This window comes from Capricornis sumatraensis, chromosome 17 (assembly GCF_032405125.1).
Source record: "Capricornis sumatraensis isolate serow.1 chromosome 17, serow.2, whole genome shotgun sequence".
NCBI classification, from domain to species: Eukaryota; Metazoa; Chordata; class Mammalia; order Artiodactyla; family Bovidae; genus Capricornis; species Capricornis sumatraensis.
Genome location: NC_091085.1, coordinates 51,695,669 through 51,906,769, shown reverse-complemented (window position 1 = coordinate 51,906,769; position 211,101 = coordinate 51,695,669). Strand labels below are relative to the sequence as shown.

The 211,101-nt window shown below is 51.8% G+C and overlaps 4 protein-coding genes across 8 annotated transcripts; 2 read left to right on the top strand and 2 right to left on the bottom strand.

The window, feature by feature from the left end:
- The first annotated feature begins 9,038 nt into the window (after positions 1-9,038).
- On the top strand, positions 9,039-10,767 carry LOC138093846 (tRNA (cytidine(32)/guanosine(34)-2'-O)-methyltransferase-like). Its single transcript, XM_068990016.1, has 2 exons — positions 9,039-10,036; positions 10,105-10,767. The coding sequence occupies exons 1-2, from the start codon at positions 9,268-9,270 to the stop codon at positions 10,209-10,211; spliced, it is 876 nt and encodes a 291-aa protein (XP_068846117.1). The 5' UTR covers positions 9,039-9,267; the 3' UTR covers positions 10,212-10,767.
- Positions 10,768-15,564: 4,797 nt separating this feature from the next.
- DDX51 (DEAD-box helicase 51) lies at positions 15,565-22,417 on the bottom strand. Its single transcript, XM_068989996.1, is given in 14 exon segments — positions 15,565-16,942; positions 17,130-17,264; positions 17,368-17,431; positions 17,547-17,648; positions 17,845-17,961; positions 18,051-18,166; positions 18,244-18,442; positions 18,577-18,722; positions 18,793-18,901; positions 19,068-19,174; positions 19,268-19,339; positions 19,425-19,570; positions 19,882-20,032; positions 21,878-22,417. Coding segments are annotated over 14 exon segments (2,031 nt in total). The 3' UTR covers positions 15,565-16,915.
- Positions 22,418-22,534: 117 nt separating this feature from the next.
- NOC4L (nucleolar complex associated 4 homolog) lies at positions 22,535-28,184 on the top strand. 5 transcript variants are annotated; one of them, XM_068989862.1, is made up of 15 exons: positions 22,535-22,656; positions 22,999-23,119; positions 23,616-23,722; positions 23,992-24,099; positions 24,312-24,404; positions 24,488-24,587; positions 24,667-24,701; positions 25,038-25,088; positions 25,179-25,290; positions 25,527-25,587; positions 25,972-26,082; positions 26,236-26,396; positions 26,483-26,565; positions 26,857-26,970; positions 27,076-28,184. In XM_068989862.1, exons 1-15 carry the CDS (start codon positions 22,540-22,542, stop codon positions 27,193-27,195), a joined length of 1,494 nt encoding a protein of 497 aa, XP_068845963.1. In that variant the 5' UTR covers positions 22,535-22,539; the 3' UTR covers positions 27,196-28,184. The 5 variants fall into 5 exon arrangements, with proteins under 5 accessions (XP_068845963.1, XP_068845964.1, XP_068845960.1 ...); XM_068989863.1 differs by having other exon boundaries at positions 24,255-24,404; positions 25,239-25,290; XM_068989859.1 differs by having other exon boundaries at positions 24,255-24,404.
- A 46,944-nt stretch (positions 28,185-75,128) lies between these two features.
- On the bottom strand, positions 75,129-193,333 carry GALNT9 (polypeptide N-acetylgalactosaminyltransferase 9). The gene is made up of 11 exons (XM_068990123.1): positions 193,093-193,333; positions 160,167-160,347; positions 141,643-141,809; positions 139,312-139,486; positions 134,338-134,535; positions 119,772-119,889; positions 86,129-86,314; positions 84,130-84,267; positions 82,554-82,649; positions 76,425-76,592; positions 75,129-75,275 (listed from the first exon to the last, which is right to left on the bottom strand). The coding sequence occupies exons 1-11, from the start codon at positions 193,331-193,333 to the stop codon at positions 75,129-75,131; spliced, it is 1,815 nt and encodes a 604-aa protein (XP_068846224.1).
- Positions 193,334-211,101: the final 17,768 nt, after the last annotated feature.

The window sequence follows — 211,101 nt, the reverse complement described above, 5'->3', positions numbered from 1 at the left end:
TATTCAGCTGATGTTTATTGAGCATGTGAAGTGAAGTCACTCAGTCGTGTCTTTGTGACCCCATGGACGGTAGCCCACCAGGCTCCTCCATCCATGGAATTTTCTAGGCAAGAGTACTGGAGTGGTTTGCCATTTTTTTCTCCAGGGGATCTTCCCAACCCAGGGATCGAACCCAGGTCTCCCACATTGCAGGTAGAGAGAGGCTTTACTGTCTGAACCACCGGGGAATCCCTTTATTGAGCATACCATGTGGCAATTTGTTTTTAAGGCTCTGGAGCTAAATCTATGAGCAAAGTAGAAAAGGAGGTTACATTCTCCTACTCCAGACAGATAATAGAAGAATTCAGAACAGTGTAAGTTCCATGCAGAAACAGGGACAAGGTCATGACAAGCAATCTGGATTTCATTCTAAGCAAATGGGGAAGGTTGAAACCTGGAAGGTGACTTGATTTTCAATTTTGAAAGCTCACCCTGTCTGCAGTGCAGATGGTGTTTAGTGGGAGCAAGAGTGAAACCAGGGATAGACACACTGGACCATCTCCCTGGTCACAAGAGAAAACAAATTATCCCTGTGGACCTTTAAATCCCAGCTTAGCCTATTAGGCATTTTCTGACTCCCCCCAACTGAAAATAGGCACTCAACCACCACCTCCCTTTCTCAAGCTGCTCGGCCTGTCTGGCCTAGCCTTATTTTCTAATTGGTTATTTACTTGTTGATGTGTGTCCCCTCCTCCCTAGATTGCAGGTTCTATCAGGGCAAGGACGAGATGTGCTTCGTCAACGTTAACAGGTAATTAAGTATGTGGTGAGGGGGTGGACCGGACGGGGGAGGAGCGGACGGACGAGTTAGATGCAAAACGGAATGATTGAACGAGGGCTTGGGCCCTGGTGACCGCGGGAGAACAAGGCCGGGGGAGTGCGCAGGCGCTGACCGAGCACCGGCGCGCAGATCCCGCCTCTCTTTCCGGTTCCTACACCTTCGCCCCGCCCCGCTTCGCCGACGCTGCGCCTGCGCACTGGGCTAGGCCAGTCGGCTGGTAAGCTGGAAGGGTCCGGTCACCCTTTCGGCTGACGCAGCTCTTGCCCCGCTGGCGCTCGCCGTCGCGTCGCCGGGCAGCCACGGTGAGTGCAGAAGCTTGTCCGCACCCGGGCGGGGGGCGGAGGGCGGCTCATGGCGGCGCAGCTTTCAGCCCCCGCGCCCGCCCGTGGCCCCGCGGTTCCCCCGGCCCACCTCACCCTCAGTCCTCCGCAGCACCCCCGGTGACTGCCCTGGTGACTCTCCTCCCGGGTGCCCCCAGCTGGCCCCTGGGGGGCGCTGTCTTCGGTGCTGACGCCTCCGGCTGCTCCGCCGGGCGCGTCAGTCGGAAGAGGCGCTTCCCCACCCCCTCTCTCCGGAGGCCTTCCCCAGGACCCAGCGAGAACTGCGGACACCTTTGCGTAGTTTCAGGGACAGAAGTCTGTCCCCGAAGCTGATAAGGATTCCTTCCTCACGGAAACCTGGTTTAGCTTCGCGTAGCTCGCAGTTCACGTGCGAAAAAGCTCTAGGCTCCCAGGCTGCCAGATTGGGTTATCGGTTCCCCTGCCTCACGGGGCCGGGGTCTGAGAATGAGACGTGCTGTCTCAGCGTCTGCAGAACTGAGGGCGTGGAGGGTCTCTCAAAACCAGGTTTATTTTCCAGATGCGATGTCGAATCTTAAAATCTTCCTAGGGGCTTTGTGTATTGTGTAGAGATGGCCAACGCCTACAAATGACTCAGGTATTGCACACACATTTCTCTAACCTTTAGTCAAGCAAATGGACATGTTGTTAGTTTATTTATAAAAGTGTCTACTTAATGTTGACGTCGAGGTAATAGATAAATAGAACTTTCTCCTTTAACAATATGTAGCAGATGAGATTGCAAAGAAAAATAGGTTTAATGAGAACAGTGTGATACAGAGTACTTCTGGATGTGACTCTGTGTACTCCTGGGCCTGTTGATACTGATGGTTCATAATATTAATAATTAAATATCAGTGATCATCATAACAATTTCCTTTATGGATGCCCCAAAGCAGTGCACTTTTAATATTTGAAAGTTGATGATAATGGAATGTAGGGGTCCTTGGGGAAGTTTGGGGAGGATCATCAGTTGTTGGGTGGTATAAGAATATGGTTTTCAGGAATGACCCTGAGAACTATGGGGCACTACACGTTTTGACTAGGAGAACAAAATGATCTAAAATGATTCTTGGTCCCTCAAAGTTTTGGTGACACCGACCATGTGGAGGAGAGTAGCGAAAGACTGTGCTCGATGCAGAGTTGTGGTGCTGAGGTACTTTAAGAAGAAGGAAAACCCAGCTTTGCTGTTCTACTCTGTTTGTTTCATTCCAGCTGCCACAGAGATTATATATTTGTGTCTGACTTTTTTAAAGTACTTACTTATTTATTTACTTCTGTATTTGGATGCATCAGGTCTTAGTTGTGGTATTGCAGGCTTAGTTGTCCCACAGCATGTGGAATCTTAGTTCCCTGATCAGGAATCCAACCCATGCCCCCTACATTGGAACGTGGATTCCTAACCACTGGACCACCAGGAAAGTCACCTGGCTTATTTTTGTATTTTGACTTATTTATTTTTGACCACACCACAGCATATGGAATCATACTTCCCTGACCAGGGATTGAACCTGCCCTTCCTGCATTGGAAGTATGGAATCTTAACCAGTGGGCCATGAGGACAGTCCTACAGTTAGTTTTTAAATATTATAAAATATAGTCTCATAAAAATTCAAACAACATAGAAAAATAAGAATTCCTTTCTGTTCTCTGTCCTTCTTAGATCTATTTACCCCACCCCACCCCACTTTTTTTTCCTCACATAATAGATCTCCAACATCTATTCAAGAGATAAACAACTTAATTCTTTTTATGACTAATAATAATCCACAGTGAGCATATACTATATTTATTTCATTATTCCCCATTGATGGGTTTTTCACTTAGAGTCCGGCTTTTACCACTACAGAGTCGTACTAAGGTAAGTATTTTAAAAAAAAATTTTTTTTTAATTTTTTAAATTATGAAAGTATGATAACACATTTACAGGAGACCTGGAAAATACAGAATAAAGTTACATAGATAGATCCACTATCACAATTATTTTTAAGTAGATAAATAAAGATTTTTAGTTGGATTTGGTTTCAGTATCAAGCTCTCAAAAATAATAGAATAAAAAAATGATTAAAAAAAATCAATACAGTATTGTAAAGTAAAAAAATAAAAAATAATTAATAATAATAGAATGAATAGACAGAAATGTAGGATATAGTAGACCTGAAAAATGCTATGAACCAATTCAACATAATTAAATTTATACAGTTTTCACCTAACAGCAGAATAAAAATTTTATTCAAGTTCCCATAGAGTATAAACCAGGAGACACTGCAACATATTCAGAAACATAAAACAAGGTGCAAAGATTTCATGGTATAAAGGTATTAAATCGTACAGTCTTTTCTCTTATCACTGTGGAATTATGTTAGAAATCAGTGTCAAAAGATATTTGAAAATAACCCATGTATTTTCAAGTGCAATGGGACATTTACCAAGAGAGATCTTTGATTTTAGTCATTGAAAGCTGAGGTAAGTATTTTAAAATGTAGGTCGTTCTGCTTTGTTTCTATAGATTCCCATTAGTAGGAACCAAATTAGGATATTAGGTCAAAGATATACATACATAAAATCGTAATAAGGATCCCGCTGTATAGCACAGAACTCTGTTCAGTGTTCTGTGGCAGCCTGGGTGGGAGGGGAGTTAGGGGGAGAATGGATACATGTATATGTATGACTAAGTCCCTTTGCTGTCTACCTGAAACTATCACAGCATTGTTAATCAACCATTCAGTCGCTCAGTCGTGTCTGACTTTGCAGCCCCATGAATCACAGCATGCCAAGCCTCCCTGTCCATCACCAACTCCCGGAGTTCACTCAAAATCATGTCCTTAGAGTTGGTGATCCCATCCAGCCGTCTCATCCTCTGTCGTCCCCTTCTCCTCCTGCCCCCAGCCCTCTCAGCATCAGGGTCTTTTCCAATGAGAGTAAACTCTTCTCATGAGGTGGCCAAAGTATTGGAGTTTCAGCTTCAGCATCAGTCCTTCCAGTGAACACCCAGGACTGATCTCCTTTAGAATGGACTGGTTGGATCTCCTTGCAGTCCAAGGGACTCTCAAGATCTGCAACACCACAGTTCAAAAGCATCAATTCTTCGGCGCTCAGCTTTCTTCACAGTCCAACTCTCACATCCATACAGGACTACTGGAAAAACCATAGCCTTGACTAGATGGACATTTGTTGGCAAAGAAATGTCTCTGCTTTCCAATATGCTGTCTAGGTTGGTCATAACTTTCCTTCCAAGGAGTAAGCGTCTTTTAATTTCATGGCTGCAGTCACCATCTGCAGTGATTTTGGAGCCCCCCAAAATAAAGTCTGACACTGTTCCCACTGTTTCCCCATCTATTTCCCATGAAGTAATGGGACCAGATGCCATGATCTTCGTTTTCTGAATGTTGAGCTTTAAGCCAACTTTTTCACTCTCCTCTTTTACTTTCATCAAGAAGCCTTTTAGTTCCTCTTCACTTTCTGCCATAAGGGTGGTGTCATCTGCACATCTGAAGTTATTGATATTTCTCCCGGCAATCTTGATTCCAGCTTGTGCTTCTTCCAGCCCAGCGTTTCTCATGACGTACTCTGCATATAAGGTAAATAAGCAGGATGACAATATACAGCCTTGACATACTCCTTTCCGATTTGGAACCAGTCTGTTGTTCCATGACCAGTTCTAACTTGCTTCCTGACCTGCATATAGGTTTCTCAAGAGGCAGGTCAGGTGGTCTGGTATTCCCATCTCTTTCAGAATTTTCCACAGTTTATTGTGATCAACCATACTCCAGTATAAAATAAAAAGTTTAATAAACAATTGGTTTTAAAAATGAATAAATTGTAAAAATCTTAACAGGTATTGACAGAATTTCTCCCCAAATATAGCAACTTATATTCCTATATGCCAGGTAGGGGAGGACCCTTTACTTTACATCATGAGGTTTTGCCAGTTGAGGAAGTGAAAGGGCATCCTGCTGTTGAACTATGTTACTTTTTCTCAGCTGCTGTTGCCCGCTGTCATGATCTCTTCTGTAAATGCCCTTCATACTCTTCCCCATTTCCCCAGTAAGTTGTTTTCTTACTAATTTGTAGGGGCTCTTTTTATGTTAGGGATATTTTCCCTTTGCAGCTATAAATAAAATACTGCATATATTTCCCCCTTGATTATTTTTGTCTTTTTACTTTGTTTAGAACATAGGACTTGCCTGTAGCTCAAACAGTAAAGAATCTGCCTGTGATGCACTAGACCAGGGTTCGATCCCTGGGTCAGGAAGTTCCTCTGGAGAAGGGAATGGCAGTCCACTCTGGTATTCTTACCTGGAGAGTTCCATGGACAGAGAAGCCTGGTGTGCTACAGTTCGTGGGGTCGCAAAGAGTTGGACGTGACTGAGTGACTAACACAACACCCACAGAACATTTTTACATAGTTGTTTTTTCCTTTATGGCATCTCTGTTTCTTTTTGTATATAATTAAGAAACTTCATTTCAACTGTACACTGATAAAAAAAAACGGGAAAAAGTTTTGGGGAGTTCCCTGGTGGTCCCATGGACGGAGGAGCCTGGTGGGCTGCAGTCCATGAGGTCTCGAAGAGTCGGACACGACTGAGCGACTTCACTTTCCCTTTTCACTTTCATGCATTGGAGAAGGAAATGGCAACCCACTCCAGTGTTCTTGCTTGGAGAATCCCAGGGACAGGGAGCCTGGGGGGCTACTGTCTACGGAGTTGCACAAGGTCGGACACGACTGAAGCGACTTGGCAGCAGCTGGTGGTCCAATAGTTAAGACGCCATGTTCCCACTTGCAGCAACTAAAGATCCCACAGGCAGCAATGAAGATCACTTAATGCTGCAAGTAAGACCAGATGCAGAAAAATTAAAAAAAACTTTTTTTTCTTCAAATTGAGTTTGAGAATTTTCTGCATAGAAATTCTATATCAGGGATTTCCCTGGAGATTCAGTGGTTAAGACTTCGCCTACTAGGGAATTCCCTGATGGTCCAGTGGCTAAGATTCTGCACTCCCAATGCAGGGCAGCTGGGTTCAATGTCTGGTTGGGGAACTAGATCCCACATGCCACAAGCAAGAGTTTGCATGTGGTAACTAAGACTTGGTACAGCCAAATAAATGGATAAATAAAAATAAATGTTTAAAAAACAAAAAAGACTTCTCCTTCTAATGCAGGGGGTGTGGGTTTGATCCCTGGTCAGGGAGCTGAGGTCCCACATGCCATGCATCCAAAAAGCGAAAACAAAACAAGCAGTTTTGTAACTTTTTTATTGGTTCACATAAAAATCTTTAAAAGAAATTGTGTATCAGATAATGTGATCTGAAAAACTTACAAATGTTTCCCCTGAATTTATATTTTGTACTGGGATGGAAGAAATGAGATCTGAACATCTTATAAAATATATTTGTCTTCAGTACATGTACTTTATTCAAGCACATTTGGAAATAGGGAATCATCTGTGTTCTGGGCTTTAGTCCCAAGTTGTGAAGGACTGGAGGGGCTGAAGATACCAACTGCATTTTGTCCTATGCGGGAGGCTCCCCTCTCAGCCTCAGTTCCCTCTGTGTCACATGGGATGATGCTGGGCTTGGTCTGGTGGTGTTCTTGTGAATAATCACCACATGAGGGCTGGGAAACCATTAGCACCATGTCTAAGCCCAGAGGACTGACCTCAGAAAATGTTAGCCTCACTGGAGGAACCCTCACCTCCAAGCCTCAGGCCAGTGGACCTCCACCCCCCCCCCCCCCCCCCCGCCCAGTATGTACGTTCATAATAGAAAACCACAGTATGCATAGCACAGAGGCCTCAGGAGTGAGAGACTCATAGCAGAAGATATGTTAGATGCTAGAATTGCTGGATCTAGAATAAAATGTGGAAAATGTATTTAATATGGTGAAAGAAGCAAAAGGAGGAAATAACAAGCGTGGAGAAGAGACAGGGTCACCAGAGACCAAGCAGATGAAAACATGAACCAGATCTAGAAATTAAAACAACTGAAATTTAAAACTTTATGGCCATAATCTCAGTCCCTACCTCATACCATACATAGGGATGGACACAAAATGGATTGGAAATGTAAAACTCAATTCTGAAATACAGGAAAAAAATCTTTGTAGCCTTGGATAAAATTTCTTGGGACTTCCCTGGTGGTACAGTAGATAAGAATCTGCCTGCCAGTGCAAGGGACATGGGTTCGATCCTTGATCTTGGGAGCAGCTAAACCTTTGTGCCACAACTAGTGAACCCGGGTGCCCAGAGCCTGTGCTCCACAACAGAAGCCACTGCAATGAGAAGCCTGGGCACCCCAACAAATAGTAGCCCCTACCTGCCCCAACTAGAGAAAGCCCACGTGCAGCAATGAAGACCTGGTGCGGACAAAAATAAAAAGTTTTTAATAAGATTTCTTGGATACAACACCAAAAGCACAATCTATAAAAGAAAAAGTAGAAGTTACATTAAAAACATTTGCTATATGAAAAACATTGAGAGAATGAAAAGAGTTACTAGGAGAAAACATTTGCAAAAGACACAACTTAGGAAGTACATCAGTTCAGTCGCTCAGTCGTGTCCCACTCTGTGACCCCATGAATCGCAGCACGCCAGGCCTCCCTGTCCATCACCAACTCCCGGAGTTCACTCAGACTCACATCCATCAAGTTGGTGATGCCATCCAGCCATCTCATTCTCTGTCGTCCCCTTCTCCTGCCCCCAATCCCTCCCAGCATCAGAGTCTTTTCCAATGAGTCAACTCTTCACATGAGGTGGCAAAAGTACTGGAGTTTCAGCTTTAGCATCAGTCCTTTCAGAGAACACCCAGGGCTGATCTTGCAGTCCAAGGGACTCTCAAGTGTCTTCTCCAACACCACAGTTCAAAAGCATCAATTCTTTGGCACTCAGCTTGCTTCACAGTCCCACTCTCACATCCATACATGAAGTACATAGAATATATAAATAATAAAACACCTATTTTCTGTACTCACAACACTTTCGACACCAGATGCGTGGGGTTTCCCACACCAAGCAGTTCTCCGGGTCCCCGTGACATTGGCCAGCTGTCCTGGCAGAACTCAGTTGGATGCTGAGAGCCCAAGACTAGCACAGAGCCCCTCAGACGGGCCCAGTTCAGGTGCCAGTTAGATGTTACAGGTTGTCACCTGGCCTTTTGACCCACCAGCTATAAGTCAGGATTCCACGATCCTCAGGTTGAATCATTTGCTAGAACAGAACTCAGGAAAAGTTTACTTCCTAGGTTACTGGTTTATGATTAAAGGAAGAGATTCATGGGGCAGAGTGTGGGGAAGGCGTGTGGAGCCCCTGTGCCCTTGCTGGGCTCCAGTCTGCATACCTTCCTGCGTTCACCAGCCAGGAAGCTTCCCTAGACCTGTCCTTTGGGATTCAGTGGAGGTCCCATTACTTGGGCCTGATTATTAACTCATTGTCTAGCCCTTTACTCTGCAGAGGATGGAGAGGGAGGCTGAAGGTTCCAAGCTTCTGACCATAGTATATAGTCTTCCTGGTGACCATCCTCTGGCCAGGAGCCCACCAAGAGTCACCTGGTTAGATCAAAAGACCCTCCTGGCAGCCCTGCCACTCAGGAGATTTCATGGGTTCTAGGAGCTCTGTGTCAGGAGCTGGGGACAGAGACCAGTATATTATATATTTATTATCATTTCCCAGTGAAGAACTGTGAAAACTGAGAAATGATTCATTTTTCTTTTCTTTCGTTTTTGGCCATGCCACGTGGTATACAGAGTCCTAGTTTCCTGACCTGACCACGGATTGAACCTGTGCCCCCTGCAGAACAACAGTGAGAGAGTTCGCCAGACTGGCCACATAGGCACAAGATACTGAAACTCACGTGGTACATTCAGGTCTGGTCTCGGCTTCGCACGAACCACCGCTTTCCTTGATGACAAGCTTGCCACACTCCACTTGCCCTTAAGGCATCTGTGACAGATACTCAGATCAACTGAGAACACAAACTGAAATCCTGTAACTTCTCACTGGTTTGCACTCCCGCTGAGGCTTGTACTGCTCCTGGACTGGTGACCTGCTTCATTCCTTTTCTCCCAACTGAAAATTTGAGCTTACTGTTGTCAGGTGCCTGGACAAACTGTGAGATGGGCCGGACGTCAGAGGACAAGCAGGATGTCTATCACCGCCTCACCAAGGAGAATGGCTGGCGTGCCCACAGTGCCTTCAAGCTGCTGCAGCTGGATGAGGAATTCCACCTCTTCCAAGGCGTGATGCGGGCCGTGGACCTGTGCGCGGCCCCCGGCGGCTGGACCCAGGTGCTGAGTCAGAAGATTGGGGGCCAGGGTGCTGGCCACGTGGTGGCTGTGGATCTTCAGGGTATGGCCCCACTGCCGGGCGTGGTGCAGATCCAGGGGGACATCGCCCAGCTGTCCACTGCCAAGGAGGTCGTCCAGCACTTTGAGGGCTGCCCCGCGGACCTAGTGGTGTGCGATGGGGCCCCCGATGTGACCGGCCTCCACGACGTCGATGAGTATATGCAGTCCCAGCTCCTCCTAGCTGCTCTGAACATTGCTACACACGTCCTGAAGCCAGGGGGCTGCTTTGTGGCCAAGATCTTCCGAGGCCGGGATGTGACACTGGTCTACAGCCAGCTGCGTGTCTTCTTCTCCAGCGTGATCTGTGCCAAGCCCAGGAGCAGCCGGAACGCCAGCATCGAGGCCTTTGCTGTCTGTAAGGGTTATGACCCTCCTGAGGGCTTCCTGCCCGACCTGACCAAGCCGCTACTGGACCACTCTTACGATCCAGACTTCAATCAATTAGATGGCCCCACTCGCGTCATTGTGCCATTTGTGACCTGTGGGGTCCAGAGCGCCTATGATTCAGATTGCAGTTACCCACAGGACCTAGAAGACGGCTCAGAATAGAGGTAGACTCCACCCACTCAGCCCCTACCCTCTCACCATCATACCAGGAGGCCTGAGCGTTGAAAAAGGGGCGGCTGACCAAGATCTGCCCCCAGGACTACCCCATCAGCACAGTGGCCACATTGCCCCCGTCCCTGGCTGCCCCACAGGTCACACCCTGCTGACCTCTGAGGTGGAAGACAGTGAAATGAATTGTTTCCTTTAACACGTTAACTAAGCTGACAGTTTGATAAGGACTTGGAAGCTATTTGCTGTTCAAGGAAAACCATAACTTGAGTAGGTGAACTTGTTTTCAAATACATCATCAGTGAGTCCTGAACATACAGGCTCCAAGTGGGAACCTCCAGCAACCACCACAAACACAGCAAGGACAGAAACATCACAGAACGTACGTCTGCACTGCAGAGGGGATTCTTGAATAGGGTCCTGCCTCTTCTCTAAATCTTTGCAGCTGTGTGTCCTGAATATGTCCAGAATTTACTCTGAAAGCAGGACTTCTAAACCCTGGTAGAAGTCAGCAGTATCTGTGAAATTGATGGAAGAAAATATTACATCTTTATTTTCACAGATATAGCTGAAATTTTAGCTTTGCTAGGGAATCTGAACGCTGGCAGCAAATCACGGTAGTAAAAGCAATGCCTGCAACTTTCCCACTACTACAGATCAGTTACTTTTTTGTGTTGTGTTACAGTTGTGGGCATCTTAAAATGTTGTTCACGTTGGCCACTACTTTGAATAAGATGTCATAATTAGATGTACTGATTTTTAAAAGTTCATATATTTAAAAACAGCAGTGAGATACAAGGACACACATGTTAGACTGGCTCAACAGTGAAGACCTTGGCTCCTGAGGGTGTAGGACAGCCCATTCCCACGCTCTGTTGGTGGGCACTTGAAAGTGTAAAGCCTCTTTGGAAGCAGCTTGTTGTATTTAAACCATCATTTACTCTCTGACCCAGCAGCCTCACTTCTCACTGTTCACACAGGAGGGGTGAGAACAGGCATTTACATGATCACCTGTATGCAAACATTTAGAGCAGCTTTGTTCATAATCTCCGCAAACTGGAAGCAACCCAGTCGTTCACCTGGCAAACGGAGAAGCAGACTCTGTTCCCTCCAGACAATGACACAGCACTCGGGAAGCAGGACCAGGCTGCTGGTGCTGGGACGGCAGGGGGATCTCAAGTGTACTGTGCAGAAAGGAGGCGGCCAGACACCAGAGGCTGCATTCTGTAGTTGTGCATGCACGCTTAGTCGTGTCTGACTCTTGTGATCCCATGGACTGTAGCCGGCCAGGCTCCTCTGTCCATGGAATTTTCCAGGCAAGAATACTGGATTGGTCCAGACAGCTCAATTCACTATCATCCAAAGAGCAAGCATGTGCATGCTCAGTCGCTCAAAACCCACTGTGGATCCAGGTGCTATTATGTCATGTAATGTTTTCATCTCCCAGAATACAGGTGGTTGCTTCGTTGTTTAGTTGCTAGTCATGCCTGACTCCTTTGCAACCCCATGGACTGTAGCCCCCCAGGCTCCTCTGTCCATGAGATTTCCAGGCAAGAATACTGAAGGGAAAAAAAAAAAAAATACTGGATTGGGCTGCCATTTCCTTCTCTAGGGGATCTTCCCGACCCAGGGATCAAACCCATGTCTCTTACATCTCCTAGCAGGCAGGTTCTTTACCGGTTGAGCCACCAGGGAAGCCCCTGCATTCTGTATGATTTCATCTATATGACATCCTGAAGATGGCAAAACTATAGAGTCAGACTACAGCTTGGGAGTTTTCAGGGGTGAGATGGCGGTGGGGGGAAAGGAAGGGCCATTGGAGATTTGGTGGTGATGCAAATGTCCTGTTCATAGCCTTTCTCAACACTCACTATACCATGCATCAAAAAAATTGGGGATTTCCCTGGCGGTCCAGTACCAGATCCCTGGTGGCTCAGTAGGTAAAGAGTCTACCTGCAATGCAGGAGATTCCGGTTCGATCCTTGAATTGAGGAAGAGCCCCTGGAGAAGGAAATGGCAACTCACTCCAGGATTCTTGCCTGGAGAATTCCATGGGCAGAGGAGTCTGACAGGCTACAGTCCATGGGGTTGCAAAGAGTCGAACGTGACTGACACTTTCACTGAAGGTCCAGTGGTTAGGGCTGCAAGCTTTCACTGCCGAAGGCCTGGTTGGAGAGCTAAAATCCCACAAGCTGCCCAGAAAAGAAAGGTGGGGGTAGTGATTTTTTACTGGATGCAGATTCCACTGCAGATTTTTGAAACCTTCATGGGAGAGTAAACAGTCCATTAGAAAATTAGTGACTGAGAGGAGTGTGGAGAAAACCTGGCTAACTTCTCAGATAAGTCTGGAAACCAGAAAGTTCTTTCTGGTGTTGGGATAAACAGAGGCTCCAAGGAGTGCCTCCCTGATGGCTTCAGGGGAGTGGCCTCTGCAGCCTTCACACCCCTCATCTGTCCCTCTGCCTGCTGTGCCCACAGTTGCCTGCTGTGGGCACAGGTCTGAGGACAGATGCTCTCAAGTGGGCTGGGTGCAGGGCTGTAGCTGCTTCTAGCCAGGTGGTGGCTTCTGCTTTGTCTCCACCTGCAGGACTCGTCCTTCCAGCTGGGAGGGCACTGGTCTGGACGCAGTTTTTGGCCACAGACCCGAGAGCTCAGAAAGGGAGCAAAGGATTGAGGAACGTTTCAACAACAAAGCTCTTTCTCATCCCATCCGTTTATTTTTGGGAATGGGATTTTTTTCGGTGTTTTGATCTGTAAATTGGAAAACAATAGAGTTGACATTGAATCCTGTGGATATAGGAACTAATTGAAGAATAGAATAGCCCCCTCCATCTGTTAGATTTCACTTTTTATATTTAGTAATTATATACTGTAATCATAGTACACTTGTCATACCAATAATAATTGTACCAGTTTATCAATCCAGAAGATTATTTTTGAATACTTAAGAGTCTTGTGGTCAGTTTTTGAGTACATTTCTATTGCAGAGACACAGGATCTGGGGTCTATAAAATAATTCCCCAAAATATGTTAGGATTAGATCTGGGAGGGAATGGGATGGGAATAGGGATTCACAGAGGGGAGCATGAGCTGGACCCTTGGTTATTTAAGAGTTGTGTGGTCACACGTAGTTTTATAGGGTGATGACAAGTGTCCGGTCATGGATGGAGTATTGGGTGATACCTGAAAGCCCCCTTTTTTGCCTTTTCATGCCTGACTCTGTCATGATGCTCTGAGTGGAGATGCGGGTTCACACACAGGTGTTCAGAGCTGTGGCCGTAGTCTCACCATCCTCCTCTGTCTCTTATATCAGAAGGTGGCGATGTGCTGGGGGAGAGGAAACTGGCAGGCCAGGGTACCCCCTTCACACACCTGCCAGAGAAAGCTCCCAGAAGCACCTGTGGGCACATTCTAGACTGTTCTTTAGCAGGAGGGAGCTTTTGCTGCCCCAGGGTATGGTACCTCCCCCAGCTCCAGCTCAGAGACAGCACTTGGGTCTTTGCTGGATGACAGGACCTGCTGTTGCCTTCCCTCCCCCAACCTGGCAGAGCTGCCTCGCTCCCCATCCTTACCCTGCACCCCTAGGTGGGCGAGGGCAGCAGAGCAGTTGCACTGAGGCCATGCTGTCTCCTGGCCTGACCCAGGGGTCACGTAGGAGGGCAGACCAGCCTGCCCAGGGATGTCATGACCAGTGCAGCTGCTGGACTGGGGGGTCCCCACCATGCCCCCTGCTCTGGGGGCCGCCTAAAACATGATCAGTTCCTGAACCTCAGGGGATGCAGCTCTGGGCTCTCAGGTCCTCCGAGATCCTTTGTGAGCTCAGTGCCCGCCAGCCCACCCTGCTGCTCAGTGGGCCCAAGGCCACTGCTGCTTGGCCATGTTCCCACCCTCTTCCATTCTTTCCTTTTTTTCCCAGTTTTATTGAGATGTAGTTGACCGACAGCACTGTGCACAGCATAATGCTCTGGCACATAGCATGGAATGATTATCACATCAAGTTTAGTGAATGTTCATCTTATGTAGATAGAACATTAAATAAAATTTCCTTATGGTGAGAATTTAGGATTTACTCCTTTTAAAATAATGTATCTATTTGGCCATGCCAGGTGTTAGTTACAGCACAAAGGATCTTTGATTTTCACTGCAGCATGCGGGATTTAGTTAGAACACGGAGGATCGCTTACTTACGGCATGTGGGATCTAGTTCCCCAACCAGGGATGGAATCCAGGTCCCCTGCATTGAGTGTGTGGAGTCTTAGCCCCTGGCCCACCAGGGAAGCCCATGATCCACTCTCAACTTTCGTATGTGTCATATGTAGCCCACAGCGTGTTAGTTACACTTGTCATGTTGTACATTACATTCTGGTACTTATTTGCCTAATAAATGGAAGTCTGTACCTTTTGACCATCTCCAGTCCCTGCTTCTGGTAATGACAGATCTGTCTTTTTCTATGAGTTTGTTTAATTGGTTTACTACAGTGTTAATCCCTACTTCACTCTTTCCTGAAGTCGTTTTTTATTTCAGATAAAATGCCTAGCAGGTCACTGTTGAAACCCAGCACCAAAAAGTGACCTGTACCTCCAGCCCTCCTGAAAACACTGTTCCCTCCCGTCTCCCAGACACCTAGGGCCCTATCTTCAGGTTCAGAGCGAAGTCTAAGTCAAGCCATGTCCAGTTTCCTTGTGGTCACTTGGCTACTTCCTTGGAAGTGAGGATGCCAGCAGGTTTGGACTCAGACCCCCTCCCCACTCTCCCACTGCTCAGGGGTACAGTTACATGAAGCCCTCAGCACATGGCACCCTTGGCCCCCGGTTGAAGCCTCGTGGCCTCCCGCCCTCTCTGCTGACCTGGCCGAGAGCCTCCACTCGTATCCCTGCAGATGTACCCTCCCCACCACTTACACCTCTTCCCAGAACTCGTGGACAGGCTTGGGGCCACTGTGCATACCCTGGGCCCTGCTGGGACAGTGGGGGATGGGGCTAGCCTGGCCACCCCACAGTACTCAGTAAACATGATACTGCAATTTTTTGTCCTCTTGCATTTATTACAAAACTTTCAGGCTCAGCTGTTGTCTTTGGTTACCTTCTTCTGATATAAGCATGTCTGGATGTAAAGAAAAGGGCAAGCTGAGGGGCAAGCCGGGATTTCCAGTAATCCTATCACCATGGGGCACTGCAGCCACCCCCAGCCACTGCCCTTGCCTACCCCTCCCCAGCCCACGTCTGTACTTTATTCCTTTTATTCCAGTGCACGCACACCGTGTTCTCATCCATTCAGCGGGTGATGAACACCTGGGATGTTTCTACTCCCTGGCTGTTAGGAAGAACACTTGTGTCCTGCATGAACACACGTTCATTCTCTGGGGCATGTGCCCAGGTGTGGGACTGGGGTCACACCCACCAACAGTGCCAGTGTGTGGGGCCGTCCGCACGTCAGTGTCACACCTGTACTGTCCCGGCTCACTGCTGCGGGGGTGGCCTGTGTCTGGTATGCACCTCCTGGGTCATCAGTGACACCAAGCACCTTCTGATTGCTTGTTGGCCAAACCCGCCAGGAGGGGAGCCTCCACCATGCTGGGCAGGGGTGGGGGGTGGGGTGGCACAGGAGCTCAAACACAGCTGGCCCTTGTCTGGATTTTCTTAAGAGAAATGTTTCTCTATTTGCTATCTGCCCTTAGGACAATTTCTAGACTCTAAGCAGCTGTTTTTGTGATCTTGTCAGTAGTTTTGTTAGGGAGAAGATCTATGGCATTCCCAGTTCCACCTCCTGGAAGCTGATTCCAGTCAACCTTACCTTCTCTGAGCAAAAGCTAGACCCAGTCAGCAGGGGCTGTTTATTTATCAGAAACAAGACTCCAGTAATTTTGGGCACTGTTTTTCAATAAACTGGATGCATCCAACGTGAGGTTCCCTGACAAGTGACTCAGAGGCTTCTGTTTCACCACCGGCTACACCTGTGCCTCCCCTCGCCCCGGCCACTCGCGCAGACTGGTTCCAGCTCCTCAGGAAGGTGTGAGCCAAGCCATCTGTAATCGTGTCCCTCCAACACACAGACCACAGCCGGACAGCAGGCCCCTGTGCTCCCAGGGACTTTTTGCAGAAAACAGCGCAGCTCCAGGTAGCAGCCACTGCCTCCCTGATTCGGTGACAGCGAGCACTCGGGACGCCAGGACTCGTGGGCTGGGTTGTTACTCTGCCAAAACAAGTGACACGTGTCCAGGCAGAGATGAGAAGCCACAGTTCGTCCCCGGTTTAACACTGTATTTAACGTCTGCACGTAAGTCTTGGAAATGAGGCTTGCTCACACCCAGCGGTTAGTGCTCCGAAGCCATTTTCTGGATGTTCATCTCACACGCTCTGAATAATCATGAAGTAAAGCATTGGTGACCACATAGCGTGTCCTCTGGTCTCTGCAATGCCTCTCAGGGAATGGCTACCAAGTGGCCAGTGCTTTGCCCCAACAGTGAGGAACCCAGGGCCACCTCTCCCACTCAGGGTGGTGACTCACGTCCTTAGAAGAACTGAATTCCTGAAGGCACTTCAAGGCTGACCCCCAACTTACAGCCAAACGAAGGCAGACACCACCCCGTCAGTTCTGGGAGAGTGTGAACAGCTTCATTGGAGCCTTGTTTCCAGGAAGACCACCTACAGGAAGCTGACCTGACCTTGTGCCCTCTTGCCGGTCTTGGGCCTGGGCCAAGCCTCATGTGTGTCCTGGGCCTGGTCTAAGGCAGCAGAGTGCTTGGGGACCAAGACTCTTGCAACTGAGGAATCCCTGTCTTCTGCTCATGCGTCTGGCAGCCACTGCTCAGGATCTTCCCAGAAAGGAGGGAGCCCTCGCTGATGAGTCCCCAGTCCTGGCCTAGGCTGCCTTCTGCTTCCGCTCCTCCTGCAGGAGGGGAGACAGGGTTGGCCCACACCACCTTCCCTCACTCCCTGTGCCAGCCCTGCCCCTCCAAACCCAAGATGCCCTGAGCCTGCTCAGAAAGTGAGCCCAGCCGTGGGCCTCCCCGCCCCATCTCCACCCACCACCTCGGGTTTCCATGAGAGACGAGCCCCCGCAGTCGGCCCCTCACCTTGACGGCCTTCTCCAGCAGGGACAAGGCCTCCTCGTACCGTGGAACCAGCGGCTGCAGGAGCTCACTGGGGGTGTCATGCCGCTCCAGCCCGGGCACCCCACCTTCCTCAAGCATGCGGAGGAACCTCCTCTCCTGGAGGGAAGAACACGAGGGAATGAGGTTCCTCCCTGCCCCACCCTGCTCCGCCCCGGGCAGAACCTGGCCCTGGCCTCCTGCGGAGACCACACAGACTGACCTGCACTTTAAGGAGCAGTGTGAAGGCCTGCCCGGATTTTCCTGCACGGGCAGTTCTTCCAACCCTGAAAGCAAGCACAGCTACTGCAGAGCGCTGGCCCCCAACCCCTTAGGGATCTGAGGGAAATGTGGTTCCTCCCCAGGCCCCCCCTGCCTCCAGACCCAGGGTCAGGCCCACACCTGTGCACGTAGGTCCGCAGATACTGGGGGGCATCGTAGTTGACCACCAGCTGCACGCCCTGCACGTCGATGCCACGGGCCGTGGCGTCAGTGCTAATGAGACTGCCGGGATACAAGGGGCTGTGGGTCCTGTCCAAGGCCAGGAGCAGTGACACACCCCCACTCCCAGTCTGCACGGGACACTTCATGAAGTCCAGAGGCGCATTTCCTGCACAAGGAGACCTTCAGGGACCCAGCTGACCCCTGAGTGAGCACCCCTCCCCAGAGCAGGACCCAGCCTTCCTTGCCAGGTACTCACAGCTGGATCTTTCCCTGCTCAAACTGCTTCAAGATGCTCTTCCTCTGGCCAGGCCCATAGCGGGAGGAGAACTCGGCCACGGTCACACCCCCGAAAGCCTGGACCAGCAGGAACAGCCTGGAAGGGAGAAGCCAGAGCCCAGTGGGCTGGGGCCAGAATGACCTCTGCCTCTGCTCCTGTCCCTGCCCTGGGCAGTCAGGCCTCACCTGTGTGAGTTCTCGCGGGAGTTGGTAAAACAGAGGACCCGTGAGAAGTTCATTTCCAAAATCAGATGCAGGACGACCAATGGCTTGAAGCGGAGACTGCAGGGCACGTAGTGATGCTGTATGGGACGGCATGGGGTTGGCCAGGCCCGGGTGCCTAGATGCGCCCCCTCCCCACCCCCAGTACCCTGCTCACCGTGAGCCCTACAGGGAAGGTGTACTTCCCACCTGAGTCCCCATCCACGTCAATGCCAGGGTCGCTGGGGGCCGTATACGCTGACCCCGTTGAGAAGAGCCGGGGCTGGTAAAGGCCAAGCTGCTGCAGCTTTTCAGGGTTCTGGGTCAGGGTGGCTGAGAAGAGTAGCTTCTGCAGGGGCATCTGAGGATAGCACATGCTGAAAGGGAATGGGGTACTGGAAAAGCAGCCACAGCCCAACCAGCAGCCCCTCCAGCCAGCGCGGACAGCTCGAGGGACCAGCTCAGGGCAGCCCCACTGGGCCGGGAGCAGAGTGACCTCAGGGCTGGGTACCTGGCAGCAGTCACCACCCGGGGCTGCGTTCTCTGGAGCAGAGCACAGGGATCCTTGGGGCCCTCACTGGGAAAGGCAGCAGCCACCACCCGTGGCAGCCAGGACTGGTGCATGCTGTCAATCATGCGGTCAGCCTCATCAATGATCTGCAGGAGACAGGAAGCTAAGGTCAGCTTCAGCTCTCGGCCCGGGCCTCCCTCCAGGCGGGTGACCTACCAGGAAGCGGAGGTGCTGGAGGCTGAATCCTGGGGTCTGGTCGACGTGGTCCACCAGGCGGCCAGGGGTGGCCACCATGATGTCAGCCAGGCAGCGGAAGCCGTCTGCTCTGTGGAGCAGAGGGTGGCTCAGCAAGGTCCCCTGGCACTGACCCCTCCTATGTGGGGACCCTGTGGATAGTAGTCGCTCCCATTCCCCTGGGGCCAGATGGCTCCAGCTCAGCTGCACAAAGTGAGCCTGCCTCCCCGAGGTGCCCACAGCCCAGTGGGACCTACGTCTTCTGCACGAGGCTCTCCTGCTCCTTAGCCAGCGACTTCTGCCCGGTGATCAGGGCCACTCGAAGAGGAGTGGCATCCGTGTAGACGTTGAACACTTTGCTCACCTGGAAGAGGAGTGGCCATCACCAGTGTGATCTGAGGCCCCCCTGCAGCAACAAAGACCCTGGATCTGACCTCCAGGAATGGGGTCCACGTACCTGCTGGGCCAGCTCCTTGGTTGGCAGCACAACCAGGGCACGAACCTGGCACACGGCTCGATGTAGCAGGGCCTGCAGAGGAGGACGACCGCCCGTGTCAGCAGGGTCGCTCCCTGCCTGCATGCCTGACCGGAGGGTGAGGGGTCCTTGCACTTACCTGCACCACAGGGATGATGAAGGCCAGGGTCTTCCCACTGCCCGTTGGGGCAGAAACACAGAGGTCGCTAGGCCGGTAGCCGCCTCTGCTGACCAGAAACCCATTGGCTGTGCTCTCTAGGAGAGCAGGAATCACTGCAGCCTGCACTGGACAGGGAAGGGCGAGAGGCAGGTCATGTCTGTGCAGGGACACCCAGGATCAGCACAGGCTCTGAGGCCAGAAGTAGCGTCTTCCCCATCCATGACCTCTAGGCTGGGCTCTGCCTCAGGGTCGGCACCAGGGCCTCCAGGAGTGTCAAAGAGGCTAAAGCTGCTAAGACCAACTCCACACCCGACACTGGACGTGTACAGGGGCTGCCTGTGTTGGCAGCTGCTGAGTGAGGCCCTGCATGGCTCTGAGCATGCTCTAGAAGGAAACCCACCCCCATCTCCAGTCCACCCGCCCAGGGCTGGGGCACCTGGAAAGTAGGATGAGATGCCCTGTGCCCGCAGCTTCTTCTGCAGGTCTGGGTGAACTTCAGGGATGTCTTCGATAGGCACCAAGCCTTCAGTTACATTCTTTCCAACGCAGCTTGGCTGAGCCAACCACACTGGCAGGAAAGGCTGGACCTATCACAAAGGACAGAAGAGAAAGACCGGGTAAATTCTCCAGAACCAGCTGGGCAAGGCCTGGGAAGCCAAGAACTCAAAACACAGGCTAAAGAGGCTATAGAAACAGGCAAGGCTTCAAACTTCTCCCAGCTCTTTTTCTTCTGCACGGCTTATGGGATCTGAGTTGTTGTTCAGGGATTGAACCCTCAGGGATCAAATCCAGGTCCTTGGCAGTGAAAGTGTGGAATCCTAATCACTGGACCATCAGGGAGTCCCCAGCTTTTCCCTGACCCCTACAACTCACTCTCCATGTGACATTTAAAGGAACTGAGAAATACAATCCAAAATATGCCACTCCCTGAGCCAAACAAACCACCCAGGGACTTACCTTCACACCTACGATAAGATCCACGCTCTAAAAATATCTGTGCTCTGAGCCACAGCTCCAGGGCCCCGTGACCTGGCAGTTTCTTGCCCCTCAAGTATACAATCCCCTCCATGCTTTTTATACACTAAGCTCATTACTACCTCAGGGCCTTTGCTCCAATCCAGCCTTCTGCCTGGTACACACTTCCCTGCCCCTCTTCTCCCATCTTAACTAGGCTGATTTCTGTCTTTGAGAAAGACAGATCCCAACTCAATGTGGATCTCCCAATAAGAACCTACTCTACAGCACAGGAAACTCTATTCCATACTCTCTAATAAGCTATATGGGAATAGAATCTAAAAGAGAATGGATATAAAATGCTTGCTCCTTGGAAGAAAAGCTATGACAAACCTAGACAGCGTATTAAAAAGCAGAAACATTACTTTGCCAACAAAGGTCCATATAGTCAAGGGTATTGTTTTTCCAGAAGTCATGTATGGATATGAGAGTTGGACCATAAAGAAGGCTGAGCGCCAAAAAACTGATGCTTTTGAACTGTGGTGTTAGAGAAGATTCCTGAGAGTCCCTTGGACTGCAAGGAGATCCAACCAGTCCATCCTAAAGGAAATCAGTCCTGAATATTCATTGGAAGGACTGATGCTAAAGCTGAAACTCCAATACTCTGGCCACCTGATGCAAAGTGCTGACTCATTAAAAAAGACCCTGATGCTGGGAAAGATTGAAGGCAGGATTGAAGGCAGGCCAAGATGGTTGGATGGCATCACCGACTTAATGGACATGAGTTTGAGCAAGCTCTGGGAGATGGTGAAGGCCAGGGAAGCCTGGCGTGTTGCAGTCCATGGGGTGGCAAAGAGTCAGACACAACTGAGCAACTGAACAACAAATATATAACTGACTCATTTTGCTATATAGCAGCAATTAACAAAACGCTGTAAATCAACAATACTCTGATAAAACTAAAAGAAAAAAAAAAAGTGGATCTCTTCACACGGACTCTGCCAAGCGTCTCTTATTTTTCCTAGTGACTGTCACCATCCAAACACGCTTTAGCTCCAGTATTTGTTCACTGAAATCTCTTGCGCTAAGATAAAGCTGCAACTCCCAGGTAGAATCTCCTGTTTGTTTGGAAAGCAAGTGAGCACAGTAGAACCTCCTTAAATGTGCACCAAGGAAGTGAAGCTGTTTAGAGATCTCTGTGACAGCAGCACAGAAACCAAGTCGATCTCATAGATTATGAAAAAAGACAAGTTTTACAATTGAAGGTAGAAACGCTGAGCTTGCACAGAACTCAAACGATTAGTAGCCACCGCAGACAAAACAGCTGAGGCGTAGTAGTCAGCCTACTCAATAATGCACTCACTGAACACAAACCTGACACCCACCAGGTGCAAGCACCGTCCTCCAAGCTGTTCCACGAACAAGAGCCGCGTTAACGACAGTCACCCCAGCTCTGCAGCCTCCCCCGGGCCTCTCACCTTTGGCACCTTGCTTCTCCCGAAGCCCCCGAGCACCAGGGAGTGGGTTAGGGGTCTAGAGGCCTCTTCGGGGGGCGGTCCGCCCCGGCCCTCCGGCGATCCTGCGGCTTCGGCGCCCACGCTGCTCTCCGCCGGCGTCTCCTCACCGCTCTCTGCGCGGCAGAAGCGGGGCCGGACGGCTGTCAGCACCACGCGGCCCCGAGTTCAGGACCCCGCCCAGCCCCGCGAGGCCCCACCTGCGCCCTCGTCCTCGTCCTCGTCGTCCGTCTTCTGCCGCTTGTTGGGGGGCGCGGGCGTACTCCCCAGTTCCCTGCCGCCCTCGCGCCTCCGAGTTCTGCGAGGTCGCCGCCGCCGTTTCCCCGCCGCCGGCGCGCTCTGCGCGGCCTCCTCGGGCGCTTGCTGCGGCGGCTGCTTCTGCAGCTGCCGCTCTCGGGCCCGGCACTGCAGCCGCTCCAGCAGCGCGCGAGCCCGACCGTCTGCCTCGGCCTCCGCCCCGGCCGCCTCGGGTCCAGCGTACCGCGCGACATGGAAGAGCGCCATGCCGGCCAGCCCGCGCCTCTCCTGCTCGGCGCGCAGCGATGACGGCAGGGGCGGGGCGTGACGTCAGTGGCGCGCCAGGCGGCGGAGCGACGGGTCTGGTCTGTCCCTCGTGGGGTGGCGGCATGGAGGGGGACGCCGGCCCCGGGGACGCGCGGCGGGCCTTGGGCCACCTAGTGGAGGCGGTGCTAGCCAGCCGCGGCGAGGCCAACGCCGTGTTCGACATCCTGGCCGTTCTGCAGGTGGGGGCACGTGTGGTGTGGCGGGGGTCGCGGCCGGGTCCGCGGGTTAGAGACCAGAATGGGGGTCTCCTCGGGCTCGGACGAAGTGGGACTTGGTCTCGGATGGGGGCAGATGATTGTGAGGTGGAGTCCAGGGCTATACTGGAAGTTTGCTCCAGCCTCGCAGGGCTTTAGGTTGGAGGGTCCCGGGGCGGGGCGGGGGGAGCTTTGGCAGAGGTGGGATGGGAGAGTCACGCCGGGATCAGGGGTGGAGGGGGATGGGGTTGAGGTCCTGGTCGAGAAAGGGATCAGGGGCCACAGTTCCTGACGGGGTACCCTGCGAACACCGGCGTCTCCCCACAGTCTGAGGACCAGGAGGAAATCCAGGAAGCCGTGCGTGCATGCAGCCGACTTTTCGGGGCCCTGCTGGCCCGAGGAGAACTGTTTGTGGGCCAACTGCCCTCTGAGGAGATGGTCCTGACAGGTGAGTGTCCAGGAGGGCCTAGTCTTGACAGGGTTGGAGAGGGACTTCGCTGACATGGAATGAGCCCCCCAACCCCACCCTAAACTCCATCAAGGGCCATGCAGGTGGGTGGGATCGGGATTATATTTGGGGAAAGGGATGGGATTCAAAGTAATACAGACTTTGAGGCCGAGTTTAAGTAAAGGATGGATGGGGTGTGACTGTGTCTCGTGCCTCTTGTGTGATTTGACCTCCTGGAGCGTTGGCTGTTAGTACCACGAAGATTTAGGTTTATGTGGCTGGTCCTTGGGTTGTCTGGGTCTTGGGGTGAGGAGAGAGAGCCTAGCCCAAGTAGGGCCTGCCCTGCCTGCCTGTGGGAACATGCTGGTCTCACCCCAGGTCTGGAGCCACAGTGACTCGTTTCCACTCGTTCCCTGGTTGCCCAGAGTAGAAGGCAGGGGGAGGTTGGGGCTGGCACCAGTCAGGGTGTGGGCTGACCACCCAGTCCCGCCTACAGGGTCCCGGGGGGCCAATCGCAAATACAAGATGTGGATGCGGCACCGGTACCACAGCTGCTGCAACCGCCTGGGGGAGCTGTTGGCTCACCCCTCCTTTCAGGTCAAGGTGAGCTGGGGTGATTGGCTTTGCCTCTTACCTGCACGGCTCCTGCCCCACCCTCTCTGCACAGCAGGGGTCTGTGGCTGTGACTGCAGACCCCTCCCTAGGTAAGGATGTTCTCTCTTTCTGTGGCTGGTTTCGAGGGTGTGGGTTCATTCTGTCTCCTGACTCTGCCCGGAGTGTGGTTTTGCCGGCATGCAGGTCTAAGCACCAGTCTGCAGGGGGTAACTTGTGGTGGATATGCAGCGTGGTCCCTTTGCCACCCCTCCTCCTAGGAGCTGGCCCTCAGCACACTTATGAAGTTTGTGCAGCTGGAGGGTGAGCACCCGCTGGAGAAGCCTAAGTGGGAAGGCAACTATCTGTTCCCCCACCAGCTCTTCATGGTAAGTCTCGGGGTCTCCCCCGGCCATCTGTGGGTTGTGGGGTTGAGGGGACTCTCGCAGCTCCCCTAGACTCTGCTCTGTGAGCTCCACGCCTGGGCTGCCTGTCTCGGGGGTGGGAGAGGTGCTCAGTGCCCTGCCCCGCTCCCCCCATGCAGTTGGTGGTGGGAGGCCTGCTGTCTCCAGAGGAGGACCGCTCCCTGCTCCTCTCCCAGTTCCGGGAGTATCTGGAACACGATGACATCCGCTACCATACAATGCAGGCCGCCTCTGACACCGTGGCCCGGGCCACTGATGGGCGCCCTGAGGTGAGCCACCCGGGTCCCTGGGAGCAGGGAGGGAGGAGGCAGTGGGCATGCAGGATCCAGGTGCTCAGCCTGGCCTCTGGCAGGTGCCCCTCACTTTCTGGAACAATGCCTTCATGCTGCTGTCCTCTGTGAGCCTGCCCCGCCAGGAGGGCACCCTCTCCAGCTTCTATGTGAAGCACACAGGTCAGTGTTGGGGGTGGGACAGCAGGCAGGAGGGGCCCGGCCGGGTCGCACGTCTGGTGACCCCTTGTGTTCCTTGCAGAGCTGTCAGACAAGTGGAAGGTCATTCATCTGAAGGTGAGACTCCCGGGACAGATGGGTGGTTGGCCTTCCTGGGAACCACCCGATCCTGGGCCAGCACCTTCTTCCTAGCCTTGACAGTGGGGTCACAGGAGGACCCGAGGGAGAGAGGATGCCCACAGGCATGGTTCCCGGAGGTCAGAGGCAGCCTGCTCGGACCTCTTGGGTGCTGAGTGTTATTGCCAGGGTGGGCTATGAACACCGACCCTGTGGTCCTGAGGGAGGTTTTCTCTCGCCGCGACCCCTTAAGTTCTGTCCTGTTATCAGAGGCAGGAGGAGGGTGGGGTGGCATTGAGAACATGGGGGACCTCGACCCCTGCCGCTTCCCTGCAGGAGCACAGGAAGGCCTTCCAGCAGATGTGGCTCCGCTTCCTCAAGCACCAGGTAGGGCGAAGGGGAGGGACCCAGGGCAGGGCTCCAGTGTGGGGCTCTCGGGATGGGGAAGCCGGCACCCTGACCTGCTGCTTCCCACAGCTGCCTCTCCGCGTCTGCAAGAAGGTGCTGGTGATCATGCACGACTCCATCCTGCCCCACCTGGCGCAGCCCAGCCTCATGATCGACTTCCTCACCCGTGCCTATGACATCGGTGAGCAGGAGATGCCCGGCGGGCCCAGAGTGGGACCGGGCATGGGGTGGTGCTTTGCGTTCCTGGATGCTGGCATCCAGCAGGGTTGAGAGCAGGGGCCCAGCTGGTCAGCAGTATTTGTGCTGGAGGTTTTTTCCTACCTCCCATCTGGCGGATGGCCTCTGGCTTTGCTGGAATCTCATTCCCCGAGTTGGGGTGCTATTAGGTTGGGGCTTCACAGCTGTGTCTGTCTGCAGGTGGAGCCATCAGCCTGCTGGCCTTGAATGGACTTTTCATCTTGATTCATAAACACAACCTGTGAGTGTCTGCCTGGGGGTTTGTGGGCCTTTTAGCTCTGCTAAAAGGTCCTTGACCTGAGCTGGCATTTTTTAAAAACTTAATTTGTCTCTTTCTGGCTGTGCTGGCTCTCCATTGCCAGTGGACTTTTCTCTCGTTGAGGCAAGCATTCTCTAGTTGCGGTGACTTCTCTTGTTGCGGAGCAATACTCGTGGTACACGGGCTTAGTTGCCTCATAGCATGCAAGATCTTCCTGAACCAAGGATCGAACCCTAGTCTCCTGCATTGGCAAGTGGATTTTTTTTAACCACTGAGCCACCAGGGAGGCCCGCAGGTCGGGGTTCCGATCTATTCTCTCTGTGGCTTCTCCCCGCACGTGCCCCCCTCTCTTACCTCACCCCCTAGAGAGTACCCTGACTTCTACCGGAAGCTGTATGGCCTTCTCGATCCGTCCGTCTTCCACGTGAAGTACCGGGCCCGCTTCTTCCACTTGGCCGACCTCTTCCTGTCATCCTCGTGAGTACAGGGGTGGGGATGGGACTAGGGGACACCTGGCCTAGCTCAGTGTGACAGGGGCCACCTGGGCCCCACCGAGTCCTGCAGGGTAGGAAGGGAAGCTAGGGGCTGGTGCAGGGGGCAGCAGGGTCTCACACCCACTTCCCTGCCCAGGCACCTGCCTGCCTACCTGGTGGCTGCCTTCGCCAAGCGCCTGGCCCGCCTGGCCCTGACAGCACCCCCCGAGGCCCTGCTCATGGTCCTGCCCTTTATCTGCAACCTGCTGCGCAGACACCCGGCCTGCCGGGTCCTCATACATCGGCCCCGGGGCCCTGGTGAGTGTGGCTGGAGGTGGAGGAGGCCGGGCCGCGAGGCCAGTACGTGGGGGTGAGTGGAGGTCAGCCCTGGATCTTGTTCCTAGAGCTGGACGCCGACCCCTATGACCCCGCAGAGGAGGACCCAGCTCAGAGCCGAGCCCTGGAGAGCTCCCTGTGGGAGCTGCAGGTGAGGGCACCCTGGCTGCCCAGATCACACCCTGAGCTTCCTGGAGCCACCCTCCCCAGGGCGCTTCCCCTGCCCACCCGCCCAGCTCCGCCTGTGTGTCTCTGGCCAGCTCCTTCCTCTGGCCTTTGTCCTCCAGGATCCCATCTTGCCCCATCACTTCGGGTTCCCAAGGGAGTCTGTCTCTGTCTGGAGTTTCCACTCTGTCCCCCTCCCCCAGCTGCTGAAGCGCTGGGATGTCCACTGCTCAGTGCTGCCCAAGGAGGGCTGGTGAAATCCCACGTGTCCCTCCAGGCCCTCCAGCAGCATTACCACCCCGAGGTGTCCAAGGCCGCCAGCGCCATCAACCAGGCGCTGTCCGTGCCTGAGGTCAGCATCGCCCCGCTGCTGGAGGTCACTGCCTTTGAGGTAAGGGCATGGGGCGGGGCTGCAGTGGAGAGGGTGGAGGGGGGCAGGGGGATGGGGTGGCCGTGGCTGCACAGTGCAGACTGACTGTCCGTCCTTTCCTTGCAGATCTTCGAGCGGGACCTGAAGAAGAAGGGGCCTGGGTCGGTGCCACTGGAGTTCATCCCAGCACGGGGCCTGCTGGGCCGGCGGGAGGACCTCTGTGCCCAGCACTTCACGCTGAGCTGACCCTGTGCATCCTGCTCCCCATCACCCCCCATAAGTGGTTTCATAAGAGCTCTTCGGGTGGGCTGGTGGGTGGGGGTCTAGGGAAGCCCACCCCCTCTTCCTTAGCCTGTGGGGCTGGGATCAGTGCTGGCAGCGTGCCTTTACAATTGCAGTGTGTTTCTAGCCTTGCTGGAACATGTTACCCAGGGACCCTCCATTCTCTGCAGCCTGGTGGGGACACAGGTGGGGGTTTATGGGGGGAGGGGGTACAGGAGCAGTCCCTGCCCCCAGGGCTGCAATTACAAGCATGCTGGTTCATCCCTCCAGCCCCTCCATGCCCTGATCAGAGCAGGTGCCTTGGCCACAGCCCAGCACCTGCTTGTGTTTCCAGGATGGTTGTTTTTTTTTAAAATCTCCTGTTTTACTGTGGGTGCTTGGTTCTGCATCTACAGCAGTGACTCCATTTCTTTAAGAAACTGGTTTATTCAAGCACACAACTGGTGCTAGCTTACATTTGGCAGGGACTGAGCAAGCCGTGGCGGGGCAGGAGGCCCAGCAGGGAGAGATGCTCACTGCCCCCAGCAGCCACCTGTCCCCACCGTGTTCTGGGCATACCCCTCCCCACCTCCGCCTGCACTCCTGTTCAGAGAAACAGGGTGGAAGCTCACAGCAGACACCGTGGGAGTCACAGCAGGGAATAGTTCAGCCAGTTTGGTCTCCAGGGACCCTCACTGCTGGCCCAGGGTCCTAGTGTGCGCTCAGCACCCCGTTGGGAGCAGCACACGGCATGGCCCCACTGTCCTGAGAGAACCAGGGACGCTCCTCCTCGACCTGGAGATCGCCTTGTCCGTGGGGCGCAGGGCCTGCCTCGGGGGGCCCTCATGCACGTTCCTGGCGCGTGGTTTCCAGCTTCCCAGACAGCCTGGCACCAGGAGTGCTCAGTGAGCGAGAGGCTGCCATGGCCTCATCAGGGACACCAGGGGGCAGTGCTGGACGGGCCTGAGTCCTCTCGCTTTTCTTGAAAAATAGCAGTATGTGAAAATTTTAAATAAATTATGAAATGTGAACACGTTTTCTTGGTCTTACGTGGGTTCAGCCTCCTGTGCTCCCCGCAGTTCCTCACTTGGGGACCCCCGCCCACAGCCACTCTGGCCCCTAGGCAGCTTCACTTTGCAATGGTTGAGGGGGCTGAGAGTGCCCTTCCCAGGGGCCATGCCATTGGCTAAGTGGCTGTAGGTGAGAAGTAAGTGGGTTGGAGAGGGGATTTGGGGATATCCTGCTGGGGTCTTTTTTCTTTCTCCGTTTCTGTACTCCTAGAATGATTACATCCTGTGTGCTGCCCACCCTCCAGGAGAGGTCAGGTACGCCCCCCACCCCCACCCCATGTAGACATGTTATTTGTGGCCCTGGGGACGTTGTTATTTCCTAGCTTGGGTAGAGTTTTTACAATCGGCTTTTAAAAATTTCAGATATACAATGAATATGTTTTTGGTATACGATACACAATGAATACATTTTTGGTATAAGTATGCCCATCTGATATTTGGGGTATACTAATTTTTGAAAGTTGAAGTCCACAAAGCATAAAATTAAGCACTTTAAAATGCATGGCTCTGTGACATTTGTGCGCTTATGGGTGTGTGACCACTACCTGTATCTAGTTTCAGAACTTTGCATTGCCCCATGGGTGTATATCTTGACCCCTCCTGCTTCATGATGAAGCCCATTAGAAGGCATCTGAGAACCAGAAGCCCCCGCCTGGAAACCCACAAGGCAGAGGCTCTGCCATCCTCTCCCTCTAAGGTTGGGTGGCCGCCACGAACTGGGTCAGCCCCAGGCCTCAGGCAGAAAACAATCCTGAGCGGACACGCGGGGCCCGCACCCTCAGGCAGAGGCACCTGCACTGGGGTCTGGAGGAAGGTGGTGCCATGCCCACCCCGGGGAGTCTGGCATCTGGTGGATGATTTAACCTGGTCCAGATCGAGGGCTGGCCTTTGTCTGGCTCCAGGAGGGACCCAGGCCCTGGGCATCCTGTCTCCTGGGATCACTGTCCGTGGGGCTGGGGTCCATCGGCGCCCCCAGTGGGGCTTTGGACTGAGTGGTGTCCACGCCCCCTCTGGAGGGGCTGTACACTTCCCTGCAGTAAATTGGGATCGTGAGAACAGAGCCCTTGAGTGCCTGGGGGAGTCCTCCCAGGCGGTTGTCCATCATGAGGGAGTTTCAAGGACCCCAGACTTGTCAGTCAGGGTCAGGATGGGGATATTCTTGGGGAAGGGAGTGTGCATGACATTGGAGGGCCCATGAGAAAGAGGATCCCTGCATCTACTACCCCACCAAGCACTAGGAGGGATGAGGCACCCCCCCCACACACAACCGACCCCACCTTGATAAGGATCCCCGGGTGATCCAAGCAGGGCAGGAGACACCTCCAGAGAAGGAAGGTTGGTGGAGGACCTTGGATGGCGCATCCAGGATTGCTGGAGACAGCAAGGCAGACAGGAGCCTTACGGTGGGGAAGAGAGGACCAGTGGCCTCCAGACAGGATGGTGGGGAGGACGTGCCTCTTGGGGTGCCAGCCAGGACAGGTAGTGCCCTGTGTGTCAAGGGACCACCAAGTCCTTTCCCTGTGACCTGAGTCCAGGCTCCTCACAGGCAGCCCCATGGGAGGTGGGGCTCCCATACACCTCTTGGCCCCCAACCCTGCCACCTGCTCAGGGTGACAGCTTCCTGTGGCTCCAATCTCAGGGCCACCTCCCTCCCTGCTGGCTCTTCAGCTCTGGTCCCTGGAGCTGCTCCCAGATCAGGTGCTGCTTCTCTCTACCGGCCCTCACCCTGGCACACACACCTCCATCCTGACACCTCCAGGGAAAGGGGGCACCCCGGCCAACGGAGACCCCATTTCTGCCTCACTCAGAGTTGGAGCTTGAGATAGAATTTGCATCCTGCTGCAGAAACACAGGGACGCAATGTCTCTTGCAGGTCCCATGGTCCTGCCTCTTAACTTACTGAGACCCAGTGAGCCAGGGACACAGAGTCCCCTTCCTGGATCCATGAGCGGCCCCCCACCGACTGCCCCTCCGCACAGAGTCAGGCTCCAGGGCCTTCGGTCCAGAGTTTGCCCAGAGTTTCAGAAAAGCTTGAAGGGAGGGCAGTGTGCTCAGTCACTGGGGCCGGGGAAGGGGGTGGATGCTGCCCACTGTGTGCCCAGCACACAATCCGTATGCTGGTACATCCCAAGCATCCAGGGCAGTCCTGTCTCCGGAGCTGCCTTCCTTCTGATTCTCAGTCTCTCCCTCTCTCTCTCCCTGTCTGTCTCCCTGTCTCCCTCTAGGAGATGAATGAGGCTGGCCGGCAATTAAGTCATAGTCACACAAGTAATGAGGAAATCCGACGAGACGTGGAGAACGCTCTCCAGCGATAAGGAACACGCAAGCATTTCACTAGCATTTAGCAAATTAGCTGCAGAAAATTGGATGTCAGAGGCGTGTCTCCTGAGACGTCAGTCAGGGCTTCAAGCTGGGGGAATGCAGCTGCCCCCCAATCAAGGGTTTCCCGTTGGACCAGGGGCCAGGGTAGGGGGTCTCCTCAGCACTGAGTCACCCTCCTCCGAGGGGGATCCTCGATTAATAGAAGCCACTCCTGCCCTGCGGCCTCAATCCCATCTTAGCAGCTGAGGGTGAGGTCACAGCCTGGTGCCCACCAGCTCAGGCTCCGCTCTGTGCGCAGAAAAGTTGCTTGGACCATCCAGGTCTCAGTTGTCTCATCCACAAAGCAGGCGGTTCCAGGAGCCTCAGCTGCTCGGGAAATCACCCTAAAACTTAGTGGCACAACAACATCGATTTCGCTCGAGAGTCTGTAGCCTAGGCAGGGCTTCGAGGGGACAGCTGGCCTCTGCTCGGCTTGGCAGGAGTTGGGGTGGCTGGAACCTCAGGTTGAGCTCCCCTGAGGCCTGGGGTGTCCTAGGGTGAGAGTGGGAGCGACTGAGCTGGTGTGTAGGGCCATCAGAGGCCATACAAGGCCTGGACCACTGACATTGTCGCAGGCTTAAAGGCTTGTCCAGGCAGATGTGCTGTAATAGGGAAGAATGTTTCTCACTGCACAATTCATCCATACCCATCATTGAACTTCAGTTATTACAGAAGCAGACGTAGGTGGGAAGGGAAAAGTCACATACAGAGAACCTGTGAGACTCTGAAATGATCAAGAAGGTTCCCAGGAGATGTCTTTGGGAGGCGGGGGACTGCACAGTGGGACCATCTGCAAAGCTTCTGCAAAGGCCTGGAGGTTGGCTGGTGGCAGTAGCTCACCTCTGCTGCAGAAAGCCACCAGGACACAGTGGGCATGAATGCTGTGTGCCAAGAAAACTCTCTACAAAAGCAGGAGGAAAAGTCAGTTTTCATTCTAATCCATGTCATCTAACTGTTTTATTGGGCTCCAAAATCACTGCAGATGGTGACTGCAGCCATGAAATTAAAAGACTCTTGCCCCTTGGAAGAAAAACTATGACAAACCTAGACACTGTATTAAAAAGCAGACATTACTTTGCCGACAGAGGTCCATCTAGTCAAAGCTCTGGTTTTTCCAGTAGTCATGTATGGATGACAGAGTTGGACCACAAAGAAGGCTGAGCACCAAAGAATTGATGCTTTTGAACTGTGGTGTTGGAGAAGACTCTTGAGAGTCCCTTGGACTGCAAGGAGATCCAACCAGTCAAATCCTAAAGGAGATCAGTTCTGAATATTCATTGGAAGGGCTGATGCTCAAGGTGAAGCTCCAACACTTTGGCCATCTGATGCAGAGAGCCAACTCACTGGAAAAGATCCTGATGCTGGGAAGGATTGAAGGCAGGAGGAGAAGGTGATGACAGAGGATGAGATGGTTGGATGACATCACTTACTTAATGGACATGAGTTTGAGCAAGCTCCAGGAGATGGTGAAGGCCAGGGAAGCCTGGCGTGCTGCAGTCCATGGGGTCGCAAAGAATAGGACATGACTGAGCCACTGAACAACAACATAGAAAACTCTCTACAAAAGCAGGGGGTCAGATCCAGCCTGCGGGCCACAGCTTGTCCACCCCTGGTCTAGCGACCTTCCTAGGTTATATCTGTGTCCAGGTCTTCATTAGTGGACATGACCAGGGACATAGTTCTCGTCCATGGAATGAAGTTGGTCTGTAGGAGGGACGGTCATATCCCTTCTGCAGGTGAAAGGGGCCAGCTTGGTATCATTTTGGGGGATTCGCTTCAATTCTCCCGATCGGCCTTCACTTGGGTTCCCCGGGAACTGTTTGAAGTCTTTCCAGCCCCTTCCTTAATCACTGGTTAAACAGACTTTGACAGAGGCTCATTTGTATCTGCAGGGGAGTTATATTTTCCCCTTTTTATAGGAGTTGTCCATTAACGGCCCCCGGGATGTCAGTCCCAGACTTGACCATGGTTACCAGCTCGATACACATCTGTCTCCTCCTCAGGATCCTTTAATTAAAAATGGCAGCATCACATTGTAAGTCCCATGAGCCCTTGCCTCCCCTCTGCCTGGGCCACGTACAGGCACAGCACGTGCACACAGCACTCTCTCTGACTGGCTGCCCCCAGTGTCCCCTGAGTTGTGATATATTGACTTTTCATTGAATGTCTGTCATTGCAGTATTGATTCTCCTTCTGTTTTTCTTCTTTAGGCTGTGCTCTGCAGCATGTGGGATCTTAGTTCCCTGAGCAGAGATCAAAACTGTGCCCCTTGCAGTGGAATCTTAACCACTGGGCTGCCAGAGATGTCCCTCCACCCCCACTCCCCCGGCCACCGCCGTCCTTTTTTTGACCCGTGAAAAGTATTTGTTCGCATTTCCAAGAGGCTGTGACAAATTTCTAGTATTCCTGGACACAACAGATTCTTGGGAAGTGGATTGAATATCAGATGCGTGACCAGGTGTTCTGCCAGGAGGAGGTGGCATTATCTGCTCTGTGACACTTTCTGTGTCCCTCACTCTGCATCCTTGCCACGCCCAGAGTAACTCCCATGTGCTGCCCCTGACCCTGTCACAGGGCAGGGGGCAGAGGGGAGGGATGGTCCCGAGTAGCGGGGCCTCCGCCTTGATGCCCCCACCCCCCAGGAAGTGGAGTTCAGAGAGGTGAGTTTTCACCCTGGAAATCCGAGTTTCTTACCAGAAACTTGGTCTCCTTTGTACCCCCTCCCCACCGCGTGGGACCTTCCGCTGTCTGCAAAGCCGTTCAGTGCTGCACCCCTTCCCCAGGAATCCTGGCTGGGGTATTGAAGCCCATCACACGCTATGCTGCGTGAGCCTCCCCAAGAAGGGTGCAGCCCAATAGCCCCTGGGAGGGTGTGTGCATTTCCCCACGGGGCTTCTACCCCTCCGGTTGCTGTCAGTGTGTAACAAACTGCCCCCAAACTCAGTGGTATGAAACAGCCCAAACACCCAAGTCCTTTGGGTCAGAAATTTAGATGGGGGCCCCTGGACAGCTCACTTAGCTCCACAGTATCTGGGGCCCCAGCAGAACGATGGAGTCTACAGCGGGGCCTGGTCATTTGGAGGCAGCCAGACTCCCGGGGCTGGTTCCTCAGCTCCAGGGGCCTCAGGAGTATGAATCCCACGTGGCAGGTGGGGCTCTGAGAACATGTGGATGCTGCTTGGCTTTTTAAAACTCAGCTCCAGAAATCTTCTGGGGCCACTGTCTATGCTCCCAGACTCAAGCGGGGAAGGACACAAACCTCAACTCTGAACTGGAAGGGTGTCAAACCGTGGAGCCTCTGCTGACCTTGGGCTGGGGGAGGGGAAGGTCCTTCCTCTTACAAGCACAGGGAGCAGGGCTGTGCATGGGGGAGCCATGGGCAAGTGACCTAGCCTGGCTGGGCCTCAGAGTCCCCATCTGTAAAGTGGGGACAAGAACAGCACTGATCTCATGAGAGATGAAAGCGAAAGTCGCTCAGTCGTGTCCGACTATTTGTGACTCCATGGACTGTAGAGTCCATGGAATTCTCCAGGCCAGAATACTGGAGTGGGTAGCCTTTCCCTCTCCAAGGGATCTTCCCAACCCAGGGATCGAACCCAGGTCTCCTGCATTGCGGGCGGATTCTTTACCAGCTGAGCCACAAGGGAAGCCCAAGAATACTGGAGTGGGTGGCCTATCCCTTCTCCAGTGGATCTTCCCAACCTAGGAATTGAACCGGGGTCTCCTGCATTGCAGGCAGATTCTTTACCAACTGAGCTATCGGGGAAGCCCCTCATGAGAGGTAAATGAAGAAATGTGGGGGAATTAATGTCCAAGGGCCGCATAACAAGCATCACAAACTTTGAGGCTTAAAACCACAGGAATTTATTCTCTCGTGGTTCTAGGGGCCAAAGGTCTAAGAGGCCATGAGGCCATGACCCCTCTGAGGTCCTAGGGGAGGGCCCTTCCTGCCTCATAGGGTGGCCGACAGTCCTTGACTGTGGCAGCCTGCCTGCCCGCCCAGTCTCTGTGGGAGGGGTGCTGTCTTCACATGACTTCTCCTTGTGTGTCTGTGTCTAACCTTATAAGGACTTCCTATATGGAATCCAGGGCTCTCCCTACTCCAATATGACCTCATCTTAACTACACCTGCAAAGGCCTTATTGCCAAACAAGGTCACCTTCTGATGTTTCAGTGGATGTGAATTTTGGGGAGATTCTGTTTGACCCATTACAGTGAAAATGTGTTGAGGAGACCTTGACCCAGCCAGTGCTCACCTGATGGTAACTAGTGTCCACCTCAAGGGATCAGTACTGTGTGGAGGTGGCCAGAGATGGTCATACTGGGTAAACAGACGCTGGGGCCTGGCCTCTCCTATCCCGGGACTGGTCAACTTTAGCCCCTTAAGAAATTTGGTTGGGGACTTCCCTGGTGGTCTGGTGGATAAGAACCCACTTGCCAATGCAGGGGACACAGGTTCGAACCCTGGTCCGGGGAGATCCCACACGCCACAGGGCAACTACTGAGCCTGTGTGCCTAGAGCCTGTGCTCAGAAGCAAGAAGCCACTGCAATGAGAAGCCGGAGCACCACCGCTAGAGAAAGCCCACCATCGAAGACCCAGTGTAGTTATAAATAAATGTCATTTTAAAAAAGAGATCTTGCATATGCTCATATCTACTTTTAAAAAAACATATACACGCATATGCCTAAAATATCACTTTAAAAATACCCAAGAAATGATTTTGTTGTTGTTCAGTTGCTAAGTCGTGTCCAACTGACATGTGTTGTCCAGGGACTGCAGCGTTCTCAGGCTGCAGGTTGATTAGAATTTCAGCTGGTGCTTGGGCACCTCTGCAGAGGTGGCAAGAGAGCCCGGGGCCCCATAGATGAGGGAGGCGTGGGGCTGGGTTTTGATTTCCCCAGGGGATGACAGCTCCAGTGGCAGGGAGCTCGGGGCCTTGCTGGAAGGTGGCCTGACTTCAGCAGGAGGACCTGATGGGACAGGAGGCCAAGTACAGCTCTTCTGCTTTGGGCCCATAAGTCAAGAGCAGAACCAAGCAGGGCTTTAACTTCAGGTCAGAAGTAAAGTCGGCTTCAGTTTAGGATAACTGAGGGAGGTAGCCACCAGAGGCCTGGTTGGCGTGGGCCAAGGGGGCAACCAGGCTGGGCACCCCCAAAGGTGTGCCTTGATGGGCACTAAAACGCTGCTACCACCTGTCTTCCAAGTTGTCTTCCTGGCCTGTGGTTGGCATCAGCAAGGTACAGGATTGGCTACTCAGATGCAAATTCTCCTTGAAGGGAAGATACAAGGCTCCCTCATCCACCATTAACAGGGGCTTGATCCATTTATCACATCTTGCGGTGGGTAGAGCTGTGTCCCCAGAAAGCTGCTGCTGCTGCTGTTGTTGTTGAGTCACTCAGTTGTGTCTGAGTCTTTGTGACCCGTGGACTGCAGCACTCCAGACGTCGCCGTCCTTCACCATCTCCCAGAGCTTGCTCAAACCCATACCCCTCGAGTCGGTGATGCCATCCAACCACCTCATTCTCTGTTGCCCCCTTCTCCTCCTGCCCTCAATCTTTCCCAGCATCAAGGTCTTTTCCAGTGAGTCCGCTCTTCACATCAGCTGTGTCCACGTCCTAAGCCTGGAACCTCATGGGGCAAGTGGGGTTCAGTTAAGGATGTTGAGGTAGGGGTCTGCTCTGGTTGGTCCAGGGCCCCCATGGATCACAAGGGTCCTTCTGAGAGGAGGAGGGCCGGAGTTAGAACGCTGAGGAAAAGAGACATTAGCAGAGGCTGGAGGGAGGTGCTTTTGAGGGTGGAGGAAGGGGCTGCCAGCCCAGGGCAGCGGGCACCTCCTGGAAAAGGCAGGGAGCAGAGGGGCCCAGCTTCCACGTCATCTGGGGCCTGTGGGGATTCTGGCGTGAGACAATGAGCACAGGCCTTCTCATGCATAGGCTGTGGCACCTGCCGTCGGGAGGGGTGAGGGCAGCCCCCCAGCCTCCCCACAACCCAACCTCACTCTTCACTGTGTCCCCCACTTTCCTGCCTTTGTTTGAGGGACACAAAAGCTGCTTTGTAAGCATTTATTTATTTATTTGGCGGTGCTGGGTCCTGGCTGCGACCCACGGGATCTCCCATCTTCATTGTGGCATGCAAGATCTCTTAGTTGCCACACATGTGGGAATCTAGTTCCCTGACCAGGGATCGAACCCGGGTCCCCTGCACTGGGAGCTCGAGTCTTAGCCACTGGACCACCAGGGAAGTCCCCGGAGAAGCTGCTTTTGCAGTAAGCGATTCTCTGATGGCAGCAGCCTTGGACCAGGGTCCCTGGGCAGGGAGGGCCTCAGCAAAGCTGTCCTCCATGCCCCTCCCACCTCCAGACAGACCAGCATGTCCCTGGTCCGTCTGTCTCCATGGCCCCATCAAGGAAACCTCAGGAAATGGCTGTACAGTCCAGCTCTTCGATGTCTGTCTCCATGTGCCCTGGGCTTCGGGACTCAGAAGCTTGTGGTCTGAGTTCCAGTTTGGAAGCGGGGCTGGAGACAACTCCTCCAGCGAAGATCCCCTGGAGGAAGCTACGGCAACCCACTCCAGTATTCTAGCCTGGAGAATCCCATGGACAGAGGAGCATGGTGGGCTACAGTCCTTGGGGTTATAAAGAGTTGGACATGACTGAAGCAACTTAGCATAGTGACAACTTGGCTCCTTTGTCCCAAGGCATGTGGCTTTTCAGCAGGGGACAGTAGGACCCTACCACCAACCTCCTTCCTGGACTCAGGCAGCCTCGGGCTGACCACTCAGCACTGCCTGCGGGACTGCCGAGGTCCAGCCTCAGCAGGGTCCAGGGATATCCTCAGGATGGACGACGTCGGCGAATAAAGAAAGATAGATAAAGAGGTAAGAAAAGAGACATGGGGTGACCAGGCTTCTTCGGTGAGCAAGGCCCATTTACTTTATTCTTCTCGGGGCTTTTATACCCTGAGTTATACATACAGAAAGGTGAAAAATTCAGAGTCAACTCAACATTCCGTCAGTAGTAACTTTTATCGACATCAGGTTCCTTCCTGCAAAAGTCTTGTTTTCTGTACATCATCTTTTATTCTGGAGGCCTGTTGATATTCCATGACCTCCTTTTGATAAAGGGTGGTCAGCCAGAACACCAGAACAATGATTTTCCCTTAAAGTATTTCTTCTTAAATTCTTAGCCTGTGTCACAGTTAAAGTACAGAGTTACACTTTTATGGAGCAAAGATTCAGCGGGTTACAGCAAAGAAAGAACTTATTAACTCAAAGTCTAATGTTGCTAATGCTAAGGCTATTACTTGTTTCTTCTACATCCTGACTATATGCACTCCCAGGAACACAATGGGTAAGCGATGTGAGAACTTGGCAGCAAGCATTGCATAGGCTCAACAATGTTGCAAGAGTCTGGATAAAGCTGCCAAGTAAGCTAGAATGCTAACAGGGGGTTTGAAACACTCCTTTCATGCCCAGGAGATTTAGAAACTAAAGCCCTAAGTTAACTCTTTCCAGAGAAATGTGGTCGAGGCAGCCCCCTGTTAATGTCAGAGGAGTTGATGAAAGGCATAAAATAGTAAGACATATTCTGGGTTGGGGGTAGATGCTCGAGCAAGTTCAGGGGGTCGCTTGAGTCCTGATCTCGCCTTTGCCCATCAGGCCTCTTCCTCATGACCTTTGCCACGGGTGGGATTCTCCACGCTGGCTCCCAGTACAGGACCACTTTCTGAACCAGGCAGGACCCTCTGGAAGCAAGTGAGGGCCACCTTGAGCCGGTTTGTATCCACAGAAGCCCAAGGCCACATCACTGGGAAGACAGTGTTGGAGTTTCCTGTGGCTGCTATAGGAAATGAAAGGCTTGAGATGACACAGATGTATTATCCTATAGTCTGCAGGACCAAAGTCCACAGAGTCTTGCTGGATGAGATCAAGGTGTGGGTCAGTTGGTCTCTCTGGGGCTCCGGGGAGAATCGCTCCCTGTGTTCTCTTTTAGAGGCGCCTGTGTCCCCGGGCTCCCGGCTCCTCGCTCCAACTCAGAGCTCGTGACTCCAACCTCTGCTTTCATCCTCAGGTCCGCTTCCTTGCGCTGACCTTGGGCCCGTCAATTACCCAGGACAAGCTCCGTATTGCAAACCCCTTAATTTAATCTTGTCGGTAAAGTAATTTAAAACAAAATAAAATTTTTTATTTATTTATTTTGGCTATGTCGGGTCTTAGTTGAGGCACGTGGGTTCAGCTGCATGTGGGATCTTAGTTCCCCAACCAGAGGTCAAACCCGAGTCCCCTGTATTGGAAGGCAGATTCCCGGTGAGGGGCCAGCCTCCCCGGTGGCTCCTAGGAGCAGGTTACAGCTAGGCCACCATCACCAACAGTACCTCAGAGGAGATAGCATGTCACTTCCAAGATTCAGCATGAAAGACCACAGCCTCAGTCTTCAGGGTCCTCTCTCCATCACTCACTCCTGGGTCACCAGCTGCCAGGCTGCAAGGAAGCTCGGCAGCCTGGAGGAGAGCCACGTGAGATGTCCTGGAAGAAGAAGGTCGGAGGCCAGGTGGCCAGGTGCACACAGGATCCAGGAGGTGTCTCGGGGGGTGGTCTGTGGGGCAGATAGAGGGGCTTGGCCAGCACCTTCGGTCAGGACTAGGAGCAGGACCCTCTGGGTTGGCTCTGCACTGCTGCCTGATTCCAGAGCTGGTCATTTTTATTGGTTGTAGCAACTGCACTCTGAGGAAAAATTACTGTGCTGTGAAATATTTCCCCTTGCCTCTGCAGTCAATTTCGGCTTCATTTAAAATTCAATAATGGCATGGCCATCTTCCCGGGCAGTGGCGGTAATCGCCTTTGGTGGCTGGAAATGCAGACTTAGGAGACCGGCAGGGCTCTATCACGCCCTCCCCAGCCACTGCCCCACTTCTCCTGTGCCTGGGTGAGACCTGTGAGGGTCCCAGGGGGCTGCTAGAGGGTCATGGTCTCGAGTGGCTCCTGGGAAACCCTGTACTCCAATTCCTTCACTGTCCGGCAACGGGATTGCTTATTAATATTTCAGAGAAGACTGGGAATCCTCTCTGAGTTTGCAGTTTATTTCACTTGGACCACAGAGCTGACCTCGTTCATTTGCTCTGGCTGCAAACGCAAGGGCTCCAGGGGGCGTCTGGGCAGGCTTCTGGCTCCATCTGCTCTGTCGGTGCTTTTCTCTCCTGCTCCCAGGATCTTGCTCTCTCTCTGTATCTGTTTCCCTCCACAAGTTCTCCCGGCTCTGCGCCCCCTTCCTTGCTCCCTCCTCCCTCTGACACCCCACTTGGCTGCATCCACCCAGCCAGGGGCCTTCTAAGGGGTGGTGTGATTGCAAATTCACCTCTTGGCAAGTGGGAGGCACTTTGATGCCTTTTAATTTCCTTTTCCTGAAAACATGCGTGACTCACATGGGGGCATTGATGGGCTCAGGTCCCTCTGGCGATGATGGCAGGGTGCTGTGGACAGGTGGAAGGGGGCTTTCTGCTAGTTGGGTGGAGGTGGGTGGGTGCTGAAGGAAGACCTCAGAGCTCTAGAGCAGTCACCACTGTCATATCTCATCTCCCTCCACACATTTGCGATGTCCCCTGAGTCTAAATGCCAGCAATTCACTCACAAAAACGGGTGCTGTGCAGAACTGACCCACAGAGGCTGGTCTCTGAGCTCAGCCAGTGCCTGGCCAGGCAGGAACAGCAGGCAGCCACTCCCAGCAGATACTATGCTGAAGGTTCAGGGTGTCGCAGTATTGCTCACAGAGCCAAAAATTGTTGCCGTGTCTGCTTGGCAGACTTGTGGCTGAGAAGCAGCAAGACCTCTGGAGTTTGATTATGACCCATCTCTGATGGATAAATGGCCAGGGGCTGGCCGCACCTACCCCATCAAGGGCAAACACTTTGAGGGGTCCCAGAGACTTGCAGAGACTGATCCCTGCCTCTAGGACATCCTCAATCATTGCTCAGCATGTTAAGTCCAGGACTGTACCCTCCTGGGGACCACAAAGCCCATCTCTGCCCCACAGGGCCCAGCAGAGAGTCTGGGTTGGAGATGTGTGAGGACTGGGGTGTCCCTGCCCCCACCCCCAAGGCTCTGTACTACCTACTGTAAGCAAAGGGAGCCTTTTCAGTGTACAGGGCTCAGGTGGGAGACAGGGCCGAGCAGAGGCAGTGCATGGGCTGGGGGAAACCTGATCCTTCATTTTTGCTTCTGGATCCAACTGTACCTGAAGCTGAACCCACACCTTCCTCCAAGAAATCATATGAAAATGCTTTGGTTCTGCAGCGTAGGGGACCCCAAGACTACACTCAGGTTTGACAATTCATGAGAAGGGCTCAGCATGGCTCAGTGAAGCCAGAGGACTCATGATTTACTTCAGTGAAAAGCCCGGACTACAAATGTGACAGGAAGAGCAGTGCATGGGGCCAGCTCAGGAGACCAGCCACCAGCTCCCGCCGCCCCCTCCCAGGGGTCACGTGGGTAGTGCTGAGCTCTCCTAACTGTGACATGCGACAGCGTGTGAAGTGTGGCCAACCAGGGGGCTCACCCCAGCCTGGGGGTCCAGGAGTTTTACTGGAGCTTGGCCACTTAAGATGACTACGCACATGGCTGACCTATCTTGCCCCCAGAGGTCAAGCTGATACCACACGACCCAAGACCCCCAAGTAAACAAAGACACTGATTGGACAGGACCTAGGGCCTGAGGTCACTTCCTAGGAGCTGGTCTAGGGCCAGCTCTCACTTTGAGCACAGCTAGTCTTTTACTACACAGGGTCTTCTTGAGACACTGGAGCAAAGGTGCACAGCCAGGCAGCCTCACCAGTCTTGGGCACATCACTGGATCCATCCAGCCCCTAGATCGAGCCACGCCTGAAGCCAGAACCATATATTTTTTCCTCACTTCTGAGCCAAATTTTCCCTTTATCATTTGAATCGGTGTGAAGAGCTTTTCTATCTTGATTAATTTGTCCCTAGAGCCCAACGTTATGCAGTTTCTGAGGAAGTGTGGTCTAAACCTGCCCACAAGTTCTCTGTCATACTTCCCACCCAGGCTGCATGACTAGCAGGGGTCCCATGTTGGGGATCTCACAGTCAGGAACCCCACAGGCAGTGGCGGCTCAACCACACCCAGCCCCATGAGCCATTGTTGAGAAGCTGGGTCGGCTGGGCTCTGGGGAAGGGATGGTCATTGTGGGCGGGATGTAGGGGCTGACCTGTCCTCAGGGCTGGGCTGGCCACGGTGGGGCTGGTGAGTACTGAACCGCTGCCCCCGTGTGTCCCACGCCTCGGAGCCTTGCCGCAGGCTCAGGCGTCTTTGTGAGGACTTGTGATTTCCCTGGACTGCGGGCGGGGGTGTGGTATGATGAGGTGGGGGTGTGGGTCTGGAACCTCGGCTTCCCACTCATCATGCGATGGCTCAGCTGAGTAACCAGAGCCGAAACAGCCCCTGCCCACAGGCTCGGTGGCAGTCCTCAAGCCATGTGTGTTCTGGGAGCGGGAGGCAGGGAGCAGGATTCACCAGCTGAGGGCAAGGGGTGTAGGGCTGGGAGGGACCCTAGTCTGACCGCATGGAGCCGCCAGCAAAGCTTGCCCGTCACCTGAGGCCGGGAGCTGGTGGCTGGTGACTGTGGTCACAGACCTGATCTTGCCACTGATGGGCCGGGAGCTCGGGCCTCGGCTGTCCCCAGCCAGAGGTTCCTCCTCCTCCTTCCAGCCAGACTTGGAGAGCGCCCTGTCCGCATGCGGAGGACAATGCCCGCTCCTTGACTTCGGCCACAGTCTGGCCCCCAGGAGGCTCGTAAGCTTGTCAGCTGAAGTATGTCCACCTGGCGCTTCAGCCTGACCTGTCTGATCAACCTTCAGATTCTCCCCTGGTGGGGAAATTATGTTCCCAGTGATTTAGCTGCTGAGTTGAAAAATAAAATTTAATACTTTCTCATAAAACACACCTGGCGTCCTTGGCAGGCAGGGCTGTCAGAGGAGCCGGTTCGGAGGCTCTGACCTGGATAAAGGCTTGTTCAGCTGGATGGAGAGGGGGTCACCTTCTGGGGGTCCAGACACAAGGTGCAGATGAGGTAGGCGTGAATCTTCAGGAAGATGGCCCCGCATGGTCAGAGCTGGCTCCTGGTGGTGTGGGCCTGGACTAGCATTTGGGAACCCAAAGACCACGGATGGCATGGGGCTGGATGGGGACTGGGGATGGAGGTGCGGCAGACTGGTGGGAACCGGGATGAACACCCTCCGGGCCTGCACTTAGGATCTCTCCCCTTATATTCATTCATTCATACATTTAATTATTCCTTCATTCAAGACTTACTGGCACAACCATGAGTCTGAGGCATTGCAGAGATGAGGCTGCAGCCCAAAGTCCCTGCCCTCCTGGGGCTTGTATTCTAATCGAGGCCGACAGATGGCAAATGAGACAAAATTTTTTAAATGTTCAGTGTTCCAGAAGGCAGTGAAGGGAGAGAGCACTGGGGCAGAGACAGGAGGTGAAGAGGGAGCCCTGGAGCCTGGGGGGCAGGGTGAGGGAGTGGGGAGGACTCCCGGGGCAGGGACCTCTTGGAGGCTGGAGTGACTGGAAGTGGGGCTGCAGGCTGGAGCTCTGAACATGAGGTGGGGAGACCACTGGAAGCACAGGGGGATCTCCGTTTTGGGGGAAAAGGAGGGGAGGGTCTTGGGGAGGTTCGGGCAGTTCTCAAGCCAGTGCACTGGGATCAGCTTTCCCCCAGCAAGTAGCCATGTTGGTGACTATCCCTGTGTGTTCTCAGCTGTCAGCTGCAGAACCAGGCTTCACCCCGGGGGTGACTCAGCACAGGCAGAGGTGGGGGCCTCTGTTCTAAGGCTGAGCTCTGGTCTGCAGTATCATGGCTGTCTGGGCACAGGCTGAAATGGAATTTCCAGACACAGAGTATTGCATAAGGGAGTGAGTTTATTAAGAACAAAGAGCAGAGATAATGTGGGCACTATGAGCACAGAGCGCTGACCTCCTGACAGGCCAAGCAGCGTCGACTATTAGAATAGTGGGCCAGCTCAAGGGAGAGCCAACCCCTTTTGTGGGTTGTGTGTGGGCTGAGTCACTCAGTCGTGTCTGACTCTGCGACCCCGTGGACTGTAGCCTGCCAGGCTCCTCTGTCCTTGGGATTTCCCCGGCAAGAATACTGGAGCAAGTGGCCATTTCCTTCTCCAGGGGATCTTTCCAACCTAGGGATCAAAGCCGTGTCTCCTGTGTCTCCTGCACTGGCAGGCGGGTTCTTTACCACTAGAGCCACCTGGGAAGTCCCCTTTTGTGGGTTAGCAGCCACTGTTTATAGCCCAGGACAAAGAAAGCTCCTGCTGAAAGGGCGGCATCAGGTGATTGGTTTGGGCACTGTAGGTTGAGTACCGGGGTGGGTATTTTTGCCTGACATGGGGTCAGGGAGCTAGCCAGTAAGGATCAGGGATCTTTTGGTAGTGGTTACAATGGGTCTCAGAAGCTTCCCAGGTGGCTCAGCAGTAAAGAACCCACCTGCCAATGCAGGAGACATAAGAGACACGGGTTTGATCCCTGGGTCAGGAAGATCCCCTGGAGGAGGGCACAGCAGCCCACTCCAGTGTTCTTGCCTGGAGAATCCCATGGACAGAGGAGCCTGGCGGGCTACAGTCCGTGGGGTCGCAAAGACTCGGACATGACTGAAGCGACTTAGCATACACACACAATGGGGCTGGTTCTGGGCCCCGCTTCTGTGACCTTGGTACAAGGCTTTGCACCAGTGGCCTTGGGGTAGGACTCTACACCTGGATCAGTGTGGGGTGGGGTTAAGTGGAAGCTCACATCTCAGGTTCTTCTCACTGTCTCTGGACCCAGCAGCCTCCTGTGCAAAGCCCATGGCTGGAGCAGAAGTGGGACAAGGCCTTTCAGTCACCCTGTGTGATGGCACAGGTCAAGGGACACGGCAGGAGAGAACGAGGGTGGGATTTCTCCCAGTGCACTTTTGTAGCAGCAGAGGTGGGTCTGGATCTGGGGAACTTGCTTAGCACTGATGCGCTGGGTGTTCTTTCTATTGCAAAGGCTCTGGGTGCTGGTCGCTGCCCTGCAGGTGGCCCTGCCTTCCCGCCCTGGGCCCTCCAGGCCCTCAGCTCCTCCACCCTCTGAGCTGAGCTGCCAGAACACTCTTTGGGGTGGGGAGCCTGCCTTCTCTATCTCACAGGCTTCAGAGCATCTGTTTGCCCCTCCAAATCCGCTCCCATCCTGCCCCCTCAGGGGCTATACCCAGGGCTCAGTGGGGATGGAGTGTGTGTGAGGGGGTGCCTCTCCCCAGCTCCCTCCACCGCAGAGAGGCCTCAGGCTGTCCCTCAACTGAGGAAGGTAAGGGACCCCAGTCCCAGGAGACATTGGTGGCCCCTGGCAGGGCTCTGAGGCCCTGACAGAGACCGGGACCTCCCACCCCTCACCCCGCTCTGCCCTGCCTCAGTCCCTGCAGCCCTGGAGTCATTGCCTGCCCTGTCCACACAGTCTGGGCGGAGGAGACAGGGCGCCCCTCACAGTCCCAGCTCAGGGCCAGAGCCCCCAGCCTGGGGTGCTTTGTCACAGGAACCGCAGGGAGCTCTCAGAGACCCTGCAGTGCCCAGGTGGGAGACGGCACCAACAGCAGATGGGGGGGAACCTGGGTCTGGATCCCAGCTTTTGGCCTGGATCCAGGCTGGCATCTCTGAAGCTGGGGAGAGGGTGTGAGTGCCAGGAGGAGTGTCCATCCGTCTCCCATCAAGCGGCCTGGGCGGGGGTCCCCCGGGCACACTGGTGATTAGTGAGCTTTCATTCCTGAACTTTCTCCTTGTCCAGAAGTCTGGGTTATTAATGGACACTGACAGGCTTTAGCATAATCAATGAAGCAGAAGTAGATGTTTTTCTGGGGTTCCCTTGCTTTTTCTATGATCCAACGAATATTGGCAGTTTCTCTGGTTCCTCTGCCTTTTTTTTAACCCAGCTTGTACATCTGGAAGTTCTCAGCTCACATATTGCTGAAGCCTAGCTTGAAGCATTTTGACCATAAACTAACTTACTAGCATGTGATGGGCTTGCTAGATGCTGGGCTGGCCCCGAAGAAGGGCACACTTGTTACATAGCATTGAGATGGACTGATACCAGACCCTCACCTCTGCCCTCTGGGGCTCCAACCCCAATACAAGCACTCACTCTTCCTTTTCAATTAATAGATTATTTTAAAGAGCGATTTTAGGTTTATAGAAAAAACTGAGAAGGAAGTACAAAGAGTTTCTATGAATGCCCATTGTTAACCCCTTGCAGTCATTGGTATATCTGTTACAATCTGTTAAACTGAGCAGGCAACACTGACTCATGTTAATAACTGAATTCTGCTGTTCACATCAGCAGAATTCACATCAACACCCTCTCGGTGCTGCACATCCATGGGTTCTCTGAATGCACAATGCCACCTCCCCGCCACTGTCCCACATGGAAGAGTTCTCTGCCTTGAAAGGTCCTGATTCCTTTCTAAAAATGAGATATAATTCACTTATTAGGAAACGCACAGAGAAATGTTCAGTTCAGAGTTCTGATGACTGTCTATACCCAGGTAACACCCACTCTAGCAATATATTTGGAGAGTGTGCCCACTTCTTCTGGGAGTTCAAAAAGTCTCTCCCAGTTCCTTTCTTTTCCCACCATCAACATCCCAACAGTGGGCAGATGCTTACTCCTCCCCAGTTCTCAACATTCAGAAAACTAAGATCATGGCATCTGGTGCCATCCCTTTATGGCAAATAGATGGGGAAACAGTGGAAACAGTGACAGACTTTATTTTCTTGGGCTCCAAAATCACTGCAGATGGTGACTGCAGCCATGAAATTAAAAGACGCTTGCTCCTGGAAAGAAAAGTTATGACCATTCTAGACAGCATATTAAGAAGCAGAGACATTACTTTGTTAACAAAGGTCCATCTAGTCAAGGCTATGGTTTTTCCAGTGGTCATGTATGGATGTGAGAGTTGGACTATAAAGAAAGCTGAGCACAGAAGAATTGATGCTTTTGAACTGTGGTGTTGGAGAAGACTCTTGAGAGTTCCTTGGACTGTGAGGAGATCCAACCAATGAATCCTAAAGGAGATCAGTCCTGAATATTCATTAGAAGGACTGATGCTGAAGCTGAAACTCCAATACTTTGGCCACCTGATGCGAAGAACTGACTCATTTGAAAAGACCCTGATGCTGGGAGGGATTGGGGGCAGGAGGAGAAGGGGACGACAGAGGATGAGAAGGTTGGATGGCATCACCGACTCAATGGACATGAGCTGGCGATGGACAGGGAGGCCTGGCGTGCTGCAGTCCATGGGGTCACAAAGAGTTGGACATGATTGAGTGACTGAATTGAATTGAACTGAATCCCCAAATCCAGGCTTCCCTGGTGGCTCAGATGGTAAAGAATGTGCCTTCAATGCAGGAGACTCAGGTTCGATTCCTGGGTCGGGAAGATCCCCTGGAGAGGGGAATGGCAACCCACTCCAGTATTCTTGTCTGGAGAATTCCATGGACAGAGGAACCTAACAGGCTACAGTTCATGGAATTGCAGAGAGTTGGACATGACTGAGTGACTGAGCAGGCAAACCCCAAATCCATCTTCCTTTTCCCACCTCCAAGCCCCCACCCCCAAGCCCCCACCCCCTCTGGCCTAAGGGAGCGTAAAAGGCCACCTCCATCTCCTACTTCCTCTTTGGGACCTCTGGCCCCCAGCAGTGGTCCCTAAGCAGCAGGGCCACCTTTGCAAAAGGCTGCTAATATCACACGCTGCTCAAATCCCACCAGCAGCCTCTTATCACCCTTGAACAAAATTCCAGCTCCTCACTCTGAGTCCCAGACCCTGCATGACCCTCACACCTTGCTCTCACGACCCCCTCCCCCGGCACTGCTTCTCAGACCTGTTGGTCTCTGTGTCCTTCAGACACATGCAGGTGGTCCCTACCCCAGGGCCTTTGCACCTGCACTGCCCACTCCCATAGTGCCCTGTGGTGGGTTGAAGGGCATCCTCGGAATTTATGTTGAGTCCTAACCCTCAGTAGGGCTTCCCAGGTAGCACCAGTCGTAAAGAGCCTGACTGCCAACGCAGGAGACTTAAGAGACATAGGTTTCAATCCCTGGGCCAGGAAAATTCCCTGGAGGAGGGCATGGCAACCCGCTCCAGTACTCTTGCCTAGAGAATCCTATGGACAGAGGAGCACGGTGGGTTACAGTCCATGGGGTCTCAGAGTCAGACACAACTGAAGCGACTTAGCACAGCATGGTAACCCCCAGTACCCATTAAAACTAACTCCCCAGCCCCTGGTGCCCATCCTTCCACTTTCTGTCTCTGTGACTCTGACCTCTCTAAGGGCCTCATTTAGATGGAAGCATGCAGGATTTGTCCTTCTGGGGCCAGTTTATTTCACTTAATGTAGGAAGCTGCTAACTTTTCTGCTAGGCATAAACTTCAAAGTTCCAAAGAAAGGTCAGAGGATGCGGTTCAACGCCACGAAAGATCCTCTTGCCCTGCCTAGAGCAAAACCCCAGGAGGTGTCAGGGGTCCCTCCCTGGACTGTCCTTCCTCACTTGGGTCTGACAGATTCTGCTCTTGGTCAGCTTGCCCTGATGTCCCCGCTGCAAGCCCCAGGCTTAATGTCCAGGCAAAGAGCCTGGCCTTCCAGGACAGGAGTGCAGGCACTGCTGATACAAGGACCCCACACGCTGCAGCCAGATTTAAGCCGCAGAGAAAGCGGATGCTCTGCGGTCACTCCGGGCCGGGTTGGGGGGCACTCTCCACCATCTGTCTCCCCCACTGGGACTGATGCTCCTCCTCATGGCAGGGCTCTGCTCCCAGGCCTGGGGCCCTAGCAGTGGGTGCAGCAGGCCTCCCAGGTAGGTCACAGCCTCCCTCTCTCTCTCTCTGTGCTTTGTTCTGTCTCCTGCCCAGCCCGCCTCCCCTCTCTGCTCGTCTTTGGAACCGGTGTTAGTTTCCTAGGGCTTCATAACAAGTTGCCGCAAGCCAGACGACTAAACAACAGAACAACAGAAGTGCAATCTTCTGCGGCTCCGGAGGTCAGAGGTCAGAAACCAAGTCTCCTGAGATGTGAGAAGGATCCTGCCAGCTTCCGGTGTGGCCAGGAGCGCCTGGCCTTCCTGGGCGTGCAGCTGCATCATTGCAAAGGCAGAGGGGCCTCTGAGTCTCTGAGGCTTGAACCCTTCCCCAGGCCCAGTGGGGGTGGCTGTCAGTCCCTGGGGGGTGGAGGCAGAGGACAGCCTGGCATCCACCCTGGCCTGGATGGAGAACTTACATACAGGCTTGGCGGTCACTGAGTACAGACACCTGGATGGATTCCATCAGCAAGCCCCCCCTACCCCCCGGAATTGATTTTGAGTTACATTTTGTTTCTTTCATCGCCATCAATACTTGGGCCCGGTTCTCATCAGAGGAGGCTACCTGAGTGTGGCTGAGTGACGGCGGCCCCAAAGAAATGGATGCCAGATGCCTCTGCAGAGAGACCACATCTGACATTTTCCCACAAACACCCCCATATGAAATGCCCGCTTGGGGGTCCTTGGCAGTCTCTCTTCCCAGGTCCTCCCCACAGCTAGAGCTCACCTTCTACCAACTGGGAGGAAAGCACTGATGTGGGAGTGACTTTGGGTTACAAGTCACCACTCAACCCAGACTGGCCTAAATCCTTAAGGGAATTTTTGGCCTCATACAACTGACGAGTCCAGAGGTAGATGGGCTTAGGGGAAACATCTGTCGGGATTCTCCAAAAAGCAGCAGTTGTGTCTGACTCTTTGTGATCCTATGGACCATAGCCTGCCAGGCTTCTCTGTCCGTGGGATTCTCCAGGCAGGAATTCTGGAGTGGGTTGCCGTGCATTCCTCCAAGGGAATCTTCCCAATCCAGGGATCGAACTCGAGTCTCTTAAGTCTCCTTCATTGGCAGGCAAGTTCTTTACCACTAGCGCCACTTGGGAAGCCTACTTTGCATATGAGACCAGAGCTTGTGTGCACATCCTCTTTTGTCGGGGATCCTGGGACAACAGCCCACGAAGATGCCCATGTCCCAAACCCCAGATCCTGCGAATGTGGCACCTCACAGGGCTCAGCCGATGGGATCAAGTGAAGGACCTTGAGGTGGGGAGGGTATGCTGGGTGATCTGAGGGCCCCACGTAAGGCTCCCACAGGGACCTGAAAACCTGAGCACTCTCTTGGCTCTGGTCAGAGGGTGGCTGTGGGGAGAACCTCTGCCTTTGGGGGAGGGCCATTGCAGAAAGAAGGCAGGTAAGCCGACACTGCCTGCAGAAAGCAGAACCACCCACCTCTGCTGTGGTGGGAATGAGGGGGTAGAAGCTGCTGCCCTGCCTGCGGCCCTCTGGGGACATTGTGTGTTTGCAAGGGGCAGGGCAACCTGCATGGGGCGGGCGGGTGCTAATGAGGGAGGAAGTGGACAGACAGTGGGAAAGGATGCACGCAAGGGGTGAGGCAGAGACCCCCAGGGACACGGGCTGCTGTGGAGAGCCTGTTGGACCTGGCCAGACCACCAGCGGGAGGGGCTGCAAACTCATGAGAACCTCAACCTGACCAGCTCCTCTGGAAGTTGTTAAAGCTCTCTGTTCCATTGAGAAATAGCAGCCATGCATGACAGTTGCCCCTGGTCACTATTTGTACCAGCAGCTGTGACTCCCTTCGGATGTCCAGGGAAAAATTCATTTGTTTCCGGGGCGCTGTGGCAGAGCTGGCCAACCCTGCTCGGGACACATGTCAGCACAGGAGTCTTCTGCTGCCTTGGGGGTCTGGGGCCACGCCCTCTGCTTATGTTGAGGGTCCATGGGTCCTCCTCCACACCCTCTACTCTTGGAATGGGGCCTGTCTTCCCTGGGGTACACTTTCCACAATTCACAAACCACCAGGGCAGCAGGCAGGGGCTGTAATGTGGGTTTACTCCCAGATCCCTTAGAACCACTGGTATGAGACCATGCTGTAGATAAACTTACCCAGCCCTCTTTTGTCTGGCTTTCCTCAGCTATTAATATTAAACCAACAAACTTATCATCAGACTCTCTTGCAGCTGGGTTGGCTGTGTGAAGAAGATTTACCCATGAGACAAAAAGCAGTTTCCCGAGGACTTCTGGAAAAGTCTTTGTCTTTCTGATATAGGCTTCTGCTTTATCCTCCTTCCCTTTACTCTTCCTTATTGCCTAGAATGTGTATGCAATGGCTGGAGTTGCAGCAGCCCTCTTGAGATCATCAGGAAAAGATAAGGGAATCAGAGACATTTGGTTGTGATTTTCTTGAAATGCTTCCCTGGTGGGTACATATATGAGAAAAATAAAGCTCCTAATCTGTTTAAGGCACTGTTTTCTTCTGGTGTACCATTTCTTGCAGCTGAATGTGGTCCTTATCTATCCCCACTCACAAAGGGGTCTCTGCTTTCTTTGGCAAGGACACATCCATGCTCCCACAAATAGGACCAGATTTCTGAATCATAAACAAATGACTAGAGGATAAGCATAATTTTGTATGAAAAGGATTTGTTAGAGAAAGGAAGTCTGACCCAGGAAGGCAGAAGCTGAAGGAACTTGATCTGCTGGCTTGCAGTTGCTTCTCCTCTGAGTTTAATTAGGACTCCCAGCTCAGTTGGTAGATGTGTGCTTCCTTTTTAGTGCCTTCAAACAGGATGGTGGATTAAATGCCCTGTGAAAGGAGTGCATTAAAAAATAAAAAAGCAAGATGTCAGTGGAGACCCTGCTGTTGTTTGATGTAAATGTTAGGAAAAGAGCTATGTTCAGCATTCACCCCAGGGAGAATATTGTACTTCTTTAGAGGAAAGGCATCAGCTTGTTTGTGGAACAGGGGCTCCCTGATGCTTACAAATGCAGGATGGCAGTGAACCTGCTCAGCGGAGCAGGGAGGGGACTGTGGGGGTCAGAGCCCAGTGCAGGGCACCTGCAGGGTGATCCTTGAGACCCACCACCCCCCAAATGGCAGGACTGCGTGCATCAGAGCCCCGGGGGCTGCTGTAACAAGTGACCGTGAACTTGACATATTAAAACAGCAGACCTTTGTCCTCTCACAGCACAGGAGGCCAGGAGTCTGAGCGAAAGGTGCCTCAGGGCCGTGCTCCCCCGAGGCTCCAAGAGGGGAAGGCTCCCTGCCTCTCCAGCTTCCGGGGCTGCCAGCACCCATGATGTCCTGGGCTGGCGGCCGGATCTCTTCATTCTGGGCCAGCACGAGGGCAGATGCGCTGCTCCAAGGATGTGGAGGCAGGGGAGGAATTTGGGCCACATGGACACAATTTTGGACATCAGGGCTTTGTGGCACTGGGTAAAGTCTCACAGGCTCAAAAAGAGATGAGGTAGTCTGTTGGTTGTTGTCTGAGGGACAGAAAGCTGGGGTCCAACTGAGTGTTCAGAACTGCAGATGGATGAGCAAAGTGTGGCAGGTGCAGACCGCGGGGCACAGCCTCAAGGGACCAGATACACAGACAGCAAACGTGGAAAAATGGTCAAAGGTAGGGTTTGGTGGGGAAAAAGCAGAGGTAATAGATCAAGATGTGGAAACACAATACCACTGATGTGACTGGAAAACGCAAAACAATTCTACACATTTTGCAAGGATATGTGCTTTTTTTTTTTTTTTTGGCCACACTGTGAGGCAAGTGGGATCTTAGTTCCCCAACCAGGGATCGAACCTGTGCCCCTTGCAATGGAAGGCAGAGAGTCCTAACCACTGGACCACCAAGGAAGTTCTGGTGGGTTTTTAAAGATAAGTATCAGACACACTGGAGAGGCACCTGCGGGGAAGGAAATGAGAAGGAGGGTGCAGACGGTGATGACGCACCTCAGAATGAACACCTGAAGAAGTCACCTCTGCGTTCCTTGTCATGAGGTCCCAGTAACAAGAGAAGTGACTTCCTGAGCTTCTCAGGGAGCAGGGGGCTGCTTCCCAGCCCTGGTTCTCAAAGTGGGGTCCCTGGAGCAGCAGCAGCATCACCTGGGAGCTTGTTAGAAAATGCAATTATTGATATCATTTTAGAAGTACTTTTTAAAAAATTGTAGTAAGAACTCAATGTGAGATCTATGCCCTATGTGTGTTTCTGTGTTGGATACAGCACACCTCAGCAAGTCTTTAGCACTGAGAAGTCTAGTCAGGCATCCTGCCCATTTTTCTATTTGATTTTTCTCTTGATCTGTAGATATTCTTTGTGTATGTACTTGATGTGGTTCTTTGTTATATGTGTTAAATGTCTTTTTGCCCTAAAAACAGAGACAAGAACTGCAAATTCTGGCCCCACGTGGCTCGAAAACTCTACAGCTGGGATGGCCTCCATGCTCACACAGGCCCCCAGGCCCAGCGGCACTGGTTTAGAGGCACCACGCACTCAGTGCCCTCCCGCCCTGGGCTGGCAGAGGGCCTCCGCTGATGGAGCCTGTCTGGGATGGACCCTGAGGCTGAAGTGGAGAATTTATTAAGAGGCACCACTTTGTCTAATGGCTGGGATGGGGCAGATGTAGGCTTGGTTTTACTGTAAGTAGGACAGCATTTCCTAAAGCCATTGCACTTCATTTTCTGGAGCAGACCTGGAATGAAGAGAGTGTCCCGAGGGGGCTGGGGAGGGGGATGACTGAAAACATCTGGCTGGAGATGAAGGGAGGTGGCCGTGCTGTGAGGACAGGGCCAGGGATCTGCTAGCTGGACCCAAGGGTCTGCTAGCTGGACCCAAGGATCTGCTAGCTGCACCCTAGGTCTGCCTTCGAGGAGCAAGGTGGGGTCTCAGGTGTGGGGGTTCCTGCTGCCCACTTCCCCTTGCAGAGGTGGTGGCCCCCCTCGCCCCCAGAGGGTGCTGCCACTCAACCTCACAGGCCTGAGCTTTCCTAAGACAAAACGGGCCCTGCTTGGAATCACAGGTGTCACCAGTCAGGCTACGTTACCCAGACCCCGGGCAGCAGGTGGTCTCAGTGATGCATAACTGCCCGCCCCCACCATGTCCCCCAGCTGCCAAAGGGCCCAAAGAGGCCTTTTCAGTTCCTTCAGCCCAGCCGAGACCTATGGGCCCTCGCTTGACTCATCCCCGATTTAAGAAATAGTCATTTCCTTTTTAAAAAATTTATTTTATTGAAGTATAGTTGATTTGTTTTCTCAGGTGGCTCAGTGGTAAAAAATCTGCCTGCCAAGGCAGGAGACACAAGAGACACGGGTCCTCTCCTTGGGTTGGGAAGATCCCTTGGAGAAGGAAAGGGCAACCTACTCCAGTATTCTTTCAGGGGAAATGCCAAGGACCGGGGAGCCTGGTGGACTACAGTCTGTGGGGTCACAAAGAGTTGGACACAACTGAAGTGACTTAACACACACATATAGTTTTAGTTGTAATAACTACATAATTATGCCATTAATTTATTTAAATAATTTCTATTATTTGTATTAACAATTAAATAAAATTATTAATATAATTCTATAGATATTAATTATAACTACAATCCCCAGGAGCAGGAAATGGCAACTCATTCCAGTATTCCTGCTTCGAAAATTTTACGAACAAAGGAGCCCAAAGTCCATGGGGTAGCCCCTGTGGATAAGTGGTACCACGGACGCTGGGGGTATATTTGCTTCCAAACCTTTTCACATGCTTACCTAAATGTGTTATGTGCTAAGCAGAATTATAATTTACGCACTTAAAATTCATTATTTATTTTTGGCTGTGTTAGCTCTTCACTGCTGCACAGGCTTTTTTTCTAGTTGTGGCATGGGCGTCTCATTGCAACGACTTCTCTTGTTGGGGAAAACAGGTTCTAGGTGTGGAGGCTTCAGTAGCCGGGGCACATGGGCTCAGCAGCTGTGGCTCTCAGGCTCTAGAGCCCAGTCTCAGTGATTGTGGCACACAGGCTTTGATGCTTCGAGCCCTGAGGGATCTTCCCAAGCCAGTGATCAAACCTATGTCTCCTGCATTGGTAGGTGGATTCTTAACCACTCAGCCACCAGGTAAGCCCATTTTATGCACAAGTTAAATAAAAATTTTCTTTGTTGAGGTATAATTTGCATATAATAAAATGCACATTTAAAAAAGTCTTTTCTTAGTTTTGCCTTTTTCACTTTGAAATGATTTGACTGGTAGAAACAGAACAAAGAATTCCTGAATGCCCTTCCTCCGGCTCTCCACCTGACATCAGCCTGCTGTCAGAAGCTGGGGGCCCTGGGGTGCAATGCAGTGACCCGTCCCTGTGTCCTTGTTCTGCAGTGGGACCGTCCAGTATCCTCAGGGCATCCTTGGGGTGGCTCACTCCCCTTAACTCAGCTGGCCCCTTGGTCCTCTACTTCCCTGCACCCCTATCCTTCTGAAGAGTGCTGTGCTTAGTCACTCAGTCATACCTGACTCTTTGCAACCCCATGGACTGTAGCCCAACAGGCACCTCTGTCTGTGGGGATTCTTCAGTCCAGAATACTGGAGTGGGTTGCCATGCCCTCCTTCAGGGGATCTTCTCAACCCTGGGTCTCCTCCATTGCAGGCAGATTCTTTACCCTCTGAGCCACCAGAGAAGCCCAAGAATACTGGAGTGGGTAGCTGATCCCTTCTTCAGGGGGTCTTCCTGACCCAGGAATCGAACCAGGGTCTCCTGTTCTGCAAGTAGATTCTTTACCAGCTGAACTGTAGTGACCAGTTTTCCCTCCACTGAGTATAAAGTTCCCAGGATTAAATCCAGCTTGTCCACTTCTGGCAAGAAAACCCCAGGAGCAATGCCTGCCTCCTCAGAAATGTACCATTTTAAATGTGCGGTTTGGAGAGCTGGCTGGACATGCACATCACACAGACCCCATATCTCCCAGAGCACCCAGGACCTGGCTTTAGTCCTCAAGAAGGGATCACACAGACCCCATATCTCCCAGAGCACCCCAGGACCTGGCTTTAGTCCTCAAGGAGGGATCACACAGACCCCATATCTCCCAGAGCACCCAGAACCTGGCTTTAGTCCTCAAGGAGGGCGGGAATAAAGTTCTCAGAACAGAGACCCCCAGAGCACTTGCTTCCCCCTCTGCCACATGAGTTCACAGCCAGAAGGTGCCATCTGCAGCCAGGAAGAGGGTCCCCATGAGAACCCACCACGCTGGAACCCTGGGACCCCTGCCTCCCAAACTGTGAGGAATTCATGTCTATGATATTTGTGAGGGCAGCCCAACCCCACTAAGATGATCTGCAGCCAGGCCCTGCTGCCAAGGGGCTGGGCCGCCTCGGAGTAACCATCCACACAGCCAGCATGGACTCAGACCCTCCCAGGTCACCCAGGGTTCACCGGTGACAAGTCCTTAGTGAAGGGATGGTGAGGCTTATGGAGACTGGCAAGAGTGGGGGCATTGGGACCCATGTTTGAGGGGCAGCTGTGTCTCCAGGCCTTGGAGAGGGCCAGAGCCTGGAGCGGGGACCACCCAGTGGGTGCTGCAGTAAGAAGGGACTTGGTTCCCAGGGAGGAGTCCTCGGTCCCCTGCTGGGGCTTTGGAAGCCATGGAGCCCATGGAACCCAAATGCAGCATCAGCAGCAGCCTCCAGGGCAGAGGGAGGGGGGGGTGGAGAAGGAGGGGTGCTCCAGCAGAAAGGGCCCAGTGCAGGGCTGGGCAAACAGCTGACATTCAATCTAGGAGGTACTGTAAGCCGTCCTGACAGGCTCTGCTCCCTAGAGTCCACTGCACCCTAGGTCACAGTGCCAGACCCCTGGAACAGGCAGGTGGAGGCCCACTCCTGCCTGGCCTCTACCCTGGACTCCTCCGCAGCCTGATGCAAGCTCTGGGCCTCCCATCCAGGGGGGCCTGACTGTGGAATGGAGGCAGGGGGTGGGCTACATCCAGGCAGAATCTGCCACTCGAGCTGGGGAGCCACTTCCTGGTAGCCCAGCAGATCCAGAGGGCCTGCAGAGGGCCCCCAGCCCTCACCTTCAGGAGCACTCTGCAGGCCTGGGGGGCCTGGCTTTGCCAGATGACCTGGGAGTCTCACAGAAGCTGAGGACAGACACCTGTCCCCAGCAGGTGTCCCTGGAATGTGAGGTTTATCCCTTCAGCATGTCTCATTTGTTTCTCCATAAAATTAATTTCTCCATCCCCAGTATCTTCTTCTCTCCCCACCAGCCGGACGGTGGGGCTGCTCTGGGGCAGGTGTGTGTCAGCTGAGACCCCTCACCTCCTTCTGGGACCCACCTGCTCAGTGACACCCCGGGCTGTCAGCACTTTGAGCAGCCCTCTCATCTCTGAGGCTGGGGGCTGGGGTGCTCCAAGGAAGATACCACCACGTGGCTGGGGTTCCCTCCGTCTGCCCTCCATGCCCACTTTCAACAGGGAGTCGGTGTCCGAACGCTGATCAGCATGCGTCTGTCGTGGTCCTGGAAGTATGGGCTCTGAGGAAACCCACCTTGACCACTGTGATGGCTAGTTTTAGGGGTCCATTCACCTGGGCCACAGGGATGCCCAGGGAGCTGGTAAAACTTTATTTCTGGGTGGGTCTGTGAGGGCATTCCCTTGAATCAGTGGATAAAGAGAACCACCCTCTCCAATGTGGTGGCATCATCCAGTCTGTTGGAGGCCTGGATACAGCGAACAATAAGACGAAAGGCAAATTGGCTTTATTTGTGTGAGCGACAGACCCACTGACAGGGGCTCCCTAACGTTAGTTCAGCCTTTGAATTTGAACTGAGCGACACCTGTTTTCCTGAGTCTCCAGCTTGCAGATCTTTCAGATTGTGGGATTTCTCAGCTTCCATAACCTCATGAGCCAATCCTTCATAAGTCTCTTCTATCTACTGATCCATTTATCAAGTACCTATCTATCATCCATCCTTCCATCCATGTACCATCCATATCAGTTCAACTTCTTTGGGGAACTCTGACTAATAAATACAGCTTCTTGCTGGCTGTGTGACTTCAAGGAAGTTACCAAGCCTCTCTGTGCCACAGTTTCCCCTTCTGCAAAATGGGGGTCAATACTGGCATTTCCCTCCCAGGCTCCTTGTGAAGATCTGAGAAGTGAAGTACGAGAGTGCTGAGAGCAGTGAGTGCTGTGCCCTGCAAGAGCTCACAGTTGTGACCATTGCCACACTGCTATTTGGGACCCTTCCCCACATGTGTGCAACTTTCTGTCTTCCACAGAGGCATCTAAGAGACGTGACTCCGTCTTCCTTGAACTTGCACCCTATTTATTTCCAGCTTTCATCTACGCAGAGGTTGAGCAGGTGGGGACCCTGGACCCACAGCAGCAGCATCTACCGGGAGCATGTCAGAAGTAGAGGTTCTCAGGTCACCCCGATCTGCTGAGTCAGGAGCTCTGGGGGTGGTCCCGTGTCTGTTCTCATGAGCCTTCCAGGGATCTGGTGCTTGCTCAAGAGTGGGTCCTTGTCTGAGGGTGGACCTTCAGCTGAGGGTGTCAGGAATGGAGAACTCCAGGTGGCAGGTGAAATTCCTGGCCCCTCATGCAAAGACCATCCTCCTACAACACTGACTGGGAGCCTGGCCAGTGGAATGCAGACAGAGCGGGACGTCATGGGGCCAGGTCCCCAGGGGAGCCTGTATCCTTAAACCGTCCGCAGCATCCCCGATCCTTTTAGCATCTGTAGGGTTGGTAGTGGTGTCTCGGTTCCATTCTCGATCCTGGTGATTCGTCTTCCATCTTTTCTTTCTGTCATTCTCACTAGAGATTTGTCCACTTTATTGATCTCTTCAGAGAACAAGGACTTTGATGGTCTGTACTGCTTTCCTATTTTCAGGGTCTCTGATTTCTGTCCTTTATTCTCTGCTACTTGATCTGGGTTCGTTTTGCTCTTTCCCAGTTTCTTGGCCTGGACGCTTAGATGATGGATCTGAAAAATTCCTCTTTCCTATGAGGGCTGGGGGCTGCACATCCCAAATGCCCCCACATCTGAGATATTGTTTTCCACTTCCATCTGGGGTGGGGAGCTGCTAGTCCCTGACGGTCTCTGTGAAGAGGACTCTGGCAGGAGAAGCAGGGCTTGGTGTTGCAGATGGGGGTGGGGGTTTTGGCTCCCTGGGTGGTTTCTGCTGACTCTATGGCTGGGCTTCAGTGCTTCCTGGTGGGGCAGCATGCATGGGTGTAGGGATCCAGACTTTCCCCAGCATTTGTGTAGAGGAGTACAGTTAGCGTCTGTGCGTTTTTGGTCCTTTGGCTGACAGCAGGCTTTGTCCACTGGGCCCATCATGGTTTCTGGGTTGCTGGCTTCTTGGGCTCCAAGTCTGTGTAGGATGACAAGGCAAGAAGAAATTCACTCCTGTAACAAAGCAAGACCCTACGAGGCCTTCTCAGAATAGAGAAACCCTACTTCCCCCATGTTCTCTGCTTGCCTTTTGTCTATAGAGAAACTTTAGTCAAAGAATAAATTTAATCAGAAAAATGAGGAAATGCAGAAAGGAAAACAGTCATGTAAGACAAAAGAATAATAAGCCATTAAGCAAAGTCAAGGACGTTTATTTCCTCCTCAAGGGCTATAGGTAATATTCTGAGCTACGTCCTAAGAGATGTTTTGCAGATGCTGAAACTCTCACAAGGTGGAAGAAGTTAACAGCATGCTGCCCATAAACACTAGACTCCAGACCAGCTGGAACCAGAAGCTTGATGATGCTGACTCCCCACTTACCTCATGACCAGCCCATCAGAAGGATGTCCATGAGCTATTCACGCCCTCCTCTTTGAACCGTCTCTATGAGACTCCTCACTACCCTCTCCAGTGCTGGACACAGTCTTACAGGCATTAGTCTGCCATGGCCCCCTTTGCCTCGCAAAGCAATAAAGCGATTCTTTTCTACTTCACCCAAAACACCGTCTCTGCATTTCTATTCATATCAGTGAACAGAGGCTGAGTCTTGACAACACGCCCCACCCATTACCCCTCAGGCCCGAGGCCCTCAGCCAGCCTGCCCTTCTCTCCTCCTTCCAGAGTCTCTCTCCTTACTCTCTCTGGAATGTCTTGAGTTTTAGGCTGAACCTGTGGGAGGAATAGAAGACAGTATATCTGCTTGTTTTGCTGGAGGCGAGTGCGACTGGGCTCTTTGACCTTGAGTGCTGGTGCTTCTGTGTCTGAGGTCAGCCCCTGCCCTGTAGGTGTCGGCCTGGGTTGCCAGTCAGTAAAAAGTTTGTATCACGTGTCCTCAGAGCACTGTGGACTTGTTCAACACGAGCTCAATTCATTTAACTCATTCATCTGCCTTCATCTCAGGCAACTTTGCTTTCATTACATCTTTGACCAGTTTTCCTGGCTTTTCTGTTGAAGTTTCTTCCTCTGGACACCGGGTATCCTTGGGCTGATGCATCTTTGTGTGGATTCCCAGTGTTAATCATCTTTTCCCCAGTGCTTTTCTCAAAGGGTCTTTGTTTGTTTTGTTTGTTTGTTTTAATCTCTAACCAGTGTGAGTGCCTTGAGTTTTTCTGCTGTATCAGCAGTCTCATCCTAGGTCACGCTTCTGTTTTCTTTGTTTGATTTTCTCTTTCAGTTCAGTTCAGTCGCTCACTCGTGTCTGACTCTTTGCGACCCCATGAATCGCAGCACGCCAGGCCTCCCTGTCCATCACCAACTCCCGGAGTTCACTCAGACTCACGTCCATCAAGTCAGTGATGCCATCCAGCCATCTCATCCTCTGTTGTCCCCTTCTCCTCCTGCCCCCAATCCCTCCCAGCATCAGAGTCTTTTCCAATGAGTCAACTCTTCGCATGAGGTGGCCAAAGTACTGGAGTTTCAGCTTTAGCATCATTCCTTCCAAAGAAATCCCAGGGCTGATCTCCTTCAGAATGGACTGGTTGGATCTCTTTGCAGTCCAAGGGACTCTCAAGAGTCTTCTCCAACACCACATGTCAAAAGCATCAATGCTTCAGCGCTCAGCCTTCTTCACAGTCCAACTCTCACATCCATAAAAAATCAGGAAAAACCATAGCCTGATTTACTCTTTAGTTTTGTATTATGCTGTTCTGAGCCTTGTTTTGTTTCTTCATCTCATTCCTTAGTTTTGTGGTCTAATCTGTAAGCTCTTCTTTTGAAATCTTAGCTTCTTAGACAAACACTGTATGATATCACTATATGTGGAATTTAAAATAGGACACAAATGAACGTATCTACGAAACAGGAACAGACCCACGGACATAGAGAACAAACTTGCCAGGGTGCAGGTGGGATGGGGAGGGATGGAGTATGAGTTTGGCGTTATGAGATGCAAACTATTATATACAGGATGAACAGACAACAAGGACCTAGTATATAGCACAGGAAACTATATTCAATATCCTATGATAAACCATAATGGAAAAGAATGTAAACATACATACAACTGAGTTTCTTTACTGCACAGAAGAAAGTAATACAATGTTATAAATCAACTATAATCCAATTTTTTTCTAAGTTTAAAAGAAAAGTTAGCTTCTCAACTTCTTCTCAAGTGAGAAGCACTTATAGAAAGTTTTCTTCTATTTTGGGGTGTTTTTTTCTAGAATGCTTTTTGTCTGTCTTCTGCCTGCCTTTCCCTCCCTTTTCTCATCCTCTACACCCTCGTTTCTTCTTCTTCTCCTTCCCTTCTCCTTTTCCTTCTTTTTTTGTGGAAGCACGTGGAGGGGTTGCTGTATGAGGCCAGGCACAGGAGGAGGGGAGATGGCGGGGCAACTGGGCCCCAGCATGGTCCTGATGGTGACCGCCCGGTCTTTCCTGAAGCAGCTTCACAACCCTGCAGAGAACATCACAAGGATGTTCCTGATTCTGTGGGAACAGTGGGAGCAGATCCCACTGCTGTGGCTTCCAGACGCCCCACGGGACACAGGAAGGAGGGTTCTGAGGCTAGAAAGGACAAACCTTGGAAGCCACACAACTGTGACCTTCAGGAGGGATACAAAGCTGGTTTTGAAAGTCAGCACTTTTCAGGAAGCTCAGGCCAGGCTGTGCTGCGCTGAGAGGAAGGTGTTCACAGGGTGAGGACACTGTCAGCCGTCACTTGTTACAGAAGGAAGATCACCCCGTCCATCTGTGTTAGCACAGATAAGCCATTTAATTTTAAAATGTCTATTGGGTGTCTAAAAGGGCAAGAAGAAATAAACAGGCTTCTCATCTTATTTATCACTGAGCAGTTACTTGTACGACTTATCAAGGCTGTTGGTTTAATTAACTTTGGCCTGGGAGGCAGTTCTCCTCAAGAGGAGGGGGCAGCATGGCCGAGCCAGCCCTCCGGGTCCTGCCTCTTTGCGCGGGTCTGGCTCTTCTGGGCTCTTTTTCCCGCCTCAGACCCGGAGCCTCCGGGGCTGGTCCCTCCCTCCTACTTCCAGGAGCCCAGTGCACGTGAAGATGGTTCTACAGGGAGCCCAATAAAAGCTCATCTCAGCCAGTGTAGGGGGCTCCTCACGCCCCTCCCCTGGGCCAAGCCTCTGTGGCTGCAAGGGTGTGACACGAACCAGATGAGAGTGAGCTCTGGCAGCAGTCCCCAGGGCTGGTGAGCGTGCGAGGGAGAAACCGTATCTCCCTCTTCACTTACTTCTGAATGGAAAGCAGTGTTTCCTTCAATTACAAACACACTTAGTTCTCATCCTCTTTGGGGGTCCCGCGCTATGAGGTCATGTGATCATGAAATTAGTGGCACCAAACCTGTTCCAGGGAAAACCTGAGCCCCTGGACACCATATTTTTGTCTGCTAACCAACAGACAACTTAATTTGATGTGTTTCTGTTTAAAGATATCTCATTTAATCTACATTGTTGACTCACAGTGCCCACAGCGCTGTGATCGTGTCGGGACGAAGCCCATCTAACACGCGTCTTCTCAGTGGCACGTCACAGCCTTCTTGTCCTTAGGACACTGGATGGCGCTTGAGCTCTGAGCTTAGGGCCATTTTAAACAGCAAAACAACAAAACAGAAATACACACCAAAAAAAAAAAAAAAACCCACAAAAAAACCCTACACAGACACAAAGGGCATTTGCTTACGCCTCAGAGCTGACATGAATCAGCTGCATCAGCTGGTTCTGCGCCCGCCAGGAGCACATGTGTGGGGCCAGTCACGTCTCTCCTGCCCTGCCACATTCTGAGTGACCACGGAAGTACCCACCTGCTGAGGCTGGGGTTACAGATAGATTTAACAAGCAGGTGCATTCACAAATACAGAATCTGTGCATGATGTGGGTGGCTGCACAGTGGCAAACCTCGCTTTTACTAGCTGCACATTGATGGCGATGTTGTTGTCAGTGGAATCACAGAGTTTCAATCTGCATCATTGCCACCGCTGAAGAATCGCATCTTGGCAGCCGCTGGTCACCGCTCTCACACATATGGCTGCATCTTGATGTCTGAAGCATGAATACAGCAGCATAGTCTATCCTCTCACACTGTGTTTGTTTTTAATATTTTGACAACTGGCTGGATTCCAGTAGAATTGGTTTCCTCTATAATACTATGTATTTTATTCCCAGGTGGAGATGATGTTCCAAGTGGACCTCATTCTTATCCAGTCACCATGTGGACACCCTCGGCCACCAGGCCTGGGAGATCTGACTTCTGCCCTGCACCCCCTGGAGGCAGTGCTTGGGTGCTGGTCTAGGGAGTAGGCAGGGAGTGAAGAGGAGCTGGGTTGTGGTGTGATGCTGTGATGCTGGCAGGGAGAGGGGAGGAGTTGGGGGTAGAGGTGGGGGCATCCATGATACAAGAAACGTCAGCTGAGCTCCGGGGTTGCTGTGGGCACTGTCTCTGTCCTTCGGGGGCTGTGGGAGGGGAGCACGTCACCTCACACATCTCTGAGATGTGGTTACCTCTAATGGAGTGTATCAGTGTCCTGGGGCAGCTCTACCAAGTGGCCACAGACGTGCTGGCTTAAAACAGCAGGAGTTTCTCTTTTCACAGTCCAGAGCCAGAAGTCTGAGACCCAAGTGTCGGCAGGGCTGGCTGCTCCGGGGGGCAGAGGGAGAAAGTGGTCCAGGCCCCTCGCCCACTCCTGGAGCCGCCAGCACTCTCCATGTCCTGGGCGTGTGGCTATAGCACTCCAGCTCTGCCTCCATCTCTGCGAGGCTGTGTTCTCTGTGGGTGTCTGTGTGTCATCGCTTCTTATAAGGACGCTGCGAGGGGATCAGAGCCCGTCGACTCCTGGCTGACTGTATCTTAACTAATTACACTACGAAGACCCCAGTCCCAAAGAAGGTCACCTTTTGAGGTTCCATGTGGACCCCATCTTGGGAACACTGCTGATCCCAGCACAGGAAGTGACTGTCTCCCTGGCCCAACTGTGTCCCAGGAAGGCATCCTGCCTGCCTGCTAAGTCACTTCAGTTGTGTCCAACTCTTTGCAACCCTATGGACTGCAGCCCACCAGGCTCCTCTGTCTATGAGATTCTCCAGGCAAGAATACTGGAGTGGGTTGCCATGCCCTCCTGCAGGGGATCTTCCAGACCCAGGGATCGAACCCATGTCTCCTGCAGCTCCTGCATTGCAGACAGATTCTTTACCACTGAGCCACCAGGGAAGCCCATAGATAGGCATTGTTTCCACCTAAATTGCCCAGAACGAGTTGGCTGTGTGGTGCTTCCCTCTGCACCCGTGGGCTCCTGCTGGCTCAGGCTGCCTCCCTGCCTACTCCATGCACCTTTGATGTTTCTGCAGCCTGTGTTTTCTGAGCCAAATTCAACTCGGGGGATTGGCTCATGTCCCCGCTTTTGTCCCCATGTTGTCCCTACTGGGATGGCTTCCATTCTCCACCCACTGCTCTGGCGGGGGGGTGGCGGGCACGTGGGATGCTGCTGGAGACTGGACCTGTCATGGGCTTGGGACACCTTGGGCAAAGGAAGACCAAGCCTGAAAGTTGAAGTAAGTCCTCATCCCCAAGAATGGTTTCTGCCTTTGGCCAAGCTATGACTTCCTGCAGCTTGCGAGAAGTTCTCAGAAGGGAGGGAAACCAGGCTCCAGGATGGGTGTTCACGGGAGTGTCTGAGAGCTCAACCTCCTACTTTACAAGATCCCCCCCCCACCGCTTGCTGCAATCCCCCAGAGCTCTGCCCTCCCACTCAGGGAGCCGGGCTTGCAGCATCTGTCCACCCAACTTGGCTTCTCATCACTGTGCTGAGATGTGGATCCCACCCTGGCCCCTCCGTTCCTTGCTCTCTCTGAGGTCTTGCCTCCTGGGGCCGATGATACTGTGAGTATCAACAGCCAGCACCCCAGCCTTCTTCCCAGTTCTGCCAGGACAGTCCGTCTGCACGAGGCCTCAGCAGGGCGGTGTCAAAGCTGTGTCTCACATGGGGGAGGACTGCATCAGGGTGGGCGAACCTGGGGGGTTTGGGGTTCGGGGCCTTGTCTGCTGTCTGAGTTCTGCAGGACAGTTTATCTCTGAGTGTGAACACCCCAGCCTCTGCGCTCCACCTTGCGGGGGCCTGGCTGCCAGACGGCTCTGTCTGCCGCAGAAGAAAGTTAAAGCAAAAAAAGAGAAAGTTAAAGCATCACTGTGTGATGTGAACTATGACCCCCACTCCCAAGATTCAGTCCCTGGCATCTGCACTGGCAGCTTCCTCATGTGGAAGTAGGGCCTTTGCAGACGCCATCCAGGGAAAATGGGCAGGTGGGGGTGGGGGTCTCATCCATGGCTGTGTGTCCTCAGGAGGAGGGGGAGGGGCAGACACAAGAGTGGGACACTGGCCTGAAGGGAGGGGCAGGCAGGCAGGCAGGGTCCCCAGGGGCACCTGGGATGTGCCTCCTGAGGGCCCTGGGGACCCCTGGGGGTGATGGTCACTGGCAGCCAGCAGTGTGGTCCCAATTTATGCTCCCCTCTGGGCCTCTGGGCTGGAAGGCGTCTCTTGGGGTCCACTTCCCAGGGACCAAGGAAGCAGGATTCTAAACTGTCCAGGCGACCTGTCCCTGCAACCAGGGGTCCTTGCACCCACCACATGGCCCTGAGTAACCCTCTTCCCTGCGGGAGGTCCCCGTGCTCTCTCGAAACAGTGGAAGGAGCTGTCTCAGCCTCTGGGGGTCTTTTTTCCATTGTCTACTCAGAGCCCTAGGATAAATGGTGCCCTTGCCTGCCCGGGAGGGGTGGGTTTGGGACCCTGTGCCGGAAGTCCCACAGGCCTGGGACAGTTTATGTCCTCATCTTTAGTCCTCTGCTGCCAAACACAGAAGACATTTTTCAAAGACAGGTGATCGATTTTTCTCTTGCTCTTTCTGCTCAGTCATTCATCTCCCTTGAAGCAATGCAGGTGAGAGATCCACGCACTACAACTCAAAGCAGCAGTATTTTGAAGCAAAGGGGTCTCTGATGGTCTGGATCTAGGAAGGGAAAGATGTTTCCTTTTCTAAGCCTCAGGGGTGCTTCAGGGTCCCTTCCCAGGTAGACAGCAAGGCCTCCGGATGCCGTGATGGGGGTGATGGAGGCAGTGTCCTGGTCACCTGGTATATGAGAGCCACCCAGTAAAGCCACTCCAATGAGGATCTCTTGTTTCCTTCTGGAGAGATTTGATGACTCTGGAAAATAGCAGACCTTGTGGCTTAGAATGCAAGGATCCACAGACTAGCTGTGCATCCCACAAAGGCCAGTGCTCAGAAGGTACTAATTCAGTGCCTGCCAGCTGGCCACCCGACACCCCTCCTGCCACCAGATGTGCTGTGGGTTCATAAAAGCTTGGCCCATAGCTCATGCGAGCTCCAGGCTCCTCGTCCTGAATAAAGTTCTTTGTAGACTTTTGTTGAGAAAGCGCTCATAATTCACCTTGTCAGGGAAGTCCTGCATCCTGCTTCCCAACTGTGGGGGGGCCCAGTCATGTGCTGGGGGGTTCCTGGTACCTTTGACTCCCTGGTGTTTGCTCCCTGACTACCCACTCCCAGCCAGGGTGCTCAGAACACATTCACTGAATAAGTGAGTGAGTGAATAAATGAATAAATGGCTCAGGCAGGTGGAATTTCCCTCTAGTCATCATTGAAAGTGCATCTTGGCAGAGGCTTTGGGGGGCGGTGGACGTGTGGGGAACCAACCACACGAATTGCCAGACTCCCTGTTCAATCATGTTTAGGGAACTTGGATAAGTATTAAATAAAACTGAGGCCCCTGTGAGCAGGAAGGGAGGCCCCGTGGGGACGTCAGGTGGCACCCTGCTGACTCTTAGTGAGTGTACTTGAGGACAAGGTCTACCCTCGAGAGAACGCCCTGGAGGGTGAGACCATAGTGCTGGCCCTCTCCATGTCTGCAGTTGGGCTGAGGACCCCAGGGACGCAAGCAAAGGGTGGGTGCTGGGGGCCCCCTCATCCCGTTTCCCCTTTCAGGCCAGTCCCTCCCTCGGGGCTGCATGAGGACTATTAATGACTGTGCTGTGCTTATATCCACACACTGGCGGGCAGTGCTTTAGACAACTCTAACTGTCTGTCTGATGGTCATTTCAGCTTTCCTCTTAGTCCATCCTCGGGCACACAGTTTCTCCCCCATAATGTACTTTCTTTTTCACATTTACTTATTTATTTATTTACTTATTTTCGGCTGTACTGGATCTTCACTGCTGCTCGAGGGCTTTTCTCTAGTAGTGACGAGTAGGGGCTATTCTCTAGTTGGGGTGCATGGGCTTCTCATTGCGGCGGCTTCTTTTGTTGATCTAGGTGCAAGGGCTTCAGTAGGTTGTGGTACATGGGCTTAGAATCGATCCTGTGTCCCCTGCATTTGGCAAGCAGATTCTTAACCACTGGACCACCAGGGAGGCCCATGAAGCGATTTCTTCACTGGTACCTGGTGCTGTCCTGCTGTGGGTGGAACAGCACCCTCCTTGAAAAACACCCGTTGAAGCCCTAACCCCAAGGACCTCAGGCCGTGAACTTACTTGGAGATGAGGTCTTTACAGAGGGGATTAGGTTAAAGGGAGATCATTAATGTGGGCCCTGATCCAACAGGACTGATGTCCTTATGAAAGGGGAGATTTGGACCCAGACGCTCACACAGGGAGAAGGCCACGTGCAGCGGAGGCAGAGATGGGCTGATGCTTCTACAGACAGAGGGGTGCTGCCCGTGGACCACCAGGACCTGGGGTAGGGGCAAGGATAGACCCTCTTGCACGGCCTCAGGAGGAGCCAAACCTGCCGGCCCCTCTATCTTGGAATTCTGGCTGCAGAGCTTGGAGACATATCTATCTGTTGCTGAAGGCACCCCCTCTATAGCACTTCATCTGGCAGCCCCAGCAAACTTGTTCTCCTTCCCCAGGGCCTCCTTGTCTCTAAGACCTTTACCCATGAACCCTTCCTGGTTTCTCTTCCTGCCGACACTCACTCGTCAGTGCTCTCACCCAGCCTGACATCTTGAGACATCCCTGATCCCAGTCCAGACCTCTCCCCCAACCCCAGACTGCATTGGTATCCTCAGTGAACCTTCCCCCACCTTCACCGTCCCCAGACCCTCATCTTGGTTGACAGCAACTCCATCCCTTCTAGGGCTTCTCTGGCGGCTCAGTTGGCAAAGAATCCGCCTGGAATGCAGGAGACCTTGGCTTGATACTTGGGTTGGGAAGATCCCCTGGAGGAGGGAATGGCAACCCACTCCAGTATTCCTGCCTGGGAAATCTCAGGAACAGAGGAGCCTGGTGGGCTGCAGTCCATGGGATCACAAAGAGTTGGACACAACTTAGCGACTAAACCACCACCACCACCATCCCTTCTAAGCCCAGATACCTGAATCGAAAGAGTTCCCTTCTTCTCTTTCACCGCCATGTCCAATCCTGGTGGTCCCTGCCACTACAGACAGTGATGCTGCTCTGCCTGACCCCAGATGGCCCCATATCCCACCTGGAGGCAGTCCCCAAGGATCTACAGGGCTGCCCTCTCTGACTGCTTCCACTCCTCTCCCCATACCTGCCCCACCCCATGGCACTCTCCTTCTGGCTGCTCCTGCCCCAGGACCTTTGCACAGACGGTCCCATCTGTTCTTTTCTCCATGAGGTTTCCCCCAGTGTCTCCTTAACAAAGTCACCCCAGCCTCGCCCTCTTCTGTTGTGCTTTATTTTTTTCTCAGCACCTACCAGCTTCCAACAGGCACTTTGTCTACTGCTTTATCATCATTTTACTGGCTCTGTGAAGGTGAGGCCCAGCTCCATGGCAGGGCAGGATTTTATTCTGTTCCATTCCCTGCAGAGTCCTCAGCACCAGGGACAGTGCCCAGAGTGCAGCAGGTGTTGAATACCTTAATGAATGAAAGAGTAAATTATCGTTCACAGCAGACACATTTCTTGGCAGAAAAACAAATACATACAGACAAGAATAAGAAGCAAATAAAAAATCAAAACCGCCATGGATAAGAGTTATTTGTTTTTTTTCCTAATCCTCAGGGCAAAGTTTGGCGCAGGTATTACTTTTCCTTTTCAGGTTCAGACAGGGAAAGAAATTGACCAAAACCACACAGCAAATAGAATCCAGGTGTGTCTGCTCCTGGCAGTCCCTCCCTAGGACACAGGGCTGATTCCCAAAGGTCCCACAGACCCCAGAACCACCCCTGTGTTTATTTGTCAACGTTGCTTCCCTCTTAGCTAGATTTTGCTCATGAACAAGGACAAGATGCTTCTCTTGGGTTCTCAGATGAGTCTCCATCCCTTGTGTCTGCTGTGTCCCTGGCCAGTCCTTGCCAGGCCTGCATCCCTGCCCCCTGGGGGCTGCTGTTCCCACCTACTCCCAGGCGTTGCGGGCTGCCTGCTCCCCTGCCTCTCTTCTGGGGACCCGACCCCCTGGGGCCAATCCCACTGCAGTCCTCTCCCTCAGGGTCACTCACTCAGTCTGAGCCATAATGAAGATTCATAGGAGTGATGAATATTTTTATTAGACAAAATTAAATTCTGGTAGACATCATCTCTATCAAGAGCAGAGGAAAGGGGGAAAAAAAACCCTGCATGTTCACTGTTATCCACCAGAAGCATCTGCTTATTAATGGTCTTTCCCAGAAACCCGTTTATTAGGTTGGGTTACAAATGAACTGTTTTAAACAGATGATGTGGATTTTTCTGAATTTGCTGCAGAGCCAATTAATAATTGAGTTAATGAAAGAAGTGGGCCTGTTATTAGGTTTTATTAAATGTTGTTTGTTGCATCTTTGCCATTTAAAACAAGACTGTTGTTTAAAAAGAAAAAAAAATCCACTAGGCAGCTGGGCAGAGTGGAAAAAGCAGAGGCTTGGAGTCAGCAGGTCTCGGTGTGACCACCACCTGCTTCAGCAAAGTGTGTACTTGTGCCAGGCCACTTCACTCCTTGGGCCTCTGTTGTCCCATCTGAGAAATGGGCACAGATGTTCTCAGGGCTACTTGGGGTCGTTTCAAGAATTAAGTGGGTTGGGACTTCCCTGGAGGTCCAGTGGTTAAGAATCTGCCTGCCAATGCGGGGAACACAGGTTCAATCCCTGGTCCAGGAAGATTCCACAGGCCACAGGGCAACTAAGCCCTCGTGCCTCAACTACTGAAGCCCATGTGCCTAGAGCTGGCGCTCTGCTACCAGGGAGGCCACCACAGTGAGAAGCCTGAGCACCACGGTGAAGAGAAGCCCCCTCTGGCCGCAACTAGAGAAAGCCCACTCACACCAACAAAGAGCCCTGGTGCCGCAACAAAGACCAACTGCAACCGCAAATAAACAAACAAATAACACATTGGCTGTTAAACCAGAAAAGAACCAAGTGTGATTAAAATTGGGCATTTTAGACATATTTCTCCCTCCCTTGCTCCCTCCCTTGCTCCTCCCTCCCCCTCTTCTGTCTTCTGAGAATAGGCACCAGCACTTTCCCAAGTGGACAGGGTGGGAAGCCACACAGCAGTAGGCCCTCTTTGTTCCACGTGTCTGTCCTAGTCCTGGTCATGAGGCCGAGAAGACTCATCGGGGCCCCGGGGAGAACACAGCAAGGGTGTGCTGGGCAGAGCCTGCCTGCAGGCCCTGTGACACCTGACCTAGTTTGCAGCCTGGCCAATTTCCATTTACAAATATCCCCCACCAGGGGCTATTTCCAGCTACCGACCTGCCCTCTGGGAGCGTGGAGTTGAAAAGAGGTAGCTCCCCACCTTCCCCACCACACAAATTTGTAGACACAATAATCTGAGAAGCACAGAGTATAATAAAATAGAATAAATCACTAGGAAGGGCTGAGTTTTGAGTATTTATTGCCTTTGCTTTTATTATAATTGATTGAGTTGTAAATAGTTTGTTTTTAGTAACAGCCATGTTTGGACTCCAAGGAGATCCAACCAGTGAGTCCTAAAGAAAATCAGCCCTGAATATTCATTGGAAGGACTGACGCTGAAGCTCCAATACTTTGGCTACCTGATGCGAAGAGCCCACTCATTGGAAAAGACCCTGATGTTGGGAAAGATTGCAGGCAGGAGGAGAAGGGGTTGGCAGAGAATGAGATGGTTAGATAGCATCACCGACTTAATGGACGTGAATGTGAGCAAACTCTAGGAGATAGTGAAGGACGCAGAAACCTGATGTGCTGCAGTCCATGGTCTCGCAGAGTCGGACACGACTTAGCGACTGAACAACGTTTCCCAATTGGTGCACAAAATTTCTGAGAATATCAGCATTGACTCTTGCCAGCTACAGCGGTCCAGTTTCAGGTGAAGCTGGAGGGGATAAAGCACGCCTGATGTCACCAAGGGTGCTGTTCCGTGAGCCTCTGGTGCCCAGTCCTGGTCCTGTGATGGGGAGGGGGGTGTCCTGGGCCCTCTGGAAAGAAGGGCGACCCTCTGGCCCAGCTTGCACTTGTCAGAGTCAGGAATCCTGTCCCGTTGAGATGACCTGTGGCCACCACCTTCGAGTCTGTGCTCGGACCCCACCCCGCCCCTACGTCCCTGCTCTGCTGCACGGAGAGTTCTGTATCCCATGATTTCTTGTCCTTCAGCTCCAGATAGTTTCAGCCAAAAGGAAACGTTGGAGAATTGGAGGGTAGAGAGAAACCAGGGTGCTTCCGTCCCCAGCTCTGGTTTCAGGAGCGTTTCTGGAAGTGCCGTGTCTCTCCCATCCCTCTTTCTGGAGTCCCAGTCCTCACAAGGGGCCCCGACTCCTGGCTCCAGTAACACTGTCCTCTCTTGGGTCCCTTCAGCCCATGGAAGATGAGTCCCTGAGATGCCTCAGCCCTTTTGTAACTTGTGTGATCAACTCCTTGTGTTGAATTCCCTTTGTTTGACAGACGCGATGCATGCTGGTAACCACTGAGGTGATCTCAACTACGGACCAGTGGTTAAAAGGGGTAGAGGGTTTAGGGGGGCTGGGTTGGCTTCAGTACAGTCCATGGATGACATTAGTGGCTATTCTGAACCCAGGATTACAGAGGGGGATGATGAAAGTGCATGTCACAATGAATTAGAAAGCTCTGTGAACTTGGCCCCAGACAAGCATATGCCTGGAGTGCAGGCAGAGTCTCGACTGGCAGGGACGTCCCACCAGCTGTGACCAAGTGTCGACCACAAAACTGCAGGGACCGTTCCCAGCGGCTCCACCACGTGGCTGGCCCCACATGGCAGCATGGGAATCATGGTCCATCTTCAACTTTCTTCCCAACTGACTTTGGGCAGGGGCTCTTAGCATGGAGTTACCCCCTGGATTCTACGGCAGTTTTTCTGGAAAAGGGCCAACCTCATGAGGGATTCATGTGCTCAGGAGGCCGGTAAGGACTGGAGGCAACAGAAACAAGAGTGCTGGCTGGCCGTGTGTTAGGAAGAAGGATGCTAGATTCCATCTTGGTTCTGATAGACAGCAGCCTCTTGGCATGAGAGCATGGATGGCACTGGGCAGTTGTGGGCTGACCTGATTTAGTCCCGCTGCCCGTGGACCCAGCTACTGCCTGCCCAGTCAATGCCTTTGTCCTCATGTGTCCTGGTGGCAGGCAGGACCCTGACAGAAAGAGCAGGCTTTCAAAACACGGGATCTCCCCGCCTCCCAAGAGGATGAGAGGTTTGTCAAGACGCTGAGAGGCAATTTTCCAGGTGTCAGGCTTCTGTGGGATCCTGTGTGGGCTGCAAACCACCCAGCTTTGACGGGACTGTCAATTTGCCTAATGAATTGTAACATGAGCGAGGTTTATAAGTTCGAGCCTGTGATGTTTTCTATTTTAAAGCATAGGCAATACATTTGGCATGCTAATGGCTGCTACACTGTTACACTGTTGTAACTTCACTTGCCAGAATCTTCTGAATTATTGAAGACCAGTCCTTGGCCAGTGACTGTTTTGTTTTGAAATCTTTATTCAGTTTGTTACAGTATTGTTTCTGTTTTTTTTTTTTTTTTAAATGTTTGGTTTTCTCAACCATGTGGGATCTTTTCTCTAGTTGTGGCACACGGGCTCAGTAGCTATGGTCCACAGGCTTAGTTCCCCAGACAGGCATCAGACCCTCTTTCTCTGCATTTGACAGTGGATTCAATCACTAGACTACCAGGGAAGTTCCCTTTGAGCTATTTTGCAGATACTGAAACCCCCACTAGGTGGGAGAAGTTAACGGCATTACCTCACCACCAACCAACCAGAAGAATGTCCACCAGCTCATCACGTACCCCACAACCCCCCTCCCTCATCCCATCTCTAAGAATCTTGCCCTGAAAGCCACTGGGAGTTAGCGTCTTTTGAGCACGAACTTCCCAGACTCCTTGCTTGGCGCCTGCACTTTCCTTCGCCACAAACCCCGGTTAGTACACTGGCTTCACTGTGTGTGTGGGTGAGTGGACCCAAGTTTGCTTCAGTAACACTTCTGCTTTCATCTCTTTCGGAAGCTCATTTTTGGGAAAAACTGGCCCCCTCACCAACAGGATATGAGATCCCTGGCACTAGCAGAAGTGACTTTTCCTCTCCTAGGAAGAGGCAGTGCTGGGAGGCAGGGAGCAAGATGGGGGAACCCAGGAGGCAAGGGGGAAGGGCCACTCTCCCACTTCTGGGAAGACAGACTACCTGGCTACAGCAAGGTGAGAACAGAGATCTTCAAGTTCCCCCCAGCTTAAAGCCCTGTTGTTTGGAACCCCTGCCACCCTGCCTTCCAGATTACTCTCTAAGAACGGGGAGGAGGGCTTCCATGGTGGCTCAATGGTAAAGAATCTGCAGGCTAATGTAGGAGACACGGGTTCGATCCCTGGTCCAGGAAGATCCCACACGCCATGGAGCAACTAAGCCCCATGCATCACAGAGCAACTAAGCCCTCTAGAGCCCATGCTCTGCAACAAGAGAAGCCACCACAGTAAGAAGCCGGCACACCACAGCTAGAGAGTAACCCCTGCTCGCTGCAACTAGAGAAAAGCTCATGTAGCAGTGAAGACCCAGCATGGCCAAAAATAAACGAATAAATAAAAACAAAAGAAAAAAATGGGGAGAAACTAGGAAGCCACTGATGGTGCCCCCAGCTTCCATCCCCAGGAGACCCTCTGCGTGGGAGGAGACAGTTGGTCGGCTTTCAGCAGCTTGGCGTCTCATCTGCTGTTCATTTCCATGGCTGGGTGAGCCCAGCCTGCCCTGGGGCCCTTCACTGATGCCACAGCTGAAGACGCCCATCATCGGGAAGGAAGTTAGCAGCTAGGATTGGACTGTTGCTTGGCACTGGGCCTGGTGGGGGAAAGAGACAGCCAGAACTTTTTCTCCAGTTTCCTTCCCAGTGTCCTGCAATTCTAAGTGCAATCATGAAGCATCCTCTTGCCCAAGTGGGCGTCTTGGAGGTCTTAGGACAGCCCTGGTGGGGGGTGTGCTGCTTCTCAGCTCTGGTCCTGGAGCATGAAAGCCGCCGTGGACAATACATGAACAGAGGGGTGTGGCCGTGTGCCAATAAAACTTTATTTATAAAAATAGGCAAGGGGCCATGGGTTATCATTTGCTGACCCTTGCCTTAGAGTAACACGAGAAGGCGCCTGACCCTGGGTTAGCCGCTAGAACAGGGATCCCTCCCTGGACTGCTGACTAGCTCCTGTGGACGAGACATCAGGTGTGTATGTTTAATTGCTCTTTCCTGGACCAAAGCAGTCACAGCCGCCTCCTCACCCAGCACTGCCCTTGGGGTTGTCTTTGATGTCACCACAGCTACTGCTGCCCCGCTCCCCTCACCAGTCAGGGTTTAGGTGGAGATAGTCACAGGGGCAGCCCCACCCAGGGCTGGAGACATCGGGAGCTCAGAGTTCACAGGGGGCTATTTCTGCCTGGGGGATGGACAGGGGCTCAGCACATGCAGAGAAGTGGCCGTGGGCGGCTGGACAGGAATACCGTAGAAAAGGCACATGATCTGGAGCTGGAGTTGGCTGTCAGCTGATGCGCTCAGGCAGAGCCGCCAGCTGAGGGAGGTCTGTGCTCCTGGAGGGGGGCTGGTCCTGGCATCGCCCTGCAGAGCACAGGGAGGCCCCTAGGTCTCAGGTGACAGGGCCTGCCAGCAGCCACGGAGAAGTCAGTACCCAAGGTGGTGCAGGCACGACCAAGGCCCTCTGGGTTCGAGTGGTGGGTTGAGTGGGAGGGCTCCACACCTGCCCCAGGTCCTCGGACTCTTCACTGGGGTGCGGGCGCAGGGTGAGACTGGGGGTCAGTGCCGCCCCGGCTTGATCCAGTTTCTGATGGTCCATTTCTGTCCTGAGCACCTCTGCACCACCAGGCGGAGCCCGAAGTTGGCATCCTTGGACATCTCCACCTCCAGGCACCGGCCCGTGTCTCTGCTCACAATGGGGCCACCCTGCGAGGGAGGGAGACCCAGTGAGCCCATGGGTCCCATCCCGAGAGCTTCCTGGAAGTGGGGGTGATGCCAAGGCCACCTGAGGGTCAGGTCCTGCCTCTTCCCAGCCCTCTTGTCTCCCATCCCTCTGTCCCCACTGACCATCTGCCCTCCAACACTGCCTCCCAACAGCCACCTCTCTTCTCCTGGGGTCCCAGGAATGATCAAAACAATGGACTCCAGGGCCCTTGAGATGGGTGTTCCCTCCAATATGCCCCCCTGACCCCTGGCAGGTCCGATTTGCCCATTGGCCACCTCTGCAGGCCCTCTGGTCCTTCCAACATCAAGGGCTCTGGCCTAAACCTGAGGATCCCAGGCTTGTATTCTGTTCTCTGTTCTCCAGAGGTCCTTTCCATGCACTGTGGACCTCAGTGTCCTGGCCCCAAACCCAGCCTCCTGGGGACCCTGATTTCATTGACTCTACGTGACACAGTGACAGCTCATTCCTGCGGTAATGGGAGCCCCCAGAGAGCACTGTGCACATGTCTGTCCCAGGGTCTCCTGCTTGGGAGGAGTTGGGTCAATCTCAACAAATCTCTGGGGCTTCCCAGGTAGAAGTAGTGGGAACGAATCCACCTGGCAATGCAGGAGATTTATGAGAAGCAGGAGCAGGTTCGATCTCTGGGTTGGGAAGATCCCCTGGAGGAGGGCCAGGCAACTCACTCCAGTATTCTTGCCTGGAGAATCCCGTGGATAGGGGAGTCTGGCAGGCTACAATCCATGGGGTCGCAAAGAGTCGACAGGACTAAAGCAACTTAGCACACTTGCCCTGAACAAATCTCTGGGCAAGTCCGGTTCGGTCCCACTCAATCAGCAGCTGGGGCACTCAGAATCCACCCGTTCTGCCGAAACCCTTCCCCCTCACCCCTCCAGGAAGCTGGAGGAGCAGGCAGTGTGGGGCAGCGAGGCCCTGAGGAGGCAGCCAGGGTGCTGGGACCAGCCCAGCCCTTCCCTGACCGCGACTGCCAGCAGATCCCCTAACGTCTGTGGAGGGGGTTCATGTGGGAAGAGCTGATCCAGCCCCCCTGGACCTTTAAGTTCGGCCCCCACTGCCCTCAGCTCCCCCCACGGGCTGGCCCAGAGACCCAGGGGTCCCAGCGGCCCGCTGACCTGGGTGAAGTCCCACAGCCGCTGCGCGGGCCGGGCCACATCTTCGCACTTCTTCAGGGCGGGCGTGCGGCCCCTGCCGTCATCCACCAGGCACTTGGAGTCAGGCAGGAAAGCGGTGGAGCCCAGGGGGCCCAGCTGCAGCAGGCCCTCGGCGCTGTACCGCACCAGCTGGGGAGAGGCCATGAGAGCGGGGTGCATGGGCACAAGGTGGCCCTGCGCGGGGCTGGGCCCCAGGCCCTGAAGGGGGTGGGCGGGGCATCGTGGGCGGGGCATCATGGGCGGAGCGTGGTGGGCGGGGTCAGGCCAGTCACCGGGACCAACCTTCCTGGGGAAGGGCTGGCCCTCCAAGGAGAGCCCTGAGCCCCGGGATGCAGGGGAGACCGTGTCTGGTGGCCCCACGCCCCCAGCCCCGTTCCTTCTGCAAATCCCCCCAGGAGGACCGCCTCGGACCTCTTCCCCTGAGCTCCGTGCAGACCCCACCCTCCGTGGGGCCTGCCCTTCAGCCTCGGAGAAAGAGGGTTCCACGGTTGCGCAGGCCACCCGTCTCCCCTTGAACCACAAGCAGCCCCAAGTTTACGATTCCAGGTCACGTTTTTTGCCAAACACCAGGTAAGCAACATCTGTGTGCTAATGAGGAAACCAGTGCTACAGATTCCTCCGCGCCTGGGCTGTGTGGCTTTGGGCAAGTCACGTCACCTCTCTGTGCCTCGGTTTCCTCATGTGTGAGCAGATAATGACAGTGCCTGCCTGGCAGGGCTACCGTGAGGACCCTAGGGCACTGCACACAGAGCGCGCCGAGCACGCAGAAGTCACTGGGCTTCCCTCCTCGCCTTTCTCTTGACTGCTTTCACATAAGAGCATGTGGGCACACACATACACACACACACACTGCTGTATTTTCCAGTACAATCTGATAGAACACCACCGCCCCGGCACCTTCACATGGCCCGGCGACTCTGACACCCCCGTCAAGCGTGAAGCCCACGCTTTCTCCCAAGTCCTCCTGCGAGGGGTCGGGGGCCGGGGGGGGGGGGGGGTGTGTGAACATCGCAGAAATGGTGCCACTAACTCTGGGGCAAGGTGTCGACATTGAGGACACCTCCCGCATCTCCATGTACCCTGCTGATGGGATGGCTGCTCAGCCCAGCAGGGTGGGGGTGGAGTCTACGTGGGGAGGGCCCGAGACCCCAGAGCAGCCAGCCGACCGCAGCTCAGAGGGGGCCCCGCCAGCCTGCCAGGTTCCCGGGGCGATGCTGTGCAGATGACTGGCCCTACTGCAGATTTATGACCAAAGTGGTCCTTTCAGGTCATTTTGTCTGGGGACAGGTGATCACAGATATGCTCATGCCACTTCTCTGTTAACTTTCTGACCCTGAAGAGGTTTGAATCTAGGACCTGAAGCCCATGAAATGTCCAGCATGAGCTCCAAGTGGGCTGCCTGTAGCTTCAGCCTTGCAGGTAAGGACTCAGCGGAGCCGAGCATGGTCAGTGCTCAGGAGGGCCAGCAGGGGCGGGGGGTGAAGCTGATGGCCCATCCCTATACCCATGGAGGACTTGACAGCCGGAGGGTCTGGTCAGGAGGCTGCTCTGCACTAAGGAGGAGTCTCCACTCCTGTGCCTCTGGCCAGCGGCTCCCCTGGCCCTGCCTCAGACGCCCAGCTGGGGGAGCAAACCGGGCTGAGAAGGGCATGGGTGACTATAGGGCATCGCTGCTGGCTTGTGGGGAAGCCACATACTTTTTAGAGATGCATTCTCAGGAAGCATCAACTCTGGTATCTCACCCTCAGACTACTTGGGCTCTCCTGAGAGCTGGTGGATCACAATGCCCCAGTAGAAGGGATGAGGGAGAGGATTTCAATAATCCAGACTTGTGTGTGAATGGGCCAGTCATTGAGCACGAGCTGGGAGTGGGTTAAGTGATGTTTATCAAACTGCCAGTCAGGCAAGAATTAGGCACCTACTGTGTGCTCAATACGGTGCTGGGTCTAATGTGACTGAAGTTGCCAGACAGGAGTCCAAAAGCTCAGAGTCCAGCCCAGGACAGCAAAAGTTTCACAGGCACTTGTCTTGGTCCACAGAGGGATGAAGGCAACTTATAAAAACAAACAACAACAAAAAACAAACCCTGCAATATAACAAAACAAAGCACTGAAGAAATAAAGTCAAAGGGAAAATAGGGAGCAGAAAGATATGTTATTCCAGGAAGGAGAGTAGTAAACAAACTGTATGAAAATGGGCAGGATATTAGCTGCTAAACGGGTAGATTCAGAAGAGAAGAGGGGCTTCCCAGGTGGCTCAGTGCGTGAGACGCAGGAGACATGGATTTGATCCCCGGGTCAGGAAGATTCCCCTGGAGGAGGAAACAGCAACCCACTCCAGTATTCTCGCCTGGAAAATCCCACAGACAGAGGAGCCTGGTGGGTGACAGTCCACAGGACTGCAAAGAATCGGACACACCTGAGTGAATGAGCACGTACCTGATGTATGCAGAGGTGAAAGGACTCAATGTCTGCAATATGCTTTAAAGTGACTCAGAAAAAGTAGATGATACAAACACAGCCCAGTCTGAACACCATCGCATCTGGATCGGGGTGGAAAACCGTGTCTGTGAAGGGCAGGGAGCAAGCAAGCGTGCTCTGTGGACACTGTCGCATGTTCTTTTTCTTCTTTTCCCCCCATAAACCTTTAAAAAGCTAAAAACTGTTCTTTGACTGGCAGGCTGCTGTTTGCTGATCCCATGAGTGTGTGGTTGGTCATCTTAAGACTTTTCTACTTTTCTGGATATTTGAAAATTATCAGAATAAAACCTTACAAGTTAAAGGAAGGGCCTTTAAATGACCCCCAGGCTATCGAGTCCAGCCTGGTAGGGGTCCCGTGCCCACGTGGAGGTGGACACACCTGCCCTATGTCCTTCTCAGGCACACTGGTCAAACCAGTACGGTGGACAGAGGACAGAGGGCTGGGCCCTACCATGAAGGGTCCATGCCTTTGTCTGTGTCCACTAGCTGAAGACTGTTGACTAACCATCTGCAGGTGTGAAGATTTTGGTCCAAGACTGGATTTCTTTATGGTCATTGTTATAGGCTGTATATTGTCATCCTGCTTATTTAACTTATATGCAGAGTACATCATGCAAAATGCCAAGCTGGATGAAGCACAAGCTGGAATCAAGGTTTCCAGGAGAAATACAATAACCTCAGGTATGCAGATGACACCACCTTTATGACAGAAAGCAAAGAGGAACTAAAGAGCCTCTTGATGAAAGTGAAAGAGGAGAATGAAAAAGCTGGCTTAAACTAAACATTAAAAAAATGAAATTCATGGCTTCAGTCCCATCACTTCATGGCAAATAGATGGGGAAAGAATGGAAACAGTGACAGACTGTTTTTTTCTTGGGTTCCAAAATCACTGCAGATGGTGAATGCAGCCATGTAATTAAAAGACACTTGCTCCGTGAAAGAAAAGCTATGACATCCCAGATAGCATATTGAAAAGCAGAGAGAGGGACTTCCCTGATGGTCCAGTGGCTAAGACTCTAAGCTCGCAATGCAGGGGGCCTGGGTTTGATCCCTAGTCATGGAACTAGATCCCACAAGTCTCATCTAAGACCTGATGCAGGCAACTAAATAAATATTTAAAAAAGAAAAAAGAAAAACAGAGACACTACTTTGCTGGCAAAGGGTCATCTAGTCGAAGCTATGGTTTTATCAGTAGTCATGTATGGATGTGAGAGTTGGACCATAAGGAAGGCTGAGTGCTGAAGGATTGATGCTTTTGAAGTGTGGTGTTGGAGAAGATTCTTGAGAGTCCCTTGGACTACAAGGAGATCAAACCAGTCAATCCTAAAGGAGACCAGTCCTGAATATTCATTAGAAGGACTGACGCTGAAGCTGAAGCTCCAATATTTTGGCCACCTGATGCAAAGAGCTGACTCATTAGAAAAGACCCTGATGCTGGGACACGTTGAACGCAGGAGGAGAAGGGGACGAGAGAGGACAAGATGGCTGGATGGTATCACCAACTCACTGAACATGAGTTCAGCAAGCTGTGGGAGATGGTGAAGGACAGGGATGCCTGGCATGCTGCAATCCATGGGGTCGAAAAGAGTTGGACACGACTGAGTGACTGAACAATTGTTATAGGCTGAACTGTGGCCCCCCCCAAAGTCATGTTGAAGTCCTAAGCCCCCAGTACCTGTGGTTATGACCTCATTTGGAAACATGGTCATTGCTGAAGCACTCTAGGGAAGATGAGGTCACACTGGGCTTGTTGTGGGTTAGTTGCTAGGTGGTGTCCAACTCTTTTCAACCCCATGTACTATAGCCCTTCAGGCTCCTCTGTCCATGGGATTTCCCAGGCAAGAATACTGGACTGTGTTGCCATTTCCTTCTCCAGGGGATCTTCCTGACCCAGGGATCGAACCTGGGTCTGCTGCATTGGCAGGTGGATTCTTTACCACTGAGCCACCTGGGAAGCCCCATACTGGGTTAGGGTGGCCCTAATCCAACGTGACTGGTGTCCTGATAAGGAGAGAAGACATAGACACGGGAGAAAGGAGGGGGAAGATGAAGATACAGGCCATACAACCCATGTGCCAACGAAGGCAGAGACTGGAGGGAAGTGACGACAAGAAAAGAACTCCAAGGGCCACCAGAGGCAGAGGGGAATGTCCCTAGAGCCTCGGGAGGGAGCACAACACTGCTCATACCTGAATTTCAGATTTCTGGTCTTCAGAGCTGACAGAATAATGAACATTTGTCATTTAAGCCAGTGCCCAGTTGGCTGTACTTCATCACGGTGGCCCCAGGACACTAACACAGCTGGGGATTGGGGTTTGGGGGCATAGCTTGTCCCCCTTAATATTTTAACAGGCTTCATGGAGACCAAACAGACTGAAGCTGTTTGCAAAGAACAAATCACTGCGGGTATGTCTGGCTTGCTGTGGACACAGGTCCATCAGATCTCTCCGTGGGACTCGGCCACGTGGGATGGCCTCCCCCATCCACCTGCCTCCACCTCCACTCCATTTCCGGCAGCAGCGAGGCCCCTTCTGCTGGCTGCCCAAGGGTCCCCATGTGGAGCGGGCTTCCCTGGGGAATTGAGCAGGGTCGCTGGAACACCCACCCCTCACCCAGCCATGCGAGTCCCTGCCCCAAACAGCTCGAGGCCGGCCCTGCACTGCTTCTCTCCACAGCAGGGCTCAGTGGGAAATCACCACGTCCACCTGTCACCTTGTGTTGCTTCCCCTCAAGAGAGCAGACAAACAGAGCCGGGCAAAGACATGGCCCCTCACTTAGGGTCTATGCCGGCCAGAGGACTCCCCTCCCATGTCTGATGGGCCCAGCAAAGTGGATTTCTTTCTGGAGGCCACAATAGCATCTCGATGGGCCATATGTCATCAGGGGTCCTGTGAGGAGGTGGCAGGGTGGGAGGAAGAGAGGTGTGCTCTGTTGTCATTATAGGCTCAGGGGTCCCTCCCATCCACAAAGCACCCCTGGGCAGCTGCGTGAACACGTCAGCATCCATGGATGTCCTAGAGCACAGATTCAGAGAGCTTCGAAGGGGCCAAGTGTCATTTCAGGGGTTAATTTTAAAGAACACTCAACACCCATTGAGAAAAAGCATTTCTCCTATAAGCTGTCCCATACCCCTGAACACACTGATTCCACCAGCCTGGAGTCTGCACACCTGTACCCACCAACTCCACTGGCCTGGGTTCTGGACACTGGCATGGATGTTTTTAAAGCCCTCCAGGGGACTCTGAGCTGCAGCATGGTTTGGCAGGTGTTCAGCTCTAAGAACTGGTGGTTAATGTGATACTTCCTGGGTTTTGTCTACCCTGTGGCCACTGTTTATTTTACCCTCATTTTCCACTTCAGTCCACACAGCAGCCTGAGAAGTAGGTACCATGATGATCCCATCCAATGGATGGGGAAACTGAGGCATGGATGTTAGGTGATTTGCTCAAGGCCTGTTTGGCACCAAAGCTCTTGCTCTTAATTTATCTGGGGCCTGAACTCAGCCACTGTGGCATCAGGACACCACAGCCAGCCTGACCCTGTTCCCTGGGTGCTACTTCTGGCTGAGGTCTGGGCTGTGGTCGCTGAGAGACATCACCATCCTCCCTACCTGGGAGGACATCCCGTGGCAGGGGTACAGGATGGCGCGGTCATCGTCCTCTGCTCCTTGGTCTAAGCAGTAGCCGCTGGCTTTGCTGTTTCTCACCTACAACCAGAAGCCAAAGGAGAAGCCCCATCACAAAGGGCTAAAGGAGGCTAGAAGGGCTTTACTCACCCGTCCCCTGCCCAGGGCCAGTGGTCTCAGGAAGGGGTAGTCCTCCCAGGATGAGAGGGGACGAGGGAGGGGAGTATGGCGCTCTGGCCAGTGGGCTGGCTGAGGACTGTCTGGCTCCTGTGAATGGCCTCCCCGAGTTCAGGCCTTTGACTGTATGACTGCAGCTCTTCTCCTTAACAGTGGTAGGGTTGGTGAGGGGTGGGTGTTTCTATTCCCACAGTCCCCGTCTGGGCCTGCCTAGAGGCTTGCGTGGCTGATAGATGCAAGAGATGCCTGTGTGCAGCTCTGAGCCTCGGGACTCCTGCAGCTCCAACACTGCCCAACCCTGGCTCCACCCTGAGAGCAAGCCGGGCTGCCCTGCTGGGGGTAACAGACAGGGGAAAGGAGGTCTGTACCCCAGCACAGACCAGGGCAGGAACACATCGCTCTTCCCGGCTTTAAGAAGGGGCAGGTATGGCCATGCATGTTGGGGCCGGGGTAGACAGGAGGGTCTTCCCACAGCTGGTGCCTCTCCTGGTGAGTCTCTGGGTCCTTCCGTTGTGCTCTCAACATGCAGGCATTGGCGGCACACAAACAAGGCGATGCGTGTGACCACCTCCATGTGCAGGCCTTTGCATGTATCTGCTCATGTTCACATGTCACTTTGTCTTGGCAACCAGTATTTGTAACGTGCAGAGCAGGCTCGATGGATGGGGTCTGTGTACATAGGGGAAGATGTATGGGGTAGCTTTTTGTATGTATGTATGCGAACAAAACTGTGTGCAAATGTGTACTTTTGTGTCTGTGTACACTTAGACGTGCATGCTTGCTTAGTTGCTCAGTCATGTTCGGCTCTTTGCAACCACATGGATGTAGCCCACTAGGCTCCTCTGTCCATGGGGATTCTCCAGGCAAGAATACTGGAGTGGGTTGCCATGCCCTCCTCCAGGGGATCTTCCCAACCCAGGGATCGAACCCAGATCTTCCACATTGCGGGCAGATTCTTTATCATCTGAGTCTCCAGGGAAGCCCAAGAATATTGGTATGGGTAGCCTATCTTTTCTCCAGGGACTCTTCCCAACCCAGGAATCAAACTGGGGTCTCCTGCATTGCAGGTGAATTCTTTACCAGCTAAGCTACCAGGGAAGCCCGCAGACTTACATATGTATATGCGATTGCATGGATCCACGCATGTGTGTGGGCACGTATAAGCACATGTATGCGGCACATGTACACATACACACACACGTGTCTCTGAATCTACTTTGTGACCCACGGTGGCAGGCATGCGTGTGTGTCCATGCAGCTCTTACACTGGCATGTGAGTGTGCCTGTGTGCTCTGCCGGCTGCTGTCCATGGAAGTTCGCACAGGGGCAGGCCAGGGAGCTGGGAGGCAGGGTGCGGGGTGCCAGCCATCCGCAGAGGCGGTACCTCTCCGTACGTGAGGGTGTCGTTGTACGTCCTCATCTCCGGGTACACGTTGTCCAGGTACCACTTGAAGCTGCGGCACTTCAGCCTCCGGCGCAGGGCCAGCCGCTCGGACACGTCCCCGAAGTCCACGCCCGGGTTCTGCGAGGCCAGAAGTGAGGCAGGGCAGGCGCTGGGGTGTGCAGAGACCTGACAACCCAGGCCACGACCCGGGGGTGGGGGGAGCTGCGGGACCCACAGGCACCCCTCCAGGAGCGTCCCCGCCCTCAGGCTTCCTTGTCTGGGAGCCTCCTGCCCTCCCAGGACCCTGCAAGGTCCAGGGCAGCAGGGCTGATGGCAAAGGCCTGCCGTCTCTGGCCTGTTTGCAGCAGGTCCCGCTGGAGACCGGCCTGGCCTTCAGTCGGCCACTGGCGGCATGTGTGGGCCTGGCTTGCTTGTCATGCCCTGCACACTCACCTGGGATGTAACTTAGAACATCCTGAGCACTGCTGTTTACCTGGGCTGGGCCAGAGGGTCTGTACTACAGGATGATTTGTGGGGGCTGCTGTGGGCATTAGCTTGACCTCTGCAGGGACCTGAGACCAAGTCGGCACACGGAGATCAGCCACGTGCACATGAGCCCCATAAACTCCAGACGCTGACCAGTGACCTTCCCTGGTTGGTGACAGCCGACATGTGCTGCTGCTGGGAGAATTCAGCACTGTCTGTTCTTTCATCATAACAAACCCCAACCCCATGTGACAGCTCTCCTGAGTTCTGAGTCCTTGTAGCCAAACACTGAAGCTCAGGGTGGTCTCGGAGGCCCTGGCACTCAGTGACAGGTGGGGAATGTGGGTGGGTTGGAGGAAGCCCACTCCCTAAGCCCAGGTCCCCAAGCGTTGATGCCAGCTAAGGACTGCCTGCGGGCCTGGAGAGAAGGGCAGACTCTGGACTTGGGCGCGAGCAGGCCTGGGAGATGTCACCAGATGCTGGGCTGTGATCTGACTCAATTCAGATGGCTCCAGTGAAGTTGTTTAAAACACTAGGACATTTTGCACATAATGAAGATAATTGTTGCTTCTTGACTTTTTTGTTATCCACACGAAGCTCTATCTTTAAGCTAAAAATCCACATATACATGTGAGCCTATATGTGTGTGTGGATCCTAATAGAAGATCCAGCTCTTTCTGTGGGTGGATGTAAAAAAAAAAAACCTGTTCCCAGGACAAGTCTACCCCCAGAGACTCAAATCCTCCTGTGTCCAAGGAAGCAGCCTGTGTGTGAAGCCTGGTTCTGCAGCTGGTCGGGGTTGGGGGACAAGGAGAGCCTGTCCTCAGCACATATATACATGCCCCTGTATGTACATGCATGCACATGTACACACACACGTATGCCCAAGCCCCCTTCTCAGGCTGCCCTGCCCCCCAGGCACTGGCTAGGACCCTCTGGCTCACACCCAGCTTCTGCTTCTGGCCAGCAGCAGCAGGCAGACCCCTGGCGGGGGCCCCCTGCCTCCACTCCCCGCAGGATGGGTAGATTCAGCTGCAGACAGCACACATGAGAGAAGCCGCCATCCCCAGGCCCTGAGACCCTCGTGACAGGGTCCTGTGGAGGACCAAGTTACATGCCTACTCTGCCACTCATCAGCTGTGCACACTCGTGTGTGCAAGGCATGGAGTCATCATATCACTGTGGACTCCTGCAGAACTGACACGAGAGGCTTCCGCAGGGCAAGGGGGATGCTTGTGCGTCCCAGGAGGGGCTGTGGTCGCCCTGGGGGAGCCCTCTCCTCAGCGCCATCGCTGCACCCCCTTAGGGGCTCGTAATATCTAGTGAAGGAGCTCTTGTGGTGGTGTAGGGGGCTGCCAACGAGCGTCACAGCTGTTGGAAACAGGCTCTCCTCGGTGAAGGGAATGATGTTTCTGAGATGGAGCTGTCCAGCTGTGCCCTTGGATGACCCTGAGGCCGTCCCCAGGTGTTGCCCCTGCCCCCGGCCCCTCCCCGCCCAGCTTGGCCAGCTTACGGTCATGGGGATGTTCCAGGCCATGTACACGTGGGACTTGAAGCCATCCATCCACACCTCAGCCGCTCGCAGGGCGTTGCGCTTGGCGTAGTAGTCGATGTCGTTGTTGTAGGGCTTCTTGGTGCGCTCGATGTGGGCCACGCGGGAGCAGGGCAGCACCTCCATGCTGCCACCACACTGCCACACCTGCGGGGCACCCGAGCACCCTGGGTAGTGGCCTGGCTCCTTCCCGACAGCCACCAGGAAGGAGCAGGGCCGGGGCCAAGGGCACCATCCCTCCCTCCCTGCATCCCCTGCCCATGGTCCCTCGGACAGGTCTTCCCTCCCTAGAGTACGAGGAGGCCTGGCTGCCTGGGCTGTTCCAGGGGAAGAGGCCAACGAGAAGCTAAGGCCTTGGGCTAGGTTCACCAAAGCCTGGGCACAGGCTTGCCTCCCCTTCTGGATTTCCTACCAAATCTCATTTCTTTTGCACATTCCACAATCTAAACAATGGAGGGATTTTTCCTGGCACCCTGACACTTCATTATTATCCCTTTCCTGTGGCCCTCGCCCCCACTCAGCATTTGCTCCAGGCCCGGAGCCTGGCCCGAGAGGGCTCACTTAGCACCAGCAGCTGCCTCCACCACCTCTGAGCTGGAAAAACCAACCTACAGTCTAATTTTAAAAGAGCAGCTTCCTGTGCAAACGCCACCCAAACCACTCCAGATAACTTCAATCCAAGGGTGCACTTGCTATGCAAACAAGCACCCCAGACACAATCTCAGTCTAAAGAAAAGTCTAAAGAAACAACTGCTTCCTCTGCAAATAGGGCTGCCCAAAGTCCCTCACTGAGGCACCCTGCATCATGATCTCCTTTCATGCCTGCTTACTTCTTGTACTGCTTCACCTCAACAACACTCAGCCTTACTAGACATGGGCTGTGTTAGTCTATTCTATTCTATCCCATCCTGCCTGTGCTGGTTAAACTTCTTTGGCGGGGAGTTTTTCATTTTGTATTGGGGTACAGCTGATTAACAATGTTGTGATGGTTTCAGACGAACAGCAAAGGGACTCAGCCATACACATACAGTACTGGGGCTTCCCAGGTGGCCCTAATGGTAAAGAACCCGCCTGCCAATGTAGGAGAGGTAAGGGACACGGGTGCGACCCCAGCCCAGGGATCCATTTCCAATACAGAAATGGATCCATTCTCCCCCAAACCCTGCTCCCATGTAATGGTTAACTTTATGCGCTGCATGGTGCCCGGATATTTGGTTCAACATTACTCTGAGTGTGTCCAGGAGCATGTCTCCAGGTGAGATGAACACTTAGGTAGGTGGGCTGAGTAAAGCAGATTGCCCTCCTCAGTGTGGGTGGGTCCCGACCAATCAGTTGAAGGCCTGAGTGTACAAAAAGGCTGAGAGAGGCACAATTCTTTTTCTCTGCCTGATGGTCATCGAGCTGGGATGCTGGTCTTCTCCTGCCTTCAGGCTTGGGTTAGAAACATACCCTCGGCTCTCCTGGGCCTCCAGCTTGCCCGCTGTGGGTCTTGTGCTTCTCAGCCTCCATCACTGTGTGGGCCAAGTCCTTATCATCTCTGAAGAACCCAGACTAATATCCTACCGTATCACATCCCACCCCATCCCACTGAAAGATGCTAGTACCATCCACCTGGTTGATGTCACCATGAACAAGTCAGTCTGATCAACTTGGCCCAAGCTCTCTTCAGTCAGACTGTTACCCCTAAGCCTCTTCTAATTTAGACATTTTGGAGGTGCCAGGCACATGCTCAGCACCCTACTCACTTCATCTCACTCACCTCCACCATTACCCAGGAAGGACGGGTACCACAGGCAACATTCTCCCCACTGTACAGAAGAAGATACTGAGGGTCAGAGAGGTTAAGCCAGTCACACGAGATCACGGGATATGACCAGGCTTGATCCCAGTTCACAAACATTTGTCCACTCAGCCAAACACCTAAGAGCTGTAGTTTCTGATCGCAGCGAGGATGAGTTTTAATTCATTTCCTGTTGCCCAGTTATTAGACATTTAAATCTTCCTCCTTCAATAGATCCTTCACTATTCAAAACAACACTGCAATCTACATTAAAAATGCTTTCTTGGGACAAACCTTCACTGTAACTTGGCAGGCATGGGTGCTTTAAGCTAAAGTCTTGATGACAAGTATAATAGGGTGTCTCAGCCTTGAGCATGGGTTTCACTCGGCCACTTGCTTGGCCTTCTTCAGCCTAGAAGTTCTCCCTGATGCCCAGTTTAAGTGGCACCAGCTTCCTCAAAGCCCATTTCTCACTCACAGTGACTGTGAGGAGTGGCCTGATGCCTCTGGGCTCCAGCTTGAGCATCCAGAGCCCACCTCAGGGGCCCCTGTGGAGAGGTGTGCAAAGCTGAGCCTGACACCAGTTTGAGGCCACCCACAGTTCCTGGGACCACCATAAATAAGGACCACAGACTAGGTTCGAACAACAGACACTTACGCTCCCACAGCTCCAGAGGCCCTGCTCCCTCGGGGGCCACAGTGGAGGACCCCACCTGCCTCTCCCAGCTTCCGGTGGCTGCGTCCCTCCCACCGCATGGCCTCCTTCTCTCCGGGTCTGTGTCTTGCCTTCCCTTCTCCTCTCTCTGGTAAGGACACCAGCTGTCAAATTGTCAAATTTACAGCAGTTTGGTTTAGTCACTAAGTCGTGTCCAACTCTTGCGCCCCCATGGACTGTAGCTCACCAGGCTGATCTGTCCATGGGATTTCCCAGGCAAGAATACTGGAGTGGGTTGTCGTTTTCTTTTCCAGGGGATCTTCCCAACCCAGGGATCAAACCTGGGTCACCTGCGGTGCAGACAGATTCTTTACCAACTGAGCCGCCAGGGAAGCCCTGTTGGGCTGTGCTGTGCTACGTCGCTTCAGTCATGTCCAGCTCTGCGATCCTATGGACTGTACCCCAACAGGCTCCAGGAAGCCCTCCGCACCCTAAATCCAGGAGGATCCCATCTTGAGACCCTTCACAGATTCCAGGAGGATGTATCTCTGGGGTTGCCACTCACCCACCATAGCCACCAAGCTCTCATTTCAGGAAAGAGGACAGCCTAGCCCTATTCCTCCTGTGTCCCCACTCTGCCTCCAGACAGAGGAAGAAGGCAGGAAAATCTCTCAGTGAACAGTTGATGGCCCTTCCTCACATCACCCATAGCCAGGATAACAAATCATGTCTGAGCAAGTCAGACATCGTGGGTCGGGGAGGCTGCCTGCTCCTCGTGGCTCGCTGAGCATGCACCCAGCACCAGCTCCCCTGGCCCAGCTCACAGCCACTTGGGACCCTGCTCTGCACCCTGCAGAGGGCAGAGGGCAGCATCTGCCTCCCTTGCTGGATGGTGAGAACCCCGCATGCTCTGTGTCAGAGATGCTGGCTGAGGTTTATGCCTACATTGTCTTGCTTCCACATCACTGGAGGAGGGACTGCTGCCCATCCTGGCCTGACCCTGGAGAGTTGCAGGGGGAGGGTGGAGGGCACTGCAGAAGCTTTGAAAGGCCAGGCCCGCATGTGACGCCCGCCCCTTCGGCTCACTGTGCTATGCTTAGTCAATCAGTCATGTCCGACTCTTGTGAACCCATGGACTGTAGGCCTGCCAGGCTCCTCTGTCCATGGGGATTCTCCAGGCAAGAATACTGGAGTGGGTTGCCATGCCCTCCTTCAGGGGATCTTCCCAACCCAAGGATTGAACTCAGGTCTCCTGCATTGCAGGCAGATTCTTTATTGTCTGAGCCATCAGGGAAGCCCAAGAATATTGGAGTGGGTAGCCTATACCTTCTTCAGGAAAACTTCGGGACCTAGGAATTGAACCGGGGTCTCCTGCGTTGCAGCTGGATTCTTTACCAGCTGAGCTACCCAGGAAGCCTGGCCATGACTTTGGCTCACACATTTCTGTCTAATTCCAGCACAAGGCCCAGCTGCCCACAAGCCTGGGAACGCAGGTGGACACTTGGTGATCCAGGAACCTTCCAGGAGGCCAAACAAGGAAACAAAAGAAGCTCTGTAGACCTACAGGGCAAGCATCTGTCCATCTTCTGTGCCCGGATGTTTCCGAGGGGCCTCCCTGCTGTCCATCATCCCTGCCCAGTCTCCACCTTAGGCTAGAAGTTCTTCAAAACCCCTGTCCAGCCGTCCAGTCCTCTGATCCTCCCAGGACTCGCCACCCCTCACCCCTGCTCTCTCTCTGCTGGTCTCAGACCCTGCCCCACAGTCTGCCACGGCCTCTGCACTTGCTGCTGTCTCCATCAGGAATGCCCTCCTGTCTGGCTGCCTGTCCAGCTTCAACTCCTCAGATGTCACCTCCTCCGTGATTCCCTCCTGAGCACCCCATTTAAAGCTGCAGCCTCTCCTGCCTCATTCCCCTGACCAGCTTTATTTATCTATGTGACTTCTGTCTCTGTCTCATATGGGGCACCATTGGACTACTCATTTAATTTTGTCTGTGTCCCACTAAAACGTAAGCCTTGTCAGTGGGGTTTTCCATTGCTACGTTCCCAACTGATAAAGCTGGACCAGGAGATAGCAGTGAGGTGAAGATAAACCCCAACAATGCCACGTGGGATGGGCGGGGGGTTAATCTGTCTTCAGTGCAGATGAAAATGAGAACTGAGGCTCAGAGATGTTAAGAAGCACATCCAGCGTCACACAGCTAGTTCGTGGTGGGGCAGGGACTCAGAACTGTTGCACGAAGCCCCTGAAGTTGCTCTTCACCCAGGACTGTGAAAGGTGTCACGAGGCTGATCCACACGATGTAAGTGTTCTGGTTACACCCACTCTGTGTCACAACTGCTAACTATTAATATCTCAACAAAGGTGGTTAACTGCCATCCAAACAGAATAGCAGACAAGAGGCAGAAGGCCAAGGGTCAGGCCTGCAAGAAGCTGCTTGGAAGGAGGCTCAGGGCACCTGCCCACCCCATCTGAGGGACCCCCGTGCCTGCAGGGACCCCTGTCCCTCAGCCAGCAGGTCTCCTCAGCTCCTGGAGCCTCAGGGCTGGAATTCCAGAGCTACAGCTTTCACACATAAGCCCTTCTCCTTAAAAAGTCTGGAAATAATGGTCTGCCAGCAGGGATGCCAATGAAAGCTTATTCATCCTCTAGCCCCAGCGCAAGCCTGACCTGTGCCCCAGTAAAAGCCAAGGGGCTGGGATGGTGACCTGGGACGGTGACTGGGCTGAGTGTGGCCTGAGGAAGGCAGGGCGGGCAACAGCGCCTGGTACCTTCCCTCTAAGGATGCTCATCATGAATCAAGTTGCCATTTCTTGTGGTTTCTTCTCCATCTTCTTCTTGCACCACAATGATCAAAACAACATTCCTGGAGAGCCCTGCTATCAAAAAGCCAGTGCTTCCTGTGGCTTGAGCAGAAAAGGAAAACAGTGCCGGCCGCCTGGCCTTGGCGTTCATCCATGTAGTGGTGGGAGGTGATGGGTCTATACATCATTTTTATGGAGACGCTTCTTTGGACTCTGAGTTCATTTCCTTAACCGCACAGCCTCCCCACAGCCAAGAGCGTGGCACGCGGCCCCTTGCTGGCCCCGATTCTCTGTAAGCCAGTCTGTCTTCAGGGCGCTGAGCCTGGGTGGGGAACACAGATGGGGTAGGGGGCCTGCAAGCACTGCCAAAACAGGGGCGCCCCAATCTGCTCCACAGTAGGATCTCCTGGTGTGGCTAAAAATCCTGTGGTCTGGGCCTCACCCCCGTCAACCTCATCAGAACTGATGATCAGATGGTGGGCTCCCTGGGGACTGGAGTCTGCACTCAGGCAGAAGGCTGTGCTGTCCCTGAGGCCTCCTGGGAGGGGGAGGGAGCAAGCCCTGTGGTTCTGTTTGGATAAAGCTGAACTCAGGGGTCCCTGCTGTTGCAACCAGGGTTTCCAACTGGGACCCTCCAGTGAGGCAATGAAGTGACGAGACCTGCAGGTTCAGCCCTGCAGCGAGACCTGCTCACACGCCCAACTCACAGTTACTGCTGGGACAGCTCGCCCTGTGGATATGCAGTGTCCTGTGGAGCTACCCCCGCCCCATGGCAGGGACGCTCAGGAGGGTTGCCTTGGGAGCCCACCAGGGCCTCTGCTCTCTCCCGGCAGCAGTGGAATCCGAGGGTCCGGCGTCCCAGCCACCAGGACAGAAGGCAGGCCTGTGCTGACACATCAGGCCCAGAGCGGAGACCCAGTGAGTCTCAGGTCCTTGAGAGCTGGCGGCCCAGCCCACAGGCTCGGTGATTTCACAGACGCAGCCCCGGTCACCACCCAGGATGGCGGAGGAAGCAAGGTCCAGACACCTGCTCCCCGCTGACTCAGGGTTGATCCCGAAGGCCTCAGGGGTCCCAGGGTGAAGGCTGGGGAGAGGCCGAGGGTACTGCAACTCCTTTCTCCTAGGAGTGGTCTGGGAGCCGGCCAGCAGTGTGGACAGTCAGGCCCAGCTGGCCCTCCCTGATCAGAACTGAAGTGTCTTTGGGAGACCTGGAGGGAGGTGCCCCTGCAATGGCTGACCTCCTTCTCATGCATCCGATCTCCCCACAGGCAGTTACTGCCTGTCCAAACAGATGCTGGCCATATGACACCAGCCTGCAAACAGGCACAGTCTGAGCCGTGAGCGCCTCCCCAAAAGTCTGTCCATCCTTCTCACACTTTCAGAGGACCTGGGGACTGCCAGGAGCCACACGGGAGATCCCACCCATGACAAGTTCATGTGGAAGAGAACTGTTACGCAAGGCTTCAGAACTCAAGGGGCTCCCTAGGCTTTCTCGAGCATCTACCTCCAAAACCGGAATCTGTCTGTTTTACTATTTCATGACTTTCACCAACTCCTCTGACATTAACAGGGGGCTAATGGGAAAGACTAGAGATCTCTTCAAGAAAATTAGAGATACCAAGGGAACATTTCATGCAAAGATGGGCTCAATAAAGGACAGAAATGGTATGAACCTAACAGAAGCAGAAGATATTAAGAAGAGGAGGCAAGAATACACAGAAGAACTGTACAAAAAAGATCTTCACGACCCAGATAATCATGATGATGTGATCACTAATCTAGAGCCAGACATCTTGGAAAGCGAAGTCAAGTGGGCCTTAGAAAGCATCACTACAAACAAAGCTAGTGGAGGTGATGGAATTCCAGTTGAGCTGTTTCAAATCCTGAAAGATGATGCTGTGAAAGTGCTACACTCAATATGCCAGCAAATTTGGAAAAGTCAGCAGTGGCCACAGGACTGGAAAAGGTCAGTTTTCATTCCAATCCCAAACAAAGGCAATGCAAAAGAATGCTCAAACTACCACACAATTGCACCCATCTCACATGCCAGTAAAGTAATGCTCAAAATTCTCCAAGCCAGGCTTCAGCAATACGTGAACCGTGAACTCCCTGACATTCAAGCTGGTTTTAGAAAAGGCAGAGGAACCAGAGATCAAATTGCCAACATCCGCTGGATCATGGAAAAAGCAAGAGAGTTCCAGAAAAACATCTATTTCTGCTTTATTGACTATGCCAAAGCCTTTGACTGTGTGGATCACAATAAACTGTGGAAAATTCTGAAAGAGATGGGAATACCAGACCACCTGACCTGCCTCTTGAGAAATCTGTATGCAGGTCAGGAAGCAACAGTTAGAACTGGACATGGAACAACAGACTGGTTCCAAATCGGGAAAGGAGTATGTCAAGGCTGTATATTGTCACCCTGCTTATTTAACTTCTATGCAGAGTACATCATGAGAAACGCTGGACTGGAAGAAACACAAGCTGGAATCAAGATTGCCAGGAGAAATATCAATCACCTCAGATATGCAGATGACACCACCCTTCTGGCAGAAAGTGAAGAGAAGCTAAAAAGCCTCTTGATGAAAGTGAAAGAGGAGAGCGAAAAAGTTGGCTCAAAGCTCAACATTCAGAAAATGAAGATCATGGCATCTGGTCCCATCACTTCATGGGAAATAGATGGGGAAACAGTGGAAACAGTGTCAGACTTTATTTTTTGGGGCTCCAAAATCACTGCAGATTGTGATTGCAGCCATGAAATTAAAAGACGCTTACTCCTTGGAAGAAAAGTTATGACCAACCTAGATAGCATATTCAAAAGCAGAGACATTACTTTGCTGACTAAGGTCCATCTAGTCAAGGCTATGGTTTTTCCTGTGGTCATGTATGGATGTGAGAGTTGGACTATGAAGAAGGCTGAGTGCTGAAGAATTGATGCTTTTGAAGTGTGGTGTTGGAGAAGACTCTTGAGAGTCCCTTGGACTGCAAGGAGATCCAACCAGTCCATTCTGAAGGAGATCAGCCCTGGGATTTCTTTGGAAGGAATGATGCCAACGCTGAAACTCCAGTACTTTGGCCACCTCATGCGAAGAGTTGACTCATTGGAAAAGACTCTGATGCTGGGAGGGATTGAGGGCAGGAGGAGAAGGGGACCACCGAGGATGAGATGGCTGGATGGCATCACTGACTCGATGGACGTGAGTCTGAGTGAACTCCGAGAGTTGGTGATGAACAGGGAGGCCTGGTGTGCTGTAATTCATGGGGTTGCAAAGAGTTGGACACGACTGAGCAACTGAACTGAACTGAACCCTGACCACCTCTCTCTGGAGAAAATCAACTTAGAGCTATAGCTAATAAGTCTCCTGAACATGAGAGGAATATTTCAAATCAAACCCCCTCTGTTAGCATTCTAGCTTGCTCGGCAGGTATATCCAGACTCTTACAGCTACGCATGTGATTATTTACAGCCTCCCAACTGTGAGAGGGATGGAAAGCCTAAAACATAGAGCCTTTGAAAGAGTTAAAAGTTATTAGAGTAGTGCTAGTGCTGGTGTAGGATTTCATTATTGGGCCAATGCTTGTTGCTAAGTTCCCATATCTGTTATCCACTGTGCACCTGGGAATGCATTAGTTAACATAGTGAGAATGTAAGAAAAACAAGTGTAGCCTTGAAATTAACCACATTAGATCTTTGAGCTAATTGGTTCTTTCTTGTAACTCACTGCACCTTTACTCTGTGAAATGTAACTCTGTTTGGCATTTTCTGAGGCTGACATAGATTAGAAATATAAAGAAAAAACACTTTGAGGGAAAATAAGTTTTCTGGTTGAGCAGCTTTTATCAAAAGAGGGTCATAAAATGTTCACAGGCCTCCAAGGCCAGAAGATACTGTACACAACATCATTTGTGGGAAAGGTATGCAGAAAAATCCTGGTTTCGATAAGGGCAAAACTGCTGGAATGTTTGGGCTGACTCTCTATGACCTTGCATCTTTCATTTCCCTCTATGTATAAGGCAAGGTATAAAAGTACCTTTTGAAAAATAAAGCTTTTGGGCCTCGCTCATCGAAACAGCTTGGTCATCCCGTGTTTTTTCTTTTTTTTTTTTCCTCTCTCTCCCTCTCCCTCTTTTTCAGGCTGATCCCTTGGAGCATAGAGGCTCCCTGCGTTCACTTATCTGCCCAGGTTTCTAAGACCTAAACGGGAAGACATTCTGTGTCTTCACTCCTTCGGGAGACCAGGAGGGCACCTGTGGCCTCCGTGAACAGGGCAAACTTCTTGTCTCAGAGTTTTATTGGTTCTCTATGTAAACCAAGGAATACCAGCCTCTTTCTCTCCTCTATTTTCTTATCTACAACATTCTTTCCTTATCTCTCTCTAAATCAATCACAGACGGCCTTTTCTCCATCGGGTTTCCCTGGATCCTGTGGGGGCTGGACCCTGGCGGGGGACATCACCTCCTTCAGGATTATTCAAAAAGATTACCCCAAAGAGCACTGGAAAAGAAGCCATTGACTCCTGTGCCCAAATGCACGTCCGTGACCTGTAACAGCTGGCTCACTAGGAGATGGCTGGCATAGCTGCATGGACTCAAGAGAGGCCAGAGGGGAGCTCTGCAGAAGGTCAGGGCTGAAGAGGGGAGAGGAGGGCTGGCCTGTGTATTAACTGTCTTTTTACTTTAAATTTTTATTTTATTGGAGTATAGTTTATCTACAGCGCTGTGTTAGTTTCCAGGGTACCGTACAGTGATCCATTTATACACACACACGTGTCGATTCTTTGTCTTTTGTCTTTACTCTGCTGCTCTGACATCTGGGGCCTCACTGACCCAGAGGGACTGCCTCTCCCAGGTTCCTAATTCCTGGAGGCTGTAAACCGCTCACCTGAGGCCCCTTTACCTGCAAACCAACCAGCCTGAGCCCCACCCCAAGCCCCTCTAGGAGCTCTCACACTGAGGGCAGGGCCAGTCCCGTGTCCCAGAGCCCTGGAGTTACTCAGCCAGCCACTGCTGGGCTCCCCTGCCTCCCCCATCCTTCCCTGGGAACCCCAGTAAAGGTTCTGACCCTGGTGTACCCCACCCTCTGCCTCTTGACCTCCCTGTGGTCCCCCCTCCTGGAAACTGGCAGTAACCCCCTCCTGTTAGTGGCCATCATCTCCAGACCAGCTGGCTTCCCCATAAGTGAATAATGAAACAGCTGGCCAGGGCTGCCAGCCACCTGGGGGCTGGGACAGCTGGTGACAAGGGGTCTTAGACCCCAATTCCCTCTCAGATTTCATCTTGCAGAGCAGGGTACACCTCACTCCATGCAGGCCCTGTTCCTATTATTATCCTATGACTGCATTGGAGGAGGATTTTAGCTGCTGGGCAAACTCGGAGTGTCCTGCTTTGAGAGTTCAGAAGCTGCCGACTTTCACATGAGGGCCTCGGAGAGCTTTCTGCTGGTCCCAGCGTCCTCATAACCTCGCTCTGGTCCAGCCTGTTTGAAGCCCACTTGGGAGGAAAGCAAAAAGAAACGCTGGCTCTTGGAGGTGCAGACCCCAGACACAGTGGTGCCTCCCCAGCCACTTTGACAGAAGTCATCAGTTTCACCGGTGACCTGCTCAGGCCCCTCGTCTTTCTCAAAAGATCTGCAAGTGACACTGGGAGGCTTTTGGTGACGGAGCTGCAGCTGTATCACCCTCCTGCAGGCCGCATCAATTATGAAATTATGTGCCTGGAGATGACTCCTGGCTGGCATCTGAGCCCCCGGCCATCCCCAGGACTCTGCTGTGAGTCCAAGTGGGAAGGGTTTTCTGCGTGAAGCCCTCCGCTTCTGGTGATGCTGTTTCACAAGTTCATCCACCAGAGCCATCCTCCCTCGTTTCCCAGGGAGCTCAGGTCCTCTGGGTTCTTGGAGCGTCCACGCAGAGGGTGGCACGGCCCAGCCCACCCCGACGGCCCCAGCTGGCTATTTAAGTCTTTGAGGCCCGAGACCTGAGGATGACGGGAACAACCCTTTTCGGTATCAGGATTGACTGATCACTTTAATCAGCAACCAGATTTCACTGGATCCGGGCAAGAGTGCAAGTCTGGCTGCTGTCTGTGTGCACAGAAAGTTAGGGGTTTAGGGGGCCGGGGTAGGGCGCGCTGCTCCAAGCATCCACTCTGACCCACCGGCACCTTTCTGCGGCTCCGCGCCCTCCCAGTGGCTGTGGATGGAGAAGGAGCGCGGGTGTGGAGGATGGCGTTGGAGAACTCACAGCTCAGACTGAAGCCGGGGAGCACGCCGCCGCCTCTCCGCATTGCCCCATCAGGGAGTTAATGGATGGTGGTGGGAGAGACCACACCCAACAAGGCTGGGTAGTGCCAGGCTCCGGGGGAGGGAGGCGCGGCTATGCGGCTCTGCAGCCAGCGGAGGAGACGGGGAGGAAAGGGGAAGGAAAGGGGGAGGGGAGGGGGAGAAGGAGGGGGAGAGGGGAGGGGAGGAGGAGAGAAGGGGGAGGGGGGTTGGGGGAGGGAGGAGAGGAGGGGACGGGATAGAGGAAAGGGGGGACGTTAGGGGGCGAGGAGGAAAGAGACGGGAGGGAAACAAAAGGGAGCGGGACCATCCAGCCTGAGTGCTCGGCCAGGTGGAAAAGAAGGGACAGCCGCTGAGTGAAGGCTGGAGGAGCAAATGAGAAGCCCCTGGCGGCCCACGTCTCTTCGAAGGTGGAGCTGTGCCGGAGCGGGGCCAGGGGCCGGCATTCCCAGGCTTCTCCGGGGAGGGCTTGTCCGCGCGGGCTTAGTACTTGGATGCACACAGGAGGCACTGCCGCAGGGTAACAGGCAGGGTGGAGCAGCCAGAGGTGGGGTGCGGGAGCCCGGCCTGGCGTCTTGTCACTGTCCCACCCTTCGGCCGTGAACGGCATTTTCTCCGGCAGAGGGAGGCTCCTGGCAGATGTCGGTGGGTCCCCAGGCCTGTAACACGAGTTCCTGGCTTCCCTCCGATGTGTCCCGGGCCTTCACTGGCCGTCTTCCTCCTGCGATCCGTGAGCCCTCATCACCACTCTGGGAAGCGGCTCCACAGTCTGTGAGGGGAAAATGCTTTCTCTCTGGACCTAAGAGCAGGGAACTAACTCACTGCAGGGCCGGAGAGAGCCCGAGGGGCGGAAGCTGATGCTTTACTGAGTGTTATTCTGAGGTTAAAGCCGGCTTTGTCCAGGCCAGCTATAAGGAGCATATTCCTGAGTTTCTCAGCTTGTCTTCCTCAGAGTAGCCTGCACTTATACATGGTGAGGAAAACTTGGGCCTAATTTAGTTTATTCTTGACTTCTAGGTTTACCTGTGATGAACTGTGTATGTTTCCTTCTGGGTGTTGGAATCCACTAAGCATGATAAGAGTTGAGTTTACCTTGAAAATACTGAGGATGGGACTTTGCCTGTCAAGCTATGGCCAACATCTACTCACATTGGCTTCTTTCTCTTTCTCTCTCTCTCTCTTTTTTTGCCTTTGTAATAATCCATGGATCCAAAACCAATCAAACTGTCCATCCATCCACCCACTTACTCATTAATAAACCCATTCATCCACCTGAGAGAGTCATTTCCTAGGCAGGTTGATAAGAAGTCTAGGGGTCCCCAAGGAGAGAGGGGTCTGGAATTCTCAAGGAGGAAGAAAGGAAAATTTTTTTTCCTTCTCTACATTCCTTAGGATTATATAACAACAATGTATTCTGCCTGAGGACAGTCTCTGGATTAAACCTTTTGGCTAATTCTGTAAATTATGGCAGTAGACCTGCTCTTTACAAGGATTATATAACAACAATGTATTCTGCCTGAGGACAGTCTCTGGATTAAACCTTCTGGCTAATTCTGTTATCTTAAAATATGGGAGTAGGTCTGATGAGGTCTTTACAACCTCCAGACATTCTTTGGATTTACTGGAGAGTATATAACTCCATTGCTAACACTAGCAAGGGGGTACTCTTTCTGCCCCCTTCTGATGCCTATGCCAGAAGCTTTCTCTATCTCCTTTATACTGTAATAAAACTTTGTTACACAAAAGCTCTGAGTGATCAAGCCTGTCTCTGGCCCCGGATTGAATTCTTCTCCTCCGGGGGCCAAGAATCCTGGCGTCGTAATTCAACAACAACCTTTCACACCCATCCACCACTTATTAAACACCTATCCACCACCCACTCATCTATGCATCCACCTAGCCATCCATCCAACCATCCATCCATCTATCTGTCTACCCATCCACTCACCCACTCATCCATCCATTCGTATATTCATTCATACATTCATCCACCCACCCATTCATCTATATTAGTCCTTCAATCAACATGACTCTAGGCACTGTGCAAAGCTGTATTAAGAACAAATTGAGAGGCGAAGCAAGCTCAGTGTTTCTAGCCCAGACCTCTAGGGAAAAGGTTGGCTATAACATAGGCTGAAGCTGAAAAGAACCTAGATATCCTGCCTCACACTGTCTCACCTGGCACACACCCAGAAGGTACCAGCCATCATCTTCCTTTTGGCAGTACAGAATTCCTCCCTTTAACAAAAAAACTGGGCTTCATATCCACTCTGGAGGAAACCATGGGCATGATTTTTTTTAGAGATTTCACATCTGAACCTAATTTTTTGAAATTATTTACAATCTGTTCAACTGCCCGCCACCCCACCCCAACACACTCTCTGCCTGGGCCCAATTATTTCAGGAAATAATTCCTAGAGTGCAGCCAAGGCAATGCCTCCCTCTTGTCACACAAACTCCTCACTCTGCAGCACTGATTCATCTCCAGGGGCAGAATTTGACTGGATTTAGCTTTGGAAAAGCAAGTCGCAGCTCCCTGGACTCAGTTGGGCTCAATTCATAAATTTTTGACAAGAAAACATCTCTTCCTGGACTATCTCAGGCCATATATATATACACACAAATATGCTATAAAAAACAGCTGCTTCTGTGTTCTATTCTTATGCCAGATGCACAGAAACTTTCGAGCTGAGTTTTCATTTCAAATTCCTCCCACTTGTTTCACTGAACACTTTGGACATCTCAAACAAAAGAAAAGAAAAAACTAGTTTCCTTCCTTCTAAACAAGTGGTTTTCAAAGTGTGATCCTGGAGGAATTCCCTGGTGGTCCAGTGGTTAGGACTTAGCATTCTCACTGCCAGGGCCCAGGTTCAATTCCTAGTTGGATAAGGCAGCCAAAAAATAAAAAAAGTATGGTCCTTGAACCACAAGCATCAGCATCACCCAGCACTCCTTAGAAATGCAGATTCTCAGGTTGGCCTTCAGACCCGCTGAATCAGAAGCTCTGCAAGTGGGGCTTCCCTGGTGGCATAATGGTAAAGAATCCACCTACCAATGCAGGGACACAGGTTTGATCCCTGATCTGGGAAGATCCCATAAGCCTTGGAGCAACTAAGCCCATGCACTATAACTACTGAGCCTATGCTCTGGAACCTGGGAGCCGCAACTACTGAGCCCATGTGCGGCAACTACTGAAAACCCACAAGCCCTAAAGCCTGTGCTCTGCAACAAGAGAAGCCACCACGATGAGAAACCTGCACGCCACAACTAGAGCGTAGTCCCCACGTGCCGAAACTAGAGAAAAGCCAGGGCAGCAACGCAGATCAACACAGTTGATAAATAAGTAAAGTTTTTGAAAAAAGAAGAAACTCTGCAAGTGTTTTAACAAGCCCTTTGGGGAGTTCAGAGGTTTGCTGGAGTTTGAGAACAGATGTGCTAAATGCTGAGTCTTCTCACCCCTCCCCTACCCCCTCTCATTAGTACTTTGAGCACTTGGCATAATCGTCTATTTCAGTAGCTCCGGCTCTTGAACACTAATTGAAGGTGACACCACATCTTCTTGAGTTTTCTCTCCTCAAACATAAGTGAGGCTGTACTTTTTAGGTCATGATTCCCAAGCCCACTGTAGTTGGAAGAAATGACAAAGGAGATATTTAGTTAATATGGGGCTTCCCAGGTGGCTTGGTAGTAAAGAATCTGCCTATAACACAGGAGACACTGGTTTGATACCTGGGTTGCAAAGATCCCGTGGAGAAATAAATGGCAACCCACTCCAGTCTTCTTCCCTGGGAAATCCCATGGACAGAGGAGCCTGGCAGGGGTCCTAGTCCATGGGGTTGCAAAAGAATCAAACATGACTTAGTGACTAAACAACAGCAAGTTAGTATCATGGATATGGAAATCTTTCCTACCTGCCCCCACAAACATACAGGAATGATAGGCAAAATGATTTTAAAAGTTAAAAGTACATATTAGAAAGCAAGATGGAATTCCCCTTAGCTCAGAAAAAGCAAAAACATGATGGTCTAGTGAGGCTGAAGCTCTAAGGCACAGTCATCTAAGCTTTATGAGGAGACAGGGGCTGAATGAGTAGCCAGGATCCTTGCAGGAAACCAGGGCTGAGACTAGGCTCCCTGATTATGAGTAGAAGCTCAAATCAGCTCTGACTACTCCCTGGTTTTCAGCCATAAACAGTCAACTGAGAGAGGAAGCAGAGGTGTACACAACATCTTGGAATCAGGTCGGTTCTCTGAATAGGAAATGAAACAGGAGATCTCAGGCTGAACACTAGAGTTCAATAAAAAGAAAAAAGAAAACCTAAGCCACTAAATTCTGATCTGGGGAGTGCTCGGGCAAGATAACCTGAAACTTCCAAGAACGAGCGAGTGTGGTGTGAAAATACAACTGCCGTGAAAGATGAGCTGTCAAAAACTTGCAAGGCACACGAGGAAATCCAGCTCTAGGAGAGTCACCAACAAATCCAAAGATGGGTAAATTTAAACTGAAGGAAAGAGAGAGAAAAGAGTGGCTAAAAAAGTCTTAAGTAGACTATTAAGATTTTCAGAGATGAAGGAATGAGGGGAAAGCATTCATCAATAAAGACCAAGAGGTTAGGAATCAACACAGGCAGTTATAAAAAAAAACAACCAGATATGAAAACCACAAATGGAAGATGTCATAAAGTGTATTAACTGAAATCAAAATCCAAAGCTAAAGAGGTCACCTGGACATGGCTAAAGGTAGAATTTATTCATTGGAATATGGAGCTGAGGAAATTACCCAGAACACAAGGCAGGATGAGGAAGATAAAGTGGTTGAGATCTGAGGAGATCTGCAGGGTTGATGAGCAGCCCCTCCCCCCAGGCATCCAGCAGGATTTCCAGATGAGGTGAGGCCACATACAAGAACCTGAGCACTTTCTAGATCTGTAAGCTAAGCCTCAGGTTGATGACCTAAACCAGGACTCAAGAAGAATCCAAGGCAAAGGGTCACAGTACACAAGGGATTCAGGGCCCAGGACTATCTTCCCATCCATTCCTGTGTGATACTAAACTCAACTGATGTACAGGGGGACCAGAGTTTGATCAAATGTTTCTAAAGTTCATACAAAAGAGGAAAAACAAGAGAGCAGCCAGAAAGATTCTAAAATAAAAATGAAGATACATGGACTTCCCTGGTGGTACAGTGGATAAGCTGACCCACTGGAAAAGACCCTGATGCTGGGAAGGATAGAAGGCAGAAGGAGAAGAGGGTGACAGAGGATGAGATGGCTGGATGGTATCCGTGGATTCAATGGACATGAACTTGGACAAACTCCAGGAGATGGTGAAGGATAGGGAGGCCTGGTGTGCTGCAGTCCATGGTGGTCTCAGAGTCAGACATGACTTGGCAACTGAACACACACACAGTGGATAAGAATCCGCCTGACAGTGCAGGGAACATGGGTTCGATCCCTGGCCTGGAAAGATCCCACACGCCTCAGAACAACTTAGCTCACGTGCCACAACTCCTGTGTCTGTGCTCTACAGCCTGCGAGTCACAACTGTTGAGCCCACGTGCTGCAACTGCTGACACCCACTTGCCCTAAAGCCTGTGCTCCGCAACAAGAGAGTAGCCCCTGCTCTCTGCAACTAGAGAAAGCCCACGTGCAGCTACGAAGACCCAGCACAGCCAAAAATAATAATAAAATAAATAAAAATGAGGACGCATTCAATTAGGAGACATTAGCATATTTTATAAAGCAGCAGGCTAAAGAGTAGAAAGTTTAAAATAGATACAAACACTTCTAGAAGCACTTAGAATATGATAAAGAGCACCTTTCCCATCAGAATCTTACTTATATAATGAACATATTCCAAATGGATTAAAGCTTTTAATGTAAAAAAGGAACTATAAAGTGTCAGAAGGAGATGCGGTCAAATAGTCTTTCAAATAGGCCTTTCCAAGAAGGAGAGCAAATGCATGTCATTAAAAAAAGTACATATTTACATTAAAAATTATCTATATGAAAAGTCAACATCTAAAATTAAGAACAAGGAAAGCATTTGTCTCACACAATAAAGCATCAATATCCCTACTGTATAAAGTGCTCTTAAAATCTACCACGAGATGCCACAAGAAAATATTAGCAAAGAAAGAAAAACATACGGTTAACAAATGTCCCAAAATGTTCAAGCTCATTAGTAATTGAAGAAATGCAAGTTAACCAACAAAACATTCCCTGTGTGTCTTCCATATGTGAAAAAAGGATAATTATATTTAATCAGAGAAAAGAGCAGCAGAGGATGAGACAGTTAGACAGTATCACCACCTCAGTGGACATGAATTTGAGCAAACTCCGCGAGATAGTGAAGGACAGGGAAGCCTGGCGTGCTACAGTCTATTGGGTCACAGAGTCAGACATGACTTAGCAACTGAACAACAAATATTTAATCAAGGCTCCAGTATCCTTGCCTGGAGAGTCGGGCGGACAGAGGAGCCTCCGGAACTTATGGACTCAAGTCCGTGGTCCTTATGGACTCTATGGTCCCTAGAGTCACAAAGAGTCGGCCACAACTGGAGCAAATTAGCACACACACACGTGTGTGTTACATGCCCAGGAAACTATCTCATCATGTACCATTTGAGAACACACACACACCACCTCTGGAGGAGGAGATGGTAGCCCACTCCAGTGTTCTTGCCTGAAAAATTCCATGGACAGAGGAGCCTGGTGTGCTGCAGTCCATGGGGTGGCAAAAAGTCAGACGGGACTGAGTGCTCACACACCTGCTCACACCACCTACACACCACAAATCACACACATACACCCCACACACACCACTCAGACCTACACATCACAGACATGTAGATATACAGAAACATGCCACACACCGCACACATACCACACATCACACACACACCACATACACAGACATAGACCCCCATACACCACACATAGACGTGTATACACACACGCATAGAGGAGGATTTGGCAAATTGTATCAAAGACCATAAAAACACGTGTTTCAGGTGACCTAGCAATTCTACTTCTAGAAATTTTATCCCGAGGAGATACTGAAACCTGAAGAAAGATCCAGACAAGAGAACACGATTTCAGGGCTACATGCGGTGTAGGGGCTGCCCCGTCACAGAGTCCCACTATCAAGTAACTGCTGCAGCAGGTGAACAAAGGACACGCATGGCGTTGGGCTGTCAAGAAATGCACACGTAGAAAACATACGCAAGCATGCAGTGCACACCATGTACATGTATATCTGTGCACATGGGGAGACTGTTTAGATACACACAAGGGACCTCTGGGGAGATGTCCACTCCAGCAAAGGCAGAGACAGAATCCTGGGTGACTTAATTTTGTTCCCATTAGCTGACCTTGTATTTTCTAATGAAAATAGCTCTTATAAAGGGGAGAAAATAGTACTGCAGAAATCCTTGTGCAAACAATGAGCACTATCCCATGCCGGTTACATTTCATTTAATCCCCAGAAGGCCCCAGGAGTCATGTCCTGTGTGCCCCTGGGGGATGAAAGTGGGAACCGAGGTTCAGAGGTGGCCCAGGTGCCTAACAGGCAGAGATAGCCTCCAAAAGCAAGTCTCAAGGGCCCTTTGGAAGACCCCATGTTGTCCGGGGTTTTCTCCCAGGACAGTCAGTGGGTGGGGACGTTCCCTTCCCTGAATGCATTCATCCTCACCTAGCAGGCAGACAGACCCACTCATGACTAGAACAAGCCTTTCCTGAACCAGAACTGCAATGGGCCTTCACAGTCTGTTCACCGCCCTCACTGAAAGAGATCAGGGACCAGCCTGAGGGCTGCCCATGCCCCCCACCTCCCCCGCCTCGGTGTCTCCCTCCACCAGTAACCAGGCCACTTCCCTGCTCTGGGTCCACTCCTGGAGAACAGGAAAACCACCACCTGGCCCCAGATGGTGTAGCGCTAGTGCAGCCCCTCAAAGGGTTGGAGCTGAAGGCGCAGCAGTTACCCTCAGTGCCTCGAGGTTTGCCTGTAACACTGTGGGGGAGGCAGTGACTGGGAACAAACGATTTCCAATTTCTGCGCAGCAGAGCTTTCCTGAGTAGGCGCTCCCCGTTTGATTCTGTCCTGACCTTTATTAAACCTAATGGACGCAACGGATTCATTTCCACCTAATTGGCTCTAGGACTTTCCTCATTAGGGGCTGAGCAGTTGGCAGTTTTACAATCACAGAAATGTAAATTGGCCCCGAGACCACAGAATTACTCCTCTAATTGGACTGAATCGATCATAAGGGCTGTGTGGCCACTTGTGTTAATGGCGGATCAGAAAGTGTGGTGGCGGCCAGGCCTGTCTGAGAGGGAGCAGGGGTCCTGAGAAGGCCGGAGGAGTACATGGCCTGGGGCCACTCAGGATGTCAGCTGCCGGGGTTGGGGGGGCGGGGCGCCACACTCCTGCTGCAGGGCCTTTGCACTTGCGGTTTTCTTCTCCAGGAACACTTCCCTAGCATTGCATAACTTCTTCCCCTCCTCCTTCACATCTGCTAAGATATCACCATCTCAGTACCCCCTTCCCCGATCATCCCATTCAAAATGACAGCCTCCATGATCCCAGATATCACTACACTGGGAATGAAGGGAATGGACGTGCGTGCCCTGCTGAATCCTCAGCACTTAGGACAGCGGTCAACACTCTATTCCTCAACAGGCGATTGTTCAGCCAGTGAACACCTCGCTTCCCTTTGATGCCTCAGAACCCAGCACTTAGAACAGATGATTCATTTTTATTCTATAAGTAAACCAAACACTGCAAGGAGATCCAACCAGTCCATTCTGAAGGAGGTCATTCTGAAGGAGGTCACCCCTGGGATTTCTTTGGAAGGAATGATGCTAAAGCTGAAACTCCAGTACTTTGGCCACCTCATGCGAAGAGTTGACTCATTGGAAAAGACTCTGATGCTGGGAGGGATTGGGGGCAGGAGGAGAAGGGGACGACCAAGGATGAGATGGCTGGATGGCATCACTGACACGATGGACGTGAGTCTGAGTGAACTCCGGGAGTTGGTGATGGACAGGGAGGCCTGGCGTGCTGCGATTCGTAGGGTCGCAAAGAGTCGGACACGACTGAGCGACTGAACTGAACTGAACTGAACTGAAACCAAACACTGAAGGCCGGTCACATGCAGCAGTGAATGGGACCCAGGCCAGAGCACATGACTTATATTCCAACCAGTGAGGGAGGGGAGGAGACCCGCAGTAAAACGCAAGCTAATAAGCTAGACGAGACTGATGGATAGAGCCACATAGAGCCAAGGAGTGAGAAGACAAGGATTAGCTTTGGTGGGCGGGGCGAAGCGGGGTGGGGCGGGGTGGGGCGGGGCAACGAGGCGGGGTGGGGCTCTCTGCAGGGAGTAAGAGAAGCTTCGGGCTTGAACTGGGGAGGGTGGAGGCCCGAGGGGGGTGCGGGTGCTAAGAGGGTGGGCACTGGGACACACAGGGAACGGGATGGGGAGCGTCACACACCGTGGAGGAAGTTTGGGAGTCTCAGGGTGATGATGAAAGAGCCCCCTCTCTTGGGTTCTGCGTAGCTTGAACAAGAAGGGTTCAGACTGCGGAGGAGCCCAACTCCAGGTGGGCTTGATACCGACCTGGATCCTCGGACTGTTTAAATCATCAGACATTGATAAGAGGCCAGATGAGAAATTCAGGCAAGGCTTTGTTAGGACTCGTGCTGTGGCACCAGGGAGTGAAAACCAGTGACAGGTGCCCCTGCTATCCCCCTAGATAGGGTGACGGTGGGGGTGGATTGACTGGTGGGTGGGGCTGGAGGGATGGCTTAGGTGGTCTGCCCACCCCCTTGGTGATGCTGTGTGCAGGTATCATGGGCAGGACCCTGCTTTCGCTGCCCCCGCCTCATAAATGGCAGTTGGTTTGTGGCCGTTTTGTATCTTCACAATTTGACCCAACTGAACATGGGCGCAGTTATTTTTAGTTCCTTATAGTTTCTTTGTATTCTGTTGTCCAGGTGCAGCGTCCCAGGCCCCAGCCTGTCTCAAAACCACACTTTTGGATGAGTGAATTGAAGCAGAAGGAGAAAAGTGCCCAAGGTCACAGCTAGTAGAGGTGGTGGTGGTGGGGGGTGTGTGTGAAGAGCCATGCTGTGTTGAACAAGCAAACAGGAGACCATGACATTGAAAGTTAAAGAAGAGTGCAAAATCCCTGGACTCTCCTGCTGACCTGAGTCCCCCTCTCCTGAGCCTTGGATCTGGTCTGGCTTGTGTGTGCTTCCACCACTGCTGAGACTGGGATGTGAAAGAGAATCACAGTGTCTGCCTTGTCTGCTGGTTACGTGGATGCTGGGGCCTGGGGCCACCACATGTGAGGAGGCTCAGCCACGCCAAGGCCACGGGGAGGCACTGTCACTTATGGCCCCAGCTGAACTCTAAGACAGGCAGTGTCCACCTCGGATGTCATGTCCTGGGGGGCTTTTGGATGAGTGCAACCCAGCCACCTTCTGACAGCATCCAGGTGAAAAATCATAAGCTGAGCCCTTCCCAAACTCCTGACCCACCAAACTGTGAGCAAAATAAGAGGGTAATTTTAAACATCTAAATTGAGGAATATTTGTTACACGGCAAGAGTTAACTGGTACACAAACTAGCTGTAGCTGGGGACCCATGTCTGTGTGTCCTGTGTTCGTTTCCCAGGTTGACAGGCATAGAAAGAGCTTCATTAGCGTGTGCCCGCCCATCTTTGTGTTCTCCTGGGTGAGCCCCGCTAACTCATCCAACTGCCCATACTCTTCACCCCAGGGCCTTACCACACAGCTGAGCACTCACGGTGCTGAATGGGACACATCACAGCCCAGGAGACTGCAAGCAAATGCCTCTTTGACACGCAGTCTCTAAATATCTGCTCAATGTATATTATATGGGGCTTTCTGTGCATATTATATATCAGGGCCAACTGGGTCCCCTCATTTGGAGGTCAAGGTCAGCCTCCCTGGGCTCTGTTGTATTGACCTCAGCTTTCCTGACTCAGCGGGATCTCAGATGAGTTAGCCAAGACCAAGATGGAGGCATCAAGGTGGGCCCTGGGGGAGGCGAGGGGCTGGTGTCCAGTGGGAGGGGCCCTGCTGCTGCTGCTGCTGTCGCTTAGTCGTGTCTGACTCTTCGCGACCCCATGGACTGCAGCCTACCAGGCTCCTCTGTCCATGGGATTTTGCAGGCAAGAGTACTGGAATGGGTTGCCATTTCCTTCTCCAGGGAGGGGCCCTGGATCTACTTAAAAGGGAGATGGAGCCTAGAATTCAATCTGAGATTTTCCACTTGAAATAATCAAGTTAAGAGAGAGAGGGAGCACTTTGGGGTGGCAGATAATTTATGTATCTATGTGGGAGAGGGTGCACCAAGGCTTACTTTTGACAAAGCCCCTGAGCTGCAGACTTTAGCTGGCAGGGGCGGCAGAGCGGAGAGAAAACACAGGAACCAGCCGCTTTCCTGACCTGACTCCCATGCTGGCGTCCCTCAGGGTGGATTCTCAGTCCAGCCTCCTTCTCGAGCTTTGGGCAATGTTCCGTTCGCTTCCTGCACCTCTTTGTGTCTTGTGAGGTGGGAGCCTTCTACCCAGGCCCCCGTCTTCCAAGGACACAGCTTTTCTGGGAGGTTGATGCCCAGGGCTGTGAGGCGCTCCCACCAGAACAGGAACTGCTCTAGTCATTTCAAACAGGCGTGTGACACCTGAGGGGTCACCAGTGGGCTGGGCTGCGAGGAAGACAATGCTCAGGAGGCGGCCAGCCACCAGTAAAAGAACCGAGCTGTGTGGGGGCAGGGTTGCACAGGGCACAGGCCTCTCCCCAGAAGCCGCTGGAAGCACCGAGGGTCTGTGCGGGCAGGAACTGGAGCCCCAGGGAAGGGGGAGGCATGCGCAGCCCGGCCTTGCCAGAGCCTCTCCAGGAGTTGGGCGAGCAGCCTGCAGGGGACCCGGCGGGCACCGCCCCCAGACTGGGGACTAAGAGGACCGAGAGGCCCACCCCGCCCCCTAGTGGCGGTGTGTGGAACTGCTCCAGTGCTTCCGGTCAGCGATGGCCATGGGGACACATTGCTGTGTGATGTTCAACAGTGGCTCCACTGAGAATGGCACTCAGGGAAGGTCACTTGAAATTAGTCTGATCTCTGCCCTAAACAGGAGGTCGGGAAGGCACGCCTGTTCATTCTGATCCCCCCAAGGCCTGGGCTTGCCCTTTACTCCTCTGCAGCCTGCCGTGGTCCATGGGCTGCTGGGCTTGTAGAGAGACCCTGCCCTAAACTCAGGACTGGGCTGGACAGTCCTGGTGACAGTCCGGACAGGACAGACACTCCGGACAGGGTGGGAGACACAGTGGAGCTGCTGCCCTCGGGCCCACGGGTATCCTGCCACTGGCTGTTAATAGCACAGGGCAGCCTGCAAACCGCAGGGCAGGCATCCCTCAGGCCTCTTGCTGGCCCTCCCCACCCCCAGGCCCTGTCTGCTGTGAGGACAGCCTGCTCCTCCTGGACCAGGGTGAGTCACTGTCCTGGGGTCCTTGATCCCGGCCGCCGGGCTCGCCCCTGGAGGTCCAACCTCCCTTTCATGTCTCTGCCTGATTTTTTCTTTCTTCTTCTTACTATTTATAATTTACTGTATCTTGCTGGGATTTTTCTGTTTCCTGGCAAGCTACCTTACATCTGGTCAATAACAAAACTTTATAAAAATAAAACTACCATATGATCCAGCAATCCCACTCCTGGGCATATATCCGGACAAAACTATAATTCAAAAAGATAATATGCACCCCTGTGTTCATAGCAGCACCATTCATAATAGCCAGGACATGGAAACAACTTAAATATCCATTGATAGATGAATGGATAAAGAAGATATGGCATATATATACAGTGGAATATTACTCAGTCATAAAAAGAATGAAGTAATGCCATTTGCAACAACATGGATGGAACTGCAAATTATTATACTAAGTGAAGTAAATCAGAAAAAGATAAATACCATATAATGTCACTTATATGTGGAATCTGGCTTCCCAGGTGGCTCAGTGGTAAAGAATTTGCCTGCCGAGGCAGGAGAGTCAAGAGACTCCAGTTCAGTCCCTAGGTCAGGAAGATCCCCTGGAGAAGGAAATGGAAACCCACTCCTGTATTCTTGCCTGGAGAATCCCATGTACAGAGAAGCATGGTGGGCTACAATCCATGGGGTTGCAAAGAGTCAGACACAACTGAGCACAAACACATATGTGGAATCTAAAATACAAGCAACCTGCCTGACTTCAGACTCTACTACAAAGCCACAGTCATCAAGACAGTATGGTCCTGGCACAAAGGCAGAAATATAGATCAATGGAACAAAATAGAAAGCCCAGAGATAAATCCACGCACCTATGGACACCTTGTCTTTGACAAAGGAGGCAAGAATATACAATAGAGAAAAGACAATCTCTTTAACAAGTGGTGCTGGGAAAACTGGTCAACTACTTGTAAAAGAATGAAACTAGATCACTTTCTAACACCATACACAAAAATAAACTCAAAATGGATTAAAGATCTAAACGTAAGACCAGAAACTATAAAACTCCTAGAGGAGAACATAGGCAAAACACTCTCCGACATAAATCACAGCAGGATCCTCTATGACCCACCTCCCAGAATACTGGAAATAAAAGCAAAAATAAACAAATGGGACCTAATTAAAATTAAAAGCTTCTGCACAACAAAGGAAACTATAAGCAAGGTGAAAAGACAGCCTTCAGAATGGGAGAAAATAATAGCAAATGAAGCAACTGACAAACAACTAATCTCAAAAATATACAAGCAACTCTTGCAGCTCAATTCCAGAAAAATAAACGACTCAATCAAAAAATGGGCCAAAGAACTAAGTAGACATTTCTCCAAAGAAGACATACAGATGGCTAACAAACACATGAAAAGATGCTCAACATCACTCATTATCAGAGAAATGCAAATCAAGACCACAATGAGGTACCATTTCACACCAGTCAGAATGGCTGCGATCCAAAAGTGTACAAGCAATAAATGCTGGAGAGGGTGTGGAGAAAAGGGAACCCTCTCACACTTTTGGTGGGAATGCAAACTAGTACAGTCACTATGGAGAACAGTGTGGAGATTCCCTAAAAAACTGGAAATAGAACTGCCTTATGACCCAGCAACCCCACTGCTGGGCATACACACTGAGAAAACCAGAATTGAAAGAGACACGTGTACCCCAATGTTCATCGTAGCCCTGTTTATAATAGCCAGGACATGGAAGCAACCTAGATGTCCATCAGCAGAAGAATGGATTAGAAAGCTGTGGCACATATACACAATGGAGTATTACTCAGCCATTAAGAAGAATACATTTGAATCAGTTCTAATGAGGTGGATGAAATTGGAGCCTATTATACAGAGTGACAGAGAAGGCAATGGCACCCCACTCCAGCACTCTTGCCTGGAAAATCCCATGGACGGAGGAGCCTGGTAGGCTGCAGTCCATGGGGTCGCTAAGAGTCAGATACGACTGACCGTCTTCACTTTCACTTTTCACTTTCGTGCATTGGAGAAGGAAATGGCAACCCACTCCACTGTTCCTGCCTGGAGAATCCCAGGGACAGGGGGGCCTCATGGGCTGCCATGTATGGGGTCGCACAGAGTCGGACACGACTGAAGCGACTTAGCAGCAGCAGCAGAATACAGAGTGAAGTAAGCCAGAAAGAAAAACATCAATACAGTATACTAACGCATATATACGGAATTTAGAAAGATGGTATCAATAACCCTGTATGCGAGACAGCAAAAGAGACACAGATGTATAGAACAGTCTTTTGGACTCTGTGGGAGAGGGCGAGGGTGGGATGATTTGGGAGAATGGCATTGAAACATGTATAATATCATATATGAAATGAATCGCCAGTCCAGGTTCAATGCAGGATACAGGGTGCCCAGGGCTGGTGCACTGGGATGACCCAGAGGGATGGGATGGGAAGCGAGGAGGGAGGGAGGGTCAGGATGGGGAACACGTGTACCCCTGTGGCAGATTCATGTTGGTGTATGGCAAAACCAATACAATATTGTAAAGAAATTAGCCTCCAATTAAAATAAATAAATTTAAATTAAAAAATACAATACAAATAAACATATTGACAAAGCAGAAACAGACTCATAGACATAGAGAAATGACTTGTGGTTGCCAAGGGTGGGGAGAGGAGAAGGATGGGTTGGGAGTTTGGGATTAGCAGAGGGAAACTATTAAATAAAGACTGGATAAATAATAATGACCTACTGTAGAGCACAAGAAACTATATTTAATGTCCTGGGATAAAGCACAATGGAAAAAATATTAAAAAAGAATATATATATCTGTAACTCAAAATGTTATATATATATATGCACACATCTGGACACAATATACACAAGTATGTGTGATTTATGTAAAGTAATATTGTATGAGCTCAGCTGGGAAAGAATCTACCTGCAATGCAGGAGACCTCGGTTTGATTCCTGGGTCAGGAAGATTCCCTGAAGAAGGGATAGGCTACCCATTCAGGTATTCATGGGTTTCCCTAGGGGCTCAGATGGTAAAGAATCTGCCTGCAATGCAGGAGACCTGGGTTTGATCCCAGGGAAGATCCCCTGGAGAAGGGAATGGCAACCCACTCCAATATTCTTGCCTGAGAAACCCATGGACAGAGGACCCTGGCGGGCTGCAGTCCATGGGATCGCAAAAGAGTTGGTCCCAATTTAGCAACTAAACAACAACAAAAACAAATATTGTGTATGCATGTCGAGCTCTGTCATCTCTGTCTGTATCTGTGTGCCGGTCTATCTGTATTCAGACCTATATCTGAATGGGATGGAATACCTACACCCATATCTATAGCTACATCCTTACTTACATGCGAGTCCACACTCACCCCCACACCGAATCCACGCCTACACCTACACTCGCCTCACCTCAGTTAGTGAACTGGCCCCTGGTGTCCCACCGGCAGCGCCAACCCCAGCACCCGCCCCGCCCCGCAGCGAGGAGGACCTGCCCAGTGCAGAGCCCAGAGCCCCATTGACACAGTGGAGACCCAGGTCAGGGGCATTGGGGCTGTGGTCAAAGCACCAAGGACAGACAGAGACTGGTGCTGGTCCCCTTTGGCTGGATGCCCCTTCTCCAATATCCACGAAGGTTCCTACCTTCCTGCAAACATAACCGCTGGCCTCCGCATCCCTTGCCACTGTAACCACCTGCCAGAAGCCGCCTGTGTGAGCATCGTCCTGGCCCTCCCCCTGCTGTCTAATGGCCAAACCTGCAGTGGCACTGTGCGTTCACGAAGCATAGTGGGTGCAGGGGAGGGTCCACGTCTGGACCCCCTCCTGCCTCACCAGCCAGGACCAGGGGGCTCCCCAGCTCTGCCCTCCCCCGAGCCTGTCAGCACCCCGGGTCTCCCCCACAGGCTCAGCTGTCCCCCAGGAGTCCTGGGCAGCTACCCCACTTCTGGGAGCCCCCTGACTGTGGGAGGCACACTGTATGTGGTATGCCTGGGCCCTGCTCATGTTATGTACGGGTCATTCCCTGCCTGACCCCTCTGTCTCCCCAGCCCTGTGCGGGGTGCCCTCTCTTCCCAGCAGGGTGTCTGGTGCCCATGGTTAGGTACCCCAGCCTCCAGCTCCTGCCTCTCCTCAGGAGACGGCCCCCCCCTTCCCGTGGAGGCTCACCTCCTTTCCCATTCTCTAGGAGGATATTCCCACCAGTCTTCCTGGTGCTCCAGGCACCACCAGACATGGAGACGTGCCCATCTCTCCATCGCCCTCTCCCAGGTGCCCACATGGCAACACCCAGGGCAGCACCTCCCCCACCCCCATATCTAGTTCTCATTTGGACAGTTCAGGGGCCTTAGATAGACCCCGACCCTACATTACCCCCTACGTGGCCTGCTTGCTAGATTCAGGTGGTGGCGTCCAGCCTGACTTCTCTCTCCCCTGGGGTTGCAGGATACAGCTGTTGCCCTCATCCGGCTCCCAGACACCTGGTGCCTGCTCCCCTGGACCAAGTTCCCCCTGTTTCTCCCTCCCTTGTTGGCTCCTCCAGGCTGACTTCTGCCTGTCCCTGCACTGTCCCTGACTTGAGCCACTGCAAAGCGCCCCCGGAGTCTCTGCCCTCTGGCCCACAACCCCTGGCTGATCCCACCTGACTTGGTTGGCAAGTCGACCCCAGCTGCCCTTAGCTGCCAGCTGAGTTTGGTTTGGAAGGAGACAGGAAGTGAAAAGTTGTGGCGGTGTTTCTCCTCTGCCCAGCCCTGCATGCATGCCTTGCGTCTCCAATGGTGGTTTATCCTTCCCAGGGTGGGGTCCCTCTGCCCAGGTGCCTGTCCGCTGAGCATCGTGTTCCCCCCACCCAGTTCGAGCGTGAGGGGGCAGCAGCTGGGCTCCCCCATCCCCCAGGACCACTGCAGCTTCCTCGGGACTCTGACTCTGCTCACTGAGCTGACATCATCTAACTCCGGGAAGGACTGGAATCCAATGCAGAGAAGGACGAATAGACCAAATACGGAGAACTGGCACTTCCTGCCAGGTTCAAGAATCATTTGCAAAGGTTTGGTCTTTAATGATGAAACCAGTTGGGAAAAGTCAGCATATTGAAGACTACCAGATTAATCCTCTGATTCCGTTTTAACATGTATAGTTGAGGGTTGATTCTAAATTCGTGGTTTAAAATTGGACCTTGTCAGAGAATTTAAAACATTTGCAAACAATCCTGAAATGCTTCACAGAATTTGAGGTGTGGTATAAGTTTGATATACTAGACACAGGAGAATTTTGTAAGCACATAGGGGAGCTTCTGCAGGGATATCAGGCCTTCGAAGTTCTTAAAGAGAAAAGAAAATATGCCACATTTATAAGTGTCATTTTAAAAGGTTCAAGGGAATTTAGGCAGAAATGGAACTGGTTATTGTTTAATAGTGTTTAATATATGAGTTAATTAAACATTAATCAAAGAAAAGGGGAAGTTGAGCGTTCTTTTATTATATTTATAACCATGGAAATATGATCTCTAGGTTTCACTTTAAAACCTTAAAACAGGTTTGGAAAAGTGTAACTTCAATAAACTGTATATAAAATTTTAAAAATAAATCTTAAATAATCTTTCATGTGAATAAAGTCTCCGCAGACAAAAACCCAAGTGAAACCCCAGAAACAAAACATTAAAGCCCAAGAACCCCAAATCAATCAGAGCTCAGCCCCACCTCAGCGCAGCCTGGCCGCAGGAGACCCCGGGGCCTGGCCTCCGGCCCCTTCCCCTCTGTCCGTGTTTATGGAGTGAGCTTAGTAATGCGCAGAGCAAGCGGCATGCGAGCCTGGCAGGCTCACGGCTCCCAGAGTGGCAGTCGGGGTGGTGGGGTGGGCAGCTTGTTCTCAAAATGGGTTCCAGTGGAGTCAGTGGCCCCTGGGAATTTGTTGGAAATGAAGATTTCTGGGCTCCACCCTGCATACTGAATCCACATCTCTGGGGTGGAGGGCAGTGATCTATTTGTAAGGCGCCTCTAGGTGATTCTGATGCTGCTGGAGTCAGAACCAGACCGAGGGACCTGCCGCATCCTCGTGGTGGGCCTCCCAGTCCCTCCCAGTCTGCCTGCGAACCTGCTCTGCTCTCTGAGTGGTGGAGCGGCTGTTACAGCATTCTGGGGCCTCGGTGAGACCTGCTGGAACCTGGGACCCTTTGCTGCAGTGCTTGTACCTGGACAAAGGTCTCCTTGGGCAACAAAACACAAAGAAACTCTAAGGGACTAAAAATAACTGTGAGCATGTGCAGTTGGGGCAAATTCTGGACAAAAGATACAAAAAGACTGAAACCCAATTGCCACTTCTGAAGAGCCAGGAGCAAAAGCAGGGTACTGTGCATGCCCCTGCACACAGCACCATCTACGGGGTGGACAGACCACCTAAGCCACTCCTCCAGCCTGAACCCTGGACACACCCCTACCTTCACCGCACATAGGGAGCCAGCTCAGCTCACCTCAGGGAGCTCCACCTCCAGGAGCAGGCTAGGGAAACTGTTGCTTGTTTTCACTGCCTTCTGTAACCACAGAAGCCCCAATAAAGCTTTGCCTAAATTTTTTGTTTGGCCTCTGATTAATTTCTATTGATTAGGGAGGCAGAGAACCCTGGTCAGATCATCAGGACACAGCATCACAGATAATGATGAATCTTATCCCAAATAATGTCCTAAAAATTGGAAGTCAGTGCCCATGCTGGCTTCCTCTTATTTAAATCAGAAACGGCTCTGAACCTCAGGCTCGGTTGCTGGTGGGTGAGAGACTCATGGCCAGCCCATCCACTGCTGCAGAACTTGGTCAGTTCACAGGCTGTCCCCAGACCCTGAGTCTTGGCCTCTTTGAAGAGGGGCAGGAAGGAGTGCATGGGAGTGAGGTCAGAGGTGGCAGTGTGGGTTCACATGCCTGTCAGGCTCTGGCTATCCTGCCCCTGGCAGCCTTGTTCCCACACAGCCAGAGCCTGTGGGCTGACTGTCACTTACAGGCCGTGGGAGCTGCCCTGCTTCACAGTTTGGATCCATGACCAAGCTCATTCAGCTTCCCCTAAGAGAGGGCGTCACCAACCGGGGTCATCCATAGCTCTCCAAGTTACTCTGCCCTTGGGTGGGGCAACCCTGATAATTAAGAATAGTTGGAGGATTCTTGGGCAAATGTGACCAGAGGGGACCTCCCTGGTGGTCCAGTGGTTAAGACTCCATGCTTCCACTGGAGGGGCATGGATCTGATCCCTGATCAGGGAATTAAGATCTCTCACACACCTTGGAGCAGCTAAGCCCGTGTACCACAACTAGAGAGCCCGTATGCTGCCAATGCCTGAGCCCACGCGCCACAACCACTGAAACCCACGAGCCCTAGAGCCAGTGCTCTGCACCAAGAGAAGCCACTACAATGAGCAGCCTGCGTCCTGCAACCAGAGAGCAGCCCCCACTCACTGCAGCTGGAGGTAGCCCACTCACAGCCACAAAGACCCAGCACAGCCGAAAATAAATTTAAAAATGTAAAAAGAAGTTGTTGGCATCTTGCCTGCTGTTCTGTCCTCGTTGACCAGTCTACTGCATCAGATCAGGGTTGACAGCAGATACCAGGAGCTGGGAGAGGCAGGAGGGATCCTCCCCAGCAACCCCCAGCCATGCTGAGTCTTCAGACTGGTCTCTGGGTTTAAGCCTCCCAGTGATGGTGCTCTGTCAAGGTTAATAGATCCTGTGTCAAAAATGTTTTGATTTGGGAGCTCCAGTGTTGCCACTGGGTAGAGACAGCTAACCACTGGTTAGTTAGCCTTGAGCTACTGTGAGTCTGCTTTCCAGCCCTGGGTGCACCTGGCTAAGCTGCTTCCCCATCCTGGGCCTCTGTGCACTCTGGGTAGAGCAGGGTCACTGGACTGCATTCGCGACAGGAAAGGAAGGAGTATTAGTATCCTGCTGATGCAGGAGTGAGGCAAGAACTTGGTGACCCATGATCAGGGGCTGAGGGTTCAAACCCACACTCTCCTGGAAGCAGGGTCCCGTGGAACCCCAGGTCCACAGTCCTTGAAAGCCCTGCCCATCCCTCTCTGGATGGGCTGTGTCATGTCATGTCAATCATGCTGTGACCGTTCCACTGAGCTGAGAATGGAGCCCAGAGTACCAGCCTTCAACAGGGCATTGGCTCAGAACCCAATCCCATTTCCTAGGAGTACACTGAATCAAAGAGGTGAAAGACCAACACACTGAAAACTACAAGACAGCAAGGAAAGAAATTGAAGAAGACACTAATAAATGGAAAAGTATCCTTGCTCATGGATTGGAAAAATGTTGCTAAAATGACCATACTACCCACAGCTATCCATAGATTCAGTGCATCCCTATCAAAATGCCAATGATATTTTCCCTCAGAAATAAAACAAATAATTCCTATAATTTCTGTGGAATCACAAAAGACTCCAAAGCAATTTTGAGAAAGAAGAACAAAGCTGGAGGCATCACATGCCTTGATTTCAAACTATATTACAAGGCTACGATCATCAAAACATATGGCATTGGCATAAAAACAGACACATGGATCAATGGGACAGAATAGAGAGCCCAGAAATAAACCCAGGCACACATTGCCAGTGAAGTTATGACCAAGGAGCCAAGAATATATAACAGGGAAAAGACAGTCTCCTCAATAAACTGTGCTGGACAGTCCAGGGAAAACTGAACAGCTATATACAAAACAGCAAGCTGGACCACTATCTTACACTATCATGCACAAAAGTTAACTCAAAATGAACCAAAGATTTGAGCATAAGACCTGGAACCACTACATTCCTAGAAAACACAGATGTAGAGGACCGTCTTGTGGACACAGCAGGGGAAGAAGGGAGTGGGACGAATGGAGAGAGTAGCCTTGATACGTACTACCGTGTGTGAGATAGATAGCCAGTGAGAAAGTTACTGTGTAGCACACGGAGTTCAGCTCAGTGCTCTCTGACGACCTCGGGGGTGAATTGGCAGGGAGGGAGGTCCAAGAGGGTGGAGATATATGGCTGATTCGCACTGTTGTATGGCAGAAACCAACACAACATTCTAAAGCAATTATCCTCCAATTAAAAAACAAAAATAAAGTGAACTCAAAAAGAAAATAACTAGAAGAAAACATCCTGTCTGGAGTCTTCTCTACACACTGGCCCCCTGGAGAAGCCATGGGGGCTTCCGATGCCCACAGTGCCCATGTGCAGTCTGCCTTTCACCTCCACCAAGCAAGCCCACAATCTTCCTGGGTCTCCTTGCCATTGATGCACAAACTCCCTGTGCTTAGTTTCCAAGCTCCCCACCAGCCCCGACTTCAGTGTAAAGCAACAGAATGAGTGGCTTGAGAAATAAAGTAAAATCTGAAATACAGTCTCTTATTACCACGTTCATAATGCTTCCCAGTCCCCTCGCCACCGAGGTTTCTTAGATTGACCTAAGTTTGGGGGCTTTTACCTCCTCCTGACCTGTAACAAGCAGCTCACAGACGAGCCAGGCACAACTTTCAACAGGTCTTCTGGGCACACCATCCCCGTGAAGTGGCCCCAGCGACACTTACCCTCATGCCCAGCTCTATGTTCTCCCCGCCATACACCTCCATGCCTGGGTCCAGCAGACCAATGTCCCCGAAGTACTCCCGGTCCACAACGAAGGAGCAGCCGATCATGGCCGGGGTCCTGGGGAGAAGCAGACAGGGGCTGAGCAGGTCATCAGTGTGTGGCGCGGACCTGGGCAGCCTGGGGGGGGTCCGCCACCCTCTCTCCAAGTCCTCACACATCATCCCTGAGCTCCTTGTCTTCACCTGGTCACTGTGCCCAGGGCTTGCCTCAGGCTTGTCTTTGCACCCATCAGAGATGACAAAAAAAACCAGCATTCAATTCAGGCAACTTAGTGTAGATTTTAAAAATTTAAAAATCTGATGACCCAGTGAGTTATTTAGTTGCCCTGATCATAATCTCCCAAGCTTCAGTCACTTACCTACCCCCTCCATTATTTTATCCGTGTATCAGGAATCAGGGCTGCAGCTGGAAGTCACACAGCTTGCACACTGCTCAGCTCTATGGAACCCCCTCAATATCAGGCTCTCTCTGAATGACACTCCTTGAAATTGTACAGTGTACAACCTCTGCACCTCTATGCAGCAGACTGCCAGCTGTACTATATTCCTGTAATAATTCTATTTAGTGAAGTGAGTGAAGTCGCTCAGTCGTGTCCGACTCTTTGTGACCCCATGGACTGTAGCCTACCAGGTTCCTCCGTCCATGGGATTTTCCAGGCAAGAATACTGGAGTGGGGTGCCATTTCCTTCTCCAGGAGATCTTCCCGACCCAGGGATTGAACCCAGGTCTCCAGATTTGTAGGCAAATGCTTTACCATCTGAGCCACCAGGGAAGCTCAATAATTCTATTTCCATCTACACACTTGAAAAATGTCAGTAAATCTTGCCTTGCCCCAAGCAATTGTATCTGTAAAATCACGTGTCAATGTGCTAGTCATATTTTCTTCTAAGATGTATTAGCAATTTATCAATGTGGAGACCTCCACTGGACTCATGGAGCAGTGGTGATCAAAGCAGGTCGTGAACGGACAGAGTGGCAGAGAAAAGTGGGCAGCCTCACTGTGAGTGGACCTCCACACTCACTGACTCATTCATTCATTCTTGATACACTCACATCATAAACTCAGGGTATACTGAGAACCTATTAGTTGGAGGAGAAAAAAACACAGAAAGGAAAAATATCTTTCTAGAAATAGGCACAATCTCTGTTTTGTAAGAAAGCAGGACCTTCCTAGCTTTTGTTTTTAATTTATTTACTTTTATTTTTGTCTGTACTGGGTCTTCATTGCTGCACAGGCTTTTTCTCTAGTGGCAGAGAGCGGGGGCCACTCTCTAGTTGCAGAGAGTGGGCTTCTCATTGGGACGGCTTCTTCTGTTGCAGAGCACAAGTTGCAGGGTGTGCACACTCCAGTAGCTGTGGCTCCCGGCCCAGGCTCAGTAGCTGTGCAGGCTTAGTTGCTCCGAGGAATGTGGGATCTTCCCGAATCAGGGATTGAACCCATGTCTCCTGCATTTGCAGGCAGATTAGTTACCATTGAGTCACCAAGGAAGTCCCCTTCCAAGCTTTGGATGGAAGAATTTGCTTCACAACAAAGATAACCATCTTGTAGGCTAAGGGCTCAGTTTCTTCCAAGCTCTTAGAGGACTGGCAAAGGCTCCCCCACTGTCCCCAAAGGCCCCCCGAGACCCCCGAAAGACAGGGCTGCGGCTGCCCTCTCCTCTGCTTCCACTTGTGCACACCCACTGCTTCACAGGTATGAAATCTCTCTTCAATGAAAACAACACAAAAAGTTGTTCTTAGTCACAGTTTAAAAGAACCATTTCTGCTCCCAGTGACTGGGACATCAGAAGCAAGTGCCCATGAGTTGTCCAAGAGTAACAGAGGCATTAAAAGGCAATTATCCTTTTATTTGTGTAAAGATCCAATTTGTTCTGTCGTGACATTTGGGCCACAAATCTAATAGTAACGAAATTTTAATGTCATCTGTGATGTGTAGCAAGCGTTTAACTGGTTAAGTTATAGTTCACCAACGACGACAGCTATTTCTTTCATTTTCTTAACGACAACACAAAAATCTCAGGGTGATCTCTGATGAATTGAACTGCCAAGTCCCTGCCAAGTCTATTACAGCTGTAATGATTTTTTTATTATTGCTCCGAGTTCCAAAATAAACTTCACCTCACAAGGCGACGGTAGCGGAGTCAGCTGGCTCTGAATTTATTTGCATGAGAAATTCTTGCTGTGATTACAGAAAACAGTAAAGGCCGAGGGTTCTCAGGTTTGGCAGAGGAGGAACTTGGTCACCCTGGGGAGCATCCTTACGTCTGGGCTGCTGTGCTGCCCGCCGGGATACAGCCTCTCCACGAGGATGTTCACCTGGGCTCCTGCCTTGCAGAGGCCACAGACATGCAGACACACACAAACACCACACACATGCATGGACAAGCACACACACACAACAGACTCACATGAATACATGGACACATGGAGACACACACGCAACACCCATACCCCATAAGGACAGACACACACACAATAAGCAGATGTACAGATATACAGACACACATGTTACACACACAGTCCCACGAATGTACTCACAGACACATACACACCCAAATGCACACAGATACATATATACACACATAACATGCACACACACAATACACAGAGAAACACACGTGTGCACACACATAAACACAGATACACACCTGCAGCAAACACACAGAGATACATACAGCACATGCATACACAGAGATACACACAGACACACATCTAGGCATTCACACATAGGCACACATCCCCAGGTCCATGAAGCCTTGGAGTTCTATATGAATAGGAGCTGATAAAATGAAGATCACCAATGGGCTCTTCAGCTTTTGGGAGAGTGACAAGGGACAAGAGAGGTGCCTGCTTTCGATGTCTTGAAGAAGAACATGGGCTCACAGGCAGGGCAGTGCCAGGTGATCAGCATAAACACAGGGGAAGACAGCCGACCAGGTGTAGGGGCCACATGCGCTGGTGACAAGGTGGTGGAGAAACTGGTGTACATTGGCTCAACCCTCCTGGAAAAGTCTGAAGCTATGAACAGAGAGCCAGCAATACTTGTGCAGTGATACAAGCTGACCCAGCTCCCTGCACACCAGCTGTGTGCCCTTGGGCAAGCTGCTCAGCTTCTCTGTGCTCAGCTTCCCTGCCAGTAATATGAGAGGCAGAATGGTGCCTCCTCCAAACGCGGTTGTGCAGATGAAAACTATATGGAGGAGGGTCTGGAGCCTGGGGACCATTTACTGTTACTATTTTATCCCCTAATTCCGTGGCTGGTATTTATCCTAGGAGACTGATCCAAAAGCTATTTGCACAAAGCTGTGCACTGCAGCGTGAGTTATAGTGGCAAAAGGGAAATCAACTTAGAGTCCATCAGTGTAGATGGTCGAATGAGTTTCGAGCCGTTCTTTTGACGGATTGTTACCTACCCAGCAGGCGAGGTGCTTATCACGACCACCCAGTGCCATAAGAAGTGATGCTTGGGAGAGGGAAAGCGACAAGTCAGCAAGGAAAATATCACCAACCTACCACTGTGACCAGAGAAGCAATTATGTGTGAGTGTGCCTGTATGCACAGGCTTCCCCTGTGGCTCAGTGGTAAAGAATCTGCCTGCCATGAAGGAGACACAGGAGATGCAGGTTCAATCCCTGGGTTGGGAATATCCCCTGGAGGAGGAAATGGCAACCCACTCCAGTGTTCTTGCCTGGAGACTCCCATGGACACAGGAGCCTGGTGGGCTACAGTCCGTGGGGTCACAAAGACTCAGACATGCCTGAAGTGACTGAGCATGCATGCATGCACGCCTATAATGTGCACACGGATCTATGCATGGTCTTGTGTGTGTGTCCGTCTCTGTGTGCAGATCTATGTGTGGTTTTGTGTGTGTGAGCATGTACATGTGTCTGTGGTCTTGTGTGTGTGTCTGTGTATGCAGATCTATGTGTGGTCTTGTGTGTGTGTGTGTGTGTGTGTGTGTGTGTGTATGGATCTATGTGTGGTCTTATGTGTGTGCGGATCTATGTGTGGTCTTGTGTGTGTGTGTGTGTGTGTGTGTGTGTATGGATCTATGTGTGGTCTTATGTGTGTGCGGATCTATGTGTGGTCTTGTGTGTGTGTCTGTGTGTGCAGATCTATGTGTGGTTTTGTGTGTGTGAGCATGTGCATGTGTCTGTGGTCTTGTGTGTGTATCTGTGTATGCAGATCTATGTGTGGTCTTGTGTGTGTGTGTGTCTGTGTGTACGGATCTATGTGTGGTCTTATGTATGTGTGGATCTATGTGTAGTTGTGTGTATGTGTGTGTGTCTGTGTGTGTGGATCTATGTGTGGTCTTATGTGTGTGCGGATCTATGTGTGGTCTTGCATGTGTGTCTGTGTATGCAGATCTATGTGTGGTCTTGTGTATGTGTGTCTATGTATGTGGATCTATGTGTATTTGTGTGTGTGTGTGTGTGTATGTGCGGATCTATGAGTGGTCTTGCGTGTGTGTCTGTCTGTGCGGATCTATGTGTGGTTTTTTGTGTGTGAGCATGTACATGTGTCTGTGTGCTTGCATTTGTATCTTCGTGCTTCTCTATGCATGAGTGTGCATCTGAGAGTATGGGTGTGACTCAGACCCTCATTCCATGTTTCCCTGCTTGTGGAGGGGAGCAGGTGCTGGGTGTGGGCCCCTCCGCCGACCCCACAACATCCCCTCTTTTCTTCTAGGTTCATCTGGCCCCACTGGAAACCGACTTACACCCGTGGTCCCTCTGCATCCACCAGACACACTGGCATGAATCTGGACTGCCCCAGGGACAGGGGTGCAAACCCACACGTGGGCTCTGTGGCCCCAGGAAGATGCAAGCCAGGTGAGCCGAGGGGCTGCAGCTGCCCTCCTGGAGGCGAGGGGCCCACAGAATGCAGCCAATGCCCCACACCTGCGCTCTGCTAGCAGCTCAGAGCCACACGTAGACAAACACGCCACTGGTCATGGGTCCCGTTTCAACCTCGTGCAGAATTCAGGCAATAGCTCCATTTCAATGATACAGTTCACGTGGGCAGCCACCTCTGGCACACAGGACCCTGGGGCCACGAGGGCCCCCCAGCCCCTCACTGCCCTCTCTTTCTCCATCTGTCAAGGCTGAGATACTTCTCTGCAGAAATCCAAGCCTTCTTTTGACCATTTTCTTCCTTGAGCTTCCAGGATAATGACTGGCAGAGAAATTTCCTTAGGTAAATTTTCACACACCAGCCTCTCCCAGGCCAGCTTACTCAGAGCAGATGTGGGAGCTGTGTCCTTCAGGAGAAGGGCATCGGCCCCTCTCCCAGGTCCAAGGGAGACCAGAAACCCCAGAGCAGTTCTCAGGAAAGACCCTTTCAGGCCCACAGACTGGCCCCAGGGATGCAGGTTCCCAGCCCGAGGTCAGGTCTCGTGACGCAGTAAGGGGCAACATCACAACTTTTGCCAGGAGCCTTTGCTGCAGGAGCTGGGGTACCAGGGCTTCTTCTCACAGGTCTGCCACTGAGGGGAGGTTGTGGGAAGCCTTCCCTGAGATGGTGGAGAGGAGGGCCATCCTCTGGATAATGACCTTGGAAGCAAAGACCTCAAGGCTGCCCTTGGAGTCTTGTCACTCCAGACTCACCAGCCCAAAGGGCGTGTGAAGCAGGCTGTTGGGAGCAGTGGGGACTGCGGCGCTGTCCCCCGCCCCCACCCTGAGAGCTCAGTAACAACTCAGCTCCAGTGGATCATCACCAGCTAGGAATGGACACCTGGGTTTTTCCAGAATCTTCTACTTTTCAAAGAGTAGATACCAATTTCTTGTGAAATCTCTTAAGTATAAACATTGGTTCCAAGTTTGAGACATATATGACAGATCAGGGGACATACTGAGACTCACGTGGCTTCCCGAGGACTTGAAGCACAAGGTCACGCCACTCTAGGCTCCCTGGGCACTGTGCACACTAAGAGTGGGAGATTCAGAACGCCTTGTTCACCCCCCAAGAAGAATTGCTGGGCGTCTGGGAGCTGTCCGAGGCATCACTAGGCGGGCAGTGAGTCCCAGCATGGAGCCTGCTGAGGGCCCAGCAAGGTCTGGGGAGAGGCTGCTTGGCTTCCTCTCCAATTTGCAGGAAGCCTTGGCTGGGTGTGGTTAAAGCGATCGCACAGGCCAGCTGGCCACCAGCCCTGAAGGTGCCCTTGAGAGGCCCCTGTCAGGGTTCTGCTTCCCCAGTGGGCTGCACTCATGCACATGGAGGATACAACTTGGGGACTAGCTGTGACAGTGGCACCATGTGGACCTGAGGAATGTTTGTGATTGTCACACGCATTATTGAACGTGAACGGCCCTCAGGGTCTCATCTCAACATGGCTGTGTGTCAGCTCCGTCCCCATGGGGTCACCCTGCTGGGAGATGCCCAGCGAGGCTTGGGATCGCCCAACCTTGGAGCAGGGCTCTGCAGAGGGCCCTCTTCTGGATACAGGCATGTTCATTTCTTGCAGCTGTGAAACAAGCACCACATGAACTGGGGCTTCAGACGAGATATTTGTCCTCTGCTAGCTCTGAAGGCCAGAAGTCTGAGGTCAAGGTGTGGGCAGGGCCATACTCCCCCTGAAGCTCCAGAGGAGGACCCTCCCTGCCTCTTCCAACTCCTGGTGGCCAGGTGTCCTTGGCCTGTGGCTGCACCCCTCCCATCTCTGACTCCGGAGTGGCATGGTCTTTCCTCTTCTGTGTGTCTCTTACAAGGACACTTTCAGCAACATTCAGGACCCAGCTGGGTCATCCACAGTAATCTCCCCGTCACAACATTCTAATTACATCTGCAAAGACCCTTTTCCCAATGAAGTCAAATTCATGGGTTCTGGGTGGTCAGGACGTAGACATGGCTGTCTGTTGTACCCAGCCTTCCATCTCAGCCTTCTTATAAACCCTGTAGTACCTTCTTGGGAGACCATCTCTCTCCTTGCATGTACTCCCTGTGGGATGGTGAGTCTCCAGAACTTCCCCTTGGTGAAGGTCACTGGGTCCTTGGAGGGCCCTTCTCCCATCCACTTCCAGGAAAGATAAGGGCAGGGGTTTGTGACCCTGGAGACTGTCCTTGGGGCTGACTGAGGTGGAGGGGACACCCTCTTCCCAGTGTGCAGGGAAAAGTCTGGCATTTCCGCTGGCTCCTCCTCTAACTGGGTGCTCATGTCTCCGCAAAGCTGCTTTGATTCATGTTGGCTGGCGTTCTTCTCTTGATAATGGAATCCCCCAGATCTCAGCTCAGAGATGCTAATTTAATGGAATGATAAGCAGCTTGGGCATTAGAATTATTACCTTTTTGTATGTTTTAAAATTCATTTAAAAAGTCATCTCAACAGAGTTAAAGTCACACGAAAACAGGACACATCCGTTGAAAGTGTGTGGTTCGAGTGGCCTGACTGATGGATACCCTGGGGTAACCCCGACCCAGTCCAGGCGGAGAATGTGCCCATCCCAGGGCTCCTGGGCCCTCCAGGAGCTCTCCCCGCCCTGCCTCCCCCCCCAGGCGTCTGCGCTCTCTGGACTTCTCTGTACATCAATCACACCGTGTGCGCTCTTCCATGTCTGACGTTTTTGCCACACTTTGAGTTTCGTCCTCATTGTTATGGGCATCACCATACGTCCCTTTGTAGTTCTGAGAAGCATCCCGTTACGTGGCTAGATCACACTTCATTTGTCTATTCACATGTTGATAGACATTTGGGTTCAATTCAGAACTATTGTGAATAAACCTGCTGCTATGAACATTCACAGCTTTGTGTAGACATACGTTTTCATCTCTTTTGGGCAAATACCTGGGGTGGAACGGCTGGTCATGTAGGAAGTGTTTTAACCTCTAGGAGAAACTGCCAGGTTTCCAAAGTGGTCTTGCTAATCTGCTCCCACCGGCCACGCTGAGAGTTGCGAATGCTCCGTGTTGCCATCGGTCTATCTGACCGACATTGTGTCTTATTTCCCTAGTGACTCTGTAGTGGGCGGCTCTCCATGGGTGTCTTAGTGTGTTGTATACCTCCTTGTGTGTAGTATTTGTTCAAGGTCTTTGCCCATTTTTTTTTTAATTTGGGGTTTTGGCATCAGGGCTTTCTAATTCTCTCCAGGTGGTATTAATAAGGAGCAAAGTTTAAGACAACTTTCAGTCTGGCCAGAGCATTCTTTCTTTAGCTTGAGCATCCAGGCTGCTCTGAGACTTGATTTCTTGCTGGACAGCTCTTTGCTAATGGAGGGTAGGTGCCCAGAAGTCCCTCTAAGACCCTCCTAGGGGAAGAAACAACTTGTAAAGGTGCCATGATAGACAGTTCTGGTCACTCTTGGGCAGAGTGGCCTGTTTCAGCAGGGACACACTAGATTGTAGAGATGAGGCAGGAGGGGTCCTTGCCTGAGGCCTTGAAACCCCAAACCTCTGTGGGGAGAACTGGCCAAGGCTCCAGGGGATCAACAGACCCTGGAGATGAACATTCACTCCAAGAAAAATACCTCCAGCCTGTTGGGCTCCCAGGAGGAAGTGGCAGCCCCAGTTGATTTTGAAGCATAGATTTCCCAGGGGTTCAACAGACCAGGGAAAAGAAGGGAGGGGCTGAAAACTGCAGAATGTCAGTCAGTGATGGAAACGAACACAGCAAGCCAAGTACAAGAAGAGTGACCGTGCAAATCTGAAGGCAGAGCAACACAGAGACATTAGGGAGTGGTGGGGATTGCAGCAAATTGGAGTCCTCAGCCCTGTTTAGATAGGGCGTCACTTCTCAGCTCCAGTGACTGGCTGCCCTGTGAGAACGTGCACCTTCTCATCTTAATAAAAATGCATTTTTAACATGGGAAAAACTCTCCATTTTCAGGTATGGGAACCAATTCAAAATAAATAAGTGCTTTGGAGGACGTTCTCTATAGCACACCCACCATCCTGGGTCTGCTGGTTTCTTTGCCCTCTGCTCCTTTATGACGCTCGTGGTGTTGCCTCTGTCTGGCCGTCTGTCCCTCGTTCTGTCTGGGTCTCTGTCTCCTTCTCACTCCCTCTCTGCATCCCTATTCCTTTCTGCTCCCTGGCACCGTCCTCGTTTTGTTTCTTAGTGTGCATCCTCCCCCAAATCTCTGTCTTTCTCTGCTCATCCTGAAGTAGGCAACAGATGGGCCCCAGGTTAGACATTTACAACGGGTTTCCTCAGGCTGGATTCCTGAGACAAGAGATAGGTGGGCTCCAGATCAGGCATTTACAATCAGCCTCTTGTTTGCCCTCTGAGATGGAAGTAACAGCAGAAACAGGGTAAATAGCCATTGTATGTCTCTTGTAAACACCTAAAGTAATAGTCATGGCAAGGACAAAGAGGGGCAAATCCTTTACCCTGTTTGGGTAAAGGATTAAGGGATCTCTGCTTCCCCCTTTTTGGGACAAAGGAGACACTATGTATGCCCCCAAAAGTCTCCTTTATGGAAGTGAAAATCAAGGGATAACGCCAGGCCATAATGAGCCTTGCTTTTCCCAGAAGCATTTACTTTACTTTGAGATCCATCTTGGCTGAGAGGTGTGTGCGCACCCAGGGGAGGGTCCCAGGGTAGGTCAGGTGTGGAAAAAGGAACCAGATAATTAGCCTGAAGGAAGACAAAGACCCAGAAGAACTGACCTATATAAATGACTTAGCCACCTCTTTACTGTGCTGCTCACCACTAGGAGGGGCCCACCCTTTCTCTCTGGGTGTTTGTCTCTGCCTTTCTTGTCTTAACTAAGCAAACATTTTCTCCACGTGCTCTCCCACTTGTGGTCGTGCTATGTCTGTAATAATAAACCTTGTACCTGCATTTATAGTTTCTGCCTCTGTGATAAATGCATTTTTCACTGGGTGCAAAGATCCAGAGAAAAATAGCTTCTAGCCTCTAGCCCTTGCTGGTCTGATGGCTAGAATTCTTGGCTCTCATCCAGGCTTCCCAGGTTCGATTCCCGGGCAGGGAATGAAGATCATGCTTCACACCACTGCTCACTGCTGCTTCCCTGAGATTTATCTGTCTTGTTCCCCTCTCTCTTTGCTTGGTGTCTCCCTTTTTCTGCTCTCTCCAAGTCTGTGTATCTGTGTTCTTTTTCTCTGTCTCTTGTACTGGCTCTTTCTCTTTGGATGTTCCCTCTGTCTGTCTGTCTCCCTCCTCCCTCCTTCTCTCTCCTTCACCTGACCTGGTTATCAGTCAGTTCAGTCATTCAGTCATGTCCAACTCTTTGTGACGCCATGGACTGCAGCACACCAGGCTTCCCTGTCCATTACTAACTCCTGGAGCTTACTCAAACTCATGTCCTTCAAGTCAGTAATGCCATCCAACCATCTCGTTCTGTTACCCCCTTCTCCTCCTGACTTCAATCTTTCCCACCATCAGGGTCTTTTCCAATGAGTCAGTTCTTTGCATCAGGTGGCCAAAGTATTGGAGCTTCAGCTTCAGCATCAGTCCTTCCAATGAATATTCAGAACTGATTTCCTTCAGGATTGACTGGTTTGATCTCCTTGCAGCCCAAGGGACTCTCGAGAGTCTTCTCCAACACCACAGTTCAAAAGCATCAGTTCTTCAGTGCTCGGCTTTCTTTATAGTCCAACTCTCACATCCATACATGACTACTGGAAAAACCATAGCTTTGACTAGATGGACTTTGCTGGCAAAGTAATGTCTCTGCTTTTGAATATGCTATCTAGTTTGGTCATAACTTCTCTTCCAAGGAGTAAGTGTCTTTTAATTTCATGGTTGCAGTCACCATCTGCAGTGATTTTGGAGCCCCCCAAAATAAAGTCTCTCACTGTTTCCATTGTTTCCCCATCTATTTGCCATGAAGTGATGGGACCAGATGCCATAATCTTAGTTTTCTGAATGTTGAGCTTTAAGCCAACTTTTTCACTTTCCTCTTTCACTTTTATCAAAAGGCTCTTTAGTTCTTCTTCCCTTTCTGCCACAAGGGTAGTGTCATTTTTATATCTGAGGTTATTGATATTTCTCCTGGCAATCTTGATTTCAGCTTGATTCCAACCCAGCATTTCACATGATTTACTCTGCATATAAATTAAATAAGTAGGATGACAATATAAGCCTTAATGTATTCCCTTCCTGATTTGGAACCAGTCTGTTGTTCCATGTCCAGTTCTAACTGTTGTTTCTTGACCTGCATACAGATTTCTCAGGAGGCAGGTCAGGTGGTCTGATGTTCCCAACTCTTTCAGAATTTCCCAGTTTATTGTGATCCACACAGTCAAAGGCTTTGGCCTAGGCAATAAAGCAGAAGTAGTTTTTCTGGAATTCTCTTGCTTTCTCGATGATCCAATGGATGTTGACAATTTGATCTCTGGTTCCTCTGCCTTTTCTAAAACCAGCTTGAACATCTGGAAGTTCACAATTCATGTAATGTTGAAGCCTGGCTTGGAGAATTTTGAGCATTACTTTTCTAGCATGTTAGATGAGTGCAATTGTGTGGTAGTTTGAGCATTCTTTGGCATTGCCTTCCTTTGGGATTGGAATGAAAACTGACCTTTTCCAGTCCTGTGGCCACTCCTGAGTTTTCCAAATTTGCTGGCATATTGAGTGCAGCACTTTCACAGCATCATCTTTCAGGATTTGAAACAGCTCAACTGGAATTCCATCACCTCCACTAGCTTTGTTCATAGTGATGCTTCCTAAGGCCCACTTGACTTTGCATTCCAGGATGTCTGGCTCTAGGTGAGTGATCACACCATCGTGGTTATCTTGGTCATGAAGCTCTTTTTTGTACAGTTCTTCTGTGTATTCTCGCCACCTCTGCTTAATATCTTCTGTTTCTGTTAGGTCCATACCATTTCTGTCCTTTATCGAGCCCATCTTTGCGTGAAATGTTCCCTTGGTATCTCTAATTTTCTTGAAGAGATCTCTAGTCTTTCCCATTCTATTGTTTTCCTCTATTTCTTTGCACTGATCACTGAAGAAGGCTTTCTTATCTCTCCTTGCTATTCTTTGGAACTCGGCATTCAGATGGGTATATCTTTCCTTTTCTCCTTTGCCTTTCGCTTCTCTTCTTTTCTAAGCTATTTGTAAGGCCTCGTCAGACAACCATTTTGCCCTTTTGCATTTCTTTTTCTTGGGGATGGTCTTGATCACTGCCTCTTGTACAATGACACGAACCTTTGACCATAGTTCTTCAGGCACTCTTTTGATCAGATCTAATCCCTTGAATCTATTTGTCACTTCCACTGTATAATCGTAAGTGATTTGATTTAGGTCATACCTGAATGGTCTAGTGGTTATCCCTACTTTCTTCAATGTAAGTCTGAATTTGGCAATAAGGAGTTCATGATCTGAGCCACAGTCAGCTCCTGGTCTTGTTTTTGTGGACTGTATAGAGCTTCTCCATCTTTGGCTGCAAAGAATATAATCAATCTGATTTCAGTATTGACCATCTGGTGATGTCCATGTGTAGAGTTATCTCTTGTGTTGCTGGAAGAGGGTGTTTTCTATGACTAGTGCGTTCTCTTGACAAAACTCTATTAGCCTTTGCCCTACTTCATTTTGTACTCCAAGGTCAAATTTGCCTGTTACTCCAGGTGTCTCTTGACTTCCTACTTTTGCATTCCAGCCCCGTATAATGAAAAGGACATCTTTTTTGGATGTTAGTTCTGGAAGGTCCTGTAGGTCTTCATAGAACCATTCAATTTCAGCTTCTTCAGCATTAGTGGTTGGGGCATAGACTTGGATTACTGTGATATTGAATGGTTTGCCTTGGAAATGAACAGAATCATTCTGTCATTTTTGGGATTGCATCCAAGTACTGCATTTTGGACTCTTTTGTTGACTATGAGGGCTTCTCCATTTCTTCTAAGGGACTCTTGCCCACAGTAGTAGATATAATGGTCATCTGAGTTAAATTCACCCATTCCAGTCCATTTTAGTTCACTGATTCCTAGAATGTCGATGTTCACTCTTGCCATCTCCTGTTTGACCACTTCCAATTTACCACTTCCAATTCGTGGACCTAACATTTCGGGTTCCTATGCAACATTGCTCTTTACAGCATTGGACTTTACTTCCATCACCAGTCACATCCACACCTGGGCATTGTTTTTGCTTTGGCTCTGTCTCTTCATTCTTTCTGGAGTCATTTCTCCACTCTTCTCCAATTGGCACCTACCAATCTGGGGAGTTCATCTTTCAGTGTCCTATCATTTTGCCTTTTCATACTGTTCATGGGGTTCTCAAGGCAAGAATGTTGAAGTGGTTTGCATTCCCTTCTCCAGTGGACCTCATTTTGTCAGACCTCTCCACCATGATCTGTCGGTCTTGGGTGGCCCTACATGGCATGGCTCATAGTTTCATTGATTTAGACAAGGCTGTGGTCCATGTGATCAGTTTGATTAGTTTTCTGTGTTTGTGGTTTTCATTCTGTCTGTCCTCTGAGGGATAAGGATATGATGCTTATGGAAGCTTCCTGATGGGAGAGACTGGCTATGGGGGAAGCTGGGTCTTATTCTGATGGGTGGGGCCATGCTCAGTAAATCATTAATCCAATTTTCTGTTTATGGGCAGGGTTGTGTTCCCTTCCTGTTGTTTGACCTGAGACCAAACTATGGTGGAGGTAATAGCGACCTCCTTCAACAGGTCCCATGCACGCACTGCCGCATTCAGTGCCTCTGACCCTGCAGCAGGCCACCGCTGACCCACGCCTCTGGTGGAGACTCTTGGACACTCACAAGCAAGTCTGAGTCAGTCTCTTGTGGGGACATTGCTCCTTTCTCCTGGGTCTTGGTGCGCACAAGGTTTTGTTTGTACCCTCCAAGAGTCTGTTTCCCTAGTCCTGTGTAAGTTCTGACAGCTCTATGGTGGGGTTAACGGCGACCTCCTCCAAGAGGGCTTATGCCACACCCAGGTCTGCTACACCCAGAGCCCCTGCCCCTTCAGCAGGCCACTGCTGACCTGGACCTCTGCAGAAGACACTCAAACACTCAAAGTCAGGTCTTGCTCAGTCTCTGTGGGGTCTCCTGGTACACACAAGGTTTTGTTTGAGCTCTTCGAGCATCGCTGGTGGGTATGGGATTTGATTTTAAGCGTGATTTCTCCCCTCCTACCATCTTGCTGGGACTTCTCCTTTGCCCTTGGATGTGGGGTACCTTTTTTTGGTGGGATCCAACATTCTCCTGTCGATGGCTGTTCAGCAGCAAGTTGTAATTTTGGAGTTCTCGCAGGAGAAGATGAGCACATGTCCTTCTACTTTGCCACCTTGATCACCTGGTTATCACTCAGGTCACAATATGGAGCCACCTCCCATTTCCCCATTACACCACCATGTCCCTTTGCACACCCAGGGAAACCCTGTACCAACTGCATCCAGCCATTTCTACTCTCGCACCTGGTGCCAGGCCTTGGCTTTCTGCAGAGGAATGCTACCTGTCCCTCCAGTCCCCAAGGCCGCTGCTGCTGCCCTGCCCCACCTCACTGTCCTGGCTCTTTCCAGGGCAGGCCCCGCCCCAGTGGCCCCGCCCACCTGACTCCTCCAGTGCAGGCCCCGCCCCAGTAGCCCTGGTGGCCGGCTCACCTGATGGGCGCCGCCTCGTCGCCGCGGTCCAGCCAGTCCTGGGGCGGGACGATGTACATGCACCAAAGGCCCCAGTTGTAGCCGTGGGCCGCGCTGGCGTATTGCTGCACCTCGAACGTGTCGTACTTGATGTTGTCGATGGCTGGCAGGACGATCCGCCGGCGGTCCTCCCGGATCCGAGTAAGGGCGGGCTCGGCCCTGCAAGGAGACGCCGGTCCCTGAGGAAGGGCACCGATGCCAGGGACCCCCGTCCCGTCCCCCTAGGTAGGGAGCCAGGACCCAGGCAGCCACACCCGCATCTAATGTCGGGCTAGACCAACCCTGCGGAGGGTAGATCCAAGAGCTGCACCTCTGGAAGCCCCGGAGTCGTCTGGGCTGCACACTCGCCTGCCCGAGGTCTTGCTCTGCCCGAGGCAGCCCGTGGCTAACCAGCGATTGACACTAGGGATATAAACACCATCCAGGCCCAATCTCTGACATCTCTGATGGGCTGTCCTGGCTCGAGAGAGCCGTGTGAGTCAGCTCAGTCTGTCAGCAGGCCTGCCTCACAGTCTGGCTTTTCTCTCAAGCGAATCCTACTTCCTGGCAGGCCTTCCCTCCAGGGCTGGAAGGTACATTCATTTATAAGCAGGAATGGAGGCATGAATGTGCCACACCCTCTTGTAACACGTTGGAGCATACCCGTGAACTAGAAAAGGGGGGAAAAAAAAAAATCCATGCCTCCAGAAGCTTAGGATATACTGAAGGGACAGAAAGGCTGACAAGTGCTGTTGTGCAGTGCACAACCTACACAACAGTATGTGGTGGGCCTGACTGAGTGGGTATGGGGGGACAGACAAAAATGTATAAGTAAATGATATATTAGGAGGTGATATGTATTGTGACAGAAAAAGAGAGCAAAATAAGCGTGATTTGGAATTGCAGTTTTAAATAGGGTGTTCAGGGTAGGTTGTACTGGGTGATGAGCAGAGGTGGTGTAGGATGTAGCAGCTGGTTTTGGGGGAGGTAGGTGGGGTGCTGCACACAGAAGGAGCAGCCAGCGCTGAGCCCCTGGGATGTGCTGGTGTGCTTGGGAAGCAGGTCAGGCAGCTGGAGTGGAGAGATGGTTGGCCGTGCAGGTGATGAAGGCGGAGAGGAGAGAGACCAGAAGACAAAGGCTGTGGGTTGTGAATTTTCAATGCAGGAGTCCCCAGGGGCAAACAGGTAGAGTTTCACACTCAAGACGACCTTGTCTCCTGCAAGGATGAGATGCTGCCCAAGGGGCTGGAGTTCAACAGGCTCATGAGCAGCCTGCTGACTGGGGCACCAGAGAGATGAACAGGGGGACAGGGGCCGAGCTCAGGGAGGGACAACAGGGGCTGGGGCAGGGTGGGAGCTCTCGGACTCTGCCTGGCCAGATTCACCCTATAGCCAGCCTTTCTTCCCGTCCTTCCAAGCGAGAGCCTGGTATTTACCTGCCTTTCAGCTTCACGAGGAGGATTAATTAATTACTGTTAGCAAAGTGCTTCAGAGATGAAAAGCTCTCTGCAAATGCCACATGTGCTAATAAGGCAGAATCTTTATGGAGGCAGTTCTGGGAGGGGAGGGCTATTTGCAGATGGATAACTGGGTTTTCAGTGGTAAAAATTAAAGTTGCAGTAGTTTCAAATGGCATTTTGATGTGATAGACTTGTGACTCTCCCAAATGTCCTCCAAATGCTCCAGGGAGTTAAACATACATGAGAGGAACAGAAAGGCCTTCGAGTACAGCTGTGCAGGGCACAACCTACACAGCAGCATGCAGTGACCTGGTGGAGGGCAGACCATAACGCCATTACTGACATCCGCCATTACTGGCAGATGTCACAGGAAAAGAAGAGTTGCTTCATGAGGGTGGCAGAGGAGAGGGAAATGGGGGCCAGCAGCGATGGCACCCCACTCCAGTCCTCTTGCCTGGAAAGTCCCATGGGTGGAGGAGCCTGGTAGGCCGCAGTCCATGAAGTTGCTTAGAGTCGGACCCGACTGAGCAACTTCACTTTGACTTTTCACTTTCATGCATTGGAGAAGGAAATGGCAACCCACTCCAGTGTTCTTGCCTAGAGAATCCCAGGGATGGGGGAGCCTGGTGGGCTGCTGTCTATGGGGTCACACAGAGTCAGACACGACTGAAGCGACATAGCAGCAGCCACAGGGGAAGTCAGAACTCGCATCTCGGTCAGGCACGCTCTGGGTCAGAACCAGCCCTGAGAACACACTGGTGGTGCTGGGCTGGCTGAGATGTACCAGCGGGAGTGCAGGAATGTGGAAGGAAAGGGCTCCATTCACCTGCCTACCAGGCACCAAAGCCCTGGTCCAACCAAAACAGCAGTTAGGAAAACCGGGAACTTTGAGAGGTCCCAAAGGCCAGACCCTCAGGGGCCCTAACTGGGGACACCTGGCCAGGCACTGTGGGACTTGATCAGCATACCCATCATGAACCCCCCTCCCTATAATCCTCTCATCTCCCTCGAGGGAATATCTCAGTGAACCTCTTAGTTTAGGCTTCAGAGAGTTTAAAGATGTGACTTGGGAGATTTGATATAAAGAAGAGTGAGTTTTGGTTTCTCTCAAAATGGGGCAAACTGGCTACACGGGGCTGACTTTTCCCTGCTGCTCGGCTGGTAAGGGCTGCAGGCTGCCGCTGGGTGAGGGGTTCATGCTCCCCGCCCACTGTGGACCCCTCACATACCCTGCCACTGTGGGTTTAACTTAAGGATCTTCAGGTGAGCTCACACTGGGTGACGTGTGTGTGTGTGTGTGTGTGTGTGTGTGTGTGTGTGTGTATGTTTTATGGCTCAGGTGTGTCCGACTCTTTGCAACCCCATGGACTGAAGCCCACCAGGCTCCTCTGTCCATGGAATTCTCTGGGCAAGAATACTGGAGTGGGTTGCCATTTCCTTCTCCAGGAGATCTTCCTGACACAGGGATCAGACCCAGGTCTCTTGCATTGCAGGCAGATTCTTTACCATCTGAGCCACCGGGGAAGCCGAGGTGGGCCCCAAATCCACAGACAAGGGTCCTTAGAAGAGAGAAGTGGGGAGGCACAGTCACACAGCGGGGAGAAGCCATGTGAAGACAGACACAGAGATTGGAGGAGCGCGGTCACAAGCCCAGGGACTCCTGGAGCCCCCGGAGCTGGAAGAGGGGTGAATGGTGTCCTCCCACAAAGACTGGTCCACTTGGAACCCGGGATGTGACCTTACTGGGAAACAGAGTCTTTGTAGAGGTAATTCAGTTAAAAAACCCAAGATGATATCACCCTGGATTGGGGTGAGCCGTGGATCCAAGGTGTGTCCTTCTAAGAGAAAGGAGAGGGAGACTTGAGACCAGGACACAGAAGCGAAGCCACGTGATGGCGGAGGCAGAGATGGAGGGATGCTGCCACAGCCCTGGACGCCCGGAACCGTCAGAGCTGGAAGAGGTGGGAGGCTCCTCCCCAAGGGCTTCCTGGGAGCCCAGCCCTGCCTGCACCTTGATTTTGACTTCTGGCCTCAGAGCTGTGAGAGAATGAATTTCTCGCCTTTTGAGCCACCAGCCTTTGGTCATTGTTATGGCAGCCCCAGGACATGCACTGGGTGACCCTCCCTCCACCTGTTCGTGTCCCAGCCCCTCCAACACACGTGGTCCCCTGGGGTCTCAGTCTTCAGTCCCAGCTGGGCACTTGTCTGACACCTGTGTGCTGAAGCCAGCGCTGTTCACAAGCATCCCTCATGTAACCTTGGCAACAATCCAGCTCTCTAACATCACCAGTCAGTGCATGAAGAGACCAAGGCTTGCCCGGGGCTCAAACACTCACATCATGTTGGTGGCCCAACTGTCCCATCCCAATCCTTCCCGCAGGATCGCCAAGCTCTGCCCTCCCCACCCAGTTGCCATTTATTCCTCTTGGGTCCTCTGCAGGGCCTGCCGGGAGTGAGGGCTCAGGGGGCAACTCCTAGATGCAGCCACCAGAGAGGAAATTAGGAAACATACCAAGAGACCAGCGGGTGCTTTCCAGAAAAATTGAGGCACATCCTTCTGTTCTAGCAACACATCCTCAGGCACCTGTTGCGAGAGCATCAGCTCACCACCTGCCTAGGGACATCAGGGTCTGGATAGAGGCGCCAGGGCCACCCGCAGCTCTGAAGCTCCATGTGGATAATTTGCTGGACAAATGATTCTGTTCTTAAGGCATCACTGGCCACCTTTGGGCACAGCCTCATGAACATCCTCAGGCAAGAGAGCACAGATCCTGGGCCCCACCCTGGGACCCTGTATCCCACAGATCTGTACTTTCCTGCCAGCTCTCAGGGGCATCAGATGCTGCTGGTCTGGGGTTTACACTGAGCACCGAGGCCCTGGAGGGTCCCTGCCCCCCGGGGCACCTCTAGATCGTCCTGCACACGTGCTTGGGTGTCTCTCCGGTGTCCCAGCCACTACCCTGTATCCCGGCCACTCCTCAGTGTCCCGGGCACTCCTCTGGCCAGATCCCCCTCCAGGTTTCTCATTAGAAGCCCACCTTGCCCCTGAATGGATGGGTGGGGGAAAATGGGCAGATGCTGTGTCCTAGGACTTTCTCATAAGGATGAGAAATTGCTTCCAACCAGACTTGGGTTTCTATTAACTGAGACCCGATAGACCACATTTCATATACATGAGACCCAACCTTGTGTGTACCTTCCTGACCTAAGGTCACATGCACATCCTCATTTGAACTGCCACCTGCTGGAGTGACTGGCCAATTCAAATTCCTCTGGGCACAAGGTGGGGAGACAGATCAGTCCTCATACACAGGCATCACAAACAGGGTTCTGGGTTCTAGGAACTGCACATGGAGTGGCCACATGGCTAGACTCAGCTGCGCCCCCCTCACCCCCACCAGGCTCATCCTCTTTCCCCAGCTCCTGCAGGCCCTAGCAGACCCCACCAGACTCCACCCGGGGCACAGCTCCACTTGGCCCCAGGCCCCAGCCTTACCAGCCTGTGCTGAACTCCACATGGGCATCAAAGAAGCCGACGACGGGGGCCGTGGCGACCTTCCAACCCTGCAGCCGCGCCCGGATCAGGCCTTCCCGCCTGCTGTTGCGGACGATCTTCACCAGGCCCGGGTATCTCTTGCTGACGTATTGGTCCAGGTTGAGCTTGAGTTCCACTGCGGGGACACAGAGAAGTTTCAGGTATGGCACTGTGGGAGAGCCCAAGGCCACTGAGACCCACAGTCACACCATGGCTGGACGCAGCTCAAGGTGCTGGGGGGACTTCAGAGAGATAAGACCCCCACCTTGTGGAGCTGTGTTCCAGCGGGAGAGACCATGAGCTATCAAGCCAGATTGATCCAGACAGAAGCACATGTTATGAGAATAAGAGAAAACGGGGCTGAATTACTCAACTGTAGGAATGCAGTCCACGAGCAAATGGATGGATAAACGAAGTGTGGTGCATCCACAGAATGGAATATGGTCCAGCCTTAGAAAGGAAACTGACACATGTTACAAGGTAGATAAACTTGAGAACATGATGCTCAGTGAAATAATCCAGTCCCCAAAGGGCAAGTGCTGTGTGATTCCCCTTACATGAGGTCCCTGGAGCAGACATGTCCACAGGGACAGAAGGCAGAATGGGAGGTGGGTGGGGAGTTAGTGTTTAATGGGGACAGAGTTTCATTTGGGGAAGATGAAAAGGTTCTGGTGGTGTTGGTGGTGATGGCTGTACAATGATGTGAACGTCCTTGATACCCCTGAACTCTACAATTATTTTGTAAATGGTTAATTTTACGTTATGAGAATTTCAACTCAATAAGTCACTGAAAAAACGGATGAGGGCCCAGGAGTCTTTGTGAGGAAGCTTCCGAGGGCTAAAAGTACAAGCAACAAAACAGGGCACAATAATAGCAAACATCAGCCAAATGAAACAAGAAAAAGGGGACAGGGAGTGGGTGTCTGCGTGGGGCGGGGGCTTCTCCAGGTCGGCGGGGCAGGGACAGGGGTGGCCTGTGGAGGTGACACGTGGGCTGTGACAGGACAGGGAGCCGGCGGGGAAGAGAGGAGGACGTTACAGGCTTGGGAAAGGAGCAGTGTGGGACACCCTTGGCTGCCCTCAGGGGTAGGGGAGTGGGTGGGGAGGAGGTGCAGGGAGGAGCAGAGGGCTTGGGGTGGGCTCGGGGCTGCGCAGGAGGAGCCGAGAGGGTTGGAACCAGACCCTTGCTCCTGGGCCTTTGCGATACTCTCACGCCTTGGCTATGGGGACTTCTCGCAGAAGACCTCCACCACCCAGAGGCCTTCCCCCCACACGCCCACCACCAGGCTCTAGTGGATACTCCCCGGAGGGCAGCCTGGCCCCACGGAGGGCTCCAGCTGCAGAGCCAGTGGGCCCGGAGCAGTGTTCCCGTGCTCTGTCCTGCCCTCTCCAGGCCTTGTTCTCGCTCCCTTGACCGTGTCAGGCGGGGCTCTCCTGGCGTAGACACAGAGCACAGGCGAGGCTGGAGATCCTTCAGGCCAGGAGGGCGCTGGGAGGCCTCTCCCCACTTTCCTCCACCCTCCCCCTGCCTCCCGACATGAGAAAGAGACCCAATGTCTCTTTCTCCGCAATGACGGAGAGACCCAACAGTGACAGCTCAGTGCACCGGGACCTCGGTATGGGAGCCACTGGTAGTGGGGTCCATGCTCCTCTCTGCTTCTGCAGAGGAACAGATGAGGACAGGCCAGGAACCTCCAGACCCTTGATGGGGGCTTGGAGCCCCACGTGCCTGGTGGGTGTGGATAAATGCCTGGGCTGGATGGAGGCTGACATGGGGCCATGATAAGAGATCTCTGGGGCCTGCGCTCCAGCTGTGAGCACTGGCCCCTTCCCCATCAGCAAGCCTCCCACTGGAGTTTTGTCCACAAACAAGAAGTGAAGGTGTGATTAGCTTAGGGAGACTCAACACACGGGGGGCCTTTCTGGATGACGGCTGTAGGGGTTGCCACCCCGCCCAAACTCAGGTCCTCCCAGAACCTCAATTGGAAATAGGGGTTTTGTGGATGTAAACAGTTAAGGGTCTTGAGATGAAAGCCTTCTGGATTAGGATGGGCCCTAACTTCAAGGACGAAGGTCCTTATAAGAAGAGGAGAGACAAATACACCAGAAGGGGGAGAGGTGTGGCCACAAGCCCAGGACACCAAAGATGCCAGCAGCTGGCAGAAGCAGGAGGGATCCTCTCCTGGAGCCTCTGGAGGAAACGTGGCCCTGCCCATACCCTGAATTCAGAACTCTGGGCTCCAGGGCTCCAACACGCTTCCCTCGCTGGGGTGCTGAGCTGGCCCCACTCACCATTATCGCTGTTGTCGTCCACCAGGATCACCTCCTTGAGGAGCTGGGAAGGCGTGTGGTTGACCACGCTGTGGACGGAGCGCAGAATGACTGAGAGGGCTTCATTGACAAAGATGAACACCACAGAGATCTGGGGCAGGTCGTCCGAGTAGGTCATCTGTCTGCACCTGCAGGAGAGATGGCATGGGGGGCAGAGGTCAGTGTCGGGACAGGATGGGGAGGTGGGAGCCTGGAGCCCCCCGAGGAGGCCCACTGGGACCACTTCTAAATCCTGTTACCGATGGAAGAGCAATAGGGATGCCACGGTTAGAAAAGGAATGAGCACAGAGAGAGAAACGGGGATGATGTTCATCTCAGAAACCCTAGCTTCCACACTCTGCCCCTGGACCCTGCTGTCTCCCTGCAGAAAGACAGGGACATTGCAGCTGTAAGGGATTAACGTCCCACTGAGATCACATGGAACATTTTTTTGACACCCTTGGGAGGCACGAAAGAGAAGTGAAGGGGAGATGGTCACCTCTTAGTGCAGTCCAGTGGAGGGTCCAGGAGAGCCCCAGCCTGGAGCCCACATCAGCCACTCCCCATGCCCAGCTCTATCTGTGCCCCAGCTGGTCACGGTGTTGGTGGCTGCTAGACAGAGGGAGTCTACCGGGAAGGTCCTGTGCTCAAGGGACACTGTCCTCTGGAGTGAGACCTGAGTAACACTGGTGACAAGTACACAAGTGTCCGACGAGGGCTGTTGAACTACGAGAGATGCCTGCATGGGACGGCCTAGTTGTGGCCTCCGCTTAACCTCAGCGTCAAGATAAAATAGAATGATGATGTATCTTCTCCAAAGGTCTTATCTTGGAAGTGGGGATGTGGGAGGGGAAATGAAGGGAGCAGGGAAAGCAAAATATTCCATAATTGAGCGTGGGATGAGGCCAGTGAGTGCCTGTTAATGTTATAATACAGTGGAATAAATTCACAAGGGAACATGGGGAATTATCAAAAATAGAGAAGTGGGGGGAAAAGGAACAAAAATTGAAGTGGGTAATTAAGTAAGACAGAAGGAACTCGAGTATGTTGGCTGCTACAATAAATGTAAGTAAGCTAATTCTCTCTTTAAAATAGCTGAGGCTGTTCAATGAAGTTAGATACATACACACTAATCCACACACACACACTTGCACACATTCACTCACATATTCATTCACACACAGCTCTGGTTTATGGTTTATAATAAACACAATTAAAATAGAGTGATTTTTTTTAAAAAAGATTGGAAATATAAACAAGTGAGAAAGAGATGCCAGACAAATACTGCCTCTCTAAGCCAGAGTTTCAGCACAGATATCACATAGGATGGAGAAGGCTCTTTATGAAGGAGATAGAATAATTATAAACCGTTATCCCAAAGTGAACTGGCACCTGGGTGTAAAAGGAAAAATTACTAGAAAAGTAAGGAGAGTCTGATGAAACCATAAGTGTGCTTCACCTTCAGACTGGGCAGACTGAAAAAGTAAGACCATGAAGGAATTTACATAAGGAAGCCCCTAATTCCTTCAGAGAAATTTTTTGTTTTCCTTAGGCTCATAGGACATTTACAGAAAGTTGTCATGTATTTGCAAAACAGAGAACTTTAGATTTTTATGAAGCAGAAATTTCACAGGCTGGGCTGGGTCTGTGGGCCTGTGACCTGAGCAGTCCCACGGGGCCCACACTGGGAGCGACCCACTCCCATCACAGCCTCCTTCTCATCCATCCATGTGCTTCCTATTCTCATCAGCTAACCAATCATTAGGTTAGGGGTCACGCTGCTCCAGTATGACCTCATCTTAAATAATTACATCTTCAACAACCCCATTTCCTATTCAGAAACATTCTGAGGTCCTGGGAGGTAGATTTGACATCTTTGGGGGGACACACTTAGTCCATGATCAGTCATGCTTATCCCACAACTGGAGAAAGAGCTTTATTTAAAGATGGTGGTGTGGAGGGGACTTCCCTGGTGGTCTAGTGGCTAAGACTCTACACTCCCAATACAGGGATCCTGGGTTTGATCCCTGTTCAAGGAACTAGATCCTACCTGCTACAACTAAGACCCTGTGCAGTCAACAAATAAACAAAAATAAATATTAATAAAAATAAAAATGGGGGCTCATTGTAGTTGTTGGGGGCTAAGGGTGAGAACAAGGTAGAGCTGTCTGAGAAAGATGACCAATACTGGCATAACCAACCATGATGATAACCAATAACTATAATAATCAATTATGAGAATGATCGATCATGATAATAAATAATAAGGAGGGCAACTGATACTGATGATAACCAACTGTGATAATAACTAATACTAATGGATAATCAATCATGATGACAACCAATCAGGATGATAGCAACAGCTGAGGGTCTCCAGCACACAGCACTTGCTCTGTGTATCTCAGCCCTCCAGCTCCCTCAGCAGCCCTAACAGAAATGTGAGGGTCCTGGCGGTTAACTCCCCGCTCCTGTAGTGAGTGCTGCCCTCAGAGGTGGTGCTGGCTGCCCCCAGCCAGCGGGGAGCGAGCCTTGAGGGGGGCCCTCCCTCCTGCCTGCTCCCAGCTGGGGTTAGAGCACCTGCCTGACTCTATGACTAAGGAGAGCCCTGCGTCACTGTCACACGGGTATGGGCTGCGGTGCCGCAGGGAGAGTTCATCACTCAGGAAAATGCTTTCTGACAAGAAGACTTCACTCCATTTTTCTGTGGAGGAAGAAAGTTGAAATGTACGATTTTCATGAACCTGCAAAATGTGTAAAACAGGAAAAAAAAAAACCCAACACACCTTGAGGAAGGAAATCTATCTTGAGAGTGACCGCGGCTGCAGTTGCAGACAGGAAGGATGGGTTTGGAGGAGGGGTTCTTGGGGGCCTGCAGGGGAGGGGCTGCAGTGCCCCCCACCGCCTCCTCATCCCGAAGGCCTGGGCCCTGTCAGTCCTGCACCTTCTTCCCAGCCCGCCATCCTCAGGCATCCTCACGTGGCTTCTTTAGGGTCTCTCGCCCCCCACTGCAGGCCCCCCAAGAGCAGGCTCCTTCACTGCTGTACCCCAAGACCCCAGAGCTGGTCACACAGTAGGGCTTATGAGCACTTGTTGACAAGGGGAAGAAAGAACAAGTAAATGGGTCCTACGTGGCCGAGTCCTGACACTCATGGGCTCCCCCGCCCCCGTCTCGATGACCTCAGCGCAGCAAGAACCTCCACTGTGTTCAGGGTGTGGAGGAAGCTGGCAGAGTCTGGAGGGCGTGGGAGCTCTTGTCCCCCTTCCTCTCCCTCCATGACCAGGTTAGGAGGCCAGGGACCTCTCCGGCTTGGCCACTGGGCCACAAACTTCTCTTCTAAAAGACGTTTCAACCGGCAACAGCCACCTGGCGCTGCCTGAACAGTCAGTCCATTTGGGCCCCGGAAACATACACCCAGATATTTATAGTCCCAGGTCCAGAGGCTGGAAGGCCAAGGCCGAGGCTGGTCTCTGAGGCCTCGCTCCTTGACATGTATACAGCCATCTCCTCCCTGCATCCCTACACAGTTGTCCCTGTGTGTCTCTGTGCAGATCTCCTCCCATAAGGACACCAGTCCTGTGGGATTAACCCCACTTTGCAGCCTCACTTTACCTCGGTCACCCATTTATAAGCCCCACCTCCACATACAATCACATCCTGAGGTCCTGGGGTGAGAACTTTAACATATGGATTTGCGGGGGCACACAACTCAGCCCACAGAAAAATCCAAAAGATAAGTAGGGCTCAGCCAGGCAAGGACCGGGTCATTCCATTGGCTGGGAGTGTGTACGGCAGGTTTCCCATTGGGCGATGAGCTGTCTCACTTTATTGTTTGTCTACACTTAGCAAATCACACCCGTTGCAAACATTTGCAGCTTACAAATTGTTATTTAAGTTAGAAATCATGCAATAGAGGTGGCTCATTTTTCTCCAGCACAAATTTGCATAAAAATAATCTGTTTTCCTTAGCATATAATCCCCTTCTAGGTTGGAAAATAAAATTGTTTGTGTTAAATATTGAGCAGAGGGTGTTCCCTGGTGGTTCAGTGGTTAGGACTCTTCGCTTTCACTGCTGAGGGCCCAAAGTCAACGCCTGATCGGGGAACCAAGATTCCACAAGCTTTGCAGCAGCCACAAAAAAAAAAAATTAAAAAAATAAATATTGAGCCGATAGAAGGGTTTGTTTATCACACACAAGTAGGTAAGATGTCAGTGAGGCAGTAAGAAACCTGTGCTAATACCCCGCTGGAGATCAGGAATGTTACCGTCCAAAGTGCAGCCTCCCCTATGCTTTTCTTTATAGTCTCTGATCCCAGGTACCCAGCCCGTAGCGCACATGAACTTGACCTTAGGCCGAGCCCCTCTGGTCCTGCCTTTGTACCAGCACAAGCTCCACTGGCCGCCGGGCCAGCCTGTCCCACGATGTGCCTGCTTCTCCTCCCAGCAGTGGCACTGTGTTTCCACATCTCTTTCTGTGCCTGAATCAGCATTCAGTTTCAGGGCTCAGTGGCCTCCCCGCCCTGCACTGGAGCCAGGGAGGGGCTGGATGTGATGGTGGAAACAAAACTGACCACCACGTGGTGGTCCTGGAATAAGTCTGTCTAAGTAGAACCAGAGGGCTCTTCTCTGTAATTAAAAGCTCTATTTCTGTCAGACAGAAAATAAACCAAGTTGACAGAGTTTGGAAAGAATCAGAGTTCAGCAAGAGGGCAGCTCTGAGAGCTTGTAATCACAGTGACCCAGAATGGGCCCAGGAGTGGGGCAGATGCAGGGGACAGAGCGGGGGACATGGGCAAAGAGGGAGAAGGACCTCCATCATCCCCACCCGGGGCCTCCGGAGGGGGAGGGAGACCTAGGGCACACCCACACGCTCGTGGCTTACTGTAAAACAGGGAAGACCGGGTGATACACTATAATGATCTCAACTTGACACTGAATGTTACATCAGCATAACATTTTTATGTTCAAACCCGCGGCGGGGTGTCCCCACCCTTCCCTAGAGAGTCACAGGTCAGGAGAGAACAAGGCCCTGCCTCCTGACCCCCTCCCTCCTGCTACTACCCTCTCTGCTCCCCTTTGCGATGAACTCATCCCTTTCCAGCCCCACCCCCTCTGGCAAAGCCTTGGCCTTAACTTTGGGCTCCCCCACCTCTCCCTTGACCCTCTTCCTGCATGTGCTCACCACCCACTAAGGCACAGTCTCTGGGATGTGAGCTGGGTCCCCTCTGACCTGACCTCTGTATTTTCCCTCTTGCTCACCTGATGGCCCCTCATGGCCCCTCAAGAGCACAAGAGTCTACTCCTGCCTCAGGGCCTTTGCATGCCCTCCCTGCCTGGCACACGTCTCCCCTATGTGGCCACATCACTGACTGCTACTCTTCCCTGCCTCCCAGGCTGGGAGCCCCAGGCAGGGCTTCCAATTTGTCTGGTCATTGCCTCACCAGCACCTAGGACTGCAGACGCTCCAAAGGCTTTAACACATATCATCACAGCTCCTGGTGGATTCAAAGGTGGGCTGTGCGATGCACGTTTAAAGCTGTGGCTCATATGGACAAACCTCTGGATAATTCTGAATGGGGGAAAATCAGAAGTCTAAACGTGAGTGAGGTTCAAGCTGAATTTAAGGATACGTGTGCACGTATACCCCACATGGGCACACGCATGCCCACACTCACACATGCCACACACACCCATGAGCCCTTGACAGAGGAGTTGTGTACCCCCCTTGGGGGCATTTGCTTTATTAGGGGGACTCTTCAGTCCCTGCTGAGCCATGAGTAATCCATCCAGACCAGGTTTTCCCAGGCTCAGCACTCTGGAATTTTGGGGTGGGATAATTCGGTTAATTCTCTGTTGTGGGGGTTGTCCTGTACATGGTAGTGTTTAGCAGCATCCCTGGCCCCCACCCAGGTTGAGACAATCCAGAGTGCCTCCAAACATCTCTAAATGTGCCCTGAGGTGACATTACCCAGTAAGGAGCCCTGGTCCAGGATCTGAGGTCTGACCCTGGAGCGCTTGAATTCGGCAACCATTCTAGAATCATCAGGCTCTCGGCACCCATCCCAGTGTGCCTGGTGACTGACACCTGTTGCAGTACAACTCTCTTGAGGTCCCTTCCTCCCCCTGAAAATGTGAGGCCAGCCAGAGTCCTGTCCATCCTGTCTCAGGCTGAGGACATTTGCTGTGGTCCAACTCAGCCCTTTCCTCTTCCCCAGTAACACGTGAAGTCCACTTCCCATCATCACATTCTAAGTCTCAGCCCCTGGATGCAGTGAGGGACGTGAGTAGGCCTGAATCAGGCATTTCACCAATAGCCTCAGGAATAGACACACAGAGCCACAGAAATGTTGTCTGAGGCCTTGGGGAGATAAGATGTGCGGCTGGAGCAGCTGCATTCATTTTGCTTCCAGTGGTCAGGATGAAGCCATGAGGCAAGAGCAGAGCAGAGAGACGGTGAGATGCCAGGTCCAGACGACATCAGCTGATCCTCAAATCCAACTTGACATGAAGCCAGTGCTTCCTCCAGACTTTGTAGTTGCAGGAATCATATGTCCCCTCCCTGTCTCTCCTTTTCTCTCTCTTTTTCCAGTATAAGACAGTTTGAGATGGATTTTCTGTCACTTGTGATGGAAGGAATCCTGATCCAGCACAGGTCCTAAAATGTGCGTGATGCAGGGATGCACTTGTCTGAAATCAAGGATCCCCCTCAGGAAGGGTCTGCCTGGCTGCAGCATCCTGGAGTCCCTGAGCATGCAGAGAGGGGAAGACAGGGGAGCTGGTGGGTTCAGTGCTCACAGGGGTTAGCCTGGCCACTGCCTTGGAATGTCCCATAGCACATTCCATCTCAAGATGTCCCTGTCCAGGTGAGCTAGGGGCTTTTATCATATTGTTGGTGGAGATGACACCAGCTGCTTCATCCTAACCCTGTCCTTGTCTGGGACACACACAGTCCCAGCTTGGAACCTTGGTTGCCTCAAGAGGAGGGGAGAACCAACTGCAAACCCCCTCAGTTAAATTCTCAGCAAACTCCCATCTCCAAGATTCGGGTGTCCCCATCATCCTGTGAGGCAGAGACTGAACAAACCAAACTCTGCAGGGGCTCTGAGAAGGAGCAGGAAAGTATCCTTGCCTTTCATGGTTCACAGAAGAGACACACAACAACCTAGGACACGTGAGAGGAAGCCTGCTAGGGGCCCTGGGAAGCTTCCTCTGTTCTTAAAGAGCAACAAGATGTAGGAGCGTATTTATTCTAGCCCTTTGGAAATTTGACTTATGAAGATGTGATGTTGAGAGCTGCAGCAGCCATACTGTGACCAGGAGGAGCATAAGCCCAACGCACTGAGTGTGGCAGAGCAGAGAGTTGGAAAGAGTAGAGGTCCCTGGTGATGTCACTGAGCCACCAATGCACAGCTTTGTCCCCCCACCAAGCCTGTGGACTTCTTGTTATCTGAGATTAGGAATTTCATTATAGTTGCAGTCACTCCTGAGTTCCTGGGTTTTTCACCTGAAAGCATTCTTTCTGACATGGAACGTCCATTCTTTTTAGGGGGAATCCCACTTCTACTTTGAAATGTCATCTAGCCCCTGTACCCGCAAATGTCACCCCACGACAGTCTGAGATGGTGTTCTGGCAGATTATGCTTTCCAAAGATGCTGCAACATCAGCTCCCAACCCTCCTGGCACTTTGCCTCCCTCCCCTCGAACCTCAGGGGCTCAGCAGCCTCTTGCCAACAGAATGCAGGCAAGGGACGCCACTTGGCTTCTGAGCTGAGCCATGAAGAGCAACAAGGTTCCCTGTGCTGGGACTCTGTTCTGGGGCCAAGTGGTACCACAGAGGGAACTGGACTCTGCCCTGAATGCCAGGCTGTGAGGAGATGCAGGCCATGCAAAGGGGCCCTGTGTGGGTGCTCGGTGGACTGTACATCTGCTGGCAGGCATGTATATGATGATACCCCCAGGTGACTCCAGCCCCCATCATTGAGCACCCCCGCCAACATCACTCCTTCCCAGAGCAGTCCCAGAAGGCATCGCTCAGAGAGTCAATTTCCTCTGCACCTGGTCTGACCCCTTGCCTCCGAGTCCATTAACACAGCTGACTGAGCAGCAGCTGTAACTGCGACAGGTATGTTCCCCAAAGCCTGGCAGTTCCATCTTTCTCTTGGACACATGGCATCCTGCACAGTGCTGGGCACACAGTGGAGGCTTTCTGCAGGCTGGCGGGCTACACACTCGCCCCCACGCCCGCCAGATCACAGTTGCAGGAGGGGTTGGGCTGTGTGCTCCGTCCCCCGCCCACCAAGAGGCTCTGACTTGGCCTTTGCGTGCCCCACCTGGAGCCAGAGAAGTCAGACATTCTCAACCACCAAGCCGTTTGGCAGAGGATTTATAGACCCGGAGAGCCACAGGCGGTTATGAGCTCTTGAAGCCACTTCCGAGGTCGTGGCTGGAATGTGCAGCAGGCAGTGTCCCGGCTGGCCTCACGGGAAGCGGGGCCATGGCAGCGACACTAATGGAAATTTATGGGGACGCCCTTTGTGCTGCTGGAGAGATAAATGCAGGATGGAGAGGGGATGAAGTGGCAGTGGCCTCCCAGGGGGACAGCAAGCTTCGCCTGGTGACAACAGGACACGCATCCATCTCCGGGCGGAGGAGACAGGTCTGAGCTGAGCACAGGCTGGGGAAGCTGAGACTGATGTTTCAGGGAACAGCTGCCAGGAGGGTTCTAGGAAGCCTGTCACCAAGGCAGTGGGATCTGCCTGCTGGGTCAACATGCTCCTGCCCTCTCGGGGACATCAAGGTGAGCCTGGAATCCCCAGCTAGCTTGGGCCACCACAGTGCCCAAGGCAGGATTCTGATGGGCACAGGGGCAGAGCAGCCCCCACAGAAAACCAGCACAGATGAGGCTGCTAGGGAAGGTAGGAACTGGAGACCAGCAGGATGAGAAACACCAGAGCCTCCTGCTTGGGTCTTTCCAAGACTGAGTCCATCCTTCTGTCCAGGGAGTTGGCTACAAGACCTGCCAGAAACAGTATGTATGTGCACACACACGCACTTGTGTGCATACACTGCACAGATGTATAAGCACACATGCACACAAGTAATAGTGAAGTGAAAGTCGCTCAGTCGTGTCCGACTGTTTGCGACCCCATGTCCATGGAATTCTCCGGTCCAGAATACCGGCGTGGGTAACTGTTCCCTTCTCCAGGGAATCTTCCCAACCTAGGGACTGAACCCAGGCCTCCAACATCACAGGCAGATTCTTTATCAGCTGAGCCACCAGGTAAGCCCAAGAATACTCGAGTGGGTAGCCTATCCCTTCTCCAGCGGATCTTCCTGACCCAGGATTGAACCGGGGTATCCTGCATGGCAGGTGGATTCTTTCTTTACCAGCTGAGCTACTGAGGAAGCCCACACACAGAGTCAGACACGACTGAGCAACTTTCACTTTCACACAAGTAAAACACTATGCAAACACACATACACACGACACAGATGTACACACACGTATTACACATGCCCATGCGTGCATTCTCATGCGTGCACACATAGGGCACCTTGCACACGGCCGCACACCGTGGAGATGTTAACGGCTCACATTTTGTTTATTTATTTATTTTTAATGATTTTTGGCTCTACTGGGTCTTTGTTGTTGATGGAGGGCTTTCTCTAGTTGTGGCAAGTGGGGTTAATCTCTAGTTGCAGTGCCCAGGCTTCTCGTGGTGGTGGCTTCTCTCATTTTGGCTCTCTGGCTTTAAGCACCAGCTCAGCAGCTGTGGCACAAGGACTTAGTTGCTCTGAGGCATGTGGGATCTTCCAGGACCAGGGATCAAACCCATGTGCCCCCCATTAGCAGGCAGATTTGAGGGAAGCCAAATGGCTCACATTTATTGGAGGCACCTGCGTGTGGAGCTAAGGGCAAGCACAGATCAAGTGCTCACTCTTCCACATCCAGGCCCCCACTTGCATGCAGTAAGCAGCTGCAGGCTGACTTGCACAAACCCTCGGAGACACACGTGGGCTGTGATGCATGATCTTGACACCACATATTTGAGGAGATCTGAGCACACACAGGAGAAGGCAATGGCACCCCACTCCAGTACTCTTGCCTGGAAAATCCCATGGATGGAGGAGCCCGGTGGGCTGCAGTCCATGGAGTTGCCAAGAGTCGGACACGACTGAGCGACTTCACTTTCACTTTTCACTTTCATATATTGGAGAAGGAAATGGCAGCCCACTCCAGTGTTCTTGCTTGGAGAATCCCACGGACAGGGGGAGCCTGGTGGGCTGCCGTCTATGGGGTAGCACAGAGTCGGACACGACTGAAGTGACTTAGCAGCAGTAGCAGAGCACACACACCTTCAGAGCTCAGAGCAAAAGCCAGTCAGAAACAGAATGTTGGGCCGTGCAGAGGAAGACCTCTCCCACATCCCCCTCATAAGAGGCCTGGTGGGAGAGTCACACTTGGAATTGTGGGCTGAAGGGCATGGTCGCTATCCAGGTGCCCTGAGGCCTGCCCACACCCAGGAAAGCGAGTGGACTGCACCAGTGGCCAGGCTGCAAATCCCTGGGTGCAATGCTACAGAGGAGCCCTGGGCCTCCTGGAGTGCCTCTGCCTGGCAGCAAGGTCCATCAGGGCCCAAGTGTGCGATCTTCAGGGCCCATGACCTCCGGTCCCTCCAGGCCCTCCCTCAGACAGTTCCTGAGGTCGCTGGGCCAGAGGCCAATGACCCTTCACATGCAGGAGTCCAGCCCAGCACCGATGTCTTCATTCTGTTGCTCCAGAAGCCCCAGCAGGGCCTCTGAGGATGCTCGGTGAGCCCACGGGGAGGACGGTGGAAGGAAAGGGAAACACGGGACCCCAGCTGTTTGTTCATCCAGTCCCACATTGACTGGGCCCTGCTCTGCCATCCAGCACATCCCCAGCTGAGATGGAGCCACGGGGGAGGTGGCCCTGTTTCTCCTGTCTCCTGAAACTAATAAAGCCTTAGACCTGCTGCCAGGGGACCAGATGGCTCCAAGGAAGAGCCCAGTCTGCAGGAGAGCAAGAGGGTGGGGGTCTGTTCCCAGCAGTGACCATCCCACGCTGAGAAGCAGGCTCACCTGATGGGTCCCCGCCCTCCCTAGACACCTCTTTCCCTGAGCACAGACGAGGCTCCAGGGGCTCTGGGAGCTGGTGGGAGGGGAAGAGGGTCAACTGGCTGCAGCAGTTCCACCCGAGGAGAAAAGAAACCGGCATGTTTCCATGACAACCCCACACTTTCCATCCCATCCCATCCGTCTGGGACACGCCTCCACTTGCAGAGCCTCAGCCCTCTAGCAGTGGTGTCGGAGCCACTGTGTGGAGTCGGATCGGCATGCGGGGCCTGCCTCCAGTGCCTCACAGTCGCCATTCACTAAATCTGCACTTATTACACTTGACAGCCAAGCCGTGCGCAGCGGAGACGACTAACAGGCACTAAGTCTTCGCCAGCACCTAATGGGGGGCAGGATGGGGTCTCAGATGAGGCCATTCATTTTTATGATGCTGTTTAATTTGGGTTTGCCAGTCTTTCTTCCGTTATCCAAGGCCCAGTCTTAATAATCAAGATCTATGCTATGTGCTTTGTGGCATAATTAAAGCTGCTGCTTAATTAGAAAACCTCTCTACCTCCAGACAAAGGGAAATCGATAGTGTACCTAATGGAGAAAGGTAGAGAGAACTTTGGGTTGAGAGTGGAAGGGGGTGCCAGCTGGGATTAGCACACATCCACACGTGTGATGCTCCTACCCTCATGTGATTCTGAGGACCACACCTGCCAGAACCAGTCAGTAGGGCAGTTTCCGATTGGATGGATGGGCTCCGGGAGCTAAAGATTGCTCAGGAAACCAAACTCTGAAAGTTTCCAACGGGCATAGACTGAGCTTGGATTTGTGCGTTTGCTCATTTAATCCTCCATGGACGTTTGCTGAGGGCCTCAAAAGCACCAGGCATGGCCATGACATGTCAGCTGCCACTGTCAGCCTCTCAAGCCCCGTATCAGTCTCGCCGCAGGGCCAGGCTCGGACCTCCTCCCTCGAGCGCCAGGCATCTTTAGTGCATCACATTGTCCTCTGAGTCCCTCTCGTGGCCCCTAGAAGCCTCAGCTGGCAATATCAGATCAGGTACTGTGGGCTGGGCTGTTGGGGGGCCTGGGGCAGGTGTGCTGGCTGGCGTGTCTCAAGCCCACCCAATTGCAAGCAGAGGGACACTCTCTACACCTCTTGATGAAGGCGGGGCAGGGCTCCAGAGGAGGGTTTTGAATCCACCTTTGAAAAATGTGATATGTCAACCGGGTGATGTGAAGAAGGTAAGACCAGGAAAACTCGCCAGGGACAGGCTGCTTCCTGATGGTGTAAATAGTTCTGTGGGGTCATAGCCAAGCCTGTTCGCTTACATATCAACTGTGGCTGCTCTCAACCCTGCCCAAAAGCCTGAAATGTTTACTTTCTGCTTCATGAAATTATGAGAAATACATACTGGTCTCTGCCCCCATCTCCTGACACAGGGAGACACCCTTGGAACCTCCAGGGTGATGGGCGAAGTCAGAATGCCTACACTGAGCTCCTGGGTGCCTTGAAAGCTCCTGGGTTTAGGGAAGAAGTTTTATGCTAATGAGGTGATTCTGGGTGAGTCCTGCTTGGGGACTGGTCACCAAAAGGACCAAACCATGATTAGAAGTTAGAACACTCACCCCCATCTCCACCGTCCAGGGAGGAAGGGGCTGAAAATGAAGCTAAAAATGGACCGTGCCTATGTGATGAAGCATTTATGAAAGTCTCTAAAGTAGGTGATCCAGAGTTTCTGGGTTCCCAAGTAACCCGTGCCAAGAGGTTGCATGCTAAGTCACTTCAGTCGTGTCTGACTCTTTGTGATCCCATGGACTGTAGCCTGCCAGACTTCTCTGTCCATGGGATTCTCCAGGCAAGAATACTGTAGTGGGTTGCCATGCCCTCCTCCAGGGAATCTTCCAGACCCAAGGATCAAACCTGCATCTCCTATATCTACCTGCATTGGCAGGCGGGTTCTTTCTGATGAGTGCCTGGGAAGCTGGGAGGATGGGTACTCCTCCAGGAGAATCTCCTGTGCTTGGGACCCTCCCAGATGTCCCTGAGCACTCCCCATCTGGCTGTCCCTCTGTGACCTTTATCATATCTTTATTACAGAAGAGGCCAGTAAACACAGGTGTTTCCCTGAGTTCTGTGAGCAGTTCTAGCAAGTGTCTGAAGCCAAGGAGGGGTCAGAAGTGCCAGGGGCAGCCTAGATTTGAGATTGACATCTGAGTTTCCCCTGTAGGGTCTAACACTGACTCCAAGCAGATGGTGTCAGAACAGAATTGAACTGTAGGACATGCAGCTGGTGTCAGAGAATTGGTCAGTGAGGGGGAAACTTACATATCTGATACCAGAGTTGTTGTTGAGTGTGGTATCGTTGTGAGAATAAACAGTGAGGGGTTTGTTTATTTTTAATACATGGCCTTTTTCAGAAAAGATTTTCTGACACTCCCCCACCCCACTGCAGAACATAAGGCACAAGGCCACTGCATTTTATTGAGCACTTATTGCTGTACTCTCTGATGCCTCAACATCCCTCGTGGGTTTCCTAGATTCTGCCTACATCCCACCTGAGGATGCCATCAGTTTCATTCCAGGATCCTGACTGATCCTGGGGCCAACTTGAAGGCAGGCAGAGCTGATGGCAACAGCAGCATCCCCTAGATCAAGCCACACCTGAAAGCCTACCATTCAGTGCCTGGGCCAATAAACTGCACCCCCCCCCCTTTTTTTTTCTTAAGTCATTTAAAATTGGGTTTTAAGTCTTACCAACTCAGCAAACTGGGGCCCATGTTTTATGCAATGCTCGCACGATGCCTTGAATAATCCCCTAGATGCAGTCCGCTGAGCATAGAGGGAAGCTCTGGGCTGAGTGACTGGAGGCAGTAAGCTCCAGAGAGGCCCAGGGTAGAGAGTATGGGGCAGGAGGGGAGAGGGGGAAGGGTATGGGGGAGGGACATGAAGGAGGGGGCCTGGGGAGGGGAATGGGAAGGCCTCTTTTTATTTCTAGTTCCCCAGCCACATTGCCCATGGGGATAGGGGCGCCTGGTGCCAAAGACTTCTCATTTCTTTTCTGGGGGAAGAATTTGTATATAAACAAACAAGTAACTAAATAAAATCCACATTCTCTAATTCAGGGAGGCAGAGAGCTCTGACCCTACAGATCAGAGTTTCTGTAAATCAGGTTTCTATCAATTAAGGTGGATTGTAAATGTCAGCTCTTGCAAAGTTCGCCCTGATGTCTTCTTTTGTAACGTGAGAATGACAACTGGGATTGATCGCTCCGTCAGTTTTTATTTTGGCAGACTGAGGTTCCTCACAGGTGGCCCGCCTGCTCTGTGAGGGGAGGGCGGGTCTGAATCCTCGAAGGGAAAGTCAGAATTGCTCCTGCTACTGGAGCAAATCCCAGGCCCAGCAAGACCCAGGAGGTGCTTCTGAGGACAGGAGGGTGTGCAGTGACATACCACACACTTCAGGTGGAGCACTTTACACTTAAAAATCAGAAAGGCCAATGCAAATTTGCTTAAGCAAAAAATTTAGATATATACGTGTAGGTTTAAAGAATCCACCTGCCAAGCAGGAGACATGGATTCCACCTCTGAGCCAGGAAGACCACCCTAGAGAGGGAAATGGCAACCCACTTCAGTATTCTTGCCTGGGAAATCCCAGGAGGAGCCTGGGGACAGAGGCTCCTGTCCTCAGATGACAGAGGAGCCTGGGGTTGCAAAGACTTGGATGTGACTTAGTAACTAAAACAACAACAATGAATGTGTGCATATTCTAATTTACTGCAGAGTCTGGAGGATTTATTTTTTCATTTATTGGTAATTTATTGCAAGTGAATTCAGGGACAGCTGGATCCAGGCGCTCACAGCATGACACTAGAACCCAGTTCCTCCCCACCTCACAGCTCTGCCATGCCCTGCACTGGATTTTTCTCTTGGGTTTCGCAGGTGAGCCCTGGGAGTTCAAGCTCTTCCTTCCTGTTGATAATATGATGTAGCTCCCCAGGCTCCTAAACTTGCAGTTTTACTGTAGGGTGGGGAAGCTTGACTCTTCCCTCATGGCCTCAAGCAATTCCAAGACTCAGCTGGTCTAGACCATATGATCTTCCTGATCCAGTCACTGTGGCCAGTTGACCATAAGCTCTGATTGGCTTAGCCTTGGGTCATGTGACCAACTCCAGCAGAAGTGGGATGTTTCCATTGGTCCCCACATTGAACCGGGAGCTACTGCCCTAAGAAAGAGAAGCGGATTTGGAGGAGGCAAAGGACAAGTCTGTTACAGGCAGATTCTCATCTTTTCTATAACTGCCATTGCTCTGATGTTTGGAGAGGTAGCAAGACCATTGGGAGACCCCTGCCCTTGGCCCAGGGCTGGGACTGAGGTCCAGTCACCCTGAGCCCTGAGGGCTAGACCACTTGGAAAGCAGGCCTGGGGGGAATCAGCACCGCTGTAACTTCTTTGTGACTGAACACAAGCCCGATGCCTATTGGGCAAGGGGTACAGCCATACAGAGGCCGCATGGAAGGGTTCTAGAAGGTTCCACAGAACCACAGAAAGGATGTGGTAACTGGGAAACGGTAAGAAAGGGCTTTCTTCAGTCATGACAACGAATGCTATGAGGTAAAGGAACAGATGCAGGAGGGGAAGGAACACTCTCCTACTGTCTCTGACCCGCGTCCAGTGGCTGCAAGTCCCCTGGAGTCACAGGGACGGGGTCCTGTGACCCGATATTCCATGTGACTCAGGGAAGTGGAGCATGGCGCCACCTCTGAGCCAAGTCAGCTGAGGTGTCCCCACTAGGACCACGTGCACGGGGAGAGGTCACAGGAGGGAATCTGGCTTGTCCACGCCCTGTACCTCCTGGGAGGTGACCTCTGAGCCCTTGGAACATCCTGCTTGATGAGAGGCCTGGAGCCTCGCAGGGTAATCTTTGCTGCAAGCAAGTTCATGTGGGGCCTCAGCTTGACCTCTGCAGGAGCTTGGAGACAGGTCAGCCAATAAAAACCCAGACACCAAGGCTCAAGGGCGCCCCTGGTGGCAATACGTCCCCTTGCGCTAACACCTCCCAGCGGGGAGAATCTGGCACTGTCCCCGCGAGCCCCATGGCTCTGAGGGGCATCTGGGACTCCTTCCTGTTGTCCTTCAGTGACAACAAGCTGCACCACATGTCTAACAGCTCTGCTGAGCCCTGCGAGTCCTTTTGTGAGTTATTGAAGCTGCCCTTTGGGGTCCTCCGAATGACACCATGGCTGCCCAGGGTCTCAGAGCCAAGAATGGTGCTAAATTCCAGCAGCTGTGCTGACTCTGCTGAGTGGATAACTGCGGTCATTCTCCAAAAGTCAGGACACAATTGAAGGGGGGGGGGGCGGGGGGGCTTTCAGAAATGAACGCACACTGGACCACAGGCGCACTCACACACGTTCTTGCGCGAGCACATGCGCGCGCTCATGCACCCTCAGAGCACAGACTGGCGCTTCCCAAACCTGACTCATTCAGGTCCGTGCCTGTCTGCCGTCAATCTCGGCACCGCCTGCCTTATTACTTACTTAGGATGTTTCTCCAAATTGGGCTTTTTACACCTAAATGCACTTTTTATTCAAAAGGGGACCTTTATGTCATCCCTGCAAATGGAAAGAGGCACTACTTGTGCTATTTCAGTGGTAACTGTGAAAATAAATGTGATGGAAAAAAACAGCACCGTCACCTGCAGTGCGTGGTGGAGCAGGTGGGAGCCGCCCGCTCTAGGCTCTCTGACTGTATCGGGGACAGAAGGGTAATTTCCTGGTATGGAGTCACGAGGGAGCCTAACCTCCTACCGTGTGGCTCCAAGCTGTCCAGGGAACACACCAGCACATCTAAGGGACAGGGTGGGGCGAGTACATGGAATCAGAATGGAGCAGACAGGCTGGTTACCACGTCCCAGGCCCCAGCACTCCCTGTTGCAGCCGCTCGCTCATACCAGCCCTGCCCCACACCGGGAAACTGGTCTCTGGGCATCTCACCTCACTGCCCCTGCAGCAAGCCCTCAAGTTTGGATGAATGAGGAGTCTGTGAGAACCGCTCCTCGTCCTCCCTAGGCTGGGGTAACCCCGAGGCCAACTCCATAACTGCCCCCATCCCCAGTGGCACTGATCTGCCACCATCCACCTGAACCCACAACAATGATGCACCCTCTCAGGGTCCAGCCCTTCCCTGTCAGCCTTCCCCTTCCCTCCCAGGGGTTCTGGGTGTGTGTTTGTGCTCAGTTGCTGTCATCAGACTCTGCAAACCGGTGGAATGTTGCCTGCTAGGCTCCTCTGCCCATGGGATTTCCCAGGCAAGAATACTGGAGTGGATTGTCATTTCCTTCTCCAGGGGATCTTCCTGACCCAGAGATAAAACTCATGTCTCCTGCATTTCCTGCATTGGCAGGCAGATTCTTTACCACTGAGCCATCTGGGAAGAGCTTCTGGGACCACTTTACAAACCAGAGTCCTGTCTCAGAGGCCGCAGCAGGAAGAGGGGTAAACCAAGACAGCAGCTAAAAGTAGATACACTCCCACCCCCAATCTGCCTTTCCTGAAAGACTGCTTCAGAGGCCAAGGCATGACCTGTCACCAACTCAGGACCCACAGTATCAACTCTGACTACACAGCTGGTCAGCCTGGCCTAGGCCTAAACTCCGGTCTCTGCTGGAAAGGTGTGGCTGAAAGTGTTTTGCTTGTTCTAGGTTCCCAGCTGTGGCTGGAGCCACAGCAAGGAGTCTGGCCAAACTCTTCATTCATGCCCAGTGCCCAGGCACCCTGCTTGGCTGATTTATTGAAGCAATGAGGTCCCCTCAGTATGGCATTTTGTTCCAATCTCACCTCTGCCAAAGGACCTAGTGAGCTTTAGTACAGGACGCAGTGGTCTGAGACCAGGAATCAGTCAAGGGACCGGAAGGCAAGGCCACAGCCATCCGTGGGTCTGACTTTTCTGACTCAACTGCTGTGGCTTTGGGGATCAGTGGACCTGGGGTTTAGAGGCAACTGACAGACACGGGAATATCTTTTAGACACAGGCAAGGCTCGTCTCAGGCAGACTTCCCACCTACCGTCGCAGTTCCTGGACCAAAAGCAGGGAAGACAAATGTGCTTGGCAGAGTCTGATGCTTCCAGCTTGTGTCACTTGTCACTTGTGTCATCTAAAGTGGTGGCACCTGGAGTATCAGCTGGTGAGGCCCAGCTTCCTGGGCAGGCCCAGACTCAGTCCTGTGGTGGGCACCTGCAGAGGACACCCAGGGCACAGGGGGCAGGATGCTGGGGGCAGAGAACCCAGAGAAGGCAGATGGGGAGGGCCCTGCCAGCCAGGGCGCCCTTCCCTCCGCTCTGCCCTGTAAATGTCTGAATGCCAGGAGCCTGGGCCTGCAGGGGTGCTGCTTGGAGGTGCCTGTGGGAGAGGCCGTGTACTCACTTTTTGGGCCTGTAGTCCGGGATGGTACGGTCCAGGGAGATGCGGTCGCTGAGCTGTGCATTGTACCCGTATTCCTCGAACTTGCCTTCCGTCTCCTGGCTGTCATCCCGCAGGGTGGCTGCCATGCCGCCCTGGCCCAGGCCTCCTGGCCCCTCCACCAGACCAATGGGCTTGGCAAGACCTGGTGGGAAAAAAGAGGGGGTCAGGCAGGTCCCAGGCCCTACCATGTCCCTCCCCCACTCTCCTCCCAGCCTCGCCCTGACAGCCCCTATCTTTCAGATGCAAGCACAGCCAATTCCTCACATATTGCAGAATTCCAACTATAGGACATTGCAGGAAGGCAAAGCCGTGGGAACAGTATAAGGACCAGTGCCAAGGTTTCAGGGTAGGAATGAATAGACAGAGCACAGAGAATTTTTAGGGCAGCGAAACTTTCTATGATGATGGATACATGTTAACATACGTTTGTCCAAACCCAGAGCAAGTAGGACACCAAGAGTGAACCCTCATGTAAATTATGGACTTTGAGTAATTAGGATGAGTCAGTGTAGGTTCATTAATTGTAACAAATGCACCACATTAATGCAAGCTGTGAACAACAGGGTAAACTGAGTCAGGGGAGGGGCTACACGGGAACTCTCTGTACTTTCTACTCAATGTTTCTGCAAACCCAAAACTGTTCAAAGAAGCAAACTCTATTGGTTTTTTTTAATGTCAAATAAAAATAAGTGAACTTTAAAAATGTAAAGCAGCTGCTCCCAATCCTTAATATTGTTGATCTTCGTAATTCCAACTAGTTGCACATCCACACAGTGTAATGCTGCTTCGGGATGGAAAGGAAGGAACCACCAAATATGCAACAACCTGGATGAGTCTCAAAAGTATTGTTGAGCAAGAAGCCTCCCAAGGCACAGAGGAAAACATAAGTACAATCCTATTTACCGTCAACTACAGATCGGCACTTGCCATGGGCCCTTGCCATCTACCTCTACAAGGATTAAGTCATGTGCGGCTGTAGATGCTGACCTTCCACACCCCCCAAGGGAGTTCAGGGTGGAGAGCAGAAACAAGGCACCCTGTTGAGTCCTGCCCCAAGACCATATAAGCAAAGCCCAGAAATAAGGTCCTCACTGGAATTGCCTGAACCCCCTTTGTAATCTGCTGAAAGCCCCTCTGATCACCACCAGCAGGCTTCCTGACTCCAAGTTGGGCAAAAGTGTCCATCCTATTACCCACCCTATAGCACCCTAGCCGGTCACCTGATGCCAACCTTCCAGCAGGCATTTTCTTTGTCTTGAGGCTATAAAAATTGGCTGTTAACTCATGAAAGCTGTCGACTCTCCCAGGTCTGTCAAGAGGTTGGCTCGCTACACTCACAGCGCCCACGTTATCTCTGCTCTTTATTCTCAATAAACTCACTCCCTTCTGAAATGCTCTGTGTCTGGAATTTCTTTTCCAATGTGTGTTTAGATCACCTCAACACTCTGGGCTCTGGGAAAACCAGCAGGACAGGTCTTCAGATAGTTAGATATTCTCAGGAGCTGATCTTATGAGCCCAACTCTTGTATCTCCTCATATCTAGAAAAGCACCAAAATCCTTCATGGTGGCGACCGTTTCTTGGGACTAGCAGAAACTTCATGAGATAAGCAGAAAGTTCCTACCAAACAAAAATAAGTGCTTGATTGCCTGTACTCCCCCTTCACCAAAATCACATATATACTGGCTTTCCCCACTACTCCCTGGGGGCAGTTTCTCAGAAGTATCTGCGGTGCTCCATCTGGGTCGCAGTCCTCATTCTGCCTCAAATGAAAACCTATCTTGCAACTCTCTTGCTGTGCATTTTTTTAAAGTTGACATTACAAAAGTTCAAGAACAGATGAAGCTACTCTCTGGTGACACCAGGAGACCTCCAGGATGAGGGTGGCACTTGCTGAAAAGGAACCCTCCTGGGGTAACCAGGGCAGGGATTGGGAGAGGGCTGACCTCCGTCTTCCACATGCTCGAGGGTCTGCTCTGCTTACCGGAGCCAAGGACCTGTGAGTGCCTGAGAAGGACAAGCCAGGGGAGTGGTCTTCTGAAATGTTCTATTTGGGCACTTGTGCCAGGAGAGGAGACATCATCCCAGGGGGAATCAGGGACCAGAGCAGTGCCCACCAGGCAAGGACCACACATCTTGCTCTCTCTGGGATGGACGACTGTGGGGCATCTTGGCTGTGAGAGTGAGGTCCAGGGAGCAGAAGCTTAAGACAGAAAGAGTTGAAGTGAACTCCCATCCCGGAAATGCATTTATTAGCTTTCACAGAGAAGTTTCTGGTCTTAGTTCAGGCCACTAGAAGTACAAACTCTGAGAAATATCTAACACTGATGTCACATGCTGCTCCACACTGGATATCAGTTTCTTCCTTTGTGATACCCACTCCCTCCTTAAGGTTTTAAATTAATTAAGCAAGAAGTCCACTTGGCTGGGGGCGTCTAATGCATGGTACCTATGCAAGTAAACCCAAACCTAAGCCTGTGAATACCTCAAGGTTAGGAAATGGAAATCCCAATCACACACAGCCAATCACAGCTAACTACACAAAGCTGGGGTTTAAGCCCTACCAATCAACAACCTCCTTTGTTTCTACACTTTTTCTGTATACTTTCTCCAGCTCCTGGCGGTGAGGTGCTCTACCACTTCCTGCTGGAGGTTGTCCCATTCCAGTCAATTTTTGTCCAAACATGATCTTTTTTTCTTTTTTTTTTTTTTGGTCCAGTGGCATTCAGGATCTTAGTTCCCCAACCAGGGACCAAACTGGCACCCTTTGCAGTGGAAGCATGCAGCCCTAACCACTGGACCGACAGGGAATTCCCCAGCCTGAATATAGTCTTAAGATTTGTAATCTGCCTCAGTTTATCTTTTAACACTTCCCAGTGAGGGCAGGAATGTGGGGGCCTGACCTCCCTCCTCCATACACCCAAGGGGCTCCTGTGCTCACTAGTGCCATGGCCACAGGCTCCAGGGACTTCCCATGATCCAGAATATTCCATTTTAAATGACAAATGTAGCCTTGGTATCTATGTTGAACTGAAGGATACTCATTGGATGTAAAATTGAAAAATCACATGACGCAAATCACTTCCAGTTATTTTAATACTGCAAAATATATATAATCATGCTGTTTTTAAACGTCTGTACTGTACTTGCAGTTTTCTTTGAAAGATCTGTAAATAGATGTCTCCCACGGGCACATGTACTTCCAGACCTAAAGAGAAAGTCTCACAGCTCATGGGTGCCAGCTGTGTGTAGGGGAGCCAGGGTAGGGTCTGGCCCTGCTGACTCTGACCCGCTGTAGTCAGGCCCTGATAGCGGCAACCAGACTCTTTCACACCAGTTTCCGCTTACAAAAGCAGAAAGCACACACTGAAAAATTCAAACCATCCAGAAAGTTATAAAACAAGGACTTAACGTTTCCTGTGCTGTCTCCTTCTCTTCAAAGGAAATAATTTTCTTCTGGTTTTAGGCTTTCTCATTTTGTCCACTGCAGGCACACATAATAATTTTATGGGTCTAGTTCTTGTCAGCCTGAGACAATTTCCCTTGCCTTCCTGGCATGAAAGATGAGGGTTTAGTCCTACCGCCTACATCCTTGTCCCCTGTCCTCCCTCCCTTCCTTGATTTTTCTTAGCTATGTTATTATTTTTAGCTATTCTCATGGTTACTTTTGTGACCTTGAAAGGAACACTTAAGGATCTATTTCAGGAAATATCAACTTTAGCTGCTGTCTATGGACTCCCTACCAGGTTAGATGAGAAATTAGCATACTCCCAGGGTTGCCGTTCAATGATATGAAGTTTCAGTATATATATTTGTTTCAGGGATACATATATATCTGAACAAACTTGGAGGTCTTCTGCAGAACACTGTGCCTAGTTAGCAATACTGCCTTGTGCACTTAAAAATGTGTTAATGATTCACTTGGCTGTACACCTGAAACCAACACAGCTTTGTGTTCAACCACACTCCAGTTTAAAAAAATTTTTTTAATGTGTTAAGAAGGCAGATCTCATGTTCAATGTTCTGACCACAATAAAAATAAAAACATTAAAAAAAAAACATAAAATGTTGAATGGCAAAAAACAGAAAAGACCTTGACATACTTCTCTGCATCTTCCATTTAGCTTTGCCATCACTTTTATGGTGTCAAAGATCATTTGAGGACTTCTCTGGCGGCCCAGTGGCTAAGACTCCACACTTCCAATGCAGGGGGTCTGCGTTTGGCCCCTGGTCAGGGAACTAGATCCCCCATGCAGCAACCAAGACCCAGTGCAGCCAAATAAATAAGTTTTTTGTTTTTTTTAAAAAGCCATTTGTAACATCTACATTTTGCTCTGTAACTACAATCGAGCTTTCTGCAGATTGGTCCATGTGTTGATTCTAAAATGAGAGAGGAGGCCACATTTGCCACATGGTAATGATGTAAATACTATTCTCTGTGGAGCCAGGCAATGTGGGCCCATGAGGACCAAAGCGGAATTCTATCGGTAGCTGCACCCATGCACCTAGTGAAGAATTTTCAAATGTCAAGACAGTATTGATGGCTTTTTCTGACATTCTGTTAATTTCCCCCAAGTATGCATATTTTGGTTTGCATCTCTTTTTTGGGTTTGCATTCTTGACTTTCTTTTTAAAACAATATTTGTTTATTTGGCTTTGTCAGGTCTTTGTTGTGGCACATGGGATCTTTCATTTCATCTAGAGGGCTTTTCTCTAGTCAAGGTGCAGGGGCTTAGTTGCCACAAGGCATGTGGGACGTAAGTTCGCCGACCAGAGATTTAATCCATGTTCCAGGCAGTGGAAGGTGGATTCTTAACCACTGGACCTCTAGGGAAGTCCCTGCATCTTGGCTTTCTGTACAGCATTATAGGGCCAAAGTAGAAGGAAATGGCAACCTGTTCCAATATTCTTGGGCTTCCCTGGTGGCTCGGTTGCCTGCAATGCAAAACACCCAAGTTTGATCTCTGGGTTGGGAAGATCCCCAGGAGGAGGGAATGGCAACCCACTCCAGTAACTTGCCTGGAGAATCCCATGGACAGAGGAGCATAGTGAGCTACAGTCCGTGGGGTTGCAAAGAGTCGGACATGGTTTAGTGACTAAACAACAACAAACATAAGGATGATAACAGTAACAGTCAGGTAGCATGTATCTTTTAGATAGGAACACATTCATTTCCCACAACACCCCTGTGAGGTAGGGCTATAATTCACCCCATTTTGCAGATGAGTTGACTGAGGCACAGAGAGGTCAAGTGACCTGCTCAAGGTCACACAGTTTGTAAGCACCAGAACCCGCATCTGCAGGCAGGCAAGGTGGCACCATAGGAAGGTGCTTCGCCGCTGTGTGCTGCTGCCTCTCCAGAGCTTCCGCACCCCTGCCTACAGAATGGGGTCCAGCTTCCTCTCACAGATTCTCCTCACAGCAGGGCTGGGACTAGACCAAGGTGCCTGGGGTGCAGGATTCAAGGAAATCCCTGCTGTGAGGGTCCCCCCGCTCAGAAAACCCTCCATGTCTTTACTCCCTGAATCAGCCATCTGCCAGGTACCCACATCCACAGATGACCACAAAAGCACCATGCGTGTTGATCTGGGGGTTATAAATAAAGTTTACTGAGCAAGTGGGTTCACAAATGCAGAATCTGTGAATATCAGAGCAGGGCTGCCCTTCGATATTGTCAGCTACAAGTTGGCACTTGCCATGGGCACTCGCCAGCTACCTCTCCAAGGATTAAGTCATGTGCTGCTGCAGCTGCTGACCTTCAACACCCCTGAAAGGAGTTCAGGGTGAGAGCAGAGATAAGGCACTCCGTGCTTGAGTGAGGGGAGAACTGGGAGGACAGGTCTTCAGATACTTAGATATTCTCAGGAGCTGATTTTATGAGCCAAATTCTTGTATCTCCTCATATCTAGAAAAGCATTAAGATCCTTTATGGTGACGACTGTTTCTCATGATGAGTAGAAGCTTCATGAGACCAGCAGAAACTTTCTGGAAAAATATGTGCTTCATAGCATGTATTCCCCCTTCACCAAAATCATATATATATTTCAGTTTCAGTTCAGTCACTCAGTTGTGTCTGACTCTTTGCGACTCCATGAACGGCAGCACACAGGCCTCCCTGTCCATCACCAACCCCCAGAGTTTACCCAAACTCAATGGCAGCCCACTCCAGTACTCTTGCCTGGAAAATCCCATGGATGGAGGAGCCTGGTAGGCTGCAGTCCATGGGGTCGCTAAGAGTCGGACATGACTGAGCGACTTCACTTTGACTTTTCACTTTCATGCATTGGAGAAGGAAGTGGCAACCCACTCCAGTATTCTTGCCTGGAGAATCCCAGGGACGGGGAAGCCTGGTGGGCTGCTGTCTATGGGGTCGCACAGAGTCGGACACGACTGAGGCGACTTAGCAGCAGCAGCTTGTCCATTGAGTCGGTGATGCCATCCAACCATCTCATCCTCTGTCATCCCCTTCTCCTCCTGCCCTCAATCTTTCAAATGAGTCAGCTCTTCGCATCAGGTGGCCAAAGTATTGGAGTTTCAGCTTCAACATCAATCCCTCCAATGAACACCCAGGACTGATCTCCCTTAGGATGGACTGGTTGGATCTCCTTGCAGTCCAAGGGACTCTCAAGAGTCTTCTCCAATACCACAGTTCAAAAGCAAAAATTCTTCGGCACTCAGCTTTCTTTATAGTCCAACTCTCACATCCGTACATGACTACTGAAAAAACCATAGCCTTGACTAGATGAAACTTTGTTGACAAAGTAATGTCTCTGCTTTTTAATATGCTGTCTAGGTTGATCATAACTTTCCTTCCAAGGAGTAAGTGTCTTTTAATTTCATGGCTGCAGTCACCATCTGCAGTGGTTTCAGAGCCCCCCAAAATAAAGTCAGCCACCGTTTCCACTGTTTTCCCATCTATTTGACATGAAGTGATGGAACCAGATGCCATGATCTTAGTTTTCTGAATGTTGAGTTTTAAGCCAACTTTTTCACTCTCCTCTTTCACTTTCATCAAAAGGCTCTTTAGTTCTTCACTTTCTGCCATAAGGGTGGTGTCATCTGCATATCTGAGGCTACTGATATTTCTCCCAGCAATCTTGATTCCAGCTTGTGCTTCTTCCAGCCCAGCGTTTCTCATGATGTACTCTGCATAGAAGTTAAATAAGCAGGGTGACAATATACAGCCTTGACATACTCCTTTTCCTATTTGGAACCAGTCTGTTGTTCCACGTCCAGTTCTAACTGTTGCTTCCTGGCCTGCATACAGATTTCTCAAGAGGCAGGTGAGGTTGTCTGGTATTCCCATCTCTTTCAGAATTTTCTACAGTTTATTGTGATCCACACAGTCAAAGGCTTTGGCATAGTCAATAAAGCAGAAATAGATGTTTTTCTGGAACTCTCTTGCTTTTTCGATGATCCAGTGGATGTTGGCAATTTGATCTCTGGCTCCTCTGCCTTTTCTAATCATATATATATATATATATATACTGTCTTTCTCCCCTACCTTTGGAACAGTTTTCTCACAGCTATCAGAGGTGCTGTCTCCCAGGCTGCAGTCCTCATTTTGTCCCCAAATAAAACTTAATTTGAGATTCCCATGTTGTGCATTTTTTTCTAATTGACAATATTTTAGCCTCCACTGTGGACATGCTGATGGGACCAGCTGGATCTGGTCACGGTTGGAACCAGAGCCCCAGGAGCCTTGCTTGCGTTCTTCTTTGCTCATCTCCCAACAGCCATGGAGCCTGGAGGGGACATGAGCTGGTAGAATGAATGGAGGAGTGACTGAGCGTGGCAGCTAGGGTGGGCAGCGAACCAGCAAGCCAGCTCCATGGGTGCACACCCCTGAGACTGAGCTCTGGAGGAGGGAGGAACAGCGGCCCTTAGAATAGCGGTTATCAATATAGAGCAGCGCCCCCTGGAGGACACAGGCTGCAAGGACCCACCCAAAGTATCTGATTCTGCAGGTCCAGGTGGGTCAGAGAGCTGGCATCTCTGAGAAGCCCCTAGGGGATGCTGATGCTGGCTGGGGATCACACGTGGAGGACCTCTGCCGTGCGTGGAACAGGGGCTCATGGCCTTTCACCTTTTCAAGGGTGCACGATGGACTGCAGACAGGAATAATGTGCAGACACTGCTTCTGGGCTCTAGAGGGGCTGAGAGCCAGGGCAGGGTCCTGGGTGGGTAACTTCTGGGCCTTGCCCTGGCCCTGGCCCCTGCTGATGGCTGACCCAGAGGAGGCAGCAGGGTGGAGGCAAGCCCCGCCGGCCTCGGATCTCTGATAGTCCTCATCACAGTTCTCTGGAGCAGGAGACATCTGTCACAGCTCCCCTGATTGAAAACCCACGGATCCGATTTCGCTTTGAAGGAAAGTCACGCACATTGGTGCTTCCCTGCAGGGTTCCCGGAGCTCTCATCTCCCCTCTTTTCTCACATCCCAGCGTTGACTCACATCTTTTCTCACAAAGAATTCCTTCTAAAGAGGCAGGATTGATTGATCCCCCCAGGAAATGAGGGCAAACGGAGAGAGAGGGAAATTGTAAAGATTAAAGATGGCTCGGCCATTACTGCGGGATCTGAGGCCCACATTTCCCTGAACCTATGGTCAGGTAGGGCCTGCCAAGGCCTTCTGGAGTCACACCTGCTGCGGGTTTTCCTCCTCACATCTGCCAACTCTCAGTTCCACCAAGTAACCAGCACAGGGGGTAGGGGTGGGGGTGGGGGACAGCCAGGTGCCCTCCTTCTCACCCTGCCTCTGGGGGCTCCTGTTCCAATTAGTTGCCCTTGGTTCGAGGGCCCCTGAAAAAGCAAAAGACCAGATTCTGCAGACAGTTGTGGGTTGAACAATGCCCCCCCATCAAAGATACACTAAGGTCCTGACCCTGCTGTAACTAGGACCTTATATAAGATGGAATTTTGGACACACACAGAGACAATGGCCAGCAGAAGCGGTGACAGCAGTGATGTGGCCATGAGCCCAGGACACTTGGGGCCACCAGGAGCTGAAAGTGGCAGGAAGGGTCTGATGGGGGAAACACTGACTGAAACCACCCATGCTGGCCAGGCATCCCAGTAACCATTTGCGTGAGTTATTTTACGACAGGAGGTCCTGGTAAGGAACACGGAACTAATAAGCCACCACCAACCAGAACTGACTCATTGGAAAAGACCCTGATGCAGGGAAAGACTGAAGGCAGGAGGAGAAGGGGACGACAGAGGATGAGATGGTTGGATGGCATCACAGACTCGATGGGAGATGGTGAAGGACAGGGAAGCCTGGCATGCTGCAGTCCATGGGGTCGCAAAGAGTCGGATACGACTGAGCAAATGAACGGACCTGAACTGTCCTGAACCAGAAGAGTTCAGGAAGGGTCAAAAGGTGACACCACATGTCTTACCACCTCCCAGGATCCTTCTCACTGGCATCTATCTTGGCTGAGTGACGCGTGCACCACCAGGAAAGACCCTAAGTCAGAATAATTGACCAAAGACAACCTGGAAACTAATCCCATCACCACAAAACCTGAGACCGGAAGCCACATGGCAGAGCAGTTCTCTTGGCTTCCCTGACCCTCCTGCTCTCTGCCCAGGTGCCCCTTCCCAATAAAGTCTCTTGCTTTGCCAGCACATGTGTCTCCTTGGACAATTCATATCCAAGTGTTAGACAAGAGCCCACTCTCAGGCCATGGAAGGGGTCCCCCTTTCTGCAACAGATCTGTCCCTGGAGGCTCAGAAGGATCTCGGCCCTGCTGACACCTTGGTTTCAGATATCTGACCTCCTGGACCGTGAGAGGGCAATGTCTGTTGCTTCAGCCATCGGGTTTGTGGCATTTTGTCAGAGTGGCACCAGGAAACCTACACACAGATGCAACCTCACCCCACCCGCGGGGACAGGGATCCCGAGAACTGGGCATGCCGGGATGGAGCAACAGTCACATCCCACAAGCGCTCAGCCTGTTGTCCGGCTGATCTGTGCCCATGCAGGTGCAGATTCAGAGGCACTGGGCCTGCTTAACAAGAGCGGAAGGGTGGTTTTTCCTATTTTGAAATCCTCCACTTCCTCCTCCAGGGGAGGGTGACCCAAGCTTCTCATTTCATCCTTGAATAGATGTGATTTTGAGAACAATGGGAAATTTGCATTCATTAGCTCAGCCTTTGAAACTTCTGTCGGACAACTTTTCAGACAATCCAACAAAGGAGACAAACAAAAGCCAGCATCCTCTCTGCATTTCTGGGACTGGAGGTCACTGCAATGGCCATGCCATGACAGGTGCGGCCCTCATCTGTCTCCTTTACCCGCCAAGGGGCCTTTCTGTGCCGGGCGCTTTCATTCTGCCCACTTCACAGAGACCCCCAAGGGTCTCCCTGGCCACCCAGCCTCTTAGCCACATGCTCTAAACTTCTGGGTATCTCAAAGAAGCATCTTAGAGAGGACTCATAAAGGTCATCTGTTTTTCATTTTGACACCAGGGACATTTTAATTACAATTATTATTATTCCAAAATCACTGCGGATGGTGACTGAATCCATGAGAATAAAAGACACTTGCTCCTTGGATGAAAAGCTATGGCAAACCTAGACAGTGTATTAAAAAGTAGGGACATTACTTTGCCGACAAAGGTCCACATAGTCAAAGCTATAGTTTTTCCAGTAGTCGTTATAGATGTGAGAGATGGACCATAAAGAAGACTGAGTGCCAAAGAATTGGTGCTTTTGAACTGTAGTGTTAGAGAAAACTCTTGAGTCCCTTGGACTGCAAGGATATCAAACCAGTCAATCCTAAAGGAAATCAACCCTGAATATTCATCAGAAGGACTGATGTTGAAGCTGAAACTCCAATACTTTGGCCATCTGATGTGAAGAGCCGACTCATTAGAAAAGACCCTGATCCTGGCGAAGATTGAAGGCAGGAGGAGAAGGGAGCGACAGAGGACAAGATGGGTGGGTAGCATCACCGACTCAATGGACATGAAACCGAGCAAACTCAGGGAGATGGTGAAGGACAGGAAAGCCTGGTGTGCTGCAGGCCATAGGGTCTCAGAATCCGACCCAATTGAGCGACTGAACAACTCTCACTACCGTCTCAAGAAAGAAGGGGCTACACTACACCCTGGGCAGGAAGGATCCACCCTCATGACAGTATACTAGTGCAGGGCCTCTGGCTGTCCCTTGGCCCAGGCTGGTGAACAGCATGGGGGTGAACACCAGGCCCTCACTACAGATGAGTGACAGAAGGCTTCAGGGGCACCTGCTGGTCCATGGTGCTCCTGGCTGCATGATTCCCCTCCAGGAGGATAAAGGGCTCCCTCTGTGGGGCAGATACCAGCTCTTTCCCCTCTCAGTTGGGGTTAGAAGTAAGGATGGTGGTGGGAACACTCGCAGTTAGCATAGCTTGAGGACCAAGTGACGGTGGATAACCAGCATGGCCATGTCACATTATCTAGATTGAATACAAGCCTGGTCAGGGGATCCCCAGAAGCTCTCTGCATGCCCAGTAGGGCATCACATCTCACTCAGAAAATGAGCTGCCAGCTGGCATTCAGGAAGCTTCTCCAGCTCAGCGGGAAGGCCAGGATGAACAAGGCTTCCTGGGCACCCGCTGGCTCCCGGCTGCATCGCCCTTGCAGAGCGGTCAGGGGAGCACAAGGGGCAGAGCTGCATCCTGCTTTTGCTGCCACTTCAAGTTACTGTCAGGACTTCTCTGTTGGTCCACTGGTTAAGAATCGGTCTGCTAAAGCAAGGGACGTAGGTTTGATCCCTGGTCCAGGAACTAAGATCCCAACTAAGTTGCCTTGGAGCAACATAGCGCACATGCTGCAATTACTGAAGTCTGAGAGCTCTGGAGCACTTGCACTACAACTGAAGAGTCTGTGCACCACCATGAAAGGTCTTGTGTTAATGCAACTAAGACCCCATGAAGAAATAAATATGAAAAAGAATAAAGTTACTGTCAGTGTCTCCCACAGTTTTATGTGAGTCAATAATAATTATAATTAATAACCATCTTTTAAACCACCATGGTATTTAAATATTTACTTAACAGTTCCTCTATGCTTACACATTTACTTGTTTTACATATTTAGGATCATATTCTTATTTCAGAAACTGAACCACTGGGTCAAGCATAAAACATTTTTGGGGATCTTGGTGCCAAATTACTTTCCAAAAGGGTTAGATTTGCTTTATACTGTGGCCAGCAATATCTGTTTTTACTTTTCTAATTAGAAAGTGCATTTCTTCTGATTGAAAAAGTCATAAATATTTATTGCGGAAAATTCTGAAAACACATACACACAGAATCACCCAGGAAAACCAGTATCAGTATTTTAGTGCCCTATATTATTTTTATAAGTTTACATATAATAGTTTCAAACAAGTTTAATAAATACACGTGATGTATATATATATAAGTCCATGTTCTGTTCTTATCACTACATCTTAAGCATTTTCTTATGTCACTAAAAATTCTACATAAGTGTAACTTTATATGGCTGCAAACATAAAATCTCATCTTGGGGTTGTACCATTTATTTCTTCATCTGTTCATCGAACATATATGGTGTATGTCAAATGTCAAGAGCTGTGCCAGGTGCTGGCCATCTTTGTCTACACAAAGGGAGGTGGCCCACTCAGTTGAGCTCTAGCCCAGGTGGGTAACCTGCTCAGGTGTACTCAGCTCAGTCCAGGTAGACAGGAGCTAGACTCACCAAGGCAGAACAGGTGCCTGAGGCCCCAACACAGAGGCCTGGTGGGTGGGTGGCTCTCCTAGGAGCCCAGATCACTGGGAGCCCAGGTGCGGGAAACAGAAGTGGGTCCCGGGCTAAAGGAAGCAAGTGGTCAAGGTTGGGTTCCAAGGGGACAGGCGCAACTCGTGGGCCCTTTTCAAATCCAAAGTCCCACCACGCCCCTGCAGATGGAGTGTGCGTCCAGAACTCTCTCTGTTCTGGTGCTCTTGTCCAGAGCCCGAGGTGACACTTCCGGGGAAACACATTTGGTTTCTGAGGCAGAGATTGGACTTTCAAGAGGAAAAGTGGCTTCCATTTGAGGATTGCGGTGACGAGAGGGCCCTCCCCTCTCAAATTCATCATCACGGCTGTAATTGGCAGAGATCGCACACAGATGTGAAAGGCTGCTGAAGGCCCACAGCAATTCTACTTTTATGGAATAATCATTGGAAGTTCCTTTCCCGTGACCTGAGGGAAGGCACTTTTCTAATTAGAAGAGATAATTTGGAAGACACCATGGGGAGGGGAAGACGGCTCTATCAGAGCATGGGTGTGAAATGCTATTCATGCCGTGTGGGGGGAGGGGAGACTGATCTGGAGGCAGGATAGTGGGGATCGGGGGTGGGGAGGGGGGAGTGGCTAGGAGGAGTGTGGACCCCGTTTCCCAGATGCTTTCTCTTGTGCCCTGAGAAAAGTGACAACGGCTGTTAATGATAAATAGGACTGTGGCGTGCGTCAGGGGGCGAAAGGGAGTGGTGGGGATGGGGTGAATGGGTGCACACACCCCGCGTGCAGCAGCCACTGCTCCAGATCTCATGGGTCCCAAACACTAGATTTTCTAGACTTCCGAGAGAAGGCAGCAGCACATATTCGTATCTCTAAATATTAGCAACTCATTCGAAAAATCACAGTAAGTTAACAAATGGAGTCTCTGTCTGTTAGTTAGCTGGGACGGGTGTGGTGGGCTGAGTAATGTCTCCCAAAGATATCAGGTTCTGATCCCCAGAACCTGTGAACGCATTGCATTATATGAGACTTTGCAAGTGGGATTAAGGTATAACCCTTGAGATGAGAGATAGATAGGTTACCCAGGAGGGCCCCAAATGCCATCACAAGTATCCTTGAATGGAGAGGGCGGGGGAATCTGACACAGAGAGGAGGCCTGTGGCATGGAGCCTTAGCTGGCAGCGAAGGCACAAAGGAAGGGACACCTGGGCCCCCAAGAAGCTGGGAGAGGCAGGAAGGAGCCCCCTGGAGCCTTCAGAGAGTGTGGCCCTGCCCACACCCCGATCTTAGCCCAAGGAAACCCATCTTAGGCTCCCGCCCTCTGTAACCGTGAGAGAAAACTATCTGTGTGGTTTTAAGCAACTCCCAGCTGATGAGTTGTCACAGCAGCAGTGGAGAGACGCACAGGACAGAAGAAGCCGCTGTAACAGCTTCAGACATTCACATCCTGGGTGGTCTCTTCCTCGCTCCTCTGCCCCAGGCCCGACGTCCTGACATCCTCAGGGTGGGGCCAGGGACCCAGCAGAGAGCTGGGTGGAGGCTTGCCTGCTGAAGTGCAGTCTCATGGGGGTGTGGAGGCCCCAGAACTGGGATCTTGGGACGGTCTGCTCTCACCAGCCCTTCCCGGGAGCCCTGGGCTGGACAGTCCAACAACTTTTGTCTACGGTCAGCGCATGTGAACCTCAGTGCCCTAGGGATGGTAGGGCACAGACCGTCAGATGTAGAAGTTCGGGGAGAGAGGGGTGAAGGCATCTGCCGAGAAGCCACAGGAGCCAGGTGGAGGCAGGGCCAGGCCTGGAGGCCAGCTGTCCCGGGTACCCTGATCCTGGAGTCCAGAGGGATGCTCCAGCCACTTGGTACCTCAGAACCTCAGGGTAGCCAGCTAGAGTGCAGGAACCTGGGTCCTGGGGTGCCCAGAGGCTGGGTGCACCTCAGGAAACTTGGGCACTGACCCTCAGCAGAGGGCCCAGACCCTGCAGGGGAGCAGCCAACAGGAAGAAGGGCCCGGCATGGGGATCAAGTCCCAGAGGCATGCCAAGTCCCCACGTGATGTTCGTAGAAATCAGTGCAAGCAGGTCTTGCGGGAAGCCTTCCTTTGGAAGGATCCAGCAGGATGGCTTCCTAGGTCTGCTTCTTCACAGGCTGCAGCCTAGGGCCCCACCCCTACATAGGCAGGGCTGCGGCCCCACCCTCGCTGCGGGTTCTGCCCAGTGCCCTGAGGAGTCAAGAGCTTGTGCCCTCGGTTTAGGCGAATGGACAGGGGTGGTGGGCTGAATGGTGGCCCCAAAGCCCTGTCCAGAGGGAACCTGTGACCTTGGCCTTATTCAGAAACAGGGTCTTCACAGATGTTAACTAAGCTCAGAACTCTGGGTGGGGTCATCTGGATGAGGTGGGTCCTAAATCCAACGATGAGCATCCTTACAGTTCAGAGAGACACTTACAGAAGGAGAAGCCACATGAGGAGGGAGACAGAGATCTGAGTGAAGTGCCTACAAGCCAAGGATCGCCAGGGAGCCAGGACTGCCAGGAGCTGAGAGAAGCTGGAGAGAAGCCTGGAACAGATTCTGCCTCAGCGCCTCCAGGAGGATTCAACCTGCCAACACTGATTTCAGACTTCTGGCCTCTAGGACAGGAAAAGGATAAATTCTGGATGTCTACAGCTACCCTGTTTGGGGTCATTTGTTATATAGCAGCCCCAGGAAACTCATACAAGAGGGAAGGGGGAAGGGGAGGAGGGGGGGAATTGTAAGAAAAAGGCCAGCGGCAGACCCCATGGTTGCTCGGCTAGCACCTACTCTCTCCATCCTTTTTATTAGTAGAACCACAATTTGTTTTGGATAGGAAAAAAAAATTCTAAAGCGCTTCCTCCCTGGGCTGACCTTGAAGCTAGAAGTGGCATGTGCCCAAGATCTGGTCATTAAGATCTAAATGGAATTTTCTGGGTGGAATTTCTGGGAAATGTGTCTAAAAGGCACAGACTCAGCTAGTATATGTGGGGCTTGTTTTTGTTTTTTGCCTTTTATCTACTTTCTTTCTCCTACCTGGAATGAGGCCTCAATGCCTGGGGTCCAAGCAGCCATTGTGTGACCATGAGGTAGACTGTCACACAAAAGGAAGGTGGGGGCTGGAACTTAAATAAGATTGGGCTCTTGAGGATGTCTATCATCCTCTGGATTTCATGTTCCATGAGAAAAACAAAGCATAATGCAGTTACATCATATCAATCAGGGTTTTTTCAGAACTCTGAATTCTCCACCCAGAGAAGTAAGGGGGTCCGTGTTAGGAATAGGAGGATGCCACAACAAGAAAGACCAGGCCACCTTCCCCAGTGGACTCTCACCCAAGAAGGACTTGGTTGCCCATCCTGGGCCAAGAACCTTGCAGGTACGCAGATGAAGCCACCAGCTTCAGAGGAGCCCCTCCAAACTTCCTCTCCCCCAGCAAAGTCATTCACACTTGGCCAACTCACTCCTTCCAGCACAGAAACCTGGGCTATGTGGGCGGCTGTGATTTTTCAACTTGGAAGGAAGCGTGGCTTTCAAGCTTCCAGCTTGCCTTTGAGTCACTGATTTCCATCTGTCACGGCGACTTTAGCCAATATTCCGGGAGAGGAAGCCGCCCAAATGAAGAGGCTGCCGGTCACAAGATAATCTGAGAGGAAGAGGTTGGATGGAGACACCTTCAGGAAGTCAGAGGCTGTCCTCACCAGAAGGTCGGGCAGGACACCTCTGGAGACACACAGCAGCTGGCAGCCCAGATAAGGGGACTCCATCAGTAGGGGACCCATAGGGACAGGCCAGGCCAGTCAGGCCAACTTGCCCCCTAAAACCACCTAAGAATGTTAGATTTAAGACAAAGTAGCAAGATCAATTGTGAAAAAGCAATAAGTATCTGACAAGATGGGAAGAAATTACTAGGACAAATTTGAAGAATAGAAGGGATCTGAGAGATGACTGAGTCCAGAACGTGCTTTTTTCCCTGAGGATGCTCTGAACACGGGGAACTTAGGGACGCAGAGGGGAGGAAGTCAGAGGCCCAGATGAACCCCTGTGAGGGGCACATAGCCTCTGGGCAGGCTGGGGACCCACAGGCCTTGAACAGGTGTGGGAAGGAGGGGCTCTACTAAAGACCCTCCTTCTCCCATCCCCTCACCCCCATGAACCTGGAGGAGGAGATGCAAACTTACCCTTCCAGGCCTCCAATGAGACCATCAGTCCATGTTTTCTGAAGATGATCAGCACACAGCAAACATACTGGGATGCTCGAGAAGAACAGACAGACTCCAGGTGGTGGGTCCTTACACTCCCCTGGGATCAAAGAGGTATCAGGGGATTTTGCTGGTGGTCCAGTGGTTAAGAATCAACCTTCCTCTGCAGGGGACGCAGATTAAATCCCTGGCAGGGGAACTCGGATCCCCCGTGCCGTGGGGGTGATTAAACCCACACACAACAGCTAGAGAAGCCCATGTGTTGCAAAGACCCAGTGCCGCCAGAACAAAACAAAGACGCCATCAGTCTCCTCTCCTAGCATCACCCGGAAAGTGGCACTCCACAGTTTGCAGTGGAGAAACACACCCTACCCCCCGTGACCCACTCATCACCCACAAGGCTCCTGACAGTCCTCCACGTGCCCGTGACCTTGACCACAGGCTTCACGGAGCATGGGTTTGGAGGTTGAGGGGTGGCAACGATGGCAAGCCAAACATCCCACCACCCTGGCTTCCCTCTCTCTTCCCCGGTGAGAATTTAGGCCGATTTTATGTGCTTGGCTATTAATTTTAATGATTACAAAGCAGAGATAAAAGCAAGAGCCCCTGGTTTGCCTTTGAAGATAACGTCCCTCCCAGTTTCCGTTTTATCCACTCTCTCCAAACACAACGGGTAATTTCATTACAGACAGGTCTTTTAAGATTCCCTGGGGACTCAAACCAATAACATATTGTCAATAGCGGGAAGACTGACTGCCCTTCTGAAACTATGAAGTCATGAAGATTTCGCAGGACACGGCAGTACCTGTAAAATATATTCTCACTGAGACTAATATAATATTTGATAAATCTTCCCACATAGTACTTGTGTTCAACTAATATGAATATTTATGGGACCAAAGCAGGGGAGATAAGGAATGACTGGAAATATCTGGCAAAATGGATTTCCTGGTTCCTTCACTTTGTTAAGTACGTGGGGCCATGGAACGTCCCTCTGTCAGCTCTGTGCAGCTCTGTCCCTGGATTTGGATCTGCTTGCTACCGGGGAGCAGGAATGTGGGATGTTTGGGGGTCCTGTCACTTCAAGGTGACCTGGCTCTGAGTAAAGCCTCCTGAGACCGTCAGGGTGTCCAGGGCCTGACGCCTCCATGCCCGTGGCATCAGACTCCAGTCCTGATGGCAGAGTCTCCCAGGAAATGCTTGTCCCCTGGGCCAGCCCAGCTCTGGGGGTCACAGGCAGGAGACCTCGGAGGCTACACTCGGGTCCTTAGGGAGCCGAGAGCCTGGGTGGCCCAGAGAGTGAGGCTGACTCAGTGTCCCCAGCCCCACTGGGGACAGGGCTCAGCCCCACCCTGGCCTGCTTGCTGCCCTCTGGGGCAGTGGCTGCCTGCCATGCTCAGGCCGGAGCCCCAGGACCTTGTGCATAGTAGGTGCTTATGAATGAATGAAGGAATGAGTGCATGAATGAATGGGCCACTGCAGACCCCCAAGGGAAGGAAACAGAATGGGAACCAGGAGTACTGCCCCCGAGCTCTGTCCTGGAAACAGTGACCTTCCAGACAAAGAATGATGGATAAGCATGAGAGCTTATGTTGACCTCGAAAAGGCAGAGTGCCCCCTCCCAGTGGGGCCCCCCAGCTCAGTCAGCTTAAGCTGCATAACAAGTACCACCAACAGGGGCCAAACAGCAGACATTTCTTTCTCATGGCTCTGGAGGAAAGAAGTCCAGATCAAGGCAGTGGTTTGGTTCCTGATGAGAACCCTCTCCTTAGCTTGCAGAAGGCAGCCTTCCTGCTGCATCCTCAGGGTCCTTCCTTGGTGTGTGCATGCACAGAGCATGAGATTCCCATCCTCCTCTTCTTAGGAGGCCAGTGATCCCATCACGGGGGCTGCCCTCATGACCTCACCTAACCCTAATCACATGCCAGAGGCCCCACCAGGGTTAGGGCTCCAACATAGGAATCTGGGGGACACAGATATTCAGTTCATTGTATTTCACCCCAGCTCCCCAAACTCACATCCTTCTCTCATGGAAAATACACTCACTCCATCCCAACAGCCAACAATATGTGAGTCATAGGCCCACTGTCAAGTGGGTTTGTGAAGATCCACCTGTCTGTCATCCATCATCCATCTACGTCCCTACTCATCCGCTCATCCATTCAAGCATCCTTCCTTCCTCCCTCCCTCCACCCATCCATAAGTTCACCCATCCATCCAGGGAACAAATATTTATTGAGAAAATGTTATGTATCAGGCATCATGCTACCCTATCTGTTCAAACTCTGCCCCATTTCAATTCTTTTCCTTCCATTGCCTTTGCTTACATTTCTGAGGAGCTACTATGTGTCAGGCACTTTCACAGGTATCACCTTGTCTAATCTTCTCAAAATTCTTTCATGGAAGGGTGATCATGTTTCCCACTTCACAGATGGGAAAAGCACAGCTCAGCAAGGAGAACTGGCCTGACACGGTCATCCAGTCGGGGTTTGGAACCAGGTGCATCCAGCTCCAGTGTGCTGCTCCAAACCCCTCCTCATCCCTCCTGACCTTCAACACAACCCACCAACACAGTGCTCCCTTTTGTCGCTGATACTCAATGCCTTAGAGGACAGAGAATGCCAGTTGGCTGCCTCTTTCCCACTTCACTGTAAATTCTCAGAGGAAGGCACCCAACCTCCCAGCTTTGGGCACCCCCTCCTGTGCTCTGCACAACAGATCGTGTTCTGTGAGTAAAGTGTTCATTGGATTAAGCCATCTCCCTGATCCCTCTTCTTCAACTTCCTGTGGACATCTTGGAGCATTGTGTTTTTCTGCAGGGGTGGGGCTGCATAAGAAACAGAACCACAGGGCTGGTGGAGTTGGGTGAGGGGAGGTCAGAGAAAATGTAGACAAGCAGAAACCAGAGCTGGTGCTGAACCAGGTCATCTGAGCCAGAACCACATGCCAGGCGTTACCTCCACGAGCTTATATGCTTCCTCCACTTACTTCTAAGAATAAAACCAAGAGATAATTACTATTTCATCCCATTGTACAGGTGAGGGAACTGAGCAAGGCTGTGAAGGAACCTCCACAAGGCTGCAGGGAGCAGGGCTGCTCACCTGGGTGTTTTGACTCCACAGTCACATTGCAGCTGCAAGGCTCTGCCCCATCAAGGAAGATATAAGCTTGTTTGCTTCCCTGTGTCCACTGCAAAGTGCTCAAGCACACAGAATATTAACACATTTTCCACAATATGCTCAAATAGTGTGAAAATAGTCCCAGGCACTTTCTGTTATTGTCTTTCTCTGGAATAAAATTGAAGCTTGCTGGGTTTCAGATGGGGGCTGCACATAGAATCAATTTGACTTAACTATTCTGTTAAAAGTAAAAGTAGTCCCTTTGGCTAGCGTAGGAGGTATCAGTCCTCACCACCGAGCTCACTAAGTTGATGTCTTCCCAGCTCATCGTCAGGGAGGCGAGGCAGGGCAGGGACTGCTGCCAGTGGGGGCTGACCTTGCTTGGCCATGGTCTCATCAGCAAACTGAAGATAGATTATCTCCTGCACAGGCTGTTGTGAGCGCCAAACGTGGTCACAGACCTCGAGTGCCTAGCATGGTGCATCCACCTTGGTTACTGTTACCATCAGGTGAGTGCGAAGCATCTCAGAATGATGCCAACCGACAGCTGGGACTCAACTCTGGAGCTGTGAGCAACCTTTGTACTGGGGTCTCCCCCAGAAACATGAAGGCTGGGAAGCAGGGCTCAGGGTGTGGGAAGGAGAGCAGCCCTTCACCTGAGAATGCTCTCCAAGAGGTGGCAACATCTACAGGGTGGAGGCAAAGGATGGAGGGGGTGACAGTGCCAGAGAGGAAGGGGTGTCCAAGATGAGGATCCCGGAGGAGGCACAGCTAGCCGGGCAGCCCCCTACCAGTGCCCATTTGCCTTTGGAGCCAGATGGATCTTTCCTAAACTTTCTCCCTGCTCCCCAGAAAAGGCCTGGGGATGAGCCACCCTTGAGGGGAATGGGGGGAGGAGATCAGCTCCCCTCGAGGCTGGGAGGTGACAAGGCCCCTCTCTGCCCAGGCCCTTGCAGCCCCCTAGGCCTTTAGCGGCCTCTCCCAGGCTCCTACCTGCCCTGTGAGGGGCTCCCACCTTACAGACCAGGGGTTCTCAGCCCCACCAACTCAGTGTTCCTATTCACAACACACATCTGTAGTGGTCCCTATTCTGAAATAGGATGTAGATGATACATAACCAGACATATATTTTCTTTTTGAAAACCCATTTAATAGTATGTGTGTGCCAAGTCACTTCAGTCGTGTCCGACTCTTTGCAACCCTATGGACCATAGTCCACTAGGCTCTTTTGTCCATGGGATTCTCCAGGCAAGAATACTGGAGTGGGTTGCCATGACCTTCTCCAGGGGATCTTCCCAACCCAGGGATTGAAACCTCAACTGATAACTTTATTTGCTGCCTCTCTGAGAAAATGGAAAAAAGAGAACACCCCAGCTTCCATCCCACCCAGCTAGCTCAGCTACTGTCCCTCTACCTCAGAAGCAGGAGCAGGAGGAGCTGTCCGAGGTGCTGGCCAGGCCCCAGCTCCTGAGCTGGGGTGCCACCCTCTCACGGACTCCAGGATGGACTCTGGCACCCAATCCTTCCCTCTCAGCTAATTCTCATCTTGGAAATAACACCCTCTGTCAGCCCCATCTCCCTCTCCAGGACAGACCCTCATCTCATCCTCCTTCACAGGACTGGTTCTCAGTTGGGGGAGGAGATGCCCCCAGGGGAAATTTGACAGTACTTCTCCATGTCCCACATTGCATGGGGGTCCCACCACCAATAGTCATCCAGCCCCCAAATCCACAGTGCTTTGCAGAAAGGCCCCATGTCTGCTGCTTCCAACTTCACCCCCAACCAGCATCTAAGCTGACTTTGTCCAGGTCACCCCCACCCTTGGAGCAGCAGTCAGCTCTCAGTGCTCATGGAATGTGACCCATCAAAGTACTCAGCAGTGCTGGTCCCCTTGACTCCCAGGATCAGACACTGGCCTGCCTCACCTCTCTTCTGGCTACTCCTCATCTCCTGGTAGGCTGTCCCAGCTCAGCCAACCTGCCTCTTCCCCTGCACTCACTCCCTAGTCTGGGTGAGACCATAAGGCTATGTGGGTTTCGATAACATCTGCATGTGGGTACTCCTGCTATGGGCTCAACTATGTCCTCTTAAAAGCTGTGCATTGAGGGGACTTCCCTGGTGGTCCAGTGGTTAAGAATCCACCTTGCAATGCAGGGGACACGAGTTTGATCCTGATCAGGAAACTGAGATCCCACATACAAAGGAGCAACTAAGGCTGCAAGGCACAACTACTGAGCCTGTGCCCCAACTGGAGAGTCCGTGTACTGCAACAAAAGATCCTGCATGTCACAACCAAGACCCCAGGCAGTCAAATAAATAAGTACTTAAAAAAAAAAAAAAAAGCTGTATGTCGAAGACCTAACTTCAATGTGACTGTATCTGAAGAGGGGCCTTAGGGGGGTAATTAAGAATAAATGAGGTCACTGGGGGACCCTAAACCAATGGGGCTGTGACCTCACAGAGGGAGAGACATCAGGAATGCTCATGCACACAGAAGAAGCCATCCGCAAGCCAGGAGGGAGGCCTCATCAGAAACCAGCCATGTCAGCACCTTGATCTTGGTTTTCAAGCCTTGAGAATTGTGAGACCATGAATTTCTGTGGTTCAAGCCCTCCAAGTGTGGTACTTGGTCACAGCAGCTCGAGTAGACTCATATAGCTCCCAGTGTGAGTCTCCAGCACGGACTCCCCGACCACCACTCTAGCCAACCCTCCAGGACATTCTGTGCCTCAGGACTCTTGCACTTGCTGGGCCTGGAGCTCCCTCCTTCAGATCTCTGCATGTCACATCCCCACCCTTACCTTCAGACTTCACTTAAAAGTCGCTCCCTTCCTGGGGCCTTCTCCGGACGCATGATGGAGATGCCAGGGCCTCTCCCCTGACACTTCATCCTTCTGCCTTATTTTGCCCGCTACCACGTATCCCTGTTCAGTAGTCTGTTCAGTTTGCTCACTGCGATCGGCAGAATCATGGACCCCAAAGGTGTTCACATCCCAGCCCCCATAACCTGGGAAAATGTTAGGTTACATGGCAGAGAAAATTAAAGGTGTTCATCAGCTGAGTTTGAGCTGGATTATCCAGTGGGCCCCTGTGATCATAAGGACGCTTAAAGGTAGAAGAGGGAGGTGAAGAGGAGAGTGGGGGTTGGGATGTGACTTTGGGAGAATGGCACAAAAAGGCGAAACGCTGCTGGATTCGGAGATGGAGGCCGGATATGGATGCAGGATATGGGTGCTGAACCCCCAGGAAGGGCAAGAAAACAGGCAGGAAAAGCCTCCACGGGGCACCCTTCCCAGGAGACCCATGTCAGCCTTTGACCTGCAGGAGCCTGAGAAGAAGGCTTTCATCACACACCTCTAAACACGCTGTGTTCTCAGACCAGGACGTCTGCAAGAACCAGTATTTCTACAAATTCCTTGATCTTTCTGTGAACAGTACAACTACATTGCACTCCAGTGTCAAAAGCATTAACTCGTTACATACAAATGTCTAAAATATATGACTATTTTGGTAACTTCCTGTTGAGATTTCTTCTATTTTTAAAGAAATATACTTAGAGGCTCATCAACCAGCTGTGACCTCAGCCTCTCAACTTCCAGGAGGTCTGGCAAGTCAGTCCACACGCAACTGGGACAATCAGGACCTCCCCTCGTCCCAGCCATTGTTCCCCTGTACCAGCCCTGTGTCTAGCTCTGGGCACACACTGCCCCTATAGCCTTAAAGCCAAGCCTCATTTCTAACCAGGGTGGAAAACTCAGGGAGGAGGAAGGGGTTTACTCTGGGCCAGCCAGGAGGCTACTGGAGCGGCTACCGGGGCCAGGGTCCATCACAGGCCAGGTACCTGTAGATCGTATTTCTCTGGCACACTGCCAGGCCCGGGGCGGCATATTAAGAGCCATTGTACTTGGGCTCATTTACTTAAAAATAAAACCCAACAGCTGAGGCTTCTGAGCAAGGCCCCTCTCTGGAGGACCGGAAGGTCGAAGGTCGCTGCCTTGAGCCAGGCCAGAAGTGGATGGCGGACCCCCCCCCCCCCCGCCCCCGCCATGAAGCAAGGCAGGGTGGGGGTGCTGGGGAGCAGCCCGGGGGTGTGGTCAATGCTGCTGCCTTCTTTTCAGGACCCAAGAATCAGGGCCATATCTGCACAAGTGGGTTATTTTATTTTTATTTATGTTTTATCAAACTCAAAGCTTTAGAAAGCCTTGGAAAGAGCACGGATCCAGAGTCCAGCATCTCCCCTCATCGGTTCTGAGGCCATCAATCCACAACCCCAGGGGAGACCACTTTCTAAGACCAGGTGCTACAGCTCGGAGCCTCGAGGGCCATCTATGACAGCAACCCCACACTGGTCTTTCCTCCAGCCTTCCTGCAGTATCCATGTCTCTGTAAACCACTCAATTCATGTTACTTAATAGCCTCCTTTAAACTGATGCACTTTTGAATTAAGTGAATTTGCTTCTTAAATAAGTGATGTATTGATACGCAAGATAGGAGACCTCTATCCTTTGCCCAAAATGTTAATCAATAGAAAATGAAGCAGCATTTGGCTATTAAAGTCTAGCTGGATACACAGCCAGCCAAGGATGCTGAGCCTGGGGGTGGCACTAAAGGTAGACAGGCAAGTTCAGAACATGCAAGAGGCATGTTGCCATTGAGCTGAGACTGTCTTGGTACAGTCAGCAAGGTCAAAGAGGATGCATGGGGGACAGCCTTCAGGATGGCAATCTGCCTGTGCCCAGCAGGATCCCGAACTTCGGGCAGTGTGGGTTAGCCAATTGCACTGGACACAGGGATGACTCCCTTCACTCAAGCCAATTCTTTTTGCCTCTACAAGGTTCTGCTTAGGTTGGTGTTTCCATCATCCCCACTTTACAGATGAGGAAACTGAGACTAGAGGGGAGTGACTGACTTGCCTGAGAGGTGGAGCCAGGTATGAACTCAGCCAGTCAACCCCTATGTTCTAGACAGAAGGTAGGGATCTCCACAGGAGTTTTCTGGCCCCCAGGGGACACTTGACAACGTCTCATGCTGCAGCTGGAGGTGGGAGAGGAGAGGACTACTGGTATCTAGTGGGTGGAGGCCAGAGATGCTGCTCAACAGCTTACCAGCACCCTACCACCATGTGCAAAGATTACCTGGCCCAGATGTCAACAGCAACATGTTGAGAAGCCCTGACGAGGGACCCCAAGGCAGGCCACAGGCTGAGCAGGCACAGAATCAAGACTGTCCTGACCCTCAGGTGGCTGGAGAGACTGTGTGTTGTCACTGTCATTTCGGTCCCTCAGATCTGAGTGAGATCACAAATGTGCTTTAAAAATCCAACCAGCTAGACAGAGGCACAGACTTCCATGGTCGCAGATGAAGTCCAAGCATTCCTGGCACACAGGACATTTATGGTGTGTGAGCACACCTTCCTAAGAGCACAGTCCCATGTCCTCCCTGATAGCCACACACCACTCTCCTCCTTCATAGTGCTCTCCACTCACGTAGGTTGGGAAGATCCCCTGGAGGAGGGCATGGCAACCCACTCCAGTATCCTTGCCTGGAGAAACCCCATGGACAGAGGAGCCTGGCAGGCTACAATCCATGAGGTCACAAAGAGTCGGACTGAGTGACTAAGCACAGCACCACTCTCGTGGGGCTGCCCCTGCCCAGATGCCCTTCCCCAATCGCCTCACAACTCACTCACATCTGAGTTCGATCACCACAGAGGAGCTCCCCACCGACCCTTGGTGTCAGTGTCCCAGCACACACAGCCACCGAGGTCCTCTGGCGGTCAGAACTCAGGGCCTCATGGTTACACTCCCTTTGGAGGCTCCAGGAAAGGGTCCTTCCTGCCTGTTGCAGCCTCTGGAGTTGCTGGCATCCTTGGAGTGCTTGGGTTGTAGACGCATCACCCCAGGCTCTGTCTCTGCCTTCTATCTCCTATGTCTGTGTCCCTCTTGATCTCATAAGGACAATATTACCCTTACAAATCACTGGATCAGGGCCCACCCTACTCTAGTACAACCTCATCTACGGATGTCTGCAAACGGTTACATTCTGAGGTTCCCGGAGGACATAAATCTGGGGAAATGCTATTCAAGCCACACCCTATCTAAAGCGGGACCCCGTCCCACCCACCCACTCTCCATCACTCTTCCTCTTGGTGGCCTTTCTTTCTGTCTGGAGTTCCCCTGTTCGCACCACTCGTTGCTCACCTGCCTCCCTCCTAGGACGTCAGCCCTGAGAGGCAGGGACCTGCATCTCCTTCGCTCCTACACCCTGACTCAGCATCAGCAACATATGAGGGGTGAACGATAAGGATAAAGGAGATACTGCCTTCAATCCAGAGAACGAGAGAGCTTCAGCCTGCAGAGCAGTTTCCAAGGACCCATCTCACCATGAATCAGCCTCTCCCCATCCCTCATTTGACACCTGGCTATCCTCCCTTCGAGGGTACCTGTGCTTTTTGAGAGCAGAACAGAAAAGCTGACCAAAGAGCAGAAAGCTGGATCCCAGGCAGTAATGTCCCCAGTAGGACATGGGTTATGGAAGTGAATAGAGACTTATTTTTGTCAAGTTACCAGCCAACGAAGGATAAACTGTCCTTTCAGAAAATAGTGCCGAACCTCTGAAATATGCAAATTGCTGAGCTGAATTGTAAATGCAATCACTCAGCCCCGGCAGGCTCCCAAGGTGGGGGTCACGGTTGGCCTGAGTTATTCCTAGAAGTGGGGCCCCTGCTGGATTGCAGAGTCTCTGGATAGAGCTAGCCTCTCCAGAGTGAGATCTGCTCCTCCCCGGGGAATTGTGTGAGGGGTGTTTATCTCAGGGTGAAGCACCCCTGCCTCTCATCGCCCCAGATGCCAAGGCCCAGGACTGCACAGCGCTAACCTCTGTGACCCCAAGTGGCTCCGGCTGTTCTAATATGGGTGGTTGGTGGTTGGATGGGGTCACAGGCAGACCAGCAGGCAGAGGAGCACAGGCAAAGAAGGGGAAAAAAGGCAAAGCCAACACGCTGTTAATCTTCTCAGGGTGAGTGAAATGTAACTGCAGGCAGCTCCCATGTAGGAGAATGGAAAAAGCCATTCATGTCAAAAGCCCCCCCGCTGGCTGTGGTTGTGTAAAAGCCTGGGCTCTGGTTGGCAGCACCTGCTATTTTTTCACTTTCTGTAGTAAATCAACAACAGCGGGGGATGTGAGACAGATGCAAGGGGAGAGGCCAGCCAATTAATGACCTGGGGTCGGGGCGGGGGTTGGGGGAGGAAATGGCCGACCAATTAATTGCTGCCATTCTGAAGCAAGACCTGCCAGGACCAGTGATTAAATCCTGAACGAATGGCAACTATTTCTCCGGCCACCGTGGCTTTGACTGCTGGGATCAGCAATGCAGGACGTTTTAACTCATAAAGCAGATTCGAGGAAGATGGAGGAAATTGATGAACTCGAGCTGGAAGGGCCCAGGAACCAGTGGGGAGCTACTTCTGGAATTAAAATTCACAATGACTAGGGAAATCTTTCTGATGAAACACACATGCCCTGCAAGTGGAATATCTTAGGTGTCTTCAAAACCGAGCTGCTCGTGCATAGCAAAGGGCTTGAAAACCCTTCTTGTGAATTCAGCACCTTCTACGCACACGGGCTCTCTCAGGAGTGGGCAGACTGGGACAGGCATACCACAGAAGTGAGGAGTGGTCCAGAGGGGCAGCCAGCCCCTCGCTGTCCGCAGGAACCTTCCAGGCCCCTCTCAGACACCCACCCCGCCCCTCCTCCACCAGGCTGTCCTGCAGGCTCCACCCACCTGCGGCATTCATCCTTTGGTCCCTTGAAGGGCACTGATTGGCCATCCACCCCATGCCAAGGTTTGAGGCACTTGCTGTCCTCACATGGCTTGTGTTCTCATGTGATATTTGAATTCCCACGCCAGGTGGGGACCATTTGGACACCTCCCCAAATTCAGCTTCTCAGCTGTGACACCTGCCTACCGCCAAAGCAAGCACCACTGTGCAGGAAAGACGGTTCCACACGGAGGGGTCTGTTCCCCCTGCAGCCCGAGAGACCAAGGCAAACACAGGGTGACCACCTGGCATTCTCTCCATATGCCTCCTTCTCGCCTCTTCCCAGGCACCTCCTGGTCTCAACTCCAAAATTCTTCAATTACTAAAACTCAGGGTGGGGACTTCCCTGTCAGTTCAGTAGTGAAGACTTTGAATGCAGGGGGTGTGGGTTCAATCCCTGGTGGGGGAGCTGAGAATGGAGCTCCCAATGGAGGAGAACAGAAAAAGCGATTCAAGTCAAACATCCCCCTCCACGCCTTATGGCCAAAAAAAGCAGAAGGTAAAAACAGAAGCAATATTGTAACAAATTCAATAAAGACTCGAAAAAATAAAAACACCACTCATGGTGCTCAGACTATTGTTAGGATTTCAGCTTCCTGATCTGGGCCCCCTGCAGTGGATGTAGCCTCAGGGACAAGTGCCCCTTAGCAACCTGACAGCCACTTCCCCACTCTTCCCACCCAATTCACACACCCCTCCCCCCCATCACATCCCCTTAAGCAATACTCTGCTCCAGACCCGGGCTTCCCAAAGTGTGCAGTCAGAATCCTGGGAGGACCAGCACATGGGACAGGATTGTTGGCAGAAAACGAACGCAGCAGTAAATAACATTGACTCATGCCATTAGACTTATCCCCTCTCAAAGGCTGTCTCAATCCCCTGATTTCTTCAAGGAGAAAGTCTTGGTTTCATGCCAATATATCCCCCACACTTGAGATCTCCCTTCTAACAAAGAGAGGGCAGGTTTCTGGCTCAGAGCCTCTGCTGACAGCACTGTCACGCTGGAATTAAAGAGCATGATTTTGTTTTCATTACATTCATTCGCCTAGTCCCTTCCTGCTTACGGGTATGGTGGTGATTTGCAAATGTCTTTTAAAATAAATTTATTCTAAACAAAAACAATCAATCGTTTAGAGAAAGATCCACTCACTCTCTCATCCAACAAATATTTCTGGAGCATGAACTGTGTGCAAGGTACCACCCAAGACCCTTGGCATTAGAACTGTGAATAAAACAGACAAAAATTCCCACCCTCAGATGAACAATAGAACAGGTGTGGTGCACAATTTCTTTAGTTTGAGAGAGCAGGGCCAGCAGGTACCTCTTCCCAGTGGACGGGAAGTGGTGTTGGCAGAGCTGGTAGGAGGCGACCCCCACCTGAGATGTACAAGGCCATCACCGGATAGACCACAACTGGACCTTCTGTTATTTTAACTTGAACTTTTGTTAAGTTAAGAAATGTAGATTCTAAAGCAAGTATGCTTCTAGCAGCTGCCACAGCTAACTTCCTAAACAACCTTGAGCAAGCCCTGCTGTCTCACCGGCCCTCAGCTTTTCCATCTGTACAAAGGATACACGGCTTTGACCTTTGATTGTGAGGGACTTGGCTGATTAGAGGGTCAAGTTAGAGGGAATTAACACACACGTGTCTGAGTTTTAAAAAGCAGCCAACCAACCCAAATGGAAACCTCCCCCTCCCATCCCCAGCTTGAATTCAGCCTCTGCTCCTAAGGGGTCATAGAAGGCAGAAGGGCTTGAACATATGACCAACTGAATGGGATTTCCTCTCCCTTCTCACTGAGCTTAAAGTGAAATTGAAAGTTGGTTGCTCAGTCCTGTCCGACTGTTTGCAACCCCATGGACTGTACCCCACCAGGCTCCACTGTCCATAGAATTCTCCAGGCAAGAATACTGGAGCGGGCAACCCAGGGATTGAATCTAGGCCTTCTGAATTGCAAGCAGCCTCTTTACTGCCTGAGCCATGAGGGAAGCCCACTGAGCTTAGAGGTTCTCCAATTCCACCTTCATAAGACTCACTGTGCCAGTCGCAGGCATGAAACCAGGATGCTGTACTTGATGTGCAGTTTAAGATATTTGGAAGGATGATTTTTGCCTATAAACATTTTTTCTTTTGCCTTGAGCACAAAACTTAGAAGCAAACTCTCACGTACATACAGCATGTGACTATACTGCATTTCCTTAAAGAAAATCCACGCCCTCCCACCCCCCTCCCCCCCGGCCAGGTCCTGTGAATTTGAATCTATGCACACCATTAATAAGTCTTTGCTGAGTCAACAAGACATTTCAAGTAAAGGGCACTGGACCAGCTAAAGAAAGGCTGTGGGGGGTGTTGGGGAGGATGCTCTGTTTCTGGGCCCTGCTCCCCAGGGACAATCTTTCCTTCCCACCAGCTCCTTCAAGCCAGGAGAAGTGTTTCTAGGAAGCAGTCAAGGCAAAGGAAATATAAGCAATAAATCAATTTTGTTGGGGTTTCTCCCTCTCCTTTCTAATCTCAGCTGAATTCATATCAAGCAGAAGCTCCTAGGAATCCATATCCTATTTCTTGGATCTAAAACACAACAGACACTAGTGTAAAGGGCTGTGGCTTGCCTCCTCTGGGAAGCACGCTCCTTGATGTTCTTCAAAATCCTTTAACAGAGGAATCTGTGCCAGTTTGAAGGGTGAGCACTGTTCTCAAAGGGCTTCTTGTGAACAAAGGTCAACCAGTCCTGCACTGTCCTCTCCTTAGTGACCCATCCGGGCTGAGTGCTAGATTGGGGCTCTCTTGTCATGTCCAGAAACAAATACTGAATGACCCCTGGGTAAGACGCTATGCTAGGCACATGGTCTGAGATGGGGATGCAAGATAAAGAGTGGGATTGGTGGGAGAGAAAGAACAGAGATTGGAGGGAGACAGAACAGTTGGGCTAAGGGATGGGTAAAGAAAGAGAAGAGAGCAAAATTGATAGGAGGAAGAGATTTGGTGAAGGGATGAGGGAGAAAAGGTTTTAAAAAGGAGAAAGGGGTGGGAAGAGGAGTAGGAAGAAGAGGGGAGGGAGGAGGGAGAAGCCAGGAGAAGGGAGGGGGAGAGGCTGGGGTGGGCCTGGGAATGACACTCCACTTTCCCGAAACACTTCATCCCCCATCAGTCGGTCGAAGGTCCTGGCTTTTCCTGCCTCCAAGAATCCCGGCTTCTTCTCACCTTGATGTGGGGGAGGGGGGAGAACAGCTCTCAGCGCTGAGCTGGCCGTCAGGATGTTACACAACCCAACGTGCTGCCAATGTTTTTATATAATCCTCTACTTCTCCCCATAAAACAGACCATAACACCCTGGCAAACACACTTCAATAAAGCTGTGTGCTATTACCGGGGCACACTGCCTTCCTGGAGATGAATCACCACTGGAATGGTCAAGTGACAGCTGAACTAAACTTTTCTCCCCTCGTGGTTTCAGCTGAATAGGGAAGATCAGAAAAGCCAAGCAACCCACCAGAACTACCTCCAGAAAAAACCCAGGAGTTCAGGGGTGGTGAGAAGGCACTTGGGAAGCCAGAGGATGTGCTACTCTCCCAGAGAGGGCAGGCATGGCTGCAGACAGCTCCCGTATCCTGGGCATCACCAAGCCTCGGGTTCAGAGCTGCTGCTCCAAGGCTGGCTGGGCATCCAGAAGGAAATCCCAAGAGGACCTCCACATTGGACTCAGTGATGTGCGGAACAGGCCCCGTCTATGTAAGCTGGCTCCCAGACAGCTCCTGCTGGAGCCTGTTACCGATGCTTCCTAAAGAGCATTGCCAGGGGCTGCTGGTACAGAAACCAGAATAGCACAGGACAGAAGGGGAAAGCCTACTAATGGGGTAAACATAAACTTTCCTCTTTCCTCCTTGCACACTGGCACAGAGTAAGCCCGGGGAGCAGCAGCTGCTTTATCCTGCTCTACTGCAACCCAGTGTGGGAAAGTACTCCTCCTCCCCCACTGCCTAGCTCCAAATTGGCCCTGACCCTCCTTGACTCCCACACTGACCCTCAGGGTGACTCACATCCGCTTAGGATGAAACAAGGAGTCCACCTCCAGGAGCCATTTCCTGTAGAAGCTTCCAAGGACTCCAGGTTCCCAGGCACCTTGGCTCAGGGTCCATTTAGGTAATTACTATCTGCCAAGCCCCTGCCAGGACCTAGACTCTATTTGTCCATGAGTCACAGGTTCACAGCCTCATACTTGGCCCACAGCACCTGGTTGATTGAGCCCAGAGCATCCCCAGGATAGGGAACTGAACAGCTCCAGTGGTTGGGGCATAACTCTTTGCAACCCCGTGGATTGTAGCCCACCAGGCTCCTCTGTCCATGGAACTCTCCTGGCAAGAATACCAAAGTGGGTTGCCATTCCCTTCTCCAGGGGATCTTCCTGACCCAGGGGTTGAACCTAGGTCTCCTATATTGCAGGCAGATTCTTTACTGTCTAAGCCACTAGGGAAGCCCACTTTTCTCCACCAACATCTAACGAACACCTCTGAAGGGCAGCATAGCCATCCTGCCTCTCTCCACTTCTTCCTCAAGAGAGAAGAGTGAGTCTGGGCTTAGCCCTGATGCCCCACAGCTCCTGAAGCAGTATGGCAGACTCCCTTGCTCTTAGATCTGGGCACTGCCTGCTCTTAACACAAGTCCTACAACCTCTAGAAGTTCTCTCAGTTCCTCAGGGAAACAAGGTGGAGTCCCTTCATGTGTACTGGTGGGTTGGGGCACTCAAGTGTCCTCTGGGCACATAAGTGTATGTGTAGTCACTCAGGCCAGCATCCTCAGCTACACAGAGGCTGTATTCCCATCTGCCTTCTACCTGACTCACTCCCCAAGTAACAGGAACTCGATCCTAGCCCTGGTTGGCCACCAGGTCCCTAGGGTCCTCGCAGGTTGTAGCGCCAGGGACACAGTTCAACGTCCCAAGCCCGGAAACAATTCTTCCCCAACCCACTCTCCCAGCCTCTTTGTCCCGAGTGAGGCGCTGGCTCAGCTCACCATTCAGCTGGTTGTAGACTACCTCCTCCAGGTGGTCGAGGCGCTGCAGGATGGCTTCGCGCTCCGCCAGCGCGCCCACCTTGGCGTGCCGGCTGCGCACCCGGCGGTCGGCGCTGCGAACGATCTGCACCAGCCCCTCTGAGCGGTCCTGCAGGCGGCAGTACACGGAGAAGAGGATGATGCCCACGAACACCAGAATGTTGACCGTCAGCAAAGTTTTGATCTTCCTGGCCACCGCCATGAACGCGGTTGGAAGCTGGGGGCTGCCTCACCCGCGGGGCATCCCCGTGGGCCCGGTGGACACAGGAGCCTCCGCCTGGCCCGCTGCTTCGGGGACCATGAGCCACCCCAGCTCGCGGCGGGCTGGGGGTGCTGAAGGAGGGGGGCTGCGGGCCGGGAGCTGCAGGCAGGGGCTGCAGGCGGATGCTGCGGGAGGGCTGCGCGCTCTGCCGCCCCGCCCGGGAGCTGTCCCTTCAGCACCACCCGCGCCCTCTCAGCGCGCCCCTCTGCCTCCCGGGTTCCCCACGCGCAGGGGCTGCCCGGGGCCGTGGGCGCAGGGGGGCACTCGGCATTCTCCTCAGAGGGGCGCGGCCCCCTCTCAGGGGAGGCGGGGAGGGCCTCGGGGCCCGGAGAAGAGAGGGAGGCTCGGGCCGGCAGGCGCTCGGCTGGTGTGCGGCTCCTGCCCGCCCCGCAGCCACGGCGCCGGTGCGGAGTGACGCGGCCGCCCAGCTTATCAGCATGCACGCGGGGCCCCGTGCCCGCCCCCTCAGGCCCGCCTCTCCGGGACCGCCCCCTCAGGGACCACCCCCACCCCACCCCACCCGGTGGGGCACGAGGTCTGGCGCGCGCTCTAGGCTCACGAACCGGGTGGGGCGGGGCGGGGCCTCGCGTTCAGGAGACCCAGTCCAAGGGCGTCCCGGCGGGTGCGGTGGGGCGGAGCGCGCGAACAATCTCTCCACACGCCCCCTCCCCAAACTTGACCAGCGGAAGCAGGATCTTGGAGAGTGAGTGTCTGGTCAAGGCGGTGTAGTCTGCGTGGATGAGCAGGGGTAGGTGGGAGGGGAGGCTCATTGTGAGAAGGAGGGGGGACAGTAGGGTCAAAGCCTCCTTGGTGGTTTGTCTCACCTTTCCCTCTCTCAAATTGAATCAACCCCCGGCCTCCCTCCCCTTCCCTCTCTGCAGGGCAGAGGGCTGGGAAGAGCTGAGTCCAAGAACTGGTGCCCCGGGCTTGAGAGTCCGTGGTACCCAGATACACACAGGCAGAACCGCAAAACCCACTGTGGGGACGCGGGAGGCGCAGGCTCCTGGGCGTCCGGTGCTCCAGGACGCGGTCCTCACACCTAAGGGAACAGCAAACCTGGCTGACCCCGCCTCCACGTCAGTCTCTAATACAGCCGGCGTTTTATAGTTGAGACAGCTGAGGTTCAAGAGAGTAAAGACCCAGCTTTGGACCCTGAGCACCAAGAAGGCAGGAGGCTCTATCTACTTCACACTTTCTCCCCAGTGCTTGATGCTCGGTGCTCAGTAAATATTTGTTCAGTGAATAAATGCAGGAACATTCATTAAGAGCTGGTTTCTGTTGGTCGCTCACTACAAAGAGATGAATAAGGACCTTTGGGCTTCAGGGAGCTCTTGGTGTGCATATGCACATGTGTGTATACATGTATGCATGTGTCTCTGTGTGTGCTCCTGTGTGTCCATGTATGTGTGTTTATGTGTTCATTAGTGCATTTGTGTGCATCTATATGTGTACATGTGTGTATTTGTCTTGTGTGTATTTATGTGTGTGTCCATGTAAGCATTTGTGTGTATGTTCATGGGCATGTGTCTATGTATGTGTGTGTGTGTGTGTGTGTGTGTGTGTATCCATGTATGAGTGTATAGAGGGACTTGGGGGTCTTCCAGCTCTTAGTTCAGTGTTCTTTTTGCAAACATGCTTTTCTAGACTTCAGCCATACCAGTCTATCCAGCTTGGAGGTTTTGTGCCTTTGGATAGATTCTCTTGAGAGCTGAAAGATTCCTTGCTCCTCTCCCTCATCAAAACTCTCTTTTCTTTCTCAGAACATTAGTCCAAGAAATTCAGAGGACCATCACCAGGAAGAACATAGCCACTGGGACTTGAGGCCAGCTGTCCACAGGGTGCTCACCAGATAAATCACTTCCTTTGCGAGGAAGCTGGATTCTGTTTTCATCATCATTCCAGGAGAGTCTCACAATGCAGCAAGTTAGATAAACACTGGTCTGTTTTTGATAAATAGCCATTCCCCTGTCTCTCCTTAAGAAATATTGCGTTTTTCCTGTTTATAAAATGCTGAGTGCTAGGATGTCTCCCCATTTTACAAGGATGGCTTTTGGAATAATAATACAAACAGTTAACATTTAGGCAGTGGTAAGATTTTGCCAGGCCTTGTTCTAGGTCCTTTATGGCCATTAACTGATTAAGACAAATAATATTACAGAACAAGCTGGCATGATCTAATTAAACTATGAGGAAACTGAGGCATTGAGAGGACAAACGCCTTGCTCAAGGTCACATCAAGGGCAAAGCATGAATCCAGGCTTCAAGGCCAGACATTTTGACTCCAGAATAAAATTTATTAGCCACTGTCACTCAAGAAAAAAAATCAAGCACTTTTCATTGTATGTCTATTGAATGCGATGTTAAAGTGGTTTTGCTGGAGGAAACATAATTTTGTCCATGTAAATACGTTCTTCTGCATTCCAAGGTTTAGTAGGATATGATGCATCCAATATGCATTAATATTTGGTGACATTTCATTTGAAATATAACCACACTGACTTGGGAAAGTTGGGGGGGGGTTGCTTTTCAGTGAGGGGAATGCATCTAGTAGGCTAGCAATCTGGTATTCACTTGATTTTGTAAAATATACTAAATATATTTTAACTATGAGCTGTGCTACCAATAATGTGGATCTGAGGCAGGACCATGGAAGGAGAAGCACCCCACCCCCTTTCCACCACCACTGTTTTCCCTCTGACAAAGCTCTGGCCTCCCAGGTTTCCCTCAGATGCCAGCCCTTCAGAAGCTTCAAGGCCAGAGTGCTGGTTTGCTGGCCTGGGAAAATCCTCACTGGTATTCAGATACCACGTTGGAAGGTGTGCATGGGACTAAGGGAGTCTATTTCAAATCCTGAAAGATGATGCTGTGAAAGTGCTACACTCAATATGCCAGCAAATTTGAAAAACTCAGCAGTGGCCACAGGACTGGAAAAGGTCAGTTTTCATTCCAAGCCCAAAGAAAGGCAACGCCAAAGAATGCTCAAACTACCGCACAATAGCACTCATCTCACACACTAGTAAAGTAATGCTCAAAATTCTCCAAGCCAGGCTTCAGCAATACGTGAACCATGAACTTCCAGATGTTCAAGCTGGTTTTAGAAAAGTCAGAGGAACCAGAGATCAAATTGCCAACATCCACTAAATCATGGAAAAAGCAGGAGAGTTCCAGAAAAGCATCTATTTCTGCTTTATTGACTATGCCAAAGCCTTTGACTGTGTGGATCACAATAAACTGTGGAAAATTCTGAAAGAGATGGGAATACCACCTGACCTGCCTCTTGAGAAACCTATATGCAGGTCAGGAAGCAACAGTTAGAACTGGACATGAACAACAGACTGGTTCCAAATAGGAAAAGGAGTACGTCAAGGCTGTATATTGTCACCCTGCTTATTTAACTTCTATGCAGAGTACATCATGAGAAACGCTGGACTGGAAGAAACACAAGCTGGAATCAAGATTGCCGGGAGAAATATCAATCACCTCAGATATGCAGATGACACCACCCTTATGGCAGAAAGTGAAGAGAAACTAAAAAGCCTCCTGATGAAAGTGAAAGAGGAGAGTGAAAAAGTTGGCTTAAAGCTCAACATTCAGAAAATGAAGATCATGGCATCTGGTCCCATCACTTCATGGGAAATAGATGGGGAAACAGTGGAAACACTGTCAGACTTTATTTTCTTGGGCCCCCAAATCACTGCAGATGGTGACTGCAGCCATGAAATTGAAAGACGCTTACTCCTTGGAAGAAAAGTTATGACCAGCCTAGATAGCATATTCAAAAGCAGAGACATTACTTTGCCAACAAAGGTCTGTCTAGTTAAGTTTATGGTTTTTCCAGTGGTTATGGATGTGAGAGTTGGACTGTGAAGAAAGCTGAGCGCCGAAGAATTGATGCTTTTGAAGTGTGGTGTTGGAGAAGACTCTTGAGAGTCCCTTGGACTGCAAGGAGATCCAACCAGTCCATTCTGAAGGAGATCAGCCCTGGGATTTTTTTTTTGAAGGAATGATGCTGAAGCTGAAACTCCAGTACTTTGGCCACCTCATGCGAAGAGTTGACTCATTGGAAAAGACTCTGATGCTGGAAGGGATTGGGGGCAGGAGGAGAAGGGGATGACAGAGGATGAGATGGCTGGATGGCATCACTGACTCGATGGACATGAGTTTGAGTGAACTCCAAGAGTTGGTGATGGACAGGGAGGCCTGGCGTGCGGCAACTCATGGGATCTCAACGAGTCGGACACGACTGAGCAACTGAACTGAACTGAAGGTAGTCTCGTGGTCGCAACCTTGAGGAGCATGAACGTCATGCTGGTGCAGACCACGAGAGGGTGGAAACATGGAAACATGAAATGGACCCCCCAGAAGGGGTGTGCTGGGTCCTCTAATGTCCTTGAAGTCAGCCTCTCTTGCGAGGTCCACCTTGAGATGACACTAGGGCCTGAACAGAATTCACTCTGAGTTGGGTCTTGCCCCTTCGTGGACCACAAACGGAAAGTCGGGACTCCCTGATGATTCTTTCCTGGCTCATGGAAAGGACAGGTCCTATTCAGGATTCAGCCTGAATATATGGCATGCTGTGTTTTATTATCTAAAGGTATCAGTCAGGAGAGGCTGGGTGATGTAGAAACAAATGCCCAAATCTCAACAGCTCAAACAATGGTGGGCTATTTCTCAAACATGCTTTACATCTATGGGGGTCAACAGGGGCGTTCTGCTAACCACTCACTTCAGGACCCAGTCTTCAGAGAGTAGCCACCTTGAGCGTTGCCCATGGCTGTATGGAGGGGAGAAGATGGCTCAGGAGGGCCTCACGAGGTCATTAAACACCCAGTCTAAAAGTGACGCCTGCTATTTCCCCTCAAAATGTATCATCCAGAAAGCATCATGTGGACCACCCAGCACCAATAGCTGGGATAGAAGTGAAATTCTACTGTGCTCTTGGAAGAGGGCAATCTGGAGATATTTGGGTAAAGGGCGCTCATGATCCACACAGCAACCTTCCAGAAAATCAGGATTTTATTCCAAACTCCCCTCCAGCCACACTCCCAATCACCAGGCTCTCCAGGGTAGCAATGCATGATTGTTGTCAAATTAAAATTTAAAGCAACTATTTTATAGAAGAGAAGATGAAGGTGGAAAAAAAATATGTGGTGAATTTTGGTTAAGACCAGATTCATTGATGAGGTTGGATCTCACCCGTCTGCTCCTGAGCCAAGATCCTCTGAGAATTGAAATTTGAGCTTCTGAATCATCGTTGCTCCTCCCGGTGGAGATTCTCAGCTGGCAGTGGCCTGAGGTGAGGGCAGAGGTTGTGCTGGCCAAGTTCTCCCTGAGTGATTGACCTCCAAACACTGAGCTGCAGAAACACCCCAACAGCTCCAGTTCATGCCCAGAGATGAAGTGGGGAGCTAATGACACCCCAGGATTCCAACTTCAGTCCTGCCTTCCCGACTGAGACTTGACTAGATTTGACTCTAGGAAGCTTAAAAGAGTCAGCAGAGGGCTTCCCAGGTGGCTCAGTGGTAAAGAATCCACCTGCTAATGCAAGAGACACAGGTTCGATCCTTGATCCAAGAAGATCCCATGTGCCATGGGCAACTAAGCCTGTGCACCACAACTGCTGAGCCCGTGCTCTAGAGCCTGCGAGCCACTACTGAGCTCATGTGCTGCCACTACTGAAGCCTGTGTGCCCCAGAGCCCATGCTTTGCAAAAAGAGAAGCCCCCACAATGAGAAGCCAGTGCACTGCCACTAGAGAGTAACAAAGACCCAACACAGCTATAAATAAATAAAAGTATTGTTTTTAATGGTCTGCATCAAAAAAATCTTAAAAAAAAATCAACAGAGATGTTGGCAGTCTATTCATTAGCACAGATCCCCTCTTGGATGCCCTCTCCATGACAGCTGGTAGACCCACAGCCCATTAGCTACACAGACGGACACATCAGTCCTCAGGCAGGTGATACAGGCTCCCAGTGGGCAGGAGAGGCAGGGAGATTTGAGATCTGCAGGCCAGGCCACCACCTGCCTTCTCTGGGCAGAATGGCCACGTTTCACTGGGTCAAGAGAGGAAAGAAGCACAGGACGACAGGAAAGTGTATGTAAGGGGAAGGGAGGAAGGTCAGAGGGATGTGTGAGAGAGATGGAGAGGGAGAGATAGAGGGGGAAAGAGGTAGAGAAAGATTTTGCTGGGAGATGGGGAACAAGGAAGCATTAATCCGAATTAAAGATGTTGGGTACTGTCCTCTGCTACCTGTTCTCCCCAAGACATTCTAAAAGGGTGATAGAATTTGTGAGTGTCCTCACAGCTGAATCACCTCTATCTCTTGGGTCCCAAAGCTGACCCAGCTTCACAACTGCTCCAGCACAATAGCATCGTCTGTTTCCCAACAGCAATTGTCAGCAGGTTCAAATGTCTATTTCTCACTGGTATCATACAGAAAAAAACCTCATATAGGAGACTTTCAGTATCTGACTCTTAATTTATTTACCAAACACGTAAAGAGTGTTTGACCACATGCCAGATGCTGTCCAAGTACTGTACAAAAGGCACTCACTTAACTCTCATAGCAACCCTCAAATGGAGGTGCCATTATGCCCATTTTGTAGATGTGGAAATAGAGGCACATAGAGGTTTCATAATTGCCTAAAGTCACACAGATACTAGAGATGGAGGTGGGATTCAACCCAGGCCATCTGGCTTCAACTTTTAAACTCTACACTCAGCTGCCTCTTCTGCCTGTAAAGTACCCTAAAATATATTCTTTCTTTTGCCACATTGAAGGTTAATCTCTCCTGTTTCCTACTGACCCATGATGCTAATTTCACGATGTCCCTTCATCACAGAGGCTAGGGCTGTTGAATCATTACTCCATCAGGGTATTCAAACCACCACCAAACATCAGCTTAAATCCACAGCATTCAGTCTCTCAGCAGGTGTGTCTACAACCAAGGCAGGACTTACAGAATAGGCTCATCTCTGAGGCCCCTATTGGCATTAAGCAGTGGAATGGGGTCATCTGAAGGTTCATTTGCTCAGGTGTCTGTAGTTGTGGCCAGTGGTTGGCTGGATCTGGGGGGAATGCCTGAGCACCCATGCTGGCCCCTCCTCTCATGCTGGCCCCTCCTCTCACGCTGGCCCCTCCTCTCACACTGCCCCCTCTGTGTGGCCTGGGTTTCCTCACAACATGAAGGCTGGTTCTGAGACCAAGACTTCTGAGACCACACTGTCTTTTGTGAACTAGCCTCAGAAATCACACAGTGTGGCCTCCGCCACCCATGTTCAAGGGAAGGACACAGACAATATTTCTTTGTGGACACCTGGAGGGGGCCTCTCCATAACCAGTCTGATGAAATGTCTCTTGCTGCACACCTCCCAGCTGTTGGAAGGATGTGGCTCAAGGTCAGCTGCTTGGAGGACTGACCTCTGGTGGGTCCAAGAGTCTCCTCTGAATGGGAACAACTCTTGATTGCTTTTAGGTTTTAGCAACTATACCACCTGAGTAGGTGAGACTAACCGGAGAAGGCAATGGCACCCCAGTCCAGTACTCTTGCCTGGAAAACCCCATGGATGGAGGAGCCTGGAAGGCTGCAGTCCATGGGGTCGCTGAGGGTCAGACACGACTGAGCGACTTCACTTTTGCTTTTCACTTTCATGCATTGGAGAAGGAAATGGCAACCCACGCCAGTGTTCTTGTCTGGAGAATCCCAGGGACAGGGGAGCCTGGTGGGCTGCCGTCTATGGGGTCGCACAGAGTCGGACACGACTGAAGCAACTTAGCAGCGGCAGCAGGTGAGACTAACATCATAAACCCTGGGCTGGTGTCTCAGAGGGGCAGATGATGTCAGTTGCTACCCAACCTGCTTTCCTTCCCTTGTGTAAGAGCAACAGCAAATGCCTCTTGGCCACAAGCACCTATTTCAGACCAAGAAGTAAATCTTGATTAGTTGATAGGTCTATGATGGTCTGTGGTCTGAATGCTTGTGTCTCCCCAAAAGTTCAGGTGTTGAAGTCCTAACCCCTACAGGTGATGGTATTATTAGAAGATTTGGCCTTTGGGAGGTGCTTAGGTCATGAGGATGGAGCCCTCATGGTTGAGGTTAGTGCCCTTATTAAAGAGGCTCCAGAGAGTTCTCTTGCCCCGTCTACCAGGCGAGGGCACAGCCAGAAGTCAGCAGTCTGTGGCCCATGAGAGGGCCCTCACCCAGCCACGCTAGTGCCTCGATCTTAGACCTCCTGTCCCCAGAACTATGAGAAATAAGGGTCTGCTATTTATAAGTTACTCAGTCTATGATATCTTGTTATAGAAAGAACGCACCAAGACAGGTGGTCATATTAGCCAATTGTGGCCTAGAGTGTAGACAGAAGTCTGCAGGCTGCAGCTTGTAGAAAGGATTTCCTTCTCAGTTAAAAGGCACTGATTCTACTGATCTGACCAATATTCCCCTTGCCCTTTCTGCTGTCCTCTCTGGAGCTCAATGTGATGCCTGGAGGAATAGCAGCCATTTGGTGACCACGAAGCTACAAGCATACGGATGAAGGTCAACACCCATTAAAGAAGGCAGAAGAGGAAAAATGAAGGAGGACGGTCCCTGACAGCATCTCCAGGCAGCTCCCCAGGCCTGGGCTGCTTGCCTGTGGAATCTTATTATGTGAGACAAATGAACTGCTGTGACTTGAGCCACTATTAGCCAGGCTTTGCGCCCTGCGTTCCTAGTTGACACACCTAACAAGCTGCTCCACAGTTTGGGGCTGGCTGAACCACTCAATCATCCACCACAAGCACAGCTTTTGTGGTCGCCTGACTCATTAACCCCCATGAGCATCTATCATCCTCACTGGAGAACAAGGGTGATGCATCTTCCCATTCTTGTGTTGTGAGCAAGGAGCTTTTAGTGACTGTCACTTGCAAACCCAGCACTTCTGACCAGGATCTGCCCTGAGCAGTCGTGGCCTCTGCTCAGAGCTGGGTACAGCCAGCATCTTCACTTTGCCCAGGATACCCAGAGCATTCCAAGGCCAGAAGCTGCTGGCAGCTTTGTGCCCTTGTTGTGAGAGAGGCAGCAAGGGAGCTCCCCATGAACTTGGTTGGCCTTGTCCTCAGAGCCAGTTGAGTGTCCTGCTGGTCGAGAAGGGGAAACTTCACTTAGATGGGAACACGGCTTCAGGCTCTGCCAGGGCCCACGAGGCACCACCCCCCTCCTACCTATGCCCACCTTGCATGGGCCTGGCTCTGCCCACACCTGCTTCTGTCTGCTGGGGCGCCTCCTGTGGTCCATGCTGACCTGGAGTCTGGCCCCTGTGAAGTAGAGAGACCCCAGGGCCTCCTGCATCCCTGTCCCTCCCTTCTGCCCTCTGCAGCTGAGCTTCTTGGTGCAGCTGCCTTCACTTCCTGCTTGGATGCACATCCTGGTTCTCCCTTTGGTGGTGCCCCCATGTTTCCACCAGAAGGCTTTTCGTGAAGACACTCGCCAGACTCAGGGACGTCCTCTCAGCTCCTCCTTCACTGCTCTCTTGAACTGTGCTGGGAAGTGTTTAGCAATTGGCTCTGGAGCATAGCGGGGAGGACCAAGTGCAAGGTTTGCCAATTTCCATGCTGTCAATTCTCCCATCATGGCTGGTTTCAAGCTGGCAATGCGACACCACTGAACATACAGCTGGGAAATGTCCAGACTGGCTTCGTGCGCTGGTCGGAGCCACTCTGGCCCAGCCCATCTCGGCAGCACCGACACCAGCACGCTCGCCTTTCTCAGAAGCTCTCTTCTCTGGCTGGAGAACCAACCTTCCTTGCATTCCCTCCTGCCCCCGTGGCCCTACCTTCCCCGTCTCCTCTGGGGACTGGTCTGCCTGCTCGGCTCTGCAGTGTGGCATCCCTCTGGCCTTGTTTTCAGATCTTTCTGCAACACAGTCCACCAACTGTCTCCACACTCGCTTCTGTTTCTGTCCAAATGTCCCAAGTTGGCATCTTCCCATTTTGTGGAGCTTAGGAGAGAGGCCTGCAGATACAAGCCCAGAATAGAAGAGACCTCCATGAGATGGAGATGCCCAGCTTCCTGTGTCTATCCAGGTGAGTAGTCCATCCCAGTCTCCATCCTTCCTGTGGTTTGGGGGTCCCCACTTTGTCATTCCTTATTCCCACCACACCCTGCTTTCCTTCCCAACCAGACCACATGGCACAGGTCTTCATCACCTTTTAAGTTGGTTCCCTTGACCCCAGTCCCTTCTGCCATCCACCACCAGTAGTGGCACGAGAATTCCCTCTAAAGCACAGCTCCATCCAGGGCGCCTCTCTTCCTCACACGCCTCCATGGCTCCCTAGTGCCTCCAGGATACAGTCTGCCCCCAGCCCCAGGCCTTCTGCACACTTGCCCTCCTCTATGTTCCCAGCATCCTCTTGCTTCTCCCCATCACCCCATCACTGCCTTCAATAAAATGGAACTGGCACAGTTTCCTCAACACCCTGCCCTGTGCCCCCATGCTCCAGCTCAACTGTCCTTTCCCAGGAACTCCTGGGAACCAGGCTGGCAAGGGTGTTGTCACTCTCAGTTTTTAAATAAGGAAACTGAAGCTCAGAGACATGAAGTGATCAGCCAGGCCACTCGATGGGGGAGCCACACAGCCCAGATTGGCATGAGGGCAGTTATACCCCCAGTTATATGCATACCCACGTCTGCACCCCCACCAGCAGGCTCTGCCTCATTGGAAGCAAGCTTGAATCTCAAGACACCCTGAGTGAGGGGCCTTGGTTATGCAGGCCCAGGGTTGCCACCTCTCCCTTACCTGAAGGGCACATTTCGAGGTGCTGCTCTTCTGCCAGGACAGGATAAAGGAGGTGGGGGCTCCAGCCAGTCCCTGAGGCCCAGGGAGGACCACGACAAAGGGCCTTTGTCCTGGGTTCCTGCTGCTGTCATGCTGGTAAGTGCTGTGACCTGGGTCTGCGCATCATCAAAGAGAACCAGACATCTTTGCATTAGGAACATGAAATTACCATCGTTCCCAGAGGGAGATCTTTGATTTCCCTCCTGCTATAGGTAGAATTAGCTCAAAGCTTACAGAGAACATTTCAGCTGGAAAAGACTGTTACTGGATGCTGTTCTTTCTGTCAGAGGAAGAAATATTCATCAAACAGTTTTTATTCTCATCGACTTTCAGGCTTGGAGTAGACCTGTAAGCTGGCCAGCCCACCCTTATTGGGTTCTTCGAAAGGTTCTAATAACCCAGGCTGACTTGAAAATACACTGTTCTCGGTTTGCAGGGACCCACAGCTCCCAGTGAATTCACTACCCAGCCTTTGTGAGGTCCTGTCCAAGCAGAGGGAGGCATGAAGCCTTTGTGGGGGGCCACCCCAGTGCAAACCAGTGGGTCACTGACAGCCTCAGTGTGTTACCCATGCAGTCGCCAAGGCCGGCCGTCAAGGGCCGAGGCTCTCAGAGCAGCTTGGGGCTCAGGTGAGTGAGTGACAGTGGCCTCACGCCACCCACAGCCCTGAGAGGCTGGGATTGTTCAGCCTGGACATTCGTGGCCTGAAAGCTTGAGAACACACAGTGGCAGAGGAGTGAGGAGCAGGCCTGCGGGAAAGGACCCCTCTCCTGGAGGCGTGCCCTGCGGCTCCAACCTCAGGGCAGAGCTGAAGGACGTAGACACAGAACACGCACACAGTAAGCTAAGGCGTTTTCCCAGCTTGCGTGCCGTGCATGCTCAGTTGCTTCAGTCACGTCTGACTCTTTGCAACCCCCATGGACTGTAGCCTGCCAGGCTCCTGTCCATGGGATTTCCCAGGCGAGAATACTGGAGTGGAGGAGGGTTGCCATGCCCTCCTCCAGCGGATTTTCCCAACCCAGGGACTGAACCCATGTCTCTTGTACCTCCTGCATTGGCAGGCGGATTCTTCACCACTGAGCCACTGGGGAAGCTCCTTTCCCAGCTTATTGGGGTATAATTGACAAAAATTGTAGATATTTAAGGTATGCAGTATGATGATTTGTTGTGCGTAAGCACTGTGAACCAATCCCCACAATTAAGTTAATTAGCACATCCATCACCCAACGTCAGTACCATTGTACACATGCCATGAGAATAATTGATATTTACTCTCAGCAAATTTCAAGTACACAATACAGTATTGTTAACCATAGTCTCCATGATGTACATCAGATCCCATCTTGCAGCTGAAACTGTGTACCCTGTGACCAGCATCTCCCCGTTTCCCCCACCTAAGCCCCTGACACCAACCGTCTAGCTCTTGGCTTGTATGTTTTCAGCTTTTTGCAGATTCCACCTGTAAGCAAGATCTTACAGTGTTTGTCTTTTTGGGTCTGGCTTAGCTACTTAAGTCTATCCATGTTGTTGACAGAGGATGAGATGGTTGGATGGCATCACCAACTTGATGGACATGAGTTTGAGCAAGATCCAGGAGTTAGGGATGGACAGGGAATCCTGGCATGCTGCAGTCCATGGGGTTGCAAAGTGTCGGACATGACTGAACTGAACTGATGTTGTTGTAAATGGCAGGATTTCCTTTTTTAAGGCTGAATCATATTCCTTTGTACTTGCATGCACATACACCCACACCACACATTTTCTTAACACAGTCTTTTTAAACTACATGTGAAAACAAGATCTTAAAAGGTTCCCTGGCTGCTCAGCAAGGCAGCTTTAGCAGGGGCAACTAGAGACTGATTGGAGAGTGATTTCTGGAGACTCATTGATTTCACTGCTCACCTATCACCCCTTCTTCTGGAAATGGTGTCTGTTTGGGAGGACCTCCCCTCATTCAGCCTCATCCAGGGACTTGCATGACTGGGTCATGCAAGAAGTCTTGGGTTAACCCTGGCACCAGGCGGGCATCAGGTGGGTGGATCAGATGGTGTGTTGTGCTGGTGATTATGGTCAGCTCACAGACGGACACTGGCTGAGCTATCAGATCTGGTCAGAGCTGACCCAAGACTTCTGCTTGAGTGACCAGGAAAAACAGATTTGGGGGGCTGTGAGCTGTGACTCTGGAGCAAACCGTGCCATTGCAGGGAAATAACCTAAAGGACAAGGCAGCCAAGCCCCAGGGAAACTAGAACTTCGGGTTGGGAAGAGCTAAGACCCTGAGGCAGTGATTGAGCTCCTGGATCAATCTATACCTGAAGCCAGTGTAAGACTAGGAACAGTTCTGTGCCAAGATGACAGGTACAGCTTATCTGCTGGAAGAAGTGCCTGCAGAGGTGGGGAGGGAGAAAGCCAAAGTGGCAGAGATGCCTTCAGACCAAGCTGGCACCTTCAGGACAACAGTGGGGAGGAGCCCCAGGGCCGAGGAGCCCTGTCTGCGGTGCAGCTGGAATGTCTCAGCCAAGCTGACTGTGTCTTTGAGCCAGCGTTGCCCTATATCCTACAGGAAGGCCTGCACCCATCCTAGAAACAGAGTTCACAAAGGAAGAAAGACAAATGGCCAACACGTTTATGCGGAAACAGCCACTCTGGCAAAGAAATCCAAAATGAAATATCCATAAAATATCTCTGCAACCACTAATCTGACTGGGGCTAAAAGAACACCATTAGGTTGTGGGGAGGGTGCGGGGTAGGGACTGCGTCTCCCCTGCAGGGAAAGTAAGTGGGCACTTTCTGGGGGTGACTTAGCAACGCCAACCCAAGTCCCTGCAATTACATCTCACCTTTGACAGTAAAACCATGCCTAGCAATTTATCCTTCCAAAACGTGAACAGAGACAAGTATGCAAGGAGATTGTAGTGTTGTTTCAGGATGGGATAGGGACCCCTTTTTATCAGATATGTGCATATGTGTTTGAGTGGGCACTGTGTGTATGTGGGGTGCGTATTGTGGGTGGAGCTGTGTTGTATGTGCTTGCACACACATGCGGTGTGTGTGATTGTGTGTGCACATTCCTGTATGCCTCCCATTCATGGTGAGGACCTAACTGATTCAGCAGGAGTGGGCAGCGCTGCCAGGCGGGCAGGGAAAATGCTGTTTTGCACAGATCACCAAGTCTGCTTTGCAGAAAGGAAGGCCAGAGTCAGAGGCTGTGAGGCCCCAGCACACCATCTCGGGATGAAAGCCTGATGTTTGGGTGGATCTGGGTTCTTCTGAGCACAAAGGATGGGCGCCATGCCTGGGCTATGTGAAAGTGACCGCATGCCTCCCATGACCTGAGTAGGTACAGCTGGAGAACAGAGCTGGGGTCTGACCTTGACAGCCTGGAAGGGTCGTCAGGCCGTGGAGATGTGAAGCCTGGTCTGAAAGTGGACTCACCGCTCAGGCGGCCTGTGTTCAGGTGCATCGCTCACGTCTCGTAATCCTGGGCTCAGGCTGCCCAGCGCCTCTCAAGGGCCCCATGACACGAGCATCCACCCACCCCACCTTCCCTGTGCTGCCATCATGCAGTCTAAGTATCCCAGGGTGGCTGTGAGCGCCCCCGCACAGCCCGCCTGAGTCCAGAAGCCCGAGCCCTGCCTGAGGAGCCATGGGGGCCCCAGCACCAGCAGAGGGGGCCCAGCCCCTTCACTGAACCAGACGCAGACGCTGCCACCCCCATCCACCCACCCCACCCCCACCACCGCTCGACCCTCAGAAGCTGGAGACCCAGCCTCGCTCACACAGAACATCGGATCCTGCGGAGGGAAGAGCTCGCGACTGTGCACAGCAGAGGGGATCTGAGTAAACGGCGGGGGCCCCCAGCTCCCTGGAGGAAGAGGCTGAACAGGGGGCCCTGACAGGTGAAGAAGGTAAGGGTCATCCCAGGAGGGCTCAGTGAGGACGGGCGTTACGTGGGGTCATGGAACCTTCTGGTACCAGAACAGGCTGGAGCAGATGAGCCTCCTCAAGAAAAGGGGAAGGGGCGTTCGGGACAAGGCAGGGAAGCCAGACGTGTGCGGCCCATGGCAGGGCTTGAATGTGTCCCGGATGGGAGGGGCACGTTCTAATCATGGAGGGCATCCTCACGCTGTATTAGAAAAGGTCAGGCTTTCTGCGGTGCGGCAGGTGGTCCAGGGGACGCGGAGCAGAGTGAGAGCTCAGAGGAGAAACCTGGGTGTTTTCTACGTGGCTGGGGAGTATTCCACGGAGAGGTTGGACTTGCAGAAGAGCTAAGAGAGGGTGTAGGTGCTGCCAGAGGGTGGGGCTTCCGAAGCCAGGAGGAGGCTCCCCGGCAGGGGACGCTGGGGGGCCCCCAGTAGAGAAAAAAGGCAAGGGCGGGGCTGGGGTTTGGTGGCAGGAACTGCAGAGGGTTGTGCTTCAGGTTTCTCCCTGGAAGAGGTGCACACTGATGTCCAGGAAGAAGGAGCAGAGGCGGGGTTTGTTGTTCTCCTGGGGATTCGGGTGACCCTGAGCCTAGACTGGGAGCAGGGGTGGGGGGCAGACATGGCTTCTCCTCTGAAGTCTCTGCACTGCCTTCCAGGGGCCTTACTGAAGCAGGAGAACGGGGCTGGGGGTGGGTGGGCATGGGCAGCCTGAGGCCCAATGGCCTGATTGCAGCAGCTGAATGGCAGCCCCCCAAAGACCTGTCCATGTGCCAACCCCGGGGGCCTGTGGTGACAACTTTTGGAGATAGGTTCTTTGCAGATGGAATTGGAGTGAGAATCTTGAGATGAATCATCTTGTGTCGGGGTGGGCTTTGCAGCTGCAGCAGCTCCCTAAGAGAGGAGAGAAAGCGGGCAGGGGCTCACAGGCTCACAGGAGGGAGGCCAGGAGAGTCCAGAGCAGAGACCAGAATGTGTGGTGCACAGACCCAGGACCATCCCCACTCCAGAAACACTCAGAGCCCGGGAGGAACCAGCCCTCTGATACCCAGGTCTCGGGCTTCTGGCTTTGAAGATGAGAGGATAAACTCCGGTGGTTTTCAGCCCTCAGGAAACACGTATGCAGACTATAAAACAAGCTGCAAATATAAACAGTAACAATTGACATCAGAATAAATGAAGGAAGTCTTGTTTTCCTGTGTAGTCTATGGTGGTCCCTGCCATCATGAGATTAGACAGGGAATGTCTGCAGGGGTGGGAGGAGGGAGTGACTATTTCATTTGATTTTTTTTTTTGGTTGTGCTGGGTCTTCCTTGCTGCATGAGGGCTTTCTCTACTTGTGGCAAGCGGGAGCTGCTCTCTAGTTATGCTGTGCGGGCTTCTTATTGCAGCGGTTTCTCTTGTTGCAGAGCACAGGTCTAGGCACTCGGGCTTCAGTAGTTGTGACACAGGCGCTTAATTGCTCCAGAGCACATGGAATCCTCCCAAATCAGGGATTGAACTCGTAGCCCCTGCACTGGCGGGTGGATTCTCATCCACTGTACCACCAGGGAAGTCCCTCACTTGATATGGTCCTCATTGGTGCCAAGGATTCACAGATCTCACGGCTGGCCGATTGTGGCCCCCAGTGTTGTCAGAAATTCCAAAGTTTTCAAGAAAACTAGAAGTTTCAAATTCCATGTGGAATTTCTCAGTGTTTAAGTGTCAACAAGAAGCAGCATGTGTTTAAATGCTAGGGGTTGACATTGTGTCTGAGACACCTGGGGCAGCTTCTCTGGAGACCGCACGGGGCTCACGCCTGTTCTTCACCCGGAGCAGCTGCCCAGTAAGTGGGAGCACAGTCAGGCCAGGAGCCAATCACTCAGTTCTCAGGACTCTGGGAGCTGGTTGACATCATGCTGGGGGGCTTGAAACTGGTCACGGCAGTAGTGTTCACACCACAGACGCCGGCAGAGGTTACAGATCCAGCTGCCCCGATACCTCAACCCCACAACCCTGGCCCCTTGTTAACCCCTTGCTCCCCATTACACCGGCATTCAGGCCCCAGACGCCCTCCCCACTATGGCCAGAAACAAGGCCCTTTTCCATGTAATGACCACAGGAAGGTGGGCTAATGTCAGACTCTCCCCATCTCTAATCCGTGGGCCCAGAAACCAGAACCCAGGTCACATGGGCTGACTCACTCTCTGGGGTGCAGCGGGACACCCGCCTGGCTGTGGCTGGAGGGCTGCCTGAACTTTCTGTCTCTGCTGGGGTCACTAAGAAGATGAGATGTCTGTCTGGGGGTCCTGCTAGCAATTCCAGAAGGGAGCCTGCCTGTGAATGTAGTCAGCACCCAGGGCAGCAGAACAGAGGGCTGGAGGGAGGGGAGGAAGAGGGAAATAAACACAGACAACACAGCGTGTAGGTAATCCATGCACCATGCATTCACCCACATGCATGCATTCACTCCCCACCGCTGAAGGGTTCTGTACTTGCAAATGTGCCTGCCCAGCAGAATCCATCTATCAATACCATCTATCAACCCACAATCAATACTGATGGTTCTTGCTAGTCACTCAGAACGTGACTGAGCAGGAGAGATGAGACTGGCCCCGACACGCATGTTCCTGGCAGAGGTGAAGCCAGGTGATGCTGCTATTTTGTGTCAGCTCTGGGACTATGAGCAAGTGCCCTTCATGTTTATGGCCATGTTTTTTCCATTTTTGTGCTTTTTGTGGGTGAGTTCACTGTTTAAAACAGCCCCAAGCACAGAGCTGAAGTGTCCTCCGGTGTCTTAAGGATAAGAAGGCTGTGACGTACCACTGAGAAAATGCATATTAGATGGATTTTGTTCTGGAGTGATTACAGCCTGTGAACTCCAGGCCCGTGTTTTGGAATAAACAACACAGATTAAAGTATCTTTAACACCAGTGGTAAAGAAGCTGCCTGCCAAAGCAGGAGATATGAGATGCAGATGTAAGAGATTCC

Coding starts and splice junctions, on each gene's coding strand:
- GALNT9 (XM_068990123.1), bottom strand. CDS start 193,333: ATGGCGGTGGCCAGGAAGATCAAAACTTTGCTGACGGTCAACATTCTG. Junction 86,315..119,771: donor ACATAGAGCTGGGCATGAGG/GTAAGTGTCGCT, acceptor GGTGCCCCGCAG/GTGTGGCAGTGTGGTGGCAG. Junction 84,268..86,128: donor CCTGGAACATCCCCATGACC/GTAAGCTGGCCA, acceptor CTGGCCTCGCAG/AACCCGGGCGTGGACTTCGG.
- NOC4L (XM_068989860.1), top strand. CDS start 22,540: ATGGAGGGGGACGCCGGCCCCGGGGACGCGCGGCGGGCCTTGGGCCAC. Junction 23,120..23,615: donor TGAGGAGATGGTCCTGACAG/GTGAGTGTCCAG, acceptor TCCCGCCTACAG/GGTCCCGGGGGGCCAATCGC. Junction 24,405..24,487: donor CCACTGATGGGCGCCCTGAG/GTGAGCCACCCG, acceptor GGCCTCTGGCAG/GTGCCCCTCACTTTCTGGAA.
- LOC138093846 (XM_068990016.1), top strand. CDS start 9,268: ATGGGCCGGACGTCAGAGGACAAGCAGGATGTCTATCACCGCCTCACC. Junction 10,037..10,104: donor CCCACAGGACCTAGAAGACG/GCTCAGAATAGA, acceptor AGGAGGCCTGAG/CGTTGAAAAAGGGGCGGCTG.